Consider the following 288,358-nt stretch of genomic DNA (forward strand, 5'->3'; position numbering starts at 1 on the left):
ACTTAGCATATTTAAATCCCAACGAATCTCTATATCACAAATGAGGGGCGTTCAAGTCAAACTGGGACTTTTAATTTTACAGGTATAAAAAGGATCCAAGCGTGGCAATGCTACACGCATTAGTAAGTGGCAAGTATGTCCTATTACTGATAGGTGGCGTGTGGGCCAGTCCAGAGTTCGTTAATCAAGATGGCAGACAGCAGTGTTAGTGCGTGCATGGAACAGCGTGTGGTGATGAAATTCCTTGAGAACGAAGGCGTAAAACCCTCGGATAGCTACAGAAGACTTCAAGCACCGTACGGAGATGAGACACTCAGCCGTGTTAAGACATTTGAATGCTGAAACCATTTTAAAGATGGCTGTGCGTCCATCAGTGATGATCCCAGCCATGATGGTTCCTAGCCCACAGCAGTCATTCCTGTGAACACTCAGCACGTGGAATGCCTGATCCTGGATACTCGACGCATAATTTGTTGTAAACTTGCACAAGAGACAAATCTTGACTATTGCACCAGAGATAGGCTCGTCCACTTCCCCATTACCACCATTACCATTCCGCACCAACCCCCTTCCTCTTAACCAATTATACTAACAAAAGACATAACACCAATTTTGGAGTAAATGGCCAACATGGCCTTTTATTAACAACTCAAGTTACAATACACCAACCATTCCTTATAACAGAAACCCACAGAATTGTTGTTGGTCTTCGAAGGCACCCCAAAACGATCCGAAATGCACCTGCGGACAACCATATACACTAGGCCTCCAGCCGCAACCAACCAGCTCGGAGACAACCATACCGTCCGCAGTGCAGCACCACCACCTTCCAGTTAAACCTTGGTTAACTGGGAATGTCCCCGGGCATCCCATACCACGGATGGGTCCCACACCATTGTTGTTTACCTTCCAAATAAGAACCGCCTCCAAAGACCAACAACCGCCACAGCACGCTGGGTAAGCCCTTACCCATGCGTGCCACGCCACAAACGAACAGCCCGCTGTATGCCATCCTGCAGATCCTGGGACCATAAATCTGTCCCAACCACATTCAAATGCACCCCATCGCACCTGAGATACCGCCAAGTATCCACCTCCAACTCCAAGTGCCGGACCACCAACCCCCCATGGTGACTAAAGAAACGCCCCACCTCTCTGTTAACCTTGATCCGAGCCTTGTTGAGCCTCTCCACCGACCGCACCCAACGTCAAGAGGTACGGGCAACAATGTCGGACCACACCACCACCATCCCCGGATAAGCCCGCCGCAACTGAAGAAAGTCCAGCTTGACATCTCGCACCAGCTCTTGCTCAGCATGCCTGGAAAAACACCCCTGCCCCACTGGACGACAAAAATTCCTGAATCGCCCGCACTGGGCACACCAGCGAAGCCGGAAGAACGAAAAAACGCACCCGACCACCACGTCCCAATTGGTCCGTCTTAGACCGACGTACCAGCACCTCCACCCATTCACCGGAGCACCTGACCTCATCCACCAATAACCCCCCAAGAACCGATTTGGACGGACTAACGAGCTCCCCAATACGCAACGCCCCAAAAAAGGCCACCGCAAAAGCCGCCCGAAATAAGCACACCTCAAAGTCCGAAGAACACACAGACCACAAATGCACAAACAAAGACCCCAACAACTCAAAAGACACCGGACGACGAGAATCCTTACAGCGATGAGCGCTCCGGTAACCCCGGAGAGCCTGCTGAACCCAAAAATCTTCAGTGAAATCCCGACACCCTTGCAACTTAAAGAAGAATGCCAAACCCGCCAGTAGGCGATTCACCGCAGCAGCCAACACCACCCGCACAAAATTCGGCGCCACAAAGTACAATACCGCCAAAACCACCTCCGGCCCCCAGGGATCAATCTCAACCCGCTATAGCAGATCCAGCCACTCCCGCCAGACCCTAGAGTAAGCAGACCAAGTCACCTCACTCACCGAACGCCGGATCCAGCCCGCAAGGACTCCAAGGCAATCTCCCACAGCCCGTCGGGACAAGGAACCCCGTGTTGCACCGCCGCCGGCGCCACCTCTCGGAATTTGTCCCACTGAAAGCGAGACAAAGCGTCAGCCACGGTGTTATCAACCCCAGGGAGACGCACCGCATGGAGAAAAACATTCAGACGCAGACAACGCAACACTAAATGGCGAAGCAAGGCCACCACCGGTCGTGAAGAACCTGAGACCCGATTGATGACCTGAACCACCCCCAAATTGTCACAGTGACAACGCACGTTTAGATTTCGAAAATCCTCTCCCCAAACCTCAACCGCCAACACCACCGTAAAAAGTTACAACAACACCAAGTTGCGAAGAAAACCCGTCTCCCGCCAGGAAGCAGGCCACGAGGCCGCACTCCATCGACCCTGGAAAAAACCCCATAGCCCGCCGACACGTCCGCGTCCGCGAACCATTCCAAGTCAAAATTGCTAACAGGGCCAGACATCCAGAGAGCCCGCCCATTAAACGAATCCAAAAAGGTGTGCCACAAATGCAAGTCCTCCCGATGATCCCGAGTCAACCGAATAAAATGTAAAGGGGAGGTAATCCCTGCCATCGCCGCCGCCAACCGGCGGCAGAACACCCGACCCATGGGCAGAATCCGACAAGCGAAGTTAAGTTTTGCCCAATAACGACTGTAAGGCCCGCAGCTGAATTTTTCGCTTGCCCCAGCACCCCACAGAGTTCCCCTTGTAGAGCCACCAGCTTAACCTCAGGCAAGCGGCACTCCATCGTGCCGGAATCCAAAACAATGCCCAAGAAAGTCATCACTGTAGCCGGGCCCACAGTCTTATCCACCGCCAGAGGAATCCCGAAACGTTCCGCAACGTGTTGCAAAGTGGCCAGCAAAACTGCACATACTCCGGAATCTGGCGGACCCACGCAAAGGAAATCATCCAAATATTGGATGACCGAATTCACCCCTGAGACATCCCGCACCACCCACTCCACGAATGAAGTGAACTTCTCGAACAAAGCGCAAGATATAGAACACCCCATAGGAAGGCACTTATCAACGTAAAAATAGCCCTGCCAATGACAACCCAAAAAACGAAAACTGTCCGGATGGACTGGCAACAGCCGAAATGCCGACTCAACGTCCGATTTCGCCATGAGCGCACTGCGCCCATACCGACGGACCCAGAAAACAGCCGCATCAAAAGACGTGTAAGACACCAAACACGACTCCGAATCAATAGCATAATTCACCGACCCCCCTTAGGGAAGGACAGGTGGGGAATTAACCTAAACGCATTTGGCTCCTTCTCGGGCACAACCCCCAAGGGAGAAACAACCAAATCCGAAAACGGAGCGCAAGCAAACGGACCCACCATGCGTCCCAACCCCACTTCCTTACGCAACTTAGCCAAAACCCCCTCCTCATGCCGCAAGGCCGACCGCAAATTCCGAGCTAAGGGAGGAATCAAAGTCAAAGTGCACGGGATGCGAAAACCCTCCGAAAAACCCGCCGTCAGCAGCACTGCAGCTGCCCGATCAGGATACCTCTTTAAGAAAGGCCCCATCCTTTCCACTCGCACCGGAGTCGTCCCTCTTACCAGCATGCTCTCCGGGAAGGCCTCGACCCCGCTGGAAACAGCGCGACAAGGGATGGGAGCTCCCGCACCCGGAACATTCGTGCCTAAAACGGCAAGACCCACCAAATCGACACGTCCCCTCTTGGAACTGCCAGCAGAACCCCTGACGCCTGGAGGCCAATTGTCCCAGGGAGAACGAACCGCCGGCCCCGCTCTGAAAAAACGAACCAGGGGCCCTCGCCGGTGTCATGAGTCGCATCCAGAGGCCAATGTCCTTATGATCCCAACGCAACGACTGGCGAACCGCCCTCTGCTGCCTAAACTGCTCATCGTACCGAAGCCACACAGTACCCCCATAAACCCTGTGAGCCTCACCAATGGCATTAAGGTAACAGAACAGTGCCGAGCAATGTTCAGGAGATTTCTCCCCAATCACACTAGCCATGATCGCGAACGCCTGCAACCAATTTGCAAAGGTACGCGGGATAAAACGAAAACGCCGCTGCTCCACTTCCACCCGTCTACTCTCGTCAACCCAGGACCCTTCAAAAGGAAAACGCTCCAAAGGCAAGAGTGAGAATATATCAACGAACTCCCCACTCCAAATCTTCTCCCGTACCTCCGACTGTAAGTGCGCACCCAAAGGGCCCTCAAAACACACGTACACTTCGCCCTTGGCCGAGTCCGCCAAGCCGACAGGCCCGGACACCCTCGAATCCGCACCCAACACCGCGGAGGGGGCCGCAGAACCCCGATCACCTGTCGTGGCCGGAACAACCCCTAGCCCAGACCCCGGAGGAGAAGAGACCCCCGGACGCCGCACGTCCCCGCTGTCCTGTACAAGAACCCCGAAACTTTCCCCACCATCCGGCGGGAGCCACGCAGAAGCAGGCCCAGGCGCCCCACCACCGCCCCACTCAAGACGCCGCAACAGGTCCCGCAAACCGGAAATCACATCACCGAGACCCCCACCCATACCCGACGGGGGAACGCCGACAGTGCACGCCGCAGAGGCCGCGCCCACCGTAGCGGCCCTACCACCCCCCAGCAGGTCCCGTAACGCAGAAGAAAAAGAGATAGACCCCAGAACAGATAACTCACCAGGCTGCCCAGGAGATGCCCCTTCAACCGCGCGCTCACGATCCACCGTTGTAGAGCGGCCAGCCGTCGCCCCCGCATCGGGTTCCGACAGCTCGCCCTCCGACCTCTCGTCCTCCGCACGCTGTTCAGATGGCCTCCCGGTCCCAGGAGCCACGGGTCCTGCTGGTCTGTGCCGCTCACGACTCCGCCTCCCGGCACCAGACACGCTCACCGCCGTCCCTGGGCTCCGACCTGCAGCACTTCCAGCTGCCCTCCGCCCAGCTCCAGTCATCCGCTGATGCTGCTGTGGAGCCAGAGCACCAGACCATCCAGGGGGCCCGCCGGCCGCAGCAGTAGACAGCCCAGCAGCCGCAGAACTCCCTGCTGCACTCCGTCCAGTGCCGATCCCACGCTGCTGCCTCACTGGAGCCGGAGCCCCAGACTTCTCAGGGGGCCCGCCGGCCGCAGCAGGAGACAGCCCGGCAGCCGCAGCTGTGCGCCTCCCACGCAGGGCTCCCTCCCTGACCGGCACCTTGTCAGTGGAGGAGCCGCAGATTCTTCTTCTGCCTCCATGCCATGCGGGCGGGGGGAGGGGCTTCCCCCGCACGACGCCCCGCCCACCGAGCTCCGCCGATGGCGGGGATTCCTCCCGGCTTCCCCGCTAGCAGAGGCAAGGGAGCGCCCTGCAAGCGGAGCCGGAGGGGCCCGAGCAGGGCTCCCATGGTGGCGCTGAGCTCTGGGAGGGGGGGGGGAGCCTGGGCTAAAGCGCTCAGGAGGCCTAGACCTCCGAGCACGTGGGCGCTCCCGCCCCCCTGCTGCAAGTGATGAGCCCGGATCCTGCAAGAGATCCGAGACACGGCTCTGCAGCCAGTCCATCCCCCTGTCCTCCGCTGCCTCCCGCAGCTGAGCCAAAAGGCCGTCCATGGCAGGGCTAAAGGTGGCCTGAAGCAAGGTGTGCTAAACGGACACCAAGCTTACACTTTTGCCGTCCAGCTAACTGATGCCCCCTCACAGAACCTCCCACCCTAAGGTGCAGCAAAACCCCACCTACACCAACCTCTACCAATCAGCTACCCCCCACTAACAATAACAAATCCCCCTGGAGCTACCTTAACCCTTTCTGCTCTTCCTTCCCCCACTCTGGGGCTAGTCATGTATGCCCTGCGCTATTTCTTCTTTATTTCGCTACGGGCATTTCTTTTCTGTGGGAACAGTGAACACAATGATGATGAACTGAATCAGGCTGTCCTAGGATGATTCAGGCATACTGACAAATATTTCTATGCCGAAACATTCTAGGGCATTAGTTAAATGCTGGGACAAGTGTATAAATGTAGCAGGGGAGTATGTCGAAAAAATAAATGAAGTTTCCACTTCTTAAAATTTGTTCTTTTAATATATATATTCAGAAGTCCTGGTTTGACTTGAATGCTCCTCGCATATTCAGTAAATATAATTAAATAGATAATTATGCCAAGAAAAGAAAGGCAGGCAGTGAAAACTGTAGGGTTATCTCACATAGGTGGGGAAATGCCCTTTTACATTGGTGGTTAGTGTAGAGCCCATTACATTAATGATCAGTATAGGACCCCCTTACATTGGTGATCAGTGGGAGAGATACTCTCTTACACTGGAGGTCTATGGAGAAATGCCCCCTTGCATTGGTAGCTAGTGAAGAGGGACCAATTTCCATTGACTATAAAAAAACAACTAAAGTGCAGCGCTCTAATACTACAACTAGAGATGAGCGAATCGAACATGACGACGTGGAATTCGTTCCGAAGATTTGGAAAAATTCTATTCGCGACGAATCCGAAGATTAGCAAACTTCGGATGCACGAATCGAATTTTCCCAAAAATGGCGGCGACATGTGTGGCGACGGAGAAAATGGACAGAGAAGATGGGGCGGGGATCTCTGGGAAGGCGCGCAGACAAGGCGCGCTGACCCATAATGCATTCATGACATGTGATCGCATTAGCCAATCAGCAGCCAGCCAGCACTGTGTAATGGTGGAGCTATAAATCGCGGCCATCTTAGAATTCTCCATTAGCCTCCGGTCATTCAAGAGAGACAGACCTGTGTGTATTAAGGGACAGAGTTAGGGCCACAGAGACTTTAGGGCCACAGAATCGTTACTCAGGGACACAGAATCGTTACTCAGGGACACAGAATCGTTACTCAGGGACACAGAATCGTTACTCAGGGACACAGAATCGTTACTTAGGGCCACAGCTATCAAAGAATCGAAAATTTAAAGTGACATACACCCTTTTTTTTTTTGGTGGCTGTCGTGCACAGTTGGTGCTGCAGTTTGCCGATTGTGCAAAATAAACTGACTTTCTGCTTCACAACCACTATTGTACGTTCAAAGAGTTAGATCCATTTACACGCCGGGTGGCGGTAATATTTTTTGGGTGATTAGTGCATTCCAGTGACATAAACGTACAGTTTACAGCCAACGGCAAGCTGCAATTGACCGATTGTGCTAAATAAACTGACTTTCTGCTTCACAACCACTATTGTACGTTCAAAGAGTTAAATCCATTTACACGCCGGCTGGCGGTAATATTTTTTGGGTGATTAGTGCATTCCAGTCACAGAAACGTACAGTTTCCAGCCAACGGCAAGCTGCAATTGACCGATTGTGTACAATAAACTGACTTTCTGCTTCACAACCACTATTGTACGTTCAAAGAGTTAGATCCATTTACACGCCGGGTGGCGGTAATATTTTTTGGGTGATTAGTGCATTCCAGTGACATAAACGTACAGTTTACAGCCAACGGCAAGCTGCAATTGACCGATTGTGCTAAATAAACTGACTTTCTGCTTCACAACCACTATTGTACGTTCAAAGAGTTAAATCCGGTTTTATTTTTGGGGTGCTTATTGAATTAAAGAGTATGTCAGACAACACGCAGAGGAGTGGCAGAGGAGGCAATGTTTCAGGAGCGAGCAGACGTGGCAGCAGAGGAAGGGGTCGAGGCAGCACTAGTCGCAGCCAGAGGCCAGTGCTCCCGGTGTCATCCAGCGGTCGTGTCTCCACCGACAACCCTGCCGTCATCGATTGGTTGACTCGGTCGTCTTCCTCTTCCCAGGTCACCTCTGACACCTACAGCCAACGGTCGGTGGGTACGTCAGACAGTGCCCCAGTGCTGCTGGGGGGACTTTTTAACCTAGGCCTGTGTATGGCCTTCAATTGAAGCTGCTTCTGCTCCGCCACTCTGCCATTGGACTCTTGATAGTCGTCTCCCCACACTGCTGCTGGGGGGACTTTTTAACATAGGCCTCTGTATGGCCTTCAATTTAAGCTGCTTACGCTTTGCCACTCTGCCATGGGCCCCTGTACCGCCTCCTCTTGCTGCTGCCAGGTCCAGAGTGTGTCATGGGTCCCTGTACGGCCTCCCATTGCTGCTGTCTCCATCGCCACACTCTGCCATGTGCCACTTTCAGGTCTCCTCACACTGCTGGTGGTTTCCATTTTTGTCATAGGGTGCTGTATGGCCTCCCATTGCTGCTGCCTCCACCGCCACACTGTGGCTCCACACTCTGGTTTTGGCCCCGTGACTGCCCAAATGAGTGAAGTGTGCGGTGATTCTAAGATCGACGGCACTCATCTGCATGTCATACTGACTGACAGTATTATTTCTCTTCCCCAGCAGACTCCAAGGGCATTTAAATTAAAGGTACAGTGTTCTGCACTAATATAAAGGCTCTCTGAAGCCTAGAAACACCCTTTTTATAAGTTAAATTCGCAGCGAATATATTCGGCTCGAAGCGAATTTATTCGGCGAATTCGGCGAATCAGCCGAACCGAATTTTTGAATAATTCGCTCATCTCTAACTACAACCCCCCCAACCAATGTAAATTATAAAACGTGCCACAAAACAATATTATATACATAAAAACATGCCACAAAACAATAATAGATAAATCATGTGACCAATATCTTAGTGTTCAATATACAGTGAATAATGCACCAACTGAAACAGTTGTGACAATTATAAAAGAAATAAGGAAGAACCCCTATAGGGGTATAAAGTGATAAAGTGAACAAACGTGATCAAACAGCACTAATCCAAAAATGTCCATAAACTTGTGCTTCAAAAACCATGCAACATGATGTGGTAAAAAGTGGCTGTGAATGTGTCAGCACACTCAGATCCTCGAATGGCTAAATTGCCTCCTCACCTCCCTTCTGCGACCCAACGGGCCACTTCACTTTCAGGATCTCCCAAGATCCTACTCCTACTGGCAGGTGATTCTGGGACCTCTGGTTCCTCTCCAGATAAAAACAGGCTTTACAGGAAGGTTTTCTGTTAAAAATATCTCACACCCCCACAGGGTGAGAGAAAGACGTCTCCCATAGTGTAGTAGGTGATAATAAAGGTTTTATTTATAACAAATAAAAATGCAACAGCAGCAGCAAATCCTTCATGCTCCACGATGCTCCGACGGCGTGACGTCACGGCGTGCGTAGGCTCCTCCTTACGCGTTACGTGCCAAGCACATCCTCAGGGAAAGAACCTGAGGATGTGCTTGGCACGTAACGCGTAAGGAGGAGCCTACGCACGCCGTGACGTCACGCCGTAGGAGCATCGTGGAGCTCCGGCGGCCATTATATCTGATAGGATGGTTAGTCCTGTCTGTTCTCATTTGATTTTACTGGATGCAAAATTTGTTTAAGCAATACTTCACTATGGGCATCTTTTTTTGACCCCCCTGCGGGGAGCATTTTTTTTTCCAGATACCGTTTTTTGCCTATTGGAGGAGTCGTGCTCTTTTGGTGGATCAACATTCGTTTTTTTCCCTGTTATCAAGTGGATTTCTTCCTGTCCAGCTCTGCACTATCCGGGGATCTTCTCTGATCAAGGGAATACCATTTCCATTCTGATGATTACCCCATGAGCTTTATGATTTCTACACTGCAATTTTAATGTGCACATCTGGTTAGTGTGCACTTTTACTTTAAGTCACCTTTGCTGGGACTATTTTAATCATATTTACCTATTGTGACACTTATATATGTATTTGGTTTTATGTCAATTTTATTTTTAGCGCTGCACTTTATTTTAATTTCTAGTGAGGATTTTTGTTGGTTATCCTATGTGCCTAGCCGCTTGAACTTTTAAAGCGCTCACTTATTTCTTTATTTATAAAAAAATTTAATTGCCATTAGTGGTTACTAATCTGAAAGCCATTAATTGCTCAAGGCAATTAACACTAGTTTACAAGGAGTGGTAGAGTATGTCTTTCTGTGTATAAAGTGTACCGATGGAGGTGAGTACAGGAACGGTAGATGGATGAGTAGTTCATATACGGGATGTGACATGGCTGTGTGGAGTGAATGAGCTATAGCTGTCTCCTGGTCTACACACAAACATCCAGTAGTGCTGGCACAGAAGGTCCAGATAAACAGACTCAATGTACTCTCTGCTCTTATCTAGAATGGCAGACGCAGCACCTTCTAAGTCTGACATCCAAAACACAGCCCGGCACCGCCACGGTTCCCGCCACTAACAACGTGACTCTGTGAACTCCTTTATTTGTTTTAAAGAATAATGCATTACTCCACGATGCTTTTTAAATAGTTTACACGCACAAGATAAACTTCCAATAAAATCCACCTTGTTTGTCAGGTACAATAAATCTCTCAGAATTATTTTTTTTTCTAAAAACTTTGAATAAAAGTAGAACCAAACAATCCTAAATAAAAAGTTTCCTTGAAATCTTAGACTTCGGTCATACCGGTGCGACTTGTTATGCGATTTGATAGTTTCACATCTCATAAGTCAAACATAGGAGTGAAACCACTGCGCTACCTCAATAATGAGAGAGAGGAGAGAAAAAAAAAATTCACACAAGCAGAAAGGAAAAATAATAATAGTGTGATGATTGTGGCTGCTGCTAACATCAAATTGTGTTCCCATAATAGTAAAGCAAATTAAAAATAAATAAGTGCTAAAAAATAAAATAAAAAATAAAAATAAATAAATAATAGCTAAAAAAAAAAAAAAATGGGAGTGACGTAACGCGTAAGGGGCTTGGCTCTGGGCAGACATGAATAGTGAGTTCAGCTGACAAGTGAAGCCTGCACCTGATGATTTTATGGCATTTTATTCATTTATTACATGTGAGTGTATTACTGCTTCTTAACCTCCCTAGCGGTCTGATTATGTCCATATTTCTGTGCTCAGAGCAGTACATTTTTTTGCATGGAAATATGTTGTTTTTTTATTGTAGGCCTGTAATTCTTAGGAATAACTCACTGAAATCAGTCCGAACAAGAGTCTAGTAAACATCCCGGGTAGGATAAAATTTGAAACACAAAATCATAAATTATAAATTAATAAATAATCATACAAAACAATAATATAATATAATAATAAATTTAATTCAATAATATAATCAAACTAAAAACACTGAAATGTGAAATATAGCGCCAAGTTCGCACATCACTGAGCAAAGTCACAGAATCGTTTTCAGTGTCTGATGACGAATTCCCCCACAAATCATTATCACTCAATTCTGCAAGTGGTTCTAATTTACTATCGCTGTTCTCTAACCGGTCTAAAACCGCTTTTGACCTAAAGGGACGCTTTTTGGATGCCATGGACGTTTCTCAGTTTCCAGGCAGAAAGAACAGTAAAATTGCAGGCAGGGCGCAGGACAAAGCACTCGGGACAAAATGTATGTGAAATGGTTTGATACAGGAATGTTATACTGTGTGATTTTAGTGCATTTAGTGAATGTCACTTTTTAACATTTTTGAATTTCCCGCCGTTCTGTCCCCCGTACGTCCCGACGTCACAGGGAACAGGACCCGGAAGACGGATGCTGGCATTGGCTGAAGGACATTACCGGGGACACTGCAGGAGGGACATCGCGGGAGCGCAGGACAAGGTAAGTGCAGAACAGATGCCGGAGCAACGCTGCAGTGTATTCCCGAGTGTAGCTCGGGGTTACCGCTTGTGGTAGTGAAACTTTACCCTGAGCTACACTCGGGAATATATCCATTTTTATATTAGTACATCCTGCACCATGGGAGTGTCCTTTGTTCCCTTTTAAGGATAGGAATGTGTGACCTCCATCACCCTTAAAGGGACCGATCCCTGGCTCTGGTCTGACAATCTATTGAAAGATCAAAGGTGTTTGATTACTATCACATGGCTGTGGATTGAAAAAGTGAAGAATCCTTTTGTCTATTTGGTATCATAAAGCGCATTTCCATGTGATCTGAGGTGAGAGTTCTGTGAGCGCAGAGGTGGCATGGTATGTTATGTACACCAGGGGCGGACTGATCATTTGGAAACTCGGGCACTGCCCGAGGGCCCGGGGTCAGTGGGGGGCCCCATGAGATGCCCCTGGTACCTTTTTCATAGGCTTTTTTGAGTTTGGGCAAGGACACAGGGGCCCAATTATCCCCTATTTCCCGGGGGCCCCATGAGTTGTCAGTCCACCCTGATGTACACTATTTTACTTGATGGTGTTTGGGATATCAGCACAAGAAAACACATAAATTGTGGAAGATTGTTTATTACAAATTGATTAATTTTACATATATGGACTAATTATGAACGTTTTATTCAGCTATGTCACTCTTTTATTTTTTGTAGCTATTATTTAGCAGCGTTACATCACTTACTTATTTTTAACATCTCGTAAGTTGCACCCTATTCTCCACAATTGAAGTGGTCATATTGATGCAATTCCAACTTCATCGGAGTCGCACTGGTTGTGCAAGTTCAGGTGCGACTTGCATCAACATCTGAGCATGAAGTCGCACAGATGCCTTGCAAGTTGCACCTGAAGTCGCACTGACATCCGACTTTGAAATTGTGAAACTTCAAGTGAAGATTTCAAAGTCAGATTTGGTGTGACCGAAGACTTACTGTAGCTACAGAAAGGGGTTATGAAGGTGACGAAACTGCAGATATTATTATTATACAGGATTTATATCGCGCCAACAGTTTGCGCAGCGCTGTAAAAAATGAAGGCAGACATGACAGTTACAATACAATTTGGTACAAGAGGAAACAGAGGGCCCGGCTCATCAGAGCTTACAATCTAGGAGGAAGGGTTGAGTGATACAGAAGGTAATAGCTGTGGGGGGGTGAGCTCATGGAGGAAATAATTCACTTGTCCCAGGCTGTACAACCTTTGGAAAAGCAAGATCAGTAAGAGACAAATTTACTTTATTTCATTTAGAGACGGTGATATTTATTTATTACAGGCATTTATATAGTGCTGACAATTTACACAAGGCTTTACATATTATACATTCATAGCAGTCCCTTCCCCCCAAGAGCTTACAATCTAAGGTCCCTACCTCCCATACACACACAAACATACTAGGACCAATTTAGATAGAATCCAATTAACCCACCAAGCGTGTCTTTGGAGAGTGGGAGGAAACCCATGCATGCATGGGGGGAACATGCAAACTCCATGCAGATGGTGTCTTGACTGGGACTCAAACCAAGGACCCCAGTACTGCAAGGCAGAAATGCTAACCATGTATTGCTTCTCTGAACATAATTTGGATTTTTCCTTCTGGATCCAGTCATACAGTCTGAATGTTGTACTAAAAATACAGAGAAAGTTTTGTATCGCAAGTAGGTCCCAAAAGCAGAGTGGAACCCAAATGGAGCGGCCAGCATTTGCCACTTACCTCTAGGTGTGCTCTCCTGTAGTGTTGTAAAGCCCAAGCTTCCAGCATCCCCTCCATCCCCACTGGTGCTTTGTTATCTTCCTCTTCTTTCAGGTCCGCCATCTTCGTCCTTCGCACCTTGGGCAGGCACTAATGATATAACTCCTATGCTTGTGCATTGGGGTTACAATATCTCACTGGCTAGATTCCTGTATCCTCCACCGGGGCCATGTCCTTCTCCTCTTCTTCCAGGATTGCCATGTTCTTGTTTTGCCCATTAGGAACCCCAGTGACAGTGGGCTCTGGTGTTGTGAAGTCCGAGTTTTCAGCATCCCCTCCATCCCCACTGGTGCTTTGTTATCTTCCTCTTCTTTCAGGTCCACCATCTTCGTCCTTCGCACCTTGGGCAGGCACTGATGATATAACTCCTATGCTTGTGCACTGGGGTTACAATATCTCCCTGGCTCCATTCTCGGTATCCTCTTCCGGTATCTTCGTCCTTCTCCTGTTCTTCCAGGATTGCCATCTTTTTGTTTTGCCCCCCATTGACCCCATTGACAGTGGACTGGAGTTACTCCATCTTGGCACCTGACCTCATTCCCGGCATCTGTAAAATGCCAGGACTGTACTCTGTACTACTCATGAGCTGTACACAGTCAGGGGCAGACTGACCATTTGGAAACTCGGGCACTGCCCGAGGGCCTGGGGTCAGTAGGGGCCCCATGAGATGCCCCTGGTACCTTTTTCATAGGCTTTTTTGAGTTTGGGCAAGGACACAGGGGTCCCATGATCCCTTATTGCCTGTGGGCCCCATGAGTTGTCAGTCAGTACACAGTATACCATTTTTAAAACAATGCTAGCTGATAAGTAAAAGAGTTTTTTCGGCAGATGAAAGGTATAAATTCTCTTCTACCAAAAGACCCTAAATACTGGCAAATTTAGTGTTTCTAAGGTTTATTGGGCTTAAAGAAAGGTGAAATCTGTTATGAATCATGGTCTTTCTTTGATACATGCATCTAAATAAAAACAATGGAAACTGCTCTCTAGCTCCCTTGTCTCCTCCTCTCATGCTCATCTCCAGAGCCTCCCCCATCCTCTGGAACTCTCTACCTCAATCTGTCCGACTATCACATACTCTGCCCACTTTTAGGTGATCCCTGAAAACCTCTCTCTCCAGGGAAGCCTATCCTGCCTTCAGCTAATAATCAAATCTTCTATTTCTCCCATCAGTCCATCTCCCACAGTTATTACCTTTTGTACCACTAGCCCCTCCCTCTTAGATTGTAAGCTCCAAGGAGCAGGGCCCTCCTAACTCTCTTGTATTGAACTGTATTGTTGCTGTATTGTCTCCCATTATATTGCAAAGCGCTAAGCAAAGTGTTGGCGTTATATACAGTCAGGTTTTTGGCTCTATACACCACCACAATGGATTTGAAATGAAACGAACAAGATGTGCTTTAACTGCAGACTGTCAGCTTTAATTTGAGGGTATTTACATCCAAATCAGGTGAACGGTGTAGGAATTACAACAGTTTGCATATGTGCCTCCCACTTGTTAAGGGACTAAAAGTAATGGGACAATTGGCTTCTCAACTGTTCCATAACCAGGTGTGTGTTATTTCCTCATTATCCCAATTACAATGAGCAGATAAAAGGTCCAGAGTTAATTTCAAGTGTGCTATTTGCATTTGGAATCTGTTGCTGTCAACTCTCAAGATGAGATCCAAAGAGCTGTCTCTATCAGTGAAGCAAGCCATCATTAGGCTGAAAAAACAAACCCATCAGAGAGATAGCAAAAACATTAGGCGTGGCCAAAACAACTGTTTGGAACATTCTTAAAAAGAAGGAACGCACCGGTGAGCTCAGCAACACCAAAAGACTCCGGAAGACCACGGAAAACAACTGTGGTGGATGACCGAAGAATTCTTTCCCTGGTGAAGAAAACACCCTTCACAACAGATCAAGAACACTCTCCAGGAGGTAGGTGTATGTGTGTCAAAGTCAACAATCAAGAGAAAACGTCACCAGAGTGAATACAGAGGGTTCCCCACAAGATGGAAACCATTGGTGAGCCTCAAAAACAGGAAGGCCAGATTAAAGTTTGCCAAACGACATCTAAAAAAGCCTTCACAGTTCTGGAACAACATCCTATGGACAGATGAGACCAAGATCAACTTGTACCAGAGTGATGGGAAGAGAAGAGTATGGAGAAGGAAAGGAACTGCTCATGATCCTAAGCATACCACCTCATCAGTGAAGCATGGTGGTGGTAGTGTCATGGCGAGGGCATGTATGGTTGCCAATGGAACTGGTTCTCTTGTATTTATTGATGATGTGACTGCTGACAAAAGCAGCCGGATGAATTCTGAAGTGTTTCGGGAATATTATCTGCTCATATTCAGCCAAATGCTTCACAACTCATTGGACGCTTCACAGTGCAGATGGACAATGACCCAAAGCAGACTGCAAAACCAACCAAAGAGTTTTTTAAGGGAAAGAAGTGGAATGTTATGCAATGGCCAAGTCAATCACCTGACCTGAATCTGATTGAGCATGCATTTCACTTGCTGAAGACAAAACTGAAGGGAAAATGCCCCAAGAACAAGCAGGGACTGAAGACAGTTGCAGTAGAGGCCTGGCAGAGCATCACCAGGGATGAAATCCAGCGTCTGGTGATGTCTATGCGTTCCAGACTTCAGGCTGTCATTGACTGCAAAGGATTTGCAACCAAGTATTAAAAAGTGAAAGTTTGATTTATGATTATTATTCTGTCCCATTACTTTTGGTCCCTTAACAAGTGGGAGGCACATATGCAAACTGTTGTAATTCCTACACCGTTCACCTGATTTGGATGTAAATACCCTCAAATTAAAGCTGACAGTCTGCAGTTAAAGCACATCTTGTTTGTTTCATTTCAAATCCATTGTGGTGGTGTATAGAGCCAAAAATGTTAGAATTGTGACGATGTCCCAATATTTATGGACCTGACTGTAGATCCTGTATAATAATATTAAACAGGCACTAGCTAAGAAGTTATTCCCATGGCATATTTATTACTTCTTGTTTGTTTCCTTTAGTACTGCACATAACCAAGCTATAAAAGGCTGTGTACCAGGTGCGTGCTATCTTTTTCTGTTGTGTAAACGATGGGCAATATCTCTTTTAGTAACTTGTATGCTAGAGTGGTTGTACACATTGTTTTTCTTTTTCCTAACTCATTTTAATAAGGCGTGGCCTGAGGCTGCGAGTAGAGAGGCCAGAGGGCGGGAGATGGGTTGTGGGTGAATGTTACTATGTTTTGTTTACCAGCTTGCAACCCTAAAGGCACCCAAACTATACAGACACCGTGTGCTATCAACTAGCCCCGAGCCCATTTCAGGTTTAAAGGGACACCGTCATTTATTTATTTGGTTTTCTTTTTGTAATTTCATGTTTACATCAATATTTTTATTCTTTAAAAATAAAAAGATGAAACCTCAATGCATCTTCCCCTTGCTTTAACCATTTGACCTCCAGAAGGTTTTACCTCCTTCAGGACCAGGGCATTTTTTGCTACACTGTGCTACTTTAATTATCAATTGCGCGGTCATACAACACTGTACCCAAAAGAAATTTCTATCATTATTTTTACACAAATAGATATTTCTTTTGGTGGTATTTAACCCCTTACCCTCCTGAGGATTTCCCCCCCTTCCTGACCAGGCCATTTTTTGCGTTACGGCGCTGCATTACTTTAACTGACAATTGTGCGGTCATGCAACGCAGAACCCAGATGAAATTTAGGTTCTATTTTTCCCACTAATTGAGCTTTCTTTCGGTGGTATTTGATCACCTGTGAGTTTTTAATGTTTTGCACTATAAGCAAAAATAGACTTACAATTTTGAGAAAAAAACTATATTTTGGACTTTTTGCTATTAAACATGTCTAGTAAAAAAATTTAAAAAAGCAAATTTCATCATAAATGTAAGCCAAAATGTATTCTGTGACGTCTTTGTTAAACAAAAATCCCAATACGTGTAAATTAATTGGTTTACGTGAAAGTTAAAGCGTTTACAAATGGCGGTTTTCTCTTACCAGTAATGGCGGCAGCAACTTTTAGCAGGACTGCGGGGACATTCTGACACTGGGGGGAACTAACTTGGTGTCACTGACATCCCCAGTGACAATACAGTGATCAGTGCTGAAAAAACAGCACTGACACTATACTAGTGGCACTAGGCAGGAAGGGGTTAATGTGAGGGGCGATCAAAGGGTTAACTATGTGTAGGGAGTGTTTTACTAGTGGACGGGGGGGGGGGGCTTCACTGTAAGCACACTGATTGGGATGACTGTACTGTGCACAGCCATCCTGAACTGACAGGGAGGAAGACTGTAAACAAAACAGTCTTCCTCCCTGTTGGTGATTGTTGGTAATCACCGGGAGACGGTGGGTAATCACCAGGAGACGGTGGGTAATCACCGTCTGGGACCCAGTGATTGACATCCGCAGCCACGAATGGCGGCACGGGTAGGGAGATTGCGCAGCTCATGTACGCCCCCTACCCGGAAATGCAAAATCACGTATGTATACGTGATTTTGCGCACCCGTGCCGCCATGTTGCAGTATTTCTGCTATAAGCGGTTAATTATCACTGGGTATTTAATTTTTTGCTTTATAAACAAAAAAATACAGCAAATTTTGAAAAAAAACCCCACATTGTTCTTAGTTTTTGTTATAAAATTTTGCAAACACTTTTTCTTCATAAATTTAGGCCACAATTTATTCTGCTATTTCCTTGATAAAAAAATTACCCAAATCAGAGGATATTATTTAGTCTGTAGGAAAGTATAGAATCTACAAACTGTGGTATATATACAGTATATCAAAATTGATCCTAATGTACTGACAGCCTTTCTCGGGGCCCAGAGATATCATGACAGTAGAAATACCCCCAAAATGACCCTTTTTTGGTCTGAGGTATTTAGAAAGAGACATGGCAAGTTTTTTGAAGTTGTAATTTTTTTGTTACAATTGTTTAAAAAATGAAGAAATGAAATATTTTTTTCCCATATATTTTTCTTTTACATACTGTCACCAGCAGGGGCAGACTGAAAACTCATGGGGCCCCCGGGCAATAGGGGATCATGGGGCCCCTGTGTCATTGCCCAAACTCAAAAAAGCCTATGAAAAAGGTACCAGGGGGATCTCATGGGGCCCGACACTACCCCTGGGCCCTCGGGCAGTGCCCGAGTTTCCAAATGGTCAGTCCGCCCCTGGTCACCAGTGCAGTACAGCGTCATCATATGACTGGTGTGCCGGTGACCAGGGATACTGATTGGTTACAAAATTTTCTTTTCTTTTACATATTTTTTTTTTTGCAACTTTTTTTCTTTTTTTTAACATACTGTCATCAGAGTAGATCAGTGTCACCATAGTGACACTGTACTACTCTGGGGGGGTGATCAAGGATATTGTTCTTTACACTGATGATCACTGTAAAGCTAGCCATACATTATACAATTTTGTCGTACAATTTCTGTACAATCTGCTTTAGATTTACCTCCAGCTATTAGTGCAAGGACCTGCCTGAAAGTCCTGTTCAGGTTTGACCTCACATTATATGGTTTTTGGCAGGGGCGGACTGACAACTCATGGGGCCCCCAGGCAATAGGGGATCATGGGGCCCCTGTGTCCTTACCCAAATTCAAAAAAGCCTATGAAAAAGGTACCAGGGGCATCTCATGGGGCCCCCTACTGACCCCGGGCCCCCAGTTTCCAAATGGTCAGTCCGCCCCTGGGTTTTGGTTAATCTAAAGGAGAATTGTACAAGAAAACTGTATAATGTCTGGTAAGCTTAGCAGCAATCATTTGAACTGTCATGAATGGCTTTTTTTATTCCTGACTCATTGTTTACTATTATGATGCTGTGATTGGCCCACAGCTATCACATGGTACAGGGTGCTGTGATTGGCCCAGGTATCATGTGATCTCTGGTGACCAATCACAGATCACACAGAGTAGTAAACAATGATATCATGACTCTTGTTTACTAGGTGATCGCACAGTGATCATGTGGTATCTGGGCAGCTCACAGCCAAACACTGCATTCTGCTTTGTCCACCGCAGATCGCCCAGGGGGCGTCCATAGTGCGCATGAGCACCGCAACATACTGGAACTTCACGTTGTCTCAGGAAGCCACCATCCAGCAGTTAAATTACTCTTGGTCGGTCGGCAAGTGGTTACAGCTGAACACCGGTGTTCCCTTCAGTCTTGCACAGTTGTATCAGCCCCTCTCCTGGACTGAAACTACTTACTCTGATTTCACTGCACACTGTGAGCTTCTCACAATGTGCATTAGAAGCCGCAGCAAGTCAGATAGAGCCCTCCTCATTTCCTTTGGAGGACGTCCAGCATCATCTAGCACTTTCGTCCCCAGCCTTACTATCCCTGGCCCACCCCTTTCATTCATTGAATGAATACAGCCGGCTTAGCGAAGCTGAATTCTCCAGACTGCGATCTATCCATCGAGCCATTTTGATATTTGCGTAACTCCTCCAAAGAGCCAGCCCATTGCTGGCATCAGGACTGAGGGCACTTGAGAGAAGTACTGAGGCAGGGTGCTGTGATGTTTTTAGGAAGCTATATACAGCGCCCTGCAGGTTCCTTCTACCAGCCATGATCTGCCTGCATTGCATAGAGATGAACAGAGGCCCATTGATGACATAATTATTATTATTATTATACAGGATTTATATAGCGCCAACAGTTTGCTCAGCACTTTACAATATAACGGGAGACAATACAGCAACAATACAGTTCAATACAAGAGGGATAGGAGGGCCTGATCCTTGGAGCTTACAATCTACAATTGGCTCTAAAATAAGATATATATAACTAAAACTGTTTTTTTTGCTTTTTTAATGTATTGTTGGTTTCAGGTTAAACAGAGAGAAGGGTTGTTATCCAGACATAAGGCGCTCTGTTTGGAATGCTGTTCACAGACTTGCAGGAATGTGCTGACAACGTTGTCACCAGAACAGTAAAGGAAGATTAGAACGCCCATCAGCCTTTTTGTGTTGTCTATCTCCCAATTAAAGATTCAATCCACCTTTCGAGTCCAAGTGACAACAAGATCTGAAGTGTCAGATGTGAAGGTTTTTTGGGCAGCTGTTATGAAAGCTGAATTCCAGTGCAGCACTACCCCCTTAGGACTTGCAGGAAACTGCAACTTGAGGACAACTCCTTAGCAACTACAGTGGGGATCAAAAGTTTGGGCACCCCAGCTAAAAATGTGTATTAATGTGCATAAAGAAGCCAAGGAAAGACGGAAAAATCTCCAAAAGGCATCAAATTACAGATTAGACATTCTTATAATATGTCAACAAAAGTTAGATTTTATTTCCATCATTTACACTTTCAAAATAACAGAAAACAAAAAAATGGCGTCTGCAAAAGTTTGGGCACCCTGTAGAGTTAATATCTTGTACTGCCCCCTTTGGCAAGTATCACAGCTTGTAAATGCTTTTTGTAGCCAGCCAAGAGTCTTTCAATTCTTGTTTGAGGTATCTTTGCCCATTCTTCCTTACAAAAGTCTTCCAGTTCTTTGAGATTTCTGGGCTGTCTGTCACGCACTGCTCTTTTAAGGTCTATCCATAGATTTTCAATTATGTTGAGGTCAGGAGATTGTGAAGGCCATGGCAAAACCTCCAGTTTACGCCTCTTGATGTAATCCCCCGTGGATTTCGAGGTGTGTTTAGGATCATTATCCATTTGTAGAAGCCATCCTCTCTTTAACTTCAGCTTTTTCACAGATGGCATCAAGTTACCATCCAAAATTTGCTGAAATTTTATTGAATCCATTTTTCCTTCTACTCGTGAGATGTTCCCTGTGCCACTGGCTGCAACACAACCCCAAAGCATGATTGATCCAACCCCATGCTTAACAGTTGGACAGAGGTTCTTTTCATTAAATTCTGTGCCCCTTCTTCTCCAAACGTACCTTTGCTCATTCCGGCCAAAAAGTTCACTTTTAACCTCATCGGTCCACAGAACTTGTTTCCAAAATGCATCAGGCTTGTCCATATGTTCATTTGCAAAGTTCAAACGATGATTTTTGTGGTGAGGACATAGAAGAGGTTTTCTTCTGATGACTCTTCCATGAAGACCATATTTGTACAAGTATCTCTTTATAGTGGAATAGTGTACCACAACTCCAGTGTCTGCCAGATCTTTCTGGAGGGATCGTGCAGTCAAACGTGGGTTTTGAATTGTTTTTCTCACAATCCTGCGAGCTGTTCTGTCTGATATTTTTCTTGGTCTTCCAGATCTTGCTTTAACTTCCACTGTTCTTGATGACTGCCATTTCTTAATTACATTCCGAACAGAGGATATTGACATCTGAAAACGCTTTGCTATCTTCTTATAGCCTTCTCCAACTTTGTGAGCGTCAACTATTTTCAGTTTCAGTTTTCTAGACAACTGCTTAGAAGAACCCATGGTGCTGATTGTTGGGGCAAGGTCAGATGAGTCTGGGCATTTAAAACCTTTGAGATTGACATAACCTGGTCTGCCCAGACGATGATTGAGAACAATCCATGACACTGGCAGGTCTCAGCTTTGCAAAGGGGGCAGTGCATGCTATAAATTCTGCAGGGTGCCCAAACTTTTGCAGACGCCATTTTTTTGTTTTCTGTTATTTTGAATGTGTAAATGATGGAAATAAAATCTAACTTTTGTTGACATATTATAAGAATGTCTAATCTGTAATTTGATGCCTTTTGGAGATTTTTCCATCTTTCCTTGGCTTCTTTATGCACATTAATACAAATTTTTAGCTGGGGTGCCCATACTTTCGATCCCCACTGTATGTACAAGTCCACAAAGATTCCCTTCTTGGAGAGTTCTCCAGCCCTCCTGGTGTACCGCCTCAGACCCCAGATGAATTCTCTTCATTGCCCAGCTGCCCATGGGAACCCCTGAGCAAGAGGACCTGGAATCTGTCGCTTTTAAATCAACAGTCCCAGATGGGGGCTAGTCAGGTTTACCACCAGAAGGTTCTGTCCCCTTCTCTGGCCCAGGGGGTGTTGGATTACTCACTCAGTCCTCTCCTGTAAGCTTGTGGGTTGGTGGCTGCCTTCTGGCCTTACCCTGGGCTGGGTCATTCCCTACCTCCCAGGCTGCCCTCTCTCAGGGGACTGTTGAGGATGAGAGATCCTCCCTTCTAGCTCCTGCCTGCAAGTAGGCCCCTCTCCTGGGCCCCCTCCCAGGCTCCACACTCCAGCCTTCACTCCATCTTCTACCCGACACTACTCCTCCTGCTGATCAGGCTCTTCACATATTTAAGAGCTGTCCTGGCCCAATGTCAAACCTCCTTCTTGGGGATTGACCATGATCCCTTATGCAGATCAGCCCCTCCTCAACGCCACCCACTGCCTTTTAGAAGCTTCTAAAGCAGGGGGAGGTATAAGGGAACTGACCTGCAGAGCCCTCAGCCTTCATCCAGAGTGTGCTATTCAGCCTCTGCGTAAAAACGTATCTAGCTCCCCCTAGCTAACTAGTGCTACACCAGGTATGGCAATTTCTACATAGTTACATTGTTCCAGCCTGGACCACTGGAAATATCTATGTGACACACAAATTTACCTCTCCACCCCCCACCTCACCCCCTCACTCTCCGCCCGCATCGCCCACCTCCTGAATATTAAACCTGTCGAAAACCGAGCTCCTGGTCTTCCCCCCAGCCCGCGCCCCCCCCCCACCCTCTCCATCACTACTAGCAACGCCACCATCACTCCCACCCCACATGCCAAAGTCCTGGGTGTCACCCTGGACTCAAACCTTTCCTTCCAACCTCATGTCCAATCACTATCAAGGTCATGCAGGCTCCACCTCCGCAACATCTCCAAGATACGCACATTCCTCACCCCAGACACCACCAAACAACTCGTACACTCCCTCATCATCTCACGCCTGAACTACTGCAACTCCCTTCTCACTGGCCTACCCAAACAAACGCTATCCCCACTCCAGTCTATCCTGAACTCAGCGGCTAGACTCATCCACCTCACCAACCGCTCCACATCTGCCTCCCCCCTCTGCCAATCCCTTCACTGGCTCCCGATTGCCCAGCGCATCAAATTCAAACTGCTAACTCTGACCTACAAAGCCATTCACAACGCCACCCCAAACTACATAACTGACCTGATACCCAAATACTACCCTACCCGTGCCCTTCGCTCCTCACAGGACCTCCTACTCTCTAGCTCCCTGGTCTCCACCTCCCATGCCCGATTGCAGGACTTCCCCCATCCTCTGGAACTCCCTACCCCAATCCATCAGACTGTCACCTACCCTCCTCACCTTCAGGCGCACCCTGAAAACCCATCTCTTCAGGGAAGCCTACCCCACCCTCACCTAACTGCCGATCTCCTCCACTTCTCCCACCACTCCATCCCCCACAGCCACTTCCTCCTGTACCACTTCCCCTCCCTCCTAGATTGTAAGCTCGAAAGAGCAGGGCCCTCGAACCCCTCGTGTATTGTATTGTTACCGTCTTGTCTCATGTTCTGTCCCCCTTGCTACTGTACAGCGCTGAGCAAACCCTTTGGCGCTATATAAATACTGTATAATAATAATAATATGTGCCAGACCTGCGGGATCCCCATGGAAGATGGAAATCACTATAGTAGGCGCTGCTGTTCAGTGATCTCCACTAGTTTCCAAGTTCCATGCTGAGTGGTTGTCACTCTGCAATCTGAACACAGGAGGTCGCTTAACTGGTACGAGCGCATTCAGAAAACACTTTGCATTCTCACAATGATGCAAAGCATTCTCTCATTGGACAAGGTGGAGAGGTGAGGAGGTGGTGTCACAATCTCCCCTATGGGACATAGATGGCAAAAGAAAAAAAGAACTGACCGGGACTATAACCCTCCTTTACACAAAAAGTGGACCTTCAATTAAAAGCGAAAGTAACACTCATCCATCCAACACCCACCCCCAAACCTCTAACAAATGTGCAGTGTTTTTCTTTTTCTTTGTCACAAAAAGATACCCACTCCCACCTCTGCAATTTTTTCCTAGGTGAGAATTACATCAGCTTGGCCCAGCCCCCCCCCTGCTGACAACCTCCTAGAACATGTCAAGCGGTCCAACAGGCTGAGGGACAAGTCATACAGTGCTGTCATGCCCTGGCTCAATGGGGAGCCATCTGGGGGATCAGGAAGTCACAGCCAGCTCCCACATCCAATGTGGCGCGAATGGGGGGTGGGGGGAGAGCAATACCCGAATTTGACAGGTACCCGCTCCCGCTTTCGGTACGATCGCCTAGGCGACTGGAAGTAGAAGGTGTCCTCCTACCCTCCCTCCCTGTAGTCTTGTGGGACACGTGACAGGTCCCAGAAGACTACAGGACCATTCAGGAAGCGCAGCACTACTCTCACATGTGCAGTGGGTACCCGGCTGTGAAGCCACAAGCTATCACAGCCGGGTGCCCACACTGAAGATGCCGGCCTCCTGGAATACAGGACGGCCGGTGAAACAGGCTGCGGGGAACACACCGCGGGACCGAGGGACAGGTGACTGTTTTTGTAGCTGCTGACTCTTATTTTTTTAAAGGGTGAGTGCAACTCCGCTTTAAAGTGTCTTTTTTTTAAAATCGTGTTTGAAAAATTGCTGTGCAAGTATCATACGACAAAAAAATTACAACATCCACCATTTTATTCTCCAGGGTCAATAATTTAAAAATATGTATGTTTGTGGGTTTTAAGTAATTTTGTAGAAAACAAATGCTGATTTTTACATGCATGTGAGAAGAGTCAGTATAGGTCTAGGTGCAGGGGCGGACTGACCATTTGGAAACTCGGGCGCTACACGAGGGCCCGGGGTCAGTAGGGGACCCCATGAGATGCCCCTGGTACCTTTTTCATAGGCTTTTTTGAGCAAGGACACAGGGGCCCCATAATCCCCTATTGCCCGGGGGCCCCATGAGTTGTCAGTCCGCCCCTGTCTAGGTGGCAAGTACCTGTACGTTGCTGCCTGGTCCTGGGCTTGGAGCGCGCCCCCCTGCCAGCACCCACTGTCATTATACAGAGCAGGAGCCTGTCAGCAAGTCCCAAACATTGATTGAAGTCCGAGACCTGCTGATCAGCTGCGATAGTTAAAACGCACTGAAGGGGTGAAAAATTATTCTTCGGTCACACCAAATCCGACTTTGAAATCGTGCGACTTCACTTGAAATCGCACGATTTCAAAGTCGGATGTCAGTGCGACTTAAGGTGCGACTTTGAAGACATCTGTGCAACTTCATGCACAGATGTCTATGCAAGTCACACCTGAACTTGCAAAAAGTAGTGCATGAAGTACTTTCAAAATCATTGTGACTGAATCTCACCAATATGACCGCTTCCATTGCGGACAGTAGGGTGTGACTTGTAATTTGAAACTATCAAATCGCATGACAAGTTGCACCGGTGTGACCAGATGAATGGCACTGAAATCGCACCGGTGTCTATATCAGCACCAATGGCATCCCGAGGCAGGAGTGGGGGGGTGCGCGCTGCACCTACCACACGGGGTGACACCGGACCCCCTCCATGAAAAGGTAAGTTGTAAAGCAAGCCGACGATCCCCGCAGGATGGATCGGATCTGCGGATTGAGCATAATGGATCAGACTCCGATCCATTATGCTCCCCAATCTGCAGATCCAATCCATCCTGCGGGGATCGTCGGCTTGCTTTACAATTTACCTTTTCGTGGAGCGGGTCCGGTGTCACCCCGTATAGGTTGCATGCCGATGATCCCCGCAGGATGAATGGGATCTGCGGATTGGGGAGCATAATGGATTGGAGTCCAATCCATTATGCTCAATTCACAGATCAGACCCATTCTGCGGGGATCGTCGGAAGGGGTGTCACCAAGTGTTATTGCACCGGGTGGCACCAACCCTAGGGACGCCCCTGATCAGCACTACTTTGAAGCAGGGGCGGACTGACAACTCATGGGGCCCCCGGGCAATAGGGGATCATGGGGCCCCTGTGTCCTTGCCCAAACTCAAAAAAGCCTATGAAAAAGGTACCAGGGGCATCTCATGGGGCCCCCTACTGACCCTGGGCCCTCGGGCAGTGCCCGAGTTTTTAAATGGTCAGTCCGCCCCTGCTTTGAAGTCACGCTTTAAATGGGACTAAATCGCACCACTTTGAAATCGCATTTGGTGTGATCCAGGACTTAGGCATGATAAAATTTCCTCTTGAAGGTGGCTGTGGTGCCAGGTAAGCGATGGCTGTCTATACATTGTATACATTGTTGATCTCCTGATTGCTCCGATTCCTCTCTTTTGTTTTGAATTCTCAGCTCCTCCAATCAGATCTCTCCTTTCTTGACACTTTGTTTCAATATAACACATACAAGGTTTTGACAGAACTCACGAATCCACCAGTGAAATCACAGAAGCCGTATCACCACGCCCACGAGGCAGACTTTCCACAAATCAGAGGCCTTCCCCACAGCGAGGCTTGGCCCGCACACATGGCGGCTCGCAGAGCATGCTGGGAGGCCCAATGTCCGCTCTGTTGTTTCGGGTGTTCTCAGAGCTGGGCGAGTCGGTACAGCCGGAGCTCGGGGGTGTGAACATGGCAGGCTTCGGGGCTCCGGTGCTGTTGCTGGGCCCCCCGGGCTCCCGGAAGAGCGGCCTGCTGTTTATGGCGGCGGTGCTGGCTGCAGAGGAGGGAGCGGGACCGGTGGTCTTCCTGGCCCGGGAGCCTCTGCAAGAAATGCCCAGAGGAGGGAGGGCGGCCCGGGATCCCCTCATCCTGAAGGTGCACACCGCTTGGGGGGGCGGCCTGGGCTCTGGACATGACTTCCTGTTTATATTTCCATAGCAACGCCTCTCCAGCATGGAGACCTGGATACAGATTGGGGTCACTCATTCCAGTCCGTTAGGCCTCATTTGGTGAACCAGGAACGAACCCCCAAAATACATGTTTCTGGAAACGTGTGAATAACGCTTATCGCGCTTGTGGTGTCATTAATTCCTAATGACACCCCAATGCAGGTAAAACCGCAAAAACAAGCTACTTTGGCACGTCTGTTGCGTGTAGGGCCACCCATTTAGGCCCCAGTCACACCTGCACCTCCCGAAATGTACAAAAACGCATTTTTCCAAAAATGTGCAGCAAACAACATCGAGCTGGCGGTGCCGGTAACTGTATTCCCAACGCAGGTAGCAGGCGTGTTTTTGCTGCACGTAAAACGCGTGAAGCTGGATGCCTGAAACGGTGTGGGGGCTTCTTTTGGAGCGTTTGTCATTGTTACGGCTGCTCTATACAAGGAAACTGCAAAAAATGAAGTGTGCGGGTACGCGCGCTACGCCTAGTGTGACTGGGCAGGCCCATGCTGTCGCAATGATAAATGCGGTAAAATATGCATCGCGTGGCACACGTGTGAATGGGGCCTAAGGCTACAGATTAGCAAATAGCAGCAGCAGGAATCAGACACCTGTTGCGGCTCACAGCGGGTAGGTGCAGCCGCTGGCCCTGTTCACTATAAAGACAGGTTGTCAGTGGCCGTACAGCCAGCTATTAGCTGCCGTAATCCCTGCTGGACGTACTTTGCATCCAGCAGCAATCGGCTGTTCACGGAGACGAGAATAGCTGCAGGCGACCTGTCATTATAATGAAGGGGACCGGCGGCTATACCTACCCACTGAGAGCCACAGCAGGAACTGCCGCTACAATTTTGGTGTTAATCTCCGGTGTGAATGTAGCCTAAGTCCACTGGGTGCGACTTGGCATGCAATTTGCATGCCATGCGACTTGCAAATCCCCAAGTCGCACCCAATTGTCTGAAATTACAGCGGTCCTTTCGGTGCGGTTCTGACTTGGTCGGAGCTGTGACGATTCCTAAAGTAGTGCATGCTTTACTTTTGGTGCGATTTGCATAGACAACTGTGTCAGATGTCTTGCAAATCCCATGCCAAGTCGCACCCGATTGTCAGAAATTACAGCGGTCCTTTCGGTGCGGTTCTGACTTGGTAGGAGCTGCGCCGATTCCTAAAGTAGTGCATGCGTTACTTTTGGTACGATTTGCATAGACAACTGTGTCAGATGTCTTGCAAATCGCACCTCAAATCGACATGACATTCGGCTTTGAAATCGTGCGAGTTCACTGTAAGTTGCACAATTTCAAAGTCGGGATCCGTGTGACTGGGGTGTAAGGGCCCTTTCACGCTGGTGCGTTTTTACCTTCCAAAAAAAGTTTCCTTATAAATCCTATGGGACTGTTCACACCACTGTGCTGCGTTTTGACAAGTCGTCCGTGCTGCATCTTTGGTGCCATTTTGAAAACTGCACCCAAAACGCAGCTCCCCACTGAAATGAATGGAAAATGCACTGCAACTTGCATTTTTGAGTCACTTGTCCATTTTCACAGGTGCAGACAACGAGAAAACGCACTGGAAACCAATCTGAAATGCTGCAAATATGCATTTTTACTGCGATTTTGCTAGAGAAATGTGAAAGTAGCCTTCCTCCAGAGAGTTGTGTGAGGGGTGTGCTCCTGGATAACATGACTTCTATACAGTTTGTTACCCCTCATGGTCCCCACCAAGCTCTAGCCCCCTTCATACTATCCCCTTGTGGGAACACGCATGTTACCACAACACCAGGCACCACATGCTACTTGCAATGCTATAAATTCAGAATGGTTCCACAATGCACCTTGCTAAAAAGTGTTGCACTGTCAAAAATTGTGCAGGTCCAATTTCTGGGCCGCTAAGGTGCAAGACAGCCCGTTCATTTTTGTTAGGCTGCCTGAGGCCCATACACCATGTTTAGGTGGCTGTTGCTGCATGCAGGCAGCCCATATGGGGACACAGCAGCTCCGACGATATGGGTGATCGCTGTGACTTGACTGGTGTGCACCTTGTCTGCATTCAGGGCTCCTCAAATTAAAGCGGAGCTCCACCCAAACGGGGAAGGTCCGCATTAAGCCCTTATCCCCCGCTCCCCATTAAGGATTGGCACCTTTGGGGAGCGGGTACCCGAACTTGACAGGTACCCACTCCCACTTCTGCTGCGATCGCCTAGGTGATCGGAAGCGGAAGTTGTCCTCCCCCCTCCCTCCCCGTAGTCTTCTGGGACCCCTGACATGGGTCCCAGAAGACTACAGGGCCAGTCACAAAGCGCAGCACTTCTCGCACATGCTCAGTGGGCACCCGGCTGTGAAGCCGCAAGCTGTCACAGCCGGGTGCCCACACTGAAGATACCGGCGCCAGGGAGAGAAGACGGCCGGTGAAACCAGTGGCAGTGAGGACTGCTGGACCGAGGGACAGGTAAGTGTCTATGTTTTGATAGTCCGCAGCTACAGGTTTTGTAGCTGCTGAGTTTTTTTTTTGTTTTGTTTTTTTCAGCTGAAACTCCGCTTTAAGATGGAACAGGTGTTTCCATGCATCTTCTACATGCCCAAAGACTTGCACTCTGTGACAGCGTGAGGAAAGTTTAGCCAATAACCGGCAACTGCATTTACCGGTGATCTGCTGTGTCATTGGGCACAGCTGATCACGTGGTAAAAGGCCGCTGTGATTGGCCTTTTAGCACATCTTGAGATCAGCTGTGTCCTTAGGACACAGCGATCACGGAGATCGCCAGGTGCATGCCCCCGGGGGCGCACGGGAGGGTGTGTTCTGGGAGGACGTCATATGACACCCTCCCAGAACTGAACAACCGCGATGTAGCCGCACTGTAGCCGTCATTCAGCTATAGCGCGGTTGGCAAGTGGTTAAGACTTCATTCACATGGGTGTAGTAGAGGAGCCATGTGTTTAAGGCAGAACTACACCTCATCTGAGCATTACAAACCAAAAAGACTATTTCTGTTTAATATTTAAAGCAAACTTACCCATCTATTCATGTCTCCATATTTTATTTTGCTGAGAAATCACATTGAAAAACACCCCCTAGCTTTTCTGGACATGGCCATTTTGAGGATGGGCAGATGATTCATGTAGCATTTACATGCTGGAATCCATCTACCCTCATTTCAGGTATGCAGGCAAGAGGTGTGCGTAGCTGAGAAAGTCCCTCCTGAAGACTCCTGGGATGTATGACATCATTTTCCTAGGCACGGAAACCAGGAAGTAACTGAAGAAATGTAGAAAAAAAAGTTTAAAAGGAGTACATATCTATTTACTAATGCTAGCAGAACAAGGATTGAAAATAATAGTCAATTTTGATTGAGAGAGTGAAGTTCCATTTTTAATTTGCTTGAGCCACCAGGTGCTGCATGGATGCAGCACATTCGAGTCTATGGGGAAACTGGCTGCACAGACACAGCTGCTCATCCCTAGTTTGACAGGTATGCTGGTGTGGGTGGGTGACCCTGAGACCCCATGACCTTTTTTAATAAATTCCACAGATGGCATGTTATATGCGAAGTGTGAACAGGCCCTAAAAGGAATCTGGTGATCCTACCAAGAAGGTCTTGGACAGACAGACACTTCCTGTTGTAGGACACCATACGCAGCCATGCCAACATGGTTGTGCAGGCTTGATCCATCTTCATCAGTGTCGGAAGCCAATTCAGAGCATTGGCATTCAGCTAATGCTGGAGAAAATGCATTATAAAGATTATTAAAATAACTAATTTTGAACGAAAAAAACCCCAAACAATTATATATGATGCTGTCTGAACCTGGGATGGTTTGTGGGTGCTGGACATCAAACGGAAAACACCTCCACTCTGGACAAATGTGTAGGAAGCTCTGCCCTACGTGTTACGTCATAACTTCTTCAAAGGGCAATTGTTTGATGCACACAATATAAATGTCATCCAGTTAGGGGTTTAGATCAGCTCTGCCCTACGTGTTACGTCATATTAACATCTTCAAAGGGGCAATTGTTTGATGCACACAATATAAATGTCATCCAGTTAGGGGTTTAGATCAGCTCTGCCCTACGTGTTACGTCATATTAACTTCTTCAAAGGGGCAATTGTTTAATTCACACAATATAAATGTCAATGTTAGGGGTTTATATCTAATTTACAACAGATGATCAGAAGGGGTTTTGAATAGGAAGAAAGGGAGTCTGTAGTGTAAAAGTATAAGAACTGGCTCTGAAAATATAATGGTCGCTTATTTTAGTTGTATTTTTATGTTGGTTATTAACCATTTTTTTTAAACCCTTCTCTGTCTGTTTTTGCAGCAAATCCGATTTGTGTACCCGCCATCACTGAGGGAGCTGCTTCATTTCTTCTCCTCTCTCCATGTAGCATCTCCATCCCCATCGCTGATCCTGGTTGATGGTCTAGAGAGATATCTAGCGTCCACTGGCAGCCTTACAGATGGAGCTCATATATCTGCTCTCATGCTGGACTCGGTATCCCATCTCCGCTGCGGCCTTATAGTTTCAGCCGTGCCCAACTCTGAAGGGTCAGATGGTGCATTTACTGCTATAGAAAGGTACTTTCCAAACCAGTGTCTGCTCTATCCTGTCACGGCGGCACAGACTGAGGAGAGACAGTTTAGGGTCAGCTTTACTTCTCCACACCTGCAGTGGGATCTATATGTGAAACATGATGGAAGTCTAAGGATCTCCTTTACTGGTTCCCAAGAGGACAAATCATCCAACAGTGAGGCTAAGGACAAAACGTAGCCTGCAGTATTTTCCTTTATTACTAAATGAAATTGCTCTTCAGAACCATTGTATGAATTGAAAGATTTGAGCAAACCTCATTAGTGTTGCCTTCTGCTTCCTAGAAAGTAACAGGCACACGTCTGCATTCCAGTCACTTCCTGAGTGTTAAGTGGGAAGCTCTGCTAGATAAAACAATACGATCGGTTCCATTGTTTTAAGAGAAAATTTGCTAGGAAGAGCAGAGAGAGACAATCACAGGATAAGTCGGTTGTTTCTGTGGATGTTCTGTACAGTGTTGACTTAACAAATTTAATTTTTTGGGGGGAATTAGATGGCTCCACATAGGAATAGGGAGATGCTATGAGTACCCTAAATCTCGCAAGAAGACATTCCATTCTATTGTGTCTTGCAAGATTTGTGCTGCTCTGCATTCCCCAGGATCAGAACCATATAAATGTATAATATTTTTTTTCCTGGTGGGGGTCAGTATTGGGGACGCATAGGAAGAACGTTAGGACAGACCCTACCACCCTCTCCTCCCAGTACAGCTCTCCTAGCTCACTGCAGCTTTCCCCCTTGATAATAACCCCCCAACCTATAACACACCCCAGGCTAGGGCAGTTCAGAATCCAAAGAACAGAGATATACCACTCAGGCAAACAATCCAGATCAGTCCACGACAGGTGAAGGCTCTGGCTCGCCACCACACACGATACAACACAAGGGTCAGCCGCACTCCGGAGGATGGATGAATATAGTGTATATTTATTGATCTATAGGACGCACAGCTGATTAAGCAGAAAATCGTGTGAAACGCGTTGACAGGTCCTGTATTCATGTCCTGGTGTTTTGTGTGTCCTATGGATCAATAAATATACACTATATTCATCTATCCTCAGGTGAGCGGCTGACACTTCTTTCTAGGGCAGTTCAGAGGAAGGAAAGTCCTCCCTTGACTGGATGAAGTGGCTGGAGCAGCCCTCTCCACTTTAAACGGACAGGCTGACTGTCCACTGATCCCCAGGCTGACTGTTCCCTCTTATCTGATCCGCCTAGATGGAGGGTAATGGATCGGATTGGAGGTAGGCGGGTGCAAGACCGTTTACACCCGCCGGTCCATACGGGTGCATGGAGGGTCCAATCAGGTCTGCCTGAAAAACTGACAGGTGGGCCTGATCAGACCCTTCGTGTGAAAGAGGCCTTACAGGTACATTTTTTGCAGTATTATGAGGCAGCAATGTTTACAGTGGGAAGGGTCCTGCACCCAATAAGATGACCTTGTATTTTACCACTTTAATAAATATTTTCGATAGACTATTCTACACGTTACCTATATTTTTTTTATTTATTTATTTATTTTTTTAGGCTATTGCCTAACTCTGCTTAAACCTGCTCCCACCTCCTTCTAAATCCTAGACTAACTACCCTGTGAAAGGAAGATGCTTATACTTACCTATTCTGAGGGCGCTCCATAGGCTTACTGTAGGGCATCTCTTGTCGGTTGTCCCTCCTTTTCCCTGAACCTGTCTGCTAAGAGTCGATCACATGACCAGACCGAAGGGCCCTCAGAAGAGGTAAGTATAAGCATCTTCCTTTCACAGGGTAGTTAGAAAAGGATTTAGAAGGGCGATGGGATCAGGTTTAGGCTTTGTTAGGCAATAGCATGCAATTCCACTTTAAGGCCCCTTGTACACAGGACATTTCTGAACGATGGAAACTGCTGGAAAACGTAGGTTAAAAAAAGTCTGTTTAGCCGCGTTTGTATACCGCGTTTATGTGCGTTTTTCATTTATGTGCGTTTTTGAAAGATAAGCACAGAAGAACCTCCCAAATGCCCAGAATTCACTGAAAAGTGATAAATTATTAACTATTTCAGACTGTTTCAGAGAAATACAGCAGAAGCAGAGACAGCAGTATGTGTTGAGATAATTAGGTGGGAGTTGCTCATTAACATTTCCTTTTTTTCCAAGGGTGGGAAAGGTGTCTGGTGGAGGGAGTCATTAAGGTCATCTAGCAGGGGGTCTTCATGAGGAATAGGCATTAACATATCTTTTGTTTCCAGGGGTGGGAAAGCCTGCGGTGTGAATTGGTCATTACAATGTGTGACAAGCTTGATAGGAACATCCTGTGTTCAGTGTTTTGTCTATCTGAGTACCTTGAAAATGCTTTGCATGCATTTTTCATGATGAAAAAAGGCACTGGACACCATTGGGAACTGGAAGAGTTATAAAAAATTTATAAACGCGATTTGCCGCGTTTACAAGCGTTTTGCGTTTGAAACGCTGATAATATTGACTGCTGAACGCAAGTTTTCTGCATTCAAAGAAACGACTGTAAACTCAAATGACTGTAAACGACTCTGTGTACTTATGGACACATAGGAAAACATTAGGGAGAGTTCAGGAGCTGCTGAAAAAAATGCTGATGAGCTCATAAATGTGAGTTTATCAGCTGCAGTGTACATGAGCCCTAAAGATTAAGGGAAAAATATTCTGCATTGATGTAGTGTAAAATGTTGCACTTTTTTTCTATATTAAACATATTTTGTACTGCTTTATGCCATTTATATCATTATGAAATTCTGAAAAAAAAGTTATTTGCATGGAAGGATTAGAAATGTAAAACTTGTTTAAATGAATTCTATGGTCACAGCATACACTTTAATTTTATCAGCATTATAGTAACAATACAAACAATAGTTGTATTTGACAATTTAATATAAACTTACTAGAAAAGTCTTCTTTCATGTTGTGAGTGCTTCTTGTCTCCCGGCCGTCTCTTTCCACAACTTCCTGAATTCCATGGTTGCTTTGCAGCTTCTCCTCTGTTGTCTAATTTCTAAGGGTTACATGTCTCATGGTACCTTGCTGCCTGCAAGCAGTGATTTTTGTACTTACTCCTGAAACTTCTCCTCTGTATATCAGAAGACGGGCTCTGTGAAATGTGTGACACAGCAGTGCCTACTTACAGGGCATAGGGACTATGTGTTACAGAATTTAAGGAAGTAAATGTGTGAGGATCTTCACCAAGTAAGTTTACAAACTTCAAGATCATTCACATTAATAGTAGGCTAGAAATAATGAAAATACAATATGGAAATGAAAATTAGTACAGACAGGGCTTGACAAATCGTGTTCCGGCAACTGAGCTCCCGCCAGCCCATCCACCGTTGCCACCAGGTGTGAGCAACTCCTCGAGCAGCCACCCACTGAGCTCCTTTATTGGGCAGCCTCTCTCTCCATTGGCTTGAGCTTACCACCCCCAATCAGGAGGGGAGCTGGGGACAGCAGCTTGTCCGATTGGCTGGCCAGGAAAATGGAGCCGACAATGAGCATCGGCTCTGCCCGAGGGCCAAAAGTGACCTGACTGTGCCCTGTAGGGAGGGCAGCCCAGGGTGAGGCCTAGGAGCTGGCTGAACTCTACAGGTGAGAGGAGACACTCCAGGCACCTGCCTTCCTGTGGTTTCTAATTTCGTCGGGAACCTCCTTCCTCACCTAGGTCTCGGTGATGTCAACAATCTCTAGTGGATGAATAGGCTGTGGTTTAATGAATATGAAGGTCTGTGATGTCACTGGTCTCTAGTGAATGGATAGGCTGTGTTCTCATGAATATGAAGGTCTCGGTGATGTCACCGGTCTCTAGTGAATGGATAGGCTGTGTTCTCATGAATATGAAGGTCTCGGTGATATCACTAGTCTCTAGTGAATGGATAGGCTGTGTTCTCATGAATATGAAGGTCTCAGTGATGTCACTAGTCTCTAGTGAATGGATAGGCTGTGTTCTCATGAATATGAAGGTCTCAGTGATGTCACCGGTCTCTAGTGAATGGATAGGCTGTGTTCTCATGAATATGAAGGTCTCGGTGATGTCACCGGTCTCTAGTGAATGGATAGGCTGTGCTCGCATGAATATGAAGGTCTCGGTGATGTCACCGGTCTCTAGTGAATGGATAGGCTGTGTTCTCATGAATATGAAGGTCTCAATGATGTCACCGGTCTCTAGTGAATGGATAGGCTGTGTTCTCATGAATATGAAGGTCTCGGTGATGTCACCGGTCTCTAGTGAATGGATAGGCTGTGTTCTCATGAATATGAAGGTCTCGGTGATATCACTGGTCTCTAGTGAATGGATAGGCTGTGTTCTCATGAATATGAAGGTCTCGGTGATGTCACCGGTCTCTAGTGAATGGATAGGCTGTGCTCTCATGAATATGAAGGTCTCGGTGATGTCACCGGTCTCTAGTGAATGGATAGGCTGTGTTCTCATGAATATGAAGGTCTCGGTGATGTCACCGGTCTCTAGTGAATGGATAGGCTGTGTTCTCATGAATATGAAGGTCTCGGTGATATCACTAGTCTCTAGTGAATGGATAGGCTGTGTTCTCATGAATATGAAGGTCTCAGTGATGTCACTAGTCTCTAGTGAATGGATAGGCTGTGTTCTCATGAATATGAAGGTCTCAGTGATGTCACCGGTCTCTAGTGAATGGATAGGCTGTGTTCTCATGAATATGAAGGTCTCGGTGATGTCACCGGTCTCTAGTGAATGGATAGGCTGTGTTCTCATGAATATGAAGGTCTCGGTGATGTCACCGGTCTCTAGTGAATGGATAGGCTGTGCTCGCATGAATATGAAGGTCTCGGTGATGTCACCGGTCTCTAGTGAATGGATAGGCTGTGTTCTCATGAATATGAAGGTCTCAATGATGTCACCGGTCTCTAGTGAATGGATAGGCTGTGTTCTCATGAATATGAAGGTCTCGGTGATGTCACCGGTCTCTAGTGAATGGATAGGCTGTGTTCTCATGAATATGAAGGTCTCGGTGATATCACTGGTCTCTAGTGAATGGATAGGCTGTGTTCTCATGAATATGAAGGTCTCGGTGATGTCACCGGTCTCTAGTGAATGGATAGGCTGTGCTCTCATGAATATGAAGGTCTCGGTGATGTCACCGGTCTCTAGTGAATGGATAGGCTGTGTTCTCATGAATATGAAGGTCTCGGTGATATCACTGGTCTCTAGTGAATGGATAGGCTGTGTTCTCATGAATATGAAGGTCTCGGTGATATCACCGGTCTCTAGTGAATGGATAGGTTATGTTTTCTTACCCCACAACTCATAAAGACTCATCATTGATATTAAAGTGCTTTTTTTATTGCATGACTTAAGTTAGTGGTCACATTTCTCAGACATGAAATTCCTTTTTATAGGTCATCAATCATTGCATTATTAGTGCTCATGTTATTTGGTCTTCATGACATTTTAAATAGACAAAACAAAAGAACTTAAAATACATGACAGTCCCCGATTTTTCTAATCTTTGTAAAATGCCGTCACCTACTGTTTCTGCACCTTATCAGTTGCAATAAGTGGTCCCAGTTACATAAGACCTAAGAGTATGCACAGTTACAAAAAAGATTGGTCACGATGCCCATGAGAACAGATGTTAAATGGGTTTTCCAGAATAAATAAAAAATTGACAAATGCCCAAGTTTGTATATCCCCTGGATTGCAGACTTGGTCTTTTATTCTGCTGTGGAGCAGAGGAAATGAACAAAGCACCCAGCGTGCACCAATGTTACCATCGACAAGAATAGCCCTGGGTTCCAGCACATAGATGAGTTGTACGGGAATGGATAGATGCCTATCATCTTTGGACATATTTGTCCATCTTCGCTCACCCAGACAGCAATTAGTGTAAGAAAGTACACATTTGTGGCATTGTGACGCAACATAGTATAACAATTGTGAAAAAGAAAACACATTAAACGCCAAATTCAAGTAAACGTTAGAATAACACTAGGATTTCCCTTCAAATCTGTCCTATGAGATCAATTGATCTGGCTGACAATCTCATATCTATCGGCAGATGCAGACCAACCTGACAGATTTCGGGGAAAACTTTGATCATTACAGGATGGCTTGCAACATACCTACCTCCACTCATCCCTCTCCACAGACGGTAACACAGATGCAATCTTCGAGATACAAGAATGGTCACAAAGAGTTCTCATGTCAGGGCACAGCACCGGGTTTCATCAGTAGGTGGCGCTCTATTAAATATATAGTTACTATTCTCAGCTCCAACAAAACAGGGGACATGGAGACGATTTATGGAATGTTCTGAGGTTGGTGTGAAATTTGAATTTGTGGTGGAACACCCTAAGAAGAAAATGTAACAAAAAAAAAAATCTAATACATGCATGCAAAAGGCTAATATTTTTTTTTTATTATTAACTGCATTAAGCAGCAGCCCTGAGTGTCTTTTTGACTCAGAATGTATTTAGTTGGAAATTATATATTTACATAATTGTATAATGTGCTGGTTGATCAGGAAAGCTGTGCAGCGACCAATGACGGGGTGCAAATCTGTCATCGTTACCGCTAGCGGCCAATCAGAAATGTATCCTACGTGATCTGGATTCTGTAAACTGAAATCTGCTGCTATGATTTACTGCCATTTGCACGTTTTCCTTGAACACCCCAAATGGCGTTTGCCTTTGTTCTTGTGGCAACCCACTCTTACCCCTGTTTCACATCTATGCGGCCGTGCGGGCCACGTTTTGCACGAGAGCCCATTCATTTGAATGGACTCCCGTACCTGTGACACGCAGGGAAGAAGTCCCTGCACTTCTTTGGAAAACGCAGCCCGCACGGGCACCTCGGTTCCCAGTATGGTTAGTTTTCCAGTGCGGGCGGCGTGACATTAGAACTAATGGCACCAGCCCGTGGGTCTGCGATTCTCTGTACAAGTGGTGCGGCTGCACGAATTTTCTTGCGAATCCACAGCGGCACCAGCGCACAGATGTGAACCTAGGGTGAGGGATCTAGTTATTCAAATTATTGTTGCACAAATGTCAGAAGCATTCGTGGAAACTGAACGAAACATCTGTCGTTTTTCTAAGAGAACAATTCCTGTATCATCAGTTCTGTCTAATGACAAAATGCAGGATAGTTCCCTCATTCCATCTGCTACAAGTCCCATCATGCCTCTGCCTTTGGGAGTCATGCTTGTAACTGTTAATCTTGCAATGCCTCATGGGACTTGTAGTTTGGCAACAGCTGGAGGGCCGCCAGTTTGACACCCGTGGCCTAGGCGATCAAAAGCGGAAGTTGTCCTCCCCCGTAGTCTTCTGGGACACGTGACCGGTCCCAGGAGACTATGGGACCATTCAGTTTGGCAACAGCTGGAGAGCCGCCAGTTTGACACCCGTGGTCTCCCCCTCCCTCCCCGTAGTCTTCTGGGACACGTGACAGGTCCCAGAAGACTACGGGACCATTCAGTTTGGCAACAGCTGGAGGGCCACCAGTTTGACACCCGTGGCCTAGGCGATCAGAAGTGGAAGTTGTCCTCCCTCCCCGTAGTCTTCTGGGACACGTGACGGGTCCCAGGAGACCACGGGACCATTCAGTTTGGCAACAGCTTGAGGGCCGCCAGTTTGACACCCGTGGCCTGGCGATCAGAAGCGGAAGTTGTCCCCCCCCTGTAGTCTTCTGGGACATGTGACAGGACCAGAAGACTACGGGACCATTCAGTTTGGCAACAGCTGGAGGGCCACCAGTTTGACACCCGTGTGCTACACGGAACTCATGATACAGACACTAATCTGTACACGTTACGGTGATGTTTCGTTCAGTTGGCATGAAGGCGTCTGACATTCACGCAACGAATATTTTATAAATTCAACCTGTAAACTGTGTTCCTTAATGGCACAAACTGGTAGAAAAGGTCAATGAAGGTGTTGCCTTTAGCCACCAATCAGATTCCTATTACAGGTTAGATGATGACGTATCCAACTGGTTTCGCTCTGTACAGCTCAGCTGGTGTCTTGCCCACCTTTGGTTACTTGGTCAATCTCTGAAATGTCATAAGCAGCAAAAGCCTTCATTGTTTTGCAGCCTCTAAATCTCCTGTCCTGGCGAGCCAAGCTGACCACCGCCACACATTGTACAGCTCGGTGATGTGCGTATATATTGTGGAAAACCGCATAGAAAATCATGAAAACAAAAAAAAAATGTTAAGTCCGCGAGACAATTCAAGGAATCACAGGGGTGTATTTACTAAAACTGGAGCATTCAGAATCTGGTGCAGCTGTGCATGGCGGCCAATCAGCTTCTAACGTCAACTTGTTCAATTAAGCTTTGACAACAAACCTGGAAGCTGATTGGTTTCTATGCAGAGCTGCACCAGATTTTGTACCAGGCAGTTTTAGTAAATAACCCCCACAAGTGTAGTAATCCATAACAATCAATCGCCTAGGCTTTAATCATGTGAATGGCACTGGAGGGAACCTGCAATGGCATTTTCTCCTATTAGACCTCTTTCACACTAGTGTTTTGTATGTACGTTTTCAACTGTCCGTTTACGGATGAAAAACAGACACCCATGTATTTCTATGGACTTGCGGATGTAAACGGATGAACATCTTTTTACATCCGGTAATGTCCGCATCCATTAACATTCATTTTTTTTTTGAACGGAAGAAAACCCTATAGGTCCTTTCACACGGGCGGTCCATTTTCTTTTCTTCAGTTCAGTCATGTTTTTTCAAAGAAAAAAAACAGATGAGCTTTCATCTGTTTTTTTATCAGTTTTTCATCCGTTTACATCCGTTTTTCATCCGTTTACATCCGTTTTTATCCGTTTACATCCGTTTATGGTCCGTTTACATCTTTTTTCATCCATTCCGGGGTTTTTTGCAGAAGAAAAATAGGGTTTTTTCCATTAAAAAAAACGGATGTGGACATTAACGGAACAAAACCCTATGGGTCCTTTCACACGGGCTTTCCATTTTTTTTCTTTAGTTCAGTCACGTTTTTTTCAAAGAAAAAAGGGATGAGCTTTCATCCATTTACATCCATGTTTACATCCATTTTTCATCCGTTTACATCGGTTTAGATCTGTTTTTGGTCCGTTTACATCTGTTTTCGTCTGTTCCATGTTTTTTTGCTGCACAAAATAGGGTTTTCTTCCCTTCAAAAAAAGAATACGGACATTAACGGAACAAAACCCTATGATTCCTTTCACACGGGCGTTCCATTTTTTTTCTTAAGTTCAGTCACGTTTTTCCAAAGAATGAGCTTACATCCATTTTTCATCCATTTACATTGGTTTACATCCGTTTACATCTGTTTATTCATCCGTTTATATCCAATTTTCATCCATTTACATCCGTTTAGATCCGTTAACATCCGTTTTTGGTCCCTTTACATCTGTTTTCGTCCCTTCTGGGGTTTTTTGCGGAAAAAAATAGGGTTTTCTTCCATTCAAAAAACAGATGCGGACATTAACGGAAGGAAACCCTATGGGTCCTTTCACACAGGCGTTCCATTATTTTTCTTCAGTTTAGTCACATTTTTCAAAGAAAAAACGGATGAGCTTACATCCATTTTTCACCCATTTACATTGGTCTACATCCGTTTTTCATCAGTTTAGATCCGTTTACATCTGTTTTTGGTCCGTTTACATCTATTTTAGTCTATTTCGGGGTTTTTTGCAGAAGAAAAATAGGGTTTTCTTCCGTTCAAAAAAAACCAATGCGGACATTAACGGATGTAAAAAGATGTTCATCTGTTTACATCCGCAAGTCCATAGAAATACATGGGTGTCTGTTTTTCATCCGTAAACGGACAGATAAAAAACGGACATACGGAACTCCCGTGTGAAAGAGGCCTATTTTTCTTCTGCAAAAAACCCCAGAAAGGACGAATGATGGATGCAAACAGATGAAAAACGGATGAAAAACAGATGAAAAAACTGATGTAAACAGATGAAAAAAACGGACGTAAACGGATGTAAACTAATGTAAACAGATGAAAAACGGATGTCAACTAATGTAAACGGATGAAAAACAGATGAAAAAACTGATGTAAACGCATCCATTTTTTCTTTGAAAAAGCATAACTGAAGGAAAAAAAAACAGAACGACTGTGTGAAAGGACCCTAAAGGTACGTATCTGAGCCCTTCTATTTACTCTATATATTTCACCAAGACTGCTAACATAGGTTCAGCTGATCATTTGAAAGTAAGGCCGGCCATACATGGGTTCAAATTCAAACAATTTTTTGTCTGAAAATCAGACCTAAGAATAATCGGCCATGTGTCGCTCTGTTCGCGGGGTCAATGGCATCGGCCGATTTTTGTGGTTCCTCCCCTTTTAGGTGATCGGGCACGTTGGAAAATTCGTGAAAAACGACGGATTTTTGACTCAATGATGGTCAAATCCTACGATTGTTTTTCCGAAAAGAATATGCGCATGAGCCGTGACCTGGAAGGAACAGAAGTTTCGCCTGTTATATGGGGGGAACTTTATGACTTGGTTGGCCGATTTTTGAAATCATTGATGGCACCATCGGATTACCGAGCGAACAATGTTTTCGATTTTTGGATGAAAAATTGTTCGGATTTCGACCCATATATGTCCTGCATAAGTCTGGTTTAACACATGATTTGTTATTATGGATCACTGCACTTTGCAGAATCCTTATTCCTCTTTGTACTGACCTATTGGGACTGATCGTGTCTATATTCGTCATAGCAATCAATCGATTTTCTCAATTGTATTACAGCAATAGCAGGTGTTGTTGGGTTGCTAGAGCCCAGGTATTTCCAACAGTAACAAGAGGCTCCTGATCTGGCCGGTCCAACATCCAGCACAATCGTACCGAACTCCTAGTGGCGGGGAGAGAGCGATGCCTTACTACTCTTCACTGGTGCTTGTGGTCTCCCCTCACCAATGGGAATGGTGGTACAGGACGGACATTGAGTTCTGAAGAGTCGTGTTCTCAGTGGATTGTCCATAGCAATATATGGAACAGTTACGTGGGTGACACAAGTAGCTCAGATGAAAGGCCAAGTTCAGCCATTCACCAGATGTGCCAGAGTTCGGAACGATGATTTCCCTGACAAGATCTTAGACCGCATCGAATATTTGGGCATTTCATTTTTCCCCCCCCATTCACACAATAAAATGGGTTGCTCTAAATCAGGGGTCTCCGAACTTTCTAAACAAAGGACTAGTTAACTATCCTTCAGGTATTGGGGGAGGGGGGGGGGTACTGTGGCCTGTGGGGTTAGAAAATGCCCTGGCATCAGTGGGAGTAAACAATTCCCCATCATTGGTGTCAGTGTGAGGAATAGTACCCCATCGTTGGTGTCAGTGGGAGGAATAGTACCCCAATCATTGGTGTCAGTGGGGGGAATAGTGCCCCATCGTTGGTGTCAGTGGGAGGAATAGTACCCCATCAGTGGTGTCAGTGTGAGGACTAGTACCCCATTGTTGGTGTCAGTGGGAGGAATAGTACCCCATCAGTGGTGTCAGTGTGAGGACTAGTACCCCATTGTTGGTGTCAGTGGGAGGAATAGTGCCCCATCATTGGTGTCAGTGTGAGGAATAGTACCCCATCATTGGTGTCAGTGTGAGGAATAGTACCCCATCATTGGTGTCAGTGTGAGGAATAGTGCCCTAATCATTGGTGCCAGTGGGAGTAAACCGTGCCCCATCATTGGTGTCAATGGGAGGGATAGTGCCCATCATTAGTATCAGTGGGTTGACTAGTGCCCCATTATTGGTGGTAAACAATACTCCATCATTAGTATCAGTGGGAGGAATAGTGCCCCATCATTGGTGTAAATGAGAGGAATAGTACCCCAATCATTGGTGTCAGTGGGAGTAAACCGTGCCCATCATTGGCGTCAGTCAGAGGAATCGTGTACCATCATTGGTGTCAGTGGGTGGGATAGTGCCCCATCATTGGTGTCAGTGGGTTGTATAGTGCCCCACCATTGGTGTCAGTGGAAGTACACAGTGCCCCATCATTGATGTTGTTGGGGGTACACAGTGCCCATCATTGGTGTCAGTGGGAGGGATAGTGCCCCATCATTGGTGTCAGTGGGTTGACTAGTGCCCCATCATTGGTAGTAAACAATGCTCCATCATTGGTATCAGTGAGAGGAATAGTGCCTCATCATTGGTATAAATGAGAGGAATAGTACCCCAATCATTGATGCCAGTGGGAGTAAACAGTGACTCATCATTGGTGTCAGTGGGAGGATTAGTGCCCTATCATTGGTGTCAGTGGAAGTAAACAGTGCCCCATCATTGGTGTCAGTGGGAGGGATAGTGCCCCATCATTGGTGTTAGTGGGAGTAAACAATACTCCATCATTGGTGTCAGTGGGAGGAATAGTACCCCATCATTGGTGTTAGTGGGAGTAAACAATACTCCATCATTGGTGTCAGTGAGAGGAATGGTGCCCCATCATTGGTGTCAGTGGGAGTAAACAATACTCCATCATTGGTGTCAGTGGGAGGGATAGTGCCCCATCATTGGTGTCAGTGGGAGGGATAGTGCCCCATCATTGGTGTCAGTGGGAGGGATAGTGCCCCATCATTGGTATCAGTGGGAGGGATAGTGCCCCATCATTGGTGTCAGTGGAAGGAATGGAGCCCCATCATTGGTGTCAGTGGAAGGAATAGTGCCCCATCATTGGTGTCAGTGGAAGGAATAGTGCCCCATCATTGGTGTCAGTGGAAGGAATAGTGCCCCATCATTGGTGTCAGTGGAAGGAATAATGCCCCATCATTGGTATCAGTGAAAGGGATAGTGCCCCATCATTGGTGTCAGTGAGAGGGGCCACATGATCCCCTATTGCCCAGGGGCCCCATGAGTTGTCATTCCGCCCCTGCATTAGGGATGCCAGTCTCCTCTTGTATAGGCCAACTGAGCTCCCTTTTTTGGGATTTCTGTATTCATAGGTGGTATGAGAGATGTAGGGAGGCAAATAACTAAAAATCCAAGTCTGGGAGCAAACTAGCCATTGCTCACAATACAGTGTGACCCCAAAGCTGGATTCACTTGCACGACTAGTGGCTTAGGATAGAGGCAACCTAGGCAATAGCTAGGTCTAGTTTATGGCACCAAAGAAAAAAAAAAGTGAGCGCTGAAGTTAATTTAAATGAATTTGTGGATTCTCCTGGTTTTTTTTATCAGCCTAACAAGAGTTGGCACATGGCTGTGTAAATTAAAGCTTACAAAACATTAAAACAGCGCAAAAAGAAATTTTAATAAATAACACTGCAAAAAAATATATAAAATTATAAGTCCCACTCCACATTGGTGAAAAAATGAATTATATAATAAAAATTTAAATAAAAAAAGATCAAAACAATTATTATTAAAATATTATAAATATTCTTAAGTCCTCTTCCCAAAGAAATAAATTGTGCTTCCACCAAAAATAATGCTCAAAAAATTATACGGCACTCACCAGATATTGGTGAAAAAAACGCCATTTAGGGTTTTTTGGGGATCCTAGACCCAGTCAGTAATGCCTCCAGATAATCCTGGATTTCTCCCACTCCAAACCAGAATATAGCCAGCCTCCAACCTCCAGGATCCCAAAAAAGCCCTAAAAGGTGTTTTTTTTCACCAATATCTGGTGAGTGTGGTATAATTTTTTGAGCACCATTTTTGGTAGCAGGACTTTCAAGAATATTTATATTTTTTAATAATAATTTTTTTGATCTTTTTTTAATTTTTATTATATAATTAATTTTTTAACCAATTTGAAGTGGGACTAATAATTTTTTCACCAATATCTGGTGAGTGGGGTATAATCTTTTGAGCACTATTTTTGGTGGAAGGACTTTCAAGAATATTTATATTTTAATAATAATTTTTTTGATCTTTTTTGATTTTAATTTTTTCACCAATTTGGAGTGGAACTAATAATTTTTTCACCAAGATCTGGTGAGTGGGGTATAATTTTTTGAGCACTATTTTTGGTGGGAGGACTTTCAAGAATATTTATATTTTAATAATAATTTTTTTTTATTTTAATTTTTATTATATAATTAATTTTCTCACCAATTTGGAGTGGGACTTATATTTTTATATATATATTTTTGCAGTGTTATTTATTTAAATTTCTTTTTGCGCTGTTTTAATGTGGGTTTGCACTGATGTGGGTTTGCACTGATGAGCAGCAGCATTCATTTGTATATTTAGTATTAATTTGTACGAATTTTGGCGCTGGTGATTTATGTTTAAAACATTAAAGCTTACGGCTTGCTCAAGGGGTGAAGAATGGGGGGGCTCATGGTCTCCCCTCCGTACTTCGGAGGTTGTAGTAATGCGCCCAAATACCACGACTGCACATATACCCATAGCTGCGTGGAAGTGATTGGTAACGTTCAGTGCACATACTGCAGGGCCTCACAATACAGTATAGATCCTGATACAAGCACACTAGTGATTACAAAAATATATGGTATTCTATGATAACTGGGGTGTGGTATGACCGGGCCGCGATCTCGAGTGGCAGGCTAGGTAAGGAGTGTGTAATAATCCTGTATATTATAATACAGGTGTAATACGAGGAGGATCCAGTCTCTGGTGATACATGTAATAATCATGTATATACTATATCTGCTGGGCTGGGGGAGGCACGCTCCAGTCTTTCGCCCCGGATGGTGCTGTGTAAGGTCAGCTGTCCCTCGCTCTTCTTCTCAGGACAAAGTCATAATTGGCGGAGGTGTTCATGGCGTAGTACACATTGGCCGTGTCCGGGATGGTCAGTTCTGGAAGGCAGGTACAAGGACTGGGTGTCAGTTCATAAAAAAGCCAACAAACTACAAGACGTGTCAATTCACAATATTTTAAAATGTAGATAAAGGATATTCATTTTAGGCATGGGACTGTAATTATTATATTACAGTGGGGCAAAAAAGTATTTAGTCAGCCACCAATTGTGCAAGTTCTCCCACTTACAAGGATGAGAGAGGCCTGTAATTGGCATCATAGGTAGACCTCAACTATGAGAGACAAAATGAGAAAAAAAATCCAGACAATCACATTGGCTGATTTGGAAAGAATTTATTTGCAAATTATGGTGGAAAATAAGTATTTGGTCACCTACAAACAAGCAAGATTTCTGGCTCTCACAGACCTGTACCTTCTTCTTTAAGAGGCTCCTCTGTCCTGCACTCATTACCTGTATCAATGGCACCTGTTTGAACTTGTTATCAGTATCAAAGACACCTGTCCACAACCTCAAACAGTCACACTCCAAACTCCACTATGGTGAAGACCAAAGAGCTGTCGAAGGACACCAGAAACAAAATTGTAGACCTGCACCAGGCTGGGAAGACTGAATCTGCAATAGGCAAACAGCTTGGTGTGAGCAAATCAACTGTGGGAGCAATAATTAGAAAATGGAAGACATACAAGACCACTGATAATCTCCCTCGATCTGGGGCTCCACGCAAGATCTCACCCCGTGGGGTCAAAATGATCACAAGAACGGTGAGCAAAAATCCCAGGACCACACGGGGGATCTAGTGAATGAGCTGCAGAGAGCTGGGACCAACGTAACAAAGGCTACCATCAGTAACACACTACGCCGCCAGGGACTCAGATCCTGCAGTGCCAGACGTGTCCCCCTGCTTAAGCCAGTACATGTCCGGGCCCGTCTGAAGTTTGCTAGAGAGCATTTGGATGATCCAGAAGAGGATTGGGAGAATGTCATATGGTCAGATGAAACCAAAATAGAACTGTTTGGTAGAAACACAACTCGTCGTGTTTGGAGGAGAGAGAATGCTGAGTTGCATCCAAAGAACACCATACCTACTGTGAAGCATGGGGGTGGCAACATCATGCTTTTTGGCTGTTTCTCCGCAAAGGGACCAGGACGACTGATCCATGTACAGGACAGAATGAATGGGGCCATGTATCGTGAGATTTTGAGTGCAAACCTCCTTCCATCAGCAAAGGCATTGAAGATGAAACGTGGCTGGGTCTTCCAACATGACAATGATCCCAAACATACCGCCCGGGCAAGGAAGGAGTGGCTTCGTAAGAAGCATTTCAAGGTCCTGGAGTGGCCTAGCCAGTCTCCAGATCTCAACCCCATAGAAAACCTTTGGAGGGAGTTGAAAGTCCGTGTTGCCCAGCGACAGTCCCAAAACATCACTGCTCTAGAGGAGACCTGCATGGAGGATGGGCCAACATACCAGCAACAGTGTGTGCCAACCTTGTGAAGACTTACAGGAAACGTCTGACCTCTGTCATTGCCAACAAAGGATATATAACAAAGTATTGAGATGAACTTTTCATATTGACCAAATACTTATTTTCCACCATAATTTGCAAATAAATTCTTTCCAAATCAGCCAATGTGATTGTCTGGATTTTTTTCCTCATTTTGTCTCTCATAGTTGAGGTCTACCTATGATGCCAATTACAGGCCTCTCTCATCTTTGTAAGTGGGAGAACTTGCACAATTGGTGGCTGACTAAATACTTTTTTGCCCCACTGTACAAGTGGACTCTGAAAGTAAAGGCAGGAATAGGCGGTTCCCTAATCGTTAAAGCGGAGCTCCACCCAAAAGGGGAAGTTCCGCTTTAGGCCTTTGTCCCATGCTCCCCATTAAGGATCGGCACCCGAATTTGACAGGTACCCGCTCCCACTTCTGCTGCGATCGCCTAGGCCAGGGGTGTCTGGCACTACAGCTGTTACGAAACTACAAGTCCCATCATGCCTCTGCCTTTGGAAGTCATGCTTGTAACTGTCAGTCTTGCAATGCCTCATGGAACTTGTAGTTTGGCAACAGCTGGAGGGCCGCCAGTTTGACACCCATGGCCTAGGCGATCGGAAGCAGAAGTTGTCCTCCCCCTTCCTCCCGGCCGTCCTCTCTCTCTGGCGCCGGCATCTTCATTGTGGGCACCCGGCTGTGACAGCTTGCGGCTTCACAGCCGGTTGCCCACTGCACTTTGTGAATGTTCCCGTAGTTTTCTGGGACCTGTCACGTGTCCCAGAAACAGAGATCATTCCCTCTCTACAGAGCCCTGTGTTGATTGTCAACACAGGGCTCTGGGCTGTGAGTTGACACAGCTGAGCAGCAGGTCCTGGGAATTAATCATTGGCTGGGACCTGCTGACTATCTCCCGCTGTGTACAGTTAAAGCAGGAGTCGGCAGGCGCCGTGTACACGCCCTGTACCTGGAGGAGGCCAGCAACATACATGTACATAGCAGTGCTTGTATGGGCCGCCTGTCCAAAGTACATGGCGGGCCGGCGGTCTGCAAGCAGTTTGTGTTCATCCTGTTAATGCCACCATTTCTGGTGTGTTCGCTTTGTGAATTCATGCACATGGGCCTATGTTTTTCCATAGGATCTTGATAGTAGCATGACCCTGTGTACAATCCTGTCTGCTATGTATGCATGTTACATTCGTGCTAATGGTTACATTCATACAGTGCAAATGTACTCTTTTGGCCACCACCACTGCTGCACATGCTTAGGTACCCTGCTGCATTCTCAACACAGAAGGTTGGCCTATCACCATGGGTGCCATTGAGAGAATGCTTTGCATTTGGGCAGCACAGTGGCTAAATGGTTAGCACTTCCCCCTGGCAGTACTCGTCGGGTCGTTGGTTCGAATCCCAACCATGGCACCACCTGCCTGGAGTTTGCATGTTCTCCCTGTGCCTGTACTCTGGTTTCCTCCCACACTCCAAAGACATGCTGGTAGGTAATTTGGCTCCTGTGTAAATTGGCCCTAGTATGTGTATGTATGAATGTGAGTTAGGGACCTTAGATTGTACACCCCTTGAGGGTTAGGGACTGATGTGAATGTACAATATATATGTAAAGCGCTGTGTAAATTGATGGCGCTATATAAGTACCTAATAATAATTTTCTTAATGAATGCATAGCATTCTGTGATTGGACAAAGCGGAGAGTGAGAGTGTGATGTCACCTTCTCACCTCGTCCAATCACAGAACACTTTATTGAGAAAATGCAAAGTGTTCCCTAAATGGCACAGAACGGCCGGCCTCCCATGTTCAGGATGCAGCAGGCCATTGCTCACCACAAGACCTGGAAGCTACTGGAGACGTGGTGTATACGTTGGTGATTTCCAGGGGGATCAGCCAATTATGGTATACACATAGGTACATAGGTCCAAGCTGGACCATATAAATATGTATAAAATATCCAGACCTGGCATTCATCTTTATTAGATATAGATTCATCCTTACCTTTACCCTCTGATAGTAACTGTACCAACTGGAAGTCATCCGGGCCGAAGGATTCTATGTTGTGTTTATGGAGCGCCCGCTGTATGACCACCCGAGACTTATCCTGACTGGTGAGCTGCAGACATAGACATGAATTATTAATAATAGAAACATGTCATTGAAGTTTTATGTATTATATCGGGAGGCACCAAACGTTTCCATACCAGGGCCACGTTGTATATTTTACAAATATTCACAGGTCATAAGAATCAGTTTTTATAAATGAATGAATAAAATTTTAATGAATACGTTTTATTTCAGCATTTTTGGAATCCGCATGATTTTATATGGAATAACAGAAAAAGGTAACCCCACCAGCTCTGCACTCCTTCAGCCCTACTACCACTGAGGAAGTCACCAGGGTCTTCTCAGAAGCCCGCCTCACTACCTGCCCCCTGGACCCTATCCCCTCTCGACTCCTCCAGTCACCCCCCTCTTCCCTCATCTGCTCCCTCACCCACATCTTCAATCTCTCCCTCTCTACCGGCGTATTCCCCTCCCCCCTAAAGCATGCGCACATCACCCCCATACTCAAAAAGCCCTCCCTGGACCCCTCTGACCCAAACAACCTCAGACCCATCTCCCTGCTGCCACTCACTTCCAAACTCCTGGAGCGCTTAGTCTACAACCGCCTAAGCACCCACCTAACTGACAACAACCTCCTTGATCCACTACAGTCCGGCTTCCGTCCCCTACACTCCACCGAAACCGCCCTCCTCAAAATCACCAACGACCTACTAACCGCCAAAGCCAAAGGCGACTACTCTGTCCTCCTCCTCCTGGACCTCTCCGCGGCCTTCGACACAGTTGACCACCCCCTCCTCCTTAATAAACTACTCTCCCTTGGCATCAGAGACACCGCTCTCTCCTGGTTCTCCTCGTACCTATCCCGACGCTCCTTCAGTGTCACCTACAATGGTGCCACCTCCCCCTCACTCCCCCTCTCTGTTGGGGTCCCCCAGGGCTCTGTCCTTGGACCCCTTCTCTTCTCCATCTACACCTCCTCCCTTGGCAAACTCATACACTCCCACGGCTTCAACTACCATCTCTATGCTGATGACACTCAAATTTACCTCTCCACCCCTCACCTCACCTCCACTTTCTCCGCCCGCATCACTCACCTCCTAAACGACATCTCTGACTGGATGTCGCTCCATTTCCTCAAACTCAACCTCTCCAAAACCGAGCTTCTCGTCTTCCCTCCTGCCCGCACCCCCCCCCCCCCCCCCCCCATCCTATCCATCACTACTAACATCACCACCATCAATCCCGTCCCGCAAGCCAAAGTCCTTGGAGTCATTCTGGACTCTAACCTCTCCTTTCAACCTCATGTCAAATCACTTACAAACACATGCAGACTCCACCTCCGCAATATCGCCAAAATACGCTCCTTCCTTACCCCAGACACCACTAAACTACTTGTGCACTCCCTGATTATCTCACGCCTTGACTACTGCAACTCCCTCCTCACCGGCCTACCCCAGTGCAGGCTCTCCCCGCTTCAGACCATCCTCAACTCAGCGGCTAGACTCATCCACCTCACCACCCGCTCCACCTGTGCCACCCCCCTCTGCCTCTCCCTCCACTGGCTCCCTATCGCCCAACGCATCAAATTCAAACTACTCACTCTGACCTACAAAGCCATTCACAACACTGCCCCTAACTACCTCACCAACCTGATTCCCAAGTACCACCCTACCCGTACCCTTCGCTCTTCACAGGACCTCCTTCTATCTTGCTCCCTGGTCTCCTCCTCGCACGCACGTCTGCAAGACTTCTCCAGGTCCTCCCCCATCCTCTGAAACTCACTACCCCAATCCATCAGACTGTTGCCTTCCCTCCTCACCTTCAGGCGCTCCTTGAAAACCCACCTCTTCAGGGAAGCCTACCCCACCCTCACCTAACTGCTGCTCTCCTTCATTCCTCCTACCACTCCATCCCCCACAGCCACTTCCTCCTGTACCACTACCCCCTCCCTCCTAGATTGTAAGCTCGAAAGAGTAGGGCCCTATAACCCCTCGTGTGCTGTTTGTAGTTGCTGTAATGTTTCATGTATTGTCCCCCCCTCTATTGTACAGCGCTGAGCAAACCCTTTGGCGCTATATAAACTCAATGTAATGTAATGTAATAAAGAACTTCATTAAAAAAAACAAAAAAAGCAAAAAACCCCAAAAAAGTCCCTCAGGGTCCCCTTTAAATTCTGCTCTTACATCAGAGTCCGATTTACACCAGTGTACCCCATTACATCACATTTCCCATCAGAGTCCCCCTTTCATCAGGGTCACCACAAAAGTGCCCCCTTTACAATTTTGTCCTCATCAGAGTCCCTCCTTACATCAGGGTTCCCTTTCACATCATAATCCCACTTACATCAGGGTCCCCATCAGAGTTTGCCCTTACATTAGAGCCATCATGGTCAATCCACGCTTGGAGTTTCAACTTCAGTTCGGTCAAAAGTGGTTCACATTACTTGAAAGTTTCCACATTGCATGGCCAGTTTCAGAATGTGCCACTTTGGAAAATCAAATAGTCAATCTGTGAACTTTGTATGGTCTTGATTCTCAACACAGGCTATCGCCGGGACATAGCCGGTAACGATCGGCTGTGACCCGGCAACTGACATCCATGGCTGTAATCGGCGGGACAGGTAGGGCTATATAAATGAAAATGTTCAAAAATTTTGAAAAGCGTTTTTCTTATAAAATTTTGCTAATAAATAATATTTCATCATAAATCTTGGCCAAAATGTATTTCGTTATCTTTTTAGTAAAAAAAAATAACCCAAATTAGTTTATAACCAACAATTATAATTTAAAAATTTTAATTTTATTTTTTATATTATTATTTATGGGTTTTTTTTCTACATACTGTCATCCTATGAGTACAGTGTCATTTTTTTTTTTTTTTTTTACACGGATTGCTTTGACACCCATAAAGGTTGAAAAGCAATCATTTCTCCTTCTCTCTGGCTGCATTCTTGCAGCCATTGAGAAATACTGTGTGAGCTGTGATTGGTCACAGCTTGTCACATGGTACAAGGCTGTTGTGAATAGCCCTGTACCATGTGACCTCTGTGATCATTCACAGATTTCACACGTAGTAAGCAATGATGTAAGAAGTGACATCTTGCTTACTACTCTGCATGTGATCACTGATTGGCCAATCAGTGATCAGATGATCGGGACCTCGCAGAGAGGTCCTGTACGACGAACGGTGTTCCACTGTGTCCGGAGGACATAGTGGGCACCGGATCGCAGTGCTGCACGCTCCCAGGGAGTGCGCACAGTCCAAAATGGAAGGTGCTGTTTATGAACGGCAACCCGCCCCTGGACTGCCACCATCCGGCCGTTTATATACAGCGGCCGGACGGACAGTGGTTAAGGAAAATGCAGTATTAGAAAATGAGAGTGATTGCCCCAGAACTTGTCTTGGAGTTCTTACCAATATACTCTTATACAAATTCCCATGAGTGTTCTCCATGCTGACCCGGATAATACACAGGTCAGCAATTTGCTGGTTGTACACTGGGAGTGATGGGGAGACTGGAGAACGGGGTGAAGAGACCGATCGGAGAGCTTCCTCTCGTCCTGGAGTGCTGGGTGGAGTCAGAGCTTCTTGTGTGCTTCCTCTGTCCTGTTATGAACATACAGAAAATGAACATGAAATACAAAATGTCATCACAGAGTTCTGTATCACGTGCAGTTACCTTATTGGTGGCCATCTCTGCAGGACACAAAGCTGCTATAAGTCCTTCATCAATCTCACAGCTGCTGCAGGATCCCGATGGAGACACACGATCGCCATTCATCTTGGGACTAAACACTTCAGAACCTAATAACAAGCTGTGGATAAAAAAGAATGTACAGAACAAGAGATTAATAAAATAGTCACACTATACAGGCAAGAGTACAACGAGTTGTGTAATGATGAGCCTCAGGGCAGGAATGAGTGGGCCCAGTGGGAGAACAGGAGGTAAGGGGGTGAGTGGGCCCAGTGAGAGGACAGGATATAAGGGGGTGAGTGGGCCCAGTGGGAGGACAGAAGATAAGGTTGTGAGTGGGCCCAGTGGGAGGACAGAAGATAAGGTTGTGAGTGGGCCCAGTGGGAAGACGGGAGATGGTTGTGAGTGGGCCCAGTGGGAGGACGGGAGATAAGGGGGTGAGTGGGCCCAGTGGGAGGACAGGGGATAAGGTTGTGAGTGGGCCCAGTGGGAGGACAGAAGATAAGGGGGTGAGTGGGCCCAGTGGGAGGACAGGGGATAAGGTTGTGAGTGGGCCCAGTGGGAGGACAGGAGATAAGGTTGTGAGTGGGCCCAGTGGGAGGACAGAAGATAAGGTTGTGAGTGGGCCCAGTGGGAGGACAGGAGATAAGGGGGTGAGTGGGCCCAGTGGGAGGACAGAAGATAAGGTTGTGAATAGGCCCAGTGGGAGGACAGAAGATAAGGTTGTGAGTGGGCCCAGTGGGAGGACAGGAGATAAGGGGGTGAGTGGGCCCAGTGGGAGGACAGAAGATAAGGTTGTGAATAGGCCCAGTGGGAGGACAGAAGATAAGGTTGTGAGTGGGCCCAGTGGGAGGACAGGAGATAAGTTTGTGAGTGGGCCCAGTGGGAGGACAGGAGATAAGGTTGTGAGTGGGCCTAGTGGAAGGACAGGAGATAAGGGGGTGAGTGGACCCAATGGGATGAAAGCAGATAAGGGGGTGAGTGGGCCCAGTGGGATGACAGGAGATTTGGGGATGAGTGGACCCAGTGGGAGGACAGGAGATATGGGGGTGAGTAGTTCCAGTGGAAGGACAGGATATAAGGGGGTGAATGGGCCCAGTAGAAGGACAGAAGATAAGGGGGTGAGTGGGCCCAGTGGGATGACAGGAGATATGGGGGTGAGTGGACCCAGTGGGATGACCGGAGATAAGGGGGTGAGAAGTTCGAGTGGGAGGACAGGATATACGAGGGTGAATGGGCCCAGGGGGAGGACAGGAAATAAGCTGGTGAATGGGGTCAGTGGGAGAACAGGAGATAAGGGGGTGACTGGGCCCAGTAGAAGGACAGGAGATAAGGGGGTGAGTGGGCCTAAAGGGAGGACAGGAGAAAAAGGGGTGAGTGGGCCCAGTGGGAGGAAAGGAGAAAAGGCAGTGAATAGGCCCTGATATTGTGCAAATTATATGGGAGCATGATTGGGGGAGAGAGCAGGAAATCAGGGTAAGGGGGCCATAGGGGTTACATGACTGGACAAATACTAAAAGGTTTAAAACTCTGTTGCCCAACATGCGTCCATTTGGTACTTATCATGCAGCCCTTGGGCACCAGCAGCCAGTATGAAACGTGATCTGTGAATGCAGGGGGTGGATCTAGAAACACAGAAAATTGGCGGCAGAAAAATACAGAGTGGTCCATCAAGTCTGCCCCCCTTTTTTTGTTTTTTCTGTGTTTTTTTGGGGTTTGTTTCTGATCCATCAATCATCTGCCAGTCCTTTATTTATAGATCACATTCATTTATGGAAGCTGTAATACACCTTCTATGACTGTTGAAGGTGAGCAGAAAGGGTGGGCACAGTCTAGCACTCTTGATGAGCCCCCACCACACCAGAGGATTATTGGAGGGGGGGGGGGCATGGGCCAAGGAAGATTTCAACTAAAAGAAGAGGCATCAGCACAAAGGGCACATCCTAACTCCATGCAATTAGGGTTTGTGTCTGATATAGAGATAACAAACTTTTTGTTTCTTCAAATCCAAATAAAGTCTCACTAGGTCCTGGAGACTGGAGGCTTTGTAGAGCTTTGGGGTGTATAAAGCCTTTTCCAAAGTCCAAGACCTCATTTTTAGTCTTAGATGTCCACAGGCCTTTATACATATGAGCAGACTGATGCTTAGGGATTTCTCCCTCGCTCTCTGCTGGGGGAGCCTTCTGCTTAGTGAAAAGGCTGAATGCGGACCAAGCACTAAAAAGGTCCAAGTGCACTCTGTTTGTTTTGGAGGAACCCACTAGGGGACACCCAGTTAGTCAGAAACTGACATTTTTATTTTTTTTGTGTAATGCTATGGTCAAAGACTCACACATACACATGTACACACGTACACACATGCACAGTTAAATTAATGCATGCATGGAGAACTTACGAGCTGAACCTCTTGGTCAGTTTCCTGCGGATACGAGGGGAGTTTGGACAGGAATCTGCCGGCGGCTCAATTGTGCGAGAAATTCTGTAACTGTAAGGACAGGGAATAAAATGATGTGAAAATACGATCTTACATTATGCCACCTGACCACTGCTGGAACCCCTATTAATAGTGTGGGGGCTTCCAGGTATGGGGGAACATGACCTTTTCATTCATAACACTGCTCAGGCCTCAGCATCTAATTACTTATACTAGTCAGGGGCATCCCTGGGTAGGTGCGGGGGGTGCGCGCCACTCCCGGTGACACCTGACCCGCTCCACGAAAAGGTAAGTTTTAAAGCTAGCCAACTATCCCCGCAGGATGGATTGGATCTGCAGATTGAGCATAATGGATCGAGTCCGATCCATTATGCTCCCCAATTCGCAGATCCGATCCATCTTGCGGGGATCGTCGGCTTGCTTTAAAACTTACCTTTTCGTGGAGCGATCAGTTAACCCCGTATAGGTTCCAAGCCGACGATCCCCGCAAGATGGATCGGATCTGCGGATTGGGGAGCATAATGGATCGGACTCGATCCATTATGCTCAATCTGCAGATCTAATCCATCCTGCGGGGATTGTCGGCTTGCTTTAAAACTTACCTTTTCGTGGAGCGATCAGTTAACCCCGTATAGGTTGCAAGCCGACAATCCCCGCAGGATGGATCAGATCTGTGGATTGGGGAGGATAATGGATCGGACCCTGATCCATTGTGCTCATTCTGCAGATCCGATCCATCCTGGGGGGATCGTCACAGGGGGTGTCACCAAGTGTTCCGGCATCAGGTGACACCAACCCTAGGAACGCCCCTGATAAAAGTACTAGGTAAATTGATTAAAGGATACATAAGCATGTGATTTTTCTTTTTTTATCTACTCATATTCAAATATACAAAAAAATATATAAGACTGCAAGTTATAACATTTATAAAGAGAGTTTTTTTTTTTAAGTCTCCTCACCTTTGGTCCTCGGTCAGCTGACGATGCGTGTAAAAAGCTTGTAAGATTTCAGGCTTTGGCGTCAGGACATAGTGGCGACAGGTAAGCTGGAGTTTCTGAATCTTGGCCAGGACTTCATATTCCTAGTAAGGCAAGAGTGTCAGCTCTTGGACCGAGGTTGCTGTAGGCAGCCTTCTTAGTGTAAGCATATCTTATTTCTGAACACTCACCTTTCTCCTCTTCTCAAAGTTTATAAGTCCACCCTGTGAAATGATAGAAGGATAAATAGCAGAGGTACTTATTTATAAAGTAGACATTTTATTAAAGTGTATCTAAACCCAGGACCGAAAACCGTAATATATTGCAGCTTACCAATCCATAGATGTGGTGGCTGCAATAGTTTTCTTTTGTGAGTGTTTTTCTATTTTTTTTTTTATTTGGTGATCCTGCCAGCAAAGCTGGCCATACTTTAGAAGAATTTTGTTTGAAAACATTTGTTTTGGGAACATTCCTCTGACTTTCTAATCGGTAATGGGGTCAAGCTGTTTGTTTTGGACCATAGGGACAAGGAAATTCAAAGGAGCAGGATGGTAATATTTTCTCGAACAAATTTCTTACAGTGGATGTGGTCTTTCATTCAGGTAATCACAAAATCAAATGTTAAAAGCAAACAAAATGTTTAAGTACTTTAGAACAACATCCATCAAGTCATCAAATGTACTGATCAGAATTTTCATGCAAATGTTCTGAGAGTTTAAAAATCTACTACTGTATGGCCAGCTTAACACACTTCCTGCACTGGCACAAGGATTTTCATGATTGTGTCATCTCTGAGCCAGTGTCTCAGTCCTGGAAATAGTTGGTGACCCTGGATGATGCCTTGTTGTGGAAGTACGGTGATCCCTGTGAGCAAATGTTGCTAACCATGTGAATGCCTTTATGAGTACTAGCTAGGTGGCTACTGAGTTTATTAAATGGCTCTGATATGAATAAAGACAAAGAGGACAAAGCAGTCTTACCTCTATGTAGTCAGCAAGTGCAGTGTCCAGCATTACAAGGTCCGTCAAAAATGTTCCCAGATAAGGCACCGTACCCTGAGCGGGTCTCTGAAATAAGAGAGAGTCGGGTTTATACAGGGTGTTTTCTGTAGAACGTAAGGTGAGAATGCTGTCTTAGGTTCTTAGGTTGTATCCTCTAGGAGGCACCATGAGACAAGGCCTCACCTAACCTTCATCTCCTATGGACACTGGAGAAATAAGACTTGATATGACTACCACACCAACTGCCCAATATCTACAAGGGCAACTACAGGGTGTTTTCTGTAGAAGGTAAGGTGAGAATACTGTCTTAGGTTCTTAGGTCGTATCCTCTAGGAGGCACCATGAGACAAGGCCTCACCTAACCTTCATCTCCTATGGACACTGGGGAAATAAGACTTGATATGACTACCAAACCAACTGCCCAATATCTACAAGGGCAACTACAGGGTGTTTTCTGTAGAAGGTAAGGTGAGAATGCTGTCTTAGGTTCTTAGGTTGTATCCTCTAGGAGGCACCATGAGATAAGGCCTCACCTAACCTTCATCTCCTATGGACACTGGGGGAATAAGATTTGATATCGACTACCAAACCAACTTCCCATTATCTACAAGGGCAACTACAGGGTGTTTTCTGTAGAAGGTAAGGTGAGAATGCTGTCTTAGGTTCTTAGGTCATATCCTCTAGGAGGCACCATGAGACATTGCCTCACCTAACCTTCATCTTCTATGGACACTGGGGAAATAAGACCTGATATTGACTGCCAAACCAACTGCCCAATACTACAAGGGCAACTACAGGGTGTTTTCTGTAGAAGGTATGGTGAGAATGCTGTCTTAGGTTCTTAGGTCGTATCCTCTAGGAGGCACCATGAGACAAGGCCTCACCTAACCTTCATCTCCTATGGACACTGGGGAAATAAGACTTGATATTGACTGCCAAACCAACTTCCCATTATCTACAAGGACATCTACAGCTTTGATTTGAAGCAAATTGGCAGCAATGTCACTTTATATGAAGGAGGAACCATTTGTGCGGCCCACATAATCAAAAAGTTCATGTTTCTAGTGCTTGGATATTCTGGATACCATAGAAAACATTGGGAGCCCTTCCTTTGGTAAAGTCCACTCTTTGTCACTATTGTGCCAGGTTAGCCATACATCAGTGCAATAAGTTTGTTGTTTTAGTGATACATTCTATTGGCCAATCTGGAGGTCAGCACATTTTATTCACATTGTCATTTTACACTGCTCAAAAAAAATACAGGAACCTTTTTAATCAGAGTATCGCATCAAGTCAGTGAAACTCCTGGGATATTGATCTGGTCAGTTAAGTAGCAGAGGGGGTTGGTTATCAGTTTGAGCTGCTTTGGTGTTAATGAAATTAACAACTGGTGCACTAGATGGGCAACAATGAGATGACCCCCAAAACAGGAATGGTTTTACAGGAGGAGGCCACTGAGATTTTTTTCCCTACTCATCTTCTCTGACTGTTTTTCACTAGTTTTGTATTTGGCTGGGGTCAGTGTCACTACTGGTAGCATGAGGCGATACCTGGACCCTACAGAGGTTGTACAGCCAACTCCTCCAGGATGGTACATCAATACGTGCCATTGCCAGGTTTGCCGTGTCTCCCAGCACAGTCTCAAGAGCATGGAGGAGATTCCAGGAGACAGGCAGTTACTCTAGGAGAGCTGGACAGGGCCGTAGAAGGCCCTTAACCCATCAGCAAGAGCGGTATCTGCTTCCTTGTGCAAGGAGGAACAGGATGAGCACTGCCAGAGCCCTACAAAATGACCTCCAGCAGGCCACTGGTGCGAATGTCTCTGACCAAACAATCAGAAACCGACTTCATAAGGGTGGCCTGAGTGTGCTCACTGACCGGCACCATAGAGCTCGATTGGCATTTGCCATTGAACACCAGAATTGGCAGGTCCACCACTGGCACCCTGCGCTTTTCACAGATGAGAGCAGGTTCACCCTGAGCGCATGTGACAGACATGAAAGGGTCTGGAGAAGCCGTGGAGAATGTCATGCTGCCTGTAACATCGTTCAGCATGACTGTTTTGGTGGTGGGTCAGTGATGGTCTGGGGAGGCATATCCATGGAGGGACGCACAGACCTCTACAGGCTAGACAATGACACCCTGACTGCCATTAGGTATCGGGATGAAATCCTTGGACCCATTGTCAGACCCTACACTGGTGCAGTGGGTCCTGGGTTCCTCCTGGTGCACAACAATGCCCAGCCTCATGTGGTGAGAGTATGCAGGCAGTTCCTGGAGGATGAAGGAATTGATACCATTGAATAGCCCCCACGCTCTCCTGACCCAAATCCAATAGAATACCTCTGGGATATCATGTTTCGGTCCATCCGACAACGCCAGGTTGCACCTCAGACTTTCCAGGAGCTCAGTGATGCCCTGGTCCAGATCTGGGAGGAAATACCCCAGGACACCATCCATCGTCTCATTAGGAGCATGCCCCGACGTTTTCAGGCATGCATACAAGCACGTGGGAGCCATACAAACTACTGAGGACCATTTTGAGTTGCTGCAATGAAATTTCAACAAAATGGACTCGCCTGCTGCATCATTTTTTTCATTTTGATTTTCGGGGTGTCTTTGAATTCAGTCCTCTGTAGGTTGATAATTTTCATTTCCATCAAACGATGAGGCATCCTTATGTTCCTAACACATTACCCCGTCCATGTCAGTATAGATATCCAGCATGAGATTTTTCCTCATTGAGATCTGATGTGGTTTCAAAGTGTTTCTTTAATTTTTTTGAGCAGTGTATATTTAAAATGTATAGTTTGTTTTACATTTTTACACTCATAGTTAGATCAGCCCCAATTCACGCACATTCAGATCTCAAATCAGTCCCAATTCTTGCACCTTTAGACCCCACATCAGTCTCAATGAATACACTTCAGACCTCAGATCAGCCCCAATTCCTGAGTCTTTAGACCTCAAATCAGCCTCAATTCCTGCACCTTTAGACTTCAGATCAGTTTCAATTCCTACACCTTCAGACCCTAGATCAGCCCCCGTTCCTGCACCTTCAGACCTCAGATTAACCCCAATTCCTTGGTCTTTAGATCTCAGATCAGCCCCAACTCCTGTCTCTTCAGACCTTGGAACAACATCAGATCCTACACCTTTAGACCTCAGAAAAGCCCCAATTACTGGCCCTTCCGACCTAAGATCAGCCTCCAATGAATGGAATTTTAGACCTCAGATCAGCCCCAATTCTAGCACTTTCATGCCTCAGATCAGCCCCAATTTCTGGGCCTTCAGATGTCATATTGGCCCCGATTCCTGCATCTTCAGACCTCAGATCAGCTGCAATTCCTAGGTCTTCATGCATCAGATCAGCCCATTTTGTGCACCTTCAAACCTCAGATCAGCTCCAATGCCAGTACCATTAGACCCCAGGTCAGTCCCAATTCCTGAACCTTTAAACCTTAGATCAGCCCCAGTTACTGCACCTGAAAACCTCAGACCAGCCCCAGTTACTGCACCTGAAGACCTCAGACCAGCCCCAATTCCTGCCCCTACAGACCTCAGATCAGCTTCGGTGCATGTACTTGAGATCCCAGGAACACCCTAATGAATACAAGCCCTTCAGACATCAGGTCCGCCCCAATCCATCCACTTCAGACCTCAGATCAGCCCCAAACCCTGTACATTCAGGAATGCTGGGTACTGCTGTAGTCATGTGGCTTCCTTAGCACAGTACATTGACATCCTCAGCCACTGATGAGCTTTCGCAGACGTCAGCAATGAGGTGGCTCAGGCTTTGTAATTGACACCCTAGGGAGCTGTCAATTACAGCCAGCAAATAAGACATTGCAAGCCCTTCAAGCACATGTTTTGGGGGTTGGCAACCCTTGGGCTAATTAAGTTAAGTTAGCTTAGGTTTTCCAGTTTAAGGTATCACCTAAAGTACAGACTTTCTTCATCACCATAATCTCAAAATATAATGTCTGAGGAGTTGGTGGACATATGGCAGCTAGCTAGAGATGTAACAAAAGTATAGCATAGTAATTTTGTCACCAAATATGTAAAAAATAATGGTCACCCTTTGGAACCCCTGGGCTTTTACTAAGTATGTAACTGGGAAGAAGAAGGGGGTTCCTTTAGGTTAGGCGGGTTGGGAAATAATCATGGATTATTTTAAGTTCAGCTAATATTTCATCATAGCTGAGGTCCTCCATACCTCTTATCATTTTGGTTGCCCTTCTCTGCATTCTCTCCATTTCCTCAGCATCCCAGCTCTGATTAAAATGGTGCTTTATGTGCTGACATACCTCCTTAGATCCAGTCTGTCAATACCAAGGGTGCCCAACCACTGGCCCATGGGACATGTTACCTTCGGAGTCTTCTGATGTGGCCCGCAACCTCCTGTTCTGGGATGGTGGGTCAGCAAACCCAGATTGTAGGTTCCCGACCTACCATACCAGAGCATCAGTGTTGAGAATGGAGCTGGTGGTAGAGGAAGCATGTGGCTGCAGGAGAGAGCAGAGCTGATGCTTCCTGTAAAGCGCCGGGGCTACATAGGCGTCACAGGCAGAGAGATACCAAATGTAATCTGCCTGGGACAGCAACAGCCAGCGATGCCTACAGGGTAATTCCTGAAGTGAAGATTGTGTTTAAAGGTCATTTTTGTAATTAAAAATCACATAGCAATGGGCATATCTGTTCTAGTTCTGCACTGGTTACTCTGGGCTGCTTTCAAACTGATCCTCAGGTACAGCTCAGTGCACCTGCAGGTTAGCTGCAGTGAGCCATAGACTTCTGTATGGTCACCTGCTGACCTGGCACCATCCACAGGCAGCTTAACTCTCCAATAAGACACAAAACTTCAATGCGGTGCAATTTTACTTCAGACACTAAGTGCAGTACAGGGGATATTTTCCAATCTTTTGAAGTGTAAGATGACAAATACTTTCTTAAGCCCCCGTCTCTGTAAAGAACTAACAATGACAAACCTAGATTGTACACCCCTTGAGGATTAGGGACTGATGTAAATGTACAATATATATGTAAAGCGCTGCGTAAATTGACAGCGCTATATAAATACCTGAAATAAATAAATAAATAATGACTGAGGAAACATGTGGAAACATGGAGGATCTAGCTAGGACTAAACTAACTAGCACTAATCAGGAGGGGGTAATATAGGGTGATTCACAATCATATAGGCAAAACAAATTGTAGAGGTCTGAAATTGCCACTAGGTGTCAGCATACTACAGAACAATAGAAAATAATGTAGTTCAATACAATAGAGAGAAAAAATACAAAAAGGTGGGATAGAGCGATCCCTTTCATGAATGTGTGTCTATTGCAGAATGAGGTTTTACTAATGATTTGTACAGGGCCAGATTATGTCTCTCTGTGAAGTCTATACTTTTTTAAATACAAGAAAGATTTATTAATTTTGCTAGCTTTAGAAACTGCATCTTGGCTTGTTTTACATTTTTACACTCATAATTTTACTGCTTAGACTTTAGATCAGCCCCAATTCACACACATTCAGGCCTCAAATCAGCCCCAATTCCTGCATCTTTAGACCCCACATCAGTCTCAGTGAATACACTTCAGATTCCAGGTCAGCCCTAATTTTAGCACCTTCATACCTTAGAACAACCCCAATTCCTGGGTCTTCAGACCTCAAATCAGCCCCAATTTCTGCACCTTTAGACTTCAGGTCAACCCCAGTTCCTGCACTTTCAGATCTCAGATCAGTTTCAATTCCTACACCTTCAGACCTCAAATCAGCCCCAATTCCTGCACCTTTAGACCCCACATCAGTCTCAGTGAATACACTTCAGATCCCAGGTCAGCCCTAATTTTAACACCTTCATACCTTAGAACAACCCCAATTCCTGGGTCTTCAGACCTCAAATCAGCCCCAATTCCTGCACCTTTAGACTTCAGGTCAACCCCAGTTCCTGCACTTTCAGATCTCAGATCAGTTTCAATTCCTACACCTTCAGACCCTAGATCAGCCCCCGTTGCTGCACCTTCAGACCTCACATTAACCCCAATTTCTTGGCCATCAGATCTCAGATCAGCCCCAACTCCTGGACCTTCAGACCTAAGATAAGCCTCAATGAATAGATTTTTAGACCCCAGATCAGCCTCAATTCTAGCACTTTCATGCTTCAGATCATCCCCAATTCCTGGGCCTTCAGACGTCAAATCAGCCCCGATTCCTGCATCTTCAGACATTAAATCAGCCCCAATTCCTAGGTCTACATGCATCAGATCAGCCCCATTTTGTGCACCTTCAAACCTCAGATCAGCTCCAATTCCAGTACCATGAGACCCCAGATCAGTCCCAATTCCTGAACCTTTAGACCTTAGATCAGCCCCAGTTACTGCACCTTAAGACCTCAGACCAGCCCTAATTTCTGGTCTTAAGACCTCAGACCAGCTCCAATTTCTGGGTCTTAAGATCTCAGACCAGCCCCAATTTCTGGACCTTAAGAACTCAGGCCAGCCCCAATTTCTGTACCTGCGTACCTCAGATCACCCCCAACTCCTGCCCCTTCAGACCTCAGATCAGCCTTGGTGCATGTACTTGAGATCCCAAGAACACCCTAATGCATACATGCTCACATCAGCCCCAACTCCTGTCTCTTTGCATGCTATTACTAAGCCTATGATCTGCCAGAACACCCAGATCCTTCCCAACCGCTGACTCCCCCATTTGTTCACCTCTTAGAATGTATTATTTCTAAAAAAGCGCAAATCTAAAACTGATGTATGCCATGATTTACCTTTCCACAAAGACATAATTCTAATTCCAGGGACCCAATATGCAGCTGGGACCAGCTCTGGTTAAACAGGGACTGTTGATAACCGGGGACATGTGATAATCCTGCCCTAGTGTACCCAGAGGCCATTTCTTGTAGTGACATTTGTGGTGCTACGCGTTCCTTTTCTACGCCGTCATCGGGGAGGACTGTGTATGACACAACAAGGACTTATGTTTTGCATACAGGGAAACACAGCGTAAATATATCAACACAGCGATCTCTATCTATATCCTGGAGAATGTAGCCTGCAGACGGGAGGAAAGAAAAGAACACGGAGCAGTTTTACGCTGAATGGATAGGAGATCACAATTCATTTTTTTTTAAACTTTGATGTAATCCTAGGTGCTGCAATTTGTTGGAACGCGCTTCGTAAAAAATGCAGCAAGTCTTATTTTTTTTACGCCATAGTACAAAAAGAAAATTGCCTCGTTCTTGCATAGCGTCTGTATTGGGCGATGCTACCCAATGCTGCCTTTGCATGTTGCTGTCCCATGTGACTCTGGCGGCCATCTTGGGTCAGGCAGAGTCTACTTAAGACCCTGGTTCCTGGGCTTGGCACACATTTTGTGAAAGAAAATTGCCTCGTTCTTGCATTGGGACTTCACTGGGCAATGCTACCCAATGCTGCCTTTGCCTTTAGTAGAAGTGAACAGACAATAGCAAGCAAATGCAAATACCATTTAGATTTATGTGTAGACAGGTGCAGTTTCTTTTTTTCACTGCAGGTGGCGCTCAAACAGCAGCAGCACTGCAGAGAGAGAGGTAGTCAGGAGGCACTTACTCCTTTATGGTTTCCTGGGTCACTGAAAAGTGATTCGGTTGGATGTTGCTGTCCCATGTGACTCTGGTGGCCATCTTGGGTCAGGCAGAGTCTATTTAAGATGCTGGCTCCTGGGCTTGGTGCGCATTTTGCAAAAGAAAATTGCCTTGTTCTTGCCTTGGGACTTCACTGGGCAATGCTACCCAATGCTGCCTTTGCCTTTAGTAGAAGTGAACAGACAATAGCAAGCAAATGCTAGGGGCCCATTTAGATTTATGTTTAGATGGTTGCAGTCTCTTTTCTCCACTGCAGGTGGAGCTCAAACCACAGTACCATTGCAGAGGAAGAGGAAATCAAGAGGAACTTACTTCTTTATGGTTTCCTGGGTCGCTCAAAAGTGATTCGGTTGGATGTTGCTGTCCCATGTGACTCTGGTGGCCATCTTGGCTCAGGCAGAGTCTATTTAAGATGCTGGTTCCTGGGCTTGGCACACATTTTGTGAAAGAAAATTGCCTCGTTCTTGCATTGGGACTTCATTGGGCAATGCTACCCAATGCTGCCTTTTCCTTTAGTAGAAGTGAACAGACAATGGCAAGCAAATGCTAGGGGCTCATTTAGATTTATGTGTAGACAGGTGCAGTCTCTTTTTTTCACTGCAGGTGGCACTCAAACAGCAGCAACATTGCAGAGAGGAGGAACTTACTCCTCTATGGTTGCATGGAAAAGTGATCCAGCTGGCTGTTGCTGTCCCATGTGACTCTGGCGGCCATCTTGGGTCAGGCAGAGTCTACTTAAGACCCTGGCTTCTGGGCTCGGCACATATTTTGCAACTGGACAGTGTAGGGACAAGTTACCTCTTTGTCAGGTAAAGTGAATAGTGGCAGGGAAAGGTTCCTGACAAGTAGGGATAGGACAGGGACACTCTATCCTCTTCAGGAATCCTCCAAGTTGGGCACAGACTCACCAGGCAGCATTCAACCCTCTGAGACAGACGCTGTCAGCGCATCAGAATCCACTCCGCTTTACAGAACTGTGAGTGTTCCCAGTCGGGTGCCTTCCCGCTGGGTTGTTTGTGGCTTGAGCCATTACTTCAATACAAGTTTTGTTATTAGCAACTGGACTCAGTGTGATTACTGCCGCCGCCGCCGCCGCCCCACGCTGCACCCACCCACATATGTGTATAAAGGTGCATTTTGTTGGTTTTTTTAGCTTTAAACAGGCATGTGTCATATATCAACGTGCTTTGTTGATGTTTGTTTTCAGTGCGTTTTATAATTTAGGATTTGGAGTGGAGAGAGTTAACAGCCATTGATCAAATCTTGTTAATACCTGTTGCCAGCACATCAAAACAGTTTACATGCATTTTGATGACCTGACATGGAATTCATTAGGCCACCTGACCCGCTAAATGCAGCAAAAAATGGACATAATGTATTTTTTTCAAAACGCACTGCACTGCCGCTTTGGCACTATTTGTATTATGGGGAAATCTGGGCACATTCATATTAGCGCGTTACAACGTGTGCAATAAAATGCAACAGTGTAAGTGGACCCTGAAGGCTGTGCATCCCTTGGTTGTGCGGTATACAGTCTTCCTACAAACATTATACAAGGCTTCCTCTGATTGGCTGACTTGGATGAAAGGAAATGAGCGTCCAGTGTCCAGAGAGGTGGGCGGATGATGTCTTCATCTCTATCTCAGCCAATCAGAGGAAGCTTTGCATTCATTCATAAATTACAAAGCCTCCTGTGAATGGCTAAGCAGCACTCAATTTTGTTCCAGCAGCAGACAAGAAGTCCCCATACCAATACTGGAACACATCGCTGTATTCTGTACGTAGCTGATGCTCTGTGTCACAGCGAATTTAACACGGCGGTGGCACTGCCATGTCAAGTGGGCTGCGCCACAAACGCAAGCCAAATGCTTGGGTTGCGTTTGGAGTGCATTAGTCCCATTCAGCAAAACTAATGAAAAAAAAAGGCCATTTGGAAGTCAGCAGGATCGCCTCCTGAACACCTGACATCCGCACTCTGAAAAGCGACCCACCACAGATCGCTTTTCAGAGCATGAGCTAGTGTGAACCTAGCCTAAAAGGGGCAATTTCGGAGAGATCTATTACTTTCTGATGTGTCTTCCGGAACAGGAAGTGAAGAACACAGAAAAAAAACCTGACAGGGGTCTCAACCAAGGGCGCACTGACCATTTGGAAACTCAGGCACTGCCCGAGGGCCCGGGTCAATAGGGGGCCCCATGAGATGCCCCTGGTACCTTTTTCATAGGCTTTTTTGAGTTTGGGCAAGGACACAGGGGCCCCATGATCCCCTATTGCTCGAGGGCCCCATGAGTTGTCAGTCCGCCCCTGCAGGGGTCCCATGATCCCCTATTGCCCGGGGGCCCCATGAGTTGTCAGTCCGCCCCTGGTCTCAACCCTTCACTATTCAATAAAAAAAAAAGTTTTGGCTTCACATCCACTTTAAAATTGAAGATGAGAAGTCCCCCATACCAATACTGGAACACATCGCTGTGTCTTGTATGTAGCTGATACTCTGTGTCACAGCAAATTTAACATGGCAGTGGCAGCGTCTGTCAGACTCAGCCATGGGGCAGCACAGTGGCTAAATGTTTAGCACTTCCGCCTGGCTAGTACTCGGGTTATTGGTTCGAATCCTAACCACGGCACCACCTGCCTGGAGTTTGCATGTTCTCCCTGTGCCTGTGTGGGTTTCCTCCGGGTACTCCAGTTTCCTCCCACCCTCCAAGGACATGCTGGTAGGTTAATTGGCTCCTGTCTAAATTGTCCCTAGTATGTGTATGTATGAATGTGGGTTAGGGGGCAGACTGACCATTGGGAAACTTGGGCACTGCCTGAGGGCCCGGGGTCAGTAGGGGGCCCCATGAGATGCCCCTGGTACCCTTTTCATAGGCTTTATTGAGTTTGGGCAAGGACACAGGGGCCCCATGATCCACTATTGCCCGGGGGGTTAGTAGGGGGCCCCATGAGATGCCCCTGGTACCTTTTTTGTAGGCTTTTTTGAGTTTGGGCAAGGACACAGGGGCCCCATGATCCCCTATTGCCTGGGGGCCCCATGAGTTGCCAGTCTGCCCCGTTAGGGACCTTAGATTGTACGCCCCTTGAGGGTTAGGGACTGATGTGAATGTACAATATATATGTAAAGTGCTGTGTAAATTGATGGTGTTATATAAGTACCTGAAATAAATAAATAAAATAAAATAAATGTCAAGTGGGCTGTGCCGCAAGCCAAATGCTTGGGTTGGGTTTGCAGTGCATTAGTCCCATTCAGCAAAACTAATTAAAAAAAAAAAGGCCATTTGGGAGTCAGCAGATCGCCTCCTGAACACCTGACAGCCGCACTCTGAAAAGCGACCCACCACAGATCGCTTTTCAGAGCATGAGCATGAGAAGAAAAAACTGACAGGGGTCTCAACCAGGGGCTGACTGACCATTTGGAAACTCAGGCACTGCCCGAGGGCCCGGGGTCAGTAGGGGGCCCCATGAGATGCCCCCGGTACCTTTTTCATAGGCTTTTTTGAGTTTGGGCAAGGACACAAGGGCCCCATGATCCCCTATTGCCTGAGGGCCCCATGAGTTGTCAGTCCACCCCTGCAGGGGCCACAGATCGCTTTTCAGAGCATGAGCTAGTGTGAACCTAGCCTAAAAAGGGCAATTTCAGAGAGATCTATTACTTTCTGATGTGTCTTCCGGAACAGGAAGTAAAGAACACGAAAGAAAAAACTGACAGGGGTCTCAACCCTTCACTATTCTATTACAAAAAAAAAAAGTTTTCACATCCACTTTAAAATTGTACTTTCCTTTAAAGAATAAATGCGAGCTGCTGATTTGTGATATAACAGAATGCAGTGTTTGCATAATACTTTGTATTTCTCTGATCCTCTGAAGGGTTTAGAATTCCCAGCAGGTCTTCTAGAACATACAAAGAAGCAATTGTGAGCAGAACATGGCAGAGATATGTGCTGGCAGCCAATATAACAGGAGATATTAATGGAGGATTTAAGTCTGTGCAATTCAATAGACATTCCTGGACATGTTCCAGCTGACCCGACCCTCCCCAATATGACAGAGGCGGCATTGCGTATACTGGACTGAATGCTAAAAGCAGTATTAAACCCGAAATGTAATCTACTGCAGCTTACCAATCACTAGATGTGGTGGCTGCATTCGTTTTTTTTTCCCTCTGTTTTCACCTGCTTGATCTGGCCAGTAACACACCTCCTGCATTAGTAAGACACCACTGTGGAGGAATGAGCACAGGAGGCACTGCATTGTCAGTCTGGGGGGAGGGGAGTGTTAAATGGGCTAGATTTAAATACACTAATAACTGAAGCCAAACTCCAGCTCACATTTTAGAATCAGTTGCAGCAAACAGGTTTTGTTTTTCCTTTTGGGATTTCTTTCTTCTTTTTTCTTTCAGGTACTTACAGGGGTGGACTGACAACTCATGGGGCCCCCGGGCAATAGGGGATCATGGGGCCCCTGTGTCCTTGCCCAAACTCAAAAAAGCCTATGAAAAAGGTACCAGGGGCATCTCATGGGTCCCCCTACTGACTCTGGGCCCTCAGGCAGTGCCCAAGTTTCCAAATGGTCAGTCCGCCCCTGGTACTTATATAGCACCATCATCAATTTACGCAGCGCTTTACATATATATTGTACAGTCACATCAGTCCCTAACCCTCAAGGGGTGTACAATCTAAGGTCCCTAACCTACATTCATACATACACATACTAGGGACAATTTAGACAGGAGCCAATTCACCTACCAGCATGTCTTTGGAGCGTGGGAGAAAACCGGAATACCTGGAGGAACCCACGCAGGCACAGGGAGAACATGCAAACTCCAGGCAGGAGGTGCCGTGGCTGGGACTCGAACCAACAACCCTGGCACTGCCAGGCAGAAGTGCTAACCATTTAACTACTGTGCTTGTTTTACAATAAATAAAAGTTGATCATTATAAGCACCCCTGTAAGTGGTAAATGGTTTGTCTAATCTCTGCAACTAATACATTCTGCTGCACATTTTTTTCTTTTGAAAAACAGACTTACTGGCTGGATCACCAAGTGAAAAAAAAGGAAAGAAAGCCTGAAAAAGAAAACTAATGCAGCCGTCAGCTCTGATGATTGGTAAACAAGCAAACTCCCTCCCCCCCTCCCAAAAAAACAAAAAAACAAAAATGGGCAGACTTAACTGGCTGGATCACCAAGTGAAAATAAAGGAAAGAATCCTAGCTTGGGGTATCTTAACAGTTGTATTTAATCAACAAAGATCACTCTTAGTAGACTATGGCTAGTGAAGATGAATTGTCATTGGTTCAGATTTTTTTTCTCCTCAGATAATTTTAACCACTTTTAACCACTTGACCTCTGGAAGATTTACCCCCCCCTTCCTGACCTGGCACGGTGCTGCGTTACTGTTATTGACAATTGCACGGTCATGCAACGCTGTACATAAATTACATTTATTTCATTTTGTCCCACAAGTAGAACTTTCTTTTGGTGGTATTTGATCACCTGTGCGTTTTTTAGTTTTTGCGTTATTAATACAAATAGACCGCCAATTTTGCAATAAAAATGTTTTCTGCTATAAAACATATCCAGTAACAAAATATAAGAAAATTAAATTTCTTTATAGATTTAGGCCAAAATGTATTCTGCTACTTGTCTTTTGTAAAAAAAAAAAAAAATCCCAAAAAGTGTATATTCATTGGTTTGTGTGAACGTTAGAGCGGCTACAAATGATGGTACTGTATATATACACTGGAATTTTTTTTATACAAGTAATGGTGGCGATCAGTGAATTATAGTGGGACTGTGATAATGCAGCGGGCAATCTGACACTAACTGACACTGGATGGGAACTGACTAAATGACATCTCCAGTGATACTAATACAGTAATCAGTGCTAAAAATATACACTGTCACTGTACTAATAACACTGGCTGGGAAGGGCTCAACATATAGGGGCAATCAAAGGGTTAACTGTGTGCCTACTAATATTTACTGTATGTAGTGTGTGCTGCGTTACTAAGCAATGTACTGGTTATTACTCCCTGCTTGGCAGGGAGACAAAAACCAGCACATCGCTGCTGTCATTAGAGAGCTCTGTGTGGGTAAACAACTCTCTTCTGTCATTCACTCAGTCGATCAGCACATGAATGATTGGCCAGGACCCGCTGATCAGCATGTGTGAATGACAGCACAGCTGTGAGCGGTGGGTACATGCATGTGCTCCCTACCCGGTAGAGCTGGATCACGTACATGATGCAGCGCAGGGGGGGGCGTTCTGTCACAGTATATCTACAGTAGGCAGCCGGGAAGAGGTTAATAAATGTGTATTATTTTAACCACCTGCTGTCCTGGGCAATTTTTACATTTTTCACACACATTACATCAGCTTTTTTTTTGGTAGAAAATTACTTAGAACCCCCAAATGTTATATATTTTTTGAAGGCAGAGACCCTGTAAAATAAAATGGTGGTAGTTGCAATTTTTTTAGGTCACATGATATTTGCGCAACTATTTTTGAAACACAGGAAAAAATACACTTTATTGAATTTTAGTGCATGCAATATATCGCCGTCTCTAAAAAATTACACCAGGATCATGGTTGCAGCTGAATCCATACTCTTGGTATAACCACTTTCAGTCCAGGACATATATACACACTGCTCAAAAAAATGAAAGGAACACTTTTTAATCAGAGTCTAGCATCGAGTCAATGAAACTCCTGGGATATTGATCTGGTCAGGTAAGTAGCAGAGGGGGTTGTTAATCAGTTTCACTGCTTTGGTGTTAATGAAATTAACAACAGGTGCACTAGATGGGCAACAATGAGATGACCCCCAAAACAGGAATGGTTTTACAGGAGGAGGCCACTGACATATTTTTCCCTACTCATCTTTTCTGACTGTTTTTCACTAGGTTTGTATTTGGCCAGAGTCAGTGTCACTACTGGTAGCATGAGGCCATACCTGGACCCTACAGAGGTTGCACATGCAGTCCAACTCCTCCAGGATGGCACATCAATACATGCCATTGCCAGAAGGTTTACTGTGTCTCCCAGCACATTCTCCAGAGCATGGAGGAGATTCCAGGAGACAGGTAGTTACTCTAGGAGAGCTGGACAGGGCCGTAGAAGGTCCTTAACCCATCAGCAGGACCGGTATCTGCTCCTTTGTGCAAGGAGGAACAGGATGAGCACTGCCAGAGCCCTACAGAATGACCTCCAGCAGGCCACTGGTGTGAATGTCTCTGACCAAACAATCAGAAACAGACTTCATGAGGGTGGCCTGAGGGCCCGACGTCCTCTAGTGGGCCCTGTGCTCACTGCTCGGCATCATAGAGCTTGATTGGCATTTGCCATTGAACACCAGAATTGTCAGGTCCGCCACTGGCTCCCTGTGCTTTTCACAGATGAGAGCAGGTTCACCCTGAGCACATGTGACAGACATGAAATGGTCTGGAGAAGCCTTGGAGAACGTCATGCTGCCTGTAACATCGTTCACTATGACCGTTTTGGTGGTGAGTCAATGATGGTCTGGAGGGCCATATCCATGGAGGGACACACAGACCTCTACAGGCTAGACAATGACACCCTGACTGCCATTAGGTATTGGGATGAAATCCTTGGACCCATTGTCAGACCCTACACTGGTGCAGTGGGTCCTGGGTTCCTCCTGGTGCACAACAATGCCCGGCCTCATGTGCCGAGAGTGTGCAGGCAGTTCCTGGAGGATGAAGGAATTGATACCATTGAATGGCCCCCGCGCTCTCCTGACCTAAATCCAATAGAACACCTCTGGGATGTCATGTTTCAGTCCATCTGACGCCGCCAGGTTACACCTCAGACTGTCCAATAGATCAGTGATGCCCTGGTCCAGATCTGGGAGGAAATCCCCCAGGACACAATCCATCGACTCATTAGGAGCCACCCCCAACGTTGTCAGTCATGCATACAAGCACGTGGGGGCCATACAGACTACTGAGGACCATTCTGAGTTGCTGCAATGAAATTTCAGCAAAATGCACTCGCCTGCTGCATCATTTCCATCAAACAATGGGGCATCCTTACGTTCCTGACACATTACCCCGTCCATATCCGTATAGAGATCCAGCAGGAGATTTTTTTCCCCATTGAGATCTGATGTGTTTTCGTGTTCCTTTCATTTTTTTGATCAGTGTATACAGGTAAGCTGGATGGGACGTGGTTAGGTCACATGTATATATTTCTCATGCCTGCAGTAAGAAAACACATGTAAAGTGAGCATTGCTTTGCTCCTGTTCCAATGACATTACAAATGGCAGAGGTTTTATTATATAATATCTAATGACAGGAGCATTTTTTTTTTTTCTAAATTGAACAATGGGGTGGTAAACTTGGGGAGATAATCACTAAACGTCCGAATGTAAGAAACATTGGCGTCTGCAGTTACAGGGTTAATATTCCAGGTTTATCTTAGTTACTCATTTCCATGTCACAGTAGACTGGAACGGCAGCCATCCGTGGAGCAGCGCTGTCAATTCCCATGCTTACCGTGGAGCGAACCTGTGACGCTGACCTCTGTAGTGGGCGGGGCTCATTGCGTGCACTGTGTGTCCTACGGAGCGGGATCTCATCCTGTGAGCATAAAGGCACTGAGTTCATTCGCTGAACAAAAACATAATGTTACCGCAGTCAGGATAAACAGACATTTTCATTTCAGTATTTAAAGACACAATAGGGTGGATTTAATAAAGGCAAATAGTCTGTGCACTTTGCAAGTGCAGTCGCACTCATTTCACCCAGAGCTTAGGTGGAGCTTTGCTGATTTCCATCATCCAATCATGTGCAATCAAAAATGTTTTTTTTTTTTCCTTGCATCTGATAGGGTATTCTTTATAAAGTGAAGTTTCACCACATTTACTATGGAAAATGAGAGCCACTGCACCAGGGGCGGACTGACAACTCATGGGGCCCCCGGGCAATAGAGGATCATGGGGCCCCTGTGTCCTTGCCCAAACTCAAAAAAGCCTATGAAAAAGGTACCAGGGGCATCTCATGGGGCCCCCTACTGACCCCGGGCCCTCGGGCAGTGCCCGAGTTTCCAAATGGTCAGTCCGCCCCTGCACTGCACTTGCAGAGTGCAACTACACTTGCAAAGTGCACAGCCTATTTGCCGTTAGTAAATCAACCCCAATGTTTACAGTATTTTACAAATCATGTATACTGTGCCTATATACTATGGAAAAACTGGTGTTGGGCTCCCTAAATGGTATCTAAATACACTAAATACAACCCATAAATGTATACATTAAACCAATAATATTGTCCATATAAACATAAATAAAAACATGTGATATTGTGATCGATAAACATACTGTCAGGAATGGACTTGCCAATAGTGGTGGGACTCACCTGCCTTGTGGGCTGCAGTACCAGGGCTGGCCAGTGGGTGCTCTCAACAACCAGAGGTTCACTTTGGCAATTAGCCATCACCTGGGGCTGATTGCAGGTGGTGTATTTAAGGGATGGCCAGACCTGCAGTCTGTGCCTTGGTGTGTGTTTTTCCATGGGCCCCTGTACCTTGTAACCTGCATTCCTGTTTCTGCCTGATTTGTTGCCGACCCTGCCTGATCCTGACCTCTGCTGACTTCTCCTGTTTGATCCCTGGCTTGTGACCCTGACCATTCTCTGCCTGACCCCCTGTACCTACCTGTCCATTAGTTGCGGTACCCGGCTCGTGACCTGACTACTCTCCGCCTGCTCCTCCTGCACCTACCTGCCCGATAGTTATCGACCCGGCCTGCCTGACTACGTTGTGCTCTATATGTATATGTACCTGTGTATCTATATCAGTTTAGGTTAGGGTTTGTTTCACCTTGTTGTATGTATTTGTGTTAGCTTGGGGTTTGGTGCACTGCGTTTATATTTGTATTGTTAGTCTTAATAAATTGTCTTATTTATACCATATCTGCAGCCTGCGTTTCCCTGTGTCAATCCACACACTTCTGGTCACACCCGCATCCCTGGCACATACGTGTGTGAACAAAAAAACATCACATGAAATAAAAAAGTGAAACACAAAACATGCGTCTTCAGAATCAGGGAAAAACGTGACTTTGGTCACAAGTAAAGTGATAGATGAATGGCATAAATTATGCCTAACTAAAAAGTGGGTGTACAAAGATGGCACCTCCGCCGGAAGTGACGTCACCACGTGTCTGACGCGTTGCGTCACGTCTCACGTGACTTCTCCAGGAACCTGGGGAATCTTAGGGATTGTATCGCACCTGGCAGACAATTGGTTGTCATTCATCACTTTGTTTTAACACATTGATGTGTTAGGAGGTGATTTGGTTGTAAGGGGTTTTTTTTTGTCATCATGTTTTATCCTGACATTATCACTTTAGTGCATTCACATTTGTTGTGGGTTATTTTTACACGGCACTTTTTATTTAGGCATAATTTATGCCATTCATCTATCACTTTACTTGTGACCGAAGTCACGTTTTTCCCTGATTTTGGGGACGCATGTTTTGTGTTTCAATTATTTATGTTTTTTGTTCACACACGTATGTTTATCGATCACAATATCACGTTATTATTAATGTTTATGGGTTGTATTTAGATACCATTTAGGGAGCGCAACACCATTTTATCCATTGTTTATTAGCACATTCAGGTTTTAGTCAGGTGATAGCAGCTCCCCATATATATATATATTTGTGTTTAGTGTATAGTTTGTGTAGTTTGAGTAGCGCAGGTGGTTTACCTATTATTGTGCCTATATACTATTATTTGAACATAAAAAAAATAGTGCACAGGCAAGCTTTTTTATAGAAAAGAGACATACTATGGGCTTGACTAAAGGCAAACAGACTGTTCACTATGAAGGGGAGCTTGCACTTTGCAAGGAAATCTTCCTTAGAGCTTAGGGAATGAAATGAAGGTCTACTGATTTCCATCATCTAATCATGTGCAAGCAAGAATGCTGTTTCTTTCTCTTGCATGTGATTAGGTATTCCTTGCAAAGTGAAATTTCAAGATTGAGCTCTGGGGAAAATTCCCTAGGAAAGTTCAAATTCCCTTGCAAGGTGACTAGCCTCATGTCTCTTCTGCATTAAAGTATCCTTTAAGGGCTCTGAGGAAGAGGCTGAGTCCTCGAAATGCATCAGCCAGTTGGTCATCCAGGGTTCCATCGTTGTGGACTCTACATGCTATATGGATTGAACACCTCTGTTCATTGTGATGTGCCTGTGTTTTATATGTCCATTGTGCGTATGATACTTACTTTTTTATTCTTTCAATAAACATTTTAAAACGATAATGCACTAGGCCTGTGCGCCCTCTTTTTGTTTTTCTTTTGCATTAAAGTATTCTTACCTGGCTGTTCACAACGAGATGAATCCCGTGCAGGTGTGACATCCACTCAGCCTGGCCAATCAGAAAAGCCAAAGATTGGAACTCAGAAGAAGATTGGCCAATGAGATCAGTGACCTGCAGGTAGGTTCTGGACACCGCATCGCCAGAGTGGAGGTCATGACTCACAATGCCTGTCAGTGCAGTCTGCAATTTTTCTCGGCAACTGCTGTGAGAAACCATTTAGGGCCCATTCAGTTCTTTGTGGTGTGACGTCTTGCATTAACGCGCGTTGCATTAAGACACTGCTGTGAAATCTAATGGGCTGCCAATGCACCATAACGTGGTAAAAATCGTACATGACCCTTTTCTGGTAATGCAACACACTGCAATGCACTACTTTGTTGCCTAAAGGACCATTCAGACTTGCAGCCAGGGGGTGGTAAAAGCAGCCAACTGAGCCACAGTTATAGTCAGTAGTACCATACCACCCATGATGAAACACCCATAATTTTGACATGAAATGACCAATTTTTCTCAGTTTGGACCCAATAGGAAGTACCCTTTATTGCATGCAATTGGAATATGAAGGAAGCTTTGTATACCTTAGTCAGGATTTCCCGGCTCATCTCATGGTTATTTTCATCAGAGAAGATGGCGGATAACTTGTGGAAGATGTTTAAGTTGTCCCTGGGAAGACAGGATGCAGAGTTTTATGTGTACAGGGTATCTTCTGAGGGATCTCTTTGGTAAGGTGTTTGATCTGGACATCTGACATATGACATGGACAATGTAATTTACCTACTGACTGCGGCCCATGTCCTCTTCAGCCGATAGATGGAATTTGACTGAAGAGCAGATAGAATGGCTCGGAGGGAGGAGAAATTCCGCAAAAACCTGCAATACTGGGAGAGAAAGACATCTGGTTAAAGACACTGCTTTATTGGGAGGGACAGGGTCATGTTTCATGATTCCTTCTAGGTGGTGTCACCTGGTGGTGGAAGGGACAGACTACATGACACATAGCTCCTCCCATTTTTGTCACCCTGGGATGTAAGGGACAAAATAGAAGCAATGTAGCTACTCCTGGGTGGTGTCACCCTGTGGTGGGACGGAAGGAGTCCATTTCACATAGCATGTCCTGGGTGGTGTCATCCTGTGGTGGAAGGGACAAACTGCATGACACAGAGTGCCTCCTGTTTGGTTCACCCTGTGATGGAAGGGACAGAATACCTGTCATATAGATACTCCTGGGTGGTGTCACCCTGTGGTGGAAGGGACAGACTACCTGTCACATAGATATTCCTGGGTGGTGTCACCCTGTGGTGGAAGGGACAGACTACCTATCACATAGATACTCCTGGGTGGTGTCACCCTGTGGCGGGAGGGACAGACTACCTATCACATAGATACTCCTGGACGGTGTCACCCTGTGGCGGGAGGGACAGATTTCATGTCACATACAGTAGGTCCTCCTGTCTGTGTCACTCTGTGGTGGGAAGGACAGACTCTATGTTACATAGCTACTTCTGTGTCTGTTACCCTGTGGTAAGAAGGACAGACTCCATGTCACATAGCTCCTCCTGCCGTGTCACACTGTGGTAAGAGGGACAGACTCCATGTCACATAGCTCCTCCTGGGTGGTGTCACCCTGTGGTGGGAGGGACAGACTCCATGTCACACAGCTTCCCCTGCCTCTGTCACCCTGGGTGGGAGGGACAGACTCTATGTCACACAGCTCCTCCTGGGTGGTGTCACCCTGGGTAGGAGGGACAGACTCCATGTCACAAAGCTCCTCCTGGGTGTTGTCACCCTGGGTGGGAGGGACAGACTCCATGTCACACAGCTTCCCCTGCCTGTGTCACTCTTTGGTGGGAGGGACAGACTCTATGTCACAAAGCTCCTCCTGGGTGGTGTCACCCTGGGTAGGAGGGACAGACTCCATGTCACAAAGCTCCTCCTGGGTGGTGTCACCCTGTGGTGGGAGGGAAAGACTCCATGTCACAAAGTTCCTCCTGGGTGGTGTCACCCTTTGGTGGGAGGGAAAGACTCCATGTCACATAGCCCCTCTTATCTCCATCAACATGTGGTTGGAGAGGCACACTACACACCTGGGCTATTGAAATCCATTTCTCCAGCACTCTTGCCCTCACTTGGGGTTTCAGCTGAATATCGCTCAGAACAGATGCTGTCACACACGCTGTCACTGCATTAAACTGAGCGACTGTAGCTCTAACACTGGGGGCCACGTGCTTGTTCTCCTTTTTGTCACGTTGCGACCAGATGCTTCCCAGACAATGGCAGGACTGCAGTCTTTGAAAGAGATCCTACCAAAGGACAGGAGAAAGATATATGAATACAATAAAATGGCAGCTCAATCAGTGATAAGTTTATACCATGACTACAATCAATTTATCTTTGAATGATGGGGTGCTTATAACATTAGGATGGGGGCCTCTGAGGCAGAGTTGGGAATTTGGTACTCCAAGGCCTGTCCAGGAACAAGGAGCTCCAGAAGAGCAGATTACCAGATGGTGTGCTTCACAAAGCATGTCAAAAGCAAAGCACAGATGCCTGTGTATATAGACATTTACTCGTGTTTCCACTAAACTGGTGGGAGGTCTATGCATTGGCCACATCCGGGGGCCCATGGTACAGTGAATCAGCAACTGAGTGTATTCCATTTGTTCACCTAAATCAGCCATTCTCAACTAGGGTGCTGTGTAACACTAAAGTTCCTTCAGAGCTCGCTAGGGGTTTCTTGAGCAGTGGCTGATTGACCTCCCATCTGATGGTGCCTGCATAGTTATTGAGTTAACACCACTTAGCAGAGCCATGACACCAGTGATTGTTTTAGCTCACAGAATTCTTCCCACTAAAACCCCCTGATGAAAAGGTGCAGTCTTTCAACTGACCTTCAGTGTAGGGGGCATTATTCCTCTCGCTGACTATGTAAGGAGGTCCTTCTCCATTGACCAGAAAGGTCGGGACCCTTCACTGAGCACCAATGTAATGGAACATCTCTCCCACTGACCATCAATATAAAAGGGGCCCTTAATTGGCCATCAATGTAAAAGGGGCCCTTAACTCTCCACCAATGTAGTGAGACCCTTTACTGGCCACCAATTTATGATGACCCTTTACTGACCACCAATTGAAGGGATCCTTTTATTAGCCACCAATTTAAGGAGACCATTTACTGACCACCAATGTAAGAAGAGCCTTTACTGACCACCAAAATTAGGAGACCCTTTACTGACCACCAGTGTAGGAAGGCCCTTTACTGACCACCAATTGAAGGGATCCCTTTACTGGCCACCAAATTAAGGAGACCATTTACTGACCACCAATGTAAGAAGAGCCTTTACTGACCACCAAAATTAGGAGACTCTTTAACGGCCACCACTTTAAGGAGGCCCTTTACTGATCACCAGTGTAGGAAGGCCCTTTACTGACCACAATTTAAGGAGACTCTTTACTGACCACAATATAAGGAGACCCTTTACTGACCACAATATAAGGAGACCCTTTACCGTCCACCAATGTTAGGAGACCCCTTAATGACCACCATTGCAAGGGAGTCTGTCTGCATTTAAGGTGACCTTTACTGACCACCAATTTATGGTGACCCTATACTGACCACCAATTGAAGGGATACCTTTATTGGTCACCAATTTAAGGAGACCGTTTACTGATCACCAATGTAAGAAGACTGTTTACCGATCACCATAATTAGGAGACCCTTTAATGGCCACCACTGTAAGGAGACCCTTTACTGACCACCAGTGTAGGAAGGCCCTTTACGGACCTTCAATATAAAGAGACCCTTTACTGACCACAATATAAGGAGACCCTTTACCGTCCACCAATGTTAGGAGACCCCTTAATGACCACCACTGTAAGGAGACCCTTTACTGATCACCAGTGTAGGAAGGCCCTTTACTGACCACCAATATAAAGAGACCCTTTACTGACCACAATTTAAGAAGACTCTTTACTGACCACAATATAAGGAGACCCTTTACTGACCACAATATAAGGAGACCCTTTACTGACCACAATATAAGGAGACCCTTTACCGTCCACCAATGTTAGGAGACCCCTTAATGACCACCATTGCAAGGGAGTCTGTCTGCATTTAAGGTGACCTTTACTGACCACCAATTTATGGTGACCCTTTACTGACCACCAATTGAAGGGATACCTTTATTGGTCACCAATTTAAGGAGACCGTTTACTGATCACCAATGTAAGAAGACTGTTTACCGATCACCATAATTAGGAGACCCTTTAATGGCCACCACTGTAAGGAGACCCTTTACTGACCACCAGTGTAGGAAGGCCTTTTACTGACCACCAATTGAAAGGATCCCTTTACTGGCCACCAAATTAAGGAGACCATTTACTGACCACTAATGTAAGAAGACCCTTTACCGACCACCAAAATTAGGAGACCCTTTAATGGCCACCACTGTAAGGAGACTCTTTACTGACCACCAGTGTAGCAAGGCCCTTTACGGACCATCGATATAAAGAGACCCTTTACTGACCACAATATAAGGAGACCTTTTACCGTCCACCAATGTTAGGAGACCCCTTAATGAACACCACTGTAAGGAGACCCTTTATTGACCACCAGTGTAGGAAGGCCCTTTACTGACCACCAATATAAAGAGACCCTTTACTGACCACAATTTAAGGAGACTCTTTACTGAACACAATATAAGGAGACCCTTTACTGACCACAATATAAGGAGACCCTTTACCGTCCACCAATGTTAGGAGACCCCTTAATGACCACCATTGCAAGGGAGTCTGTCTGCATTTAAGATGACCTTTACTGACCACCAATTTATGGTGACCCTTTACTGACCACCAATTGAAGGGATACCTTTATTGGTCACCAATTTAAGGAGACCGTTTACTGACCACCAATGTAAGAAGACTGTTTACCGATCACCATAATTAGGAGACCCTTTAATGGCCACCACTGTAAGGAGACCCTTTACTGACCACCAGTGTAGGAAGGCCTTTTACTGACCACCAATTGAAGGGATCCCTTTACTGGCCACCAAATTAAGGAGACCATTTACTGACCACTAATGTAAGACCCTTTACCGACCACCAAAATTAGGAGACCCTTTAATGGCCACCACTGTAAGGAGACTCTTTACTGACCACCAGTGTAGCAAGGCCCTTTACGGACCATCAATATAAAGAGACCCTTTACTGACCACAATATAAGGAGACCCTTTACTGACCACAATATAAGGAGACCCTTTACTGACCACAATATAAGGAGACCCTTTACCGTCCACCAATGTTAGGAGACACCTTAATGACCACCATCGCAAGGGAGTCTGTCTGCATTTCTTTTCTGGTTAATATATTATATTTCTATATCTTATCATTGTATTATTACTGTAAATTACTTAACATGTAGAAAAGAGTGGTAATAAAAAACGATCCACATTGGTAATGTTTACTGGGTTTCTCTGGGGTTTATAGGTTGAGGAAGGCTGTCCTGGATTATCCTGCATTCACTGGCCTCCTGCTCTCACTTCCTCCAATATCCCCAGTAAATATATTCATTTGTCCCATATTCTCTTGCTATTCTATAGCTGCCCCTGATGCTGTCTATAACCATGCATGTTGGTGTACAGTATTCACCGGGGATGTGTTTCCTGGTTACATCACCGCTTGTGTGGCAACTGCAACATGGGAGGTTGGGAAGAAGCCTAATTGTAGACGAGGGTGGAGAACGTGGAGCAAGAGGGTTTAATTGTTTTGTCTCAACGCCCTGAGCTCTGGCAAAACAGGAGAAAGTGCATCAAAACACGCTAATCCTTCAGGGAAATGACTAGACAATATTAGGGCAGAATATTTCACGCAATGCCATATCAAGTGTATTCAGTCTTCTTTAGACTTAACTAGGGGCGGACTGACCATTTGGAAACTCGGACATTGCCCAAGGGCCCGGAGACAGTGGGGGGCCCCATGAGATGCCCCTGGTACCTTTTTCATAGGCTTTTTTGATTTTGGGCAAGGACACAGGGGCCCCATGATCCCCTATTGCCCGGGGGCCCCATGAGTTGTCAGTCCGCCCCTGGACTTAACAAAACCATGCAATACAAGGACAAATCTACACAATCCATACAATTCCCATTATCCAATCAAACAGGCTCTTGTACTACATCTAGAGGAAATTGTACTTATGTATTTGTACAATCAGATTGTATTAGAACTATGAGGTCTTAAAGTGCAAGCAAACCTAAAATCTATTTTTTGGTACGTTTGGCATCATGCTTTACTACATGCAGTTTTCTTAAATTGTAACTAAACCCACAACAGTAAAATCAATCTGTAGATGCAGTAAAGGATGCTTGTTATACTCACTGTGGAGCCTAAGGGGTTAATCCTCCACATTATGTAAAAAGGATGTGTGATCCTGTCTTCTCTGATCCTCCCCTTCTTCTACTGTCCCCAATCCATCTGCTGATAGTACAGAGCTCTACAGAGTCACTTTGCACATGCTCAGTTGAGTGTGTATTGCTATAGAGTTTTTTTTTTTACTTTGGGAGAATGCATGTGATCAGCACAGGGCCAATCAGCGCTGTCTAGACAGAGGGCCAGGGGTCATGCAGTCTCATAGGACAATCAGGGGAGAATGAAAACTCCTCCTACAAGCTTTAACCAGTGCTCTGCTGGACACTGATAGAAATCACAAGACTGCTATATACTGCTGATGAGTAAAGGTATTTGGCAGTGTATATTTACTAAAACAATCACATTTCCATGTTGTGTGTACTGTGGGAGACCAGATATAGTGAATGCAGGGTCCTGGGGAGACCAGATATAGTGAATGCAGGGTCCGGGGAGACCAGATATAGTGAATGCAGGGTCCGGGGAGACCAGATATAGTGAATGCAGGGTCCGGGGAGACCAGATATAGTGAATGCAGGGTTCGGGGAGACCGGATATGGTGAATGCAGGGTCCGGGGAGACCAGATATAGTGAATGCAGGGTCAGGGGAGACCGGATATAGTGAACGCAGGGTCCTGGGGAGACCAGATATAGTGAATGCAGGGTCAGGGGAGACCGGATATAGTGAACGCAGGGTCCTGGGGAGACCTGATATAGTGAATGCAGGGTCCGGGGAGACCAGATATAGTGAATGCAGGGTCCGGGGAGACCGGATATAGTGAATGCAGGGTCCGGGGAGACCGGATATAGTGAATGCAGGGTCCGGGGAGACCGGATATAGTGAATGCAGGGTCCGGGGAGACCAGATATAGTGAATGCAGGGTCCAGGGAGACCAGATATAGTGAATGCAGGGTCCAGGGAGACCAGATATAGTGAATGCAGGGTCCGGGGAGACCAGATATAGTGAATGCAGGGTCCTGGGAGACCAGATATAGTGAATGCAGGGTCCGGGGAGACCAGATATAGTGAATGCAGGGTCCGGGGAGACCAGATATAGTGAATGCAGGGTCCGGGGAGACCAGATATAGTGAATGCAGGGTCCGGGGAGACCAGATATAGTGAATGCAGGGTCCTGGGTTTAGGAACACTTTAAGGCACACATGTCAAACTGCAGCTCTCCAACTGTCAAGGAACTACAAGACCCATCATGCCTTTGCCTTTGGGAGTCATGATTATAATTGTCAGCCTTGCAAAGTCTCATGGGATTTGTAGTTCTGCAACAGCTGGAGGACCACAATTTGACACCCGTGCTTTAAGGGCTCGTTTACAGGTGCTTTGCTTTTTGCTCAGGGAACATTTGACAGGCGGCGAGGAGGCATTGTATCACCTCCTCACCATTGTTCTAACCCCCTAAATGCATTGCATGTGGTTGCAGATTGGCCCCTTCACTTGCTCACTATGCCCACCAAAAGCAACAGGGGGGTATAATTCCTGCTGTGAATGAGAAGCAAAGCATTGTGGCCATGGCATGTGTATATCTCCTACCACTGCCTCTGCAGCTACAGGGGGAGCTGTTGGGGGGTTCATTAAAAACACAGCTCAGCCATTGAGTTTTACTGCTCCTCAACCACACCTGCGATTGCTATGCGTATACTGCATTTTGGATTCTCTACATCCAGACAGGGAATCTAAATAGAGGGCATAATTTACTTAACTTAGATGAAGTACAGAAAAATTAACCCATGTCAGCATCCAATCACAGACAAGAAAAGCTTCATTTTGTTTTTATCTACCCTGCACTTGATTGGATGTTGACTTCACTGCACCTCACAATTTAGTAAATCAGGACAGGAGTAATGAGGGGTCATTTGTTTTAGCTGTGTGAACTACTAAATGTATCTAATAAAACTTGACTTTGGTGAAAAGAGTTTTTATAAAAATAATTATTTTTCAATGCTTGTACCAATCAACTAGATTAAAAATGATACTTTTGTAAAGCAGAACAGAAAGAACAGCTACATATACGATATGCACATACAGCGCAGGGAGGAGGATAGCACATCAACACACTGAGGTCTCTCCATCCTGTACGCCTGCTTACATACCTCCAGCTCCCAGCACCTGAAACATGTTGGCAGTGCCAGGACAAGGTCCTCTGGCACCCAAGTACCTCCCCAGCTCTTTTATTTAGCAATACAAGAACAAAGAAAAATGGAAACAGTTTCCAAACAAGTGGTAAAAAAGGTTAAAGAATGTCACCCAACATTTCATATTCGTGATATAGGCTTGCTGTACCATGTACTTGTGTTAACCCCCCTGGCAGTATTCCCGAGTGTAGCTCGGGGTAAAGTTTCAGCACCACAAGCGGTAACCCCGAGCTACACTCGGGAATACCATGCGGTGCTGCTCCGGGATCTCTTCTTCTCTTACCTTGTCCTACGCTCCCGCGATGTCCCCCCTGCAGTGTCCCCAGCAATGTAATCCGGCTTATGCCGGCATCTGTCTTCTGGGTTCTGTTCCCTGCAACGTCGGGACGTACGGGGGATGGAATGGCGGGAAATTTAAAAATGTGAAAAAGTGACATTCACTAAATACACTAAAATCACACAGTATAACATTCCTGTATCAAACCATTTCACATACATTTTGTCCCGAGTGCTTTGTCCGGCGCCCTGCCTGCATTTTTACTCTTCTTTCTGCCAGGAAACTGAGAAACGTCCATGGCGTCCAAAAAGTGTCCCTTTAAGTCAAAAGCAGTTTTAGACCGGCTAGAGAACAGCGATAGTAAATCAGAACCACTTGCAGAATTGAGTGATAATGATTCGTGGGGAAATTCCTCATCAGACACTGAAAACGATTCTGCGAAAACGATTCTCAGTGATGTGCGAACTTGGCGCTATATTTCACATTTCAGTGTTTTTGGTTTGATTATATTATTGAATTAAATTTATTATATTATTAATATTTTTTATGATTATTTATTATATTATAATTTATATTTTCGTGTTTCAAATTTTAACATACCCGGGATGTTTACTAGACTCTTGTTCGGACAGATTTCAGTGAGTTATTCCTAAAAATTACAGCCTACAATAAAAAAAATACATATTTCCATGCAAAAAAATGTACCGCTTTGAGCACAGAAATACTGACATAATCAGACCGCTAGGGAGGTTACAAAGTATCCTATTCTAGTTGTATTTCTTCCTTTGTGTGAAATACCTGGTGATTCTTCCAGTCCCCCTGCTTTTCTATTTCAAACTGTCCACACTAGGCATGAGAGCACATCTATCTCACTATGGTCAGTTTTCTGGTTGTGCTGGGAGAACAGCCTGCCTGTCCTCCAAAGGCCAAGATACTGTATAGTTGTCACCCTAGGAAGTGTTACTGGCAGGAAAAGGAGTCTGAAAAAAGAAATCTAAGGCAGCCACCTCATCTATAGTCTGATAAGCTGCAATATATGACATTTTTGTTCTTGGGTATAGATATGAATATTTTTTTTATTAATATTATTATTTTTCCCATGGGTTCTCCTTTAAGGGTTAAAGTACGCTGCCTTTTTTTGTCTGTTTTGCATTTTAGCTCCAGTCCAATTCACAGTGAGCATTTTGTAATATGTTATTTGTGTCAACAAACCGTTGTGCTGTGCCGCATACAGGCGTGTCCTTACTGTCCCTGCTCAGTCCCAGGTCACTGTTTGGGCTGGAAGTCACTATCATAGTACTCCAGAGTCTGTGATCCCAGTGTTACCACATTCACTTGGCAGGACGCAGCATGTCTATGTGTTTAACGTGCCCAGATAAATTATACCCCGATCCAAGCAATCACAGTTACACAATCTTCTCTTCCTCTTGTCGTGATTTATACCTGGCCTAGTTATATTCATGAAAATTACAGGGTCATGTTGTGTAGCTGTAATACACATATGGTTTACCTTCCAAGACCTGGAGTTCTGTTCAGCCAATTCTGTGATTTACACATTCCTGCCATAGACCCTGGATGACCTCAACTTTCTCTGTTTGATAGAATCACTAAAATTCAACTGAGATTATTCTATGGAGTCGATTCCATTGCTGTTGCTTGTCGCTGTCTCCTAGCAAGTAATTTGAGTTTTGGCATTTATGGAGTGACTTTCTTTAGGGATAATGGCAGGGGTGGACTGACAACTCATGGGGGCCCCGGGCAATAGGGGATCATGGGGCCCCTGTGTCCTTGCCCAAACTCAAAAAAGCCTATGAAAAAGGTACCAGGGGCATCTCATGGGGCCCTCTACTGACCCCGGGCCCTCGGGCAGTGCCCAAGTTTCCAAATGGTCAGTCCGCCCCTGGATGATGGAAGTTACCGATACAGCTTGGTGTCAGGACCTGGGTCTAAGCCTGCAACCTCTTCTGTGACTGGAGGTGTCTCTTCTTGCTGAGACACCTGGAATGCTGGACAGCTCCCTGGACAATTAATGATTTTGACTTGAACCTTGTTGGTCTTGAACCTTGAACCCTTTGTTCCTTCCATGAATTTCCTGTTTAAGCCATGCCTTTGCACTTTCTATTTGCCGGATTATTGTGCTCTCTCCAGCCAATATCCTGCTCTTGTCATGCCTGCTGCCATCCGTATCTTCACTACCAGTCATTATTGACCTTTGGCTTGTTCCTCAACTACGCTTCTGCTTAACCACTTCCAGTCCGGACACTTTTACCCCCTTCCTGTCCAGGCCAATTTTCAACTTTCAGCGCTATCACACTTTGAATGACAATTGCGCGGCCATGCAGCACTGTACCCATATGAATTTTTTAGCCTTTTTTTGAGACAGATAAAACTTTATTTTGGTGGTATTTATTTACCACTGGGATTTTTTTTTTTTGCTATATAAATGAAAAAGTCCAAAAATTTTGAAAAAAAGTGTTTTTCTTATAAAATTTTGTAAATAAATAATCTTTCTTCATAAAGCTTGGCCAACATTTATTCAGTTATCTTTTTAGTACAAAAAATTACCCAAATTAGTTTATAACCAAAAATTATAATTTAAAAAAAAAAAATTTCATTTTTATTTTATTTTTTTATATATATTTTTTTAAATACTGTCACCCTAGCAGTACAGCATCACCATAGTGACACTGTACTACTTGTGGGGGGTGATGAAGATTTTTTTTTTTTTAACACTGATTGCTTTTACACCCATAAAGGCTGTAAAAGCAATCATTTCTCCTTCTCTCTGGCTGCATTGTTGCAGCCACTGAGAAATACTGTGTGAGCTGTGATTGGTCACAGCTTGTCACATGGTACAAGGCTGTTGTGAATAGCCCTGTACCATGTGTCCTCTGTGATCATTCACAGATTTCACACGTAGTAAGCAATGATGTCAGATGTGACATCTTGTTTACTACTAGTCATGTGATCACTGATTGGCCAATCAGTGATCACATGATCGGGACCTCACACAGAGGTCCCGTACAGCGATCCTCCTGACACAGTGGGCACCGGATCACGGTGCCACATGCTCCCAGGGAGTGCGCACAATCCAAAATGGCGGGCGTCGTTTATGAACGGCAACCTGCCCCTGCACTGCCACCGTCCAGCCGTTTATATACAGCAGCCAGACGGGACATGGTTAATCCCAACCTGCAGCCACTTGTTATCGACTTGTTTACTGGCTATGCTTCTGCTTGATCCCTACCTGCCATATCTGCTACTGGACCCAGCTTGCTCACCTCCTGGTGGGGCAATCCTGAGGACCATGACCTGGTACTAAGATGCAACAAAACCCATCTCCACCATCAGGAGTTCTAGTGAGCATTGGTTAGTGCTTAAACTCTGCACCTTGGGTGAGCCCATGTCGTCTGCCAGGGTTACCTGCTTGTATACCTATCCTGCTGGTTGGTGGGAGTCTCTCTACTGCTATAGCTACTTGTCTCTGAGCCTGACCCCTGACCATGACACTTGGTCACTAACCCACCCCTAATTGAACAGCGGTGTGGCCATAGCACTCCAATAAAGTCATCACTTTGACCATTGCAGGAAAAATGTAGATGTCCCAACTGATTGTGGCTACTTTATGTGCTAACAGAGAAGGTCCCTTTCTACTTTAAGACTCCTTTCCAATGGGTGGCAAATCTTTGGTAAAAACCTAACCACGCACCAGCCATGGCAGCCAGGTGGGGTGGTACACATGCCAGGCGCGTGATGCTTTCCTTTGTGAAAAATGTAACTTACCATGATGAGTTTAACAGGCAGTTGAAATTTTCAAATTTGCCCATTGCTCTCAATGAGATCATGCCGTAACCCAAAGCCTAATGTTTGGCTTGTAGTTGCAGTGTAACATCTATATACAAAATCCCCCTTGGGGCTGAAATAAAACAGCCAAGAAATAAAAATAAAAAATATGTGTTCAAGAGGTAGCAGGATCGCCTCCTGAATGTGTGGAAGTCACTGCTCTACCACCCTCAGAAAAACAATCCACAGTGAATCACTCATCAGAGGGTGATGGAGACCGCCATCTGTGTAAAAGGGGCCTAACAGAAGAGTCTTCCCCATCTTTCGCTTGACAAACAAAAGACCACCTCTGACATACAATGGTTCTTTATTTTATGGTCTGGTTGCAATACCAGATTTCACCAGCAGGTAAAATCTACAAAAATAGCAGGCACTTTAATCATCTGTATTTGCCACAAACCTAGATTTTCATTTTTTTCTGAAAACACCTATAAAGTAGATGTAAACTCAACCTGAATTACATTTATTTTGCTAAAGCTCCCTGTATCTGAAACAATTATCATTTTTTTAAAAATAAAGTCCTTGTAATTACTTTTTGTTTCATCCTTTGTTGCCACTCAGCGCTGCTGACCTCTCAAAGCCTCATTCTGACTACATATGCTTCAGTAATGGCCTGCATGGGGGAAGGCATAAAAAATATACACATCTTCGAATCCAGCCAGGTTAGGACTATAACTTAGAACCCAGCCCCACTCATCAGGAATCAGGACGGTCCCACCAAATTTACATAATATATAAGCTTGTACCCAACTACTTACCACATCTATGAGGGTAAGTTGTTCTGCCACATCCTGGGGAGGGTATGACAATAAAGAAGTACTATGTGCGGAGGGTTCACAGTCTCCCTCTGCTGGTCTTGTTACATGCCTCCAATCTGACATAAAAAAAAAAGAAGAGCAAGGTAAGTTTAACGTATTAAAAAAGATAATAGAGCGAGCGCTAAATGCAATTATACAATATTAAAAAATATATATATATATATCAATATGAGTAAAAGTATAGCAGCTAGCACTCAGGGTATAGGTATCAGTCCCAGAATTGCAAATGAGGTGGTGCCCCTGAGGACGTGTTATTACACGAAACGCGTTGGATGGAGCCCTATTGCTGATGTCTAGCCGCCGCTGCACAGGAGCAGCGGCCATCCTGGTACTCTATTTTATTGATTTTTATTACTCCACGTGGATACTTTTATGTTACTTGCTATTATTATTATTATTTTCATACAGTATTTATAAAGCGCCAATAGTTTGCTCAGCGCTGTACATTACAAAGGGGGACAGAACATGTGACAGAACAATACCAATACAATGCAAAACATGAGGGGATCGAGGGCCCTGCTCTTTGGAGCTTACAATCTAGGAGGGAGGGGATGGTGGCACAGGAGGAGATAGCTGTGGGGGATGGAGTGGTAGGAAGAGTGGAGGAGGTCGGCAAGTTAGCAGGGGGTGGGGTAGGCTTCCCTGAAGAGATGGGTTTTCAGGGTGCGCCTAAAGGAGAGGAGAGTAGGTGATAATCTGATGGGTTGGGGCAGGGAGTTCCAGAGGATGGGTGGCACCCTGGAGAAGTCCTGGAGGCGGGCATGGGAGGAGGAGACCAGGGAACTAGAGAGAAGGAGGTCTTGTGAGGAGTGTTGGGCGTGTTGGGCGCTACTTGGATATTAGGTCAGTGATGTAGTTCGGGGTAGTGTGGTGGACGGCTTTGTACGTCAGTGTTAGGATTTTGAATTTGATCCGTTGCGCAATCGGAAGCCAGTGGAGGGATTGGCATTGGGATTGCTATCATTGCTATAATAAAATACTACACTATAAGCACCTTTCTGGCTCCTGTGGCTGAGCTGTTTCTTCCCCAGGACCACCAGGCACCCACCCTGATGGATGGATGACCCTGTAGCTGCCAGCATACCGCTGCACCCCCAGATGTGCGATGTAGTATAACCCATGCGCATTATTATTTATGGTCTGGTGAGTGTACATCCGTTCCAAGGGTGGATTTCCTTTCACAAGTTCTTGCACCATTGTTCATGCAGCCATAGGCACTACTTCGGCCGATATCTTTGCACAAAAGGTTTAATATTCACAAATAAGTCTACGAACTCCTTTTATTGCTTTTTACATCGTTTTGAATCATTTATATTGATATTGCACTTTTTGCACTTTATTCACATGCGTTTATGGATCTCAATTCACATGCGTTTATGAAATTGTGACATGCATTGTTAGCGCTGCACTATTATTTTAGAGAAGGTAAGTTTATCACCCTCCTAGATAGGTGCTAGGCTAAGTAAAGTTAGTTACTAGTTCACTGTAATCAGTTGAGCAGCATGTGATTTTTTTGGTCTGTTCTGTGTTTCACTGGCTTTGAGGTTGACTGCTTCCCCTGTCTAAATATAAGGGTTCTGGAAAAGTCAAATCAGCAGCTGAATATCTATGCAGCCCTGGCCAATCCCTGTGGAGAGGTGCTCAGATGGTGGCTGAGAGGGATCATAAATAGCCTGGAACACAGGGGTTCTTGTTTTAGAGGAGGAGATCACAGCTTGGAGGGCTGCTGCCCTTCTGGGCAGGACTGCCTTGTGTTGTTCATCAAGGTCCCAGCTATGCTAGCTGGAGGGTTTATTCTGCTCAAATTTGCTGGAGCTGATCAAGAGACATCTTTTTGGGAAATTGATCTGAAGAATTCACACGAAGACATTGAAAGGAGGCATCCAGTTATCCAAGGAAATTAATGAGTTCACACCGGTGTGAGAGATCCCAGGGACCGTGTGCTGCTGGTGTCTCCTTTATACTAGAGTCAGCATTACTTAAAGAAGACATTGTACATTATGTAGCTCAGCCCAATATTTGCTGCTGCAAGGACTGTGCTCACATTCTTAGGAGGAAGATTAGTGTCCTCAAGTTACTAGCAACCACAGAAACACTATCCAAGTTCAAGTTCTGCAATAAAACACCAGAAAAGCATACACCTAGACTGATTACTTAGTGACTGTGTGTCTGGTTGCGGGTGCATCTACTGGGAAAGAACCTATAGATCTAAATAACAGGCTCCTTCAGGGGTGAGCACTACATAAGGAACAATTCTAGAGTTTGCATAGACTCTACGGTTAGCAGATCTTACCGTTCTGCGATGGATCCTGCTCCCCCTCCTCTTCGAGACTTATAAGAAGACGGAGAAGCTGGCTGGGCATCTCCCGACTGTCTTGGCTCAGGTAGTGGGAGACGAGGTGTAAACACTGTGGGGAGTCACGGAAGTCCTGAGGGTGTCTCTCCATCCAAGTCTGGAGGAGGCCACGGACCACCCTAAAATAAAAACAGGATCTAGTTAGTTCTTATAAAGAAATATTGAGAAAAGTGGGCTAAAGCCTAGAGTGGCATTTACATTCTGTAGATTTAACCTGTTCCTTATTTAAAAGGACTATCCCTCTTTTGCAGCCAAATCTCTCTGCCCCTCTTCCCTCCTCAGTTGTCCCTCTTTTTGGTCAGATGTACAGACATCTATAAAAATGTACTGTTTAACTACCAGATTTCACTCCGCCAAATCTTTAATTCAAACTCTACATTATTGGATGTTTTATATCAGATCTAGCCCATTGCCAGAGTGCATCCTTGCGGGATTTCAGGCTCCCAACCGCCAAGGCGGTTACGGTACCTATGCCACCCAGCAGCATCGGATGTCAAGTTCAAGGTAAGTCATTTTTTTTACAATCTGATTGCAAATAGCTTTTAAAGGCCATTTGTATTGGGGGATGGTACAGTATGGAAGGTCTTTGATTTAATTCTTCATGGTCTGCAGAACTTGAAGTGTGGCAGGAGTCTTTTTCCAAAATAATCTGTGCCAAAAGGTGTCCCTCTTTCTTGGCTCATAAAGTTGGGAGGAGACCATTCAAAATCCATCGGATCTTTAACATTTTACTAGTGTGAGTACCAAAAACCAACACCTGCAAAGGAGGATTTTAGACTAAAATCATTGGCTTAAATGTTGCAACATACTGTATGTGGACTCAGAGTTGATGGATGGAGCTCAAAGGATCTAAGCAAATACCAATGGGTCAATATGGACAATGTGGAAACTGCAATTGGTAACTGGGAATGTAGTATTGGTCATATAATAACTATAGCGAATGTATATCAATTGTGACCCCTGGGGTAATAGCATTACAAAATTCTTTCAGAATTTGTAAAACAGAATGCTGCCTAAAGAAACACATTGGTTTGATATAAATTTAAAATGAGGAGCCATTACCATCTCTACAGTGGCTAAGTGGTTAGCAGTTCTGCCTAGAAGAACTAGAGTCCTCAGTTTGAATCCCAAACATGGCACTACCTTCCTGGACTTTGCATGTTCTCTATGTAGCTGTGTGCTTTTCCTCCCACACTCCAAATTCATGTTGGCGGATTAGTAGGTTTCTGTCTAAATTGACCCTAGTATGTCGGTTAGGGACCTTTGATTCCAAGCTCCTTGAGGGCAGGGACCATTGTGAATGTAAAGTGCTGTGTGGAAATCTCTAACCATAACAAGTAACTAACTCTACACCAAGTTCACTATATGGACCACTTATGCATTTATACATGTTGATCATATCCCCCCTTATGTATTATACATGGAGATCATATCCCCCCTTATGTATTATACATGGAGATCATATCCCCCCTTATGTACTATACATGGAGATCATATCCCCCCCTTATGTATTATACATGGAGATCATATCCCCCCTTATGTATTATACATGGAGATCATATCCCCCTTATGTATTATACATGGTGATCATATCCCCCCTTATGTATTATACATGGAGATCATATCCCCCCTTATATATTATACATGGTGATCATATCCCCCTTATGTATTATACATGGAGATCATATCCCCCTTATGTATTATACATGGAGATCATATCCCCCCTTATGTATTATACATGGAGATCATATCCCCCCTTATGTATTATACATGGAGATCATATCCCCCCTTATGTATTATACATGGTGATCATATCCCCCTTATGTATTATACATGGAGATCATATCCCCCCTTATGTATTATACATGGTGATCATATCCCCCCTTATGTATTATACATGGAGATCATATCCCCCCTTATGTATTATACATGGAGATCATATCCCCCTTTATGTATTATACATGGAGATCATATCCCCCCTTATGTATTATACATGGAGATCATATCCCCCCTTATGTATTATACATGGAGATCATATCCCCCCTTATGTATTATACATGGAGATCATATCCCCCTTATGTATTATACATGGAGATCATATCCCCCCTTATGTATTATACATGGTGATCATATCCCCCCTTATGTATTATACATGGAGATCATATCCCCCCTTATGTATTATACATGGAGATCATATCCCCCTTTATGTATTATACATGGAGATCATATCCCCCCTTATGTATTATACATGGAGATCATATCCCCCCTTATGTATTATACATGGAGATCATATCCCCCCTTATGTATTATACATGGTGATCATATCCCCCCCCTTATATATTATACATGGTGATCATATCCCCCTTTATGTATTATACATGGTGATCATATCCCCCCCTTATGTATTATACATGGTGATCATATCCCCCCTTATGTATTATACATGGAGATCATATCCCTCTTATGTATTATACATGGAGATCATATCCCCCCTTATGTATTATACATGGAGATCATATCCCCCTTATGTATTATACATGGAGATCATATCCCCCTTTATGTATTATACATGGTGATCATATCCCCCCCTTATGTATTATACATGGAGATCATATCCCCCTTATGTATTATACATGGAGATCATATCCCTCTTATGTATTATACATGGTGATCATATCCCCCTTATGTATTATACATGGAGATCATATCCCCCCTTATGTATTATACATGGTGATCATATCCCCCCCTTATGTATTATACATGGAGATCATATCCCCCTCATGTATTATACATGGAGATCATATCCCCCCTTAATCTCCTCTTCTCAAGAGAGAATAAATTCAGTTCCTCTAATCTTTCCTCATAGCTGAGCTCCTCCATGCCTCTTATCAGTTTGGTTGCCCTTCTCTGCACTTTCTCCAGTTCCACTATATTCTTTTTGTGAATTGGTGCCCAAAACGTTATCTGTAATAATAAATTACCCCATGGTGAGGTCATACAAAACAGCTGTAGATTGATATGAATGGCCTTTCCTTTATAGAAATATTACAATTCGTCATATAGCAATGATTCATCATGGAATTCCACAGAATGTTTTCTATTTCCTAGAAAGAATAGTGCATGTACCTAGTTAGAGGAGGCCACCAGACACTGCAAAGAACATGATGTGCTCCGAGTTTATCAATCTGTGGTTCAACGATGAGATAAATCAGTTTCTTGGTTAGTACATCTGGTCAGGAATGGTATTGATGAAGTGGAGGAACAGAGCAGGAATGAAGTGTCCCCACTGGGCCATTGAGTATAAATGATTCCTCCATCCACACAAGCCAAACCCGTGGGAGCAGAGTCAGCGGGACTCTCCGCTGTCAGAATACACTGATCAGCGGCTGCAGCTTGTTGATCGAGAAAAATTTTCTAACAAACCAATTCAATAAAAGTCAACATTCTGTCAAACAGGCATGGCCACGCGTGGATGGAATTTCAGCCAGTGCCTACAGAACTAGTACATTTTGGATTCATCTATGGTAAGCTTTAGTTTAAGAAATATGATGAAAGATTTTCCATTTGTACATATATGCATTGTACAGAGTGTTATCTATACATGTAAATTGAGGATGTATGGCATTTCTTGTATTAGATACAGTACATCTTAGCCAGGCTCTGCTGGTGCAGGAAAGGAAAAACATACCCTCTTCTATGTCTTGTTTTGTACTTTGTGCTATGTCCAGTCCTCTCAAACCACCAGTATGCCCACTTTCCTTCCCGAACCTTTTATATGCATACACTAACTGAGTCTGTCATCTTGCTGGCCCTGGTGACAACACAGATCCTTCCTCTTCTTATCTGGTGGCAGTGGTGGATGGTTCTTACTCAAGCACTTGAAGAACAGTTGTGTAAGGACATATAAGCACCATTCAGTGCAGCAGTACTGTGAGCCTAGGCTGGCATGATGAATCTCCCCTAGGGGACAGGTCCATGACAGCCTGGGCTTACAGGATGTAGGTTGGATGATGCTAGCTGTCATTCAGTCTGGAAGTGGGTAACAAGGAGCATCAAAGAAGGGCAATAGAGAGGAAAATAAATGCAAACAAGGTTTTCCTTTGCCATCTGTGTCCCATTGGGCAGATTACTCTTCATTTCCTGTCCCATAGTCAAAACAGTGAGAGGAAAAAATTAGGGAATTACTGGTTATCTTCAGGATCATCAGAACTAGTATCCTCATTTAAAGATTTGCCCTCTATTCCTGTTTTGGTGACAACCCAAAATTTGGAATTTTCTTCCACTTTTGGAATTTTCTTCCACTAAAGTACATTTAGAGAAGATAAATCTCCCTAATGGGAGCACAGACAGCAATAAAAACCCAACATGTGTTCTAATCCCTCTCCACTCTATCCAAAACTAAAGTTATACTTTGAAATCTAGATCCAAAAAAGAATAACAACATTTCTAAATGAGGCTGCAAGCATGGCAGAAGCAAAGGGCTGCAGGTGGTTGTTAAACCAGATTCACCCAGTAACATTATTAAATGAATTTGGGAAAGGCAATGTTCCATGACAAATTGTAAAAAAGAGTGAAACCAGCTTTCCTGCTGGAGGTTTAGGTGACCTGGCTTCACATCAACAATAACACTGACCTCTGCACAGATGCCGTGTCTGGAACAGGGCTCCCAGGAGATGCAAATTCCTTGTCGCCCAATCTTTCTATGCGTCTGTGAACGAAAAGGAGATCTGATATTTAAGGTAGCCTTTTATCCACAGGTATCTTAAAGGAATACAGCAATCAAGCTTGAAAGCATGGAAGTGCCTAGGACACCTAGTAACCCAGCCAACCTATCCATGGCTCTTGTGATTCACAATGGACGTACCTCAATCCACCAGTTCATTTTGCTGTGTTAAACCCATGGTTTAGAAGAAAGTCGAGGACAACCATGGTTCCAGGGTCACCATCTAATTATGCATACCACCAAAAGTCACAGTTAAGTCCTTCATGTCCCTGCTCCGCCCAGCTAAATACTAAAAGAATCACATGATGGCCATTCACACCAAAAAACTGTTGACTGTGCGATTTCTCTCTTTTGGCCCAGTTTCTGCCTTAAAAAAGAAGCTCTGGTTGCACAAGCATTTATGTAGGGGAGGAGAGAATAGGGTCAGCACACCCAAACAGTCCCAGGACTGACTTATCTATGGGGTCCAATAACAATTATGGAAGGTTTCCCAGCTGTCTTATCGCTATTTAGGACTTCATAGATAATAGATCCTCTCTCAGTCCTTCAATTGATAGAATAGGAGACCATAATTTTTTGTCTACCAACAGCTCAGAAAGTGATATTATGAAAAGGGAGGCAAAGAACAACAGAGGATAGACAGAAAGAAAGTTCTCGGAGATGGATCATACCTGTCCAGCAGCAGCTCCAGCACCTTCTCAACAGAGGTAAAGGCACGGTAGGTACTGAGGAATGTGGGAACATAGCTAGGATCTGTGCCCTGGTATTCCACCAGCAGATTCTCTACCAGCTTCTGCAGCGTCCCAGCACGTATGCTGCGCACCTTACACGTCTTATAATGAACATAGCCGGGAAAGCCGGGGCTGACCTGATGATAAGGAAAGCAAGTTATAACGACCAATATGAAGATACAAAAGTGAATGGAGAACATGCACCTAACAGCAGGATACCTTCAGCTAGGGCCTGCTAGGCAATAGGTGTGTATGGCCCAATCTGTTAGAGTCCCTGTTAGGTTGAGCAGTCCATCATACTGGTACGAGGGATAATGAGAACAAAACAGATGTGATAAAGGATGATGAAAGGAACACCATATTTTATTACCAGTAAGTCTCCAGAGGGTCTTTCCGTCCTCACCCGCCTCAGTGTCACACCATAGACCGCCCCATCTTCCACCTCTTCCCCCCACTCCTGCAATGGATTCTGGAAAGAAAACAAAATAAAAATATACTGTAAATTAAATTATAATTTAAAAAAATACTATATAATTGGAGTCTTTCCATATGTGACTTTATGTACCATGTGTCCTTGGTGCTGTATCTGTCAGGGGTACATCTTTTAGATTTAAAGGTGTCAACTGGAACACACAAAAGCACTTTTTAGCTTAAAGCTACAAAATGCTTAAAATGGAGCTCCACCCAAAAGTTCCGCTTTAAAGCCTCATTTGGCACCTTTGGGGAACAGGGGGGGGGCAGGTACCCAATTTTGACAGGTACCCACTTCAATGTGATCGGAAGTGAATGTTGTCCTCCCCGTAGTCTTCTGGGACACGTGGCAAGTTCCAGCAGACTACGGGACCATTCACAAGGTACATGTGCAGTGCATCGGCTGTGAAGCCGCAAGCTGTCACAGCCGGTGCCCACACTTAAGATGTCAGCGCCGGGGAGAGAGGACAGCCGGTGAAACCAGCTGCGGTGAGGACACCGCTTGATTGAAGGACAGGTGGGTGGCTGTTTTTTTAAAAACAGCTACAATTTTTGTAGCTTTTTTTTTAGACTTTGACTGGACCTCCGCTTTAACATCTAAAAAGTTTTCAAATGTTCTTGTTTGCACCCAAGTGTAGTTTTACTTGAAGCTTCAAACTTGCAACACAAAAAAGTACATGAACTTCTTTTGCGGTACAAGCTTCAAAGATTTTGGCTCCAATAGAATTCAATGGGAGCACCTAAAAAACATACAAACGTGTGAAAACATACATATCACACGTTTATTCCCCAAGTAACTAGCTTTCCATTGGCTAAAATAATTAAAAAAAACTCAAGTCTCATATGCCTGCAAAAATTTTCAAAAATACCTATACCAACACCTAAAAAAAAATTCTGCAAAACGACCACAGACACTTGGCTCAAGTGCAATAGCAGCCTAAGAGGCATTACTTTATAGGATTTCCATGTAGCACGCTCTGTGTTACATTTCTGGAAAGTTCTAGGATCCTAAATATTCACTATGAATTTGGGGCCTATGCTGGCAACCAGTTATCTTCTCCTAGAGAAAGTTCAAACTTCCCCTCAAGATATCATTGCTGAGGAAAAACTCCACTTCCCTGGTGCCTTGGCAAAGGGGCAGAATCCACAGATAATGGGTCCTCCAGCTAAACTATGCTTGACTGCTACTTGTAGTTATTCACCATCTGCTGGACTTGTTCTGTAATGTTGAAGACATTCTGAAGAAGCTGCTTGGATAAGCTGCAAAACGTCTTCAATGTTGCAGAACAAGCCCCTAGTGGACACATGATAGGAGGGCAGAGCTGATGCCATCTACTGTAGGTAGGTGGGAAATATACTCCAGGGTGGTTGGTGGACATAGTTTATAGATTTTATATTTGATTCCACTTATCTTTAGATCATTATTAGGTGCCTTCAGTGCCGGGACAAGTTCATCTAGCATTCAGGGAGAAGATGCAAACAGCAACCCCGAAAATGTATGAACAATATGCATCAGCAAAAATCTCCTCCCTCCCCCCCATAAAAATTCAAGCACTATAGGGGGGCTATAGGATTTCAGCCTTGAGGCCCCACACTAGAGATGCAGCAGGCTGTCAGATTGCCGCTGTGCGATGTTTGCTTACCCACCGCCTGACCACATTCTTTGCTGGGAGGAGATGGAGGAGGGTAAATAAACACTGCACAGTGGTGATCCGGCAGTCCCGATCCAGTAGAGCTACAGTGACAGGTGGAGGAGCTGGGGACAAGAGAGAGCACAACCTGTCCCTCCTCCCAGCTCTCTCCTCCTCTTCAGATCTGGCTTATCTCCTCCAGAGCTGCCGACACTACCCCTATCAGCTTGTTGGTAGGAAATTTCCATGAGATTCCCCCCAACCTTTGCATGATATTCCTGCGCCCATGGCAGCCGACCCTCCTGCCCACCCCTTGTCCTGGCCCTGGGTGCCTTATATCTCAGAGACATGGGAATACCTTGGGGAGCTATTTATGCAAGCTAGCACTAGCTATTACCACTGGTTTCCTTTTTCATGTTTGGGAAACATTGATTGTCATATTATGCTTTGCACTCTGAACTAGAAATTTGAGAACATTTTTTTTATACTCTCATGGATTTGTCCAGTCTGGCCTGTGGTGCCTCTGTGGTCCCTCAGGGGCTTCTTGGTGCCCCTGTGCTCGTCCCCAGGACCTCTTTACTGGTCATGTTCCTTGGAGTCTGCAGTTATTGAATTGGTAACAGGCACTGGAATCTATGCAATAATGCAATGTTGATGAAAATCAATATATTTGTATCAAAAGTTTTTATGTCTAATACAGAAATAGCCTCTCTCATCCTCCTGAGGAATATACGAGAAATGCATAGAGGAATAAGGATCCCTTTGTCTATTGTATCATTAGGCACTGTAGATGTGACATATTGGAGGTGACATGTTGGTTATATATATATATAGTGAGATTGAACAGGGATAACAGCATGATGGAGGCATTTCAATGACTGTATTTTTATATGACTTTTTAATAGGTATTAATAAAACGTTGTACTTTTTATATGAATATAAGTTGTAATTTTTGGGTACCTCGTAATTCTGTCTAATTTGTGTTTTGTTGTGAATTCTTGCAGATCAAGACCGGTTGAGTAATTATACAATGACATGCTTAAATGAGAACCTTCATAGACATACAGTATGTGTGAATGTTTTATTTGTGCTTGAAATTCAGCAAAAAAGCTTATTTCCAATTAAAGTTCCTGAAAGGAAGGGATCTCTCTTGACAGGGGACTCACTCTCCCTAAAGGGTGTAACAAAAACATGAAATAAGTTAACCACTTCCAGTCCGGACACTTTCACCCCCTTCCTGTCCAGGCCAATTTTGCAGCTTTCAGCGCTATCACACTTTGAATGACAATTGCACAGTCATGCAACACTGTACCCATATTAATTTTTTAGCATTTTTTTTAGACAGATAAAGCTTTATTTTGGTGGTATTTATTCACCACTGGGATTTTTATTTTTTTTTGCTATGTAAATGGAAAAAGTCCAAACATTTTGAAAAAAAGTCTTTTTCTTATAAAAGTTTGCAAATAACTAATATTTCATCATAAATCTTGGCCAAAATGTATTCCATTATCTTTTTAGTAAAAACAAAATAACCCAAATTAGTTTATAACCAAAAATTATAATTTTTAAAAAATACATTTTCATTTTTATTTTATTTTTTTAAATTATTATTTATTTTTTTTTTAAATACTGTCACCATAGCAGTACAGTGTCACCATAGTGACACTGTACTACTTGTGGAGGGTGATGAAGATTTTTAATTTTTTTTATACACCAATTGCTTTTACACCCATAAAGGCTGTAAAAGCAATCATTTCTCCTTCTCTTTGGCTGCATTTGTGCAGCCATTGAGAACTACTGTGTGAGCTGTGATTGGTCACAGCTTGTAACATGGTACAAGGCTGTTGTGAATAGTCTTGCACCATGTGACCTCTGTGATCATTCACAGATTTCACACGTAGTAAGCAATGATGTCAGAAGTGACATCATTGCTTACTACTCTGCATGTGATCACTGATTGGCCAATCAGAGATCACATGATAGGGACCTCACACAGAGGTCCCGTACAGCAATCCTCCGGACACAGTGGGCACCGGATCACGTTTCCACACGCTCCCAGGGAGTGCGCACAATCCACAATGGCAGGCGCCGCTTATGAACGGCAACCCGCCCCTGCACTGCCACCGTCCGGCCGTTTATATACAGCGGCCAGACGGGAAGTGGTTAATCCCAACTGACTATGCTTCTGCTTGATCCCTACCTGCCATATCTGCTACTTGTGGGGGGTGATGAAGATTTTTTTTTTTTTTTTTATGATTGCTTTTACCCGCATAAAGGCTGTAAAAGCAATCATTTCCCTTCTCTTTGGCTGCATTTTTGCAGCCATTGAGAACTACTGTGTGAGTTGTGATTGGTCACAGCATGTAACATGGTACAAGGTTGTTGTGAATAGTCTTGCACCATGTGACCTCTGTGATCATTCACAGATTTCACACGTAGTAAGCAATGATGTCAGAAGTGACATCTTGCTGACTACTCTGCATGTGATCACTGATTGGCCAATCAGTGATCACATGATCGGGACCTCGCACAGAGGTCCCATCCGACGATCGGTGTTCCACTGTGTCCAGATCGCAGTGCAGTGCGCTCCCAGGGAGCGTGCACAAGCAGGATGCGGGGAGGCCGTTTATAAACAGCCACCCGCAACTGCACTGCCACCGTCCGGCCATTTATATACAACGGCCGGACGGGAAGTGGTTAAAATGTGCATATTCCCTCCTAGATTGTAAGCTCCCAGGATCAGGCCCTCCTATCCCTCTTGTATTGAACTGAATTGTTGCTGTATTGTCTCCCGTTATATTGTAAAGCGCTGAGCAAACTGTTGGCGCCATATAAATCCTGTATAATAATAATATGAGTAAAGCTGGCCATAGATGGGTAGAATTTTAAACAAAGCTTCTAAAGGAAAAGAAGGTTTTAAAAAGTTTGTCCATTTTTCAATCAGTAAAGGGGTCAAATCGGCATTCGTTTTTACAGTGCCAAGAAAATTTGATGGCACAGGATAGGAAATTGTTCCCGAACAAACAAATTTCCAACAGTGTCTGTGGTTTTCATTCATTCCAAAATCAAATGTTAAAAGCAAACAAAATCTTTCAAATGACATTTGAATTTTCTGAGAATTTTTCCTGTTCAAATTATTTAAATCCATCTGTGGCCAGTTTAAGTTTACGTAGGATCATTTCAAAGTTCTTCACATACTTCTGGTCAGTTCTACTAATTGTGCTAAGAATAAAGGACCTGCATACGTGGGTTGGTCAGCACCTTATATTGCCGGTTACCAATGGATTGGAAAACAATGTGGGGATTGTCCGACTTCTCCAGATACCCCCTGGTTGACTATTCCTGGAGGAAGAATTCATTGACCAGGCTGAATTTCTTTGATTTTCCTGACTGGCTGGAATGTTCACCCAAGTTTCTCCTCCAGCCACAATTGTGCCTCTCTCCTAACCAACCTCCAGTGGTGGCTCACAGTACCCCCAGGCCCACATGGGAGCCCTCAGGCCCCACAATGCCTCCCAACCTCTAACGGTGCCACCGAGTCTAGCACATTTCCCTCCTAGCCTGCTACAGAACTTTTCCAGAGTCCGACTTCTCCAGATACCCCCTGGTTGACTATTCCTGGAGGAACAATTAATTGACCGGACTGAATTTCTTTGATTTTCCTGACTGGCTGTAATGTTCACCCAAGTTTCTCCTCCAGCCACAATTGTGCCTCTCTCCTAACCAACCTCCCATGGTGTCTCACAGTACCCCCAGGCCCACATGGGAGCCCTCAGGCCCCACAATGCCTCCCAACCTCTAACAGTGCCACCGAGTCTAGCACATTTCCCTCCTAGCCTGCTACAGAACTTTTCCAGAGTCCGACTTCTCCAGATACCCCCTGGTTGACTATTCCTGGAGGAACAATTAATTGACCGGACTGAATTTCTTTGATTTTCCTGACTGACTGTAATGTTCACCCAAGTTTCTCCTCCAGCCACAATTGTGCCTCCCTCCTAACCAACCTCCCATGGTGTCTCACAGTACCCCCAGGCCCACATGGGAGCCCTCAGGCCCCACAATGCCTCCCAACCTCTAACGGTGCCACCGAGTCTAGCACATTTCCCTCCTAGCCTGCTACAGAACTTCTCCAGATACCCCCTGGTTGACTATTCCTGGAGGAAGAATTCATTGGCTGGGCTGAATTTCTTTGATTTTTCTGACTGGCTGGAATGTTCACCCAAGTTTCTCCTCCAGCCACAATAGTGCCTCCCTCCTAACCAACCTCCCATGGTGGCTCACAGTACCCCCAAGCCCCCTGGGAGCCCTCAGGCCCCACAATGCCTCCCAACCTCTAACAGTGCCACCGAGTCTAGCACATTTCCCTCCTAGCCTGCTACTGAACTTTTCCAGAGTCCGACTTCTCCAGATACCCCCTGGTTGACGATTCCTGGAGGAAGATTTCATTGACCGGACTGAATTTCTTTGATTTTCCTGACTGGCTGGAATGTTCACCCAAGTTGCTCCTCCAGCCACAATAAACACAAACGTATAGAAAGATCTTTCATAATAAAAATCTTTGAACTGTTGGATTTTATCTGTAAGTGCAACTGCCACCTGAAACCTGAGGCATGCAAAGCAGGTTCATGTTTTAGCATATAAGATGTACACTGGAATATATATATACATTATTTTTGTATTATAATTTTTATAAAATAAGAGTGGTGCATTATAAAGCTGTACACAGACACTCAGTGGCTTTAGACCTTCTATGTTCATTACGCCAGTCTATGGGCTTCCTTGAACTTTTGAGGACAATGTTCATTGAGGACAACAATGAACACCTGGGACAGAAACTGCACTCCTCACTTCCCTTGCCCAGAAATTCCATATTTTGTTGGATTTGGTCATCACCATGGACAGTCCAATCTACATGTGTATGATGTGATTCAGCCTTGAGATTCTATTACCAGATCTTTTCATTTTACCAAAATGTTATTTACCTGTAAAAACTTCCCTTGTGTAGACATCCCAAACCCCTAAACGTCTGCTGGGCACTGCCGTTGCATTTGATGTTAGCAGCCCCAGCAGACTCAGAGCTATCACTCAAGTGACACTCTATAGCAGTGGTTCTCAAGTACTGGGCCATGGCCTGCCTCCTCCTGGGCCTTCAACTAGCTGAAGATCTCCTAACTTCCTACATTGCTTCCCAGCTCCCATAGTGCCTCCCTCCTAACCAACCTCCCATGGTGGCTCACAGTACCCCCAGGTCCCCTGAGAGCCCTCAGGCCCCACAGTGCCTCCCAACCTCTCACAGTGCCACTGAGTCTAGCACATTGTCCTCCTAGCCTGCTACTGAACTTTTGGCCCCCCATAGTGTCCCCCCAACCTCCAGTCTCCCTCAGGGCCACTATGATACCCTCAGCCTCCTGGACATACCCCCAGCCCCATCCAGAGACCCCATCCCCTACAGGGCCATCAAGTTGGTTGCAGAGTCTCCTAACCCCCTTTCAGAACTCCCATCCCTCCCCAATGACACCCATTCCCTTCCAGCATTTTAATACATATTTTGCATCTCAGCCCTTTTATAGTGTGTATATATAAACTTTCTTTTTTTACTATTGGGGCACAAAAAGTTTTGGAAAAATGTATTAGGTCCTATTCTTGATAAGGTTGAGAATAGCTGCTCTGTATTATCTACCTTTGTCCCTGACCTACTGCTACATAAGAGGTTAAGTAAGGAGGTGAGCAGAGGACTATTCCTCCTACTGACACCAAAAAAGGAGCACTATTCCTCTGACTGACACCAACAGTGGGGCACTGTTCCTCTCACTGACATCAACAGTGGGGCACTATTCTTCCTACTGACACCAACAATTGGGGCACTGTTCTTCTCACTGACACCAATAGTGGGGCACTATTCCTCCTACTGACACCAACAATGGGGCACTGTTCCTCTCACTGACACCAACAGTGGGGCACTATTCCTCCTACTGACACCAACAATCGGGCACTGTTCCTCTCACATACACCAACAGTGGAGCACTGTTCCTCTCACATACACCAACAGTGGAGCACTGTTCCTCCTACTGACACCAACAATGGGGCACTGTTCCTCTCTCTGACACCAACAATGGGGCACTATTCCTCTCACTGACACCAACAATGGGGCACTATTCCTCCGACTGCAACCAACAACGGGGCACTATTCCTCCAACTGACACCAACAATGGGGCACTATTCCTCTGACTGACACCAACAGTGGGGCACTGTTCCTCTCACTGACACCAACAGTGGGGCACTATTCCTCTCACTGACACCAACAGTGGGGCACTCCTCCTCCTACTGACACAAATTACTTCTAATCCTAATACCAAAGATGGGGCACTGTTTATTCCTGCTGGGCACAGTCTGGCCCCCTAAAGTCTGAAGAACAGTAAACTGGCCCTTTGTTTAGAAAGTTTGGAGACAAAACTGCATTCACACTTGTCATGTGACTTTAGACACGACAAGATGCAAGTCGCATCCCTTTCTTTTCAATGGCACCCGTTCAGATCAGTGCAGCTTAAAGTCGCAGTAATTCTGAAAATCTGCCTGCACTACTCCGCTGCGACTCAGGTCCAGAGAGCGTCGGATCAAAGTCACACTCGGCCGCATTAGAGTCGCACTCCGACTTCACACGATGAATTTGTGCAGCTTTTGAGTCGTACAAGTGTGAATGGAGCCTAATGCAGGCCATAGACGGGTCGAAAATCGGCCGTTTAAAAAAAAAATAAATCAATCATTAGATCTGCAGACGTTAACACCAACGGTAAAAAAATCGGCAGATTTACGTCCCGTCTATGGCCAGCATTTAACCCCATATTTACTTCTGTCCCTTGCAGAGACGGGAGCACACAGGGGAGCACACAGGGGAGCAATATATAAGAAAAAAAGAAGAAGAAGAAGAGAGAAGAAGAAGAAGAAGAAGAAGAAGCAGAAGAAGAAGAAAAAGAAGGAGAAGAAGAAAAAGAAGAAGAAGAATTCCAGTCCGCAATTATATTTTCTATGAAGTCTTGCAGTTGCAACAATGTATCTATTTGTATCCATTTTAGATACAGATGTTTTTATTCGGATACAAATAGATACATTGTTGCAACTGCAAGACTTTTCATAGAAAATATAATTGCGGACTGGAATTTATTCTTCTTCTTTTTCATCTTCTTCTGCTTTTTCTTCTTCTGCTTCTTCTTCTTCTTCTTATTTTTCTTATTATTATTTTTCTTCTTCTTCTTCTTCTTTTTCTTCTTCTTGCAGGTCACGGCTCATGGGCACATTTTTTATCGGTAAAACGATCGGCCGATTTGCCCATCATTGCCGAGAAAATCGGCCAATCGTCAAAATCGGCCACGATTTTTCCAACATGCCTGATAAAAAAATGTGCAAAAAAAAAAGCCCGAAAAACAGCCGACCAATTAACCCATTAATGGTGCGAAAGTCGGCTGATTTGCGACTCATCTATGGCCGGCATAAGGCAGCACAGTGGCTAAATGGTTTGCACTTCAGCCTGGCAGTAATAGGGTCATTGGTTCAAATCCCAACCAGAGCACCACCTGCCTGGAGTTTGCATGTTCTCCCTGTGCCTGCGTGGGTTTCCTCCGGGTACTCCGGTTTCCTCCCACACTCCAAAGACATGCTGGTAGGTTAATTGGCTCCTGTCTAAATTGTCCCTAGTATGTGTATGTATGAATGTGAGTTAGGGACCTTAGATTGTACGCCCCTTGAGGGTTAGGGACTGATGTGAATGTACAATGTATATGTAAAGCGCTGCGTAAATTGACGGCGTTATATAAATACCTGAAATAAACAAAATAAATAAGCCCTTGACAGATCAAAGTCGCATGACAAGTCGCATCCTATTTGCTGCTATTCAGAACTGTGGGACTTTGAAAAAGGTTCCTGCACCGTTTTTGTGCGATTTCATGTGCACCTTGCATTGATATCTGTGGAAATGAAGTCGCTCGGATGCTGGCAAGTCCCAGTCGGCTTTGAAGTTGAAGCTTCTACAGCCGCATGTGTGTGACCCGGGGTTAGGGGGCGCTTCTGATACAATCCCATTACCCATACAGTCAGGGAGGGGGGCATCATATAGAGAATCTCAAGGTCACCAGCTACGGCGCAGAGCCGCCATTGTTGGCTGTATAGACCGATGGGACCATTGCTATACAATTATCTGCACAATCCAGGACTGATCTCGGACTCTAGTATCCAAGATAGCCTAGGACCAGGGGTGGACTGACAACTCATGGGGCCCCTTAGGCAACAGGGGATCATGGGGCTCCTGTGTCAAAGCACACCTTAAAAAGTCTATTAAAAAGGTAACAAGGGTATTTCATGGGGCCCCCTACTGACCCCGGGCCCTCGGGCAGTGCCCGAGTGCTTGAGTGGTCAGTCCGCCCCTGCCCAGGACTCCTATGGCGCTGGTCACATTACAGGCGATTCATTAGTTAATTCTCCACATCGCTCCCAATCCAGAAGTCGCCTGTCCGGTTTTGCCAGCTTCCCCTCCCCCGCTGTCACTCTCCCAGCCCGTTCCATGAACTCGCCATGCTCCAATCAGCTGCAACTGGTGCTGGCACTTCTACCACAACCCGCACATGGGTGCCCTCCGCTTCTGCTCTGCTTTCCAGGTAAACTCCCAGACTGTAAAACTATTCTTCCTACTGACACCAACAATGGGGCACTGTTCCTCTCACTGACACCAACAATGGGGCACTGTTCCTCTCACTGACACCAACAATGGGGCACTGTTCCTCCTACTGACACCAACAGTGGGGCACTATTCTTCATTCTGACACCAACAATGGGAAACTGTTCCTCTCAATGACACCAACAGTGGGGCACTATTCCTCCTACTGACACCAACAATGGGGCACTGTTCCTCTCACTGACACCAACAATGGGGCACTGTTCCTCTCACTGACACCAACAATGGGGCACTGTTCCTCTCACTGACACCAACAGTGGGGCACTTTTCCTCTCACTGACACCAACAATGGGGCACTATTCTTCATTCTGACACCAACAATGGGAAACTGTTCCTCTCAATGACACCAACAGTGGGGCACTATTCCTCCTACTGACACCAACAATGGGGCACTGTTCCTCTCACTGACACCAACAATGGGGCACTGTTCCTCTCACTGACACCAACAATGGGGCACTGTTCCTCTCACTGAAACCAACAGTGGGGCACTGTTCCTCTCAATGACACCAACAGTGGGACACTATTCCTCACACTGACACCAACAATGGGGCACTGTTCCTCTCACTGACACCAACAGTGGGGCACTGTTCCTCTCACTGACACCAACAGTGGGGCACTATTCTTTGTACTGACACCAACAGTGGGGCACTATTCTTCATATTGACACCAACAATGGGGCACTGTTCCTCTCAATGACACCAACAGTGGGGCACTATTCCTCCTACTGACACCAACAATGGGGCACTGTTCCTCTCACTGACACCAACAATGGGGCACTGTTCCTCTCACTGACACCAACAATGGGGCACTGTTCCTCTCACTGACACCAACAATGGGGCACTGTTCCTCTCACTGAAACCAACAGTGGGGCACTATTCCTCCCACTGACACCAACAATGGGAAACTGTTCCTCTCAATGACACCAGCAGTGGGACACTATTCCTCACACTGACACCAACAATGGGGCACTGTTCCTCACACTGACACCAACAGTGGGGCACTGTTCCTCTCACTGACACCAACAGTGAGGCACTGTTCCTCTCACTGACACCAACAGTGGGGCACTATTCTTTGTACTGACACCAACAGTGGGGCACTATTCTTCATACTGACACCAACAATGGGGCACTGTTCCTCTCAATGACACCAACAGTGGGGCACTATTCCTCCTACTGACACCAACAATGGGGCACTATTCCTCACACTGACACCAACAGTGGGGCACTATTCCTCCTACTGACACCAACAATGGGGCACTGTTCCTCACACTGACACCAACAGTGGGGCACTATTCTTCGTACTGACACCAACAATGGGGCACTGTTCCTCTCACTGACACCAACAATGGGGCACTGTTGCTCTCACTGACACCAACAGTGGGACACTACTCCTCCTACTGACACCAACAATGGGGCACTGTTCCTCTCACTGACACCAACAGTGGGGTACTGTTCCTCTCACTGACACCAACAGTGGGGCACTATTCCTCCTACTGACACCAACAATGGGGCACTGTTCCTCTCACTGACACCAACAATGGGGCACTGTTGCTCTCACTGACACCAACAATGGGACACTGTTCCTCTCAATTACACCAACAGTGGGACATTATTCCTCCTACTGACACCAACAATGGGGCACTGTTCCTCTCACTGACACCAACACTGGGGCACTATTCTTCATACTGACACCAACAATGGGACACTGTTCCTCTCAATTACACCAACAGTGGGGCACTATTCTTCGTACTGACACCAACAATGGGGCACTGTTCCTCTCACTGACACCAACAGTGGGGCACTATTCTTCGTACTGACACCAACAATGGGGCACTGTTCCTCTCACTGACACCAACAATGGGGCACTGTTGCTCTCACTGACACCAACAGTGGGGCACTATTCCTCCTACTGACACCAACAATGGGGCACTGTTCCTCTCACTGACACCAACAATGGGGCACTATTCTTCATACTGACACCAACAATGGGACACTGTTCCTCTCAATTACACCAACAGTGGGGCACTGTTGCTCTCACTGACACCAACAGTGGGGCACTATTCTTCGTACTGACACCAACAATGGGGCACTGTTCCTCTCACTGACACCAACAATGGGGCACTGTTGCTCTCACTGACACCAACAGTGGGGCACTATTCCTCCTACTGACACCAACAATGGGGCACTGTTCCTCTCACTGACACCAACTGTCACTCTCCCAGCCCATTCCATGAACTCGCCATGCTCCGGTCAGCTGCAACCAGCGCTGGCACTTCTACCACAACCCGCACATGGGTGCCCTCCGCTTCTGCTCTGCTTTCGAGGTAAACTCCCAGACTGTAAAACTTTTTTTTTCATAAAAAGTTGTAGACCATGGAAATGTCCCTGGTTTTACACGCTGACCAAAAACCTAAAACCGATCGATCAACAGTCAATGCACATAAAACCCCTGTAAAGGAACAGTGTTACCTGCTAAAGGGATTTCTTTTTTTTTTTCTGTCCATCCAGTCCTGAGATTTAAACAGCTCGCTCATCGGGTGGATAACACCACTCACAGATAAAGTATAACTGAAGGCTAACAATTTTTTCCCTTAGTCTTGAACAGAGGAAAAAAGGGATTGGAACCCCTGTCTGGTTTTTATTACTGCCTGTGAAGATGTTGGCTCAGTCATGTGATCAGCTGTGTCCAATCACAGCTGATCTCATGTAAATAGGGAAATGCCAGTTATCAACATTTCTCTCCTCACGAGCTGTCACACTGACAGAGGAGAGGAGAGCCGGTAATCAGCATTCCTCGGAGGGGACATCTACACTGATCATCAGGGCACTGATGATCAGTGTAGCCCCAGCAGTGCCACCTGTCAGTGTCCATGTGAGCTGCCTTTCAGTGTTACCTATCAGTGCCAGTCAGTGCCGCCTATCAATGCCAGTCAGTGCCACCTATCAATGCCAGTCAGTGCCACCTATCAATGCCAGTCAGTGCCGCCTATCAATGCCAGTCAGTGCCACCTATCAATGCCAGTCAGTGCCGCCTATCAATGCCAGTCAGTGCCACCTATCAATGCCAGTCAGTGCCACCTATCAGTGCTGCCAATCAGTGCTGCCTATCAGTGCCAGTCAGTGCCACCTATCAGTGCCAGTCAGTGCCACCTATCAATGCCAGTCAGTGCCACCTATCAATGCCAGTCAGTGCCACCTATCAGTGCTGCCAATCAGTGCCGCCTATCAGTGCCAGTCAGTGCCGCCTATCAGTACCATATATCAGTGTTGCCTTTCAGTGCCTATCAGTCTCCAAACTACGGCCTGAGGGCCAGATGCGGCCCTTTGCTTTCATTTATCCGGCCCTTGGGCACTTTTTCTCCCACTAATACAAGACACTATTCCTCCCACTGACACCAAGAAGGGGGCATAATTCCTGCTACTGACATCAACAACTGTCACTATTCCTCCCATTGACACCAACGATGAGGCACTATTCCTCCCATTGACACCAACGATGAGGCACTATTCCTCCCATTGACACCAACGATGGGGCACTATTCCTCCCATTGACACCAACGATGAGGCACTATTCCTTCCACTGACACCAATGATGGGGCACTATTCCTCCCATTGACACCAACGATGGGGCACTATTCCTCCCACTGACACCAAAAAGAGGGCATAATTCCTGCTACTGACATCAACAACAGTCACGATTCTTCCCATTAACACCAACGATGGGGTACTATTCCTCCCACTGACACCAAAAAGAGGGCATAATTCCTGCTACTGACATCAACAACAGTCACTATTCCTCCCATTGACACCAACGATAGGGCACTATTCCTTCCATTGACACCAACGTTGGGGCACTATTTCTGCCATTGACACCGACGATAGGGCACTATTCCTTCCATTGACACCAACGTTGGGGCACTATTCCTCCCATTGACATCAACAATGGGGCACTATTCCTCCCATTGACACCAACCATGGGGCACTATTCCTCCCACTGACACCGTTGGGGCACTATTCCTCCCATTGACACCAACATTGGGGCACTATTTCTCCCATTGACACCGATGATGGGGCACTATTTCTCCCATTGACACCGACGATGGGGCACTATTCCTCCCATTGACATCAACGATTGGGTACTATTCCTCCCACTGACACCAATGATGGGGCACTATTCCTCCCACTGACATCAACGATGGGGCACTATTCCTCCCATTGACACCGTTTGGGCATTATTCCTCCCACTGACACCAATGATGGGGCACTATTCCTCCCATTGACATCAACGATGGGGCACTATTCCTCCCATTGACATCAACGATGGGGCACTATTCCTCCCATTGACATCAACGATGGGGCACTATTCCTCTCACTGAAACAAACTATGTACACTATTCCGCCGACTAACACCAACAACGGGGCGCTGTTCTTCCCACTGACACCAACAACGGGGCACTTTTTCTCCAACTTACACCAAGAATAGGGCGCCATTCCTCCCCTAATACCAAAAATGCACTGTTTACTCCCAATGGCACAGGACAATTTCTACTCCCAATGGCTACAGTTTGGACCCCTAAAGTCTGAAAGCCAGTAAACTGGCCCTTTGTTTAGAAAGTTTGGAGCCCCCGGCTGTAATGCATTGTACAGAGGAGCCCAGTGCGCTGCATAAGGGTTGTGTATGTTTTTTTCATCCCTTGTGATGCACTAACAACCTATTCATAATGAATGAGCTGCCCTAACACAATGCATGGTAACGCATGCCAACGTGTCTGTTCATGCATGCTTCAGTGTGAATGGACCTTTACTCATTACATAGCAGGCAGGCATTTGGCATGAAAAATATATCTGATGCCAGGTCCACATTTTACTGTAGCCAGTTAAATTCGATGTTGGACACAAACATGAGACGAGCCTCTCCTGATCCGGCTGTTGCGGACCATCTCACATGTATTGTGGTGCAGGGCAACCCCCAGCTTTGGGCAGAAAAGAGCAATCAGACAGGTTAGGGAACCCCCGTCCATTCACTATTCTTTCCTCTGAGATAAGCCGGCACTGGGAGGTGTCTGCCCGCACCTCTCCTCCTCCCGTCTCCTTTCACTGATAGTAAAGCTCCAACCAAAATGTCTCTTTTTTTTCATTTCAGGACCCATTCACATGAAAGCGATGCGTTGCAATGTGGTGATTATGAATTCATTATAAACAGGCTGCCGACACACCACAAGGGATGAAAAATGTGAATTACACTTTTTTGACAATGCAGCACACCACAATGCACAGCACATACAGTAAGTTGTGTTGTGCTGCGGTACATTGGGCTCTACTGGACACAATGTCCCTGGACAATGAATGATCTTGACTTGAACCTTGTTGGTCTTGAACCTTGAATCCTTTGTTCCTTCCATGAATTTCCTGTTTAAGCCATGCCTTTGCACTTTCTATTTGCCGGATTATTGTGCTCTCTCCAGCCAATATCCTGCTCTTGTCATACCTGCTGCCATCCGTATCTTCACTACCAGTCATTATTGACCTTTGGCTTGTTCCTCAACTACGCTTCTGCTTAACCACTTCAAGTCCGGACACTTTCACCCCCTTCCTGTCCAGGCCAATTATCAGCTTTCAGCGCTATCACACTGTGAATGACAATTGCACGGTCATGCAGCACTGTACCCATATGAATTTTTTAGCATTTTTTTGAGACAGATAAAACTTTATTTTGGTGGTATTTATTCACCACTGGCATTTTTATTTTTTTTGCTATATAAATGAAAAAGTCCAGAAATTTTGAAAAAAAAGTGTTTTTCTTATCAAAATTTTGCAAATAAGTAATCTTTCTTCATAAATTTTGGCCAAAATGTATTCAGCTATCTATTTAGCAAAAAAATAACCCATAAAAGTTTATAACCAAAAATGATAATTTTTTAAAATTTTTTTTTACATTTTTATTTTATTTGTTTATATTATTATTTGTTTTTTGTTTTGTTTTTTTAACATACTGTCTTCATCACCCCCCACAAGTAGTACAGTGTCACCATGGTGACACTGTACAGTGATGGACAGTATATAAAAAAATATATATATATATATATATAAATAATAATAATATAAAAAAATAAAATAAAAATGTAAAAAAAAAGTTTAAAAATTATAATTTTTGTTTATAAACTAATTTGGGTTTTTTTTTACTAAAAAGATAACGGAGTAAATTGTGGCCAAGATTGATGATGAAATATTATTTATTTGCAAAATTTTACAAGAAAAACTTTTTGTCAAAATTTTTGGACTTTTTCATTTACATAGCAAAAAAAAATAAAAATCTCAGTGGTGAATAAATACCACCAAAATAAAGTTTTATCTGTGTCAAAAAAATGGTAAAAAATTCATTTGGGTACAGTGTTGCATATTCGCGCAATTGTCAATCAAAGTGTGACGGCACTGAAATCTGAAAATTTCCCTGGTCAGGAAGGGGGTAAAAGTGTCCAGTCTGAAAGTGGTTAACATACTGTATTCATCACCCCCCACAAGTAGTACAGTGTCACCATGGTGACACTGTACTGCTAGGGTGACAGTATGTAAAATATATATATATATATATATATATATATATATATAAATAATAATAATATAAAAAAAATAAAATAAAAATGTTAAAAAAAGTTTAAAAATTATAATTTTTGTTTATAAACTAATTTGGGTTTTTTTTTACTAAAAAGATAACGGAATAAATTTTGGCCAAGATTTATGATGAAATATTATTTATTTGCAAAATTTTATAAGAAAAACACTTTTTGTCACAATTTTTGGACTTTTTCATTTACATAGCAAAAAAAAAATAAAAATCTCAGTGGTGAATAAATACCACCAAAATAAAGTTTTATCTGTCTCAAAACAATGCTAAAAATTCATATGGGTACAGTGTTGCATGACCGCGCAATTGTCATTCAAAGTGTGATAGCACTGAAAGCTGAAAATTGGCCTGGACAGGAAGGGGGTGAAAGTGTCCGGACTGGAAGTGGTTAAAAAAAATTTGTAAATGCATTGAAAACCAATTAATCAGTTCATATTGCGAAAAAAATGTGTAAACCGAGGCATTATGTTCAATGGATTTTCATTTGTAAACCGTAAATTAAGTTAACCGAGGCGTTCATAAACTGAGGTACGCCTGTTTATGTATATATATATGTACAGTATATATTATTACTATATTATTATATTTATACAGGATATCATAAATATATCAGTATGTATTGTATATATTTATACAGTCATGGTCAAAAGTATTGGCATTTCTGTCAGATAATGTACCACTTCACCCAGAAAATTGTTGCAATTACAAATGTTTAGGAATTCTCATGTTTTTTTTGTTTGTATTGGTATGACAAATAAACAAAAAGAGAAACAAAAACCAAATCTGACACATTCCACCCAAAAATGGACTGGACAAAATTATTGGCACCCTCAATGTAATATTTGGTAGCACACCCCTTGGAAAAAATAACTGAAATCAATGGCTTCCTGTAACCATCAATTAGTTTCTTCCACCTCTCTACTGGAATTTTGGATCACTCTTCTTTCACCAACTGCTCCAGGTCTCTCAGATTGGAAGGTTCCTTTTCCCAACTGCTGTTCTGAGATCTCTCCACAGGTGCTCTATGGGATTGAGATCTGGACTCTCCAGCATTTTTTCTTACTATTTTTGGCCATGACTATATATTATACAGTATAAAAACAACATAAAGTAATATATACAGTATACCAGACCTTGAATGTACTGACTGCATTCACACGAGTGATTTTCAGCTTGAAGCTCGATGCTCAGAAAAGCTCAACAAGGAAAATCCCATTCAACTCAATGGCCCTTGTTCACATTTGAGCATTCTGACGCCTGTAGCAAAATGCCTGTCGCTCAAAAAAGTACATGTGCTTCTTTTCAGGAAGATTTGAGCATTTTTGTCCCCATAGACTTGATGGAATGGAAAACACCTGAACAGCAACAAATGATTGCTTTTGAGCATTTTTTCAAACTCAAACAGTAGCTCCCCTTTTCTAGTGTAGCGCCCCTCTAGTTATCCGGGGGGAACTAGACTAGGCTTTTAGGCAGAGGCTGAATAGCAGCCTGGGCATGAGTCAGCCAGATCACTTGGGGTAAGGACCAACCTTAGATGGACTTGGGCCTGATCAACGGGAAGTGAGTGTGTGTGTGTCGCGTGGAAGATGGAGTAGGAGGCTGAAGTGTAGAGCCTGGGAGGGGGCCCAGGGAAGGGGTCTACCTACAGGCAGGTGCTGGAAGAGGGTACCTCCACTGTGCCACCATCTGCTAGGAGGGACAGCCTGAGCAACAGGAAAGGAGCCAGCCCAGGAGAAGGCCTGAAGGCAGCCACGTACCCATAAGGCTCTCAGGAAGGACAGTGTGAGTACCCAAACACCCCCTGGGCCAGATAAGGGCAGTATGGTGGAGAACCCAACTAGCTTCCAAGCTGGAACGGTTTGATTTTGTGCAGCTTCTGGATCTCCTTGCCCAATGAATACCCTTAGTATTGCTGGGTGAAGAGGAGGATTCATCTGAGGTCTGAGGAGGTACACTGGAAAGCAGGAGTGCTCTCAAAGAAGAGACAGATTTTTCTTCCTGTCCATAGACTTGTACATAGTCCTTGCAATTGTTACATTGTCCTTGCAGTTCACAGTTCCTTGGGCATCCCATGTATCACTCAACCCCATCCAAGTGTATTACCCCTTAATAAAATCGCAAAAAAACAAGAAAAAAAACAAGGGCTGGTTACTGTCTCAGTGTGTAAGCATGGAGGAAGAAGATACGTGTTGCCTGGCTGTGCAGGACTGTAGGTGGACCCAAAAAACTCAGCATCTCCTAAGGGGGTAGTGCTACACTAGCATCACTCCACACCTTATAAACACACATCCTGTGGTCAAAATGGAGGAGAGTCTGCTTCTGGAAGCTGAGGCATTCATTGCTATCATTCGTGGCCCCCCCTGCATCCCAGGGATCCCAATTATAAGAGTTGGGCAAGACTCACCAGAGCCTGGGAGGAAGCTTACTGCCCCAGTGGAAGAGCTACACTGCTCCCCAGGTCCAGGAGAAGGGTGCAGAACTTCTGTGTACAGCAGCCATGGGCTTGATTCTGGTTTTCCTGTTGTATGTGCCTAGGACACATCTACACAGGTTTCTATTGGCCAGAGCAAAAACACCTAAATAAAACACGCCTGAAACAATGCCTACAATATTTGCAAATCTGCTCAAAAAAACGCTCAAAAAGGCTTGCAAAAAAATGCCTCAGCTCAGTGTCCATGTAGCTTTACTCACACAAACAGCATGTGAGGAAAAGACGTTCGATAACCAGCAAGTCTGTTTACATGTGACCAGCTGTGATTGGACACAGCTGATCACATGGTAAAGGGCCACTGTGATTGGCTCTTTACCGCAGGTGTGTCCAATCACAGGGGGCATGCAGGAGGTGCATTCTGGGAGGACGTCCTCCTAGAACTGGAGAACTGCGTTGTAGCCATCTTTCGGCTATAGCGCGGTACAGTAGTGGTTAAAGAAGAATATGGACCAATGTAACTATGTATATACCAAACCTGGCCAATACCCCTGGAAGCTGGAAATCACTGAAGTAGACACCGCTACCTCAGTGATCATACCTTGTTCCAGGTCCCGTGCCTGATTCTGAACACAGGAGGTCTGCTGCTCAGCATGGGTACCATTCAGAGAATGCACTGCATTTTCTGAATAAATGCAAGGCATTCTTTGATTGGACGAGGTGGAGAGTGTGACATCACCACCCCGCCTCTCCACCTTGTCCAATCAGAAAATGCTTTGCATTCATTCAGAAAGTGGAAAGCATTCTCTGAATGACACCTGTGCCAAGCAGCCAACCTCCTGTATTCAGTAAGCAGAAGTTTAGGCGTTCAGCATGGGACCCCGAAGCAAACGGAGATCGCTGGAGTAGTGGTATCTACTTCAGTGATTTGCAGCTTCCAGGGGCACCAGCAAAGTATTGTATGTACATAGTTACATCGGTCCAGACTGGATCAATAACTCTTTATAATACAGCCACACCTGGAATTATTCTTTAAAAGAAAAGCAAGCAACGAAAGGCACTGAGACAACGCATGGCAGCACATGTGCACAACGCACACCAGGGTACCCTCCAGTGTGAACTGGCACTTAGTGCTCTCTTTTTTCTATAAAACTTGAAGCATAACCCTAAGGGCTGTAAAAGCTGAAAAGGATCTGTCCCATCAGATTGGAATACTCACCTACACCAGAATCCAGCTCTCCATTACCTTTTCTCTGCTATAAAAACCTGACATTTCAAACCCATTCCAATTCTATAATAGAGAAAAATCTGTGCCTGCAGCTTCATTTAAACATGTATGCATATGTAATAGGGGTTAGTATACAGTAAGGGGCAATTGGCTGATAGTCAGGCGATCAGACTGGCTGATAGTCATGACTCTAAGTGATCAGATTACCTAGAGTCATGACTATCAGCCAATCTGATCACTTAGAGTCATGACTATCAGCCAATCTGATAACTTAGAGTCATGACTATCACCCAATCTGATCACTTAGAGTCATGACTATCAGCCAATCTGATCACTTAGAGTCATGGCTATCAGCCAATCTGATCACTTAGAGTCATGACTATCAGCCAGTCTAATCACTTAGAATCATGACTATCAGCCAATCTGATCACCTAAAGTCATGACTATCAGCCAATCTGATCACTTAGAGTCATGACTATCAGCCAATCTGATCTCTTAGAGTCATGGCTATCAGCCAGTCTAATCACTTAGAATCATGACTACCAGCCAATCTGATTACCTAGAGTCATGACTATCAGCCAATCTGATCACCTAGAGTATTGACTATAAGGAAGTTACCGATCTCCTTTCCAAGCCCCACTTCACCACCTGTACCCTGGATCCTGTCCCCTCACAACTGTTGCAGCCTCCTTCCTGCTCTATCCTAAACTCTCTAACGCACATCTTTAACCTCTCACTCTCCATGGGCACCTTTCCCTCCCCACTCAAACATGCACTGGTTACCCCCAACCTCAAAAAACCCTCGCTGGACCCCACCTGTTTGAATAACTTAAGACCCATCTCCCTGCTCCCGTTTGTCTCCAAGCTTTTCGAGCGCCTTAGTCACAACCGTATGAACTGCTAGCTCACCGACAACAACCTTCTTGATCCCCGACAGTCTGGTTTCTGCCCACAACATTCCACAGAATCTGCCCTACTAAAACTCACTAATGACCTACTAACTGCTAAAACCAACGGCCATTACTCCATACTCATACTCCTCGACCTTTCCGCTGCCTTAGACACAGTCGACCACCCACTCCTCCTCAGTAAACTCCACTCCATCGGCCTCCGTGACTCTGCTCTCTCCTGGTTCTCCTCCTACCTTTCTCAGCACACTTTCAGTGTCACATACAACTCCTCCGCTCCTCTTCCTCTTTCTGTTGGGGTACCTGAAGGTTCTGTTCTTGGGCCCCTCCTTTTCTCTCTCTATACCTCCTCCCTGGGCCAACTGATAACCTACCACCTCTATGCTGATGACACCCAGATCTATCTCTCCACTCCCCAGCTCACCCCCTCTTTCTCCTCACGTATCACAAATCTACTAAGCGACATATCAGCATGGATGTCACACCACTACCTCAAACTCAATCTTTCAAAAACTGAGCTTGTAATATTTCCTCCCCCCTATCCCCCACTCACGACTTTACCATTAAGATCAACAGCACAACCATTGGTCCTTCCCCTCATGCCAGGGTGCTAGGCGTAATCCTAGACTCTGACCTCTCCTTTGGGCCCCACATCCACTCACTGGCTAAATCCTGCCACCTCAACCTCTGGAACATTTCCAAAATCTGCACCTTCCTGACCAATGACACCACAAAACAACGTATGCACGCCTTGGTTATATCCCGCCTCGATTACTGCAACTCCCTCCTCACTGGTCTACCATTACACAGGCTATCCCCCCTTCAGTGCTGCTAGACTCATACACCTTACCAACCAATCAGCGACTGCTGCCCCTCTCTGCCAATCCCTTCACTGGCTTCTACTAACCCAACGTATAAAATTCAAAATACTAACCACAGCTTACAAAGCCATCCACAACACTGCCCCTAGCTACATCGCCAACCTCATCTGCAGATATCGGCAAAATCGCTCACTCCGCTCCTCCCATGATATCCTCCTCTCTAGCTCCCTCATCACCTCCTCCCATGCTCGCCTCCAGGACTTCTCCAGAGCCTCTCCCATCCTCTGTAACTCCCTACCACAGCATGTCCGGACAGCCCCCTCCCTGTCTGCGTTTAGGCGATCTTTGAAAACTCACCTCTTCAGGGAAGCCTACCCCACCTCCACCTAAGAACTGTATTTGAATCACCTCCACCAGATCATCCCCCACAGCTGTCACCTTTTGTATCACCTCCCCCTTCCTTTAGATTGTAAGCTCCACGAGCCGGGCCCTCCTATTCCTTCTGTACTGAAATGTATTGTAATTGTACTGTCTCCCTTATATTGTAAAGCGCTGTTGGCACTATATAAATCCTGTATAATAATAATAATCAGCCAGTCTAATCACGTAGAGTCATGACTATCAGCCAATCTGATTACCTAGAGTCATGACTATCAGCCAATCAGATTGGCATGACTCTAGGTAATCAGATTGGCTGATAGTCATGACAATAAGTGATCAGATTGACTGATAGTCATGACTCTAGGTAATCAGATTGGCTGATAGTCATGACTCTAGGTGATCAAACTGGCTGATAGTCAGGACTCTACGTGATTAGACTGGCTGATAGCCATTACTCTAGGTGATCAGATTGGCTGATGGTCATGATTCTAGGTAATCAGATTGGCCGATAGTCATACCTCCAGATGATCTGATTGGTTGATAGTCATTACTCTAGGTCAGCCTTTCTAAACCTTTTTATCATGGAGGAACCCTTGAAATAATACTTTAGCTCCAGGGAACCCCTACTAATGATTTTTATATTTACAACTCACAGTACATTAGTGTGATGTCAGTGTTAAGAATGCTCCTTACATTTATGGTCATTAGGAAGAATTCCCCCTTTACAGATAGCTAAAAGATCAATGGTGTCAGTGTTTACTTATCCGAGACACAGAAATTGCTTATTGCCTGAGGAACCCCTAGCAACCTCTGGAGGAACCCTGGTTGAGAAACCGTGGCCTAGGTAATCAGAGTGACTGATAGTCATGCCTCCAGGTGATCGAATTGTCTAATAGTCAAGCCTTCAGGGGATTGGATTGTGTTTGAAAAAATAAGTCCTCTAGAGTCTCTATAGGCACTTTCCTAAGCTAAACTCACATTGAAACCATATAAACAGCACAGCCAAGCACAAGTGTATATCCCAGGGCCGATGCTCATAGTAATCAATGATTCGAAACTAGAGACTGTCTATGGCTCCCTTTCAGACTGTCCTGCCTGCTTCCAGGGACTGGTTGAGCTTGGATGGTTCCCACCACCCATGTACACCTACCAGAAGTCTTCTTGGCCAGATGGAGGCATAAACATTGATTTTCAGGTGGCCTGAGCGTTTCTTTTTATGCCTGTGAAAAATGGAGAAGTCAGACTAAAGCTGGCAATAGACGGGTCTTTTTTTTTTTACTCAGCCAGTGGGTTGAACAAAGAAACTAATGAGGTGGATGGAGGAATCTCCCCCACTGGGACATTAGATTCTGACAGCAGGACCTGGCGCTTTCAGAATACACAGATCAGCAGCTGCAGGGATGACCACACACTGATCGGAAATTGTCTGGTCCCTGCTGAACTGGCTGACGTTCGATCTGTCTATGGCCAGTTATGACCCATGGCACACTAGAGGTCCTGTCACTGACACCAACTTAGCAATGACAGGATTCCTGAGAGAACAAAGTAATCCATTTACCCACTTGTAAAGCATTGCTCCCTGGCCAGACCAGCAAGGCACTGCTCTGCCGATGCTCCCTCCCTGGCTGGGTAGATTGTGTAACATTTTAGCTAGTGATGGAGCAGAACTATAGGACAGGTGAGTCTTCTACTACATGATCCTATTGATGATGAGATGTCACCAGCAACAGGAACACTAGTCTGACATAGACCTACACAGGAGAGTCCAACCACGATGGCTTATCTGCACTCAAACAGAAGCAAAAAGGGAAGGACATAGACATAGTACAGGAGATGATCAGAGACTGCGGACATAGTACAGGAGATGACCAGAGACTGCGGACATAGTACAGGAGATAACCAGAGACTGTGGACACAGTACAGGAGATGACCAGAGACTGCGGACACAGTACAGGAGATGACCAGAGACTGTGGACACAGTACAGGAGATGACCGGAGACTGCAGACATAGTACAGGAGATGACCAGAGACTGCGGACACAGTACAGGAGATGACCAGAGACTGCGGACACAGTACAGGGGATGACCAGAGACTGCAGAAATAGTACAGGAGATGACCGGAGACTGCGGACACAGTACAGGAGATGACCAGAGACTGCGGACACAGTACAGGAGATGACCAGAGACTGCAGACACAGTACAGGAGATGACCAGAGACTGCGGACACAGTACAGAAGATTACCAGAGACTGCGGACACAGTACAGGAGATGACCAGAGACTGCGGACACAGTACAGGGGATGACCAGAGACTGCGGACATAGTACAGGAGATGACCAGAGACTGCGGACACAGTACAGGAGATGACCAGAGACTGCGGACACAGTACAGGGATGACCAGAGACTGCGGACACAGTACAGGGGATGACCAGAGACTGCAGAAATAGTACAGGAGATGACCAGAGACTGCAGACACAATACAGGGGATGACCAGAGACTGCGGACACAGTACAGGAGATGACCAGAGACTGCAGAAATAGTACAGGAGATGACCGGAGACTGCGGACACAGTACAGGAGATGACTAGAGACTGCGGACACAGTACAGGAGATGACCAGAGACTGCGGACAAAGTACAGGAGATGACCAGAGACTGCGGACACATTACAGGGGATGACCAGAGACTGCAGAAATAGTACAGGAGATGACCAGAGACTGCGGACACAGTACAGGAGATGACCAGAGACTGCGGACACAGTACAGAAGATGACCAGAGACTGCGGACACAGTACAGGGGATGACCAGAGACTGCAGAAATAGTACAGGAGATGACCAGAGACTGCGGACACAGTACAGGAGATGACCAGAGACTGCGGACACAGTACAGGAGATGACCAGAGACTGCGGACACAGTACAGGAGATGACCAGAGACTGCGGACACAGTACAGGGGATGACCAGAGACTGCAGAAATAGTACAGGAGATGACCAGAGACTGCAGACACAGTACAGGGGATGACCAGAGACTGCGGACACAGTACAGGAGATGACCAGAGACTGCGGACACAGCACAGGAGATGACCAGAGACTGCGGACATAGTACAGGAGATGACCAGAGTCTGCGGACACAGTACAGGAGATGACCAGAGACTGCGGACATAGTACAGGAGATGACCAGAGACTGCGGACACAGTACAGGAGATGACCAGAGACTGCGGACACAGTACAGGAGATGACCAGACACTGCGGACACAGTACAGGAGATGACCAGAGACTGCGGACATAGTACAGGAGATGACCAGAGACTGCGGACACAGTACAGGAGATGGACCAGAGACTGTGGACACAGTACAGATGACCAGAGACTGCGGACACAGTACAGGAGATGACCAGAGACTGCGGACACAGTACAGGAGATGACCAGAGACTGCGGACATAGTACAGGAGATGACCAGAGACTGTGGACTTATTACAGGAGATGATCAGAGACTGCGGACATAGTACAGGAGATAATCAGAGACTGCAGACCTTTGGGGAGCGGAAGGGGGAGGGAGCGGGTACTATGTATAGCCCACATTTTTCGTTTTGGATAAAGCAGGGAAGGATCAGAAACCATACTAGGTTTTTACTACTGTCTGTGTCCCACCAAGGAGATTCGCCCTGCTTTCTACGTCTTGGTGGCCATTTTTATTGAGACAGAAAGTGAGCAGAGATAAGGGAAAATCTTCCAAAAGAGATCCCTTTTCTGGCAACAAATGTGTAAAAGGAGAACTCCCATCATTTTCTGTAGCTTTTTCCCACATCTGGGACAAGAAGTGAAGGGGGATCTCTCCAACCAAGCACAGACAGAAAAAAAAGCTGACAGGGGCTTTGCCTTCCAACTCTATTCAAAAATGAAAAGAAAAGTTGACTTTACAGTGTAAAGTGTACAGAAGTATTTGAACACCCTGCGATTTTGCAAGTTCTCCCACTTAGAAATCATGGAGGGGTCTGAAATTCACATTGTAGGTGCGTTCCCACTCTGAGAGACATAATTAAAAAATAAATTCAGGAAATCACATTGTATGATTTTTAAAGAATGTATTTGTCTTGCACTGCTGAACATAAGTATTTGAACACCTAAGAAACAGCAAGAGTTCTGGCTCTCAAAGACCTGTTACTGTGCCTTTAAAAAGTCCACCTCTACTCCACTCATTAATCTAACTTAGTATCACCTGTCTGAGCTCTTTAAAGACACCTGTCCACCGCACAGTCAGTCAGACGCCAACTACTGCCATGGGCAAGACCAAAGAGCTGTCAAAAGACACCAGAGACAAAATTGTGGACCTCCACAAGGCTGGAAAGGGCTGCGGGGCAGTTGCCAAGCAGCTTGGTGAAAATAGATCAACTGTTGGAGCAATTGTTAGAAAATGGAAGAGGCTAAAGACGACTGTCAGTCTCCCTCGGACTGGGGCTCCATGCAAGATCTCACCTCGTGGGGTATCACTGATGATAAGAAAGGTGAGGAATCCGCCCAGAACTACAAGGGAGGAGCTGGTCAATGACATGAAGAGAGCTGGGACCACAGTTTCAAAGCTCACTGTTGGTAGAACACTACGCCGTCAAGGTTTCAAATCATGCATTGCACGGAAGGTTCCCCTGCTCACGTCATCACATGTCCAGGCCCGTCTGAAGCTTGCCAATGACCATCTGGATGATCCAGAGGAGGCACGGGAGAAAGTCATGGGGTCAGATGAGACCAAAGTAGAACTTTTTGGTCTAAACTTCACTCGTCGTGTTTGGAGGAAAAAAAAGGATGAGTTGCATCCCAAGAACACCATCCCTACTGTGAAGCATGGGGGTGGTAACATCATGCTTTGGGGGTGCTTTTCTGTGAAGGGGACAGGACGACTGCACTGTATTAAGGAGAGGATGAATGGGGCCATTTATTGTGAGATTTTGAGCAACAAGCTCCTTCCCTCAGTCAGAACATTGAAGATGGGTCGTAGCTGGGTCTTCCAACATGACAACGACCCGAAGCACACAGCCAGGATAACCAAGGAGTGGCTCCGTAAGAAGCATATCAAGGTTCTGGAGTGGCCTAGCCAGTCTCCAGACCTAAATCCAATAGAACATCTTTGGAGGGAGCTGAAACTCCGTGTTGCTTAGCAACAGCCCCGAAACCTGACAGATCTAGAGGAGATCTGTGTGGAGGAGTGGGCCAAAATCCCTGTTGCAGTGCAAACCTGGTCAGGAACTACAGGAAACGTCTGACCTCTGTAATTGCAAACAAAGGCTTCTGTAACAAATATTAACATGGATTTCTCAGGTGTTCAAATACTTCTGTTCAGCAGTGCAAGGCAAATACATTCTTTACAAATCATACAATGTGATTTCCTGAATTTTTTTTAAAATTCTGTCTCTCAGAGTGGGAATGCACCTACAATGTGAATTTCAGACCCCTCCATGATTTCTAAGTGGGAGAACTTGCAAAATCGCAGGGTGTTCAAATACTTCTGTTCCTCACTGTATATACACATTAGATCAGTGGCGTCCCGAGGCAGGTGCGGGGGGTGCGGTCCGCACTGGGTGACACCGACCACATAGGGTGACACCGGACCCGCTCCACAAAAAGGTAAGTTGTAAAGCAACCGTATAGGTTGCATACTGACGATCCTGCGGGGATCATCAACATGCAACCTATACGGGGTCACAACAGACCTGCTCCAAGAAAAAGTAAGTTGTAAAGAAAGCTGACAATCCCCGCAGGATGGATCAGATCTGCGGATTGAACATAATGGATCGGAGTCCGATCCGTTAAGCTCAATCTGCAGATCCGATCCATTCTGCGGGGATCGTCGGAGGGGGTGTCACCAAGTGTTACCGCACCGGGTGACACCAACCCTAGGGACGCCTCTGCATTAGGTTTGCAGTAATATATCCAGTGTAGCACTGGAACCTGAATGCTGTACAGCGTGCTCCCAGCACAGGGATCGAGCTGTCATGGACAGCTGCGGGTTTCATACCAACGATCAGTAACTGGGAGGACTGGTTCACCTAGTATAGCTTGTGATTGGCTATCACAGTGATTAGTAACTGTATAGCCAGATCCTGTTTTTTTTTTTCCTCCTCTTGAATGGAGAAAAAGATGCATTGGAGCTGCTTTACTAAAACTGGAGAGTTACAAATCTGGTGCAGCTGGGCATAGAAACAAAATTTGTCAAATAATTGGACAAGCTGAAGCTATGCAAGCCATACATGCTTTGAATTCCGAACGATTTTGCGTCCGAAAATCGAAAATGTTCGCTCGGTAATCCGATGGTGCCATCAACGATTTTGAAAATCGGCTAACCAAGCAGGGGCAGACTGACAACTCATGGGGCCCCTGGGCAATAGGGGATCATGGGGTCCCTGTGTCCTTGCCCAAACTCAAAAAAGCCTATGAAAAAGGTACCAGGGGCATCTCATGGGGCCCCCCTACTGACCCCGGGCCCTCGGGCAGTGCCCGAGTTTCCAAATGGTCAGTCCACCCCTGTGACCAAGTCATAAAGTTCACCCCATATAACAGGCAAAATTTCTGTTCCTTCCAGGTCACGGCTCATGCACATATTCTTTTCGGAAAAACGACCGTACGAATTGACCATCATTGAGTCGAAAATTGGTCATTTTTCATGAATTTTCCAACATGCCCGGTCTCCGAAAAAGGGGAGGAACCACGAAAATCGGCCGGTGCCATTGACCCACTAACAGAGTGAAAATCGGCCGATTATTCTAAGGTCTTAGGTAGATAAAGATAAAATAACTAGATCAGGGTTTGCTCTAGGTCAGTGTCAGGGTTAGGTTTATGGTCAAGGTCAGGGTCAAAGGTCAGAATCTGTGTATTCCGAAAATCGAAAACGTTGTTTGCTCGGTAATCCGATGGTGCCATCAACGATTTTGAAAATCGGCTGACAAAGTCATAAAGCTCACCCCATATAACAGGCGAAACTTCTGTTCCTTCCAGGTCACGGCTCATGCGCATTTTCTTTTGGAAAAGTTATTGTACGATTTGACCATCATTGAGTCGACAATCGGTCGTTTTTTGTGAATTTTCCAACATGCCCGATCTCTGAAATGGGGAGGAACCACGAAAATCGGCTGATGCCATTGTCCCGCTAACAGAGCGAAAATCGTCCGATTATGCTTAGGTCTGATTTTCAGATGAAAAATCGGTCGAATTTCGACCCACGTATGACCGGCCTTAGAAGCTGATTGGCTACCATGCACAGCTGCACCAGATTTTGCACTCTCCAGATTTTCGTTTTTCACAAATTTTCCAAGGAGGAACCACAAAAATCAGCCAGTGCCATTGCCCCGCTAACAGAGCGAAAATCGTCCAATTATTCTTAGGTCTGATTTTCGTACGGAATTCGAACCATGTATGGCCTGCATAATCCACTTGGATGCACAAAGTAGGTGCAAAGATATGTACAGCTTTACTAATGCAGGCCATACATGGTTCGAATGTCAAATGATTTACGTACGTGGATTACTTCCACGTTAATTGAACATGCTGAAGTTAGAAGCTGATTTTTTTTTTAGTAAATCAACCCCATAGGGTCACATGCAGGAGCGTATAGAGAAAAAAAAAAAACAACAGATGCCCCTAACAGCAGCGTTACAAATGTCCAGTGTGCATGAGTCCTTATTGCTGTCTATGACCACATTGGGGGAGATTTCTCCTCACTTCCTGGTTCTCTGACAGCAGGACAAGAAATGAGGAAGTGGTTGTTACCAGGACAGGAAAACACAACTAGAATAACCTGACCATGGATTTAACCCTTCACCATTGCAGTCTGTATCCCTACTAGATAGATTTCTCGCTACTTCCTATCTGAACATGAAATGAGGGGAATTCGCTGGGATACAGATTGCAGATAAAAACCCTTGCCCACTCTTTCCAAAACAAAAAGAAGACCTTTACCCCGAAAGATAGTGTGGGTGTACCTGGCTCCAGTCCCCTAAATTTTATTTATTAATTTATTTTTATTTTTTTTTGTGCTGCAGGGTAGCACTATCTCCTTTCTCGCCTAGGTGAGAATGAGGCTGCGCACGTGATCACAGGCTATGACAGGCTTTGGGTAATTATTATTATTATACAGGATTTATATGGTGCCAACCAGGGGCGGACTGACCATTTGGAAACTCGGGCACTGCCCGAGAGCCCGGGGTCAGTAGGGGGCCCCATGAGATGCCCCTGGTACCTTTTTCATAGGCTTTTTTGAGTTTGGGCAAGGACACAGGGGCCCCATGATCCCCTATTGCCCGGGGGCCCCATGAGTTGTTAGTCCGCCCCTGGTGCCAACAGTTTGCTCAGCGCTTTACAATATAACAGGAGACAATACAGCAACAATACAGTTCAATACAAGAGGGATAGGAGGGCCCTGCTCCTTGGAGCTTACAATCTAGGAGGGAGGGGCTAGTGGTACAAAAGGTAGTAACTGTGGGGGATGGACTGGTTGGAAGAGTAGAAGATTCCAGTATTAGCTGAGGGTAGGATAGGCTTCCCTGAAGAGAGAGGATTTCAGAGATGGGGGAAGCTCTGGAGAAGATGGAGGGCCCTGCTCCTTGGTCATCTGCATATGTGTGGGTTTTCAGCGTGCAAGGAAGACACATTTTAGGAAGTCTGGGACCTCTTTTCCTGCACACACTGGAGCACAGCTTGACATGTGCGCAAGTACGAAGCAGGGCTCCGCCAGGTCCCAAAGGCCAGACTGTCCAATGGCAAATGGCACATACCGGACAATCAAAATGCCAGCACCAATGGGGAGGGGGGCTGGGGGTCGTGTAGACAGGATCAAGAGGACTGCATTAAAAAGGTAGGAAAGGAAAAATGAACTAGGCTATGCCCTCTAGGGATTGCGGCTGTTGCCTCCGAAGTAAAAAAATTTTACAAATCTTTTGAAGAACCAATTTACCCAAATTTCATAGTTCAGTTTTCCATGAATACTGGAGAATGAAATGACCTTAAAGAAGTTTGTGTCTCTTGGGGCTCTGGTGGTAAGACCTCTTTCGAGTTCTCTTGCCTGTTTTGGCCTTGTTGAATTTGTAATCGATAATATGTTGACTAGAATGAAACAGTAAAAATAGGAACACCTTAAGTTGGGAGGGAGCAACCTAAAGAAGGTGGAAGCTTCACGAAGCTCAATGGCGTAGTAGTTGGAACTCTATTCTTGCAGATCTGGGTCCCATAGACAATATCTGAGCTCCCCATATTTGTGGAAAGCTGGTCACATACTGTTAGTTGTTTTTTTCGTTCAGCCAGTGGGCTGAATGAAAAAAAATAAAAAAATTAGACTTCTCCATCCACACAAAAACGAGGTGGATGAAAGAATCCACCCAGTTGGGACACTGTAGACAGTGAGATCCACTGCTGTCAGAAAATGCCGAACAATGGCTGCAGCCGCGGAACGATAAACATTTTCCAACATGTCCCTTCAACAGAAGTCAGTCAAATGATCACAGTGGCTAAATGGTTTGCACTTCCGCCTGGCAGTACTTGGGTCGTTGATTCAAATCCCAGCCATGGCACCACCTGCCTGGAGTTTGCATGTTCTCCCTGTGCCTGTGTGGGTTTCCTCCCACACTCCAAAGACATGCTGGTAGGTGAATCGGTTCCTGTCTAAACTGGCCCTAGTATGTGTATGTATGAATGTGAGTTAGGGACCTTAGATTGTACACCCATTGAGGGTCAGGGACTGATGTGAATGTACAATATATATGTAAAGTGCTGCGTAAATTGACGGCGCTATATAAGTACCTGAAATAAATAAAATGATCAGCTTCTGCTGAGTGGGGGCACCCACAGACTGATTGAAATTCAGCCAGTCCCTGCTGAACCAGCCACATTTTGATCAGTGTATGGCTGGTTCATCAGAGACTGGCTGAATTTCGATCAGTGTGTGGGTGTCCCCACTCAACAGAAGCTGATCATTTGATTGATCAAAGTTTTTTTTATAAATAAATAAAGCTGGAAAACACATTTTTTTGCTGGCTTTCAGAACACCCATCTGCTTGGATGCCAGGACTATTGGCCACTTGGCTCCTTCGACAAAAGTCTTTTGAAACATCGCCTTTGGTCCATCTGTGTGTTGCCAACAGGACCACCAGCAGAGCAAATCTCAGCTGATTCAGCAATAATCAGACGAAATTTGATGTGTGTATGGCCGGCTTAAGACTGTTTAGGTTCTGGCAGCCAGTCACAAAGCTGGATCCTCTTTCATAGACTCAGCAGATTTCACTATCCCATAGTAAGATAAACCCATGCTAAACTGGATACATGAATAATATAATCTCTTAGATTGTAAGCTCCCAGGATCAGGCCCTCCTATCCCTCTTGTATTGAACTGTATTGTTGCTGTATTGTCTCCCGTTATATTGTAAAGCGCTGAGCAAACTGTTGGCGCTATATAAATCCTATATAATAATAATAATATATAAATCCTGTATAACAATAATAAAAATATATAAATCCTGTATAATAATAATAATATATAAATCCTGTATCATAATAATAATGATAATATGCATGTCATGTGAGAAATAGGGCGCTTCCATTATTGACTTGAAAATCCATTCTGCCTGGCTATTATGCTGAGCCTCGTACCCAAAGAACCCCCAGTGGGACTTTATAGGGATGAGCAGCCAGATACTTGACCTTTTTTGTTATCCTGAACCTCTGGCTTCAACAATTGACTGTCCTGGAACAAGCACACAGATCAGAAAAGTCAGAAGTCCTTACTTGAAGGTCCATGACACAAAATACTGAAGAAAAGGGGTCAGCCTGATAGCGAGAGAACTGGACTTTTCAGGGAAGCTCAACAATGGCAGCCCCCATGTTCCTTTTATTATTATTATTATTATTATACAGGATTTATATAGCGCCAACAGTTTGCTCAGCGCTTTACAATATAACAGGAGACAGTACAGCAACAATACAGTTCAATACAAGAGGGATAGGAGGGCCTGATCCTGGGAGCTTACAATCTAGGAGGGAGGGGCTAGTGGTACAAAAGGTAGTAACTGTGGGGGATGGACTGGTTGGAAGAGCAGAAGATTCCAGTATTAGCTGAGGGCAGGATAGGCTTCCCTGAAGAGATCGCCTAAAAGTGAGCAGAGTAGGCAATAGTCTGATAAATTGGGGTAGAGAGTTCCAGAGGATGGGGGAAGCTCTGGTGAAGTCCTGGAGACGAGCATGGGAGGAGGAGACAAGGGAGCTACAGAGTAGGACCACACTACTTTAAAGCTACTTCCTATCTGAACATGAAATGAGGTGAATTCACTGGGATACAGATTGCAGATAAAAACCCTTGCCCACTCTTTCCAAAACAAAAAGAAGACCTTTACCCCGAAAGATAGTGTGGGTGTACCTGGCTCCAGTCCCCTAAATTTTATTTATTAATTTATTTTTATTTTTTTTTGTGGTGCAGGGTAGCACTACCACCTTTCTCGCCTAGGTGAGAATGAGGCTGCGCACGTGATCACAGGCTATGACAGGCTTTGGGTAATTATTATTATTATACAGGATTTATATATTATTATTATTATTATACAGGATTTATATAGCGCCAACAGTTTGCTCAGCGCTTTACAATATAACGGGAGATAATACAGCAACAATACAGTTCAATACAAGAGGGTTAGGAGGGCCTGATCCTGGGAGCTTACAATCTAGGAGGGAGGGGCTAGTGGTACAAAAGGTAGTAACTGTGGGGGATGGACTGGTTGGAAGAGTAGAAGATTCCAGTATTAGCTGAGGGTAGGATAGGCTTCCCTGAAGAGAGAGGTTTTCAGAGATCGCCTAAAAGTGAGCAGAGTAGGCAATAGTCTGATAAATTGGATTAGAGAGTTCCAGAGGATGGGGGAAGCTCTGGAGAAGTCCTGGAGACGAGCATGGGAGGAGGAGACAAGGGAGCTAGAGAGTAGGACCACACTACTTTAAAGCTCAACTACAAACACAAAAACTTTAATTTAGCTATATTTTCCTCTATAGCTACAAAAGATCTAAATGCCCTTTGTGTATACCAAATTATTATTATTATACAGGATTTATATAGCGCCAACAGTTTGCTAAGCAACTTTACAATATAACGGGAGACAATACAGCAACAATACAGTTCAATACAAGAGGGATTTGAGGGCCTGATCCTTGGAGCTTACAATCTAAGAGGGAGGGGCTAGTGGTACAAAAGGTAGTAACTGTGGGGGAGGGACTGGTAGGAGGAGTAGAAGATTCCATTATTAGCTGAGGGCAGGATAGGCTTCCCTGAAGAGATAGTTTTCAGAGATCGCCTAATGCCTTTGCAAAGCAGATAATACCTTGTAAAAGTAGAAATAACATCATCACTATTCTGTACATAGCCTGTGCAGAGAACAGAGCTGTGGGAGGGGCCCAGTAGGCACCACCCACTACAAGCTGACTGCAGAAAACTACAGGAGGGGGCGGAGACAAGACCTGTCACCTGCACAAGGAGAGAGAGCAGCAATGACTGGTCTGTGTTACAGGAAGCCCCTGCACAGAAGCACAGTGCAGAAGTTACTGCACGGATCTGTAAGAAATGCACAAAGGACACTGAAATTCAAGTAGATATATACATTCACCCACTTGTTCTTTAAACCACACATACAAAAAATAAATGTAGAAAAACCAATACCATGGTAATTTCTTTGCCCATTGCTCGAGGGGGCTTTACCGCCGGGGGCTGCTCTTCATCGGACATCGATGACATTGGGGTGTCGGTGCCTATGTGGACGTCACAAATAAAGGCACGACGGGCAGGCATAAAGCGTCTGCTGCTCCCTGACAACCATCCCAACTCTTAGGAAGTTAGGTAAACTTGTAAAGGTGAATCCAAGAGATCACAGCCAGATCAACAATGAGATAACGGGGAGACCCGGGTGGCCAGAGCAGACCTCCTTAAATCCACTCTGGTATAAAATATCCTCCTTTACTGGTTCAGGTAATCCCAGGTGAGATAGGCTCCTTGTGATCCCAGTACAGCCTTTCTGCTGTTTTTCTTTGTAAATGATCCTGCCACCAAGATATTGCTTTAGAATTCCAGTTTATTGGTGCTAATCTCTAAATTCGGAATACATCAAGGCTTTGCAAAATAAAACTTTGGCTGGTTTAACGAAAGAAATTATGCTCGGTTGATCTCTTGCCTGAAACGTTCCATAAATGAAAATCGATCCCCTCGGAATTATGTTGCCAAATTCCCAGTAGATCCTGGGATAATCCTAGAACAGAACGTGTAAACCCCTCCGGGAAGGTTGGTGATCAATTCTGTAAACCCCTCCGGGAAGGTTGGTGACCAATTCTGGAACATCTGGTATAAATCCTCGTATCATCTTCTTGGGTTGACCCTGGTGGCGCGAACTTGGGTTTCGACTCTTCCTACAAGAATTATCGTGCCAATATTTTGTTTTCTATTTATACGCTTTTGTGTCTTTCATTAACTCTTCTGCCTGTTCCCGAAGTTCTACATTGTTGCCTATTCACCTTTTGTTTCCGGCAGGCTAATCCTTGTCAGTGCAGCTCTGCCTCTGTCTGCTGCCCTTGAGGTCCCCTCTCTTGTATGGTCAGCCTGTTGTGGAAAGTTTTTTCTTTTGAAATCCTCAGACTGATATCATCAAGGGATTAAATCCCAGCCCTCCACAGAGGGAAAGGGGAGGAGGGCGAGGAGGAGAGGAGGAGGAGGAGAGGAGAGAGGGAGGCAAGGGAGGGGAGAGGAGTCCTAGAAAGTCAGGAAGGAGGGAGGAGAGAAGAGAAGAAAAGCAGTAGAGGAGAGAAGATAGAAGGGAGCATGGGGGTTCTGAGATAGGTAGGGGACATCTCAGGAGAAGATGGGAATTTAAGGACAGAAGGGGGAACAGTTGGGTAGGTTGGCTTCACAGAATGCAGTAAGGGAAGGAAGGAGTGAAGGAGGAGGGAGCAGCTGATATGGCAAAAGTTCAGAACAAGGTTACTCAGTTCTTGTGGGAATAGGCGCTGACGAAGATTTGGAGTTTGAATGAGTTATCAATTAAGGGATCAGGGTCTGTAAACCTACAAAGCAAGCTCGGAACTTTTAAAGGATGGACCTCCACGGGTAGATGTAAAGTCTGTCTGTCCTCGAACAATCAGGACCAGCTGCAATTTGTTCATCGATTTGGCCGATGGGTTATTAGCGGTGAAAGCTTTGTTTCTTCCAAAAAAAAAAAGGCAAAATTGCCTGTGTTTCTCAAAGTGATATGGGGCATGATGAACCTGTTTATGTGATAGCAATCACTTTGCAGCACTGGGGTCTTTAGTCCGAATTCTGGTCAGGACCAGGGGCGGACTGACCATTTGGAAACTCAGGCAGTGCCCGAGGGCCCGGGGTCAGTAGGGTTCCCCATGAGATGCCCCTGGTACATTTTTCATAGGCTTTTTTGAGTTTGGGCAAGGACACAGGGGCCTCATGATCCCCTATTGCCCGGGGTCCCCATGAGTTGTCAGTCTGCCCCTGGTCAGGACCCTCTTTGCATGGAGCTTTTATGTTCTCCCTATGCTTGCATGGATTTCTTTTGGGGACTCTTGTTTCCTCCAACACTCCAAAGACATGCTGGTAGGTTAATTGTCTCCATTCCAAATTGCCCCTCAGGATGTGTGTGCATAGATTTAGTCATTCGAGATAGAGACCTTAGATTGTAAGCTTCTTGAGGGCAAGGACTGATGTGATTGTACAGCTTTTATAGTGCTGTCAGCTATTTAAATACCTGTAAATAAGTACTGTATCTTAACTACCAAATGCTTAAAGTGGAGCTCCACCCAAAAGGGGAAGTTCCGCTTTAAGGACTGCTCCCCCGCTCCCCATTAAGGATTGGCACCTTTGGCGGCGGGGGGAGCGGATACCCGAATTTGACAGGTACCAGCTCCCACTTCCAGTCCAATCGCCTAGCGGAAGGTGTCCTCCCTCCCTCCCTCCCTCCCTGTAGTCTTTTGGCACAAGCGACAGGTCCCAGAAGACTACAGGACCATTCATGAAGCGCAGAGCTACTCGCGCATGCGCAGTGGGAACCCGGCTGTGAAGCCGCAAGCTGTCACACACTGAAGATGCCGGCCTCCTGGAATACAGGACGGCCAGTGAAAGGAGCTGTGGGGGGGACACCACGGGACCGAGGGACAGGTAAGTGGCTGTTTTTTAAAAGTCAGCAGCTACAGTTTTTGTAGCTGCTGACTTTTATTGTTTGACAGAGTGAGTGGAGCTTTAAGCTAGCCATAGATGGATCCAAATTTAACCGGCTCAACAAGGACCGGCTGAATTCCAATCCATGGATGGGCATCCCTGTTCGATAGAAGGTGATCATTAGATTGATGTTAGTCGAATGGGAATGCTATAAAATTTTTGTTGATCTTTTATCAATCAACAGAGAGTCTTGGTGTTAGAATACAATGGGGGGGGGGGGGGGATTTACTAAAACTGGAGCACTCAGAATCTGGTGCAGCTGTGTATGGTAGCCAGTCAGCTTCTAATTTCAGCTTGTTCAGTTAGGCTGGCCATACACTATACAATTTTCTGTCCACTTTCTGCCCAATTTCCTTTAGATTTACCTTCAACTATGTAGTGCAAGAGCCCGCCTGATTGGATACAATTGAAAGTGTTGTTAGGTTTGACCTCCTATTATATGGTTTTTGGTAAATCTAAAGTAAAATTCTCAAGAAAATTGTATAGTGTATGGCCAGCCTTAGGCTTTGACAATAAAACCTGGAAGCTGATTGGTTTCTGTCCGGAGCTGCACCACATTTTGCACGCTCAAGTTCTAGCCTCGGTTTACACTATTGCAGGCGGCATGGCCCACATTTGCTTACGTATGACAGCCCATTCCTTAGAATGGGCTGCTGTGCCCACGTTTCCCACAGGAAAAAGGTGCACGCAAGGAAACCACATGGTCTTTTTGATCATGTGATTTCCTTGCGGTTCCTGCACCCGCAAGTGCACTGCGGGCTGAGATGCCACTCAGAATGAATGGCAGCCCCACACATCTGGTAAGAGCAGCACGATTTGGATGCAGGTGGTTGCGGGTGCAGGAACAGGTGTGATTCCTGCACCCACAACCAGCCTGGAGACTGCGGGCAAATGTGAACCTAACCTTAGTAAATGTCTCAGTGGGAAAGATTCCTTCATCTACCTTGTTTATGTAGATGGAGGAATCCTTTCATATTTATTTGTTCAGTTTGCTGGCTGAACGAAAAAAAATAAAACCCTTTTATGGGCAGCTTTACATGGCTTGCAAAGGGTGCTTGAAGATCTTCACAAAGATGAAAACCCAAATTAAATGATATTTTAGTTTGCTAAAGCACTATGGCATCAAAAACAATATCTGTTTTTTTTTTATTTAACCTCCCTGGCGGTCTGATTATTTCAGATTTTTGGTGCTGAAAGCGGTAACATTATTCTGCATGGAAATTTGGCGTTTTATATTGTAGGCCTGTAATTCTTAGGAATAACTCACTGAAATCTGTCCGAACAAGAGTCTAGTAAACATCCCGGGTAGGATAAAACTTGAAACACGAAATCATAAATTATAATTTAATAAATAGTCGTAAAAAATAATAATAAATTTAATTCAATAATATAATCAAACCAAAAACACTGAAATTTGAAATATAGCGCCAAGTTCGCACATCGCTGAGCAAAGTCGCAGAATCGTTTTCAGTGTCTGATGACAAATTTCCCCCACGAATCATTATCACTCAATTCTGCAAGTGGTTCTGATTTACTATCGCTGTTCTCTAGCCGGTCTAAAACCGCTTTTGACCTAAAGGGACGCTTTTTGGACGCCATGGACGTTTCTCAGTTTCCAGGCAGAAATAAAAGTAAAAATGCAGGCAGGGCGCCGGACAAAGCACTCGGGACAAAATGTATGTGAAATGGTTTGATACAGGAATGTTATACTATGTGATTTTAGTGTATTGAGTGAATGTCACTTTTTGTCATTTTCAAATTTCCCGCCAGTTCTGTCCCCGTACGTCCCGACGTCGCAGGGAACGGAACCCAGAAGACAGATGCCGGCAACGGCCGGAGGACATTACAGGGGACACTGCAGGAGGGACATCGCAGGAGCGCAGGACAAGGTAAGTGATCGAGGGATCGCAGAGCAACGCCACATGGTAAGCCCGAGTGTAGCTCGGGTTTACCGCTTGTGGTGCTAAAACTTTACCCCGAGCTACACTCGGGAATACCGCCAGGGAGGCTACATACTGTTTTCCCTTTTTTTTCTCCATTTTTCAGTGCTGCTGATCTCCTGTAGCCCTTTTGCAGCCTCTTCCAGTTCACGTGTACTCCAGCGATCCTGCACAATGTTTCTCAGGAGAAGGTTCCTGATCAAGACAGCAGTGGGCAATGCCTATGTGATTAAGTTGCCATTTGTGGTTGTAATGGTTGCGCGTACTGGGCACACGAATAGCTGTAAGTGCAGCAGCCATGCTGTTATAGAATTCAGCCGTTACATTTTGTCATTTTCTTTTCTGTTTTGAAACCAGAGATCCAGCAGTTCTGATTCCTCTTCTCTCCTCCTAAAGTTTCACAGGAGTCAACAAGGGTCTGGGTCTTTAAAGGACTGGCTATCTCCACTTAGGCCAGAGATCTGGCAGGGCCTGCTAGTAATCAACTCCTACAGATTATCACTTTCCAGAGGGGATTGGAAGTGACCTATCGTAAAACTATGAAAAACCTTCAGGAAATTAAAGCACTAGAAACACATAGCCTGCCATAAAATGTCTACACAGAAAGCGACCAGGCATGGGGCAACCTCTCCAAGACCTCTGCCCAATTCACAACTTAACAAAATCCACACACAATTCATAAAATCCAACAGGACCAAGACACATTAATACTGAGTATATATTTGAATGGGGAATATCATACCAAACAAATCAAGGTCATACATGACTAAGCTAGCACATACGAAAGGGGAGAAAGTCTCCTACCTCCTGTGTGACAGGCCTATCCAAAATACTCTGTGTCTGGTATCCCTGGACACGAAATATATTGCTGATCAATAATCTACCAGTTTCCAGAATGCAATCTATATATAGTGGAAGATTTTAATATTAGTATAAAACTGTGTGTCAGGGAGGGCCATGAAACAGTCATAAACATGGTAACTGATGATTGGTCAGATGGTCTCTGTCAACACCCCTTTGTTACCACATAGCAGCACAGTGGCTAAATGGTCAGCACTTGCGCCTGGCAGCACTAGGGTCGCTGGTTCGTATCCCAGCCACGGCACTACCTGCCTGGAGTTTGCATGTTCTCCTTGTGCCTGCGTGGGTTACCTCCGGGTACTCCAGTTTCCTCCCACACTCCAAAGACATGCTGGTAGGTGAATTGGCTCCTGTCTAAATTGGCCCTAGTATGTGTATGTATGAGTGATTGTAAGTTAGGGACCCTAGATTGTACGCCCCTTGAGGGTTAGGGAATGATGTGAATGTACAATATATATGTAAAGCGCTGTGTAAATTGATTCTGCCCCAAATTACATCACCGATCTTGTCTCTAAATATCACCCAAACTGTACTCTCCACTCCTCGCAAGACCTCCTACTCTCTAGCTCCTATGTCTCCTCCTCCCATGCTCTTCTCGAGAGCTTCCCCTATCCTCTGGAACTCTCTACCCCAATTTATCAGACTATCGCCTACTCTGCTCACTTTTAGGCGATCTCCGAAAACCTATCTCTTCAGGGAAGCCTATCCTGCCCTCAGCTAATACTGGAATCTTCTACTTTTGCAACCAGTCCATCCCCCACAGTTACTACCTTTTGTACCACTAGCCCCTCCCTCTTAGATTGTAAGCTCCAAGGAGCAGGGCCCTCCTAACCCTCTTGTATTGAGCTGTATTGTTGCTGTATTGTCTCCCATTATATTGTAAAGCGCTGAGCAAACTGTTGGCGATATATAAATCCTGCATAATAATAATGGCACTATATAAGTACCTGAAATAAATAAATACCACAGAAAGGAAACGTCAGAACCCTCTGACACCTCTCATTTTAACATCAACCAAGGAACACCTAACCAGACCTGAGAGAACCACTGTAACGTTGTTGCTTGATCAGTTGGACAAAGAACATTGCAAAAATTCTTCATTTGAAACTCCTTTTTATTTCTCTGTTGCTTTATTGTCTCTTTATTTCTTTGTAACACCTTTTTTCTGTAAATATTTTTTTTTCACCATTTTGACCTTTTTCATTATTACACCATATTTGGAAAAGTTTTGAAATGATCTCTAAGGCTTTTAATACAAACTAAAGAATCCCTGTTTCTTGAAGAGTGCTACTGTGGTATAAATCTCTGGACACACCAGACACACACACACATATATATATATATATATATATATATATATGTGTGTGTGATTTTGCGCACCCCTACCACCCTGTAGCAGTATTTCTGGAGGGGAAGCAGTTAAGGAGGTGGTTGAGGCAATTTAAAGCGGTAGTAAACCACAGGTAAAAAAAAATAATCTCCTGCAAGGTAATGTCATAATATGCTGGTATGTACCACATACTAGCACATTATGTAAAACGTACCTTAAAATGAAGCCCCCCAGCGGCTCGCTGCGGCCGCCGCAAAGGCTTCCATCTTCATCTTGGTTCCTGGTTCACGAGCTCTGGCCCGTCTGACTGGCCGATAATCTGACCTGTAGCTAAAAGTTAAAAAAAGGGTTTTCTACCACTTTAAATCTAGAAAATCTGATGTTGGAGGTACAGGAAAAGGCTTCACAATAATTGTCTAGTCACCCATCTTCCTTTGCAGGAACTGCAGTAAGGAGATTTTCTTTAGCTGGCTTAACAGTATACAACATTTTATATAATCTTTTGGTTTCCTCAGCCAGCATTGAAATTAACCCTGTATGTTCCTCCGGTTCCTAAGAATGTCTTCTTTTTACTGACTGCTACACCATCTCTTTCAGAAGTTAGATCTGAGATGATAAAAAAGACTGCGAAGATACGGAGCGCAGGGTAGTTAGCTGAAAAATTAAAGTTAATTCCCTTCCCTGGTGCCCCTCATCCAGGGGCGGACTGACAACTCATGGGGCCCACGGGCAATAGGGGATCATGGGGCCCCTGTGTCCTTGCCCAAACTCAAAAAAGCCTATGAAAAAGGTACCAGGGGCATCTCATGGGGCCCCCTACTGACCCCGGGCCCTCGGGCAGTGCCCAAGTTTCCAAATGGTCAGTCCACCCCTGCCCTCATCTCTGACAACTTCAATTCACAGCATTGCTCTGTAGTTAGTTTACTGATTGCCAGCTCCTCTGCCTTCTCTTGCTTTATGCCAAGATCAATGACAGTAGGTTTGGTAACCCCACCAAAATGTCACAATAGGGTAATATCATTTATTTCTTAAAAAGTGAAAGAGTTCTTCCATTTCACTGTCAATTTTTTGTTGTCCTTCGTTTTGGAATAAATGTGATACAATATCATTAATTAACCGCACGGGCCCTTAAACTTCCGCAAAGCGTTATCGAAAATGCCAAAAAGGTATAAAGAAACTTTACAATGTGACTAATAAAGTTGTTTTTCTGATTTTCTGTAACTAAAAGAATGTCTGATCTGTTAGGATTGTTGAATGTGGCTGAAAACTGCATTATGTTATGTATAAACAAGCAATCTCAGCTTATTTGTTGCCAAAATACTAAAATTCAAAGCAAAACTCGAGTCAAACAGCAAGAGAACACACATACCAACTACAGTCATATTGTAAGATATTACAGGGTGATAAGACACTCGGGAGCCGGGTTACTGTAATAAGACACTCAGGAGCCGGGTTACTGTAATAAGATATTACAGGGGAATAAGACACTCGGGAGCCGGGTTACTGTAATAAGATATTACAGGGGAATAAGACACTCGGGAGCCGGGTTACTGTAATAAGATATTACGGGGTAATAAGACACTCGGGGGCCGGGTTACCGTAATAAGATATTACAGGGTAATAAGACACTCGGGAGCCGGGTTACTGTAATAAGATATTACTGGGGTAATAGGACACTCGGGAGCCGGGTTACCGTAATAAGATATTACAGGGGGAATAAGACACTCAGGAGCCGGGTTACCGTAATAAGATATTACAGGGGGAATAAGACACTCGGGAGCCGGGTTACTGTAATAAGATATTACAGGGGAATAAGACACTCGGGAGCCGGGTTACTGTAATAAGATATTACAGGGGGAATAAGACACTCGGGAGCCGGGTTACTGTAATAAGATATTACAGGGGAATAAGACACTCGGGAGCCGGGTTACCGTAATAAGATATTACAGGGGAATAAGACACTCGGGAGCCGGGTTACCGCAATAAGATATTACAGGGGGAATAAGACACTCCGGAGCCGGGTTACCGTAATAAGATATTACAGGGGGAATAAGACACTCGGGAGCCGGGTTACTGTAATAAGATATTACAGGGGTAATAAGACACTCAGGAGCCGGGTTACTGTAATAAGATATTACAGGGGTAATAAGACACTCAGGAGTCGGGTTACTGTAATAAGATATTACAGGGGGAATAAGACACTCGGGAGCCGGGTTACTGTAATAAGATATTACAGGGTAATAAGACACTCGGGAGCCGGGTTACTGTAATAAGATATTACAGGGGTAATAAGACACTCGGGAGCTGGGTTACCGTAATAAGATATTACAGGGTAATAAGACACTCAGGAGTCGGGTTATTGTAATAAGATATTACAGGGGGAATAAGACACTCGGGAGTCGGGTTACTGTAATAAGATATTACAGGGGGAATAAGACACTCGGGAGCCGGGTTACTGTAATAAGATATTACAAGGGGAATAAGACACTCAGGAGCCGGGTTACTGTAATAAGATATTACAGGGGGAATAAGACACTGTAATAAGATATTACAGGGGGAATAAGACACTGTAATAAGATATTACAGGGGTAATAAGACACTCGGGAGCCGGGTTACTGTAATAAGATATTACAGGGGTAATAAGACACTCGGGAACCGGGTTACTGTAATAAGATATTACAGGGTAATAAGACACTCGGGAGCCGGGTTACTGTAATAAGATATTACGGGGTAATAAGACACTCGGGAGCCGGGTTACAGTAATAAGATATTACAGGGTAATAAGACACTCGGGAGCCGGGTTTCTGTAATAAGATATTACAGGGGGAATAAGACACTCAGGAGCCGGGTTACTGTAATAAGATATTACAGGGGTAATAAGACACTCGGGAGCCGGGTTACTGTAATAAGATATTACAGGGGGAATAAGACACTCAGGAGCCGGGTTACTGTAATAAGATATTACAGGGGTAATAAGACACTCGGGAGCCGGGTTACTGTAATAAGATATTACGGGGGTAATAAGACACTCGGGAGCCGGGTTACTGTAATAAGATATTACTGGGTAATAAGACACTCGGGAGCCGGGTTACTGTTATAAGATATTACAGGGGGAATAAGACACTCGGGAGCCGGGTTACTGTAATAAGATATTACAGGGGAATAAGACACTCGGGATGCAACTTGATGGCCATAGACTTCATGTAAACCCTCCAAAGTCACACCTGAATGGTATACATGCGACTTTGTAAAGCCCAAACAACCATGCTTGATCGAAGACAAAGTTGCACTCATCCAAAGTCACATCAAAGTCGCACTGTAAAGTCTCAATGAAAATTGCACAATTTTTAAGTTGCACAAGTGTGAATGAGGCCTAAAGCGAACAAAATTGGCTTTCCTATAATACTGCTATTGTCCTACAAGGTCATATTGATGCAGTTTAAATCGTTAGCACGCTGTAGTGAACAATTTAAAAGCCATAGAGCTTTTATCTGGGTGTGATGAAGAACATTCACAGGTCATGGTATCATACTTTAAAATCTTAAAACCTTTAATTACCATTTGTGAAAAACCTTATAATTACTCAGTATGTCTTCTTAGAACTGGCCAATGACCTACATCACATACCAGCATTGCTGCCCTTTTCTGTTGCTAAATTCCATCTTGGCTCAGTTTTCTTTGCCCACTACGCTAGCTTTACATCCTGTCTTGTTGCTTTGTACTAATCTTCCTTCTAGTTCCTTTGTACCAGTCTTCTGTTTCATCATATTGTACCAGTCTACCAAGCTCATCACGTTGTACCAGTCTACCAAGCTTATCACATTGTACCAGTCTACCAAGCTTATCACATTGTACCAGTCTACCAAGCTTATCACATTGTACCAGTCTACCAAGCTCATCACATTGTACCAGTCTACCAAGCTCATCACATTGTACCAGTCTACCAAGCTCATCACATTGTACCAGTCTACCAAGCTCATCACACTGTACCAGTCTACCAAGATCATCACACTGTACCAGTCTACCAAGCTCATCATGTTGTACCAGTCTACCAAGCTTATCACGTTGTACCAGTCTACCAAGCTCATCACATTGTACCAGTCTACCAAGCTTATCACGTTGTACCAGTCTACCAAGCTCATCACATTGTACCAGTCTACCAAGCTTATCACGTTGTACCAGTCTACCAAGCTTATCACATTGTACCAGTCTACCAAGCTTATCACGTTGTACCAGTCTACCAAGCTCATCACATTGTACCAGTCTACCAAGCTTATCACGTTGTACCAGTCTACCAAGCTTATCACGTTGTACCAGTCTACCAAGCTCATCACACTGTACCAGTCTACCAAGATCATCACACTGTACCAGTCTACCAAGCTCATCACGTTGTACCAGTCTACCAAGCTTATCACATTGTACCAGTCTACCAAGCTCATCGCATTGTACCAGTCTACCAAGCTTATCACGTTGTACCAGTCTACCAAGCTCATCACATTGTACCAGTCTACCAAGCTCATCGCATTGTACCAGTCTACCAAGCTTATCACATTGTACCAGTCTACCAAGCTCATCACACTGTACCAGTCTACCAAGCTTATCACGTTGTACCAGTCTACCAAGCTCATCACACTGTACCAGTCTACCAAGATCATCACACTATACCAGTCTACCAAGCTTATCACATTGTACCAGTCTACCAAGCTCATCACGTTGTACCAGTCTACCAAGCTCATCACATTGTACCAGTCTTCCAAGCTCATGACACTGTATCAGTCTACCAAGCTCATCACGTTGTACCAGTCTACCAAGCTCATCACATTGTACCAGTCTACCAAGCTCATCACGTTGTACCAGTCTACCAAGCTCATCACGTTGTACCAGTCTACCAAGCTTATCACGTTGTACCAGTCTACCAAGCTTATCACATTGTACCAGTCTACCAAGCTCATCACATTGTACCAGTCTACCAAGCTTATCACGTTGTACCAGTCTACCAAGCTTATCACGTTGTACCAGTCTACCAAGCTCATCACACTGTACCAGTCTACCAAGATCATCACACTGTACCAGTCTACCAAGCTCATCACGTTGTACCAGTCTACCAAGCTTATCACATTGTACCAGTCTACCAAGCTCATCGCATTGTACCAGTCTACCAAGCTTATCACGTTGTACCAGTCTACCAAGCTCATCACATTGTACCAGTCTACCAAGCTTATCACGTTGTACCAGTCTACCAAGCTCATCACACTGTACCAGTCTACCAAGATCATCACACTATACCAGTCTACCAAGCTCATCACGTTGTACCAGTCTACCAAGCTTATCACGTTGTACCAGTCTACCAAGCTCATCGCATTGTACCAGTCTACCAAGCTTATCACGTTGTACCAGTCTACCAAGCTCATCACATTGTACCAGTCTACCAAGCTCATCACGTTGTACCAGTCTACCAAGCTCATCACATTGTACCAGTCTACCAAGCTCATCACATTGTACCAGTCTACCAAGCTTATCACGTTGTACCAGTCTACCAAGCTCATCACATTGTACCAGTCTACCAAGCTCATCGCATTGTACCAGTCTACCAAGCTTATCACATTGTACCAGTCTACCAAGCTCATCACATTGTACCAGTCTACCAAGCTTATCACGTTGTACCAGTCTACCAAGCTCATCACACTGTACCAGTCTACCAAGATCATCACACTATACCAGTCTACCAAGCTTATCACGTTGTACCAGTCTACCAAGCTCATCACGTTGTACCAGTCTACCAAGCTTATCAAATTGTACCAGTCTACCAAGCTCATCACGTTGTACCAGTCTACCAAGCTCATCACGTTGTACCAGTCTTCCAAGCTCATGACACTGTATCAGTCTACCAAGCTCATCACATTGTACCAGTCTACAAAGCTCATCACGTTGTACCAGTCTACCAAGCTCATCACGTTGTACCAGTCTACCAAGCTCATCACGTTGTACCAGTCTTCCAAGCTCATGACACTGTATCAGTCTACCAAGGTCATCACGTTGTACCAGTCTTCCAAGCTCATCGCACTATACCAGTCTACCAAGTTCATCACGTTGTACCAGTCTACCAAGCTCATCACGTTGTACCAGTCTACCAAGCTCATCATGTTGTACCAGTCTACCAAGCTCATCACACTGTACCAGTCTACCAAGCTCATCACACTGTACCAGTCTACCAAGCTCATCACATTGTACCAGTCTACCAAGCTCATCACGTTGTATCAGTCTACCAAGCTGATCACATTATACCAGTCTACCAAGCTCATCACATTGTACCAGTCTACCCAGCTCATCACGTTGTACCAGTCTACCAAGCTCATCATATTGTACCAGTCTACCAAGCTCATCACACTGTACCAGTCTACCAAAGATCATCACACTGTACCAGTCTACCAAGCTCATCACGTTGTACCAATCTACCAAGCTCATCACGTTGTACCAGCCTACCAAGCTCATCACGTTGTACCAGTCTACCAAGCTTATCAAATTCTACCAGTCTACCAAGCTCATCACACTGTACCAGTCTACTAAGCTCATTACACTGTATCAGCCTACCAAGCTCATCACGTTGTACCAGTCTTCCAAGCTCATCGTACTATACCAGTCTACCAAGCTCATCATGTTGTACCAGTCTACCAAGCTTATCAAATTCTACCAGTCTACCAAGCTCATCACACTGTACCAGTCTATTAAGCTCATTACACTGTATCAGTCTTCCAAGCTCATCGCACTATACCAATCTACCAAGCTCATCACGTTGTACCAGCCTACCAAGCTCATCACACTGTACCAGTCTACCAAGCTTATCAAATTCTACCAGTCTACCAAGCTCATCACACTGTACCAGTCTACCAAGCTCATCACACTGTACCAGTCTACCAAGCTCATCACGTTGTACCAGTCTACCAAGCTCATCACGTTGTACCAGCCTACCAAGCTCATCACGTTGTACCAGTCTACCAAGCTTATCAAATTCTACCAGTCTACCAAGCTCATCACACTGTACCAGTCTATTAAGCTCATTACACTGTATCAGTCTTCCAAGCTCATCGCACTATACCAGTCTACCAAGCTCATCACGTTGTACCAGTCTACCAAGCTCATCACACTGTAACAGTCTACCAAGCTCATCACACTGTACCAGTCTACCAAGCTCATCACGTTGTACCAGTCTACCAAGCTCATCACACTGTACCAGTCTACCAAGCTCATCACACTGTACCAGTCTACCAAGCTCATCACGTTGTACCAGTCTACCAAGCTCATCACACTGTACCAGTCTACCAAGCTCATCACGTTGTACCAGTCTACCAAGCTCATCACGTTGTACCAGCCTACCAAGCTCATCACGTTGTACCAGTCTACCAAGCTTATCAAATTCTACCAGTCTACCAAGCTCATCACACTGTACCAGTCTATTAAGCTCATTACACTGTATCAGTCTTCCAAGCTCATCGCACTATACCAGTCTACCAAGCTCATCACGTTGTACCAGTCTACCAAGCTCATCACACTGTATCAGTCTACCAAGCTCATCACGTTGTACCAGTCTACCAAGCTCATCACACTGTATCAGTCTACCAAGCTCATGACGTTGTACCAGTCTTCCAAGCTCATCGCACTATACCAGTCTACCAAGCTCATCACGTTGTACCAGTCTACCAAGCTCATCACGTTGTACCAGTCTACCAAGCTCATCACGTTGTACCAGTCTACCAAGCTCATCACATTGTACCAGTCTACCAAGCTCATCACACTGTACCAGTCTACCAAGCTCATCACACTGTACCAGTCTACCAAGCTCATCACACTGTATCAGTCTACCAAGCTCATCGCACTATACCAGTCTACCAAGCTCATCGCACTATACCAGTCTACCAAGCTCATCACACTATACCAGTCTACCGAGCTCATCACATTGTACCAGTCTACCAAGCTCATCACATTGTACCAGTCTACCAAGCTCATCACATTGTACCAGTCTGCTTTGCCCTGTGTCTTTATACCAGCTTCCTTTATATCATTATATCTTTATACTAGTACCCAACATACACTGCAAGACAGAATAGGTATGTTTTGGCCAAAGGAAGAAAAAACCTCTGCTACTTTTGGAAAACACCACCCATGTCTAATACTACACAAATGGTAATGCACCACTTAACAATTGCTCTCAATAGCACAACTTAAGACATTATCAAATAATAATCAAAAAAAAATTGTAGCACCAAAGTTTATCAAGGTATCAAACTTTAATGTACCTCCACAATATATCAACACCCTAATGTATAATTACATTTTAAAGCTGTTAACTTAAACACAATAGCAACTGGCAGATACAGTAACCATCAGCTAAATAATACTCTATATGGAATACATATTTATCCTTCAAATGTATTACCTTGGCAGCCTATATTAATGGGCAACAGTAGGAAAACAAGGGTAAATAAAAAATATAATGAGCACTAACATTGAATAAAGCACAACAAATCCTAAAATATAATACATAATCAGATAGACTAGCCCACGATGCACAGCAATTCCATAAAATGTATACATTGCACAAATGAGAAAGAAGTTAGCATGCAGTCACTTAGAGCAGGAGTCTCCAAACTACAACCCCTGAGCCAGGGGCAGACTGACAACTCATGGGGCCCCCAGGCAATAGGGGATCATGGGGCCCCTGTGTCCTCGCCCATACTCAAACCACACCCAAAAAAGCATATGAAAGGTACCAGGGACATCTCATGGGGCCCCCTATTGACCCCGGGCCCGAGTTCCCCAATGGTCAGTCCGCCCCTGCCCTGAGCCAAATTTGGACAACTATAAGATTTTATTGAGCCCCCAGCTAGTGTAAGTGATGTGTCCTCAATGTGCACAGATTGAAGATTAGAGTCAGTAAAGGCTGCTAATGGTCTGATGTAATGGAGGGACTCTGATGGGGAAATTGATGTAGGGGGAACTCTAATGGGGACCATGATGTAAGGGGAGACTATGATGGGGAAATTGATGTAGGGGGAACTCTAATGGGGACCATGATGTAAGGGGCGACTATGATGGGGAAATTGATGTAGGGGAACTCTAATGGGGACCATGATGTAAGGGGAGACTATGATGGGGACCATGATGTAAGGGGGGCTCGGAAGGGAACCATGATGTAAGGGGAGACTATGATGGGGACCATGATGTAAGGGGGGACTCTAATGAAGAAGAACTGTGATAGGGACCCTTAGGTAATGGGGACTTTCCTGGATATTTTCTTCAACCCATTAATATTTGTAAAATATATGATGTGGCTATCATACTGAAAAGTGTAGACCTGTGACTGAGCAAAAAGCCAACTGTGAGAACAAGCTTTAAAACACCGCCACTCCCTTTTCTTCTTTTTAAGGACTTTTGCCCAATTTTATTAAAAAGAAAGTTCCAGAAAATAAAAAATAAAGAGTTTCCCTTGCAGGAGTGTCCAGCATTTCTCTCACTTGCAAAGAGATCCACATTCAGCTTTCTAGTGCACTACATTTCGGCACTACTACTCAGGCCTTAAGTACTGGTCTGTCTATGTCCTCCAGGCAATCTTATTACAAACTCTCAGGACATAGCTTGCAGCCCCTTTGATGCTCTGTCTCTGCTAGGTGGAGCCCTCCAGACTCCGAGGCAAAGACCTCCTGTCTGCTAGGGTGGAGCCCAAAACCCTAGTCAGGTCTCTCTTAAAAGCCCAGCACACACCTGCTACCCAATTAGCGTGCTGGTGGTTCTCAAAATTCAGACCCAGGATTGGAGATTTCATCCCTCCCAGATCACTCCAAAATCTCTGGGCTCCAGGTCCCAAAATGGATTTTACTAAATGATGAGCAAAAGTCAATGACAAAAACCCCCTGGAGCCCTTCAACCTGCCTGGATGAGAGTCCAGGGTCAACAACTCTTTTTACACCCTGGGCAAGGCACAGCTCTGCCACACAACATAATCACATAAGACATTGGAAGGATGAAAAATCTCACCAGGGGGATTGTTACTCACCCTATGCCTGGCATCATCCTCTCCGTCTATGGACAGGCAGCGATAGGCTTGTAGGACGATGCCCCAACTCATATCAAGTTCCAGAGACAGGCTACTGCGTGAGCCCGGGTCCCCAAACATAGCGGCACCTGGAAAACATCAAGTAATGGATATGGTTGTAAGGAAGGCTGACTTAATTTTTTTTCTTCACTTGTTATGGGCTGGACTAAAAAAAATAACATTTGAAAAAGTATTTTTTTCCCTTTTTAAGCAGGTAACTACAGGAAACTTTATATGACTATTAGGTATTACTAAATCCAGCCTGCAGATGGCACTTTAGGCTATTGAAAGGATTTCCATTTTCTCTTTACCTCCTGGATGTTTGCAGATCTCAGTAGCTCAAATTGAAATTTACATACCTAGGTGAAAGAGTAGGAGGAGTGACACATCCCATATTGGATAGCCCATCTAAATATTTTATTGCACCTTACAGCCTTGAAACAAGGGGTACTAGTGTAGTGCTAGGATTCGCTAGAAGATTTGGGTCCCCCTATAGTCTTGCACAGCCAGGCATCACACATCTTCACCAAGACTTGCATCCAGAGTCAAAAATCAGTCCTTGAGCTTTTGGTTTTGTTGTTTTATATAGGGTAATTGAACTGGGATAGGGATAGGGGTGTACAGGATGCATGGGGAGACCGATAAACTGAGGACATCTTCCTGGAACTATTTGCAAGCCTTCTCAGCACAGTCTCCCATGGACAGCTAGCCAGCCTCTCCAAATGTACCACCCCAGACTCTAGATGAACTTCTCCTCTTCACCCAGCAATCTGGGGGTATCCCTGAACAGGGGGTCCGGTTTCTGTCATTTTAGGAGATGAACAGTTACTGGTAGGTGGCAAATCTGGTTTACCACCAGAGTGCTCCTTCCCCTATCTGCACAGGGGGTGCAGGTGTACTCACTCAGATCCTCTCCTGTACCATTTGTGGGATGGTGGCTGCTACCAGGCCTATCAGCTGGGCCACTCCTTCACTGCCATACAGGTGGTCCTCTCTCAGGGGGCCAGTGAGCTCTGAGCTTTCCTCCTTTCCAGCTCCAGGCCTGCAGGTAGGCCCCATCCCACTTGGCCTCCTCGTAGCCTCCTTCCTTCAGCCTCACTTCTTCCTTACTATCTCCCACCTAAACTCTCTCTCCAACTCTCCTGCCAAAGAGCCGGCTCCAACACTTGTAAGGGTCCAGCCCCTTGCCAAACCTTCTGTTGGAGATTGGCTAGGACCCCTCAAGAGTGCAACTCCTCAGCTCTAGCCACTGCCTCCAGGGCCTTCCTCCAAAAGCATTAGAGCAGGGGAAAATTCCAGAGGGGCTGGCTTGCAGAGCCTCTCAGCCCTGACCACAATTTGATCCCTCTCAGGCTATTATACCCAGACTGCTGCTCAGTCCCTGTCTAACCATTGGAGTCTAGCTCCCCCTAGCTACCTAGGAGAGTGCTACACTAGTAAACTACCAATTTGTGTTGGCTCCTTAATATTTGCTATTAACAGATGGATTCATCACCTCTTTATTTAAAAAAAATACACTAAAATAATTACTCAGATTCTTCCTTCTCTGAAAATACCCTGTACTTTGCCTCTACATGCTAAGACAAAACTAGCTGACACATATACCCTTCCTTTATATGTACATTTTCTAATTTAAAGCCAGTCATTTTTTGTTTTTGATAGTGTGGGGAAGAGTAAAACTTTCTGTATTGGGTTTTTTTCTGTCGGTCACCCCCTTGGGAAAATTACCCTCACTTCCTGTTTCTGTGATCCTCGTACAGGAAATGACGGGTGCAGATATCACAGGGACAGGAAGGAATGGACAGCCGTAAAATACATTGGCAGCACACCAAAATGCATATACAGTAACATCTGTTTTGATGTGTTGGCAACAGGTATTAGCAAGCCTCAATGGCGGTCAACCCTATCCAATCTAAATCCCAAAACGCACTGAAAACGTGCAACGACGCACAACAAAACGCATGTCAGTGCATAAAGCAAGGACATGTTGACGAACGCACCTGCCTAGTGCTACAAAATAATGCACCTCTATGCACATGCTCAGCTCAAAATGGGTCTTCAGTATTATCAGATTTATTTCCATTGCAATCTGCAAGAAGCCAACTACAAAAAAATCTCATTTTACTTCCCAGCTGCCACAACAATAGTTTTCAAACTGCGGTCAGTTTTTTTCTTTACATAAAGTATAACTAAAGGCAAACTTTTTTTTCAGTTGTCGATAGAGTTTTGGATTGAACCCCGGCCAGGTTTTTATTGCTGTCTGTGCCAGCGTTAGGGAGATTCCCCCTGCGACTGGAATTAAAAAGTAAAATAAAAAATAAATAAATAAATAAAAACAGTGTGGGGCACCCCAATTTCCATACTAGACCCCTATCCTTGAAGAGGGTCTGATACAGATATCAAAGGGACCCTGCACACACAAAAAAAACAGTGTGGGGTCCCCCCAAATTCCATACTAGACCCCTATCCTTGAAGAGGGTCTGATACAGATATCAAAGGGACCCCACACACACAAAAAAAAAACAGCGTGGGGTCCCCCCAAATTCCACACTAGAAGCCTATCCTTGAAGGGGGTCTGATATAGATATAAAAGGGACCCTGCACACACAAAAGAAAAACCAGTGTGGGGTCCCCCCAAATTCCATACTAGACCCCTATCTTTGAAGGAGGTCTGATATAGATATCAAAGGAACCCCACCCACCACAAAAAACAGTGCAGGGTCCCCCCAAATTCCATACTAGGCCCCTATCTTTGAAGGCGGTCTGATATAGATATAAAAGGGACCCCACACACACAAAAGAAAAACCAGTGTGGGGTCCCCCCAAATTCCATACTAGACCCCTATCTTTGAAGGGAGTCTGATATAGATATCAAAGGGACCCCACACACACGCAAAAAACAGTGCAGGGTCCCCCCAAATTCCATACTAGGCCCCTATCTTTGAAGGCAGTCTGATATAAATATCAAAGGGACCCCACACACACAAAAAAAAACAGTGCAGGGTCCCCCCAAATTCCATACTAGATCCCTATTCTTGAAGGAGGTCTGATATAGATGTCAAAGTGACCCCACACACACAAATAAAACCAGTGTGGGGTCCGCCCAAATTCCATACTAGACCCCTATCCTTGAAGGAGGCCTGATATAGATATCAAAGGAACCCCACACACACACAAAACAGTGCAGGGTCCCCCCAAATTCCATACTAGGCCCCTATCTTTGAAGGCAGCACAGTGGCTAAATGGTTAGAACTTCCACCTGGCAGTACTAGGGTCGTTGGTTCGAATCCCAACCACGGCACCACCCGCCTTGAGTTTGCATGTTCTCCCTGTGCCTGTGTGGGTTTCCTCTGGGTACTCCAGTTTCCTCCCACACTCCAAAGACATGCTGGTAGGTGAATTGGTTCCTGTCTAAATTGTCCCTAGTATGTGTATGTATGAATGTGAGTTAGGGACCTTAGATTGTACGCTCCTTGAGGGTTAGGGACTGATGTGAATGTACAATATATATGTAAAGCGCTGCGAAAATTGATGGTGCTATATAAGGACCTGAAATAAATAAATAATAAATAAGGTGGTCTGATATAGATATCAAAGAGACCCCCCTACACAAAAAAAACAGTGCAGGGTCCCCCTAAATTCCATGCTAGATCCCTATTCTTGAAGGAGGTCTGATATAGATATTGAAGGGACCACACACAAAAAACAGTGTGGTGTCTGCCCAAATTCCATACTAGGACCCTATCTTTGAAGGGGGTCTGATATAGATATTAAAGCGACCCCCCCACACACACAAAAAAAATAGGGTGGGGTCCCACCAAATTCCATACCTGACTAGTATCTTTGAAGGGAGTCTGATATAGGTAGCAAAGGGACCCCACGCACACAAAAAAACAGTGTGGGGTCCCCCAAATTTCAAACTAGACTCCTATCCTTGAAGGGGGTCTGATATAGATATCAAAGGGATCCCACACGCATGCACAAAAAAAGTGTGGGATCCCCCAAATTTATCAGATCCTTCAGGCAAGATGAGGATAGAATCTCTTCCCACTACCCTGACCTGGTGTTTGTGTCCCCATTAGGGAGATTCCCCCTCTCTATTTGTCCTGTTTACTTTTGTCACTGAGGGTGAAAATGAAAAAAAATCCCACATTTTGGGTCTTTCCCAGAATCGTAATAGATGGGGACACTAGTTCTGGTGACAATGAGGGATTGTCTCACTTTGGAGGGATTTCCTCTCACTTCCTGTTTTGGCCAAACGACAGGAAGTGAAGGGAAATCTCCTCAGTGGGACACAGATGGCAAAAAAAAAAACCTAATGGTGTTGTAATCCTTTAAAAGTGAAAGAAACAAAAGTTTTGTCTTTAATTCTACTTTAACAAACCAGGAGTTCCACACTGGCAAAAGCAGATGACTATTGGAAAGACAATTGGATGAAATCGGAACCACCATCTCCATGTACACGTCAGAAAAGTTTGTTTCATTTCGGATTCGTTCGTTAAGTTAATAATTCTATTTAGTTCTATTTGTTATATTAGAATGATTCATTTTTGGAATTTGTTTTGTATATTTGAATTCGTTTCATATATTCGTTATCTTCAAGTCGATTTGAAATTCGAATTTCGGAAGACAGCTGTATTTGTTCTGTTTTATTCTATTCTATTCTATTCTATTCTTTTCTATTCTATTCTATTCTTTTTTTTATTTTTCTATTCTAATCGTACATGGTTACATAGTTAATCTAGTTGAAAAAAGACAGAAATGTTTATACAAGAAAACTTATTCCTGCGCCAAAACTTTCCAAATAACACTCTAAAAATGCTGCTGTGCCAATCGTGAAAACACAAACAATATAAATATAAATAAACAGCGCAAATTTAGATGATTAATCAATATAATAAATCATATAAAATAGGTGCATAAATTATTCGTGTTTGCCCTTAATCTTAAACAAAAACACCCAAAAGTCCATGTGCTGAAAACATAATTAAATTGTTGAAATAAAAGTGCAAACTTCTTTTCTTCAAAAAATACTTTCACCTTCCACCCGTGCACAAACCAACATCGAATACACTCACCAGAACTTGGTGAGTAAAAGACCTTTAAGGAATTTTTAGGGATCCTAAACCCTCTTTGGTGCCACGCTAGGGAAAATCTTCACCCTCCGAATAGACTCCACCATCCAACCAAAAGAAAAAAACTCACATAGCATAATATTGTCACACAATAGTAACTTTTTCCAAATGGAGATTAAGGCCACTCACATGTTAATCACTTGCTAAAGGCATGTTTATTATGTATAAAAGGCTTCAGTTCCAGCAGATATACAAACTTTTCCTTCCAGGACTCTCACATCCACAGTGGAACAAAGACAGGACTCCTCTTAGACCAAACAGTGAACCAAGATGGCCGCTGGAACGCACCGCTCAGGGCGTTATCAAGACCTATGGGAGGGGCGAAACGCGTTGACGCATTTCCGGTCCACACTCCATGCGCCTGACGTCATTTTCGGTGAGTGGAACGCACGCTGAGCGGTGCGTTCCAGCGGCCATCTTGGTTCACTGTTTGGTCTAAGAGGAGTCCTGTCTTTGTTCCACTGTGGATGTGAGAGTCCTGGAAGGAAAAGTTTGTATATCTGCTGGAACTGAAGCCTTTTATACATAATAAACATGCCTTTAGCAAGTGATTAACATGTGAGTGGCCTTAATCTCCATTTGGAAAAAGTTACTATTGTGTGACAATATTATGCTATGTGAGTTTTTTTCTTTTGGTTGGATGGTGGAGTCTATTCGGAGGGTGAAGATTTTCCCTAGCGTGGCACCAAAGAGGGTTTAGGATCCCTAAAAATTCCTTAAAGGTCTTTTACTCACCAAGTTCTGGTGAGTGTATTCGATGTTGGTTTGTGCACGGGTGGAAGGTGAAAGTATTTTTTGAAGAAAAGAAGTTTGCACTTTTATTTCAACAATTTAATTATGTTTTCAGCACATGGACTTTTGGGTGTTTTTGTTTAAGATTAAGGGCAAACACGAATAATTTATGCACCTATTTTATATGATTTATTATATTGATTAATCATCTAAATTTGCGCTGTTTATTTATATTTATATTGAAAAAAGACAAAAGTCCATCCAGTTCAACGATTAAAAAAAAGAAATTATAGTCCTATACCCACAGTTGATCCAGAGGAAGGCAAACAAACCCATCAAAGCATGAACCAATTTGCTCCTGCAGGGAAAAAAATCTCTTTATATTTTCTATTCCTTTCAATTCCTTTATTTTTTATTCTATTGTATTTTATCATCGTCTATTCCAGGGGTGGGCAACTGTGGCCCTCCAGCTGTTGGTGAACTACAAGTCCCATCATGCCTCTGGCTTTGGGAGTCATGCTTGTAACTGTCAGTTTTGCAATGCCTCATGGGACTTGTAGTTCTACAACAGCTGGAGGGCCACAGTTGCCCACCCCTGGTCTATTCTGTTCTTTTATTTGCTGTTCTATGCTATTCTATCTTTTTATTTTCTATTCTATTTTATTCCTTTCCATTCTTTTCTATCTTTTATATTCTATTCTTTTCTATTCTATTCTGTAAAACAACCTAAGTAGGAATTATCATCTTATTTCACTTTATCCCTTACTGTATTTATTGCAATTTATTTTTGTATTCAATTTAATTTTCAAATTCAAATTCATGTTCAAATTCGGATCATTAGAATTTATTTTGGATTGTTGAAATTTGTTACTATTGTGATTCAGAAACTCAGATACATCCAAATCCCCAAGTAACAAAAATGTGATCCAAATTTCGATTCATAATGAAACGAGTCACACATGTCTAGCCTCCGTCTGCTTCTCCCTGAATGCAGCGTACAGAGATGACCTCCATGATGCAGAACGGCTTCACATTGTACTTTACAGCCAGGAAAGAGTAGAAGAAATACAACGTGATGATGAAACTTTCATGTGGACAAACAGGAGGCTGAGACAAGGGGGGCTCAGAGTTGGAGTTTCCTGCTTTTATAATGGAAAGGATTGAAAACAGATCAAAGGCTGGGCAGGGGGGAGGGGGTAATTTAAAAAATAAATAAATAAGGGGCAAACCTCAGCATGTTCCCTGCCCTGAATTCCTCTACTTCCTCTGTCCATCCACTACTACTCATCTCCACTATTCGGGGGAGCAGGTAGTATACACTCATGGAAGTGAGGAATACACTATATTGCCAAAAGTATTGGTTGGCCGGCCTTTTCAAGCACATGAAATTTAACGGCCCCCCAGTCTTAGTCCGTAGGGTTCAATATTTAGTTGGCCCCGCCCTTTGCAGCTATAACAGCTTCAACTCTTCTGGGAAGGCCGTCCACAAGGTTTAGGAGGGTGTCTATGGGAAGGTTTGGGAGGGTGTCTATGAGAAGGTTTGGGAGGGTGTCTATGGGAAGGTTTAGGAGGGTGTCTATGGGAAGGTTTGACCATTCTTCCAGAAGCACATTTGTCAGGTCAGGCACTGATGTCGGGGGAGGAGGCCTGGCTCACAGTCTCCGTTCTAATTCATTCCAAAGGTGTTCTATTGGGTTGAGGTCAGGACTCTGTGCAGGCCAGTCAAGTTCCTCCACCCCAAGCTCATCCATGTCTTTATGGACCTTGCTTTGTGCACTGGTGCGCAGTCATGTTGGAGCAGGAAGGGGCCATCCCCAAACTCTTCCCACAAAGTTGTCCAAAATGTCTTGGTATGCTGACGCCTTAAGAGTTCCCTTCACAGGAACTAAGGGGCCAACTAAGGGGGCAAGCCCAACCCTTGAAAAAAAACCCCACACCATAATCCCCCCTCCACCAAACTTTACACTTTGCATGTTTTCCTGGCAACCACCAAACCAAGACTCAGGTGAGTCCTGATTGAATGTAGACCTTATGAATCTAACAGAGGTTGTACTATCCGATTGTGATATGTATGCTCAGCTTGATTTGATTTGTACAAAAAGGCAAGAAAACTAGTGAGAAATAAGAGAAACCTGGTGATTTTGTTTTTGGAGTTCCACATTGCAGTGTTTGTCAGACCCTGTGAACAAAAAAAGTGAACTGTAAAATCGAAGCATATGGAATAAAGTGCACAAAGGTATAACAATGCACCATTATAAGAGGAAGAGCATCAATCCCTGGATCCTCCCTCTCCAGGGTCCAGGGATCCTGACAGGGGCAAGGTTCTTCAGTCCGCCTAGGCCAAGACCAGTCTCCGCTCCTTAGGCACCTGCTGAAGCTTTTCCTTGGTGAGGCCTTTCCCAAAGAGGAACACCTGATGGGGAGGGAAAAAAGTCCCAAATGCCTTAGATCCTCTCCCCGACATCAGGACAGGCCCCTAAAAACCTGCACCCACCATTTAAGTAGAAAAAAAAATGCAAACCACACATGCAGTGATGGTGCTCCTGCAATAAATAGTGAGCAAAAATAATAGGTGCCAGGTGAATATACATGGCAGGCTTTTTAGAAGCTATAAAAATTGTTCTAGGCCCACCCAAAGGCCTGCCCAAGAAGCGTGTGCAAAAGATGCAGTAGGTGACATGACCTAGTGCCAGTGAAACTCAGTGGGGTCCCAAACCCATAGTGTTTTTCTGGGACGCCACCTCCAGGTACTTCTTCGAGCTTGCAGTGCAGTACGCAAAAACAAAAGACCAAATTGAACCAAAAAAGTGCAGTAGGGTTTGTCTTGATTCTCTTCCGAAGAGGAAGTATCTTTCCTGGGCTGCCCAAGACTTCTGATGGGGGCAAGGCATACTCAGAACCAAAAAAAGTGCAGTAGGGTTTGTCTTTGATTCTCTTCCGAAGAGGAAGGATCTTTCCTGGGCTGCCGAAGACTTCTGATGGGGGCAAGGCATACTCAGAACCAAAAAAGTGCAGTAGGGTTTGTCTTTGATTGTCTTCCGAAAAGGAAGGATCTTTCCCGGGCTGCCCAAGACTTCTGATGGGGGCAAGGCATACTCAGAACTACCCAGCCAAAAGGCCTAGTGGACCGTGCTCCTCATGGTCAGCTGAAGCCAACCAACAAGTACTTGGTGGGGGGCTCTCCCGAAAAGAGACTCCCCCCAAGGAATGGGAGTAAGGAACCTGATGGCCACACATCCCCCTAGACATCAGGGTAGGCCTGAGGAATCACACCCTACAATTCGTGAGTAAAAGGAAAGAGACACTTAAAGTATAGTAAGATATATGTGAGAATAAAAAAATAAAATGTTGTGTACAATTTGTAGGCCTTGTGGCCTGGTAACAAAAATTGCACTGGTCTTGGCGAAAAGGCCAATGTGCAGAAAAATTCAAGAGGTGTTGTGGCCAAGTGCTCATTCTCATAGTGGGGTCCCAAACCGATAGTGATACTAAAGGCACCCCTAGGTCACCACTCCCAGGGTACACTACAAGCTCCGTGCCTCCCCTACCCCTGGCCAGATAAGGCATGAACGTTAGGATGGCACCACCAGGGGGTAACATCTCTGGGAGCTCCTTGTGCCTACCAACCCCTGGCCAAACAAATGCAGTCCAATTCCTATCAGAAAGGCATTAGCACCATGGGAGAGCCTGTCTACACCCAGGGACAAGCCTAGTAAACTAGGCCAGCATCAACCTGGGAGGGAGAGATCCCACCCTTCGTACCCACCTTATTATATCAGGAATTACTAACTAGCGCCCCCTCGTGGGCTGAGAGACATCAGGGTTCTGTTCCCAAAAACTGTTAAGAATGGATACTACACTCAATCTTAACCAAAAGAAACGGTGAGATGTACCCAAAGCTGGTCATAGACACAGGATAACATCAACCCCATCCAGCCATCCAAGGGTCTCCAAACTTTTTAAACAAAGGGCAAGTTTATTGTCCTTCAAGATTTAGGGGTGCCAGACTTTGGCCAGTGTGAGTAGAAAATGTTTCGGCATCAGTAGGAGTAAACTCTCCCCTATCATTGGTTTTAACAAGAGGAATAGTGCCCCATGGTGGGTATCAATGGGAGGAATAGTATTTCATGGACCATGTCAGTATGAGGAATAGTGCCCCAAGGTGCGTATCAATGGGAGGAATAGTATTTCATGGACCATGTCAGTATGATGAATAGTGCCCCATGGTGGGTATAAATGGGAGGAATAGTATTTCATGAACCATGTCAGTATGAGGAATAGTGCCCCATGGTGGGTATCAATGGGAGGAATAGTATTTCATAGACCATGTCAGTATGAGGAATAGTGCCCCATGGTGCGTATCAATGGGAGGAATAGTATTTCATGGACCATGTCAGTATGATGAATAGTGCGCCATGGTGCGTATCAATGGGAGGCATAGTACCTCATGGACCATGTCAGTATGATGAATAGTGCCCCATGGTGCGTATCAATGGGAGGCATAGTACCTCATGGACCATGTCAGTATGAGGAATAGTGCCCCATGGTGCATATCAATGGGAGGAATAGTACCTCATGGACCATGTCAGTATGAGGAATAGTGCCCCATGGCGGGTATCAATGGGAGGAATAGTACCTCATGGACCATGTCAGTATGAGGAATAGTGCCCCATGGCGGGTATCAATGGGAGGAATAGTACCTCATGGACCGTGTCAGTATGAGGAATAGTGCCCCATCATTGGTCTTAGCAGGAGGAATAGTGCCCCATTGATGGCGTCAGTGGGAGGAATGGTGCCCCATTAATGGTGTCAGTGAGAGGAATGGTGCCTCATCATTGATGTCAGTTGGAGGAATAGTGTCCCAAGGGCCAGATAGAGTCAAACAAAGGGCCACATCTGGCCCCCGGGCCATAGTTTGGAGACCACTGGTCTAGAAGACACCTCCTAGATGTGAGTTGAGCAGTTGTTTGGATTCAAGATTGTTGTTGCGCTCTCAAAATGCACTGAAGGCAAAGCCTCAGCATGACAGCCAAATAACTCGCATTTTCGGGAGGCATTGTCATGCCGTATATCTCTTCCATGATGAGTGGTCTTTAAAAGGACAACTGCACCCTTGGTAGAGCTGTCCCTTAGTCTTATAGCAGCCCGCCAGTATAAATACCTTTCTCCTCCATCTGGAGGTCTTCACTGATCTGTGGCCTGCTGGCTAAGCCGGACTGCCGGGCCCCGCCATGAGTAGGGCTCACCCATAGCAATCAATGGGGCACACAGGCACCCGAAGAGGAAGGGCCGGAGGGGACATTGATCTGGAAAGGCTGTGCGGCTCTGGGCAGGACTGTACTGAGAAGATCGCTGGATGGAGGGGGGTGGGGAGGACTGATTAAAGGACAAAAGAGTCCCTGTCACCAATAATTGTAGATAAAAGCACAGGAAAGTCCAGAGTTCAATGCTTACTTCCAGTGTTTTTTTCTTTTTATAAATCGTTTTTATTCTTTTATAATTGACCTCTGAACCCGATAGAAAATCCAGCAAGAGTCAATTCCGCAGCACAGCGCCCTCCTTCCTTGCAGGTCAAGGCTGTCTCCTCTCCTGGGAGTGTCTAATTACTCTCTGTGCTGGCCCAGCTCCTCTGGCCCTTCTCTCTATACAATGTAGCTGCCAAGGGAGGAGCAAAGGGGAATACTATAGAGCAGGGGCGGACTGACCATTTGGAAACTCGGGCACTGCCCGAGGGCCCGAGGTCAGTAGGGGGCCCCATGAGATGCCCCTGGTACCTTTTTCATAGGCTTTTTTGAGTTTGGACAAGGACACAGGGGCCCCATGATCCCCTATTGCCCGGGGGCCCCATGAGTTGTCAGTCGGTCCCTGCTATAGAGCGTCACTTGACAGCTCTGAGTCTGCCGGGAACGCTGACATTGCATCTAAGATGGCAGCAGCCAACAGCAGTCTTGGGGGCTTTTGGATGTCCACACCAGGGGTGAACTGACAACTCATGGGGCCCCCGGGCAATAGGGGATCATGGGGCCCCTGTGTCCTTGCCCAAACTCAAAAAAGCCTATGAAAAAGGTACCAGGGGCATCTCATGGGGCCCCCTACTGACCCCGGGCCCTCGGGCAGTGCCCGAGTTTCCAAATGGTCAGTCCGCCCCTGGTCCACACAAGACAGGATCTTACTGTTGTACCGGCTCCTGTCCTACACTGAAATGACTTACTCTGATCTCGCTGCACACTGTGAGCTCCTCATAATGTGCTTTAGAAGCTGCAACAAGTCAGATAGAGCTTGACTTGCTGCAGCTTCTCTGGATGAAGGACGCCCAGCATCATCTACCTCTTTCCTCCCCAGCCTGACTGTCCTTTGCCTTTCCCTTTCATTCGCAGGATTACATTTTTCTGCCATGGAGGCTCAGCATCACATATGGGCATTGCTTAGGATGGTCTGCATGCAAGCACAGCCTTCCTAGGAACTGCCACCCCCCCCCCCCCCCCCGGACTGACACCCACCCACCCATCAAAGTATATTGATATTTGCATAGCTCCTCTGAAGAGGCAGCTGGCTGATTACATCAGAGCTGAGAGCTGTGAGAGGAGTACCGAGGAAGGGTGCTATGGTGATTTCAGGGATCTATGTATACTAACCCTTCCAGCCCCTCTCACCAGCCACAATCTGCCTACACTGCATAGAGAAGCATAGAAACCCAGTGATTACGTCAACTGGTTGTAAAATAAGGTATGTAATCAAAAAAGGAAAAATATCATTTGCATGGGGAGGAGAGGAGGGGGAGGAGAGGGGAGGGAGGAGAGGGGAAGGGGGGGGACCAGGGAAGCAACATTTTATTATAACACAGAATTGATATAATGTCAGCAGTTTGCACAGAGATTTTCAATGTAAAAGTAGACAGCACAGTTACAAGACAATTCCAGACAAGAGGGTTACTAGCAGGGGTGGACTGACAACTCATGGGGCCCCCGGGCAGTAGTGGATCATGGGGCCCCTGTGTCCTTGCCTAAACTCAAAAAAGCCTATGAAAAAGGTACCAGGGGCATCTCATGGGGCCCCCTACTGACCCCGGGCCCTCGGGCAGTGCCCGAGTTTCCAAATGGTCATTCCGCCCCTGGTTAGGAGGGCCCTGCTTGCAGGAGCTTACAATCTAAACGTTTCAGCTTTGGGTTCACACATTCTTTGAAAAGCGGTCTGTGGTGGATCGCTTTTCAGAGTTTGGCTAAACACCTTTTTTCTTTTTCCCAGTTTATAATGGGATCAACCGCGAACCAAGCCTTTGGATCATGGTTGCAGCTCAACCCCACTGACCTGAACAGACAAGTTTTACAAGCAGTGAATCTGAATAGCCTCATCACGCTGTATTTTACCCTTTAGGTGGGTAGCCAGGAGGGCGGTAAAACTGCGCCTCAGCCACCTGTGTTTACTGCTGCCCCTACCCTCCAGTCATCCGTGCAGAACAGGGGTCTCCAAACTTTCTAAACCAAGGGCCAGTCTACTGTCCTTCAAACTTTAGAGGGCTGGACTGTGGCCAGTGAGAGGAGAAAATGTTTCGTTGTGAATGAGAGTAAACAATGTCCCATCATTGGTGTCAGTGGGAGGAATAGTGCCCCATCATTGGTGTCAGTGGGAGGAATAGTGCCCCATCATTGGTGTCAGTGGGAGGAATAGTGCCCCATCATTGGTGCCAGTGGGAGGAATAGTGCCCCATCATTGGTGTCAGGGGGAGGAATAGTGCCCCATCATTGGTGTCAGTGGGAGGAATAGTGCCCCATCATTGGTGTCAGAGGGAGGAATAGTGCCCCATCATTGGTGTCAGGGGGAGGAATAGTGCCCCATCATTGGTGTCAGAGGGAGGAATAGTGCCCCATCATTGGTGTCAGTGGGAGGAATAGTGCCCCATCATTGGTGTCAGTGGAAGGAATAGTGCCCCATCATTGGTGTCAGTGGAAGGAATAGTGCCCCATCATTGGTGTCAGTGGAAGGAATAGTGCCCATCATTGGTATCAGTGGTAGGAATAGTGCCTCATCATTGGTGTCAGTGGAAGGAATAGTGCCCCATCATTGGTGTTAGTGGAAGGAATAGTGCCCCATCATTGGTGTTAGTGGAAGGAATAGTGCCCCATCATTGGTGTCAGTGGGAGGAACAGTGCCCCATCATTGGTGTTAGTGGAAGGAATAGTGCCCCATCATTGGTGTCAGTGGAAGGAATAGTGCCCCATCATTGGTGTCAGTGGAAGGAATAGTGCCCCATCATTGGTGTCAGTGGGAGGAATAGTGCCCCATCATTGGTGTCAGAGGGAGGAATAGTGCCCCATCATTGGTGTCAGGGGGAGGAATAGTGCCCCATCATTGGTGTCAGTGGGAGGAATAGTGCCCCATCATTGGTGTCAGGGGGAGGAATAGTGCCCCATCATTGGTGTCAGAGGGAGGAATAGTGCCCCATCATTGGTGTCAGTGGGAGGAATAGTGCCCCATCATTGGTGTCAGTGGAAGGAATAGTGCCCCATCATTGGTGTCAGTGGAAGGAATAGTGCCCCATCATTGGTGTCAGTGGAAGGAATAGTGCCCATCATTGGTATCAGTGGTAGGAATAGTGCCTCATCATTGGTGTCAGTGGAAGGAATAGTGCCCCATCATTGGTGTTAGTGGAAGGAATAGTGCCCCATCATTGGTGTCAGTGGGAGGAACAGTGCCCCATCATTGGTGTTAGTGGAAGGAATAGTGCCCCATCATTGGTGTCAGTGGAAGGAATAGTGCCCCATCATTGGTGTCAGTGGAAGGAATAGTGCCCCATCATTGGTGTCAGTGGGAGGAACAGTGCCCCATCATTGGTGTTAGTGGAAGGAATAGTGCCCCATCATTGGTGTCAGTGGAAGGAATAGTGCCCCATCATTGGTGTCAGTGGAAGGAATAGTGCCCCATCATTGGTGTCAGTGGAAGGAATAGTGCCCCATCATTGGTGTCAGTGGAAGGAATAGTGCTCTATCATTGTCAATGGGAGGAATAGTATCCCATTGTTGGTGTCAGAGGCAGGAATAGTGTCCCATAACACGTCTCAGTGGGGAGGAATATTGCCCCTTCATTGGTGTCAGTGAGAGGAATATTGCCCCATCATTGGTGTCAGTGAGAGGATTAGTGCCCCATTGTTGGCGTCAGAGGAAGGAACTATACCCCGCTGTTGCTGACAGTGGGGGGAAAATGCCCGAAGGGCCAGATAAAAGCAAAAGTATAGGGCCACAATTTGGAGACCACTGGTACAGAAGTAGCCCTAAAGCAAACCTGTTCCATAGCCACACCCAACATATCCAGATGGAAATACCTGGTACTTCCCGGTATGGAGGAGCATGTGACTCACCCCATGTCACAGCGCTGGACCAATCAGTGCAAGCTACAACTCCCGCTCCCCCGCCATTCCGTCCAGATGGAGTAGAAGGTAAGTACATGAATCACAGTGAACCTCATCCACGGCTTTCTCAGTAGGTGTGTGACAACGCTGGGGATCTGGTTGGTTAGGGGGGTAACACAGACATTTCAGCTTTCAGGCGCTGGGATCAGTGAACGTCGGGTGACACATGCAGGTTTTTGCTCACCTCCTGACTTTCGAAGAACAAGCGGCAGAACCTCCCGGCTTGGAGGAAGTTAGTGATGTCCCATCCCGGGACGGGAGATGTACGCCCCGCAGAGCGGCAGCTGTGTCAGGCCGCCGTTTGGACGGGAAGCGGAGACGTTGCCCTGTTACCTTTGATCTCTGGATATTCCTGGCCTCCCTCCTCTCTCGCTTCCTCCGGCTATCCTGCCGTCCTTGGAGCTTTTCCTCGTACATCCTGCCCCCCCCCGGGCTGATTACTGCAGACTCAGGAGAGGGTGGTGGGCCGGGGTGGACAGTCACTTCCTCTCACCCCTCTCTCTATTACGCTTTTCCAGACCACAAACACAATGGCAGGTTTCTGCGCCATTACTGAGGTCCTAAAAAACCAAAACAGCGAGCACCATTGCTTGCTTATCATTTACCTGCTCCCTCATTCCCCCCTCCTCAACACGATCATGGAAATTCAAAATAAAACGATTTTAATTCCACTCCTTATTCCTTTATTACCCTCCCGTGTCATTGGGTCTCTGTGCTTCTCTATGCAATGCAGGCAGATCACGGCTGGTGGGAGGGGCCAGCTGGCTGTTATACACTGCTCCCTGAAGACATCGCAGCCTCATTACTCCTCGGCCTTGATGTGAGCAGTGGGCTGGCCATTGCAAATATCAAACCGCCTGTAGCCTCTGTTCACACTAGTGTGGGAAACCTACGATCCACCGCATTCAAATCGCACTGCCCTTGAGATCTGCAATCTAAACAATAATGCAGGTCTAGGGGCGGACTGACAACTCATGGGGCCCCTGGGCAATAGGAAATCATGGGGCCCCTCTGTCCTTGCCCACACTCAAACCACACCCAAAAAAGCCTATAAAAGGTACCAGGGGCATCTCATAGGGCCCCTTACTGACCCCGGGCCCTCGGTGTGCCCGAATGCCTAATGGTCAGTCCACCCCTGCGCAGGTCGCAAATGCAGTGAGCCTGCCTGCACTGGACTGCATGCTACAAAACAGCCGTGTGATCCGGGTGCAATACGTTCCTAAAATCGCAACATGCACGACTTTGGTGCGGATGCGGTGCGCTTTGAGCCCATTCAAAAGGAACGGGTTCAAAGTGCACCGCACTGAATAGCATGTGAATTGTACAGAAATGCGGTGCGGTTCCTGTGTGATTCATAGTGTGAAGTGAAGCTTAGGCGCTGTTCACACTGACATTAAAAGCAGGCGTTTGAGGCACGTTTTTAAAGCTTCTCAAATGCCTAGTAAAGCAATCTGCAATTGATAATATAGACAGCGCACAGAGCTGTTCACATGATCAAAACATGAAGCCTTTGTGTTGCGTCATGTTGCGTCACATCGCGTCACGTCATGTTGCGTCACATCGCGTCATGTCATGTTGCGTCACATCGCGTCACGTCATGTAGCGTCACATTGTGTCAAGTCATGTTGCGTCACGTCGCGTCACGTCATGTTGCGTCACGTCGCGTCATGTTGCGTCACGTCGCGTCACGTCATGTAGCGTCACATCGTGTCAAGTCATGTTGCGTCACATCGCGTCACGTCATGTTGCGTCACATCGCGTCACGTCATGTAGCGTAACGTCGCGTCACTGCACTTCACAAATGAAGCTACATGTCGAGTTTAAGCACCTCAGCTACTTCCATTCAAGTCTATGGTGACGTGCCATAAACACACTGGAGGGTTAGGTCTGGTTCACAAAAAAAGGCATCCAATGTGCATCAAATACGCATCGAGTGTTTCGGGGAGCGTTTTTAGGGCACCGAACAATGAGAACAAGCGTGTACAAGGCCTTAGGCTGCACTCACATTGGCCATTATGTGAACACAAGAGAACGGAACCCCTGTTCTCTGCACACTTGTGCGCGTTGTTGCGTCACACACATAAGGAAGTCCAGTGATTTCAATGAGCCGCCTTACGGGCGACAAAGTAGCTCATGTTCCTTTCTGAACATCAAGCATTGCGTGTGTTTTTAATCGTGCGTTTTGTTGCATTTGTCGCATTTTTTTAATGTGAAAAACGCACATTTTTTGCACCTTTACCAATCAATGGCAATGCAAGCATGACGGGTGTTTTCTTAAACACAAAAATCCTCCACTTCTGTGCATTCATGAAACGCTAGTGCAGGGGCGGACTGACCATTCGAGCACTCAGGCACTGCCCGAAGGCCTGGGGTCAGTAGGGGGCCCCATTAAATGCCCCTGGTACCTTTTTATAGGCTTTTTTGGGTGTGCTTTGAGTGTGGGCAAGGACACAGGGGCCCCATGAGTTGTCAGTCCACCCCTGCGCTAGTGTGCGCACACAGCCTTGTGGTTGCTGGGAGTTCCTGTGCCTCCATATACTCATGTGATGCTGAGCCCCCACCATTTGTCCCTTTGATAACGTGCTTTGGCACGAAACGCGTCGGTGAGGAGCCTGCCACGCTGACATCACACAGGCAGCATGCTAGGCCGACGCCCATCTTTGGTATTCCTGCTATCCAGTGCTTTACAGATGTTGATTTCTTTGCAAGATGCTTTGAGCTCTTATTACCTCGTTTTACTTATGGCGCAATAAACTACTACACTATACAAGCAATTTTTGTTTGGTGGCTTATTTTGAGCCATTCAAGGTGGATACTCATGCCTGCCATAGACGGGTCAAAAATCGGCCGATTTTCGCAATGTTAATGGGATAATTGGTCAGACGATTTTCGGGGTTTTTGCACATTTTTGTTATGCGGCATGTTGGAAAATTTGTGGCCGATTTTGTCGATCGGCCGACTTTCCCGGCAACGATGGACAAATCGGCCAATCATTTTCCCGATAAAAAATCTGCGCGTGAGCCGTAACCTGCAAGAAGAAGAAGGAGAATAAGAAGAAGAAGCAGAAGAAATAGAAGAAGAAAAATAAGCAGAAATAGAAGAAGAAAAAGAAGAATAATGCAGGTTATAGATGGGTCGCAAATCGGCCAATTTTTCGGCCAAAAATAAAATCGGCCGCTTTTCGGATCGTTAGTGGGCTAATTGTTCGGCCGTTTTTCAGTATTTTGGCACATTTTTTTTATCGGTAAAGTTGGAAAAAAATCGGCCGATTTTGCCGATCGGCCAATTTTCGCGGCAATGATGGGCAAATCGGCCAATCTTTTTACCGATAAAAAAATCTGCGCATGAGCAGTGACCTGCAAGAGGAAGACAAAAAGAAGAAGAAAAAAGAAGAAGAGGATGAAGAAGAAGAAGAACAATAAGAGGATGAAGAAGAGGAAGAAGAAGAGGATGAAGAAGAGGATGATGAAGAAGAAGATGAGGATGAAGAAGAAGATGAAGAAGAAGAGGAATAGGAAGAAGAAGAGGATGAAGAAGAAGAGGATGAAGAAGAGGAAGTAGAAGAGGAAGAAGAAGAAGAGGAGGAAGAAGAGGAGGAAGAAGAGGATGATGAAGCAGAAGAGGAAGAAGAAGAGGATGAAGAAGAAGAAGAGGATGAAGAAGAGGAAGAAGAAGAAGAGGAAGAAGAAGAGGAGGATGAAGAAGAGGATGAAGAAGAAGTGGAGGAAGAAGAAGAGGATGAAGAAGAAGAGGATGAAAAAGAAGAAGAAGAGGATGAAGAAGAGGAAGAAGAAGAGGAAGGAGAAGAAGAGGATGAAGTAGAAGAAGATGATGATGAAGAACAGGATGAAGAAGAGGAGGAAGAAGAGCAAGAAGAAGTGGTTGAAGAAGAGGTTGAAGAAGAGGAAGAAGAAGAGGATGAAGAAGAAGAAGAAGAAGAGGATGAAGAAGAGGATGAAGAAGAGGAAGAAGAGGATGAAGAAGAAGAGGAGGAAGAAGTAGAAGAGGAGGAAGAAGAAGAGGAGGAAGAAGAAGAAGAAGAGGATGAAGAAGAGGAAGAAGAAGAAGAAGAAGAAGAGGGAGAAGAAGAAGAGGATGAAGAAGAGGATGAAGAAGAAGAGGAATTCCAGTCCGGCAAAAAGTGTCCCTGCAGAGAGCTCCGCTATTTCTTTGACAGTTCCTTGACATTTATAGCGGTTGCAACATTGTATCTATTTGTTTCTGAATAAAAACATCTGTATCCTAAATGGATACAAATAGATACACTGTTGCAACCGCTATAAATGTCAAGGAACTGTCAAAGAAATAGCGGAGCTCTCTGCAGGGACACTTTTTGCCGGCTGTAGACGGGATGAAAATCGGCCGATTTTTGTTACCGTTGCTGGTAACGTCGGCCGCTTGAACGACCGATTTGTCGTTTTTTTAAAGAAAAATCGGCCGATTTTCGACCCATCTATGGCCTGCATTAGAAGAAAAATAGAAGAAGAAAAAGAATTCCAGTCCGCTATTATATTTTATATGAAAAAGTCTTCCGGTTGCAACAATGTATCCATTTGTATCTGAATAAAAACATCTGTATCCGAAATGGATACAAAAGGCTACATTGTTGCAACCGCAATACTTTTCATATAAAATATAATAGCGGACAGGAATTCTTCTTTCGTTTTTTTTTTTTAAACGGCCGATTTTCGACCCGTCTATGGCCTGCATTACCGTTCCTGGCATATCGATTACCTGGTGTAAGCTAAGGAGCAGTCCCTGTATGCTGTGAGGGTCCGAGCTGTGAGGTCTGGAGTGTCTTTCCTGTGTGCGTGGTGTATCAGTGGAGCCCCCTATCCCCGCTAGTACCCTGATGACCACCAGTGCCTTCCCGGATATTACCTGCGCATTAATATTGCGCTTCCGGTGAGTGCAAACACACTTCATTCCCTATCACGGAAGTCCCGAGCACCTTTTTCATGCATTACCTATGAGGACGGCCTGTATCCCAAGACGATTATTCCGTTATCTGTTATTCTCTGCTTTGGCACGATTGCGCATTGGACATTTATCACGTTTATGATATACGTTTATGTGTCATTTTTTTTCGTCACATCCTTGACGACGCACCATTTGTCACTCTATATAGCGCTCTATTTGGCACCTGATCTTATCACTGGTCACTTTCATTTATGATTATATATATTATTTTAGCGCTGCATTTTACAGTTGTGCTCAAAAGTTTGCATCCCCTGGCAGAAATTGTGAAATTTTGGCATTGATATTGAAAATATGACTGATCATACAAAAACATGCTCTTTTATTGAAGGATGATGATCATATGAAGCCATTTATTATCACATAGTTGTTTGGCTCCTTTTTAAATCATAATGATGACAGAAATCACCCAAATGGCCCGGATCAGAAGTCTCCGCCCCCTGGAATGTTTGGCCTTGGTACAGACACACAAGGTGACACACACGGGTTACAATGCCAATTAGAGGTTAATGTCCCACATCTGTGGATTTTTAAATTGCAATTAGTGTCAGTGTATAAATAGTCAATGAGTTTGTTAGCTCTTACATGGAAGCACTGACTAGGCTACATACTGAGCCATGGGGATCGGAAAAGAACTGTCAAAAGTCCTGCGTAACAAGGTAATGGAACTTTATAAAGATGGAAAAGGACATTAAAAGATGTCCAAAGCCTTGAATATGCCAGTCAGTACTGTTATATCATCTATTAAGAAGTGGAAAGTTCGGGGATCTCTTGATACCAAGCCAAGGTCAGGTAGACCAAGAAAGATTGCAGCCATAACTGACAGAAGAATTGTCCGGGATTCATAGAAAAACCCACAGGCAACCTCGAAAGAACAACAGGCTGCTCTGGAAAAAGATGGTGTGGTTGTTTTTAAGGAGTACAATGTGGTGATACTTGAACAAAAATGAGCTGTTTGGTCGAGGTGCCAGAAAGAAGCTTTGACTGCACCAATGCCACAAAAAAAGCCCGGTTACAATATGCCTGACAACACCTTGACATGCCTAACCGGGCCTTCTTGTGCCATTGGTGCAGTAAAAGCTTCTTTCTGGCACCTCCACCATGCAGCTCATTTTTGTTCAAGTGTCATCATATTGTGCTCCTTCAAAACAACCACACTGTCTTTTTCCAGAGCAGCCTGTATTTTTCTTGTGGTTACCTATGGGTTTCCCTTTGTATCCCGAACAATTCTTCTGGCAGTTATGGCTGCAATCTTTCTTGGTCTACCTGACCTTGGCTTGGTATCAAGAGATCCCCAAACTTTCCACTTCTTAGTGGAAGTGTTGACTGGCATAGTCAAGGCTTTGGACATCTTTATATGTCCTTTTTCCATCTTTATAAAGTTCCATTACCTTGTTAAGCAGGGCTTTTGACAGTTCTTTTCCGATCCCCATGGCTCAGTAACTAGCCTAGTCATGCTAACAAACTCATTGACTATTTATACACTGACACTAATTGCAAATCAAAAAGACACAGATGTGGGACATTAACCTCTAATTGGCATTTTAACCCGTGTGTGTCACCTCGTGTGTCTGTACCAAGGCCAAACATTCCAGGGGAGGGAAACGTCTGATCCGGGCCATTTCTGTTATCATTATGATTTAAAAAGGAGCCAAACAACTATTTAATAAATGGCTTCATATGATCATCATCCATCAATAAAAGAGCATTTTTTGGCATGATCAGTCATATTTTCAATATCAATGCAAAAACTTCACAATTTCTGTCAGGGGATGCAAACTTTTGAGCACAACTGTGTGTGTATATTATATATACAGTTGTGTTCAAAATAATAGCAGTCAGACATCACTAACCGGATCAATCACTGTTTTTGGTAGAAATGATATTTCTACATGGCAAATAATTTACTAGCAGGTGTAGTAGAGTAATAGAAATCCAACAGACCCAACAGTCATGACATGTATGCTGCTGATTCTGTGTAATTGAATCACTCATTGAAAGGGGCATGTTCAAAATAATAGCAGTGTGGAGTTCTATTATTGAGGCCATTCAGTCTTTGAAAAACAGGTGGCAATTATTGCCCTTATTTAAAGAAGGAAGGCAGCAAATGTTGTACATGCTGGTTACAGTGCATTTCTCTCTGAAATTCTGAGGAAAATGGGTCGTTCCAGACATTGTTCAGAAGAACAGCGTACCTTGATTAAAAGGTTGATTGGAGAGGGGAAAACATATAAAGAAGTGCAGAAAATGATCGGCTGCTCAGCTAAAATGATTGCAAATGCTTTAAAATGGCAACCAAAACCTGAAAGACATGAAAGAAAGCGAAAAACTACCATTCGAATGGATAGAAGAATAGCCAAAATGGCAAGGACTCAGCCAACAATCAGCTCCAGGAAGATGAAAGAAGGTGTGACGTTCCCTGTGAGGACTGTTACAATTAGAGGACACCTATGTGAAGCCAAGCTATCTGCAAGAAGTCCCCGCAAAGTCCCACTGTTGAAAAAAGACATGCTGAAGAGGTTACAATTTGCCAAAGAGCACATTGACTGGCCTAAAGAGAAATGGTGCAACATTTTGTGGACTGATGAAAGTAAGATTGTTCTTTTTGGGTCTAGTGGCCGGAGACAGTTTGTCAGACGACCCCCAAACACTGAATTCAAGCCACAGTACACTGTGAAGACAGTGAAGCATGGTGGTGCAAGCATCATGATATGGGGATGTTTCTCATACTACAGTGTTGGGCCTATTTATCGCATACCAGGGATCATGGATCAGTTTGAATACATCAGAATACTTGAAGAGGTCATGCTGCCTTATGCTGAAGAGGAAATGCCCTTGAAATGGGTGTTCCAACAAGATAATGCCCCCGAACACACCAGTAGACGTGCAACATCTTGGTTCCAGACCAACAAGATTGACGTTATGGAGTGGCCAGCCCAATCCCCGGATCTTATCCAATAGAAAACTTGTGGGGTGACATCAAAAATGCCATTTCTGAGGCAAAACCAAGAAATAGAGAAGAACTGTGGAATGTAGTCCAATCATCCTGGGCTGGAATACCTGATCACAGGGGCCAGAAGTTGGGTGACTCCATACAACACAGATGTACAGCAGTTCTCAGAAACAGTGCGACTACAACCAAATATTCATTAAGTCATTCAAAGGAAAGCAAAATCTTCAAACATTTCTCAGTTTATATAGTGAATGTTTGAGTTTGGAAAGAAGAATACAAACACTGCTATTTTTTTGAACCGTCTAATATTCACTTTTCTTCCATTTTTTTAGAGGAACAACACAAATTTGATCTATTTTTCTTCAAATTTTGATTTGGAATAGAATGTGTCGTGTTCCCAATGCATTTGTGTGGATGGAAATAAAAGCTATTAGAAGGATTTTGAGCTTTATTCACTTTTTTCAAACACACTGCTATTATTTTGAACATAACTGTATATATATGTGTGTGTGATTTTGCGCACCTGTGCCGCCCCGTAGTAGAATATCTGCTATAGGGCAGTCGGGAAGTAGTTAATATATAAGAGCAACCTAGGGGAGTTCCCTGCGTATGTTTAGCGATCATATAGATTGGTTTCTTGTAAACACACTGAGACGCACACTGAAGATTTCTATCACCAGGAATGCGCAACACAAAAAATGATTTGTCCTTTTTCAGAGAATTGGGGTTTCGTTGCGATGGAGCAGACAGAAGAAAGGACATTTCAGCATGGCTCCCCTCTGCGCATCACGTCACCAGCCGCCGTTCCCATAACACTTCTGATCCCCGGCAGCGTCACTAGACCGTGATCCTGCCAGTGGCCGGAGCCCAGATGTGATCAGGCAGGAGGAGAAGGACAGAGGAGACGTAGAAGCCGGGACAGCGACTGAGGCCAATGGAGGGGGGGAGGACTCAGAAAAAGCCACGATTGTTCTCTAAGGCCACAGTTCAATGTCTGGGGGGGTCAAGGGCTAAGGTCCCAGCCATGATCACTGCTGAGAAACAGATCTACGCAGCAGAGGGGTGTACAACTCTACCCAACCCCCTACTAAAACATGATAAGAGGACTGCAAGAAAAATAAAATGTAAAGTAGACGTAAACCCAACCGCTAGAATCTCATAAGACAAACCATGTTAGCCTCATTTCAAAAGTCGGGTTTAACATTTTAACCCATTCACTGCCAGAAATGTTTTTTTTTTTATGTATAGAAAATCATTTTAGGCCTGAAGATTACATAAACCCCCCAAAAACATGATATCATTTATTAAAGCAGACACGCTAAAGAACAAAAGGAGTGGTAGTTCCACGCTTTTATGTTACACAATATTAAAATATCATTTAACCACTTTGCTAAATAAAACAAAAAACACCTGAAACGTTTGAAAAAAAAACGCACTTTTCTTCGTTTCGGTTATAAAATTTTGCAAATAAATAACATTTCTTCATAAATTTAGATCAAAATGTATTCTGCTACATTTCTTTGGTGAAAATAATAATAAGAATTGAATTTGTATTTTTTTAATGTTTCTATTATTTTTGTTTATTTTTTATTACATTTTTTCTTTTTTTACTATTTTATTTTTCAGCATACTGTGACCAAAGCAATGCAATGTTACCGTAGTAACAGTGAACTACTCTGGGCAAGTGATAAGGATTTTTTTTTTTAACACATTATGATTGCTAATACCGATGTATTTCATTGATATTTGCAATCATTGCTACTGAATGAAATGAATTCATTCAGTCTTTTGTTGTGATTAGCTGTGATTGGGCAAAGCTGATCACATGATACAGATGGGCTGTGATTGGCCCCGTCTGTATCATGTGACTGCCTTGACCAGTCACAGTGAACACCATCATTGTATACAATGGATGGCATGACAGGACGCCATCCATTGTATACAATTGTCCCCTACAGGTCATCAGTTTAGAGTTAGCCATGAATGATGGGCCTAGGATTATCGATCTCACTGCAGCAATATGTAACGTGTGGTGCAATCAACGTTTTCATATGTAGTTGTCCCCAATACATGCATTTTTGCTTGTACATTTGTGTATGTGGGGATGAGGGGGTGGCTCAATATAAATTTTTTTTTTTTTTTTGGGGGGGGGTAAGTGCTTGAGTGTAACTTTATTTTTACACTTTTTAAACATTGTTTTTTTTAATTGAACTCTTTTCATCATATAGGTGACAAAGTCCCCTATGTGATGCATTTTTGGTGACAGGTTCTCTTTAATGAGACATCGGGGGCCAGCAGACCCCTGATGTCTCACCTATCCTCCAGTGAACCTATTGCCCCCCATTTACTTCTTCCCTGGCCATACTGTCTGGGGAAAGTGACATTAGGACCTGGACGTGACGTTTTACACATGGTTTCCAGGTCAGGATCAGGCAGAGGACATCAGCATACAGATGTTAGCTGATCTATCTCCCCCTCTGCCTGGCAGCACCCACCATGCCCATCCTGGGTCCGTTGATGGATGTGTGGAGCCTGGAAAACATGGCGGGCACGTGTGAGGGGAGGGACCAACACATATGGGGGTGATTGAAAGCGATCCAGCGATGTGTGTAAAACCCCTACCACCTCCGATGTACTACAATACATAAGGCAATGGTAGTAAAAGAGTTAAATCTGCAGTTTTTATTTTAACCACTTCAAGTCCGGACACTTTCACCCCCTTCCTGTCCAGGCCAATTTTCAGCTTTCAGTGCTGTCACACTTTGAATGACAATTGCGTGGTCATGCAACACTGTACCTATATGAATTTTTTAGCATTTTTTTGAGACAGATAAAGCTTTATTTTGGTGGTATTTATTCACCACTGGGATTTTAATTTTTTTTGCTATATAACTGGAAAAGTCCATAAATTTTGAAAAAAAGTGTTTTTCTTATAAAATTTTGCAAATAAATAATATTTAATCATAAATCTTGACCAAAATTTTTTCAGTTATCTTTTTAGTAAAAAAAAAAAAAAAACATAACCCAAATTAGTTTATAACCAAAAATTATAATTTTTAAACATTTTCTTTTACATTTTTTTTTTTATATTATTTATGTTTTTTTTTTTTTACATGCTGTCACCGTAGCAGTACAGTGTCACAATGGTGACACCATACTACGTGCTACTTGTGGGAGGTGATGAAGATTTTTTTTTTTCTACACTGATTACTTTTACACCCATAAAGGTTGTAAAAGCAATCATTTCTCCTTCTCTCTGGCTGCATTCTTGCAGCCATTGAGAAATACTGTGTGAGCTGTGATAGGTCACAGATTGTCACATGGTACAAGGCTGTTGTGAATAGCTTTGTACCATGTGAGCTCTGTGATCATTCACAGATTTCACACGTAGTAAGCAATGATGTCAGAAGTGACATCTTGCTTACACCTATTCATGTGATTACTGATTGGCCAATCAGTGATCACATGATCGGGACCTCACGCAGAGGTCCCGTACAGCGATCAGTTCCCAGGGAACGCGCACCGATCAAAATGTCCGGCGCCATTTATGAACGGCAACCCGCCCCTGCACTGCCACCGTCCGGCCGTTTATATACAGCGGCCGGACGGGAAGTGGTTAATGACCGCATGTCAAGGAGATCAGCTTGACTATTAATATTAACAGTATGTGTTAATGTCTTAGAAACTTTGTTTGTCAGTATAATTTGTGATCAGACGTGTATATGGGGGCAGCCATATTTGCTAGTTACAGCAACAAGTTCTGCTTTCCGCACTACACAGTGGTTGTGGAACTATTGCCATTAGCAGAGCCATTTTTCCAGAGTCTAGATATCTCTTCAGCTTCTCTGGAAGCCTGTGGAAGTTCATACCCAACCTTCGTCCAGCTCTGCCAATTACAGCCCAACGGTGATTTTGGGGGCTAAAGGGGTATGCTTTTCACTGTTTTTGCATCGTGAGGAATGGTTGAGGAGCCCAAGAGACTCCTTTACCAGTTTACTGTGGAAAGGTTCCAATTCACCTTCTCCCCACCCGTAGACAACTCAGCTGCCCAAAGTAAGCTGTATATAAACTCCCATTTCCAGGTACAGCTCTGGTGCCCATCAAACACTTGACTAGCACTGAATGATTGAAAAGACTATCAATACACTGCAAATTACCCTCGACTTTAAAACCCAACTTTTTTTAGACTCTCGTATATAGTACTTTTAGTAAACCATTCCAATGACCATATATATTCGGAAAGAAAAACAGACACTTAAAGTGACCCAAGACCCCTGAAGTCCTGGATGCTTTGCTATGAAGATACAGACTTGGAGAAGGGAGGCTAATAGCTGCTCAATCCATCCTGCTCCAATACCTGAGTAGGCACATCAAGTTGTCTACGTGTCCATTATATGGTGCCCCTACATCTTCAAAACTTGGGGAACAAGTGCAAACCAGATTTCCCACCCCGTTCTTCTACATTCACCCTACTCTTGGCTGTTCACTGGAATGGCCTCCTCCTACTAACCAAAATGTAAGCCACATTGGGTGGCACCATGGCCAGTAGGCAAGAAGATAATCCATGATTACAATAAAAATAAAAAAGTGTTTAGAGCAGGAGTCTCCAAGCTACATCCTGGATGCCACAACTGGATGCTACTTTACTGGACCCCCAGCTAGGGTCAGTGGTGTATCCACAGTGAGTACAGAATGAAGATTAGGGTCAGCAGAGGCTGCCTATGGTCTTCACCTCTAATGTAAGGAGAGATGGGGACCCTGATGTAAGGGGAACTCTGATGGGGACCCTGATGTAAGAGGGGATTCTGATGTAAGAGGCACACTGATAGGGACCTTGATGAAATCGGGATCCTGAAGAGGATTTTTTCAGCCTGCAAATATTTGTAAAATTTATGATGTGGCCCTCAAACGGCAAAGTTTAGAGACCCCTTGGTTTAGAGGATGCATACAGAGGGTCAGATGTGGACATGGGGGAACCTGCTATTCATAACAAGCAAGACTACAAGGAAATTCAGGTTTGGTGTACAGCCCAACAGAGAGTTAGGAGGGGGGTCAGCTAGCCATTGACATTCTATCCCCAAGTCAGTACTCAAGGAAGCCCCCTCTCTGGAAACTACCTGCATATTCATGCTGTTAACAACTTGAAAATTCAAAGCCCTTTTTAAAGCCTAAAAAAGTAAGCAATATATATGCCAAGCCAGGTAGGTAACTATAACTTTAATGATAGGTAGGACATTCCGGTTTTTATTCGGTTTTGTTGCTAACTTTATTGCTTCCCCTTTTTCTTCTTGGGACGGGATTTTCTCTTGGTCTTGGATTCTATAATCTGTTGAGATTGTCTCTTCAAAGCAGCTCTGGTCACCACATCACCTTCATCCTCTCCACTGTCTTCTTCATCTGTTGATAGAGGGGATAGGACAGGAATCAGTATCGGGTGTTTGTTTCATATTACATCAAAGATGTCTTATTCTGGTGATTAGTAAGTAGCAGCTATCTACAGCTTGATTGCCAATGCTCAGTAAATTGGCTGGTAGCTATTAAAAATTAACATGAATATCTAAAATCAGGGGACTGCTAATTCAACCCTGGAAACACCGCAACTCTGCTAAAGTGTAAAAGTCCACTTCATATACCTTTAACCCCAAGGCTTATGCAATCCGCTGTGCTGAGACTCCGAAGCCTTTTCGTAGTGTTGTTCAACTTCCCTCTCTGAGAACTACAAAAAGACTGTCCCTGGAATCTGGGAATATGTTCACCTGCCTTACCCAGGAGCAAGCACCATATTTCCAAAATGAAAAAGTGGCAGGGTGGAGGTTGAGCAGATAGGGGAGGGCAAATAAAGGGTAAGATCACCTATGCCAGTGGATTGACTTACCCACAGACATCTTTGTAAAGTAGACTTCAATTGCAAGAGTTGTTCATCTGGGCTCCTACATTTCCTCACTTCCTCAGGGCTAGAATACCAGATCTCACATTTCCTGCTAGATTCTTCAATTTCTTTTAAAGAAGGTACAAGCACCATATTTCCAAAATGAAAAAGTGGCAGGGTGGAGGTTGAGCAGATAGGGGAGGATATATAAAGGGTAAGATCACCTATGCCAGTGGATTGACTTACCCACAGACATCTTTGTAAAGTAGACTTCAATTGCAAGAGTTGTCCATCTGGGCTCCTACATTTCCTCACTTCCTCAGGGCTAGAATACCAGATCTCACATTTCCTGCTAGATTCTTCAATTTCTTTTAAAGAAGGTACAAGCACCATATTTCCAAAATGAAAAAGTGGCAAGGTGGAGGTTGAGTAGATAGGGGAGAGCAAATAAAGGCTAAGATCACCTATGCCAGTGGATTGACTTACCCACAGACATCTTATTTGTAAAGTAGACTTCAATGGCAAGATTTGTCCATCTGGGCTCCTACATTTCCTCACTTCCTCAGGGCTAGAATACCAGATCTCACATTTCCTGCTAGATTCTTCCATTTCTTTTAAAGAAGGTACAGCAAGAAGAATGGGACTCGCTACATGACTGAATAGAGGAGATGTGCACCGATAGGAAGATCTTGTCAGTGATCTTCTGAAGATACAGGAGCATGCTCCCATACCTGACTTATCTATTGTGAGAGACCTATGACTACTGTATCTATTCTGTTTACGTTGGATAGGGTAAGACACATCCAGGGGCGGACTGACCATTGGGGAACTCTGGCAGTGCCCGAGGGCCCAGGGTCAGCAGGGGGCCCCATGAGATGTCCCTGGTACCTTTCATAGGCTTTTTTGGGTGTGGTTTGAGTGTGGGCGAGGACACAGGGGCCCCATGATCCCCTATTGGCCGGGGGCCCCATGAGTTGTCAGTCCGCCCCTGGACACAGCGGTAAAATATCTATAAATTGCTCCTTACCTTCAAATGAATCCTGCTTGGTGGGAGCTGGAAGTGAGATGCGTACGTTGTGGGCTGGAAGTTTGCCCTCTATCTTGGCCTGGAACTGGTGATAAAACATAGACTTAGGAAGAGATAACAAGGTTGTCTTAATGTACATATGCATTTATTTTGTTAATTTTCAACATTTACAAAGAACCCTGAGCCATCGCATTACTTTCCTCCCCAGAAGAGCTTACTAACATGCAGGTCAGCCAACTGACTGAGCAGTACGCTTTTCTGATACAAATAAACAAACACCTATGAAGATACCATACTGCCTTCACTGATGCCCTCATCATCCTTTTTAATCTGCCCTTCCTAGTAAGGACTACAGAGGACACTCTGCACTACAGTTACAAGAAGTTTAGAGTGACTCCAGTGGATATTTGTACACAAAATTCTCAGCATATAAATCAGCCGTGACATGAAAACGTGGGGAGGGTCAATATCAAACGAGCTAAAAAAAAGCAGGATCGCAACATACAGTAAATGTATGCAAATGAACCTGTGCCCAGACTAGGGACGATAAAATGATTTACAGATTCTGAAGGAGGAGGAAAAACACTTTAAAACAAGCCATAATTCACCTGTTTAGCTATAGGTATCTTGGATAAATTCATCTTCAAATTTAACAACACAGGCACTGAAAACTTTTTTCCTATTTCTATTGCTTCAGAATCTTGGCAGTATGTCAGTCTTCTCATGTCCTCCAAAAAGATAACTCCCAGAGGTGCTGGTACCTACTGTAAATACTTAGTTTTTAAAGAAGGTATGGGGGACACTATTTTTTTTAAGTTCACTGGCTCTGGTAAAGCTGCTCACATAAAACAGGACTCCATCCCAGTGGGTACCCAGGACTCCATCCCAGTGGGTACCCAGAATGTGTACCATTACATAAATATTTCATGGTTGGGGTGCCAAAACACTGCTTCTTCATAAGGGCTACAAATATGAACATACAAATGATAAATATCCCCTAAATACAGTAAACATAACAGGTGCACACATATACTGTATTTCTTGCTCCATTTCACTTCTAATGTAAACACGCAGCAGGTGTTAAAAACAGACTAACTTTGTTGTGGTGTTTGAGGATGAATTACTTCACAATACAAGCAGCTAAAGAGGTCAGTGAGGGCTTATTTTAAAGTGATTCTAAAGGCTTAAATTTGTAAAAAAAAAATAACAAACATGTCTTTACTTACCTGATGTGTGCAGTGGCTTTGCACAAAGCAGCCCGGATCCTCCTCTTCTTGGGTCCCCCGCTGGCGCTACTGGCCCCTCCCTCCTGCCGGGTGCCCTCACAGCAAGAAACTTGCTATGGGGAACCCGAGCATGCGCATTCCTTAGCTGCTGCTCCGTGTGTCCATGCACACATGGAGCTATGGCTCGGTCTCACCCCCTCTCTCTTCTCATTGGCTCACTGGCTGTAGTTGACAGCAGTGAGAGCTGCTGGCTGCCACTTCTGTCTCAGTCAAAGAGGAGATAGCCGAGACTGCAGTGGACATCGCTGGATCGAGAGGAGGCTTAGGTGAGTATTAGGGGGGATGGGAAGTATGCTGCACAGAGGTTTTTTTTACCTTCATGCATACAATGCATGAAAAAAACCTTAAGCCTTTAAAACTACTTTAAAGCTCTTTTACTGTTCCTCAAGAATATGTAAATATATTAAAGTGGAACTGCACTCAAAAAGGGGGTGGAACGAAAACCAATTTTTATCAGCCCCTGCTCCCACTTCCTCATTTCTCGCCTAGGTGAGATTGACATCTCTTGCCTCACCGCCTCCCCTATTCACAAAGCGCTACACAAGCTCATGCATGCGCAGTGGGGAGCCGGATGTGGTTCCTCAGGAAGCCACGGTCGGCTACCATATTCAAAATGGCGGCGCAAGGGACTTGGAACAGTTAGATGAACTGGATGCAGGAAGACATCGCTGGACTCCAGGCCCTTGTAAAACAAACTGAAGTTCCTCTTTAATGTCCATACTCTATGGTTGAATTGGATGGACTTTTGTCTTTTTTCAGCCAGACTAACTATGTAACGCGTGTGTCCATGGGCTGAACACAACGGGGGGAATTTACTAAAATTGGTGCACCCAGAATCTGGTGCATCTGTGCATAGTAAGCATCAGCTTCCAGGTTTTATTTGCAAAGTTTGATTGAACAAGCCGAAGTTACAAGCTGATCGGCTACTATGCACAGTTGCACCAGATTCTGTGTGCACCAGTTTTAGTAAATCTCCTCGAATGTTTGAATGTTATTTAACACCCCAGGGGACAAGTGCATATAACCCTTGGTCCCATTCAAATCCGTCCCATAGTTTCTGAGAAGCATGGTCTGACAGGTTTCCCCCTCCTGTCTGACAAAACTTCTGGAAAGGAGAGGGATATGTGATTGACAGATCTGGTCCCTGGCAGCAGGGGCCACTCTGGAGATCAGCTTTGCCATTCAAAAACAAAATCACACAGCGAATGGCACTGTGTGTCCACCAGCAGCTGCTTTTATCAATACACAGCCAGACCGAAGGATCTCACAGCACTGAGGCATCTGTCACTGTTATGAATGAATGATCAACACTGCTTGTTCATTCATAATAGTAAAAGATCTCTCAGAGCTGCAGCTCTGTGTAATGTGTCTGCTGCTGCTTTTACTTCACACAGGACAGCGGCTGATATTTTACACAGAGCCACAGCTCTAAGTGGTCTTTTACTATAATGAATACACAAGCACAGGGGCGGACTGACCATTTAGAAACTCGGGCACTGCCCGAGGGCCCGGGGTCAGTAGGGGGCCCCATAAGATGCCCTGGTACCTTTTTCATAGGCTTTTTTGAGTTTGGGCAAGGACACAGGGGCCCCATGATCCCCTATTGCCCGGGGGCCCCATGAGTTGTCAGTCCGCCCCTGCACAAGCAGCTTACAGAAGGGGGGCATATAGAGGTGCGTTTTTGGGACAACAAGGCCCCCAGTCAGAATGGGGACAAGTACTACATGTACTTGATCCCCTGAAGAGTTATATAAAATTTTAAACCATAAATTTACCCATAATTCTTCTTTAACCACTTCCCATCTGGACCATGTACATAACCCGCGGGACAGGAGCAGTGCAGGAGCAGGCGGCCGTTTATAAATGGCTTCCGCATTAACTGCCTGTGCGCGCTCACTGTGCTGTGATCCGATCGCTGTGCGGGACCTCTGTGTGAGGTCCCGATTCATGTGATCACCGATTGGCCAATCCGTGATCACAGGAACAGTAGTAAACAAGATGTCACTTCCTGACATCATTGCTTACTACGTGTGAAATCTGTGAATGATCACAGAGGTCACATGGTAGACGGCTATTCACAACAGCCTTGTACGTTGTGACAAGCTGTGACCAATCACAGCTCACACAGTATTTATCAATGGCTGCAAGAATGCAGCCAGAAAAAGGGGAGCAATTATTGCTTTTACAACCTTTATAGATGTAAAAGCAATCAGTGTAAAAAAAAAAAAAAAATCTTCATCACCCCCCACAAGTAGTACAGTGTCACCAGGGTGGTGGAATGTAAAAAAAAAAAAATAATAATAATATAAAACATTTTTTGAAAAATTATAATTTTGGTTATAAACTAATTTGGGTTATTTTTATTTTTTTTTTACTAAAAAGATAGCCGAATACATTTTGGCCAAGATTTATGAAGAAATATTATTTATTTTCAATATTTTATAAGAAAAACACTTTTTTTTCAAAATTTTTGGACTTTTTCATTTATATAGCAAAAAAATTAAAATCCCAGCGGTGAATAAATACCACCAAAAAAAGTTTTATCTGTCTCAAAAAAATACAAAAAAATTCATATGGGTGCAGTGTTGCATGACCGCGCAATTGTCATTCAAAGTGTGATAGTGCTGAAAGCTGAAAACTGGCCTGGACAGGAAGGGGGTGAAAGTGTCCAGACCAGGGGCGGACTGACCATTGGGAAACTCGGGCACTGCCCGAGGGCCCGGGGTCAGTAGGGGGCCCCATGAGATGCCCCTGGTACCTTTTTCATAGGCTTTTTTTGAGTTTGGGCAAGGACACAGGGGCCCCATGATCCCTTATTGCCCGGGGGCCCCATGAGTTGTCAGTCCGCCCCTGGTCCTGACTTGAAGTGGTTAAGGCAACAGTCCCTAAAATGTCCCAAAAGACCAACAACATGCATTAGCCACAATTCCCAGATTATCAGTCCAGGCCTAAACACAATGACAAAGCGACATTAGGAATTATGAAAAGGCAGAAATGGAGGTAATTTAATACAGCAGAGAAGGTGCACAGCAAATATGTTATAGGTAAGAAGAGATGTGAACATTGTGAGCTGCAGGAGACACTCCTTGTTTCCCAAGACGCTCACCTCTTCTTCCTCCATCTGTTTGAGGACGGCTGCAACATCCTGGCCATCCAGCTCCTCTAAGAGTTTTTGCAGCTTCTTCTCTGTGGTTTCCAGGAGGTCCAGTATGTACTCATCCGACTGGGGAGACAGGTCCCTGGCGGGGAAATGACTCCTTGGCTGGGAGATGACAGAGAAGATGTTATTGCAGATCTCTTGACTTTCACATAATTTAACCCAACTGTGAATGGGAGAGGTTTTTTTTAGGGATAAGAGATGAAGATGTACAGCTGAAGACACAAATTAATGCATCTCTGTTTTAAACATAAATCACCAGTGCCAAAATTAAACAAATTAAATATACAAATAAATGCTGCTGCTCATCAGTGCAAACCCACACCAAAAAAAAATTTTTTTAAACAATAAAAACAGCGCAAAAAAATGTATATATATTAAAAAAATTATTCTATATCAGTCCAAAGTATTAAAATAAAATATATATATTAAATTATAAGTCCCACTCCAAATAGGTGAAAAAATATAAAAAAAAATCTATGAAAGTCCTCTTTCCAAAGAAATGAAACGTGCTTCCACCAAAGATAGTGCTCAAAAAATATACCGCACTCACCAGATCCTGGTGAAAAAAAACGCCTTTAGGGTTTTTTTGGGATCCTAGACCCAGTCAGTAAGCCTCCAGATCTCCACTCCACCAAAGTATAGCCAACCTCCAACCTCCAGGATCACCGGTCTCCACTCTCCAAGAACATTGAGGGGCTTGTTTCCAGAATATGCATATAGAACCAGATATACTTCTTTGTGACTCTTTGTGATTCCTCCACCATACAGAAACACCAGCTTCTTATCAGTAGATTAGTCCCCAGAATAAGCCCCTCAGTGTTCTTGGAGAGTGGTGGAGTCTGGTGATCCTGGAGGTTGGATATACTCTGGATTGGAGTGGAGATCTGGAGGCTTACTGACTGGGTCTAGGATCCCAAAAAACCATAAAGGCATTTTTTTCACCAGTATCTGGTGAGTGCGGTATATTTTTTGAGCACTATCTTTGGTGGAAGCACGTTTCATTTCTTTGGAAAGAGGACTTTCAGAGATTTTTTTAATATTTTTTCACCTATTTGGAATGGGATGTATAATTTCATATATATATTTTATTTTAATACTTTGGAGTGATATATAATAATTTTTATATATTTTTTTTATTGTTTAAAAAAAATAATGCAGCTCTGTGTTCATTAATATATCGTGAAATGTGTTTTTTAAACGCAAGCAGTTGTAAGTTCATCAATCAGGTGCTTCTCCTTTCATAGGCTGGGGGAGGGAGAAAACCTGTAAGGCCCCTTTCACACGAAGAGCCCAACTGTCAGTTTTCAGGTGGACCTGATAGGACAGTCCATTCACCTACATGGACCAGTGGATGTATATGGACTTGTGCCCACTTACACTTGCCTACCTCCGATCTGATCCGGTCCCCAAAAACAAAACAGAAGGGGATCTGTCCTCCTCCACTGAAGCGGATCGGATCAGAGGGCGGATGAGTGTAAACAGACAGCGGAGTTCGTTTACTCCCAGCTTCCCATACAGCAGAACGGGCTCTGTTTGTGTCTGCTCTGCATTAACTGAGCGGACATGGAGCTGTCATCCACCCGCTCTGCTCTGATCAGCAGGGGATTAGCGGACAGATCTGCTGATCAATATGGAGTCTTCGCCATGTGAAAAGGGCCTCTCGGGGGATCAGGAAGGAATTTTGTTCCCAGCAGGAGCAAATTGGATCATGCTTTGCTGGTTTTGGTTGCCTTCCTCTGGATCAACTGTGGGTATAGGATTATAACTTTTTTTTTTTTTTAATGGTTGAACTGGATGGACTTTTGTCTTCTTTCAGCCAGACTAACTATGTAACTAAGTGTTACTGAGCTGCAGTCTTCTACCCTGCTAGACCGGACTGTGCTGTTTGGCAAAGCTGTGTAAATCTCACAACTGTATGAACAAAATTACAAGTCCTATGGCAGGTAATCACAAGTCCTTAGCCCTCATTCACATGGGTGCCCCTATTCATAGGTAAGACTGTGAGAATGAAACTTAGATGCATTTCCCCTGTGCATTTAGCTGTTTGCCTTAGGTTCATCTTTAACCCCTTCACAACCACCTAACACTGATGTGGGACAGAAAAATGGTAGGCTTCAATGCATCACTGGGTGGCCAGTGGGAGACCAAGCTGGGAAAGACAGCTCTTGGTGCCCGCTAATGGTTGGCAACTGGCGATACCTGCTCCCGATCATGTGACCACTGTGACAGCCAATCACCCTGGTTACTTGATCGGCTGATCTTTCCTGCCCCCTGGTGTTCAGAACTTTTTATTGTGAAGCAGGACTGGGCTGGAAAGGGTTAAGAGTCTATCAAATGTACAGTGCAGCAGAAGACCCCCCCCAATGGGAATTTAGAAATTACACATATATCAAAAAAGACATTATTGCCTCTCGGGGGATCAGGAAGGACTTTTTTCCCAGCAGGTGCAAATTGGATTGTGCTTTGCTGGGTTTTTTTGCCTTCCTCTGGATCAACTGTGGGTATAGGATTATAACTTTTTTTTTTTCTATGGTTGAATCGGATGGACTTTTGTCTTTTTTCAGCCAGACTAACTATGTAACTATAGAAAAGAATCACCTCTCTAAAATAATCATATTTTGTTGCTTTGCAACCTGAAATGAAAAAGATTATCAGCTTTATTACATACACATATTTTATATAAAATAGATAATTTTCTAAAGGATCGCTCCGACAGTAATCTTTACAAAAAGACTCTTTGCACAAGGTCAAAGACCACTCAAATAGGAAGAAAACATTATTCCGACGCGTTTCGATCATTCCACGTTTTAGATCTTCTTCAGGGGGCATAAAGACAAGGAAAGTTTAATAACGTGTCAGAGCAATGTGTAAAATAAATGGCATGCGGGATGAGAGACATGGATCCAGGTCCGGCGGAATGCACCATCCAAGAAAGCAAGAGTGGTCAGATGTAGATCACCAGGAACCAGGGGCGGACTGACCATTTGGAAACTCGGGCACTGCCCGAGGGCCAGGGGTCAAAAGGGGGCCCCATGAGATGCCCCTGGTACCTTTTTCATAGGCTATTTTGAGTTTGGGCAAGGACACAGGAGCCCCATGATCCCCTATTGCCTGGGGGCCCCATGATCCCCTATTGCCTGAGGGCCCCATGAGTTGTCAGTCTGCCCCTGCCAGGAACCAAGGGCAACTAGGGAGCACCATAACAACCCCCTGATGGGACGTGTCGGAATCAGGCCAATGTGCAAAATAGATGGAATTTCACTCGATGATAAATGTGGCGACTTGAAGCACAATCATTTATAGCATTGTGTGATCTATAGCAGGGGCGGACTGACCATTTGGAAACTCGGGCACTGCCCGAGGGCCCGGGGTCAGTAGGGGGCCCCATGAGATGCCCCTGGTACCGTTTTCATAGGCTTTTTTGAGTTTGGGCAAGAACACAGGGGCCCCATGATCCCCTATTGCCCGGGGGCCCCATGAGTTGTCAGTCCGCCCCTGATCTATAGTGATTAGTTGCTTCTACATGCTACATTCTATTACTCTCTATGTGTAGCGTGCAATCAATAGTCGCTAGCAAACTATGATGGGTGATTGCTGGTTCTTTAATTAGCATAAGAACACTAAAACACCAATAGACACCCAACCATAAAGGGCTCCAGGTTCCCTATAAATCTGCAGGCACCTCATGACAGCATTTGTAGAGATTGTCTGGTGTTTGAGCCTCGGGTCACTGTACTGGCTCATGTGAAGGGCGCAGAGCCAAGCTTCTGAAGTCATGTTTTGTTGTGTAAGCACAAATCTAGATAAGACGTTTGTCTGCTCGGAAAACGTATGACATAAATGTTGGTGTTCAAAGCAACTGACCTTGTGCTGTGTATAGTGACCAACCAAAATCGGCATTTTCTAATATGCACCAGACACATGACTGTGTGGATTTGGTTGGTTACTATAGGAAATAAAAGACGCTTTCCATTGCTCCAGTTTATAAACAGGAGACACACATATACAGGAGGTACTTATCAGACAGATACACTGTTAGGCCCCTTTCACACGGGGCGGACTCCATGGGATAGATTTACTAAAACTGGAGCACTCTGAATCTGGTGCAGCTGTGCGCAGTAATCAATCGGCTTCTTAGGCTGGCCATACACTATACAATTTTTTTTAGAAAATTGCTTTATTATTATACAAGACTTATATAGCGCCGACAGTTTGCTCAGCGCTTTACATTATGGAGGGAGACAGTACAGTAACAATACAGTTCAATACAAGAGGGTTAGGAGGGCCCTGATCCTGGGAGCTTACAATCTAGGAGGGAGGGGCTAGTGGTACAAAAGGTAATTAGCTGTGGGGGATGGAGTGGTAGGAAGAGTAGAGGATTCCAGGATTAGCTGGGGTCAGAATAGGCTTCCCTGAAGAGATGGGTTTTCAGAGTGCACCTAAAAGTGAGCAGAGTAGGCGATAGCCTGATAGATTGGGGTAGGCAGTTCCAGAGGATGGGTGAAGCCCTTGAGAAATCCTGGAGAGGAGCATGGGAGGAGGAGACAAGGGAGCTAGACAGTAGGTGGTCTTGCAAGGAACAGAGAGTACGGTTTGGGTGGTATTTAGAGACAAGATCGGTAATGTAATTTGGGGCAGTGTTATGAATGGCTTTATATGTCAGTGTTAGTGTTTTGCAATTGGAAGCCAGTGGAGGGATTGGCAGAGATTTAGATTTAGATTTTCCAAAAACTATATAATATAACCATATAATATGAGGTCAAACCTAAACAACACTTTCAATTGTCTCCTCCTCCCATGCTCGTCTCCAGAACTTCTCCACAGCTTCCCCCATCCTCTGGAACTCTCTACCCCAATTTATCAGACTATCGCCTACTCTGCCCACTTTTAGGCGATTTCTGAAAACCTCTCTCTTCAGGGAAGCCTATCCTGCCCTCAGCTAATACTGGAATCTTCTACTCCTCCTACCAGTCCATCCCCCACAGTTATTACCATTTGTACCACTAGCCCCTCCCTCCTAGATTGTAAGCTCCAAGGATCAGGGCCCTCCTATCCCTCTTGTATAGAACTCTATTGTTGCTGTATTGTCTCCCGTTATATTGTAAAGTGCTGAGCAAACTGTTGGCGCTATATAAATCCTGTATAATAATAATAATATATAAATCCTGTATAATAATAATATATAAATCCTGTATAATAATAATAATATATAAATCCTGTATAATAATAATATATAAATCCTGTATAATAATAATAACTAGAAAATCTACAATTTCTGGGGAAATTGTGTGAAGTGTTCTTGCCTCCAACACTAACCAAGTGATTGATGAAATGTAAACAGTGCACATGGCAAGCTTGAAGAAATGCATTTGAACTTTTATTTTGCAGTTCACACTGTAGCTTTGGTCACTCTGCTTCCTGGTGACTCCCCTTCGGTTGCTATGGCAACTCACTCAGTCAGAACAAGCTGAGAGGGGCTTTTATAAACAAACTGCTCCAACTTGCTCACTTCACTGGCGGTTGCCATCTTCAAACGGTTGTAGTTTTAAAAGTATAAATCCTACAGCAAAGAGCTTTATATTGTGAGACTCACACGACCCAGACCTACATGTTGATGTATAATATGTCTCTGAAATATTAAAAATGAAGGCACAGTCGTAGTTTAGAAATGGCCCTTCAAATTTCAGGTGGCTGCGAGTGAAGTTTCAATGAAAGTCAATGGGCGGCGTGAGTTGCAAACAAATGGTCATATTATGAAAACTATCAGGAGTATGGCTTAGCCGTGAACATTTTTAGTGACAGCCGGGACAGCTGAACGTTTTGATATAAGATATGTGTAGGTGGGCTTGAAAATGAGGGAGTGATGGCAGTTTACAAATCATGTCCTGATTTTTCCTTCCACACTCTAGCTTTTGTCAGCTCCCACTCTAGTTGCGCCATTCATTTCTATGGGAAAATTTCACCACAAAAAACGCGATATTTCGTGAACCATTCGGCGAAACGTTCCACAAAGTAACAACGCACCAATCGGGAACAATCCGCACGTTTCGGTATATTACTGTCTATGTAGTGTAAGAACTGTGGAAGGAGTTAGGGTGGCTATAATAATAAGAACCTATATGTGAGATAACAGGGGAGGGGTCTGCAATGCAAAAACACCTAAAAAAGAGAGGCAGGGAACAACGCTCAACTTCCAAGTGTTCTGGGATGGGGCTCAGAGAAGTTTGTATTGCCCGCCCTCAGTGTCACTGAACTTCTCTGTGACATCCTCTTTGTCAGTATCATTGAACTTCCCCAGAGAGATCCTCATTGTCCGTATCACTGAACTCCCCCTGAGCGATCCTTTATGTATCACTCCTGTCAGTAATCACTGAACTTCTTTCAGAGAGATCCTCCATCAGTATCAATGAACTTCCCCTCAGAGGAATCTTCACATCAGTGTCACTGATTCAGCCCCAGAGAGATCCTTCACTTGGTGTCCGTTGAGCTTTCCCAACCTCTCCATCTGCTCAGTAAGCTTCGAGTCTTTTTAAACCGCCCGAACTACCAAAATATCAAGCTATGGAGAGTCAAATTTGAATTTAACATTAAAATCTTTCTTTTGGCTTGTATGTTCACTTCCAAATATTTCTGGCTCTATAAACCATCTAAAAACACAAATAATTCAGATTTCATCAATCCTGAGGTGGCAAAACCCATTTCCCAGAATCCTTTGCAAAGATATGCAAATGAGCAGGTTCAGCCAGTAACATTCAAATCATACCTGTGCTGATAACTGTCACCAGTGTGCCTATGGGAGCTCTCAACTGACTTTTCATGCCATAGCTGGACACAGGAGCAGGACCACGGCAACCGCCTGTAAAATGACAGCTTTCTTACCTATAAAGGTTAGGGGGGGGGGTATTCTGCTGTAACAAAGCCTTCATTTTTCCTTCATGTAATCCTCCCAGCACTTTATGTGGCAATTTAAGTGTCTGCTGCAGCCTCTCCATGTATACAAGTGTAGAATCGAAATTCAAGAAACCTCAAGGTGGTAATGTTGTGTTATTAACCCCTCACCTACCGGGCACTTCTACCCCCTTCCTGCCCCCCGGGCACTTCTACCCCCTTCCTGCCCCCCGGGCACTTCTACCCCCTTCCTGTCCAGGCCAATTTCCAGCTTTCAGCGCTGTTGCACTTTGAATGACAATTGCGCAGTCATACAACACCGTACCCATATGAAATTTTTATCATTTTTTTGTGACAAATAGAGCTTTATTTTGGTGGTATTTAATCACCTCGGGGTTTTTTATTTTTTCTTAAACAAACCAAAAACCACTGAAAATGTTGAAAAAAAAATGTTTTTTCTTAGTTTTTGTTATAAAATTTTGTAAATAAGTGATTTTTCTCCTTCACTGATGTGCACTAATGAGGCTGCACTGATGTGCACTAATGAGGCTGCACTGATGGGCACTGATAGGCTGCACTGATGGACACTGATAGGTTGCACTGATGGGCACTGATGAGGAGGCACTGGTAGGTGGCACTGATGGGCATTGACAGGCATCACTGATGGGCGCTGAAAGGCAGCACTGATAGGCAGCACTGATAGGCGGCACTGACTGGCGCTGTTAGGCGGCACTGACAGGCACTGACAGGCGGCACTGATGCACACTGATAGGCAGCACTGACTGGCACTGATAGGTGGCACTGACTGGCACTGATTGGCATTGATAGGTGGCACTGACTGGCACTGATGGGTGACACTGAAAGGCAGCTCAGATGGGCACTGATATGTGGCATTGATGTGCACTGGTAGGCAGTATGTGGCACTGATGGGCACTGGCGGACACTGACAGGTGGCACTGCTGGGGCTACATTGATCATCAGTGCCCTGATGATCAGTGTACATGTCCCCTCCGAGGAATGCTGATTACCGGCTCTCCTCTGTCAGCGTGACAGCTCGTGGGGAGAGAAATGCCGATAACCGGCATTTCCCTGTTTACATGTGATCAGCTGTGATTGGACACAGCTGATCACATGACCGAGCCGACATCTTCGGCTCTTTCCGTGATCGGTGATCCGCTGTGTCCGAAGAACACAGCGCACCGCCGATCGCCACGCTGCGCGCTCCCTGAGCCGCGCATGCGCAGTGAGAATGGGAGGACGTCATCCCAGAACGAGAGAACCACCTTGCACCCCTCATATTACTATATGGTGGGCGGTGGTTAATATGGATTTGGATTTTTCCAAATTCTAACCGTTATGCTGGTCATTCACAGTTTGAATTTTGGGAAATTCCTGCTTAATGGGTTGAACTTTGGGATAAGCACACATTTAGATTTACTAAAACTGGCGCACTTACAATCTGGTGGCGCTGTGCATGGCAGCCAATCAGCCAATCAGCTTGTTCAGTTAAGCTTTGACAATAAGGCTCCATGTAGACGGGGAATTTGGAAAACTCTTCTGAACGATGGAAACTGACTGCTGGAAAACGTAGGTTAAAAAACGTCTGTTAGCTGCGTTTGCATACCGCGTTTATGTGCGTTTTTTTAAGATAACTTCAGGAGACCTTCCAAAATGCCCAGAATGCACTGAAAAATAGTCAAAAATTAACTATTTCAAACATTTTAGGAGAAATAGAGAGAGCAGAAGCAGAGAGTGTAGTATGTTTGAGATGACCTGTCTTTTCTGGTTGCCTTCACTATGGATCCCATCATGAGCATAATGCAGCGCATTCTACCATTTTTTTCCTTCACGCAAAACCTGGAACTGACTGCGCTGGTGTACCGAGTCCATTTGAATACATGGAACTGACTGCGCTGGTGTACCGAGTCCATTTGAATACATGGAACTGACTGCGCTGGTGTACCGAGTCCATTTGAATACATGGAAAACACTTTGCATGCATTTCTGATGATGAAAAAAGGCTCTGGGCAGCATCTGGTCATGGAACAGTTAAAAAAACGCTTCTAAATGCAAACGCGGTTAAATGCGTTTACATACGTTTACAAGCATTTGGCATTTGAAATGCTGATAAAATCTACTCCTGAACACAAGTTTGGTGCATTCAAAAAAACAACTGTAAACTCAACTGCCTGTAAACAACATAGTGTACATGGACACATAGGAGAATATGAGGGAGAGTTCAGGGGCTGCTGAAAAAAATGCAGAAAAGTTCCTAAACGTGAGTTTATCAGCCGCAGTGTACATGAACCCTAAAACCTGGAAGCTGATTGGTTACTATGCAGAGCTGCAGCAGATTTTGCACTCTCCAGTTTTAGTAAATAGCCCCATTGTCCACAGGAGCCATGCAATTTGTATTTGAATCTTGGTGTGCGAAGGCCTTTGGTGCGCTCAGAGTAGATTTACATCGTGTATGGCCAGGAATATATTTAAATGAGTTTTTGGTACTTGGAGTTCAGCTTTAGTCCTCCTGCACACGGGATGTTTTTACAGCGGCTGTTTTTGGTATTTGACATTTTTTTCTACAGCCAGTAAACCCCCCAGCATGTTCTCCAATGTGTCCATCCCCGGCATGTTCTCCAATGTGTCCATCCCCGGCGTGTTATCCAATGTGTCCATCCCCGGCGTGTTATCCTGTGTGTCCATCCCCGGCGTGTTATCCTGTGTGTCCATCCCCGGCGTGTTATCCTGTGTGTCCATCCCCGGCGTGTTATCCTGTGTGTCCATCCCCGGCATGTTCTCCTATGTGTCCATCCCCGGCGTGTTCTCCTATGTGTCCATCCCCGGCATGTTCTCCTATGTGTCCATCCCCGGCATGTTATCCAATGTGTCCATCCCCGGCATATTCTCCTATGTGTCCATCCCCGGCATGTTATCCAATGTGTCCATCCCCGGCGTGTTATCCTGTGTGTCCATCCCCGGCGTGTTATCCTGTGTGTCCATCCCCGGCATGTTCTCCTATGTGTCCATCCCCGGCATGTTCTCCTATGTGTCCATCCCCGGCGTGTTCTCCTATGTGTCCATCCCCGGCATGTTCTCCTATGTGTCCATCCCCGGCATGTTATCCAATGTGTCCATCCCCGGCATGTTCTCCTATGTGTCCATCCCCGGCATGTTATCCAATGTGTCCATCCCCGGCGTGTTATCCTGTGTGTCCATCCCCGGCGTGTTACCCTGTGTGTCCATCCCCGGCATGTTCTCCTATGTGTCCATCCCCGGCATGTTCTCCTATGTGTCCATCCCTGGCGTGTTATCCTATGTGTCCATCCCCAGCATGTTATCCTATGTGTCCATCCCCGGCATGTTATCCTACGTGTCCATCCCCGGCGTGTTATCTTATGTGTCCATCCCCGGCATGTTATCCTATGTGTCCATCCCCGGCATGTTATCCTACGTGTCCATCCCCGGCATGTTATCCTATGTGTCCCTCCCTGGCGTGTTATCCTATGTGTCCATCCCCGGCGTGTTATCCTATGTGTCCATCCCCGGCATGTTATCCTATGTGTCCATCCCCAGCGTGTTATCCTATGTGTCCATCCCCAGCATGTTATCCTATGTGTCCATCCCCGGCATGTTATCCTACGTGTCCATCCCCGGCGTGTTATCTTATGTGTCCATCCCCGGCATGTTATCCTATGTGTCCATCCCCGGCGTGTTATCCTATGTGTCCATCCCTGGCGTGTTATCCTATGTGTCCATCCCCAGCGTGTTATCTTATGTGTCCATCCCCAGCGTGTTATCCTATGTGTCCATCCCCAGCGTGTTATCCTATGTGTCCATCCCCGTCGTGTTATCCTATGTGTCCATCCCCGGCGTGTTATCCTATGTGTCCCTCCCCGGCGTGTTATCCTATGTGCCCATCCCCGGCATGTTATCCTATGTGTCCATCCCCGGCATGTTATCCTATGTGTCCCTCCCCGGCGTGTTATCCTATGTGTCCATCCCCGGCATGTTATCCTACGTGTCCATCCCCAGCATGTTATCCTATGTGTCCATCCCCGGCATGTTCTCCTATGTGTCCATCCCCGGCATGTTATCCTATGTGTCCATCCCCAGCATGTTATCCTATGTGTCCATCCCCGGCATGTTATCCTATGTGTCCCTCCCCGGCGTGTTATCCTATGTGTCCATCCCCGGCGTGTTATCCTATGTGTCCATCCCCAGCGTGTTATCTTATGTGTCCATCCCCGGCGTGTTATCCTATGTGTCCATCCCCGGCATGTTATCCTACGTGTCCATCCCCGGCATGTTATCCTATGTGTCCCTCCCTGGCGTGTTATCCTATGTGTCCATCCCCGGCGTGTTATCCTATGTGTCCATCCCCGGCATGTTATCCTATGTGTCCATCCCCAGCGTGTTATCCTATGTGTCCATCCCCAGCGTGTTATCCTATGTGTCCATCCCCGGCGTGTTATCCTATGTGTCCATCCCCGGCATGTTATCCTATGTGTCCATCCCCAGCGTGTTATCCTATGTGTCCATCCCCAGCGTGTTATCCTATGTGTCCATCCCCGGCGTGTTATCCTATGTGTCCATACACACATACTGTAGACTGTAATCAACATTTTTTGGCTGGAAAAAAAACCCAGAACTAGTGGGTTTCTAGAGGAGTTTTTTAGCTGTAAAAACGCTCTAACGCTGAAAAATGCAGTAAAACACAGTAAATCGCAACAAACCAGCGTTTTTTTACTACAAAATTTTTTTTTTGTGGTCAACTAAAATGCAAGCGTGAAAAACCGCGGCAAAACGCTAATACAAAAACGCTGAAAATCTCACATTTTTAACACGACTTTACACAGCTATTGTTACCGGCGTTATTAAAACGCCCCGTGTGCATGGAGCCTTAGGTGCAGTGGTGCTACAGGGTGCTGTGGTGCCAGCTGTAGTGATGGGTGGGTGGGGGGGCTGAATCTCCTTTTTCTTGCTGCTCAAATTGACAGCTCAGCCCAACAGAGAACCAGAAGAGGCAGTGATTCATTCTATGTATCAGGAGCGCTAACAGCAGCTAATGAAGCACCCGGCAGTAAAACTGACAGCCAGACATCTGGAGCAACTATTTCTGACACTGCCTTGCAAGTCTGCGGCATTACTGCCAGGAATACCAGTTTTAAGGACGCTGCCATGTTATGCTTTTCACATTCATTGTTTCCTGAATTCATGATTTATGATAAAAAAAAGAAAAACATTGTTTAGTATTTATACTATTTAAATAGTTATGGTCTTGGCCATCTTAACCTTTTCACGCCGGCCACACACAAATGTGCGGCCTCCTGGTGTCTGGGCCTAGACGCCAAGCGGCGTTCTATTAAAGAAGGACATATGTGCCGAGAGCACACATGTCTGCTACTCGCGGAAAGGTCCCGATCTCCTCTTTTGATTGGGACCTTTCCCGATCATGTGACCGCTGTGATGGCGCGTCACGGCGGTCACATGACCCTAAACCCCGCCTCCCGGCTTCTGGAACCATTAAAGGGCAGGAGCCGGCATGAAGGGGTTAATCCCATTTAGCTATATCAGTGATCCCCTGTTGCAGTTTTCCGTAGGAAGATCTTTCCCTGACCTCCTTAGGGCTCATGCACAAGGGGCGTTTGAAAAACGTTTCTGAACGCTGGAAACTGACTGCTAGAAAACGTAGGTTAAAAACGTCAGCTTAGTCGCATTTAGCTATCGCGTTTATGCGCGTTTGCGTTTAGAAGCGTTTTTAAAAGATAACCTTAGGACACCTTCCCAAAAATAGTAAATAATGAACTATTTCAGACATTTTGTAAAAAATAGAGAGAGCAGAAGCAGAGAGAGCACTACTTTCTGATGGGTGTTGCAACTGTAGCAAAAGTGGCTCGTGAAACATGCTTGGCGCTGTGGGAGGAGCTACATAGTGCTGTAATGCCTCCGGATGCATTCTGGAATGCACTCAACACTCCTTGTGCTTTCCTGCTGTGTTTTGAAGTGTTCCTGGACAGTTCTGTGCAGAAATAATGCGGCGTGTTCTACCATTTTTTCCTGCATGCGAAACCTGGAGCTGACTGCATTGGTGTACCGGGTCCATTTGAATACATGGAAAACGCTGTGCATGCATGTTTGATGAAGAAAAAAGGCTCTGGACAGCATCTGGAAATGGACCAGCCCAAAAACGCATCTAAATGCTAACGTGCATAAATGTGTTTACACGCGTTTTAAACGCCGGTAAACTCTACTCCTGAACGCGATTTTTGTGCTTTCAAAAAAACAACTGGAACCTCGACTACCTGTAAGCTGCTGTAAACGACTCTGTGTACATGGACACATAGGAAAACATAAAGGAGAGTTCAGGGCTGCTGAAAAAAATGCACAACTTCTCCTAAACTTCAGTTTAGCAGCTGCAGTGTACATGAGTCCATAGTGTTAATTCTGTACATTACTCATGCTCGGAATTCTATGTAAAAAGGGTTACCCTTGGGATCAGCACCAAGAAGGCTGTGCAAATTTCTCAGGAAGGTGAGCAGAGAAGGATAAATGAACATTTATGCTGTGAACCTGGAAGTTCTCTGCTTTGAGCACTTCTGGGTTCAAGGCTATCAGTTTCTTAATGACTGTGAACAGGAAAGGAGAATGTCGAGTATTGTCTGTACTTAATTTGTTCCGAAGCAATGCAGATGAGGGGTCTATAAAGAAGACATCTCATTCTCAAAGCAAGGGACATTATACATCTTGATTAAAAAAATGTATAAGGGGTTATGGGTCCATTCAGACAATAATATATAATTTGATATAAGTTGCGGTCCATTACTGCATACACATTAAAGTGTCACTAAACCCAGGACCCTGCATTCACTATATCCACTCTCCCAGGAACCTGAATTCACTATATCCGGTCTCCCAGGACCCTGCCTTCACTATATCTGGTCTCCCCAGTACACAGAACATGGAAGTGCAATTATTTTAGTAAATATAAACTGCTAAATACCATTTCTCATCAGCAGTTAGAGCAGTCTTGTGACTTCTATCAGTGTCCAGCCGAGCACATGTTAAATCTTGTAGGAAAAGTTTTCTTTGTGCTCTAGGAGGATGCAGAACCCCTGACCTCCATCTGGACAGTGTTGATTGGTCTTGTGCTGATCACATGCACTCTCCCAAGAAAAAAAAAAACCTCTCGTGACTTCTATCAGTGTCCAGCCGAGCACATGTTAAATCTTGTAGGAGGAGTTTTCTTTGTGCTCTAGGAGGATGCAGAACCCCTGACCTCTGTCTGGACAGTGTTGATTGATCTTGTGCTGTTCACATGCACTCTCCCAAGAAAAAAAAAACCTCTCTTGTGACTTCTATCAGTGTCCAGCCGAGCACATGTTAAATCTTGTAGGAGGAGTTTTCTTTGTGCTCTAGGAGGATACAGAACCCCTGACCTCTGTCTGGACAGTGTTGACTGGTCTTGTGCTGATCACATGCACTCTCCCAAGAAAAAAAAACCTCTCTTGTGACTTCTATCAGTGTCCAGCCGAGCACATGTTAAATCTTTTAGGAGTTTTCTTTGTGCTTTAGGAGGATGCAGAACCCCTGACCTCTGTCTGGACAGTGTTGACTGGTCTTGTGCTGATCACATGCACTCTCCCAAGAAAAAAAAAACCTCTCTTGTGACTTCTATCAGTGTCCAGCCGAGCACATGTTAAATCTTTTAGGAGTTTTCTTTGTGCTTTAGGAGGATGCAGAACCCCTGACCTCTGTCTGGACAGTGTTGACTGGTCTTGTGCTGATCACATGCACTCTCCCAAGAAAAAAAAAAACCTCTCTTGTGACTTCTATCAGTGTCCAGCTTAGCACATGTTAAATCTTGTAGGAGGAGTTTTATTTGTGCTCTAGGAGGATGCAGAACCCCTGACCTCTGTCTGGACAGTGTTGACTGGTCTTGTGCTGATCACATGCACTCTCCCAAGAAAAAAAAAAACCTCTCTTGTGACTTCTATCAGTGTCCAGCCGAGCACATGTTAATCTTTTAGGAGTTTTCTTTGTGCTTTAGGAGGATGCAGAACCCCTGACCTCCATCTGGACAGTGTTGATTGGTCTTGTGCTGATCACATGCACTCTCCCAAGAAAAAAAAAAACCTCTCGTGACTTCTATCACTGTCCAGCCGAGCACATGTTAAATCTTTTAGGAGTTTTCTTTGTGCTTTAGGAGGATGCAGAACCCCTGACCTCTGTCTGGACAGTGTTGACTGGTCTTGTGCTGATCACATGCACTCTCCCAAGAAAAAAAAAAAACCTCTCTTGTGACTTCTATCAGTGTCCAGCCGAGCACATGTTAAATCTTGTAGGAGGAGTTTTCTTTGTGCTCTAGGAGGATGCAGAACCCCTGACCTCTGTCTGGACAGTGTTGATTGGTCTTGTGCTGTTCACATGCACTGTCCCAAGAAAAAAAAAACCTCTCTTGTGACTTCTATCAGTGTCCAGCCGAGCACATGTTAAATCTTGTAGGAGGAGTTTTCTTTGTGCTCTAGGAGGATACAGAACCCCTGACCTCTGTCTGGACAGTGTTGACTGGTCTTGTGCTGATCACATGCACTCTCCCAAGAAAAAAAAAACCTCTCTTGTGACTTCTATCAGTGTCCAGCCGAGCACATGTTAAATCTTTTAGGAGTTTTCTTTGTGCTTTAGGAGGATGCAGAACCCCTGACCTCTGTCTGGACAGTGTTGACTGGTCTTGTGCTGATCACATGCACTCTCCCAAGAAAAAAAAAAACCTCTCTTGTGACTTCTATCAGTGTCCAGCTTAGCACATGTTAAATCTTGTAGGAGGAGTTTTATTTGTGCTCTAGGAGGATGCAGAACCCCTGACCTCTGTCTGGACAGTGTTGACTGGTCTTGTGCTGATCACATGCACTCTCCCAAGAAAAAAAAAAACCTCTCTTGTGACTTCTATCAGTGTCCAGCCGAGCACATGTTAATCTTTTAGGAGTTTTCTTTGTGCTTTAGGAGGATGCAGAACCCCTGACCTCCATCTGGACAGTGTTGATTGGTCTTGTGCTGATCACATGCACTCTCCCAAGAAAAAAAAAAACCTCTCGTGACTTCTATCACTGTCCAGCCGAGCACATGTTAAATCTTTTAGGAGTTTTCTTTGTGCTTTAGGAGGATGCAGAACCCCTGACCTCTGTCTGGACAGTGTTGACTGGTCTTGTGCTGATCACATGCACTCTCCCAAGAAAAAAAAAAAACCTCTCTTGTGACTTCTATCAGTGTCCAGCTTAGCACATGTTAAATCTTGTAGGAGGAGTTTTCTTTGTGCTCTAGGAGGATGCAGAACCCCTGACCTCTGTCTGGACAGTGTTGACTGGTCTTGTGCTGATCACATGCACTCTCCCAAGAAAAAAAAAAACCTCTCTTGTGACTTCTATCAGTGTCCAGCCGAGCACATGTTAAATCTTTTAGGAGTTTTCTTTGTGCTTTAGGAGGATGCAGAACCCCTGAACTCTGTCTGGACAGTGTTGCTTGGTCTTGTGCTGATCACATGAACTCTCCCAAGAGAAAAAAAAACCTCTCTTGTGACTTCTATCAGTGTCCAGCTTAGCACATGTTAAATCTTGTAGGAGGAGTTTTCTTTGTGCTCTAGGAGGATGCAGAACCCCTGACCTCTGTCTGGACAGTGTTGACTGGTCTTGTGCTGATCACATGCACTCTCCCAAGAAAAAAAAAAACCTCTCTTGTGACTTCTATCAGTGTCCAGCCGAGCACATTTTAAATCTTTTAGGAGTTTTCTTTGTGCTTTAGGAGGATGCAGAACCCCTGACCTCTGTCTGGACAGTGTTGACTGGTCTTGTGCTGATCACATGCACTCTCCCAAGAAAAAAAAAAAACCTCTCTTGTGACTTCTATCAGTGTCCAGCTTAGCACATGTTAAATCTTGTAGGAGGAGTTTTCTTTGTGCTCTAGGAGGATGCAGAACCCCTGAACTCTGTCTGGACAGTGTTGCTTGGTCTTGTGCTGATCACATGAACTCTCCCAAGAGAAAAAAAAACCTCTCTTGTGACTTCTATCAGCGTCCAGCTTAGCACATGTTAAATCTTGTAGGAGGAGTTTTCTTTGTGCTCTAGGAGGATGCAGAGCCCCTTACCTCTGTCTGGACAGTGTTGATTGGTCTTGAAAAATAAAAACCTCTCTAGCCATACACACCAAACTGGGCATGTGCAGAATGTCTCCACAATATGTCTTATCAGGAGATAGAAGGGAGGATCAGTCAGGATCAATCAGCGGTTTTAAACAATGCAGAGGATTAACCGCTTAGGTTCCACAGTGAGTATAACATGCATGCGTTACTGCCAGGGGCGAACTGACCATTTGAGCACTCGGGCACTGCCCAAGGGCCTGGGGTCAGTAGGGGGCCCCATGAAATGCCCCTGGTACCTTTTTATAGGCTTTTTTCGGGTGTGCTTTGAGTTTGGGCAAGGACACAGGGGCCCCATGATCCCCTATTGCCCGGGGGCCCCATGAGTTGTCAGTCCACCCCTGGTTACTGCATATACAGACTGATTGTACTGTTGTAGGTTTAGTAACACTTTAACATTTGCTACACCAACCCATTAATTTTGATATAATTTAGATAGGACAGCCTACAGATAATGAATACTAAAAGTCCACATAAACTCTATGACGAATCCTCTGTACGTGTCAAGATTCCCACTGAGTCAATAATATAAATGTACCATAGTAATAATGTATCCATTCATCAGATTGACATGAAACATTCAAATGAAAGTCTCAATCAGTAGGTATGAAGAGGTTCCCTTCCGTCGAAGTGTTCAGAGAAAACAGAAAACTGGAATCACCACTAGTGAGGACCCTTCACCCTCTCACCTGGTGGTTAGACCTGCTGAACTTCGGTGTAATCGCGCTGTTCACCCTATAGTCCCTGGGTTATGGGGACATCCTTTGGGTATGGGTCCTCCAAATGTTCAATGAAAAGCGATTCACCGATTATATGGAGAGAGAAGCTTCCCCTGTCCTCCCCTGCTCTCACCTGGTGGTTAGACCTGCTGAACTTTAATCGCGCTGTTAATGTAATGTAACCATTTAGTATTCATTATCTGTAGCGCTGTCCTATCTATTGTATCAAAATGAATGGGTTGCCTTAGGAAATGTTAAAGTGTTACTAAACCCACAACAGTACAATCAGTCTGTATATGCAGTAAAGCATGCTGGTTATACTCAGTGTGGAACCTAAGGGGTTAATCCTCTGCATTGTGTAAAAATGCTGATTGATCCTGACTCTGATCCTCCCCTTCTTCCAGTGTTTCCCTTCTATCTCCTGTTTAGCGTTTATGTGGACGTTTAGTATTCATTATCTGTAGCGCTGTCCTATCTATTATATTGCTTTTTAGATATGTGGTGTGATCATATGAGGACTTAGTGGCAGCAGATTATCCTATTCATTCATTCATTCATTTATCGTTTTACACCAGAATTGCACAAGGGTTGCTTTATTATATTTTTACCATTAATTTTGATGATGCCAACTCATAGGCCAATGAGGAGGCAGGTGACACAAGAAGCTGTAAACAAACTGAAATCAGAAAAAAAGTGTCACACTATTGGTGAATCAAATAACTGACTGAACAGGATTACAAATCCATAGGCAGGCAAAACGGTGCACATGTAGTATTTATATGTTACCTGGCTATTTAGCTGTTTGCCTGTAATTGCTTCATTTAATATATACATTCCATTAGTTCAATAATAGCACCCCTAGAGGTGGCAGGACACTCACCGCCTTGACGTGCTGGACTTTGCTGGCCAGATGCTCCATTCCTGACTTTGCAGTGCCCATAATTTTAGACATTCTGTCCAGATCCTCCTTACACTTGTCCCGTCTCTTCTCCTCCTTCTGAAGATGAGTTTGAAGCTCTTCCAGTACCTGCTGGCCACTATAGGTGTAGAAGAATGCATTAATAGGCTCAGTTCACAAAGCCAACTGGGGAAAAGGATCCTTATTTTCAAAAATGTAAGTTATTTTCAGCCAATGAAGTTTGAAAATGAGAGTCTCAGGTCTAAAATGAAGATCCTTAAAGGATAAGTTCACATTTGTAACATGTTACACATTACACCCATATTCAGGGTGTAACATGTTACAATTCTCCCCCCGCTAGCTGTCAAAAAAAAAAAACAAGTGTTCTGTGAATGAGAAGATAACAAGTCCTGACAGCCTTTGCGGCTGTCGGCTTGTAATTCTCAAAGAACTACCATGCTGCTGATGAGTAGTTCATTGATTCTTCCCGTCGGTGTAAAACTGTCTGCTCGTACAAGCAGGCAGATTACACTGACAGTCTGCAGGAGGCCTGCAATGCTTTCCAGGCTCCTACGAATAAAAAATAGTAAATGCACATTTTTTACCTGCACAAAAATGTGCATCTATTATTTTTTGTTAAAGTGTGACATTATCAGGATATGACGAAACGCGTCAGGACGTAACGGTGCGGCGGACCGGAAGTGACGTAGATCCGTAGCCGGTAGTGACGTGACGGCGCTCTGTCTGACAGTTCCAGACGTGGTGAGAGCACCAGGCGGTATCTGCTGGTCACAGATATGTGCTATATGGGTGTCAGGAATGGACTTGCCAATAATGGTGGGACTCACCTGCCTTGTGGGCTGCAGTACCAGGGCTGGCCAGCGGGTGCTCTCAGCAATCAGAGACTCAACCCTGCAGTCAGCCAAGACACCTGAGGCTGATTGCAGGTGTATTTAAGGGATGGCCAGACCTGCAGTCTGGGCCTTGGTGTGTGTTTTTCCATGGGCCCTGTATCTTGTTACCTGCATTCCTGTCCCTGTTCCTGTCTGACTGATTTGTTGCCGACCCTGCCTGATCCGGACCTCTGCTGACTTCTCCTGTTTGATCCCTGGCTTGTGACCCCGACCATTCTCTGCCTGACCCCCTGTACCTACCTGCCCATTAGTTGCTGTACCCGGCTCGTGACCTGACTACTCTCTGCCTGCTCCTCCTGTTCCTACCTGCCCGATTGTTATTGACCCGGCCTGCCTGACTACGCTCGCACTGTATGTATTGTTATCTGTGGGTGGTTTGGTTTGGTTCGTTTGCACTGTGTTATGTTTTAGTATTGCACTGCGTTTATGTATTGTTAGTATTAATAAATTATATTGTTTATAACATATCTGAAGCCTGCGTTTCCCTGCGTCAGTTCACATACCTCTGGTCATACCCGGAGCCCTGACAATGGGCTTGTGTTTGTTTTTAGCATTGTAAGTGCAATACTTGGAGCAATAAATCAATTTATCTTGTGTAATACACCATTGGAGCAGGGTTTTTGTTCTTCTCTTTCATGATATGGTGGAGTATGGAGTATTAATGGAATGGAGATTCAAATTATCCTGGCATTTGATCATTGAGTGGGCTGTTTTTGGAGGAACCTCCTGTTTATACCAGTGGAAACCTTCTTTATTACTCTATAATAAAGGCAAATTTGGTGAGTGCACACCCGAGTGGGGGCGTACTGCGGGCACTGTACATGGTTGATAACACCATATGGTTTTCATTACGAGAAGTTTTTTCATCACTGGACTTTATTATTATTTTTTTTATCTTTTATCACTGGATTATTATTTTTTATCACGGATTTTTAATTTGTGATATCACAGTATAGTTTGTAGTTCACTATAAAATAAGCACAATTTTGTTTTGGTTCTGTCACTGGTATAATACTGTATATATGATATATTCTTTTAGAGGATATACTATGTATTGGTGATAATAGGAAAGTTATCATTAATATCAATATTTTTGTAGTTTTGACACTGTGGAGTGTATACGCCGCTTTGATTCATCAGTTGGTTGTGAATTATATATATTTATCCTTTAAATGCCTAGTACAAATGATAAAAATAGAAAAAAAAAATGTTTTCGGAGTGATTGTACGATACTGATCGTTAGTACGCAGCTTTCAACAGTTCATGCAGAATTATCAGAAGGGAAAAGCAGACGTTTTCCCGTGAGATATTAGAACTTTCATTTAATCAGTATGGTATTTGTCCGTAAAAAAAAATCAAGTGACCAAGATGTGCATGCTCGGAAACAAAAGAATACATTACATCGTCGCCCTAAGTTGTATTCTGTCTTACGATAATTTTCGTAACTCTGGTAACCTATTCATTTTCGATATGAGACTAGCATGCAAAAAAAAAACCTGGGCAATCATTGGTCCAATATTCTCAAGGTGTATACCAGCCTTTATCCTTTGATAAATGTTTTGTGAATTGAGCCTAAGGACCATGTCACACTAGTGATCCTGACTCTGGCAAATAGTGAGTAGTCTGGCAAGAGAAAACTGGGCAGGGCTGACACTACTCAATTCACACAAAGTGCTGTGTTGTCACGCCATAACAGAATTTAGGAGCTGTTTCTGGTGAATCAACAGGTATATTTCTTTACTTGCGCGGTATTTAAAGGGATAAAATATGGGGATAAAGGGATAAATATAACATATACTGCATATGTTTTTTTATTTCGCTCTGACACTTTAAATAAGTCCAAAAGTGTCAGTGAAATATGTATACCTTCTGTTAGAATGTAAAGGTGCTGGTTTACTCTCAAAAGACAATTCTTCATCTAAAATGGTACCATCCACCATCTAATTCAAGGATGGTAACCAGTGGGATTCTATGAACAATCTACCTGGATAGCTTGGCCTCTCCTGAGTACTTGAGCTCTTGGAAAACTTCCTGCAGCTTCTCCTTTTCTTCCTTCAGCCTCACCAGGGTCTTCTCATTCTCGCTCTTCAGTTCATCCAGGTGTCGATAAGTCTCTCCCTGTGCTACAAAACGCCTGACCACTTCCTAATTCCAGAGTGGGACACAGAAAAGAAGTAAGGTAAATTAGTAATGCATCCCTTCTGCTCAGAGAATTGATTTTCTGCATTCATTTAAAAACCTTCTATTGTCAGCACCCCCCCCCCCCCAAATTTTTACCTGAACCAGATCTCAATCCAGTGTTGTGCTCAAGAACGGTGGTGCGCTCTCTCCCTCTTCACTGGAATGGCCATTTGCTCCAGCTGCTGTCAATCAAATTCAAACAGGAGGGTGGGAGGGGGCAAAACCATGCTCTGTGTGTCAATGGACACACAGAACATGGCTCAGGATCTAGCCTGTATGTATGCCTGCATAGGAAGCACCTTCTTATGGTGGAACACGGAGAAGAGGAGGAGCCCAGAGCACAGGTGGGGGACCCCAAAAGAGGAGGATCGGGGCTGCTCAGTGTAAAACCATTGCACAAAGTAGGTATTACATGTTTGTTATCTAAAAAAAATAACTTTACAATCATTTTAACTTAGTGATGAAGGCAGGGACACTATTGGTACCAGATATGCACTTCAGTGCAGCATTCAAACACCCATAGCCTCATAATAATGTGTCAATCGACATGTGTCAGGAGGAGCATCATCCATTGTCATCATATATGCACCTTCTCTTTAACCCCAAACCAAGAAACCCCTACCTGTGTGTCAGTCACCCCGGTGGCCTCCTTGATCTTCTGAAAGGCTTCTTGATAAGTGCGGATTGCTTTTTCCTCCTCCTGTCCACTTGCCACCAGTTGGGTTTCCACAGGAGTGTCCTCTCCTGGCAATGATACACGCTGAGCCTATATAAATGGGCAGAAGGATGGTTATAATCCGGTGCAGAGAAATATGGAAACATATGGGGGTATCAACTCACAATTTGCCCACCATTTTTATATTAACAGCCCTTCGTTGTATAGGCACCACCCTCACTAACATGCCCAATCCCAGAGATATATATGTATAATTTGTAGACCATGCCCACAAGGTATTATAATGTGAAGTGAATGACACCTCATAGAGACAGACAGCAGAGGTAAAGAGGTAATGTATATAAGATGGGGGGCTAAAAAAGGGGTAGTTATAGCAAATTGAGGGTACCAAAGAAAGTGTGGGACTGCCATGGGAATTGTATGTTTCTGACAGGTTTATTTAACAGGCCAATGAATGGCCTATCACCTGGCCATTCATTTCATTCATTCATTCATTCATTCTTAAGAATATGTATGTATTAAAAGTATTTTATGCATGTTATTTACCTGGCAAAGCCCCCTTTGTGCAGGCAGCTGAGGCTAAAGCCCTGAGACTATTACTGAAAGTCACCACCTTGGATGTGATGTCAGCAGTCCCAGCAGACTCACAGCTGTGACACTCTATACTATAGTATTCCCTTTTCCTGCTCCCCAAGCAACTACATAAATGTTTATGCAGGGAGGTGAAGGGAGGGGCAGAGGACATGGGCCAGCACAGACAGTAATTAAACATTCCCATAGGAGGAGAGGGCTGTGATATACAAGGAGGGGCTATGCTAGGCAATTTACTCTCCTGGAGGAGTCAAATTTGCTAGCACGTTCAAAGGTACATTAAAAGGCATAAAATTATTTATGAAAATGAAAAATGCTGCCATTAAGCATTTAAAGTGCTGGATTTTCATGAGCTTTTACCTAAATTGGCTAAGTGGTTAGCACTTCTGCCTGGCAGTACTAGAGTCGCCGGTTTGAATCCCAACCACAGCACCACCTGCCTGGAGTTTGCATGTTCTCCCTGTGCCAGCTTGGGTTTCCTCTGGGTACTCCGGTTTCCTCCCACACTCCAAAGACACGCTGGTAGGTGAATTGGCTCCTGTGTAAATTGTCCCTAGTATGTGTATGTATGTATGAATGTGAGTTAGGGACCTTAGATTGTACGCCCCTTGAGGGTTAGGGACTGATGTGAATGTACAATATATATGTAAAGTGCTGCGTAAATTGATGGCGCTATATAAGTACCTGAAATAAATAAATACATTTAAAAAATGGTGATGGTGTTTCTTTCAACTGATGTTAAGTTACCCACAGACCTCAGATGGCAGTCAGATGTGCAGGGACAAACAATATTTATTCAACGATTGTTCTGATAACATTCATGCATGGATCACCTATTGTCTATGCAGGTGGGTGGCCCGGCATTCATTGTACCAGCTTTTATCTCAGAGGAAGAAAGAGCAGTGAATGACATGATTGCGGGTTCACTGCCTCCTCCTTGCTTTTGTTTATTTTTGCCATCATTATCAGTCTGTGCACAGTAAAATGTCTTTCACAGTATATTGGATGTCCCAAGTTTCGATCAAACAGTATTCCTCACCCTACGATCTCTCTCGGCAAACAAACGCCTTTCCTCGGCTTTACGCTTATACTCCTGCAGGATTGCTTCTCTCTCTCTGCGCTCTCGGTGAAACTCCTCCTCCTGCAACTGAAGTTCTGCCTGCAAAAAATGATTTATTTTACAATTATATTACCCTTATCATTCAAACAACATACAAGACCATATAATGAATTTGAAAGGCAATGTATAATATACAGATATAACCAGGACCTCTCCCTAAAGGGGTCTGCTCTGTGTCTAAAGTAGTAAAGGAGCTGTATAATATACAGATATAACTAGGATCTCTCCCCAAAGGGGTCTGCTCTGTGTATAATGTATTAAAGGAGCTGTATAATACACAAATATGAATAGGATCTCTCCCCAAAGGGGTCTGTTCTGTGTCTAATGTAGTAAAGGAGCTGTATAATACACAGATATAACCAGGATCTCTCCCTAAAGGGGTCTGCTCTGTATAATGTAATAAAGGAGCTGTATAATATACAGATATAACCAAGATCTCTCCCCAAAGGGGTCTGCTCTGTGTATAATGTAATAAAGGAGCTGCATAATATATAGCTATAACCAGGATCTCTCCCTAAAGGTGTCTGCTCTGTGTATAATGTAGTAAAGGAGCTGTATAATACACAGATATAACCATGATCCCTCCCCAAAGGTGTCTGCTCTGTGTATAATGTAATAAAGGAGCTGTATAATACACAGATATAACCAGGATCTCTCTCCAGAGGGGTCTGTTCTTTGTATAATGTAATAAAGGAGCTGTATAATATATAGATATAACCAGGATCTCTCTCCAGAGGGGTCTGCTCTGTGTATAATGTAATAAAGGAGCTGCATAATATATAGCTATAACCAGGATCTCTCCCTAAAGGTGTCTGCTCTGTGTATAATGTAGTAAAGGAGCTGTATAATACACAGATATAACCATGATCCCTCCCCAAAGGTGTCTGCTCTGTGTATAATGTAATAAAGGAGCTGTATAATACACAGATATAACCAGGATCTCTCTCCAGAGGGGTCTGTTCTTTGTATAATGTAATAAAGGAGCTGTATAATATATAGATATAACCAGGATCTCTCTCCAGAGGGGTCTGCTCTGTGTATAATGTAATAAAGGAGTTGTATAATATACAGATATAACCAGGATCTCTCTCCATAGGGATCTGCTCTGTGTATAATGTAATAAAGGAGTTGTATAATTTAGAGATATAACCAGGATCTCTCCCTAAAGGGGTCTGTTCTGTGTATAATGTAATAAAAGGAGCTGTATAATACACAAATATGAATGGGATCTCTCTCCAGAGGGGTCTGCTCTGTGTATAATGTAATAAAGGAGTTGTATAATATATAGATATAACTAGGATCTCTCTCCATAGGGATCTGCTCTGTGTATAATGTACTAAAGGAGTTGTATAATTTAGAGATATAACCAGGATCTCTCCCTAAAGGGGTCTGTTCTGTGTATAATGTAATAAAGGAGCTGTATAATATATAGATATAATTAGGATCTCTCCCCAAAGGGGTCTGCTCTGTGTATAATGTATTAAAGGCGCTGTATAATACACAGATAAGAATAGGATCTCTCTTCAGAGGGGTCTGCTCTGTTTATAATGTATTAAAGGAGTTGTATAATATACATATTTTATTACTAGAATCTCTCCTTAGGGATGTATATGATGTAATAAAGGTGACTTATATAAAACAGAAACAATACTAGAGTCTCGCTGCATAGTCCAGACTATAGTTCATGTCACTATCTCCCACCACGTACTCGGGCCATTTCCCGTGATGTCACTGCCTCCTTGTTCACCATCTGAAGTTCTTTCATCTCTTGTCTCTGGCGAAGTATTTCGGCCTCCAAAAGATCCAACTGTGATTGAAAAGTCAGGCTTTCTTCCTGCAGAAACAGTGTCAGCATCACTAGATATAGAAACAGACCACATAATCTAACTCTATTGAATAACAACAATCATTTCTGTGAAAAATACTCTTCATAAATAGACATACACACATTGAAGAATGAAAAATATTTAGAAGACACCTTCTTTTGCCATAGTTGTCCAGAATGGAGGTGGGTAAAGAAAACACATTTCTCCCACTGATTCCCAATGATATGGGAATGCTTATTTTAAAAGTTTACTATGTTGTAAAGCTTATTTTTTTTAATATATTAGTAAAATCTTTGTTTAACATATATACATTTAACACATGATAAAGGATTCCTAGAGCATAATAATTGTGGGTTAGCTAGAGACAGAACAGCAGCAGCTGCAGCTTGGAGGCTTCTTTATTATCTGAACCTTGACCAGCCAATGTCCAGATCAGTGGTCGCCAAACTGTGGCTCTTTGCTTGCTCTTATCCAGCCCCTGGGATACTATTCCTCCCACTGCTACGAGTCAATATTCCTCCCACTGGACACCAACAATAGGGCATAATTCCTGCTACTGACAGCGAGAATAAGGTATGATTCCTCTTACTGACTTCAACAATGGGGCACCACTCCCCCTACTGACAGCAATGATGGAGCACTTTCCCTCCTATTGCTACCAATGATGGGTCACTGTTCCTCCTACTAACACCAATGATGGGCCATTATTCCTCCTACTAACACCAATGATGGGCCATTATTCCTCCTACTAACACCAATGATGGGCCACTATTCCTCCATCTAATACCAATGAGGGGCCACTATTTCTTTAACTAATACCAATGTTGAGGCACTATTGCTTTAACTAATACCAATGATGAAGGACCATTCTCTCAACTAATACCAATGATGGGGCACTAATTTTTCAACTAATACAAATGACGGAGTACTATTCCTCCAACCAATACCAATGATGGGGCACTATTCCTTCAACTAATACCAATGATGGGGCACTATTCCCTCAACTAATACCAATGATGGAGCACTATTCCTCCAACCAATACCAATGATGGGCACTATTCCCTCAACTAATACCAATGATGGGGCACTATTCCTTCAACTAATACCAATGATGGGGCACTATTCCCTCAACTAATACCAATGATGGGCACTATTCCTTCAACTAATACCAATGATGGGCACTATAACTTCAACTAATACCAATGATGGAGCACTATTCCTTCAATCAATACCAATGATAGAGCACTATTCCTCCAACTAATAGCAATGATGGACACAACTCCCTCAACTAATACCAATGATAGAGCAACATTCCTCGAAACAATACCAATGATGGAGCACTATTCCTCCAACCAATACCAAGGATGGGGCACTATTCCCTCAACTAATACCAATGATGGGGCACTATTCCCTCAATTAATACCAATGATGGGGCACTATTACTTCAACTAATACCAATGATAGGGTACTATTCCCTCAACTAATACCAATGATGGGGCACTATTCCTTCAACTAATACCAATGATAGGGTACTATTCCCTCAACTAATACCAATGATGGGGCACTATTCCTTCAACTAATACCAATGATGGGTCACTATTCCTCCAATCAATACCAATGATGGGGCACTATTCCTCCAATCAATACCAATGATGGAGCACTATTCCTCCAACTAATACCAACGATGGGCACTATTATCTCAACTAATACCAATGATTGAGCACTATTCCTCCAACCAATAACAATGATGGGGCACAATTCCCGCAACTAATACCAATGATGGGGCACTATTCCCTCAGCTAATACCAATGATGGGGCACTATTCCCTCAACTAATACCAATGATGGGCACTACTCCTTCAACTAATACCAATGATGGGGCACTATTCCTCCAACGGTAATATTCTTGATCTTGTCTTCTCCAACCGCTGCGCTCCCCACAACCTCACTAACACCCCCTTTCCTCTCTCTGACCACAACCTGATTACCTTCTCTATCTCCTCGTCCTCCAACGCCTACCCCTCCAAATGTCACACTACTACCAGCCGTAACCTCCGCAACCTTAACCCTGCCCCCCTCCACTCTGCAGCTGATCAACTCCATGACAGCATCCTCCCCCTGTCCTGCCCCGACTTGGCTATGACTGCCTACAACAACGCGCTGTCAACAGCCCTTGACTCACTAGCGCCTTTAACCACACGCAACATCAGACCCCGACCGCTCCAGCCCTGGCAGACTGATCACACCAAAACCCTCAAACGACACAGTCGTGCCCTGGAGCGACTATGGCGCAAAACAAAATCCCAACAAGCCTTCACCCGCTATAAATCTGCCTTCCGCACCTACACCTCCTCCCTCCACGCAGCCAAACAAGCCTACAGCCTGACCCTCATCAAGACCCTCTCCTCCAACCCTCGCCGACTCTTCTCCACCTTCAACTCTCTACTCTCTCCACCCCCACCTCCACCCAGCACCTCACTCACCGCCCTTGAGATTGCCAATCACTTCAAAAACAAGATTGACACAATTCGCAAAGACATTGCCGCAACTCACACGCCCTCTCAACCCGTCCCCTCTCACACAGCTACCCCCTCATCCCCCCTCCCCCTCGACATTACCCGCAGGGACTTAGTCACTGCTCAAACTCCCTCCAACCCCGTTCCCCCTCATTCAGCTACCCCCTCATCACCCCTCTCCCACGGCCCCACCACTGCTCTGACCTCCACTTCCACCCCACCCTACATTCCTCATACTGAAGCTCCCCCAACACTCCGCACCTTCGACCTTACTACCATCGAGGAAGTCTCCAAGATCCTCTCTGATGCCCGCCTCACCACCTGCCCCCTCGACCCTATCCCCTCACAATTCCTACGACCTCCCTCCCCCTCCATCCTACGCTCCCTCACCCACATCTTTAATCTCTCCCTCTCCTCCGGCACTTTCCCCTCCCCTCTGAAGCATGCACACATCACCCCCATACTTAAAAAGCCCTCCCTGGACCCCAATGACCCGAACAACCTCAGACCCATCTCCCTGCTCCCATTTACATCTAAACTCCTCGAGCGCCTCGTCTACACCCGCCTATGCTCTCACCTCAACGACAACCACCTCCTCGATCCCCTACAGTCCGGCTTCCGTCCCCTACACTCCACCGAAACCTCCTTACTCAAACTCTCCAACGACCTTCTAACCGCCAAAGCTAATGGCCACTATTCAGTGCTCCTACTCCTTGACCTCTCTGCGGCCTTCGACACAGTTGACCACCCCCTCCTCCTCAAAATACTACACTCCCTCGGCCTCAGAGATTCTGCTCTCTCCTGGATCTCATCCTACCTGTCACAACGCTCTTTCAGCGTTACCTATAATGCTACCACCTCCCCCTCACTCCCCCTCTCTGTTGGGGTCCCTCAAGGCTCTGTCCTTGGGCCCCTTCTCTTCTCCATCTACACCTCCTCCCTTGGCCAACTCATACACTCGCACGGTTTCAACTACCACCTCTATGCCGATGACACACAAATCTATCTCTCAACCCCCCACCTCACCCCCTCGGTCTCTGCCCGAATCACACACCTACTGAGCGACATATCAGATTGGATGTCGCTCCACTTCCTTAAACTGAACCTCTCCAAAACCGAGTTTCTTGTCTTCCTCCCAGCCCGGACACCACCCCCCATTGACTTCTCCATCACATCCAACAACGCCAATATCAAACCCGCCCTGCAGGCCAGAGTACTTGGTGTCATTCTGGACTCCAACCTATCCTTCCAGCCCCAAGTCCAATCTTTAACAAACTCGTGCAGACTCCACCTCCGCAACATCGCCAAAATACGCACGTTCCTAACCCCAGAAACCACTAAACAGCTCATCCACTCCCTCATCATATCACGACTTGACTACTGCAACTCCCTCCTCACTGGCCTGCCTCGCCGCTGGCTATCCCCGCTTCAGTCGATCCTGAATACGGCTGCCAGACTCATTCACCTTTCCAACCGCTCCGTTTCCGCCACCCCCCTCTGCCAATCCCTCCACTGGCTTCCGATTGCACAACGGATCAAATTTAAAATCCTAACACTGACGTACAAAGCTGTCCACCATACTGCCCCATACTACATCACTGACCTAATATCCAAGTACCGCCCAGCACGCACACTCCACTCCTCACAAGACCTCCTTCTCTCTAGTTCCCTGGTCTCCTCCTCCCATGCCCGCCTCCAGGACTTCTCCAGGGTGTCACCCATCCTCTGGAACTCCCTGCCCCAACCCATCAGATTATCACCTACTCTCCTCTCCTTTAGGCGCAGCCTGAAAACCCATCTCTTCAGGGAAGCCTACCCTACCCCCTGCTAACTTGACCGACCTCCTCCACTCTTCCTACCACTCCATCCCCCACAGCTATCTCCTCCTGTATCACTATCCCGTCCCTTCTAGATTGTAAGCTCGAAAGAGCAGGGCCCTCGATCCCCTCATGTTTTGCATTGTATTGGTATTGTTCTGTCACATGTTCTGTCCCCCTTTGTAATGTACAGCGCTGAGCGAACTATTGGCGCTTTATAAATACTGTATAATAATAATAATAATAATAATAATAACTAATACCAATTATGAGGCACTATTCTTTCATCTAATTCCAATGATGGGGCACTATTCCCTCAACTAATACCAATGATGGGGCACTATTCCCTCAATTATTACCAATTATAGGGTGTGATTCCCTCAACTAATACCAATGATGGGGCACTATACCTTCAAGTAATACCAATGATGGGGCACTACTACCTCAACAAATACCAATGATGGGCAATATTTTTTCAACTAATACCAATGATGGAGCAGTATTCCTTCAAGTAACACCAATGATGGAGCACTATTCCTCCTCCTATTGGCCACAGGCACTATGTAATTGTTCTACTCCCACTGAACAGCAAGTCTACAGCATTGTTTACTTCTCACTGACGCCATGACATTTTCTGCTCCCATTGGCCACAGTCCAGCCCCCCCTAAGGTCTGAAGGACAGTAAATTAGCCCTTTGTTTATAAACCCCTGGTCAATATAGTTGGCACACTCATGATTGCATTTCATGTTGCTGATTTATTTGTGAAGATGTAATGTATAATTGTCAATGATTTCCCATGTTATGGAAGGTAAAAAGCGGTATTGGGCATTTCAGAATCAAGACATTCTGCAGTGCAAGCTGTATAAAGTTTCTGGCATAGTGAAAACTCAAAGTTCTGCTAGAACAATATTGTCTGCACAGTTGGTGATCATTGTCAGAGTTATACTAACCAAGAGCCTAAAAACAATATAGGATAAAAGGAAGGTTTGCATAGACACACAGTGCTGGGTGAGCCTTCTACCAGCTGCCTCTGTTCAGATGTCAGAGGCCCTGTTTAGGAAAGCTGCTGACTTGCATATAATTTAAGGCTGAACTCCAGGATAAGCAAATACTGTCTAAATACAAAAGCCATGTGTATTCTTATTTGAATCTGGGTGTGCTTTGAGTACTCCTTCCAGATCTGTGCAGTAATCCAGTGTGAGACTTTACCTCTGTGCAGGAACTTCCTGTAATAAAGACCGGTCACTGCTGCTTTTTTTCCTTGTGCAGGGTGACTGGTCTTGTCTCCGCCCCCCTCCTGTAGTTTTCTGAAGGCATCCTATAGTGGGGGGGTTGGAGCTGCAGGATCTCTCCCACAGCTATGCTGTCTGTGCTGTCACCACTACTATTCCAAGGTAGTAACTGGAATTGCAGAGGTATTTATTTAAATAAAATGGAGTATTGAGGAATATATTTAAATAATTTTTGTTTGTACCCAGATTTCAGCTTGAAGAGATCACCCAAACCTCGTGAGAACATCTGTAATATTTGGGAACCAGGACTGCTGCCGCCGTCACAAAGACAGAGCAAACCATAAGACCTATGCCATGACTTGAGTAGGGGAGGACCTGAATTTTTGTCATGAAACTAAAGCATTTTTTTTTTCTTTCTGGTTTATGGTTTCATTATCTTTCTTAACTAGTTTGTTATTTGGGCCAGAGAACAGAGCAAGCATTTTAAAGATAGGTTTACTGAAGCAGGATCAGGCAGAGAGCTCATAGAAGTCAGTAATTCTTGTCGTCAGTTTACATTAGCTTGCTCCCTTTAGTGCCCACTGATCTTTCTAATGAAATGCCAAGCAGAAGGCTGGCGGCATAGTTATGATCGCATTTACATCATTTGCGTTACTGGGTGTGTTCAGCTGCCTTTTGGCACACAATGTGCATTTAAATGCCTGCCCACGTATTTTTTTTTATTTGATAGGATCTTAAAGTGCATCCTCATGTCAAAAAATGTGCGCAGATTTCTTTTCTACAATGTACCTGCAGGGCAGGTATCTGAACAGGTACCATTGAAAACAAAGTATTTCCTGCAACTATGTACAACATAACAAAAGTGTTTTAAGGCATAAATGTGAATAAGCTCTTTAACCACAGGCCAGAAGTGTATGGTTTGTGGAACTCAGTAGCCATGCTTGGAGAGAGCAGGGTTCGCCTGCTGGATCTGTCAGGGGACACTGTGGAAATCAAAGCCACCAATGGGTAAGGTGTCTAGGGGCTCAGAAAGCAAAGTTACCTTACACTTACCTAATCCGCTGAATCTCGGAGCGCAAGACCGGTCCACTGCTCCTGCCCCCCCCGCATGCTATTGGTCTTGTGAATGGGCTGTTCCTGACGTCATCACACCCACAGGCTGGCTCTGGACATGAGGACAGCAGGAACAGTCCACTGCTAGATGTGGGTGAGCATGGTATTCCGGAGGATCAGAGAAATGGGTAAGTACAGCTTTTACCTGAGCACCTAGAAAAAACGAGCACTTAACCCATGCAGTGCGGACACAGCCCAATGTATGGGAAAATCATTTTTTTAATCGGAGTTCTGCAATAAATGCATAAATGTCTGATAACATACAGGTGAAACTCGAAAAATTAGAATATGGTGCAAAAGTTCATTTATTTCAGTAATGCAACTTAAAAGGTGAAACTAATATATGAGATAGACTCATTACATGGAAAGCAAGACAGTTCAAGCCGTGATTTGTCATCATTGTGATGATTATGACTTACAGCTCATGAATACCCCAAATCCACAATCTCAGAAAATGAGAATATTACATGCAATCAATAAAACAAGGATTGTACATAGAACAATATCAGACTATATAATATATTGTGATTCCTACTGAACCAGACTGAGAGACCATTTAAAGGCTCAGGAACCCTTTGCAGGTGTTATGGCTTAATTAGCTGATTAGAGTGGGACACTTTGAGCCGAGAATATTGCACCTTTTCACAATATTCTCATTTTCTGAGATTGTGGGTTTGGGGTTTTCATGAGCTGTAAGCCATAATCATCACAATGATGACAAATCACGGCTTGAACTATCTTGCTTTGCATGTAATGAGTCTATCTCATATATTAGTTTCACCTTTTAAGTTGCATTACTGAAATAAATTAACTTTTGCACGATATTCTAATTTTTTGAGTTTCACCTGTATATGCAGATTTGAACCGCATCCAATCCACATGACATGTGAAATAACATTGCTTCCTATGGTGCCTGTTCACATATGTCTGGTGCACTGCTGGTGCAGATTCAGTGCAGTTTAAAAAAGAGTCATGTCCGCTTTCGGAGCAGTGCGGTCCGGTTCAGGTGCGGATTACAGGCCATTGACTTCTATGGGAACCGTTTCTAAACCTGACATGTGTGAACAGGATAAGATCCAGAGCTGATCCTGTTCTGAACCTGATTTAATCCTGACCTGAACCAGTAAACAGCTACTATGTCAATTAGTTGTGAAACCTGAGCTTCAATCCGCTCCGCACATGTGTGAATCAGCATGAAGTAGTCATTTCATTTGTATAAATCTGCAATTTCTGCACAATAAGGCTGGCCATACACGATACAGTTTTCTTCCAATTTTCTGTCCAATTTCTGCCCAAGTTCCTTTAGATTTACCTTCCACTATGTAGTGCAAGAGCCCGCCTAATTGGATACAATTGAAAGTGTTGTTTATGTTTGACCTCATATTATATGGTTTTTGGTAAATCGAAAGCAAAATTCTCAAGAAAATTGTATAATGTATGGCCAGCCTAAAGCACAAGCAACTAATCATCCATGTTGCAGTGCTCATGCGCTAACAAGAACATGTTGATAGGAGGAGAGGACAAAGAGACGAGCTCATCAGTCTGCTCTTTTTCCTTTTAATGCCCGGCCAGGGGTTGGGGGAGGGACAAGACCTGTACGTGTCACGTAAGTGCAGTAGAGGAAAATCAGGACCAGCCAGGACTGTGCAGTGTGGTAGAGGTATGTAAATATTAGAACCAGATGGACTGAAATACAAATAATTTGGAAGGTAAAACAGCTCCCATATATGTAGTTTACCTGAATATTTAACTGTTTGCCTGGAGCTCAGCTTTAAATGTTGCCTGAGGGTAAGAACACTCCCGAATCCACCATGACAAAGGCTGGGGTTGTAATATACAAACTTTCAGGACTTTTAGGAGAATTTACTAAAACTGGACCAGATGGAATCTGAAGCAGCTGTGCACAGTAACCAGTCAAATTCTAGATTCAACTTGTTCAGGTAAAGTGGTTGACCCCTTACATACACTCAGTTAGGTGACTGGCTTCAGGTGACACACGGAAATTAAACCAATCTTTCTACATACATTGAACAGATTTAGAGAAGAGAAGGCTGCAGATAAACAGGTACAAAGTGCTGAATTTATAAAGTTTGTCTGAGAGTTCTGAAAAACGGGGGCAGAGAGCTGAAATTACACTCTGCAGAGCTTAGTGAGAAGAGCTCTGAGAGCTGATTGGAGGGAAGTATTCCCCCGCTCTTCCACACAGCTCACAGGAACAGAGCTGATGCTGTCAATTATACTGGAGGTCCCTCCCCTGTCACCATTTTTCTCTTGGTGTCAGGGAGACTTGTCAGAAGTGATTCATGCAGATAGGAGGGGAACGAAGCAGCAGACAGAAATGTAAATTAATGCTCTGGATTGAGACAAGTACACACTTTAGAAGGATATGCTTTGTTCATATTTCATGTCTGAGTTTTACAACCACTTTAAGTGTGAAAATGAAAGCTAGAAGCTGACTGGTTGCCATGCATGGGTGCTCCACATTCCGCCTGCTCCATTCTTAGTAAATTCTCCCCACTGCATTAGCAATATGCCTTCCAGTCTCCTCCTGCTTGGTGCCTGCACTGGGTGCAAGGATGAAGAATTTATAGTATGTAAGTCACCTGCATGTGGTCCTTTAACTTCTGGTATACATTGTTTATGTGCTCCGATTCCTGAAGTTTCAGCTGTGCCTTCTCCAGGCGATTTTCCAACATGCGTAGATTCTGTATGACGTACAAAGTGACATGTTAGCAATGGGGAATCTGAACACCAGCCCACCTAAAAGTAATGCTGCTAAACTGAATCTTCCACAGGCGTCTTTTATATGTCAGAGTTCCCAGCACCACCCCACAAATAAAAACACTGTAAAGCCAGCTAGGGGTCCTCAGTTCTCCATCTACTTGTCACAGCAGGTTGGAGCTGGACATTTGAGAGCCCTCCAGCAGAATCCCTAAGAAGTAAGAAGCTAGCAGGTGATTTAACCTGGCAGTCACTCAAAGAAATGTTAAATCTGAGAGGCCTTAGCATTAGGGAGGACTCTGCCCAGAAAGGGTCAAGGTTACTTTCCCCCTGGTGCTTTACTGGAACTCCAACATCCAAATACAAGCCATGACTGGATGAAGTTGCTTCTTCAACCAAGCAACTGTTTTCACCAGTCTATGCATGCACTCCTTGTATTCTTCTGAAGGATCCCATAGCAGTAAATCCAGATGCTGAAATGACTTTCCAAATTTCAATTAAAGGACAACTTCATAAAAGTGAGATTGTCCTTTTAGTAAACCCAGAACCATGTGATCAACACAAGAATCATATTATGGGATGTCCAGTTCTCTACGTGTTTCTAAGACCAATGGTCCACTTTATCTGGAGAAATGGATTACCTGATTATTGATTATTAATCTAAACAGTTATTTGTAACTAGTAATTTAAAGTAATTAATACCTAAAATAAATCTTGTTTTCTCTATATATGGTTCTATGTTCTTTTTGGGGGATATTGGTATATTAGATACATGGATATTTAGCTTCATTTCTGATCCAAAGTTGTTCACTAGGTGGCCCTGCTTGAAGCTACACAACTTCTCCATCCAAAGCATCTTGGCTGCAACCTTTTACCTATTCATTCCTATGGATGGTTGGTACTCTGGCTGTACTTTGGCTAGGGGGTGCCATGAGTATAGACTATTTATATAAATTATTGTGGAAGTGGAAAAACCCAGATACTCCTACGCTTAAGGATGGGCTCTATGTCATAGGGTCCACACAATGAAAATCTTGGAATATGCATGCCTTGCCGCTCTCAAAGAACCAGGGAGTCCAAAAGTACTAAATAGAGAAAAACAAACGGAGGGCGCACCGGCCTTGTGCATTACCTTTAAAAGTGTGTTTATTAGATATAAAAAATGTATTCTACTCACAATAGTAAATATAAGGCACATCATGAAGGGACCGCTCTGTCCAATTCGCACTGCGTTTCTGTCTTATAATGAGAATGATGGACATCCAAAAGGCTGACATGTTTCAAGGACTAGCCTCTTCCTCAGAGGGTCTGAGGAAGAGGCTAGTCCTCGAAACGCTCCTCCTCAGAGGCTCTGAGGAAGAGGCTAGTCCTCGAAACGCTCCTCCTCAGAGGCTCTGAGGAAGAGGCTAGTTCTCGAAATGGTCTTCCTCAGAGGCTCTGAGGAAGAGGCTAGTCCTCGAAATGCTCCTCGTCAGAGGCTCTGAGGAAGAGGCTAGTCTTCGAAACGCTCTTCCTCAGAGGCTCTGAGGAAGAGGCTAGTCCTCGAAACGCTATTCCTCAGAGGCTCTCAGGAAGAGGCTAGTCCTCGAAACGCTCTTCCTCAGAGGCTCTGAGGAAGAGGCTAGTCCTCGAAACGCTTCTCCTCAGAGGCTCTGAGGAAGAGGCTAGTCCTCGAAAACGCTCTTCCTCAGAGGCTCTGAGGAAGAGGCTAGTCCTCGAAACGCTCCTCCTCATAGGCTCTGAGGAAGAGGCTAGTCCTCGAAACGCTCCTCCTCAGAGGCTCTGAGGAAGAGGCTAGTCCTCGAAACGCTCTTCCTCAGAGGCTCTGAGGGAGAGGCTAGTCCTCGAAACGCTCTTCCTCAGAGACTCTGAGGAAGAGGCTAGTCCTCGAAACGCTCCTCCTCAGAGGCTCTGAGGAAGAGGCTAGTCCTCGAAACGCTCCTCCTCAAGGCTCGGAGGAAGAGGCTAGTCCTCGAAACGCTCCTCCTCAAAGGCTCTGAGGAAGAGGCTAGTCCTCGAAACGCTCTTCCTCAGAGGCTCTGAGGAAGAGGCTAGTCCTCGAAACGCTCTTCCTCAGAGGCTCTGAGGAAGAGGCTAGTCCTCGAAACGCTCCTCCTCAGGGGCTCTGAGGAAGAGGCTAGTCCTCGAAACGCTCCTCCTCAGAGGCTCTGAGGAAGAGGCTAGTCCTCGAAACGCTCCTCCTCAGAGGCTCTGAGGAAGAGGCTAGTTCTCGAAACGCTCTTCCTCAGAGGCTCTGAGGAAGAGGCTAGTCCTCAAAACGCGTCAGCCTTTTGGATGTCCATCATTCTCATTATAAGACAGAAACGCAGTGCGACTTGGACAGATCGGTCCCTTCATGATATGCCTTATATTTATTTACTATTGTGAGTAGAATACATTTTTTTTATATCTAATAAACACACTTTTAAAGGTACTGCACATGGCCGGTGCGCACTCTTTTTGTTTTTCTGTATTTCTATAAATGAATGGGGCTGTGTGTGCTATGCAAAGGACTTGACTAGGATGTTTTGAATGCAGAGGCCAAGCAGGACTGCTCAGTGAACAACTGGGGAAATGGGGAAGAAAATGTTATAAAGTGATACACTTGATTTAAAGAGCACATTTACTAAAGGTTCCTTTGATATGAGCACTGTGCATACAGCAGAATCCCGAGAGGTAGGGGAAGACAGGGGCAAACTTTGAAGCAAAGGAGCAGAAAGCTTGTAGATTGTACAAAAATCATTGGCTGATGGGTGACCTTTGATTCAGGATGAAGCAAGGTTTGGTCAAACAAAAAAATAATTAACCTGTTGAGGAGTTTCCTCCTGTTCTGTGACTTCACTCTGTGGATGAAACAAGTAAACCATCATGAAGCAGAATAGACCATGTGACCATAGCATCTGCCCGTCCCACTACAGGGTGAGCCAATCAGAGTTTATGTGTTCATTCATATACAACAGACATGTTCCAGGGCCTATTGCAGAGGCCGCTGAACCATTCACATACGTTCCCACTGTTAGAATTGAATGCTTCTACTACACAGGCACATAAACACATGCATAAAGAAGTGGTAGAATATAGTGGTTGGATGATGAACCATATTTGCCATCCTTAGGGCTCGTTCACACTTGATTTTATTTCTAACTCTTGCCAAACGCCCCTATAGCGTTTGACAGGTGTTAGGGAAGCGTTATTAACGCTCCCCAAACGCCCCATGCGCGTTTTGAGGCGGTTAATAGGTGTTTGCCAAACATTAAAACCTATAATGCCTATAATGAACTTAAATGGTCTTAACGCTCCGCAACCGCACTGCAAACGCCTGCCAGGCGTTTGCGGAGCAGCACCATAGACTTGAATGGGAGGCTTCAACTCCTCCTGACTTGACACGAGGTGTCTGTTTTGCCGCGACATGACGCTACCGATTCAGTGTGAACAGCACTGTGTTCTGCCATGTGCAAAAAAAACGCTTCCCAAACGCCTGTCTGATGCCTGCTGACAAAGCTAGTGTGAACTAAGCCTTAGAAGTATGAATTGTGGGGTGAGAACACATTACACTTGAAATATAGGCAGATATATTAATTATTGCAGATATATATTTATTAAAAAAAAGTATTTTCCAGTGAAAAAAGTGTACTTACATTTTTACCCATGTAAGCATTTTGCAATCCCCTGTACATTGGCCTTCAGAACAGAAAAGGGAGGGGCAACATGCAGATGTGCTGACAAGGTACAGTACATGCTGATTGAAAGAGACAGCAGATTGTCAGGGCTCCAGGTATAACCAGAGATGTGTGGACTGATACAGGGCAACACAGGCTCCAGGTATAGTATAAATACTACAATTTATTAAAGACTAAACAATACATAAACGCAGTGCAAGACTAAACATAAACACAGTGCAACCAAACCTCCAACAGATAACAATAAAAACAATACTAAACGTAGTCGGGCAGGCCGGGTCGGTAGCAAATGGGCAGGCAAGGTACAAGGAGCAGGCGGAAGAGTAGTCAGGAATAGCCAAGGTCAGGACAGGCGGAGTTCGTTCAGAGTAGGATCAAAGCAGAATCAGGATCAGGCAGGAAGCAGACAAGATGCAGGTACAGGGGCACATGGGAAACATACATCAAGGCACTGACTGCAGGTCTGGCCATTCCTTAAATACACCTCCTGCAATCAGCCTCAGGTGATGGCTGACTGCAGGAGTGAGTTTCTGGTTGCTGAGAGCACCCGCTGGCCAGCCTTGGTACTGCAGCCCACAAGGCAGGTGAGTTCCACCACCATTGGCAAGTCCATTCCTGACACAGATGCATGAACTCATCAATGTACTGCTGCTCTCTCACTGTCCAATCAGTAGGCTAGGAGTGTATTCTCACCCAAGTTGTGATTTTGCTGCAATGGAGGGCGAGTAGCTGGCTGTGCTGTCTGGCAGAGGAACCTGAATTCAAACACCGTCTGTGCAGAATTAAAAATCCTTTAGCAGGTAGAACAGTTTATATGGGTTTTTAGGAACAGACAGTGGATTCCTACAGCAGATATGATGGGAGTAAGCAAACAGCTGCGGCTGGGAAGCCTGTACAAATGAATGACAGGAAGAAAATGGCTGTATTTGTCTGAGGCTGTATGCATGTACATGCACATGGTGCAATTACCTGCAGGGATTGGCGCTGGACACAATCTTCATCTGTTCACATTCTCCTGTGATTCCTGCCACATGAATCAGCTGATTCTTGCTGCAGGAATCTGCTGTCCATTTCTTCTTTTTTTTAAAAAAGAATATTTATTGGGTTTTTAAGACATTCATTGTAACGACCAAACAGGCGACATAAAAGGCATATCATGCCAACATAGAAATGTAGAAAATCTCTAACCACATTCCACGAGAAACATTGCGTAAAAACATTGAAGTGTTCTTGGATTAGAGAACCCCTAACACGGGGCAGATATATACCAATATCTGAAAGGCATCTGTGACATCATGGTGAGAGAAAAATGATTTGTAGCTAGAAACAAACAATGATGGATAGAATAGGGGCGATAAAATGTATGGTGTAGGATTTGTTTCTGGGTATGTAAGGTGCAAAGACATGTTGGCTGATGTCCCCCAAGGACACAAAATATGGAAATAAAAGATGGAAACAAAAGGAGAGAAGCTATGTACTAGAGATGAATAAGCGGTGGAGAAAATGGAAGGAATAGAGAGGAGTTAAAGTTGGAAGAGAAAGTATGAGAGAAGAAGAGAGAGGAAAATGAGAAGGCTAAGACACATGTATTAGAGTAGGGAGAATGCGGTAAATAGGGGGGGGGGTAAGCAATTACTACCCAGGGAACCATTTAGCCGGAAGGGCTACGAGAGTGGTTAACCTGGATCTGAGTTCAAGTAAATGTGATAGGATTGGTGGGGGTCAAAAAGGAGGGTATCCTATGGCTCTAATTGCTACCGTAGATAATAGAGGGAGCGTACTCTCCTCCAGTCACTTTGCTGTCCATTTCTAATCACCTTTGCAGGAGTAAATTTATGTTCAGCCTGCACTGTGCTCAGGTCAGGAGGATGACACTAAAGTCCATTCATATAAACACAACATTTTATTTTGGAAGGCTGACAAAATTGGATCTGGTGCCTTAAATTTCAAACCCCCAAATTATACTGTCCCTCCTTATCATGGTGGCACTGGCACTTCTCACCTGCTCTGCCTGCTCAGAACTGTCTTCTTTCCCTGGCTTAGATTGTTCACTTTCAGATTTCTTCTTGTACTCTGTCTCCATCTCTTCTAGTCGCTTCTTCCGAACCTCACTCTGGTGGCGCAAGGCGTTTAGACGCTTTATTTTGTCACAGAGCTTCTGATCCATCAGCTGGATGGCAGCCTGAAAGAGTGTGTTGTGTGATAGGGTGAAAAGTGTGGTACTGTCCATTGGCATGCCCCAATACAACAACGTATACAGATCTCCACCTGTACACATCACAAACACCTTTACTTACATGGCCACTCTTGTTCCTCATTGCAGCTCTTTCCACAGAGTGGCTCTGAAAGGCCTCCTTGATCACCTTCTCATCACCCTGGAACACACATGTGAGAATAGACGTGATGACCATGAGCAGACTTTGACAACTTCCTGTGGCCAAGCTTCAAGCCATAGAAGCCCTTTTCCATCTCTGTTGGGTAAGGTAGTCCTACATCTTGTCTAACGCAATAGAGATACAAGCCTCATAGTGATTGGTCTTCCGACCTGACTATTCACCATACAGTGGCAGACAGTGTTTAAACCTGACCTGCAGCCTTCCCATATGGAAGGAAAATATATTTGAAATATATTTTAAAAATATTCTTCACAAATATATTGCCATATATCTGAAATACTACAATTTTGGCCATATTCACTACATTTAAAAAAAAAAAAAAAATAATATATATATATATATATATATATGTATATATATATATATATATACACACTGCATGTTGAAATGTGTTTTTATTACAAAATATATGAAAAATATTTTTAATAATACATTTAAAATATACTGTATGTCTTTAAAAATACAAATCTAGATTTCTGGAATGCATTTACAATTATATGTAAAAATATATGTTAAAATGACTTTTTTATATGTTAAAAAAATTCTGAAGAATGTATTTAAAAAATATATATTTTTCAAATACATTTCAAATATATTTTTCTTCCGTGTGGGTTAGCTTTTCAAAAATTATACTGTCAGGGATGTTTTCTAAAGTGATGTCTTTTTGTTGCTGCTGAGCTTCTCCTATTCCCAAGCTGAAATTTTCCTCCAGCCTATTGTCACAACAGTATTTCTTGTCTGGATGACATCCAGTGTCATCCAGCCACTTCCACAGCAGCCTGGCTGTCACGGACACACCCCCTGTAGTCCTCTGGACTAGAATGCACACAACATTTCTTGTGGGAGTTACATGTGTGGTGACAGAAGAACCCCCAGGTTCTCTACCACTATCAATGCTACCACCGACAAAGCTGCCCAGACTTTCCAGGAATGCCCAAGAGGCATCCTCCTGATACAGTAAGGGCTGAGTGCTCATTGGAATTGCAGTGTACAAGGGTGTGCTCACATATGGGCCAGTTATATTGTGCAAGCTACTTATTTCTTCTCACTGTCGCCCAAAAAAGCTGAGTACATTGAGGACCATCTAATGACTCTATGGGCTTCAAAGTTATTTTCTTGCAACTGGAGTCCGTTATTTCTGCAATTGTTTCTGTGGACTGTCTTTTGTTCTGTAGGTAAATGTTTTCTTAAAAGATTCACACAGCTGTGAATCCTGGATGAATGCTGTATAAAATTTGTGAAAATATTTGATAATATTCACCTAAGGGTCAGTGTCTGAATAAGTCATGATTTGTCCCTATACCTGAACTCTAAGGCCTCTTGCACATGAAGCAGTGTGCCCCTCCTGGAAATGGGAGGGATGGGTGCAGCCGGGGCTACAGACATGGGGGTACCATCAGCCCTGCTGTATGGGGCCCGGGCCCTGGCAGCCAATAAGTCCATTTGCAGCTGCTAAGCTACATTCTGTTTCATAGACTCCTGTCATACTCTCAGAGAGCGGCTCAGTGTTCTGAATGTTAGCTGCACTCCCACTCTGCTCCACCATTTTGACTCGTTCATGTTCCCCTCTGATTGTAACTTTGTTTCTCTTCCCTTCCTCCTTTCAGATTCTTGCCATACTCACTCTGCCTCTCCGATATCCCCCCTCCCTTCCCCATCCCTGCAATCAGGCTCTGATCTTTCTTCCTGATATCTCCAATTGTGCCCCAGTGTCTCCCTGCAGTCCTGTAGGAGTAGTAAATGTGGTACCCCCATGTACTAATGAAATGTCACCTGGCATTCAATGTACATGGTGGTGACCTGTGTCGGTTTACTATGACTTGTTGTGTCATGGCAGAACATGGCACTACTACTTCGATCATCAAAAGAAAATACATGAACTGTCATGTTGTCTAGGGAACAACAACAGTTCATACAAGACCCAGTTAGTCCTACATTTTGGGTTTGATTGCTCTAGGTAGAAGTGTAAGGAATTGGAAGAAGCCCAGTTAAATGATCATTTTATTAATAATTATTGTCTTGACTTTGCTTACTGCAAGCACATCAGCCAGCTTCTTATGCAGCTTCTTGTTTTCCTGGCGCAGGAATTGTATTGTTTCCCAGTTTTTCTGAATCTGCGCACTGGAGCTCTCCTCATAAGCCTTGTGATCGCCATCTATAAGAAGACCAATGACCCATTATTAAAGTCTACTGCCAACCATACATTACACCCAGATTGTACAATCTTCTTTCGATCTACCATAGTACCAGGGCCTGCCTGAGTGGATACTAACTGATGGCAATAGATTATTTAAGTAGTTTAAGTAGGTCTTTTTTTTTTGGATTAGGTGAGAAAAAAAATTAAGAAAACTCCCAATATGGCATTTTTTTTACAAAGTTACATTGGTCTAGCTTAGACCAATCTAGGTATGTACAGTTTCAAGAAAAAGTATGTGAACCCCTTGGGATTACGTGGAGTTTTGCATGAATTGGGCATAAAATGTGCTCTGAGCGTCATCTAAGTCACAACAATAGAAGAACACAGTCTGCTGAACATAATACTACACAAACATTAGATGTGGCCATGGTTTAATTGCACATAACATGTAAACATTCACAGTGCAGGGAGGAAAAAGTATGTGAGGCCCTAGCTTAATGACTTCTCCCAGAGCTAATTGGAGCCAGGAGTGAGCCAACCTTGACTCCAATCAGTGTGATGATATTGGATGTGTTGCTGACAGCTGTCCTGCCCTTAAAAAACACACACCTGTTTTGGGTTTACTGGTTTCAAGAAGCACTGTCTGATGTGAACCATGCCTCGCAGAAAAGAGCTCTCAGAAGACCTACGATCAAGAATTGTTGACTTGCATGAAGCTGGAAAGGGTTACAAAAGTATCTCCAAAAGCCTTGATGTTCATGTGTCCACGGTAAGACAGACTGTCTACAAATGGAGAAAGTTTAGCACTGTTGCTACTCTCCCTAGGCGTGGTCGTCCTGCAAAAATGACTGCAAGAGCACAGCGCAGAATGCTGCATGAGGTAAAGAAGAATCCCAGAGTGTCAGCTAAAGACCTACAGAAATCTCTGGCGCATGCTAACATTTTTGTTGACACATCTACAATAAGGAAAACATTACACAAGAATGGAGTACATGGGAGGACACCACGGAGGAAGCCATTGCTGTCCAAAAAGAATATTGCAGCACGTTTGAAGTTTGCAAAAGAGCACCTGGATGTTCCACAGCACTACTGGCAAAATATACTGTGGACAGATGAAACCAAGATTGAGTTGTTTGGGAAGAATACACAACACTATGTGTGGAGAAAAAAAGGCACAGCACACCAACATCAAAACCTCATCCCACTGTAAAACATGGCGGAGGGAGCATCATGGTTTGGGGCTGCTTTGCTGCCTCAGGGCCTGGACGGATTGTTGTCATTGATGGGAAAATGAATTCCAGAGTTTATCAAGACATTTTGCAGGAAAACGTACGACCATCTGTCCGCCAACTGAAGCTCCGCAGAGGATGGGTGATGTAACAGGACAATGACCCAAAGCATACAAGTAATTCAACAAAACAATGGCTGCAACAGCACAGAATACGCCTTCTGTAGTGGCCCAGTCAGAGTCCTGACCTCAACCCGATTGAAATGCTGTGGCATGACCTTAAGACAGCGATTCACACCAGACATCCCAAGAATATTGCTACACTGAAACAGTTTTGTGAAGAGGAGTGGTCCAAAATGACTCCAGATCGTTGTGCAGGTCTGATCTGCAACTACAGGAAACGTTTGGTTGAGGTTATTGCTGCCAAAGGAGGGTCAACCAGTTATTAAGTCCAAAGGTTCACATACTTTTTCCTCCCTGCACTGTGAATGTTTACATGTTATGTGCAATTAAACCATGGCAACATCTAATGTTTGTGTAGTATTATGTTCAGCAGACTGTGTTCTTCTATTGTTGTGACTTAGATGACGTTCAGAGCACATTTTATGCCCAATTCATGCAAAACTCCACGTAATCCCAAGGGGTTCACATACTTTTTCTTGCAACTGTATAGACCACACCTGTGGAATTCCTCTGGAAGCTGGAAATCACTCTAGTAGGTTCTACAGTGATCTCCAGTAACTGCCAGGTCCTGTGCCGAGGGGCTGCCCTGCTGCATTGTGAACATGGGGGGAAATGTAGTTTAAAGTGCCTTTGTCTCGAAATTAAAGATTCTAAGTAAAATTACCCCTGCAAAGAAGGCATTGATTACTCATCTCTCTACACCACCGATCCCTACTGTAGTGAAGAGAAACTGCCAGCTGAATATACTATAAATCTGACACTTCTGTCGGATTCTTGGTCCTTCTCTGCCCTTAGTATCCACAGGTCTGTATGCTACTGCTGTGTTTGTTGTAAAACAGGGTCTGGTGGGAGGAATCATAGCATGTGGTGGGGGCCAAGAAATTTACACTGTTGTAAGTATGGGGTTCTGTAAGATCTTCAGCTGGTGGTTTCTCTTCACTGTTGCATAGATCAGAGGCATGGACAGCAGGAGAGGTGAGCATGCAATGTTTTCTATGCAGCGCACTTTATATTTTAAACCTTTAGTTTAGCAACAGAGTTGAAGTCTGTGAGTGCAATCAGACTGTATACTCTCCTATATTCATATCATATACTGTATACCTATAACTGGCGCCTCCCCCGTATGTTTTATATTCACACATAGACTGTAGATAGATCAAGTGCAAAGCATCTGACGCTTTCCCTCCATCCAGAATTGCTGCCATTTTTTGCCCTTTGGAGTTCCACAATCTGATTACACTGCTATGTGAGTTTTTGCTCTGGCTTGTATTATTTAAAACACAATACTACACACCAGGGGCAGACTGACCATTTGGAAACTCGGGTCAGTAGGGGGCCCCATGAGATGCCCCTAGTACCTTTTTCATAGGCTTTTTTGAGTTTGGGCAAGGACACAGGGGCCCCATGATCCCCTATTGCCTGGGGGCCCCATGAGTTGTCAGTCCGCCCCTGCTACACACTTTTACCCATTGTTCCAGTAAAAAATTAGCAAGAATTGATATTTTAAGCAAACACTTCAACTGTTTTTTATTTTCTTGTATGAAATTTGCAAAAGTCCTTCCTCTCCCCCTGATGATGTCTGCTATGACAAAATGCGTCAGCTGGGACCTAAGGATGTGACATCATCTCGCACGCCAATACTAGAAGTTGGACCAGATGGAGACTTGCTGCTGATCAGATGCTTACCATACAAGTTTGCCTTGTTTGGCTTCCTGCATATGTGAGTGTGCACTTTTGATGTTTTTAATAAATTGGTGGTTTTAGCTGTACTACACTAGGAGAGTTCTTCTTTTTATATGCCACTACTGCTAGGGAGTATACAAGTACCCGCAAGGATGCATATGAGCTGATTGGTGGAGATCAGGGGCGGACTGACCATTTGGAAACTCGGGCACTGCCCGAGGGCGCGGGGTCAGTAGGGGGCCCCATGAGATGCCCCTGGTACCTTTTTCATAGGCTTTTTTGAGTTTGGGGAAGGACACGGAGGCCCCATGATCCCCTATTGCCTGGGGGCCCCATGAGTTGTCAGTCCGCCCCTGGTGGAGATGTGGATCTTTTAACTCTCTGAGAGCTGTTTGACCATACATTAAGAGGTGGTCATATAAATCTGGTAAGAACCATTTGAGCAAACTGAGGTGGACACTGGTTGGTGGGTGTTCCTTATCTGCAGTCATCTGGAAGACCGCTCTTGATAGGTCTTCTGTTGCTGCACTGACTTTCAGGAGTGGTTTACCTTGTTACTTAAATACATACTGTATATATTTTTTTATTTGGATTCATTTTCACTTCTTGCTTATAGGATTATGACATATGTCTTATGATGATATTTGTATGTTGTAGTTTGTAATGTTAGTATTTATGTAGTTTTATTTCCTTAGTGCTGCACTTATTTTCTAAATGTTTTAAGCATTAGGAGTTGTCAGCATTTCACCATGTACAGCAATCTCAACAAGTGTTGTCGGCACTCTGCTGGAAATCCAGTAAGCACCAAGGAAATGGCAGGATCAACAGGTCCTTTATGGGTAAGGAAAATACTGTAAATTGCTAGTGTCAATGAACATATTGTCCTTATACCATGTTGATTTTTATATTCGCCTGCAGATACATTTTTAGTCAAGTGGTAAGGAAGCTAACAAGAGCAAAATCCTTATGGTCCCTGGTCGCACATGACGAGTGCCTAGACGCTGGTAACATAGCCTCTGCTAATGTTGGCTCATAGGGGAAGATTTACTAAAACTGGTGCACACAGAATCTGGTGCAGCTATGCATAGTAGGCAATCAGCTTCTAATTTCAGTTTGTTGAATAAAACTTTGACAATAAAACCTGGAAGCTGACTGGTTAATATGCACAGCTGCACTGGATTCTGTGTGCTCCAGTTTTAGTAAATCACCACTCTAGGTTTGTCTCTTATGCAGGCCATAGATGGGGAGAAAAACGGCCGATTTTTCGTCCGAAAATAAAACCGGCCGATTATCTTATCGTTAGTGGACGATTTTGTCGGCCGTTTTTCGTGTTTTTTGGACTTTCAGATTATCGGTGATGTTGGAAAATTTTCGAAAAACGCCCGACTTTATCCTCATTGATGGTCAAAAACGAACGATCGTTTTCCGAAAAAGGATCACAAAGGCCACAAAATGACATCATTTCCCGTTATAGGTTACTCATTAATCGGCCGATTTTCGTAATAATTGGTGGTCAGGTAAGTTTTTTAGACCGACCGATAGTTCGTTAATCGGCCGAAAATCTGCCGTTTTTCTCCCCATCTATGGCCTGCATTAGACCCGTGTTTCTCAACCTTTTTTCAGTCAAGGCACCCTTTAAAATTATGGATAGTCCCTAGCCACCCTTTAAAATTATGGACAGTCTTGAGGCACCCCATTCTAAAACAGGGTGCCTCTAGACCAGTGGTTTTCAACCTGTGGATCGCGACCCCTTTGGGGGTCGAACGACCCTTTCACAGGGGTCCCCTAAGACCATCAGAAAACACATATTTCCGATGTGTAGAAAGCAGCTGCTGTGTTGAAAGCAGCTACTCTGTTAAAAGCAGCTACTGTGTTGAAAGCAGCTGCTGCGTTGAAAGCAGCAGTATTGGAGGTAAAATTACACTTCATGAATTATAATTACTGGGTAAATAATTTTATGGTTGGGGGTCACCACAACGAGGAACTGTATTAAAGGGTCACGGCGTTAGGAAGGTTGAGAACCACTGCTCTAGACTGTCCATAATTTTAAAAGGGCACCCCATTCTAAAATGGGAAAAACTATTCTAATAATTTTATATAATGCAGCAACATCCATACATGTAGGACACCCAACATTAGAGGGGATTTATACTTCCATACACTTTTGCACTCTGGTACTGACTAGTATTCCATTGTTTCTCTTCTCCCTCAGTTTCTCTCCATCACTAAGCTGATGTGGCCCCAGCACTGATGGAAATGGGCAGGGGAGGGTTAAATTAGGATGCTGTGCAGGCAGCTGACATCCTCCTTATCAACTGATGAAGTCATTGGTTGTCAGGATGCCTGCAGCTAGAAGGTCGTAATGGTGCACAATGAAAACCTGTGACTTTGTGTAAGACATTTTTAGACATTTTGCCAAGGCATCCCTGAAAAACCTCAAGGCACCCTGGTTGAGAAAGATTGCCTTAGACCAGCCTTTTTCACCAAGCATCTTTTTTAGTTACCTATAAGAGTGACATTCTTCCAACTGACTACCAAAGTAAGGAGAATATTTCTCACTGACCACCAATGTAAGGGGCAATCCTCTCATTGACCACCATTGCAAGAGGCATTCTTCTCAATGACCAACAATGTAAGGGGCATTTTTCTGATTGACCACCAATATCAGGAGCATTCTTCCCACTGATAACTAGTGAAAGGGGAATTCTTCCCATTGATCACCAGTGTCTGGAGCATTTAAAGGAAAAGTTCACCTTTGGGAACATGTTACATGTTCCACCCGTTTTTAGGGTGGAACATGTAACATGTTCCCATAGCTGCAGCCGTGCCTGCCATCCCTGCCTTCTGACAGATAGTATGGGAAGACTTCTCCCCGTACTATCTGCCGTACAGGGCTCCGCCCACATGGCTGCATCATTTATTCATGAACTTCCGTAAATGAACGAACTGCAAGTCCCAACAGCCTTAGCGGCTGACTGCTTGTAGTTTTTAATGAACTACCAGGTCTGCAGGAGATCTGCATGGCATCAGCGATCTACTGATCGCTGGTGCAATGCGTTCCTAGCTCCTGTAGACAAAAATAATAAATGCACTTTTTTTTACCTGCAAAAAATTTGCATTTATTATTTTTGTCTAAAAGGTGAACTTATCCTTTAAGCATTTCATGTAAGCACATTCATCCCAAGGATCATCGATGTAAGGATAATTTTTCCCACTGACCGCAAACGTAAGGGGCATTCCTCCCATTAACCACCATCGGAAGGGGCACTGTTCTTAAAGACCACCAATGTAAGGGACATTCCTCCCATCAACCCCCATTGGAAGGGGCACTGTTCCTACAGACCACCAATGTAAGGGACATTCCTCCCATAGACCACCATTGGAAGGGGCAAAGATCCTACAGACCACCAATGTAAGGGACATTCCTCCCATCAACCCCCATTGGAAGGGGCACTGTTCCTACAGACCACCAATGTAAGGGACATTCCTCCCATAGACCACCATTGGAAGGGGCAAAGATCCTACAGACCACCAATGTAAGGGACATTCCTCCCATTGACCACCATTGGAAGGGGCACTGTTCTTAAAGACCACCAATGTAAGGGACATTCCTTACCATCGACCACCATTGGAAGGGGCACTGTTCCTACAGACCACCAATGTAAGGGACATTCCTCCTATCGACCACCATTGGAAAGGGAAAATATAATACAGACCACCAATGTAAGGGGCTTTCTTCCCACTGACCACCAATGTAAGGGGCATTCCTCCCATTGATGACCATTGGAAGGGGCACTCTTCTCAATGACCACCAATGTAAGGGACATTCTTCTCAATGACCAACAATGTAAGGAACATTTTTCTGAATGACCACCAATGATAGGAGCATTCTTCTGACTGATCACCAATGTAAGGAGCATTCTTCCCAATGACCACCAATGTAAGGGGAATTCTTTCAAGTGTCTTTTACGGTGGGTAGTTGGCGAGCGGTAAAACTGCGTTTCAACTGTCGAAAAACGAGCCTGTTTTCTTCATATTCAAGGCAAAATGAAAGACTCTGTTCAAAGCTCCCCTAACCCCAGTATCGACCTTCCCTATCCCGCCATTCTTTCCTCTGTCAGAGCCAGGAGTCAAATCTTGTGTAAGCTCCTTGTTAGATGGTGTCAGAGCTTACACAGGATTTATGACATCATCCTCACAAGACAGTGTTGAAAGCTGGTGATAGGTCACCAGTTATTTTACGAAGACTCCAACAATGGAGCCTCAGGGAACGCAGTCAAGGTGAGTATCAGTGGGTTGGGGGGTGTGGACATTCCGGATACCAAGTCGCTATGCCCTGAATGGGAAGAGATAGATTCTCTTTGGCCTTCATGAGCTTCATAGATCCAGAAACAATGGTCATTATTAACAGCAAATGAATAGCTCACCCAGCAGCTGAATTTTCTTCTGCAGCTCCACAATCTGCTCATGTATGGGAGGTTTCACTCCTGATAGAGATGCACTTGTCGGCATGGCTGCCTATGAAAGAGCAAAAAAGAGACATTTCCTAAGTGATGATAGTTCACTAGGTCTGGGATGTCCTGACTGCTTCATTTTCTGTCCAGGGTCTACAGAATAGATCCTATCTCCAGGAACAGTAGTTGTGTCTATTAAAGTGGTTGTAAACCCCTCCATATACCCAGCAAAGTGACTGGCCTCAGGTAATACACAGAGATGAAACAAATCCTCCTACATAAGTTGTACCTGTTTATCTACAATATTCTCTTCTCTACATCCATTCAAAGTGCCGAATTTTTAAAGCTTGTCTGAGAGTTCAGAAAACAGGGAGCGGAAAGCTGAAATTACACTCTACAGAGCTCAGTGAGGAGAGCTCTGAGAGCTGATTGGAGGAGAGAGACACATCCCCTTCCACACAGCTTGCAGGTACAGAGCTGAGGCTGTCAATCTGCTGGAGGTCCCTTCCCTGTCACCATTTTTACCTTGGTGTCAGGAAAACTGGTCAGAAGTGATTCATGCTGAGCTTTATAACCACTTTAAAGGTGAGAGAGGTGAGCAGGTTGCTCTTGTCTAGTTGAACCGTGAGTCTCTATATAGCATCCACCAACTGGGGGGGCCAAACGAGAAAGAGAACTAGATAACGGGTAGAGAGAGGATGGGGAGCAGATAAAGAAAGGAGGGAGAGAAAGAGATAAGGGGGGAGAAAGAGAGAGTGGGAGATAATGAAGGGGGTGGGGGCACCAGTGAGAGGGGGATGGGGGAGAGATAATTATAAAGAGGGAGAGGGATGGGGGGTGCAAGTGAGAGGAGGGGGGGGGGAATAAAAGTGAACAAAGCATGTGGGGGGGGGGGGCAAGTGAGAGGGAGGAGAAAATTAAAAGTAAAGAGAGGGGGAGAAGGGGGGGGGGGGTAACTGTACTGATCCTCTGAGGGCTCCCTCTAGTGTCTAGTCCATACATATTTATTTTTAGCGCAATGACAAAATCAAGGGACGTTTACAGAATTACACGATAGCCCCTAAGAATCATTGGCTCATCAAAAACACATTTCCCTCAATAAATACTGCAGACATAGAGGAAATGAACGCGCACAAAGTGGGGAAATGTGCGCAATTTGTCAGAAATGAAAAGATGAGCCATTTCCAGGGACACCTTTTATCTAAGGACACGTCTTCAGAACATGGATTGTCCCTGGAAATACAGGACAGACGACGGCTATGGAATAGGCGGTCAGATGGCTGAATGGTTAGCACCACGCACCCCACCCCCACCCTAATTTAGGTGTATGACGGCTGTGGGGTCATTCGATTGTAAGCTCTTCTGGTGCAAGGACTGATATGAATGATGCCATGTTTCCTGTCAGTGATAGATCAATATACAATGAATATCATTATGAAGGACCATTTCTAGGACCCAGAGGGTCAGTATGGGCAGAGTGTGTGCAGTCCAGGAACCCACCTTCATAAGGAGTCCTTCTCTCCTGTCTCAGCCCAGCCAGTCCTTCTCCCTGACAACTGTTTGATTATCTTTGCTGCTTAGCAACAGTTCCTATGAACAACCCTAACAAGCCTTTCCATTGGGTAGAACCCGCCCGCCATCTTGGTACTCCTACACAGCGTTTGTTAAGCCGCCATCTTGCTACTCCTCGCAGGGAGCGGCCGCAGTTGCAGTAAAATTCTACAAAATTCGACATTAAACTGATAGTAAAGTATTTTGTTATACATATTAAGGCAGACATGTAGGTACAGTAAATAGCTCCTAAACGTGCACCGATTAGGCGATAATAGCTTGAGCAGGGCCGGTGACAGCAAAGGCGCATGCGCATCGCGCTCTCAATGGACGGTATGCCGCCCATTGAGGGCTGTCTTCTCAGCTCGACCTATTGAAGGGCCGGAAGGTGCCGGATATGACGTATCCGGAAATCGGGCTCCCGCGGACAGAACTTGTCAGTGTCAGGCAAAGATACCGGCTGGTCGGAGAGGATGATGAGGGCACTGCTGGTGGTTGTGGGGCTCCTGGCGGTGATGGGGTGCCGAGCGGTGGAGGTGAAGAGGCCCCGGGGGGTCTCCTTGTCCAGTAAGCCTTCTCCTTCATTCATTAAAATGACATCGTCCCGGTATAACCGCCGAAAGCTCCTCCCTTGAAGAGTGGCGGAGACCGCCTCGGGCAGAGGTCCTCCATTGAAAAAAAAAAAAAAAAAGGTGGCGGAGGCCGCCTTGGGAAGAGGTCCTCCCCTAATAAAAGGGTGGCAGAGGCCGCCTTGGGAAGAGGTCCTCCCCTAATAAAAGGGTGGCAGAGGCCGCCTCGGGAAGAGGTCCTCCATTTAAAAAAACATTGGCGGAGGCTGCTTCAGGAGGAGGTCCTCCCCTAAAAAAAAAAGGTGGCGGAGGTCCCCTCGGGAAGAGGTCCTCCCTTGGAAAAGGGTGGCGGAGGTCTCCTTGGGTAGAGGGTCGCCTCGGGAAGAGGTCCTCCCTTGGAAAAGGGTGGCGGAGGTCGCCTCGGGAAGAGGTCCTCCCTTGGAAAAGGGTGGCGGAGGTCGCCTCGGGAAGAGGTCCTCCCTTGGAAAAGGGTGGCGGAGGTCGCCTCGGGAAGAGGTCCTCCCTTGGAAAAGGGTGGCGGAGGTCGCCTCGGGAAGAGGTCCTCCCTTGGAAAAGGGTGGCGGAGGTCACCTCGGGAAGAGGTCCTCCCTTGGAAAAAAAAAAAAGGTGGTGGAGGCTTCTTTGGGAAGAGGTTTTCCCCTAATAAAAGGGTGGCGGAGGCCGCCTTGGGAAGAGGTTCTCCATTAAAAAAACATTGACGGAGGCTGCTTCAGGAGGAGGTCCTCCCCTAAAAAAAAAGGTGGCGGAGGTCCCCTCGGGAAGAGGTCCTCCCTTGGAAAAGGGTGGCGGAGGACTTCTTCGGGAAGAGGTCCTCCCTTGGAAAAGGGTGGCGGAGGACTTCTTCGGGAAGAGGTCCTCCCTTGGAAAAGGGTGGCGGAGGTCCCCTCGGGAAGAGGTCCTCCCTTGGAAAAGGGTGGCGGAGGACTTCTTCGGGAAGAGGTCCTCCCTTGGAAAAGGGTGGCGGAGGGCTTCTTCGGGAAGAGGTCCTCCCTTGGAAAAGGGTGGCGGAGGGCTTCTTCGGGAAGAGGTCCTCCCTTGGAAAAGGGTGGCGGAGGGCTTCTTCGGGAAGAGGTCCTCCCTTGGAAAAGGGTGGCGGAGGGCTTCTTCGGGAAGAGGTCCTCCCTTGGAAAAGGGTGGCGAAGGGCTTCTTCGGGAAGAGGTCCTCCCTTGGAAAAGGGTGGCGGAGGGCTTCTTCGGGAAGAGGTCCTCCCTTGGAAAAGGGTGGCGGAGGGCTTCTTCGGGAAGAGGTCCTCCCTTGGAAAAGGGTGGCGGAGGGCTTCTTCGGGAAGAGGTCCTCCCTTGGAAAAGGGTGGCGGAGGGCGCCTCGGGAAGAGGTCCTCCCTTGGAAAAATAAAAAGGTGGCGGAGGCTTCTTTGGGAAGAGGTTTTCCCCTAATAAAAGGGTGGCGGAGGCCGCCTTGGGAAGAGGTTCTCCATTAAAAAAACATTGGCGGAGGCTGCTTCAGGAGGAGGTCCTCCCCTAAAAAAAAAAGGTGGCGGTGGTCCCCTCGGGAAGAGGTCCTCCCTTGGAAAAGGGTGGCGGAGGGCTCCTTCGGGAAGAGGTCCTCCCTTGGAAAAGGGTGGCGGAGGGCTCCTTCGGGAAGAGGTCCCCCCTTGGAAAAGGGTAGCGGAGGGCTTCTTCGGGAAGAGGTCCTCCTTTTGAGAAAGGTGACAGGAGGAGGTCCTCCCCCTTGAGAAAGGTGGTGTCCTTGAGAGGAGGTCCTCCTCCAAAAAGGGTTTCGGAGGCTGCCTCGGGAGCTGCAGCTTCCCCCTCAAAGGGTGCGAAGGCCGCCTCGGCAGGGGAAGCTCCTCCAGGCAGAGTCTGGTGAGCCTACGGAGAGATTGAAGTGATGCGGGGAAAGGCAGTGCTGTCTTGAGTTTCATTGAGAATCGTTCCCATACAGTATCCTCCAAACCTCCTTTGAAAGTGCAGCTCAGCATTGTTACTATGACAAGAAGGGAGAGAAATTCCTTCCTTCTGTTTTACTAAAAAGTCGCATATATGTGGCCTCTCAGTTGTGGGCATATATGCATCTCTAGGTAAACACCAGAAGGCACTGGAAAGCTCCTGATGCATACTTGGGATTGGGAGCTTTCCAATCATGTGACCACTGTGACTACCAATGTCTCCATTGGCTTCCTGGCTTGTAGAACCTGTTAATGGGCTGGGAGGCGGCTGTTGAAAGGGGTTCAGTTTGCATGTGGATAAATGCGTTGTGACATTTACAAATTGCAGGGTACACAGCAGTATAAATCTGTCCATAGAAAACCATGCAAAAGGATGATAAATATTGTGACACAACCTCTATATATCTGAAGGACCCACTTGTTTTCCTGTGTTGACCGATTTGTCTTTGATTATTTGCAGATCGTGTCTTCTATGATGAGACAAAACCATTCACCTGTCTGGATGGGTCTAAGACGATCCCCTTTGACCAAGTGAATGATGACTACTGTGACTGTACGGATGGATCTGATGAGCCTGGTAAGAATCTAGTGGCTGGAATGGCTTCATTGTGGTGTCCATAATGGTTCAAAGAAGTTCTCAGAGAATGTCCTCCCTTGCTTCATCTCTTTTTAAAGAGACATGGTACATGTGTTTTACTGCTTGCCAACCACTTGCCTGCTGTAAAAAGCTTGTACAGGCACACATGCGCCCCCACCAGCCGACTCCCGCTGTGATTGGACACAATGGAATTTTGTCAGTAGGCTTCAGCCAATGATTCATGACTAAGGCCTGCAGATCGTCTGTGTCCAATTGCAGCCCAGAGCCATGAGCTGACAAACACATGGCTCTGTACAGAGGGGACGATCTGTTTTTTTGTTTTTTTTTGTCTTCTCCCCAAAGCAGGAAGAAAGAACAAATAGACATTTAGTAAAAAGCAGCAAACATTACACATTGTTAGGCACACAGTTAACCCCTTTGCCTGTAGATGTTAGCCCCTTCCCAGCCAGTTTCACTAGTACAGTAACAGTGTATGGTATTATCACTGAGTACTGTATTAGTGTCGCTGGTGATATCTGTGTCAGTTGGTGTACCTCCCAGTGTCAGATTGCCAGCCGCACTATTACAGTCCAACTATAAATCACTAATAACCGCCATTACTAGTATGGAAAAATAAATAAAAATTCCAGTATATATCTCATAGTTTGTAGATGCTATACCTTTCACACAAACCAATCGATATACACTTATTAGGATTTTTTTATTTTATCGAAGTCATGGAGCAGAATACATTTTGACCCATTTATGAAGAAATTAGATTATTTTTCCTATTGGATATGCTTTATAGCAGAAAGTGTAAAAAATTATATATATATATATATATATATATATAAAAAAATTCTTCAAAACTTTCATTTATAGAATAAAAAATAAACCAAGTGGTGATCAAATACCACCACAAGAAAGCTCTATTTGTTTGAAAGAAAATTATCAATTTTATTTGGGTACAGCGTTGCATGACAGTGTAATTACCAGTTAAATTAGCACAGTGATAAATAGCAAAAAATGGCCTAGACTTGAAGGGGGTAAAACCTTTCAGAGCTCAAGTGGTCAAAGAGACTCTGTTACCCGGGGGGGAGCAAACCACTGCAGGGCGAAGTGAGAGACGCCATATCTACAGCATCTTTCCCCTAACTTTCATGTCATAGCTGAACTATGGGCTGGATGTACCAGCAAAGCTCAGACTGTTGCGGACAGTGTTGAAGCCATGAATCCCTTCACTCCACTCATTCTTGTTGGCTTTAACTGGAGCATAGGAATGTATGAGAGGTAGCAATGGTTTGGCAATCTCTGTCAATGATGAGGAAATACAGGAGCACTTCTGGAAATGTACTTCTGGATTTCTGGTCTAGGCAGCAATGACGTCCCCCAGCTGCAGTACTCGCATCATGCATCCTAGGGAGCATGAGGCAATTAGGGGCTTGTGGTTAGGCTTTAGCTGAATGTAATTTTTTTGTGTTGGTAACAGATCCCCATATCTCTATTTTATAGACAGAATCTAATCTTTTCAATTGAAACCTTTTGATAAGAACTGTTGTCTGTTGTGTACCCCTCAGGTACATCTGCATGTTCCAATGGTAACTTCCACTGCACCAATGCCGGGTACAGGCCCATTTACATACCTTCATCTCGTGTTAACGACGGCATTTGCGGTAAGTAGAAAATGGAGCTCATTCAGTATTATAAACAGAAAATGGAGGATTTATCCACTTGACATCCCCTCTCCCTGGCCATTCTGACACTTCACACATACAAGTAAAACAAAAACAAAAATCAGATTTTTTAATTAAGAAAAAACACCAGAATAGCCACTTGATCAGCATAGCACTAGCATTGCCGGTACACAGAGAGGAAGGGTTAAGGTGTTACTAAACCCACAACAGTACAATCAGTCTAATTATGCAGTAAAGCATACGTGTTATACTCACAGTGGGACCTAAGGGGATAATCCTCTGCATTGTGTAAAAAGGATGTTTGATTCTGTCTTCTCTGCCCCTCCTCTTAGTCAACAGTCCGCAATCCATCCCCCAATAGAACAGAGCCTTGGGGGTGCTCTGCACATGCTCAGTTTGGTGTGTTTTTTGCCAGAGTTTTTTTTTTTTCTTGGGAGAGTGCATGTGATCAGCACAGGTCCAATCAACACTGTCCAGACAGAGGGTCAGGGGTCCTGTAGCCTCATAGGACAATCAGAGCAAAATGAAAACTCCTCTTACAAGCTTTAACCAGTGCTCAGCTGGACACTGATAGAAGTCACAAGACTGCTTATGAGAAAACGTATTTATAAGTTTATATTTACTAAAATAATTGCATTTCCATGTTCTGTGTACTGTGGGAGACGAGATATAGTGAATGCAGGGTCCTGGGTTTAGTAACACTTTAAAGCTGAAGTTCTTGTTTTCTTTTACTGTAAATAGTTTGTTTGGGCCAAGCTAGCTTAAACTAAATCTTTCCATAAGGAAGTTCTTCTGTCACTGTCCGTACTGTAGCAGACTCTAGTAGCATCAGATGCATATAGTATTCAACGCTGTGTTCCGGCAGCATCATGAGCCACTTCTTGTCAGCAACAAAATTGAGTTGCACTGAGTGCTTCCCACCCATTCAGAGGAAACTTTTTGTTTTGTTTCTTATTTTTTTTTATTAATTTTTTATGAAATGAACGTGTTTGTGTGTTTTTTTTTTTTTGTTTTTTTTGTTTTTTTACAAGGCTTCCTTTTGATTGGCCAAGCTGGAAATCATGGCGTCATACCCACTCAATCAGAGGAAGCCTTGTATTCATAAAAATACCAAGTTGCCTCTGGCCGAGAAGCACTCGGAAGCCTGACTCGATTTTGTTGCAGTAGCAGATAAGAAGTATCTCATGATGCTGCCAGAACACAGTGCTGCATACTGTATGTAACTCAAGCTACCACAGTATGATATGCTGACGTCAGCACCACAATAACTTGGTTATGGAAATAGTTTTGGGCCAGCTTTGCCCAAAAGAGATGATGAAAAGAATTTTGTTGAACATTTTTGCACTGCAGAGCTTCACACTATTTCCTTATGGTGCAGATTGCTGTGACACTACTGATGAGTATAACAGTGGAGTGAACTGCCAGAACACCTGCAGGTAAGACTGTCTCTGCTGCCAAAAAGATCTCTGACGAAGGTCAGATTTATCAAAGTATTCTGGAGAAAACTGATTATTTTTTTTGTTTCATTCCCTACGCTTGGAAAATAAGGTCTTGTCCCTTTATCAGCAAACTTCCAGCAGCTTTATTAACCACTTGCCTACAGGGCACTTATACCCCCTTCCTGCCCAGGCCAATTTTAAGCTTTCAGCACTGTCACACTTAGAATGGCAATTGCGCGGTCATGCAATACTGTACTCATATGAAAATTTTTATAATTTTTTTTTTTGAGACAGAGCATTCTTTTGGTAGTATTTAGTCACCTCTGGGTTTTTTATTTTTTGCTAAGCAAACTAAAAGCAACTGAAAATTTAAAAAAAAAAAAACTTTTTTTTTTAGTTTTTGTTATAACATTTTGTAAATAAGTGTTTTTTTTCTCCTTCACTGATGGGTGCTAATGAGACTGCAGTGATGGGCACTGATGTGGAGGCACTGGCAGGTGGCACTGATGGGCATTGACAGGCATTACTGATGAGCACTGAAAGGCAGCACTCATATATGGCACTGTTAGGTGGCACTGACTGGCACTGATATGTGGCATTGATGTGCACTAGTAGGCACTGATATGTGGCATTGATGTGCACTGATGGGCACTGGCAGGTGGGATTGATGAGCACTGACAGCTGGAATTGATGGACACTGACAGGTGGCACTGCTGGGGCTACACTGATCATCAGGGCACACTAATCATCAGTGCCTTGATGATCAGTGTACATGTCCCCTCCTAGGAATGTCGATTACCGGCTCTCCTCTCCTCTGTCAGCGTGACAGCTCGTGAGGGGAAAAATGCAGATAACCGTCATTTTCTTATTTACATGCGATCAGCTGTGATTGGACACAACTGATCACATGACCGAGCTGACATCTTTGGCTCTTTACGTTGATCGGTAATCTGCTGTGTCCCTCATCGATCTCTGTGCTGTGCTACCCCGGAGCCGAGCACATGTGATTAGAGTGGGAGGACATCGTATGACATCCTCCCAGAACAAGAGAACCACCTTGCGCCTGTCATTTCCTTATATGGCGGGTGGAAAGCAGTTTAAGAAGCACTCCGGGATATGCAAAAAAAAAAATCATCCATTAGTACACCCCCCCTACACAAAGCAGTAAACGGTTAATAACATTTTGAAAATCTTCACCATTGAGGAGAAAAATCTCATTGAATTTTCATGACCTGATCTCTGTAATTCAAAAGAGTACAGCAGAGGTGGTGTAACTGCCAGGATTACATCATATCCTCTCCTCTCTCTCTGCAGTAAAAGGAAACTACAGTTCCCATCAACCACAGGGAACGATAGTGAATGTGGGCGGGTACACTAGGCCTGTACATGTTGAATGTATCTGAGAGTCCTAGTCTGCCCACCACTGCAAATGGGGCTGAATGACATCACTGCTTCCTGGAGAAGGAACTACAGAAGGGAAGTGCCAAGACCAGTGGCTGGGGGGAATAGGAGGCATAGCAGCCACCGGTCTTACAAACAGGAAACCAAAGAGAATGAACAGTTTTGGTTTAAACATGAACAGGTTATTTCACAACTACTGAGTGAACCAGAAGATGAATGACCTATTTAGTGAAGGTAGGAAATCCGCAACAAGGACTTGTAAAGAAATTTTTGCCCAGAGTTCTGCTTTAAGACTTTTCAAAAAAGCTGCTTGAAACTTATTGACAGCTCTGTAAATGCATATAGAGTACACATTGCTTTTTTACAATATCAATACCCACTGAAATCAGTGTGAACTAGGCCTCATAACACCCTTTCCTTTACTGCTATATTTCTCAGAGAGATGGGGCGAAAGGAGCGGGAAGAGCTGCAGAAGAAAGCTGAAATGGCTCGGGAGGGAATGCTGCTGAAACAGAAATATATCGATGAGTTCCGAAAGGGTCGGGAAGAGAAACAGGTATTGTCTGGCTGTGGAAAAGGACACCTCTCCCACAGTAATTTGGGCTTGTGAGAACAATTACCTCCTCTCACAGAAATGTAGGCTTGTGAACACCACCATATGGTCAAATGTGCGTGGGCACCCCTCCAAACTGAGGTGTTTTTAGTGACTGGTTCTGCTTACCCACTTGCCGACCGTAGGCCCTCATATGACGTCCTCTGTTTGCAGTGGTTATACTGGGATGATGCCTGCAGCTATACAGGCATCACCCTGGTATCAGAACTTTCAGCTGGCAATTCTGTTTTAATGCAGAAGTGATTCGAGTGGCTGAATCATTCCCCATACACCAAACCACCCCCGCCACTGCCTTTCTCTGGCTCTCTCACCTGGGAGTGTCGCTCCTCTTTGACCCTGGAAACCAGGAGCAATGAGAATTTAGTCACTTCTGGTTCCGCCTCTGTTTACCTGGCCGTTAGCGACCAGGAAAGCAGCCAGTCACATTGATATGTCTGATCAGTTGCATTGGAGTCCAGAAGAGAGATTTGGGGCCTTATATATCCCAGATCTCTCCATAAAGAGGACCTGTTACAGCCCATGCTGTCACAAGGGATGTTGTTCATCCCTTGTGATCACAATAAAGTTGGGATTTCACTGATACCACTTTTCAAGTAACAAGTAAAAGCTCTGATTGTTATTTTTTTTAAGTACTCGCCGATACCAACTACTGATACCTATTGCCAGCAATTAGGGAGATCAAGATGAAGAGTAGGAGGAGGAGCAGGGAGGGCGGGGGGGGTCTCCATCATCTATCAGTGTGCTGTGTAATATTACCATCTGGCTGAGACCAAGTGATGAAGAAACACAGCACTCTCAGCACTGCCGGCCCCACATAGCTCGGAGGACCATGCTGTCATCCTAACAAACCTATCATCCTTTTCTTCTTCTAGCACTGCAATTGTCCATTTTGTATTAATTGATGCCTCTTGCCTCCTGCCCCTGAGCCAAGCACCAATCATGGTTATCTACAGCAGTGTTTTTCAAATTTTTTTTTGTAGTCAAGGCTCCATTTTAAAATTGCGTAAACCCTGGGGCACACCAGTCTGAGGTGTTTCCGAGTCTGAGCACTTTTTTGCTTTTTTTTGTTTTTTTATTAGGCTGCTCTGTCTAACAAGCAAAAGAAGGTGCTGGCATGATTTTTAAATTGAGCTCCATTAAAATACTTGGTACTGTGGTACCATGCGTTTAAGAGGGCGCAAACAAACATGCAACTGGTGGATGCGTGGGGGTGCAATTAAGAAATAAAGGCACCCGTGCACAACTGCAAAAGGCTACACATTTTTTTGTGTGATGCAGGAAAACGCACCATTTCACATGTTTTACTGCACCTGGTGTAAACATGCACTAAAATGCAGTTTTGTAAGGTAGAGCTAAGTAAGTGGTCAGTAGGTTGTAAATCCCCCTCCTGACACAACCTCTCCCACTTAGCACAAATTCCCTCTTCCTAAACCCCCCCCCCCCAGCTCAAACACCCCTCCCCTTACTACAGCAAAATGACACAAAGCTCTGTACAGTCTGACCATGAAAGGGTTACTGTGTTAAGTTCTGTGTACAGAGAGAAAGGAGAGCTCATCCTGGTCCTCCTCTAGTATCTCTCCCACTCTATTCTGTTATCTGTACTTTTGCAGACAAAAAGGAAAGCTGTGTAGGCCTGATCATTCCTTAGCAACCAATTACTTCATCGGTTGGTAGGATGCAGGCAGCTGGCTTACAGAGCATTCACTTTTGCTGGCAAAAGTACAGGTAATAGAATAGAGGGAGAGAGACCAGAGGAGAAACGGGTTGAGCTCTCCCTCCTCTCTGTATACAGAACTTAACACGGTCACATTCCCCCCCCCCCCCCCCCACTCACCAGCAGCCAATGCAGGGAGGGGGGGAATCTGTTTTCCATGAGTGCTGACATTTTCTATCATGGGGACCCCTACTGGTCATTCTCCCCTGGTGTTGTTTACACTTCAGCTGTCAGCAGCGGAAGTCAAGTCATCAGTTATTATAGGCCAGGGGTGTGGAAATTAAAAAAAAAAAAAACTACTTGTCCAAGGGGCTAAATCAGGGTCCTAATCTACTTTTTTCTCAAGAGAATCTACTTGTCCTGTTAAAAATTTTTTTTTTTTAACCAAAACTGTATTTAATTAAGGCTGACCATCCCTTCACTCAGCAATCACTCCTCTGACCATACCTGTAGAGGTGTCCTGCTGAGCGTCAGGATGGTCAGAGGTGTCGTGCTGGGCGTGGGGATGGTCAGAGGGGGCGTGAAGAGCGCGGAGATGGTTAGAGGTGTCCTGCTGAGCATTGGGATGGTCAGAGGGGGCGTGAAGACCGTGGGGATGGTCAGAGGGGGTGTGCAGATGGTCAGAGGGGGCATGACACCTCTGATTATCCTTACGTTCAGCAATTTTAAAGTACAATGCTCTATGTGGATGTGGCAGGTGGAGTAGATAAGTCGTAATAGGACAGAGTTTAATGTGTGTTGCCATTGATATGTCCTCTGTGGTGGTCTGGGTCCTGAGACCGCCCGCTGTGTGCGTGTTCTGCAGCAGAGTGTATGCAGACGGAGCGAGTACTGAGGTTTCCTTTACATGGTAGTTAGAATAGACTTAGAATGGGGGTAGGAGCAGGTTTAAGTATAAGTAGGATTTGAATGGACTTCTATTTTAGAATATGTTCTATATTCGCATGGTGTAAGAGAACAGAAGGTAGTCGCCGCAGTGCATTGCGGGTGCTGTTGGTGATTCACAGTTGAAACTGGGCATGTGTGTAACATTGTGAGTAATGATTGGATCACACTGACCATAAACATTAATGTTCCATTGTCCAGTTTATTGTAGTCGCTAATTTACATTCACAAGAGAATAACAATATCCTTGAATTTAAAAGCCAGAAGTGTAAACATTTCTTCCATTGTGAGTGGGTGGTGCAGTAAATTGGGCAATAATTCATTGTAGGATCTGAATTAAGTGTTCATCTGGAGAATAGACATTTTGTACCACAGTATAGAGCGGGTGGTAGAGAACAGTGGATATCTGTATAGCAGTAAAGCACAGGTGATCGAGAACAGGGCAAGATGTAGAAGAGAACAATATATTATGTTGACAAATGTTTCTATGGCAGGCAAGGTTGCAAGAACTGGTGGAGGAGCGTCAGAGCCTACAGTCAGAGGTTGACTCTCTGCGTGCAAAGAAAGAAGAGGCAGAGACACCAGAGAAGGAAGCCAAGGATGCGCATAAAAAGGAATGGGAAGGTAAGGCCAGTACAGTCACTCTGTAGGCTTAGTATAGTTTTCCATGTGAGTTTAACTATATAACTGTATATTTATGTGTGTGTCTTAGAGAGGAGGGAAGCAGAGAAAGCTGCCTTTGAAAAGAAGAGATCACTGGAAGCTTTTACTGAGCTGGATGAGGACTCTGATGGGATGTAAGTGTAGGCTTTTCTGGTATTTCATGAAAAGGGTGTTCCATTCTTATGGTGATCTTCCTAGTTCATGAATCCTGCATTCATGCTGTATTGGAAGGGGTACGATAGAGGGTTCTTCATCAATTGCTCAATCAGTGCTGTTTGGGGAGAGTAATGTTTTTTTTGTTTTTTGTGTTTGTGGGGTTTTTTTTTTTTTTTTTTGTGTTTTACTAGCTTTGTACATTTGTAAATTGTAAATTAATTTCTTCTGTGTATGAACAATAAGAAATGCATAGGTTAGCCTGTCCAGGCAAACTAATGTTTATCTCTTATCACTAGACTGTCTGTACAAGAGCTGTTGTCTCACTCAGAGTTTGATTCAGATGGAGATGGTTCCATATCTGACCAGGAAGCCCAGGTATAGTCTCATTGGTTTCTAGCTCACTCCTGTTGCTTTTTTTTTTTCTTTCGTTTCTTCCCACTCCATGAGGATCTGCAGGTCAGCCTTGGAGGTACTCTGGTCTCATTTGTGACCAAATGTGTACCAAATAGCCTTATATATTTATTTCAAGTATACCTGAAAATACCATAAAGGAGGTGAACATGCTACAGTGAATGCACCTAGCAGTGTTTGCACTTACCTTTTACTTGGTTCTTTCTAATATCTGAGGTGTCCTAAATCATGGGCTGATGTAGCATGCCAACCAACAAAGAAATTTGTGAAAAGAGATTCATAGAAAAAGCGGCTACATTATGGACAGAATGCGATACTCAGAAAAATTTCCAAAAATTATGCTTTATTACACAATAATAGACAATAGGGCAATCGCCCTGGTTTACCATCACCTCAGTATGAGACAATACACACAGACCTAAAACCATTTAAAATCACACCAAGACCGGTCTGGATATAAATGTGCTGCAAAGGTTGTGACAACCATAGTCTAAAACAGTGGTCGGCAAGCCGCGGCTCGCGAGCCACATGCGGCTCTTCACACATTTTAATGCGGCTCTTCTGTGTGCCGGGCGCCCGCTCCCCTCCCTCCTCTCGGGCGGCCGAGGACTCTGCAGCTAGCCCAGCAATGATTGGCCAGTCTCGCTGCCACTCACATCCTGATAGCTAGTGATTGGCTGTCAGGATGTGTGTAGGCGGGGCAGCGTGACGAACGTGAGGGGAGCTAGGCTCCTCTCACAGTCCGCCCTGAAGACCGGAACGGCGCGGGGAACATGGCGAGAGGAACGCGCGGAGCAAAGGTAAGTGAATTGACACAGGAGGGACTTGGCTTACTACTTGCTACTTACTTACTACTACTATATGAGGGATGAATTAATATGGGGGATGAATTACTATATGGGGGATGAATTACTATATGGGGGATGAATTACTATATGGGGGATGAATTACTATATGGGGGATGAATTACTATATGGGGGATGAATTACTATGGGGGATGAATTACTATGGGGGATGAATTACTATATGGGGGATGAATTACTATATGGGGGATGAATTACTATATGGGGGATGAATTACTATATGGGGGATGAATTGCTATGGGGGATGAATTGCTATGGGGGATGAATTGCTATGGGGGATGAATTACTATGGGGGATGAATTACTATATGGGGGATGAATTACTATATGGGGGATGAATTACTATATGGGGGATGAATTACTATGGGGGATGAATTACTATATGGGGGATGAATTACTATAAAAACTTATTGAAAACAGTGTACCATCCTATGTATTTTCAGTTTTAAAAATGTGGCTCTCAAAATAAATTTCAATCGTGGTTTTGGCAAGATTTGGCTCAGTTGAAAAAAAAGGTTGCCCACCACTGGTCTAAAACATTTGTAGCATTTGTGGTGAAGAAACCATATAAAGCAGACCTCTGCTATCTACATTTATCTCTCCATCAAGACATCAACAGGGACTCTTGCATCTACAAGAATCTTTGCAACGATTTGCATCTACCACAGGTAGATGGGCCCCAACCACATGTGCCTTTATAGGGTTGTACTGCTTGAATCCATAATTATATCACTGGGGTATATCCCCCCTTTTTCGCATTCAATTTTTTACCCATATTGCCTTGTATAGGCTTAGAGTTATGTTTCTCTCCATGTGGTAACTGTATTTGCCTATTTGCATAGCATGTGATATATACCTATGGTACAATTTTTTGAAAACACCTCCTACAGGGAGTGTAACCAATGTGCGGTGCTACAAATGTTTTAGACTATGGTTGTCACAACCTTTGCAGCACATTTATATCCAGACTGGCCTTGGTGTGATTTTAAATGGTTTTAGGTCTGTGTGTATTGTCTCATACTGAGGTGATGGTAAACCAGGGCGATTGCCCGATTGTCTATTATTAATGTGTAATAAAGCATCATTTTGGGAAATTTTTCTGAGTATCGCATTCTGTCCATAATGTAGCCGCTTTTTCTGTGAATCTCTTTTCACAAATTTCTTTGTTGGTCTGCATATTTTTTGGCTACTGGATGGAAGCCATATATTGGGTGATACAGTAATTTTTATATTTGAACCTCTAAACCTATTTTTTACTAATGGTGTAGAATGCCAGCTGACATTTTCTGGTATTGTGGAGAGCTGGCCCACCATCTGTATGTTTCTATTGGCAAGAAAGGCTGCTCATCATAGCAAAGGCTAATAGGAACATGTGGTAGAGTGTGCAGGAAATATTGAAACTAGCATGTTATAACAGCATGGGGTACAGTGGCACCCAAAGCATTGGCAAAGTCGCATAAAGGTATATACAGGTGCAAATTTCTGCATTTGTACTATGGTGTCTGCTGTGTGCCTTTGTGGTACTGGTGGGTATAGATAATGTTGAATGTTTACATTTTACCATCTATGTGGGGGTTAAAACATGCATGTGTGCACACACACATTTCCCATTTCCTTCTGTGATGAACAGTGGGTATAGAAAAGAATCAAAAAGAAAAAATAGTGAAGCGCTTATATCTCATATATAAATAAAATAAAGTGCATTCAAAAAAGAATTATTAAAAATAAATTAATGTAAATCTGATACTCCTGTGTGACAAATCTATATAATACACACTAATACATCCCTCTGGTGGGAGAAAAAAATAGTGCAACCGAATATATAATTAAGCTATAGTGATTCAACACACACTATAAAAACCTATTATGCCGTGCAAATAACAAATTTCAATACATAACCAAATGTGAATAAATTAGTGAATATAAAATTAATTATCCACATAAAGTAGTGCCTAATTCATACACATTACATATACATCATAAGTGAAACAAAAAAAATGTCCATGCATGTGACTGTGCTTTTAGAAAACACACGTGATCTCCACTTCTAGGTGCAAGTACTCTCCTCCAAATGGCAGCAATGCCTGCTCACCTCCCCTCCTTGACCCACACAGGGCCCCAAAGCAGTTTCCACCTCAGTGGTGTATCTCCTCTGGCAGACTCCTTATTTCTCCTCCTCTCTTATTCAGACTCATAGAAAGACATAAAACTTTCCATAGTGTAGTATATTTATTAAGAAGGGTGAAGCAACAAATAATTACACTCACATGGTCCTCTTGATCAACAAGCGTTTTTACCACAACCTATGGGTAAATCTGTATGCACTGGGGAATCCAATATGGCCGCGGCGTCCGGACATGCGTCACCAGGAATGACGAACCGACACGGTGTAGGAATTACAACAGTTTGCATATGTGCCTCCCACTTATTAAGGAGCCAAAAGTAATGGGACAGAATAATAATCATAAATCAAACTTTCACTTTTTAATACTTGGTTGCAAATCCTTTGCAGTCAATTACAGCCTGAAGTCTGGAACGCATAGACATCACCAGACGCTGGGTTTCATCCCTGGTGATGCTCTGCCAGGCCTCTACTGCAACTGTCTTCAGTTCCTGCTTGTTCTTGGGGCATTTTCCCTTCAGTTTTGTCTTCAGTAAGTGAGATGCATGCTCCATCGGATTCAGGTCAGGTGATGGACTTGGCCATTGCAGAACATTCCACTTTTTTCCCTTAAAAACCTCTTTGTTTGCTTTTGCAGTCTGCTTTGGGTCATTGTCCATCTGCACTGTGAAGCGTCCAATGAGTTGTGAAGCATTTGGCTGAATATGAGCAGATAATATTGCCTGAAACACTTCAGAATTCATCCGGCTGCTTTTGTCAGCAGTCACATCATCAATAAATACAAGAGAAGCAGTTCCATTGGCAGCCATACATGCCCACGCCATGACACTACCACCACCATGCTTCACTGATGAGGTGGTATGCTTAGGATCATGAGCAGTTCCTTTCCTTCTCCATACTCTTCTCTTCCCATCACTCTGGTACAAGTTGATCTTGGTCTCATCTGTCCATAGGATGTTGTTCCAGAACTTTGAAGGCTTTTTTAGATGTCGTTTGGCAAACTCTAATCTGGCCTTCCTGTTTTTGAGGCTCACCAATGGTTTACATCTTGTGGTGAACCCTCTGTATTCACTCTGGTGAAGTCTTCTCTTGATTGTTGACTTTGACACACATACACCTACCTCCTGGAGAGTGTTCCTGATCTGGCCAACTGTTGTGAAGGGTGTTTTCTTCACCAGGGAAAGAATTCTACGGTCATCCACCACAGTTGTTTTTTTGTGGTCTTCCGGAGTCTTTTGGTGTTGCTGAACTCACCGGTGCGTTCCTTCTTTTTAAGAATGTTCCAAACAGTTGTTTAGGCCACGCCTAATGTTTTTGCTATCTCTCTGATGGGTTTGTTTTGTTTTTTCAGCCTAATGATGGCTTGCTTCACTGATAGTGACAGCTCTTTGGATCTCATCTTGAGAGTTGACAGCAACATATTCCAAATGCAAATAGCACACTTGAAATGAACTCTGGACCTTTAATCTGCTCATTGTAATTGGGATAATGAGGGAATAACACATACCTGGCCATGAAACGGCTGAGAAGCCAATTGTCCCATTACTTTTGGTCCCTTAATAAGTGGGAGGCACATATGCAAACTGTTGTAATTCCTACACCGTTCACCTGATTTGGATGTAAATACCCTCAACTTAAAGCTGACAGTCTGCAGTTAAAGCACATCTTGTTTGTTTCATTTCAAATCCATTGTGGTGGTGTATAGAGCCAAAAATGTTAGAATTGTGTCAATGTCCCAATATTTATGGACCTGACTGTATACCCCAAAATTTTTTTTATTTTCATTTAAATTAATAAAATAAAATAAAAATAAAAAATTAAAAATGAATCAAAAATAAAATTGAAAAATGAAAATTAAAATAAAATAAATATTTATTTTATTTTTATTTTCATTTTTCAATTTTATTTTTGATTCATTTTTATTTATTTTTTATTTTTATTTTATTAATTTAAATGAAAATAAAATTTTTTTTGGGGTATATATATCCTCCCAATATGTAAGTCCATTAAGATTCATTAAATAGAATTATTTTTAATAATATATATTAAAGTCTCAGGAGTCATATTAGTGTATTAATAAAGTTGTAAATTTGGTTTTAAAATCTTTGAGTATTTTAATTCACTTTATATTTGTATGTATAAATTATCTAAGGAAGGGTTATAGGTATAATCTTTTATTCAGCACGAGAGTTAACCTATGGGGTAGGATAATACAGTCCTATGTATGTGAGTGCAGGACTTCAACAAGATGTCAGCCATAAGTCCGCCCTCACTATGGAATTCAATTAGGCTTTCCCTATAAATACAATTGAGTCACCAGGGGGCGGTAACCCTGATGAAGTCACGACGCACGTGACGCAACGCATCGGTTCGTCATTCCTGGTGACGCATGTCCGGACGCCGCGGCCATATTGGATTCCCCAGTGCATACAGATTTACCCATAGGTTGTGGTAAAAACGCTTGTTGATCAAGAGGACCATGTGAGTGTAATTATTTGTTGCTTCACCCTTTCTTAATAAATATACTACACTATGGAAAGTTTTATGTCTTTCTATGAGTCTGAATAAGAGAGGAGGAGAAATAAGGAGTCTGCCAGAGGAGATACACCACTGAGGTGGAAACTGCTTTGGGGCCCTGTGTGGGTCAAGGAGGGGAGGTGAGCAGGCATTGCTGCCATTTGGAGGAGAGTACTTGCACCTAGAAGTGGAGATCACGTGTGTTTTCTAAAAGCACAGTCACATGCATGGACATTTTTTTTGTTTCACTTATGATGTATATGTAATGTGTATGAATTAGGCACTACTTTATGTGGATAATTAATTTTATATTCACTAATTTATTCACATTTGGTTATGTATTGAAATTTGTTATTTGCACGGCATAATAGGTTTTTATAGTGTGTGTTGAATCACTATAGCTTAATTATATATTCGGTTGCACTATTTTTTTCTCCCACCAGAGGGATGTATTAGTGTGTATTATATAGATTTGTCACACAGGAGTATCAGATTTACATTCATTTATTTTTAATAATTCTTTTTTGAATGCACTTTATTTTATTTATTTATGAGATATAAGCGCTTCACTATTTTTTCTTTTTGTTTGCACTTATTGGTATTAGTTAAGTGACAGCAGCTGTATTATAGTAATCATTCCATTGAGCGCAGGAGGATCCTTCACTCTATAGAAAAGAATCACCCCCCTTTAAAATCACATTTAATAAACACATTTTTTTTGCTTTACAACCTGAAATGAAGACACACAGTTTTTGTTTTATCCAGCTGTATTTACTCAGTGCAACTTATAACATCCAAGTGAAAGATCTATAATGGCAACATGTCATAAAAAAAAATAAAAAGACTGGATCACTGAGTTGGAAACAAGATCACGCCTTGTGTCAGTATTTTGTTGAACCACCTTTTGCTTTAATTCCAGCCTTCAGTCTGTTGGGATATGTCTCTACTAACTTTGCACATCTAGACTTTGCAATATTTGCCCATTCTTCTTTGCAGATCTGATCAAGTTCAGTTAAATTTGATGGTGACCGTTTGTGCAGTCTTCCAGTCATTCCACAGATTTGCATACAAGGACATTCACCTTCATCTCCTTCAACCACTCTGTGCTCATGTTTGCTGTGTGCTTTGGGTCATTGTCATGTTGGAAGGCCAACCTTCTGGCAGAGGGCAGTAGATTTTCCTCAAAAGTTTGACTGTATTTGGCCCCATTCATTTTTCCTTTTATCCTGACAAGTGCTCCAGTTCCTGCTGCAGAACCCCAACCCCCCTCCCATAACAGGATATTACCACCTCCATGCTTTGCTATAGGAATGGTGTCATTTGGATGGTGAGTTGTATTGGATTTCCGCCAGACATATCATTTGTTGTTGAGGCCAGATCATTCAATTGTAGTCACATCTTTTTTTTTTTTTTAAATTACATCTTTTAGTAAATGTTTCTATTACAAAAAAAATCATTTATTCCAATACATATCAAATACACAAATTTCCACATACATTAACCTATTCCCTTCCCCTCCCACCATCCCTCCACCCTCCCAGTTCAATTACCCCTGTCCATATACCATATTTTTTACTTCTAAATTATGTTTCTGTCTATATCTATGTTCCTTCTATCATACCTCTACTCTCTTTCCTTCACTCAACCCCCACAGCTACTCGATCATACACTCTCTAAGATTTTCACCTTCTACTCCTACCACTTCCAAATAGCTTTTGGATAATTTAAAGTCAAGCCATCTACTCCACAGTTTCCTAAATCTTTCCATTTTATTCTCCTCCATATGGCATAACTCTTTCATCCTGTTTATATATTCAACTCTATTTATCCAATCTTTTATTTTTGGGGGCTCCGGTACTTGCTAGAACTTGGGAATAAGACCCTTAGCCGCACTAATTAGATGATATAATACGCTATTTGTATATATGAATAACAAAAATCGGTATATCCACAAAATTATATATGTAACACCCTAGACCAGGGGTAGGTAACCTGCGGCTCTTCAGCTTTTGCAGGACTACAAGTTCCATCATGCCTCTGCAAGTCATAGCTGTAACTGTCAGTTTTGTAATGTTGCAATACCTCATGGTAAATGTAGATCCACAACAGCTGGAGAGCTGCAGATTGCCTACCCCATACCTAGACACAAAAAAGTCACAATTTTTCCCCAGAAAGTCCAAAGTCAAATCAAACCTTGGCATCTGTGAATCTTCAAATATTATTCAGAATTCATAATTCCATTTGATCCATCTCCAAAAATATCACTCTTTTAAGTATCTGGAACACAATATACACTGAGATTTAGATTTTGAGCTTTATTTGATGTTTATGCAATAGGGATAATGCACTCTATACAGTTTTTTTTTTTTGTTTTTTTGAGGCACATGTGGATACTTAGAGTGATATTTTTGGAGATGGCTCAAGTGGAAGTATGAATTCTGAATAATATTTGAAGATTCACAGACGCGAAGAAGGTTTTATTTGACTATTTTTATATAGTTTCACTGAAATCTCAGAATTATGAAATAAACATACCCACGGGTCCTTCTGTATGGTGATCCCTAGTATCTCCTAGATATATTGGATTATTTTCTGCCAATACTTCTGTATTTTGGGACATTCTTACCATATATGTGCCATTGTTCCCTTATTCCCACACCCGCTCCAACATAGAGGTGAGACATCTAATCGTTTATGTGCCACGCTCGGTGTAATATACCATCTCGCCAAACATTTTATAGTTCATTTCAACTGTGCTAATATTTATCACCTTGTGTGTTCATTTAAATATTTTATTCTTTTGTTGCTCATTCAATCCTGTTCCCAGCTCCTTTTCCCATTTCTCTAAGAAGGATCAGATCCCTCCATATCAATAAGGATCTTAAAAATCCTGGAGGTAGCATGTTTTTGAACCATTTTTAAGCTCAACAGTTTTTCAAATGGATACAAATCCTCCAGCATCCTCAGTGGTTGTGGAGCGCTGTAACAAATTGTCAATACTGCCACTCCTCTAATGTGAAAAATAAATATTTTTTTTCCTCTTTAAGTCTTTGAAAGTTTACAATTTCCCCTTATCCACTATATCGTTCAAACGTGCATTTCTATCTTTAATCCAATTCCTGGAACTTTTATCCTTCCCTGGAGGGAAATATTCCGTTCCCACTAGAGGAATTAATATTGAATTTATATTTCAATCCTTTTGCTTGTGTATTGTATCTTAAAACTTTCCTTGTCAAAGAACTAGTATTTCCATCCATTATATGAAAGTTATATGGTATCCAAATAATCTTCTCTAATTGTGCCTTACTCAAACTCCCTTCCATGTTTACCCAGCATTTCCCTTGTGAATTATATGTCCAATCTACAATTCATGATTAATATCACCAAAAAATAAAATTTCCTAAAATTAGGAAGGTTTAATCCCCCATTCCCTTTATTCCTACACAATACCTCATACTTAATTCTCAGTTTCCTATTTGCCCATATAATCCTAAGTATCATCCTCTTTATTATCCCAAAGAAAGACCCTGGTATATGTACTGGGAGCATATGAAACTTATACAAGATTTTTGGTACTATCGCCATCTTTATCAAGTTTATACGACCTATCCAAGAGGTCCCTCCCTTTAAAAGTCTCCCCAACTCATCTTTTATTTCCTTAGTGGGATATAATTTGCTTTGTACAGGCCTTTTATTGAAGGCGTTAACTTTATTCCTAGATGACCTAATTCCCTTTCCCTCCATGTAAATGGAAAATCTTTTTGTAGGGTCTGCTTCTCTACCTTTTGAGACATTGATATTCAATATCTCTAACTTTGAGGGTTTTTTTTTTTTCTTTCAGATTTGATAACTCTCCATAATGTTTTAATAATCTCATTAAATTAGGCAACGTTAATCTGGGATTTACAATATAGAACAACATATCATCTGCTTACGCTGCCACCTTATGCTCTACTTAATTCCTGTCCTATCTACACTCTTTCTTATCTTTCCAGGGATATTACAAATAACAAAGGGGAGAGTGAGCATCCCTGTCTAGTGTCGTTGTACATTTTATAGAACTGAAATATCAGTGGTGGAATACTCCATTTTTCTTTTTCCATCTTTAATTTTTTTTTTCTATAAAATTCTTTGTTTTCTTTTCCTTTAGTCTCTTCATTAAGTATTTTCCTGGTTTATTCCCCCACTGATATCTTTCTTTTGAGACCCGATTAAAAATCCTCCTCTATTCCTGTTCCATTAGGTCTTTTTATTCTCTTTTGAGAGTTACCTTCTGATGTATGTCTATATCCATCTTCTCTTTATGTGACTGTTCTTATTTGTAGAGCTCCTCCATCACAAGCTTTATTTTTTTTTTTCTCCTGGTCTTTCTTTTTTTCCGCCCCTATCCATATCAGGATTCCCCTAATATATGCTTTATGTGCCTCCCATATTGTGGCCACAGATACCTCCTCGGTCTCATTAGATGCAAACAATTTCTCCATTTCAGGATCTTGTATAAGCATCTCATTTATTCTCCACTTAGTTATTTTATTCCGCTCCCCTCCTACCCGTAGTATCATTGTGACAGGAGCATGATCAGATATAGACGTAACTTCTATGTTGGATTTGCATTGTAGTCTCATCTGACCATAACACCTTTTTTGCACGTGGCCTCAGAATCTTCAAGGTGCGTTTTGGCAAAGATCACTCGTGACTGTATGTGGCCTTTCTTGAAGAATGGATTTTTTCTTGCAACCCTCCCATACAAGCCAGTATTGTGGAGAAGTTATAAAATTGTTGTCACATGCACACAACGACCACTCTTTGTCATCAATTCCTGCAACTAACCTCTCTGACCAGTTTCTTCCTGGCTTTTTCCTGCAGTTTGGAGCGATGTCCTGATCTAGGCAGGGTCTGTGTTGTACCACATCCCTTCCACTTCTTCATAATAGACTTCACTGTGCTTTTAGCCATTGATAAAGCTTTTGAAATTTTTTAATATCCATCTCCTGACTTGTGTCTGTCCACAACTTTATCCCAAAGATCTTTTGACAGTGCTTTGCACTGAGTAAATACAGTTGGATAAAACAAACACTGTGTCATTTCAGGCTGAAAAGCAACAAAATGTGATTAGAGGGGTGTTCCTTTACTATAGCCTAGTACTGCAGCTGTTCTCAACCAGGGTTCCGTGGTGTCCCTAGGGTTCCTCCAAGGTTTAGCTAGGGGCTCCCTAAGCTATGATTAACTGACCACTCGTGATGGTGCCTGAATAGTTCTAGGGCCAATATAACTTGTAAGAGCCAGGACAATGACTGTAAGGGTGGCATTCTGACCACCGCTGTGAGAGCGCATTCTTCCCAATGATCACTAGCAATGAAATGAGCATTTCCTATTGAACACCCATGGACTAATCTAAGCAGGGGTTCCCCGAGACCTGAAATTTATTGCAAGGTTTCCAATGGGGTAAAAAGTGTGAGGGAAGCTGATGTAGTGCAATGTGTATACTTGTCTGCCTCCAGTTTCAGGTAAAGTACTGTTCAGGAACTGTGAAATCATGAGAGTAAAGGTGGCATGTGTCCACAAGAACAATGCACGGTTTACTGTCCTGTGAGTTTGACAAATTAAGTCCACAACTGACCCTACTTGTGGCTCTATGAATATGGCAGCTGCCTTACATTGAATACATGGTAAGGACAAATCTGTGAAAATAGTCACAAAAATGTAGTAAGCATTTGAAAGTTGGATGTGGGTTTTTTAACAGTTCCTGTAAAATTGTCTATCCTCTGCCTGGCATCAACACAAATGATGTGCAGTAACCTTTTTATCCACCAATCCAATTTCCGTTCATTAGAAGGGTTCATTCTGCTTCTTGGTTTTCCCGTTCTCAGGATCTCCTTTCAAGCTCGCAGTCAGTGGATGTCAGCACTTTCCAAGATTCTGTCTGGCCCCAGATTAAGGAAAAATACAAATCTAAGGTAAGTGGTATGATAAGAAGATTGATGAAGTGCGCCTGCAAGGCCTTTTGAAGTAAGAGGGAGATGAAGTGATGAACGCATCCCTTGCATTGGCTGGTGCTCTTGTCTAATTAGTTTGAGCAGCATTCACTAACTCTGTAGGGAACATTGAACACTAAGGGGGGGGTCATTTCTAATGGAGAACAGATATCGTTTTCTGCTGTTTGTTATGTACCACTATGCAAAATGTAATTCATAAAAATCAGGCAGCTGTGTGAAGCCAGTGAATTCTAATGGGGTTCTTTACCCAATGGAACAGAAGGAGCTAAGTGATTAGGAGATTGAGGGGGATCTGACAAAGTCCTATGACTGGGCTTTAACTTTTTTTCTTTTCTTTGTTTACAGAACTTTCATCTAGTTCTGTTGAGGTACGAAGTACATGTGTAAAGCACCATGTTGTGCGTTATACATTTCCAAGTGTGTTTTTTTTTTTTTTTTTTTTGTTTTATGTGGGTTTTTTTTTGTTTTTTTGTTTTTACAAGAGCAGTGTGGTCATGGTGCAGTTTTTGAAATCCACCCCAATGTCCAAAAAGCTTCCCTGTTTCGACAAAAAAAAAAAAAATATCCAGGCTCCCCTCATTGTATCATTGAAAAGGCGTTGGTCATGGAATCTTTACCAATGGGGAGGTTTACTTTTCAGCCAAAGACTGATTGGTTGGCCTTGATGAATGCTTTCCAAAAAGACCTTACAGATCGCATGTCCAGCCTCTGAAGGCAGCTTGTGTACTCAAGGTGCTTGTTCATAGTCAGTGACTCAGAGTATTGAACACATTGGCTAATACCGCATACACACGATCAGAAAATCGGATGACAAAAACTCTTTCCGAGTGATCACATGATAATCTGTTCATTAGTACACAGCTATTAACAGCTAATCACGACTGTTCATGTGACAATATCTGAAGGAACAAGCACGAAAGTTTTTCTCATAACCGTGTAAACAATTTTTGTTCAGTACGGTATTTGTCTTAAAAAAAATTGAGAGACCAAGACCACACATGCTCAGAAATAAAAAAATACATTATATCACTTCCGAAGTTGTATTCTGTCATATTAGAATTTTTGTAATTCTATTATTCTCTTCTCCATCTACACCTCCTCCCTTGGCCAACTCATACACTCTCACGGCTTCAACTACCACCTCTATGCCGACGACACACAAATCTATCTCTCTACCCCTCACCTCACCACCTCAGTCTCCACCCGAATCACACACCTACTGAGCGACATATCTGACTGGATGTCGCTCCACTTCCTTAAACTGAACCTCTCCAAAACTGAGTTTCTTGTCTTCCCCCCCAGCCCGCACACCACCCCCCATTGACTTCTCCGTCACATCCAACAACGCCACCATCAAACCCGCCCCGCAGGTCAGAGTACTTGGTGTCATTCTGGACTCCAACCTATCCTTCCAGCCCCAAGTCCAATCTATAACAAACTAATGCAGACTCCACCTCCGCAACATCGCCAAAATCCGCACGTTCCTAACCCCAGAAACCACTAAACAGCTCATCCACTCCCTCATCATATCACGACTCGACTACTGCAACTCCCTCCTCACTGGCCTGCCTCGCCGCTGGCTATCCCCGCTTCAGTCGATCCTGAATACGGCTGCCAGACTCATTCACCTTTCCAACCGCTCCATCTCCGCCACCCCCCTCTACCAATCCCTCCACTGGCTTCCGATTGCGCAACGGATCAAATTCAAAATCCTAACGCTGACGTACAAAGCTGTCCACCATACTGCCCCGAACTACATCACTGACCTAATATCCAAATACCACCCAGCACGCACACTCCGCTCCTCACAAGACCTCCTTCTCTCTAGTTCCCTGGTCTCCTCCTCCCATGCCCGCCTCCAGGACTTCTCCAGGGTGTCACCCATCCTCTGGCATTCCCTGCCCCAACCCATCAGATTATCACCTACTCTCCTCTCCTTTAGGCGCACCCTGAAAACCCATCTCTTCAGGGAAGCCTACCCCACCCCCTGCTAACTTGCCGACCTCCTCCACTCTTCCTACCACTCCATCTCCCACAGCTATCTCCTCCTGTGCCACCATCCCCTCCCTCCTAGATTGTAAGCTCGAAAGAGCAGGGCCCTCAATCCCCTCATGTTTTGCATTGTATTGGTATTGTTCTGTCACATGTTCTGTCCCCCTGTAATGTACAGCGCTGAGCGAACTATTGGCGCTTTATAAATACTGTATAATAATTAACCTCTTCATTTTTTTGTTGCCTGCTAGTCTCATAGAAAATGAACGACCAGTTGTCCGATTATCTGATCATGTGTACTAGGCATTAGCATGACAGCCATGCAATTAATTTTTTCAGAAAGATAGATTGAAAATTTCAGCCAACATATTTCTTTCAGTATATGTTCCTTAAAAGCCCAACTTGAGGCAAACCCTACATTTTGGATAATGTGTAAAAGGGTTAGAACTTCTGTTGGTTTTAATTGCGGTCTGTGTCCCAGCTGAATTTTGTTTTAACTGATTGAGATTATATATTGAGATTATATATATATATATATATATATATATATTTATATATATATATATATATAATCTCTATATATCTGTATCTCTCATTTTTTTTTTTTTTTATTATGCCTCTGATTTTTCATTTTAAGACATATTAACATCTGAGCTTTTTATACCTCTTTGTTACAGAGTGACGCCTCTTCACCACCTCCTATAGAAGAGAGAACAGAGTCTCATTCAGAAATTCCCCATGAGGATGGGGATGATAATGGAGAGGATGGAGGAGATGACGAGGATGATGTTGACGACAACGATGATTTCAATGAAGACCACAGGGTAAACTTTAAAGCCGTAGTCCAGGTTTTCTGTCACTTTTTAAATAGTTTGCTTGGGCCAAATGAGCTATTCACATGACTATTATTCTGCTGTGGTATCATACTGTAGTAGCATCACCCATAATCACTGTATGTAGCGTTGTGTTCTGCAGCAATACTGGCTGCTGGAGCAAATTTGAGTAGGGCTGAGTGCTTCTCAGCCATTCAGATGAAGGTTTTTATCAATTAATACAAAACTTGCCCTTATTAGTTGGGGGGGAAGATCATGGCAGCATCCACCTACTTCTTCATCTCAGCCAATCCGAAGAAGCCTTGTATTCATTGCTTAGAAAAAAAAAAAAATACAACACTTCCTCTGAATGGCTGAGAAGCATTATCGTCTGACTCGGATGAGAAAATGTCCTTCGTGCTGCAAAAGTAAATCTGACTTTGGCTTCAATCCCTTTTTTTTTTTTTTTTTTTTTTTTTTTACACCAAGAGAGCCTATACCTAACAGTGATTTTGGTAGAAATTTTTTTTTTTTTTTTGCTTGGAAAAGTCTTGAAAGAAATATGGCAGTCCAATGTTTGTTTTCTTTTTGTTTTTTTGTTTTTGTTTTTTTTTGTTCAAGTGACTTTTACCTTGTCTTTATGACCTCAGCTATTTGTAACAACTTGGTCATTGCCAGTAATGTAAGCTTTCATCTAGCCCAATAGAAGTCACAGATCCTGTCTGTCAAAAAGAGAAGTATGGCGTATAGAGAAACATTTATACTCACCTAGGTAGATGCAGCATCTGTCCCCTGCTGGCTCTGCAGTGATCAAACACCGCTGGCTGCTCAGTTCTCCCATCTGCTCTGAGCAGAGAGCCATGACTCAGTCGCTGGCTCTCTGCTCTGCCCCTCCAGCATTCAGTGGAGAGTTGGGCTGTGAAGAGGGCAGAAAGGGCTGGCCCAGTCTCTTGGTGGATTGCTGATAAACATGTCTTTTAAACATGAAAAAAGCTGGCTGATTGCTAGGATTCAGTCACAAGACCCTGTATGTCAAGGAAAATTTTAGGAGTAATTGTCAGGTACATCAGAGTGTTGCGATTTAGAGCCATAGCTAAGAGTTTGGAAATATTCACTAATGTAAAAGAAATTGATTGTCTTCATTACAGGCTCCACCTGGAAAATCTCAAGGGGAGGAGTCTGAGATGCCACCATATGATGACACAACCCAGCAATTAATAGATTGTGAGCATCTTTGAATAATTCCAGTGTATATCTGTTTATCCCAATCTCCAAAATTACTAATTTTCAAAGTTGTTTTTTTTTTTTTTAATCACAGCCGCCGAGGCAGCTCGTAATGAGTATGAAAGCGCATCCAAATCTTTAAGGGACATGGAAGATACAATCAGGTGCATTTTGGCTTTTCTCTCTACTATTATAGTCTGTACCCAGCTCCTGAGTGTCTTATTACAGTAACCCGGCTCCCGAGTGTCCTAATCCCCCTGTAATATCTTATTACAGTAACCCGGCTCCCGAGTGTCTTATTACCCCTGTAATATCTTATTACAGTAACCCGGCTCCCGAGTGTCTTATTCCCCCCGTAATATCTTATTACAGTAACCCGGCTCCCGAGTGTCTTATTACCCCTGTAATATCTTATTACAGTAACCCGGCTCCCGAGTGTCTTATTACCCCTATAATATCTTATTACAGTAACCCGGCTCCCGAGTGTCTTATTACCCTGTAATATCTTATTACAGTAACCCGGCTCCTGAGTGTCTTATTCCCCTGTAATATCTTATTACAGTAACCCGGCTCCTGAGTGTCTTGTTCCCCCTGTAATATCTTATTACGGTAACCCGGCTCCCGAGTGTCTTATTACCCCTGTAATATCTTATAACGGTAACCCGGCTCCCGAGTGTCTTATTACCCCTGTAATATCTTATTACAGTAACCCGGCTCCCGAGTGTCTTATTCCCCCCGTAATATCTTATTACAGTAACCTGGCTCCCGAGTGTCTTATTCCCCTGTAATATCTTATTACAGTAACCCGGCTCCCGAGTGTCTTATTCCCCCTGTAATATCTTATTACGGTAACCCGGCTCCCGAGTGTCTTATTACCCCTGTAATATCTTATTACAGTAACCCGGCTCCCGAGTGTCTTATTCCCCCCGTAATATCTTATTACAGTAACCTGGCTCCCGAGTGTCTTATTCCCCTGTAATATCTTATTACAGTAACCCGGCTCCCGAGTGTCTTATTCCCCCTGTAATATCTTATTACGGTAACCCGGCTCCCGAGTGTCTTTTTACCCCTGTAATATTTTTTTACAGTAACCCGGCTTCTGAGTGTCTTATTCCCCTGTAATATCTTATTACAGTAACCCGGCTCCCGAGTGTCTTATTACCCTGTAATATCTTATTACAGTAACCCGGCTCCTGAGTGTCTTATTACCCTGTAATATCTTATTACGGTAACCCGGCTCCCGAGTGTCTTATTACCCTGTAATATCTTATTACGGTAACCCGGCTCCCGAGTGTCTTATTCCCCCTGTAATATCTTATTACGGTAACCCGGCTCCCGAGTGTCTTTTTACCCCTGTAATATTTTTTTACAGTAACCCGGCTCCCGAGTGTCTTATTCCCCCTGTAATATCTTATTACGGTAACCCGGCTCCCGAGTGTCTTATTCCCCCTGTAATATCTTATTACAGTAACCCGGCTCCCGAGTGTCTTATTACCCTGTAATATCTTATTACAGTAACCCGGCTCCCGAGTGTCTTATTCCCCCTGTAATATCTTATTACTGTAACCCGGCTCCCGAGTGTCTTATTCCCCTGTAATATTTTATTACGGTAACCCGGCTCCTGAGTGTCTTATTCCCCCTGTAATATCTTATTACGGTAACCCGGCTCCTGAGTGTCTTATTCCCCTGTAATATCTTATTACAGTAACCCGGCTCCCGAGTGTCTTATTCCCCTGTAATATCTTATTACAGTAACCCGGCTCCTGAGTGTCTTATTCCCCCTGTAATATCTTATTAGAGTGTCTTATTCCCCCTGTAATATCTTATTAGAGTGTCTTATTCCCCCTGTAATATCTTATTAGAGTGTCTTATTACCCCTGTAATATCTTATTACTGTAACCCGGCTCCCGAGTGTCTTATTCCCCTGTAATATCTTATTACGGTAACCCGGCTCCCGAGTGTCTTATTCCCCTGTAATATCTTATTACAGTAACCCGGCTCCCGAGTGTCTTATTCCCCCTGTAATATTTTATAACGGTAACCCGGCTCCTGAGTGTCTTATTCCCCCTGTAATATCTTATTACTGTAACCCGGCTCCCGAGTGTCTTATTCCCCTGTAATATCTTATTACGGTAACCCGGCTCCTGAGTGTCTTATTCCCCCTGTAATATCTTATTAGAGTGTCTTATTACCCCTGTAATATCTTATTACTGTAACCCGGCTCCCGAGTGTCTTATTCCCCTGTAATATCTTATTACGGTAACCCGGCTCCCGAGTGTCTTATTCCCCCTGTAATATCTTATTACGGTAACCCGGCTCCCGAGTGTCTTATTACCCCTGTAATATCTTATTACGGTAACCCGGCTCCCGAGTGTCTTATTCCCCTGTAATATCTTATTACAGTAACCCGGCTCCCGAGTGTCTTATTACCCTGTAATATCTTATTACGGCAACCCGGCTCCCGAGTGTCTTATTACCCCTGTAATATCTTATTACAGTAGCCCGGCTCCCGAGTGTCTTATTACCCTGTAATATCTTATTACAGTAACCCGGCTCCCGAGTGTCTTCTTACCCTGTAATATCTTATTACAGTAACCCGGCTCCCGAGTGTCTTATTCCCCCTGTAATATCTTATTACGGTAACCCGGCCCCCGAGTGTCTTATTCCCCCTGTAATATCTTATTACGGTAACCCGGCTCCCGAGTGTCTTATTCCCCCTGTAATATCTTATTACAGTAACCCGGCTCCCGAGTGTCTTATTCCCCCTGTAATATCTTATTACTGTAACCCGGCTCCCGAGTGTCTTATTCCCCCCGTAATATCTTATTACAGTAACCCGGCTCCCGAGTGTCTTATTCCCCCTGTAATATCTTATTAGAGTGTCTTATTCCCCCTGTAATATCTTATTACGGTAACCCGGCTCCCGAGTGTTTTATTCCCCCTGTAATATCTTATTACAGTAACCCGTCTCCCGAGTGTCTTATTCCCCCTGTAATATCTTATTACAGTAACCCGGCTCCCGAGTGTCTTATTCCCCTGTAATATTTTATTACGGTAACCCGGCTCCTGAGTGTCTTATTCCCCCTGTAATATCTTATTACGGTAACCCGGCTCCTGAGTGTCTTATTCCCCCTGTAATATCTTATTACGGTAACCCGGCTCCCGAGTGTCTTATTCCCCTGTAATATCTTGTTACAGTAACCCGGCTCCCGAGTGTCTTATTCCCCCTGTAATATCTTATTACAGTAACCCGGCTCCTGAGTGTCTTATTCCCCCTGTAATATCTTATTACAGTAACCCGGCTCCCGAGTGTCTTATTACCCTGTAATATCTTATTACAGTAACCCGGCTCCCGAGTGTCTTATTACCCTGTAATATCTTATTACAGTAACCCGACTCCCGAGTGTCTTATTACCCTGTAATATCTTATTACAGTAACCCGGCTCCTGAGTGTCTTATTACCCTGTAATATCTTATTACAGTAACCCGGCTCCCGAGTGTCTTATTCCTCCTGTAATATCTTAATACAGTAACCCGGCTCCCGAGTGTCTTATTCCTCCTGTAATATCTTAATACAGTAACCCGGCTCCCGAGTGTCTTATTCCTCCTGTAATATCTTAATACAGTAACCCGGCTCCCGAGTGTCTTATTCCCCCTGTAATATCTTATTACGGTAACCCGGCTCCCGAGTGTTTTATTCCCCCTGTAATATCTTATTACAGTAACCCGGCTCCCGAGTGTCTTATTCCCCCTGTAATATCTTATTACAGTAACCCGGCTCCCGAGTGTCTTATTCCCCCTGTAATATCTTATTACTGTAACCCGGCTCCCGAGTGTCTTATTCCCCTGTAATATTTTATTACGGTAACCCGGCTCCTGAGTGTCTTATTCCCCCTGTAATATCTTATTACAGTAACCCGGCTCCCGAGTGTCTTATTCCCCTGTAATATCTTGTTACAGTAACCCGGCTCCCGAGTGTCTTATTCCCCCTGTAATATCTTATTACAGTAACCCGGCTCCTGAGTGTCTTATTCCCCCTGTAATATCTTATTAGAGTGTCTTATTCCCCCTGTAATATCTTATTAGAGTGTCTTATTACCCCTGTAATATCTTATTACGGTAACCCGGCTCCCGAGTGTCTTATTCCCCTGTAATATCTTATTACTGTAACCCGGCTCCCGAGTGTCTTATTCCCCTGTAATATCTTATTACGGTAACCCGGCTCCCGAGTGTCTTATTCCCCCTGTAATATCTTATTACAGTAACCCGGCTCCCGAGTGTCTTATTCCCCTGTAATATCTTATTACGGTAACCCGGCTCCCGAGTGTCTTATTCCCCTGTAATATCTTATTACAGTAACCCGGCTCCCGAGTGTCTTATTCCCCCTGTAATATCTTATTACGGTAACCCGGCTCCCGAGTGTCTTATTCCCCTGTAATATCTTATTACGGTAACCCGGCTCCCGAGTGTCTTATTCCCCTGTAATATCTTATTACGGTAACCCGGCTCCCGAGTGTCTTATTCCCCTGTAATATCTTATTACAGTACCCCGGCTCCCGAGTGTCTTATTCCCCCTGTAATATCTTAATACAGTAACCCGGCTCACGAGTGTCTTATTCCCCCTGTAATATCTTATTACGGTAACCCGGCTCCCGAGTGTCTTATTCCCCCTGTAATATCTTATTACTGTAACCCGGCTCCCGAGTGTCTTATTCCCCCTGTAATATCTTATTACGGTAACCCGGCTCCCGAGTGTCTTATTCCCCTGTAATATCTTATTACGGTAACCCGGCTCCCGAGTGTCTTATTCCCCTGTAATATCTTATTACAGTAACCCGGCTCCTGAGTGTCTTATTCCCCCTGTAATATCTTATTACTGTAACCCGGCTCCCGAGTGTCTTATTCCCCCTGTAATATCTTATTACGGTAACCCGGCTCCCGAGTGTCTTATTCCCCCTGTAATATCTTATTACGGTAACCCGGCTCCCGAGTGTCTTATTCCCCCTGTAATATCTTATTACTGTAACCCGGCTCCTGAGTGTCTTATTCCCCCTGTAATATCTTATTACAGTAACCCGGCTCCCGAGTGTCTTATTCCCCTGTAATATCTTATTAGAGTGTCTTATTACCCCTGTAATATCTTATTACTGTAACCCGGCTCCCGAGTGTCTTATTCCCCCTGTAATATCTTATTACGGTAACCCGGCTCCCGAGTGTCTTATTACCCCTGTAATATCTTATTACGGTAACCCGGCTCCCGAGTGTCTTATTCCCCCTGTAATATCTTATTACAGTAACCCGGCTCCCGAGTGTCTTATTCCCCTGTAATATCTTATTAGAGTGTCTTATTACCCCTGTAATATCTTATTACTGTAACCCGGCTCCTGAGTGTCTTATTCCCCTGTAATATCTTATTACAGTAACCCGGCTCCCGAGTGTCTTATTCCCCCTGTAATATCTTATTACAGTAACCCGGCTCCCGAGTGTCTTATTCCCCCTGTAATATCTTATTACGGTAACCCGGCTCCCGAGTGTCTTATTCCCCCTGTAATATCTTATTACAGTAACCCGGCTCCCGAGTGTCTTATTCCCCCTGTAATATCTTATTACAGTAACCCGGCTCCCGAGTGTCTTATTCCCCCTGTAATATCTTATTACAGTAACCCGGCTCCCGAGTGTCTTATTCCCCTGTAATATCTTATTACAGTAACCCGGCTCCCGAGTGTCTTATTACCCCTGTAATATCTTATTACAGTAACCCGGCTCCCGAGTGTCTTATTCCCCCCGTAATATCTTATTACAGTAACCCGGCTCCCGAGTGTCTTATTACCCCTGTAATATCTTATTACAGTAACCCGGCTCCCGAGTGTCTTATTACCCCTATAATATCTTATTACAGTAACCCGGCTCCCGAGTGTCTTATTACCCTGTAATATCTTATTACAGTAACCCGGCTCCTGAGTGTCTTATTCCCCTGTAATATCTTATTACAGTAACCCGGCTCCTGAGTGTCTTGTTCCCCCTGTAATATCTTATTACGGTAACCCGGCTCCCGAGTGTCTTATTACCCCTGTAATATCTTATTACAGTAACCCGGCTCCCGAGTGTCTTATTCCCCCCGTAATATCTTATTACAGTAACCTGGCTCCCGAGTGTCTTATTCCCCTGTAATATCTTATTACAGTAACCCGGCTCCCGAGTGTCTTATTCCCCCTGTAATATCTTATTACGGTAACCCGGCTCCCGAGTGTCTTTTTACCCCTGTAATATTTTTTTACAGTAACCCGGCTTCTGAGTGTCTTATTCCCCTGTAATATCTTATTACAGTAACCCGGCTCCCGAGTGTCTTATTACCCTGTAATATCTTATTACAGTAACCCGGCTCCTGAGTGTCTTATTACCCTGTAATATCTTATTACGGTAACCCGGCTCCCGAGTGTCTTATTACCCTGTAATATCTTATTACGGTAACCCGGCTCCCGAGTGTCTTATTCCCCCTGTAATATCTTATTACGGTAACCCGGCTCCCGAGTGTCTTTTTACCCCTGTAATATTTTTTTACAGTAACCCGGCTCCCGAGTGTCTTATTCCCCCTGTAATATCTTATTACGGTAACCCGGCTCCCGAGTGTCTTATTCCCCCTGTAATATCTTATTACAGTAACCCGGCTCCCGAGTGTCTTATTACCCTGTAATATCTTATTACAGTAACCCGGCTCCCGAGTGTCTTATTCCCCCTGTAATATCTTATTACTGTAACCCGGCTCCCGAGTGTCTTATTCCCCTGTAATATTTTATTACGGTAACCCGGCTCCTGAGTGTCTTATTCCCCCTGTAATATCTTATTACGGTAACCCGGCTCCTGAGTGTCTTATTCCCCTGTAATATCTTATTACAGTAACCCGGCTCCCGAGTGTCTTATTCCCCTGTAATATCTTATTACAGTAACCCGGCTCCTGAGTGTCTTATTCCCCCTGTAATATCTTATTAGAGTGTCTTATTCCCCCTGTAATATCTTATTAGAGTGTCTTATTCCCCCTGTAATATCTTATTAGAGTGTCTTATTACCCCTGTAATATCTTATTACTGTAACCCGGCTCCCGAGTGTCTTATTCCCCTGTAATATCTTATTACGGTAACCCGGCTCCCGAGTGTCTTATTCCCCTGTAATATCTTATTACAGTAACCCGGCTCCCGAGTGTCTTATTCCCCCTGTAATATTTTATAACGGTAACCCGGCTCCTGAGTGTCTTATTCCCCCTGTAATATCTTATTACTGTAACCCGGCTCCCGAGTGTCTTATTCCCCTGTAATATCTTATTACGGTAACCCGGCTCCTGAGTGTCTTATTCCCCCTGTAATATCTTATTAGAGTGTCTTATTACCCCTGTAATATCTTATTACTGTAACCCGGCTCCCGAGTGTCTTATTCCCCCTGTAATATCTTATTAGAGTGTCTTATTACCCCTGTAATATCTTATTACGGTAACCCGGCTCCCGAGTGTCTTATTCCCCCTGTAATATCTTATTACGGTAACCCGGCTCCCGAGTGTCTTATTACCCCTGTAATATCTTATTACGGTAACCCGGCTCCCGAGTGTCTTATTCCCCTGTAATATCTTATTACAGTAACCCGGCTCCCGAGTGTCTTATTACCCTGTAATATCTTATTACGGCAACCCGGCTCCCGAGTGTCTTATTACCCCTGTAATATCTTATTACAGTAGCCCGGCTCCCGAGTGTCTTATTACCCTGTAATATCTTATTACAGTAACCCGGCTCCCGAGTGTCTTCTTACCCTGTAATATCTTATTAAAGTAACCCGGCTCCCGAGTGTCTTATTCCCCCTGTAATATCTTATTACGGTAACCCGGCCCCCGAGTGTCTTATTCCCCCTGTAATATCTTATTACGGTAACCCGGCTCCCGAGTGTCTTATTCCCCCTGTAATATCTTATTACAGTAACCCGGCTCCCGAGTGTCTTATTCCCCCTGTAATATCTTATTACTGTAACCCGGCTCCCGAGTGTCTTATTCCCCCCGTAATATCTTATTACAGTAACCCGGCTCCCGAGTGTCTTATTCCCCCTGTAATATCTTATTAGAGTGTCTTATTCCCCCTGTAATATCTTATTACGGTAACCCGGCTCCCGAGTGTTTTATTCCCCCTGTAATATCTTATTACAGTAACCCGTCTCCCGAGTGTCTTATTCCCCCTGTAATATCTTATTACAGTAACCCGGCTCCCGAGTGTCTTATTCCCCTGTAATATTTTATTACGGTAACCCGGCTCCTGAGTGTCTTATTCCCCCTGTAATATCTTATTACGGTAACCCGGCTCCTGAGTGTCTTATTCCCCCTGTAATATCTTATTACGGTAACCCGGCTCCCGAGTGTCTTATTCCCCTGTAATATCTTGTTACAGTAACCCGGCTCCCGAGTGTCTTATTCCCCCTGTAATATCTTATTACAGTAACCCGGCTCCTGAGTGTCTTATTCCCCCTGTAATATCTTATTACAGTAACCCGGCTCCCGAGTGTCTTATTACCCTGTAATATCTTATTACAGTAACCCGGCTCCCGAGTGTCTTATTACCCTGTAATATCTTATTACAGTAACCCGGCTCCCGAGTGTCTTATTGCCCTGTAATATCTTATTACAGTAACCCGGCTCCTGAGTGTCTTATTACCCTGTAATATCTTATTACAGTAACCCGGCTCCCGAGTGTCTTATTCCTCCTGTAATATCTTAATACAGTAACCCGGCTCCCGAGTGTCTTATTCCTCCTGTAATATCTTAATACAGTAACCCGGCTCCCGAGTGTCTTATTCCTCCTGTAATATCTTAATACAGTAACCCGGCTCCCGAGTGTCTTATTCCCCCTGTAATATCTTATTACGGTAACCCGGCTCCCGAGTGTTTTATTCCCCCTGTAATATCTTATTACAGTAACCCGGCTCCCGAGTGTCTTATTCCCCCTGTAATATCTTATTACAGTAACCCGGCTCCCGAGTGTCTTATTCCCCCTGTAATATCTTATTACTGTAACCCGGCTCCCGAGTGTCTTATTCCCCTGTAATATTTTATTACGGTAACCCGGCTCCCGAGTGTCTTATTCCCCTGTAATATCTTGTTACAGTAACCCGGCTCCCGAGTGTCTTATTCCCCCTGTAATATCTTATTACAGTAACCCGGCTCCTGAGTGTCTTATTCCCCCTGTAATATCTTATTAGAGTGTCTTATTCCCCCTGTAATATCTTATTAGAGTGTCTTATTACCCCTGTAATATCTTATTACGGTAACCCGGCTCCCGAGTGTCTTATTCCCCTGTAATATCTTATTACTGTAACCCGGCTCCCGAGTGTCTTATTCCCCTGTAATATCTTATTACGGTAACCCGGCTCCCGAGTGTCTTATTCCCCCTGTAATATCTTATTACAGTAACCCGGCTCCCGAGTGTCTTATTCCCCTGTAATATCTTATTACGGTAACCCGGCTCCCGAGTGTCTTATTCCCCTTTAATATCTTATTACAGTAACCCGGCTCCCGAGTGTCTTATTCCCCCTGTAATATCTTATTACGGTAACCCGGCTCCCGAGTGTCTTATTCCCCTGTAATATCTTATTACGGTAACCCGGCTCCCGAGTGTCTTATTCCCCTGTAATATCTTATTACGGTAACCCGGCTCCCGAGTGTCTTATTCCCCTGTAATATCTTATTACAGTACCCCGGCTCCCGAGTGTCTTATTCCCCCTGTAATATCTTAATACAGTAACCCGGCTCACGAGTGTCTTATTCCCCCTGTAATATCTTATTACGGTAACCCGGCTCCCGAGTGTCTTATTCCCCCTGTAATATCTTATTACTGTAACCCGGCTCCCGAGTGTCTTATTCCCCCTGTAATATCTTATTACAGTAACCCGGCTCCTGAGTGTCTTATTCCCCCTGTAATATCTTATTACTGTAACCCGGCTCCCGAGTGTCTTATTCCCCCTGTAATATCTTATTACGGTAACCCGGCTCCCGAGTGTCTTATTCCCCCTGTAATATCTTATTACGGTAACCCGGCTCCCGAGTGTCTTATTCCCCCTGTAATATCTTATTACTGTAACCCGGCTCCTGAGTGTCTTATTCCCCCTGTAATATCTTATTACAGTAACCCGGCTCCCGAGTGTCTTATTCCCCTGTAATATCTTATTAGAGTGTCTTATTACCCCTGTAATATCTTATTACTGTAACCCGGCTCCCGAGTGTCTTATTCCCCCTGTAATATCTTATTACGGTAACCCGGCTCCCGAGTGTCTTATTACCCCTGTAATATCTTATTACGGTAACCCGGCTCCCGAGTGTCTTATTCCCCCTGTAATATCTTATTACAGTAACCCGGCTCCCGAGTGTCTTATTCCCCTGTAATATCTTATTAGAGTGTCTTATTACCCCTGTAATATCTTATTACTGTAACCCGGCTCCTGAGTGTCTTATTCCCCTGTAATATCTTATTACAGTAACCCGGCTCCCGAGTGTCTTATTCCCCCTGTAATATCTTATTACAGTAACCCGGCTCCCGAGTGTCTTATTCCCCCTGTAATATCTTATTACGGTAACCCGGCTCCCGAGTGTCTTATTCCCCCTGTAATATCTTATTACAGTAACCCGGCTCCCGAGTGTCTTATTCCCCCTGTAATATCTTATTACAGTAACCCGGCTCCCGAGTGTCTTATTCCCCCTGTAATATCTTATTACAGTAACCCGGCTCCCGAGTGTCTTATTCCCCTGTAATATCTTATTACAGTAACCCGGCTCCCGAGTGTCTTATTACCCCCGTAATATCTTATTACAGTAACCCGGCTCCCGAGTGTCTTATTACCCCTGTAATATCTTATTACAGTAACCCGGCTCCCGAGTGTCTTATTACCCCTATAATATCTTATTACAGTAACCCGGCTCCCGAGTGTCTTATTACCCTGTAATATCTTATTACAGTAACCCGGCTCCTGAGTGTCTTATTCCCCTGTAATATCTTATTACAGTAACCCGGCTCCTGAGTGTCTTGTTCCCCCTGTAATATCTTATTACGGTAACCCGGCTCCCGAGTGTCTTATTACCCCTGTAATATCTTATTACAGTAACCCGGCTCCCGAGTGTCTTATTCCCCCCGTAATATCTTATTACAGTAACCTGGCTCCCGAGTGTCTTATTCCCCTGTAATATCTTATTACAGTAACCCGGCTCCCGAGTGTCTTATTCCCCCTGTAATATCTTATTACGGTAACCCGGCTCCCGAGTGTCTTTTTACCCCTGTAATATTTTTTTACAGTAACCCGGCTTCTGAGTGTCTTATTCCCCTGTAATATCTTATTACAGTAACCCGGCTCCCGAGTGTCTTATTACCCTGTAATATCTTATTACAGTAACCCGGCTCCTGAGTGTCTTATTACCCTGTAATATCTTATTACGGTAACCCGGCTCCCGAGTGTCTTATTACCCTGTAATATCTTATTACAGTAGCCCGGCTCCCGAGTGTCTTATTCCCCCTGTAATATCTTATTACGGTAGCCCGGCTCCCGAGTGTCTTATTCCCCCTGTAATATCTTATTACAGTAACCCGGCTCCCGAGTGTCTTATTACCCTGTAATATCTTATTACAGTAACCCGGCTCCCGAGTGTCTTATTCCCCCTGTAATATCTTATTACTGTAACCCGGCTCCCGAGTGTCTTATTCCCCTGTAATATTTTATTACGGTAACCCGGCTCCTGAGTGTCTTATTCCCCCTGTAATATCTTATTACGGTAACCCGGCTCCTGAGTGTCTTATTCCCCTGTAATATCTTATTACAGTAACCCGGCTCCCGAGTGTCTTATTCCCCTGTAATATCTTATTACAGTAACCCGGCTCCTGAGTGTCTTATTCCCCCTGTAATATCTTATTAGAGTGTCTTATTCCCCCTGTAATATCTTATTAGAGTGTCTTATTCCCCCTGTAATATCTTATTAGAGTGTCTTATTACCCCTGTAATATCTTATTACTGTAACCCGGCTCCCGAGTGTCTTATTCCCCTGTAATATCTTATTACGGTAACCCGGCTCCCGAGTGTCTTATTCCCCTGTAATATCTTATTACAGTAACCCGGCTCCCGAGTGTCTTATTCCCCCTGTAATATTTTATTACGGTAACCCGGCTCCTGAGTGTCTTATTCCCCCTGTAATATCTTATTACTGTAACCCGGCTCCCGAGTGTCTTATTCCCCTGTAATATCTTATTACGGTAACCCGGCTCCCGAGTGTCTTATTCCCCCTGTAATATCTTATTACGGTAACCCGGCTCCCGAGTGTCTTATTACCCCTGTAATATCTTATTACGGTAACCCGGCTCCCGAGTGTCTTATTCCCCTGTAATATATTATTACAGTAACCCGGCTCCCGAGTGTCTTATTACCCTGTAATATCTTATTACGGCAACCCGGCTCCCGAGTGTCTTATTACCCCTGTAATATCTTATTACAGTAGCCCGGCTCCCGAGTGTCTTATTACCCTGTAATATCTTATTACAGTAACCCGGCTCCCGAGTGTCTTCTTACCCTGTAATATCTTATTACAGTAACCCGGCTCCCGAGTGTCTTATTCCCCCTGTAATATCTTATTACGGTAACCCGGCCCCCGAGTGTCTTATTCCCCCTGTAATATCTTATTACGGTAACCCGGCTCCCGAGTGTCTTATTCCCCCTGTAATATCTTATTACAGTAACCCGGCTCCCGAGTGTCTTATTCCCCCTGTAATATCTTATTACTGTAACCCGGCTCCCGAGTGTCTTATTCCCCCCGTAATATCTTATTACAGTAACCCGGCTCCCGAGTGTCTTATTCCCCCTGTAATATCTTATTAGAGTGTCTTATTCCCCCTGTAATATCTTATTACGGTAACCCGGCTCCCGAGTGTTTTATTCCCCCTGTAATATCTTATTACAGTAACCCGTCTCCCGAGTGTCTTATTCCCCCTGTAATATCTTATTACAGTAACCCGGCTCCCGAGTGTCTTATTCCCCTGTAATATTTTATTACGGTAACCCGGCTCCTGAGTGTCTTATTCCCCCTGTAATATCTTATTACGGTAACCCGGCTCCTGAGTGTCTTATTCCCCCTGTAATATCTTATTACGGTAACCCGGCTCCCGAGTGTCTTATTCCCCTGTAATATCTTGTTACAGTAACCCGGCTCCCGAGTGTCTTATTCCCCCTGTAATATCTTATTACAGTAACCCGGCTCCTGAGTGTCTTATTCCCCCTGTAATATCTTATTACAGTAACCCGGCTCCCGAGTGTCTTATTACCCTGTAATATCTTATTACAGTAACCCGGCTCCCGAGTGTCTTATTACCCTGTAATATCTTATTACAGTAACCCGGCTCCCGAGTGTCTTATTACCCTGTAATATCTTATTACAGTAACCCGGCTCCCGAGTGTCTTATTACCCTGTAATATCTTATTACAGTAACCCGGCTCCTGAGTGTCTTATTACCCTGTAATATCTTATTACAGTAACCCGGCTCCCGAGTGTCTTATTCCTCCTGTAATATCTTATTACAGTAACCCGGCTCCCGAGTGTCTTATTCCTCCTGTAATATCTTAATACAGTAACCCGGCTCCCGAGTGTCTTATTCCTCCTGTAATATCTTAATACAGTAACCCGGCTCCCGAGTGTCTTATTCCTCCTGTAATATCTTAATACAGTAACCCGGCTCCCGAGTGTCTTATTCCCCCTGTAATATCTTATTACGGTAACCCGGCTCCCGAGTGTTTTATTCCCCCTGTAATATCTTATTACGGTAACCCGGCTCCCGAGTGTCTTATTCCCCCTGTAATATCTTATTACAGTAACCCGGCTCCCGAGTGTCTTATTCCCCCTGTAATATCTTATTACTGTAACCCGGCTCCCGAGTGTCTTATTCCCCTGTAATATTTTATTACGGTAACCCGGCTCCTGAGTGTCTTATTCCCCCTGTAATATCTTATTACAGTAACCCGGCTCCCGAGTGTCTTATTCCCCTGTAATATCTTGTTACAGTAACCCGGCTCCCGAGTGTCTTATTCCCCCTGTAATATCTTATTACAGTAACCCGGCTCCTGAGTGTCTTATTCCCCCTGTAATATCTTATTAGAGTGTCTTATTCCCCCTGTAATATCTTATTAGAGTGTCTTATTACCCCTGTAATATCTTATTACGGTAACCCGGCTCCCGAGTGTCTTATTCCCCTGTAATATCTTATTACTGTAACCCGGCTCCCGAGTGTCTTATTCCCCTGTAATATCTTATTACGGTAACCCGGCTCCCGAGTGTCTTATTCCCCCTGTAATATCTTATTACAGTAACCCGGCTCCCGAGTGTCTTATTCCCCTGTAATATCTTATTACGGTAACCCGGCTCCCGAGTGTCTTATTCCCCTGTAATATCTTATTACAGTAACCCGGCTCCCGAGTGTCTTATTACCCTGTAATATCTTATTACAGTAACCCGGCTCCCGAGTGTCTTCTTACCCTGTAATATCTTATTACAGTAACCCGGCTCCCGAGTGTCTTCTTACCCTGTAATATCTTATTACAGTAACCCGGCTCCCGAGTGTCTTATTCCCCCTGTAATATCTTATTACGGTAACCCGGCCCCCGAGTGTCTTATTCCCCCTGTAATATCTTATTACGGTAACCCGGCTCCCGAGTGTCTTATTACCCTGTAATATCTTATTACAGTAACCCGGCTCCCGAGTGTCTTATTCCTCCTGTAATATCTTATTACAGTAACCCGGCTCCCGAGTGTCTTATTCCTCCTGTAATATCTTAATACAGTAACCCGGCTCCCGAGTGTCTTATTCCTCCTGTAATATCTTAATACAGTAACCCGGCTCCCGAGTGTCTTATTCCCCCTGTAATATCTTATTACGGTAACCCGGCTCCCGAGTGTTTTATTCCCCCTGTAATATCTTATTACAGTAACCCGGCTCCCGAGTGTCTTATTCCCCCTGTAATATCTTATTACAGTAACCCGGCTCCCGAGTGTCTTATTCCCCCTGTAATATCTTATTACTGTAACCCGGCTCCCGAGTGTCTTATTCCCCTGTAATATTTTATTACGGTAACCCGGCTCCTGAGTGTCTTATTCCCCCTGTAATATCTTATTACAGTAACCCGGCTCCCGAGTGTCTTATTCCCCTGTAATATCTTGTTACAGTAACCCGGCTCCCGAGTGTCTTATTCCCCCTGTAATATCTTATTACAGTAACCCGGCTCCTGAGTGTCTTATTCCCCCTGTAATATCTTATTAGAGTGTCTTATTCCCCCTGTAATATCTTATTAGAGTGTCTTATTACCCCTGTAATATCTTATTACGGTAACCCGGCTCCCGAGTGTCTTATTCCCCCTGTAATATCTTATTACAGTAACCCGGCTCCCGAGTGTCTTATTCCCCTGTAATATCTTATTACGGTAACCCGGCTCCCGAGTGTCTTATTCCCCCTGTAATATCTTATTACAGTAACCCGGCTCCCGAGTGTCTTATTCCCCCTGTAATATCTTATTACAGTAACCCGGCTCCCGAGTGTCTTATTCCCCTGTAATATCTTATTACGGTAACCCGGCTCCCGAGTGTCTTATTCCCCTGTAATATCTTATTACGGTAACCCGGCTCCCGAGTGTCTTATTCCCCTGTAATATCTTATTACAGTACCCCGGCTCCCGAGTGTCTTATTCCCCCTGTAATATCTTAATACAGTAACCCGGCTCACGAGTGTCTTATTCCCCCTGTAATATCTTATTACGGTAACCCGGCTCCCGAGTGTCTTATTCCCCCTGTAATATCTTATTACTGTAACCCGGCTCCCGAGTGTCTTATTCCCCCTGTAATATCTTATTACGGTAACCCGGCTCCCGAGTGTCTTATTCCCCTGTAATATCTTATTACGGTAACCCGGCTCCCGAGTGTCTTATTCCCCCTGTAATATCTTATTACAGTAACCCGGCTCCCGAGTGTCTTATTCCCCCTGTAATATCTTATTACTGTAACCCGGCTCCTGAGTGTCTTATTCCCCCTGTAATATCTTATTACAGTAACCCGGCTCCCGAGTGTCTTATTCCCCTGTAATATCTTATTAGAGTGTCTTATTACCCCTGTAATATCTTATTACTGTAACCCGGCTCCCGAGTGTCTTATTCCCCCTGTAATATCTTATTACGGTAACCCGGCTCCCGAGTGTCTTATTACCCCTGTAATATCTTATTACGGTAACCCGGCTCCCGAGTGTCTTATTCCCCCTGTAATATCTTATTACAGTAACCCGGCTCCCGAGTGTCTTATTCCCCTGTAATATCTTATTAGAGTGTCTTATTACCCCTGTAATATCTTATTACTGTAACCCGGCTCCTGAGTGTCTTATTCCCCTGTAATATCTTATTACAGTAACCCGGCTCCCGAGTGTCTTATTCCCCCTGTAATATCTTATTACGGTAACCCGGCTCCCGAGTGTCTTATTCCCCCTGTAATATCTTATTACGGTAACCCGGCTCCCGAGTGTCTTATTCCCCCTGTAATATCTTATTACAGTAACCCGGCTCCCGAGTGTCTTATTCCCCCTGTAATATCTTATTACAGTAACCCGGCTCCCGAGTGTCTTATTCCCCCTGTAATATCTTATTACAGTAACCCGGCTCCCGAGTGTCTTATTCCCCTGTAATATCTTATTACGGTAACCCGGCCCCCGAGTGTCTTATTCCCCCTGTAATATCTTATTACAGTAACCCGGCTCCCGAGTGTCTTATTCCTCCTGTAATATCTTATTACGGTAACCCGGCCCCCGAGTGTCTTATTACCCTGTAATATCTTATTACGGTAACCCGGCCCCCGAGTGTCTTATTCCCCCTGTAATATCTTATTACGGTAACCCGGCCCCCGAGTGTCTTATTACCCTGTAATATCTTATTACAGTAACCCGGCCCCCGAGTGTCTTATTCCCCTGTAATATCTTATTACTGTAACCCGGCTCCTGAGTGTCTTATTACCCTGTAATATCTTATTACAGTAACCCGGCTCCCGAGTGTCTTATTACCCTGTAATATCTTATTACAGTAACCCGGCCCCCGAGTGTCTTATTCCCCTGTAATATCTTATTACTGTAACCCGGCTCCTGAGTGTCTTATTACCCTGTAATATCTTATTACAGTAACCCGGCTCCCGAGTGTCTTATTCCCCTGTAATATCTTATTAGAGTGTCTTATTACCCCTGTAATATCTTATTACTGTAACCCGGCTCCCGAGTGTCTTATTCCCCCTGTAATATCTTATTACGGTAACCCGGCTCCCGAGTGTCTTATTACCCCTGTAATATCTTATTACGGTAACCCGGCTCCCGAGTGTCTTATTCCCCCTGTAATATCTTATTACAGTAACCCGGCTCCCGAGTGTCTTATTCCCCTGTAATATCTTATTAGAGTGTCTTATTACCCCTGTAATATCTTATTACAGTAACCCGGCTCCCGAGTGTCTTATTCCCCCTGTAATATCTTATTACAGTAACCCGGCTCCCGAGTGTCTTATTCCCCCTGTAATATCTTATTACGGTAACCCGGCTCCCGAGTGTCTTATTCCCCCTGTAATATCTTATTACAGTAACCCGGCTCCCGAGTGTCTTATTCCCCCTGTAATATCTTATTACAGTAACCCGGCTCCCGAGTGTCTTATTCCCCCTGTAATATCTTATTACAGTAACCCGGCTCCCGAGTGTCTTATTACCCTGTAATATCTTATTACAGTAACCCGGCTCCCGAGTGTCTTATTCCCCCTGTAATATCTTATTACAGTAACCCGGCTCCCGAGTGTCTTATTCCCCTGTAATATCTTATTACGGTAACCCGGCCCCCGAGTGTCTTATTCCCCCTGTAATATCTTATTACAGTAACCCGGCTCCCGAGTGTCTTATTCCCCCTGTAATATCTTATTACGGTAACCCGGCCCCCGAGTGTCTTATTACCCTGTAATATCTTATTACGGTAACCCGGCTCCCGAGTGTCTTATTCCCCCTGTAATATCTTATTACGGTAACCCGGCCCCCGAGTGTCTTATTACCCTGTAATATCTTATTACAGTAACCCGGCCCCCGAGTGTCTTATTCCCCTGTAATATCTTATTACTGTAACCCGGCTCCTGAGTGTCTTATTACCCTGTAATATCTTATTACAGTAACCCGGCTCCCGAGTGTCTTATTACCCTGTAATATCTTATTACAGTAACCCGGCCCCCGAGTGTCTTATTCCCCTGTAATATCTTATTACTGTAACCCGGCTCCCGAGTGTCTTATTCCCCCTGTAATATCTTATTACAGTAACCCGGCTCCCGAGTGTCTTATTCCCCTGTAATATCTTATTACGGTAACCCGGCCCCCGAGTGTCTTATTCCCCCTGTAATATCTTATTACAGTAACCCGGCTCCCGAGTGTCTTATTCCCCCTGTAATATCTTATTACGGTAACCCGGCCCCCGAGTGTCTTATTACCCTGTAATATCTTATTACGGTAACCCGGCCCCCGAGTGTCTTATTCCCCCTGTAATATCTTATTACGGTAACCCGGCCCCCGAGTGTCTTATTACCCTGTAATATCTTATTACAGTAACCCGGCCCCCGAGTGTCTTATTCCCCTGTAATATCTTATTACTGTAACCCGGCTCCTGAGTGTCTTATTACCCTGTAATATCTTATTACAGTAACCCGGCTCCCGAGTGTCTTATTACCCTGTAATATCTTATTACAGTAACCCGGCCCCCGAGTGTCTTATTCCCCTGTAATATCTTATTACTGTAACCCGGCTCCCGAGTGTCTTATTACCCCTGTAATATCCGAATACTGTAACACAGCTCCTGGCTTCGATGATTAGCCAGGCACCTTTTTTGTTTTTTCAGTAACTCAGAAGGCAAACTGTTAATCCATTTGATCTTTCAATTGTATGCAGAAATCTGGAGAAGGAGATTTCACTGGATTTCGGACCACAGGGAGAATTTTCCTACCTCTATGGACAATGTTATGAGCTTTCAACCAGCGAGTGAGTAGATTTGGGTGCTCATGGAATGTCCATTGCTGCTAAATTATGTATATGCTGGTTAATGGCGGACTGTAGGTCATAGCCTGTGTTCAGGAATTGTGGAGATAACATTTTATGTGTAACGCTATCCATTCATTAATCAGTCGCCCTATACAGATCAGGCTTACCTTCAGCTTAGACTAAATAAAAGTAACATTTTCTTGATTTGGGGAGATTTACTAAAACTGGAGCACCCAGAATCTGGTGCAGCTGTGAATGGTAGCCAATCGGCTTCTAACTTCAGCTTGTTCAATTAAGCTTTGACAATAAAACCTGGAAGCTGATTGGTTTCTATGCGGAGCCGCAGCAGACTTTGCACTCTCTGGTTTTAGTAAATAACCCCCATTGCATCAAAAGAATCAAACAGTAATGTCTGCACAGGCAATGACAAACAGAACTCCACTTACTATGACAGCTCTGCTGTGTGGATCATAAAGGTATAGTTGACCTTCACCAAGGAACTTCCTATGCAGGTAAGGGGCATCTGTGGATAAAAACAAACTGTGCCGCTCTGACTAAAGTTGAATAATGTCCTTGCTATAGATATAGGCCATTTACGTACCTCATGAAGCCTGGCTGGCATACTCCCAGAACGTTGCTAGGATGTTGTCAAGGGAGGCCTAGTCATTACTGCTCACCTCCACTATCACAGGAGTGAGCTTTTTCTCCAGTTCAGACCCTTTCACATGCTCTGTCTCTCCCCTGATACAGTAGCTCTGAGCTCAGTGTCTGAGCGCTCACTCTTGTGATGGAGGAGTGACGTGTAGGCCTCACTTAGCAACTTTCTGGGAGTATTCCAGTCCGGCTTCATAAGATACGTAAATGGCTTACGCTTATAGCAAGGACGTTATTCAACTTTAGTCAGTTTTTTTTTTCTACAGACGCCCCTTATCTGCATAGACAGTTTTCCGGTAAAGGTGAACTAACCCTTTAATACTCGGCTGATGGGTCTGTTGGGCATGCTAGTCTCACAGTAATGTTTGAGTGCATATACAAAATATTGATTAAGAAATGGATTGCTCAGGGAGAAAAAAGAAGCAATGTGTTCACCAGGGTCTTGGCTATTGATTCACTGGAACAGCACAGTATGCACACAGATGCTACCGCTGAACAAAAGGAAGAAAAGTGCTTTCCTCTCTGATGGTATTACCACTATGCCCTAGATCCAGTTCAATTGGAGGGCACCCATCTTTGTCAAGGAAGACAACGATTGGCCTCCTGCAATCGAAGCACGATGGTATTTTCTACATAAAGAAGATTCTACATAAAATATGTGTCTAAAGTACTAATTTTTTAGACAAATTCTTCTAATGGCTTGGACTTTATTCAGACGGGTATTGAAATCCATTGTACATGCAGACCGCCTATAGAGGTGGATACAGAGACAGCCGCATGTCAAAAGTTGACATTCGTGCAGGAACATCTTTCTTTCTTTCCTTCCTTCCTTTCCCTTTCCCTTTCCTTTCCCTTTCCCTTTCCTTTCCCTTTCCTTTCCCTTTCCCTTTCCTTTCCCTTTCCCTTTCCTTTCCCTTTTCCTTTCCCTTTTCCTTTCCCTTTTCCTTTCCCTTTTTCTTTTCCTTTCCCTTTTTCTTTTCCTTTCCCTTTTCCTTTCCCTTTCCCTTTCCCTTTTCCTTTCCCTTTCCCTTTCCTTTCCCTTTCCCTTTCCTTTCCCTTTTTCTTTTCCTTTTCCTTTTCCTTTTCCTTTTCCTTTTCCTTTTCCTTTCCCTTTTCCTTTCCCTTTTCCTTTCCCTTTCCCTTTCCCTTTTCCTTTTTCTTTTCTTTCCCCTTTCCTTTCCCTTTCCCTTTCCTTTCCCTTTCCCTTTTCCTTTCCCTTTTCCTTTCCCTTTTCCTTTCCCTTTCCCTTTTCCTTTCCCCTTACCCTTTTCCTTTCCCCTTACCCTTTTCCTTTCCCTCCTTCTATTTTACGCTGTGCTTTACATATATATTGTACATTCACATCAGTCTCAAACTCTCAAGGGGTGTACAATCTAAGGTCCCTAACTTACATTCACACATACACATACTGGGGCCAATTTAGACAGGAGCCAATTAACCTACCAGCATGTCTTTGGAGTGTAGGAGGAAACCAGAGTACCTGGAGGAAACCCACGCAGTCACAGGGAGAACATGCAAAATCCAGGCAGGTGGTGCCATGGTTGGGATTCAAACAAGCGACCCTAGTACTGCCAGGCGGAAGTGCTAGCCATTTAGCCACTGCTGCCCAGATCTGAATGCACACTGCGTCTGTTCAGATCCATGCATCCTTACCTGCATGCATGTCACATTTTGACCTGTGTCTGTGCAGCTACTTTGCATCCCCCTTTGTAGGCTGTCTGCATGCAGCTTGGAGCAGATGCAGGCACAGTAATAGAAACATGGCCTGCACGCATGAGTGTCAACACCTGTTTGAATGAAGCCTTATACCTGCATTATCTACAGATCTTTGTGACCCAGGGTGCAGCTATGTCCAGTTTTTTTTTTTTTTTTGTTTTTTTTTTTTCCTTTTTTGTGGCCCTAAATGCAGCTCCTTGTATGCTATAGTGCTGCATTTGGATGCCAAAAAACTATATGTTATGCACATCTAAATATCTAAATACAGCATTTTTTTTCTCCGCTTGTGTGAATGAGCCCTAATTTGGTTTAAGCTGATGCAGATGAGCATGATCGGTTATTGAGCAAGCGCTGATGTGATTGTTAGGGCCCTTTCACACCAGCATTCCAATCATGTCCACTTGTCAGTTTTTCAGGCGGACCTTATTGGAAGGTCCATGAAGCCCTATGGACAGGCAGATGTAAACTGTCTTGTGTCTGTTTACATCCGCCTACCTTCATCCAAAATGGAAAAGAATTGCGTCCTTTTCCATTTTTGTGGACTGGATGGGAGGTATACAATATTACTCCAGCAGGTCCTAAAAAAAAAAAAACTAAGGCTCCTTTCACACAGAGGAAAGTGCAGTCCGATCTGTGAGTGGATACCCTGCTGATCAGAGCCGGACAGTTTGTTGTTTTTTGGGGGTTTTTTTGTTTGTTTTTTTTTACCTGCTGGAGTAATATGTTTCAGTGCAGTTGCTGCCACAAATCTGCATTTTTTTATCTTCCTTTTCTCCTGTGCTGTAAGGAAATATTTTTTATTTGTTGTCATTTTATGTGCATTAGTGCTTGTTTATTGGATAAGGTGTTTAGTTATTGCTATACAGCGGCATATGTGTATTTCACGTTCATGTTGTGCTTCTTCCCAGGTACATTTATCGCCTCTGTCCATTTAACCGTGTAACTCAGAAGCCGAAGGTTGGAGGATCAGAGACTAATTTGGGGTGAGTTTGTGACCGTTGTTCATGGTAGATTTCTATACATGGTTTAACCATTCTGGCTC

The 288,358-nt window shown here is 44.6% G+C and overlaps 4 protein-coding genes across 5 annotated transcripts in view; 2 read left to right on the plus strand and 2 right to left on the minus strand.

Annotated features, from left to right (window-relative positions):
• Window positions 1-26,771: 26,771 nt before the first annotated feature.
• SWSAP1 (SWIM-type zinc finger 7 associated protein 1) lies at window positions 26,772-38,108 on the plus strand. 2 transcript variants are annotated; one of them, XM_089688839.1, is made up of 3 exons: window positions 26,772-27,081; window positions 31,464-31,720; window positions 37,765-38,108. In XM_089688839.1, exons 1-3 carry the CDS (start codon window positions 26,809-26,811, stop codon window positions 37,778-37,780), a joined length of 546 nt encoding a protein of 181 aa, XP_089544965.1. In that variant the 5' UTR covers window positions 26,772-26,808; the 3' UTR covers window positions 37,781-38,108. The 2 variants fall into 2 exon arrangements, with proteins under 2 accessions (XP_089544965.1, XP_089544964.1); XM_089688838.1 differs by lacking the exon at window positions 37,765-38,108 and having other exon boundaries at window positions 31,464-34,633.
• Window positions 37,028-135,254, minus strand: RGL3 (ral guanine nucleotide dissociation stimulator like 3). The gene is made up of 18 exons (XM_089688837.1): window positions 134,267-135,254; window positions 98,754-98,852; window positions 98,324-98,520; window positions 97,563-97,637; window positions 92,867-93,048; window positions 90,514-90,629; window positions 79,176-79,391; window positions 77,866-77,969; window positions 77,670-77,754; window positions 74,260-74,343; window positions 58,088-58,174; window positions 57,299-57,331; window positions 57,090-57,211; window positions 56,092-56,181; window positions 53,682-53,817; window positions 53,417-53,608; window positions 49,937-50,051; window positions 37,028-46,477 (listed from the first exon to the last, which is right to left on the minus strand). Exons 1-18 carry the CDS (start codon window positions 134,393-134,395, stop codon window positions 46,383-46,385), a joined length of 2,157 nt encoding a protein of 718 aa, XP_089544963.1. The 5' UTR covers window positions 134,396-135,254; the 3' UTR covers window positions 37,028-46,382.
• A 44,191-nt stretch (window positions 135,255-179,445) lies between these two features.
• Window positions 179,446-238,411, minus strand: ODAD3 (outer dynein arm docking complex subunit 3). Its single transcript, XM_089688840.1, has 15 exons — window positions 238,248-238,411; window positions 236,721-236,811; window positions 229,096-229,217; window positions 226,964-227,041; window positions 226,669-226,848; window positions 223,794-223,829; window positions 220,869-220,970; window positions 211,470-211,595; window positions 209,681-209,800; window positions 207,997-208,140; window positions 207,178-207,338; window positions 204,262-204,418; window positions 185,532-185,687; window positions 181,140-181,224; window positions 179,446-179,640 (listed from the first exon to the last, which is right to left on the minus strand). Exons 1-15 carry the CDS (start codon window positions 238,251-238,253, stop codon window positions 179,510-179,512), a joined length of 1,695 nt encoding a protein of 564 aa, XP_089544966.1. The 5' UTR covers window positions 238,254-238,411; the 3' UTR covers window positions 179,446-179,509.
• Window positions 238,412-238,690: 279 nt separating this feature from the next.
• PRKCSH (PRKCSH beta subunit of glucosidase II) overlaps window positions 238,691-288,358 on the plus strand; it is a 56,081-nt gene continuing 6,413 nt past the window's right edge. The window contains exons 1-14 of the mRNA XM_089688841.1: window positions 238,691-238,865; window positions 241,256-241,372; window positions 242,950-243,045; window positions 244,445-244,502; window positions 246,345-246,462; window positions 249,613-249,742; window positions 249,831-249,915; window positions 250,234-250,312; window positions 261,720-261,806; window positions 264,515-264,661; window positions 265,798-265,873; window positions 265,968-266,037; window positions 284,857-284,946; window positions 288,225-288,299. Coding sequence (XP_089544967.1) covers window positions 238,772-238,865; window positions 241,256-241,372; window positions 242,950-243,045; window positions 244,445-244,502; window positions 246,345-246,462; window positions 249,613-249,742; window positions 249,831-249,915; window positions 250,234-250,312; window positions 261,720-261,806; window positions 264,515-264,661; window positions 265,798-265,873; window positions 265,968-266,037; window positions 284,857-284,946; window positions 288,225-288,299 — 1,322 coding nt within the window. The 5' untranslated portion in view covers window positions 238,691-238,771. The remainder of the gene's footprint in view (window positions 238,866-241,255; window positions 241,373-242,949; window positions 243,046-244,444; window positions 244,503-246,344; window positions 246,463-249,612; window positions 249,743-249,830; window positions 249,916-250,233; window positions 250,313-261,719; window positions 261,807-264,514; window positions 264,662-265,797; window positions 265,874-265,967; window positions 266,038-284,856; window positions 284,947-288,224; window positions 288,300-288,358) is intronic.

Source organism: Staurois parvus, unplaced genomic scaffold (genome assembly GCF_062004578.1).
Source record: "Staurois parvus isolate SC_StPar_1 unplaced genomic scaffold, SC_StPar_1.0 ptg000456l, whole genome shotgun sequence".
Classification (NCBI taxonomy): domain Eukaryota; kingdom Metazoa; phylum Chordata; class Amphibia; order Anura; family Ranidae; genus Staurois; species Staurois parvus.

Bases quoted from the DNA above. Each gene is read 5' to 3' on its own strand.
- SWSAP1 (XM_089688838.1), top strand. From the start codon at position 26,809: ATGCTGGGAGGCCCAATGTCCGCTCTGTTGTTTCGGGTGTTCTCAGAG. The intron at 27,082-31,463 runs GTGCACACCGCT...CTGTTTTTGCAG, and splicing joins GGGATCCCCTCATCCTGAAG to CAAATCCGATTTGTGTACCC.
- RGL3 (XM_089688837.1), bottom strand. From the start codon at position 134,395: ATGCCTGCCCGTCGTGCCTTTATTTGTGACGTCCACATAGGCACCGAC. The intron at 57,332-58,087 runs GTAAGACTGCTT...ATCATTTCACAG, and splicing joins CACTTGCTGACTACATAGAG to GGTGGACTTATAAACTTTGA. The intron at 50,052-53,416 runs GTAAGAACTCCA...CTATGTCTGCAG, and splicing joins ATTTGTATAAGAGTATATTG to CTCACCAGTCAGGATAAGTC.
- ODAD3 (XM_089688840.1), bottom strand. The intron at 223,830-226,668 runs GTGAGAAGTGCC...TTTCATCCACAG, and splicing joins GTTCTGAGCAGGCAGAGCAG to AGTGAAGTCACAGAACAGGA. The intron at 211,596-220,868 runs GTGACTTACATA...CTGTTTCTGCAG, and splicing joins AGTTAAAGGACCACATGCAG to GAAGAAAGCCTGACTTTTCA.